The 288,358-nt window shown below is 45.8% G+C and overlaps 2 protein-coding genes across 3 annotated transcripts; both read right to left on the minus strand.

The window, feature by feature from the left end:
* Positions 1–2,080: 2,080 nt before the first annotated feature.
* On the minus strand, positions 2,081–59,081 carry LOC137521113 (putative dimethylaniline monooxygenase [N-oxide-forming] 6). Of its 2 annotated transcripts, XM_068239924.1 has the most exons (9): positions 58,901–59,081; positions 44,544–44,678; positions 34,744–34,932; positions 33,094–33,256; positions 28,082–28,224; positions 23,973–24,172; positions 13,003–13,358; positions 5,033–5,105; positions 2,081–2,590 (listed from the first exon to the last, which is right to left on the minus strand). In XM_068239924.1, the coding sequence occupies exons 2-9, from the start codon at positions 44,673–44,675 to the stop codon at positions 2,251–2,253; spliced, it is 1,596 nt and encodes a 531-aa protein (XP_068096025.1). In that variant the 5' UTR covers positions 44,676–44,678; positions 58,901–59,081; the 3' UTR covers positions 2,081–2,250. The 2 variants fall into 2 exon arrangements, with proteins under 2 accessions (XP_068096025.1, XP_068096026.1); XM_068239925.1 differs by lacking the exon at positions 44,544–44,678 and having other exon boundaries at positions 58,901–59,080.
* A 25,627-nt stretch (positions 59,082–84,708) lies between these two features.
* On the minus strand, positions 84,709–234,272 carry LOC137522550 (dimethylaniline monooxygenase [N-oxide-forming] 2-like). Its single transcript, XM_068242630.1, has 9 exons — positions 234,227–234,272; positions 198,742–198,879; positions 178,726–178,914; positions 164,249–164,411; positions 154,307–154,449; positions 128,392–128,591; positions 127,323–127,675; positions 121,939–122,011; positions 84,709–85,168 (listed from the first exon to the last, which is right to left on the minus strand). Exons 2-9 carry the CDS (start codon positions 198,865–198,867, stop codon positions 84,823–84,825), a joined length of 1,593 nt encoding a protein of 530 aa, XP_068098731.1. The 5' UTR covers positions 198,868–198,879; positions 234,227–234,272; the 3' UTR covers positions 84,709–84,822.
* Between the last annotated feature and the right edge of the window lie 54,086 nt (positions 234,273–288,358).

Genomic DNA, 288,358 nt, shown 5'->3' on the forward strand with positions numbered 1-288,358 from the left:
GGTACTTGAATGACAACATGCAATTTAAAGGAGGGGGGGGGGGGGTGCAACAAGGTCTGCTAATTTGATGGAATTCCCATAAGAGTCCTCAGACTTCATGCATAAGAGAGACTACAATTTGAATTATGTGGCCATGAAATTGTATAAAGATAATAAGAGCACACAAAATGTACTTTCTGGTTGGAACTTCAGAATCAGTCTAATCTTTGATTTTTAACCAAGATTGTTAACTAAGATTATGCCAAACCTTTGATTGTTAACTAAGATTATGCCAAACCTTTGATTCTTAATCAAGATTATGACAAAGACACTGGATAACAAGGAAGAGCCAGCCAGTCAGCAGATTTTTTTTTGTCTCTGAGATGGTCAGAGTCACTCCCTTACATACATAAAAATGCTATATAGCTCTGATTGCCACAAACAAGAGGTCAGTGAATAGGCAAAATTGGTGCAATTTCTAATATTCATAGAAGTACTATTAAAGGAGCAGCATAAGTGACACCACAGTGGGGTCTTTGGGTGACTTTACTAATGTATATTTAATAAGGAACCCAATATTATTAATATTATAATATAGTCATTAATGAAGGTCCTAAGTAGGCAGACTGCTACAAATGTTCTATTAGTTCGCAGCCCTTCACTCTGAAAACATTAACATTTTAAGTAGAACGTTTAGTAGATATCATTACTACAGAGGTCCAAAGAACCCTTTGCATAGTAGTATGTGGCTTCTTAAAGGAACACTATAAGGGCTCATTTCCATGCAGCACAGAGCTCCCGGTGGGGGGCGGGGCTTGCGATCCTATTCATAATACTGACTGGGATCGGGGCTGGATGGCCCGAAATGCAGCAAACCATGCACGACGATTCAGCGGTGCATCACCACGCATCGTTGGAAATGGCAGACAGTGCTGTCAATGCACTGTCTGCTGTCCCTGCGTTCGCGTTTCCATAAGCGTGCATTAAAACGTGCTATATGGAAATGAGTCCTCAGGAAAAAATTGTATGAATCATTTCCAAGGAGTTTTTACTCTAGCGAAACATACCTGTTCATACATATTTTACATTTTACAAAGAGGTTGGCTCACTGGACTACTCACTTGCACACTATTTTTGCAGTTGGACTGAAAATTGCATTTCGGTAAGTTCAGTAAGCGGTCTGTTTATATAAGTATTTTTAAATCTCAAAGCACTAATATCACAGACAAGGAGAATCTAAGAGGAAAAAATGAAGATGTGTTATATGTGTCTGCCGGTTCTTGGAGAGGGAAGTTCTTCACCCCGGCTGTGCACTCCGATCATGGAACCGGACGTTTCTCAAGTGTGGCTATTGCTTTTAGTATTGATAAGTAACCCAGAGCCACACTTGGGATTACCATTGGGGAGGTTAAAGCAATGCTATAATCAGTAAGAATCATAATTCTTTTATATACCTTTAACTTTAAAGTTATGCACCTTCACAGGTGAACAAACCTCTGACAAAAGTTATCATTGACCTAAACTTAAAGTGGTCTAACACCCAGCATTTCAACTTTGCTTTAAAAGATTGCTTACAGCTTATAAACTATTATGCCAGATTTTTTTTTTAGCAGAAATTCACTGAATGGATTAAACATGACATTTTAGTGCTGCATTTAGCTAGAAATCCTCCTCCGTGCTTAGGTTTAGTTACAAATGTATCTATTTACAAAGTAATAAACAAACACTGCTCTGAGAGAACAAAGAGGGCTTCCCCGGCAGGCTTTTCAAAGGTCTATTTGTATTCCAAACAAAGATACATTTGTAACTAAAGATAAGAACGGATGCGGATTCCTAGTTAAATCCAACACTAAAATGTCATGTTTAACCCATTCAGTGAATTTCTGCTTAAAAAAAAATCTGGCATAATAGTTTGTAAGCTGTAAGCAATCTATTAAAGCAAAGTTGTAATACTGGGTGTTAAACCGCTTTAAGACCCACTTTCATTCTGGAGATGTAACTTCCCTCTTTGACTTCAAAGCATTTTGCTTCACTAAAGTGAATAAGAAAATTCTGAAAACTCCAAAACTGATGTATTTTTTTGTATGAAACATGCATACAATGTGGTTATCAATCATATTTTATTATATAGACACAGTTATATTAGAAATGTTGTAATTAGTACTAACATGTGTGTCACTTTGAATTTTGGTTGACTGTCACAGAGAGAAATAACATGGCATTTAAACGTTGCAGATCTAAGAAAAAGCCTGGTTTATTAACAGAAGAAGGTTATCCCCAAGCCAGAAGCACAGCAATCAGGAGAACAGGCAAGAATAATAGTGTGAGTAATTTAATTATTGAGGACTCTTGATGAGAAGGAACTACTCTTGTTCTTGTAGCTGAGATTGTTCTTTCCCACTGGTTTAAAATAGCCTTCCGCGCTCCATCCCAACGTCCTGGACCATTCAAGCGGAATTGGTATGGGCTACAAGGCCCAAAGAACACTTCCCATGCCAGTCTTGGGTCAGTAAGAAGAAGAAGAGGAAGTTTTGGTTTGCATCCAACAAAAGAACTTAATTCATCCATATAGTTGACATAATCAATGGACAGTGTCTCACTTCTTCCAAACCTTGAATGCAAAAACAAAGGTAGAACTGTAAAGACAATTCCTTGCATGAAGTTCAGTTTTAAAACTGATTCATTGCAGTAATAGTTCTACAAAGAAGGTGCTAAGGGTCTCCACAGATCTAAAGGAACCTCTGCAGTCTGCACAATGGGGATGGGGTGTTGTATTTGAAAGAGGGATCTGCAAAAAAATAAGGACTGTAGCCCTCAGATATAAATTTAGCAACGTAAGGTGTGAAGGTTAGGGTGACTGTCTGCTCCCTTGAGTCTAGATGACAATATCAAAGATGGCAACCACCATAGAAGCATGACCCTAGGAGTAAATGTTTAGAGTTATACAAATGTTTTATTTGGCTGTGGCTTAGTGGACAAAGAGTTGGCAAACCAGAAGAATGGTTTGCCTCTGAAGACTACCTTTACATGATAAAGACCATGAAAGTGGTGGTATCAATATGAGAGGATATGTTGGGCAGGGAGGGAAGACTGGGAATCTGCCACAGTTAGCATGATCACAGCAAACACCCACCCTGTCTCAAGCTTTATCAACTACAGTCGGGTTCAGCTTTGTCTTCTGCAAAAAGCTGAATAGTTTGACACATTCATAAAAACTGAGTATTACTATATAACACAATTAACGTGCAACAAAGGTGTCAGCTAATTTCCTCATAAAACTTAGCATGTGTTTCTTTATTCATTATTTTATTTATCTATTTATATAGCCCGATATATTACGCAGCGCTGTACTGCGCTGTAGAGTATTTTGTCTTGTCACTAACTGTCCCTCAGAGGGGCTCACAATCTAATTCCTACCATAGTGAGCAGCACGGTGGCGTAGGGGTTAGCACTCTAGCCTTGCAGTGATGGGTCCCTGGGTTCAAATCCCAGCCAGGTCAACATCTGCAAGGAGTTTGTATGGTCTCCCGTGTCTGCATGGGCTTCCTCCGGGCACTCTGGTTTTCTCCCACATCCCAAAAACATACAGATAAGTTAATTGGCTTATGTTCCCCCTAAATTGGCCCTAGACTGCAACACAAATGTTATCATTTAAGTAGGCCTCAGTTATTTGGACTGAGTTAGGCAAAAAGGCTTGATGAGCAGACCTGCCCTTAAAGGGGATTTTCCCTTAGAGAGAAAATCTGCAGTTCTGTCAGCAGAACTAGAACATACCAAGAAGCTGTTCTCTGAACAAGGCCGCAGGTCTCCCTGACCTGGGCATGTACCACCACTAGAACAATAAACATCAGCCATGTTTTGTAAACATCCACATTCCTGCATGTAGGTCAAATGCCTCATTGATTATTAATCGAGTGGGTGGGTATTATGACACCACGAGGTGGCCCAACCAATAGTCTGGTCTAGGGGAGGGCAAATATGATGTCACATTTAACTCTTTCCTAGTCGGTATTAAAACCGAGGGGGGTGATCAGAGCTCACTCTGCTCCTTACTTTCGCACTAGCTCGCAAGGCTGACTGGGACCTCTAAGTATGTTCTTCCTTTCTGTAATCTGATATAATGTATGCTGTACATAGGTAGTTTAGTGGAACGTAGGTTAGCAAGAAGTGCCTGATTGACTTCAGCAGGAAGTCTAATCAAGAGCTTGTAACGCAACATGAAGATTGGCATGGCTAGGATATGATGAATGTATCTATCTGTATTTCTGTTTCCTGAATAAACTACGTAAAGATTGAAGAAGCCTGAGGAAGTCTATCTCCTACTTGCTGTGTGGAGAGTCAAGTGATCTTACAGTCTGTGAGACGGTGGTGTCGAAGCAAGGTGATATAGAACAGGTTCTAACAACAAACACTACACGATACATACATAGACATATGACTTTGGTAGGGAACTAGATTGTGAGCTCCTCTGAGGGACAGTTCGTGACAAGACGATATACTCTGTACAGCGCTGCGGCAGATGTTGGCGCTAGATAAATACTAAATAATAATAATAGTCTATGTATGTATTGTGTAGTGCATGTATCATAGTGTAGGACCAATTTAGCGGGAAGCCAATTAACTTATCTGTATATATTTGGGATGTGGGAGGAAACCGGAGTGCACAGAGGAAACCCACACAGACAAGGGGAGAACATACAAACTCCTTGCAGATGTTGACCTGGCTGGGATTCCAACCAGCACTGCAAGGCGAGAGCACTAACCACTATGCCACCATGCTGCCCTATATTCTCATAATATCAGTAAAAGTTATTAGCCCTTTTACCATTTTTCAGGCAGTATTACAATTCTAATATAAATGGGGTTGAATGTATAATGATAATTTATCTATATATCGGTGTTGTTTAAGGATCCACACAGATCTATAGACAGGCCTTAGAGGCCTATTCAGAGGATCATTCAGAGGCAGGTGTTTTGATAAGGGGGGGGGGGGGGTACCCATAATAATGCCATCAAAGTAGATGGCATCAAATAAAATAAAGCAATACAATACCAGCTCTTCTTCTCTCCCTCCTCTTCATTTAATTCATTAACCATGGTTTCTTTCGATGGAAGTTTACATGTACCTGAAAATAAAAGGAAAAAGAAAACACTTTATTATTTTAAATGTAAAAGGCATTTTTTTTTAGTTCTGACATATTCTTATACAGTATATAGTCTTGCCACTAACTGTACTTTATAAATATGTGCATCATAGTCTAAGGTCAATTTAGGGGAAGTCAATTAAGTTATCTGTATGTTTTTTCAGATGTGGGAGTTCAGAAAAACTTCGTGTAGATGGTTTCCAAGCCTAAAACTGGGTACCCAGCGCTGCTAGATGAGAGTGCTATCCATTACGCCACATATGTACTTTTAGACCAATTTTCTAGAAAATGTAAAAGTAGTCCCTAAAAAATAATGCAAATATAATGCAATATATAACAATATTGATTTTGCTTCTATAGAGTTAGAAGACAGTAAAATTCCTGTTGTTTACCAAAAGTTATAGTTACACACCCAGACCTAGGGCCTGCTAACAGTTCACACTGCATTACCAGTTTAACAGTACGCTAAGATTACCGGTAGTTCAGGTTACAGAGTCGCTTCAGAAATTCTGCAGAATACACAAACAACTCAGGGTGACCCAAAACCACTAAGAAAGTATAGGGGGCCAATCGAGACCGAAAAGCCCTCCTACTAAAAAAGCAATGCTTAGTCTGGATTGCCTTCTTAAAACAGAAAATATTTGCAATATTTTAGATTTAAGTGTGTAGCTATGGCTACCCACAATGCACCACTGTTGAATATGCAAATTATCTCTTTATACCCCTGAAGTCAGGCTTACATCTAGAACTGCTGGTGTATAGCATTAGCAAGCCTATAGCTTTACATTTTACAGAGCCACATCAACCCAACATGCAAGATAGCCTGTTTTGGACTGTTGGTCCACCTCAGTGCATGGCAGGGATTGATATGGCTCTATGGGACAGGACTTGGACCAGAACCACAGAATACACAAGCAGCTCCTACATTAAGAATTTATAGTATTTTTTTTAAGGAACGGAAGTCTTGTTCCAAAGAGGAAATGTAGATAAACTTTAGGGATGCTCATTCGCATTCTGTGGGATTGAAATTTCCAATCCAATCAGAAATCAGTATTTATTATTATTGATTTATAAAGTGCCCATATTCTGTGGCGCTGTACAAAGTAAGAAACAAACATGGGGTACATAATAATACAGACAATCGTGTACACCAATACACAAGATACATAATTAGTGACAAAATACAAAAAAATGATACAAAATACAGAATACAAAATATAGAATTGGTAACGACAGTGATAAAATTAACACGATGAATATAATGTATAATGATTTCCAAGACACAAAAGAGAGAGAGAGCCCTGCCCTTACGAGCTTACAATCTAAAGGGAATGGGGGGAAACAAGAGGAGGGGTAGTATACGATAAAATATATAGAGGCAGTGTGTTTTTTAGGATACTTAGTAGAAGTGCAATTTGGTCTTAGGACTAGTGTTGGGCGAACATCTAGATGTTCGGGTTCGGGCCGAACAGGCCGAACATGGCCGCGATGTTCGGGTGTACGACCCGAACTCCGAACATAATGGAAGTCAATGGGGACCCGAACTTTTGTGCTTTGTAAAGCCTCCTTACATGCTACATACCCCAAATTTACAGGGTATGTGCACCTTGGGAGTGGGTACAAGAGGGAAAAAAATCTAGCAAAAAGAGCTTATAGTTTTTCAGAAAATCGATTTTAAAATTTCAAAGGGAAAACTGTCTTTTAAATGCGGGAAAAGTCTGTTTTCTTTGCACAGGTAACATGCTTTTTGTCGGCATGCAGTCCTAAATGTAATACATATAAGAGGTTTCAGGAAAAGGGACTGGTAACGCTAACCCAGCAGCAGCACACGTGATGGAACAGGAGGAGGGTGGCGCAGGAGGAGAAGGCCACGCTTTGAGACACAACAACCCAGGCCTTGCATGAGGACAAGAAGCGTGCGGATAGCAATTTGCATTTTGTCGCCATGCAGTCATAAATGTAATACAGATGAGAGGTTCAATAAACAGGGACCGGAAACGCTAACCCATCACAGATGTTCATTGCTCATGTTACTTGGTTGGGGTCCGGGAGTGTTGCGTAGTCGTTTCCAATCCAGGATTGATTCATTTTAATTTGAGTCAGACGGTCTGCATTTTCTGTGGAGAGGCGGATACGCCGCCGATCTGTGACGATGCCTCCGGCAGCACTGAAACAGCGTTCCGACATAACGCTGGCTGCCGGGCAAGCCAGCACCTCTATTGCGTACATTGCCAGTTTGCGCCAGGTGTCTAGCTTCGATACCCAATAGTTGAAGGGTGCAGATGGATTGTTCAACACAGCTACGCCATCTGACATGTAGTCCTTGACCATCTTCTCCAGGCGATCGGTGTTGGAGGTGGATCTGCACGCTTGCTGTTCTGTGTGCTGCTGCATGGGTGTCAGAAAATTTTCCCACTCCAAGGACACTGCCGATACCATTCCCTTTTGGGCACTAGCTGCGGCTTGTGTTGTTTGCTGCCCTCCTGGTCGTCCTGGGTTTGCGGAAGTCAGTCTGTCGGCGTACAACTGGCTAGAGGAGGGGGAGGATGTCAATCTCCTCTCTAAAGTCTCCACAAGGGCCTGCTGGTATTCTTCCATTTTGACCTGTCTGGCTCTTTCTTCAAGCAGTTTTGGAACATTGTGTTTGTACCGTGGATCCAGAAGGGTATAAACCCAGTAATTGGTGTTGTCCAGAATGCGCACAATGCGTGGGTCGCGTTCAATGCAGTCCTAGGCCGAAGAGGTCATAGCCTAGGGTCACAAAACCTGTTTATTTGGGCAATTTCAATGGTGGCGAGTCTGACGTACATAAATCGCAGCAATGGCCGTTAGCAACATTTGAATCTCACGAAATGTCTCATGCAGGTAGAAGACATATTGTTAGACTTGGGCTCCAAAGATGGGTTCCCTACATCTCTGCAAACCAGAGTTACAGGGCTCCAAATTTGGTAAAATCCCCCATCGGCTTTCATTGGGCCTCCTATTTACAGTTCCAAAATCTCACATCTTTTCAAAGGGCAATTACTCAGCAGTGGCAAATTTTCTAGCATTGTAGGGACCCTTAGGGGGAACATGACTGGTGAGTTTCGGGCCCCTAGGCCGAAGAGGTCATAGCCTAGGGTCACAAAAACCTGTTTATTTGGGCTATTTCAATGGTAGTGATGGTGACGTACATAAATCGCAGCAATGGCCGTTAGCAAAGTCTGAATATCACAAAATGTCTCATGCAGGTAGAAGACATATTGTTAGACTTGGATTCCAAAGATGGGGTCCCTACATCTCTGCAAACCAGAGTTACAGGGGTCCAAAATTGGTAAAATCCCCCATAGGATTTCATTGCCTCCCTATTTCACTTTCCAAAATCTCACATCTTTTCAAAGGGCAATGGCTCAGCAGTACCAAATTTTCTAGCATTGTAGGGACCCTTAGGGGTAACATGACTGGTGAGTTTCGGGCCCCTAGGCCGAAGAGGTCATAGCCTAGGGTCACAAAAACCTGTTTATTTGGGGTATTTCAATGGTAGTGATGGTGGCGTACATAAATCTCAGCCATGGCCGTTAGCAACGTCTGAATCTCACGAAATGTCTCATACAGGTAGAAGACATATTGTTAGACTTGGATTCCAAAGATGGGGTCCCTACATCTCTGCAAACCAGAGTTACAGGGGTCCAAAATTGGTAAAATCCCCCATAGGATTTCATTGCCTCCCTATTTCACTTTCCAAAATCTCACATCTTTTCAAAGGGCAATGGCTCAGCAGTACCACATTTTCTAGCATTGTAGGGACCCTTAGGGGGAACATGACTGGTGAGTTTCGGGCCCCTAGGCCGAAGAGGTCATAGCCTAGGGTCACAAAAACCTGTTTATTTGGGCTATTTCAATGGTAGTGATGGTGACGTACATAAATCGCAGCAATGGCCGTTAGCAAAGTCTGAATATCACAAAATGTCTCATGCAGGTAGAAGACATATTGTTAGACTTGGATTCCAAAGATGGGGTCCCTACATCTCTGCAAACCAGAGTTACAGGGGTCCAAAATTGGTAAAATCCCCCATAGGATTTCATTGCCTCCCTATTTCACTTTCCAAAATCTCACATCTTTTCAAAGGGCAATGGCTCAGCAGTACCAAATTTTCTAGCATTGTAGGGACCCTTAGGGGGAACATGACTGGTGAGTTTCGGGCCCCTAGACCGAAGAGGTCATAGCCTAGGGTCACAAAAACCTGTTTATTTGGGCTATTTCAATGGTAGTGATGGTGGCGTACATAAATCTCAGCCATGGCTGTTAGCAACGTCTGAATCTCACGAAATGTCTCATGCAGGTAGAAGACATATTGTTAGACTTGGATTCCAAAGATGGGGTCCCTACATCTCTGCAAACCAGAGTTACAGGGGTCCAAAATTGGTAAAATCCCCCATAGGCTTTCATTGGGCCTCCTATTTACCGTTCCAAAATCTCACACCATTTCAAAGGGCAATGGCTCAGCAGTGGCAAAACTCACCAGTCATGATCCCCCTAAGGGTCCCTACAATGCTAGAAAATTTGGTACTGCTGAGCCATTGCCCTTTGAAAAGATGTGAGATTTTGGAAAGTGAAATAGGGAGGCAATGAAATCCTATGGGGGATTTTACCAATTTTGGACCCCTGTAACTCTGGTTTGCAGAGATGTAGGGACCCCATCTTTGGAATCCAAGTCTAACAATATGTCTTCTACCTGCATGAGACATTTCGTGAGATTCAGACGTTGCTAACGGCCATTGCTGCGATTTATGTACGTCACCATCACTACCATTGAAATAGCCCAAATAAACAGGTTTTTGTGACCCTAGGCTATGACCTCTTCGGCCTAGGGGCCCGAAACTCACCAGTCATGTTCCCCCTAAGGGTCCCTACAATGCTAGAAAATTTGGTACTGCTGAGCCATTGCCCTTTGAAAAGATGTGAGATTTTGGAAAGTGAAATAGGGAGGCAATGAAATCCTATGGGGGATTTTACCAATTTTGGACCCCTGTAACTCTGGTTTGCAGAGATGTAGGGACCCCATCTTTGGAATCCAAGTCTAACAATATGTCTTCTACCTGCATGAGACATTTCGTGAGATTCAGACTTTGCTAACGGCCATTGCTGCGATTTATGTACGTCACCATCACTACAATTGAAATAGCCCAAATAAACAGGTTTTTGCGACCCTAGGCTATGACCTCTTCGGCCTAGGGGCCCGAAACTCACCAGTCATGTTCCCCCTAAGGGTCCCTACAATGCTAGAAAATTTGGTACTGCTGAGCCATTGCCCTTTGAAAAGATGTGAGATTTTGGAAAGTGAAATAGGGAGGCAATGAAATCCTATGGGGGATTTTACCAATTTTTGACCCTTGTAACTCTGGTTTGCAGAGATGTAGGGACCCCATCTTTGGAATCCAAGTCTAACAATATGTCTTCTACCTGCATGAGACATTTTGTGATATTCAGACTTTGCTAACGGCCATTGCTGCGATTTATGTACGTCACCATCACTACCATTGAAATAGCCCAAATAAACAGGTTTTTGTGACCCTAGGCTATGACCTCTTTGGCCTAGGGGCCCGAAACTCACCAGTCATGTTCCCCCTAAGGGTCCCTACAATGCTAGAAAATTTGCCACTGCTGAGTAATTGCCCTTTGAAAAGATGTGAGATTTTGGAACTGTAAATAGGAGGCCCAATGAAAGCCTATGGGGGATTTTACCAAATTTGGAGCCCTGTAACTCTGGTTTGCAGAGATGTAGGGAACCCATCTTTGGAGCCCAAGTCTAACAATATGTCTTCTACCTGCATGAGACATTTCGTGAGATTCAGACGTTGCTAACGGCCATTGCTGCGATTTATGTACGTCAGACTCGCCACCATTGAAATTGCCCAAATAAACAGGTTTTGTGACCCTAGGCTATGACCTCTTCGGCCTAGGACTGCATTGAACGCGACCCACGCATTGTGCGCATTCTGGACAACACCAATTACTGGGTTTATACCCTTCTGGATCCACGGTACAAACACAATGTTCCAAAACTGCTTGAAGAAAGAGCCAGACAGGTCAAAATGGAAGAATACCAGCAGGCCCTTGTGGAGACTTTAGAGAGGAGATTGACATCCTCCCCCTCCTCTAGCCAGTTGTACGCCGACAGACTGACTTCCGCAAACCCAGGACGACCAGGAGGGCAGCAAACAACACAAGCCGCAGCTAGTGCCCAAAAGGGAATGGTATCGGCAGTGTCCTTGGAGTGGGAAAATTTTCTGACACCCATGCAGCAGCACACAGAACAGCAAGCGTGCAGATCCACCTCCAACACCGATCGCCTGGAGAAGATGGTCAAGGACTACATGTCAGATGGCGTAGCTGTGTTGAACAATCCATCTGCACCCTTCAACTATTGGGTATCGAAGCTAGACACCTGGCGCAAACTGGCAATGTACGCAATAGAGGTGCTGGCTTGCACGGCAGCCAGCGTTATGTCGGAACGCTGTTTCAGTGCTGCCGGAGGCATCGTCACAGATCGGCGGCGTATCCGCCTCTCCACAGAAAATGCAGACCGTCCGACTCAAATTAAAATGAATCAATCCTGGATTGGAAACGACTACGCAACACTCCCGGACCCCAACCAAGTAACATGAACAATGAACATCTGTGATGGGTTAGCGTTTCCGGTCCCTGTTTATTGAACCTCTCATCTGTATTACATTTATGACTGCATGGCGACAAAATGCAAATTGCTATCCGCACGCTTCTTGTCCTCATGCAAGGCCTGGGTTGTTGTGTCTCAAAGCGTGGCCTTCTCCTCCTGCGCCACCCTCCTCCTGTACCATCACGTGTGCTGCTGCTGGGTTAGCGTTACCGGTCCCTTTTCCTGGAACCTCTTATATGTATTACATTTAGGACTGCATGCCGACAAAAAGCATGTTACCTGTGCAAAGAAAACAGACATTTCCCGCATTTAAAAGACAGTTTTCCCTTTGAAACTTTAAAATCGATTTTCTCAAAAACTATAAGCTCTTTTTGCTAAAAAATTTTTCCCTCTTGTACCCACTCCTAAGGTGCACATACCCTGTAAATTTGGGGTATGTAGCATATAAGGAGGCTTTACAAAGCACGAAAGTTCGGGTCCCCATTGACTTCCATTATGTTCGGAGTTCGGCCATGTTCGGCCCGAACCCGAACATCTAGATGTTCGCCCAACACTACACGTGACCCGTTCGGCCAATCACAGCGATAGCCGAACGTTCGGGTAACGTTCGGCCATGCGCTCTTAGTTCGGCCATATGGCCGAACAGTTTGGCCGAACACCATCAGGTGTTCGGCCGAACCCGAACATCACCCGAACAGGGTGATGTTCTGCAGAACCCGAACAGTGGCGAACACTGTTCGCCCAACACTACTTAGGACAAAGGGAAGTGGCCTAAGGTAGCGCATATGCTTGTCGGAAATTTCTAATCGGAATTCAGAAAACAGCAATCGGAAAAAAGAAATCGGAAATCAGAATTCTGCAGAAATCCGATTTACCCCAACTCGGTAATTTTAGCCCAATTAGAGAACTTGGAAGCATTGGACCAATTAGAGAATGCAGAAATTTTCTATTTTTTTTTTTTAATTTTAGACCAATCACAAGACTGATATTTCGTTTTTCTGATTTCTGTTTTTCCGATTTCCATTTTTCCATTTTTTTTCATTTTTGCATAATCTGATGCAAAAGATAACTAATAAAATACTTGTTGGGAATCGGGAAAAAAAAAAGAAAATTAGAAATTGGAAAAACGTAATATCCAACATCGGCATTTCAGCGGAATAAAAAATGAGCATTTCTGACCACCCCTAATAAACAGGTCTATGAGGTTTATCTCTACATACCTTTGAGAACTCTAACTGCCCATCGTGCCTGGACATCAGAGGTTGGTGGTATTCCACCTAAAGATTGCACTAAACCAATGACGGCTAATGTTGGCTTTTCCAATGTTGGAGGGAATACTCCTTTGAATAGTGAAACTTTATTTTTGTTGTTTTTAAGAATTGAATCATCCATAAAGGGATAGGCATAGGAATAACCAGTTGCAAATATGACAGCATCCACATTTTCCATTACTGATCCATCTTCAAAAACTGCTGATGATTCAGTAAACTTTTTCACGTTCGGTTTGACTAGGACTGTTCCACAAGTGATTGAGGTTGCTAGGTCATCATTGAAAACAGGCTCCTTTCTCAGGCTCCTTGAAAAGAAATGAGACCACTGTAAGTAATTCCTAATGTAACTGTTTCAATAACCATCTGTTCCAAGTCACATAAATATGATTCTTATAGGAATTCTGGGTTTTAATATAAGCTGTAGTCAGGGCGCAATTCATTCAAGAAATCTCCCACTATCACACACATTTTACCATCATGTTTCCAAAACGTGATAGAGATCTTAAGACTCTGGTCCATGTGTAATTACATTTTTTTTTTTACTAAGTTTTCTCCTAGGTGATATTTTCACACCTTATCAAATACCCTATAAAACCACCAGCAAAAAAATAAAATACTCCAAATAATGTTGACAGTACTTTTTCACTTACTTTTTGGTATTTTTTCAATTGCAAAATGCTGGAAAGTTATTTTAAAGAGAAGTCAATATCATATTATAAATCCCATTTACCTGGATCTGACACTAGAATACATAAAAGTAAAAAAAAGTATCTCTAGCAGGGTCCCTGTGGCCCAGTAGTAATGTGTAAATTGCCCTGTCTGTGAAGATTCTGTAGTTACCAGGTTTTTTTTACATGAGGATAAGGTCAATATGAAATTAAGAAAGGCTCTGATTGGTTAATTGAGTTGTAAAAGGGTATGCTGATTGACCAACTATTCTGGTCAATAAAGGGATGACTACTGTGGTCTTTCTATGCACCATGGCCCATGATATAAATTAGGAATAAACAGCTGGAAACCTTTGTACTCTTGTGTAGTATATTTCATGTTGTACAAATTGCTTGTTATGGCAACATTCTTATACTGCCATTCGCAAATAAAGAATACCAAAAATGTTAGCAAAATACAAATTAAATGACCCCATCATAGGGAACTATATAGTAGCATTATTTGTGACTGGATTCTGTGACCTTTTCTAAACTAAATCTGAAAAGGGCTACCCCATAGTGACAGAATTAGCCTTGCAAAATGTATGATTTCTATTATTTTGGGATGTAAAGTAGGGATTATTAAAGGGAATATTTCTAGTTTTAGTGTATAAATTCAGAACAGAAAAAAACTTTTTTTAATTTATTTATTTAGATAAACATGATATAAACATGAAATATCTGTATTTCATGTTTGCTGCTCCTTACCAGCAGATGGCGAGCTCCAATCAAGACAACAGATTTATAAATGGACACTTGAACTGAGAGGGGCAAGGATGCTGCCAAATGTATTTATTTTGTTTTAAATACCAGTTGCCTGGCTGCCCTCCTGATCATCTGCCTCTAATACTTTAAGACGTAGGCCACATACACACATCAGACCATAGTCTTTTGAAAATGAAAGATCACAGACCAATCTTACCACCCTTCATGTAGTATGAGAGCCATACTCTACACAGTCTTTTCTATGGAGCTGAACTCCACATCAGAAAAAAATCTTTGCAAGATGCTGCACACACAGATGCTGTACAGACACAAAAGATCAGTATCTGCAAAAGATCTGTTCCTGCCAAAAATCCATTCCTGCAAATTGCAATGATAGTCTATGAGATCTGCAGATCATCATACACACATGATTTAACTGACATTCATCTGAAAATCAGATCCACCAGGATGGATTTTCAGATCTACAGATGATTGCTTGATCTGCAGATGAATGTCAGTTAAATCATGTGTGTATGATGATCTGCAGATCTCATAGACTATCATTGCAATTTGCAGGAATGGATTTTTGGCAGGAACAGATCTTTTGCAGATACTGATCTTTTGTGTCTGTACAGCATCTGTGTGTGCAGCATCTTGCAAAGATTTTTTTCTGATGTGGAGTTCAGCTCCATAGAAAAGACTGTGTAGAGTATGGCTCTCATACTACATGAAGGGTGGTAAGATTGGTCTGTGATCTTTCATTTTCCAAAGACTATAGTCTGATGTGTGTATGAGCCTATAGACCCTGAGCAAGCATGCATGTCAGATGTTTCTGACTGGATTAGCTGCCAAAGGGATTAACAGGACTGCCAGGCATTGCTTAAAAAAATATGGCAGCCCCCATATCCCTCTCAGTTCAGTTGTCCTTTAAATCAAGGCTTTTCAACCTGTGGTACGCCTACCACCGGTGGTACTTTGCTGTTGGGCAGGTGGTACACACCAGGTTTGCCTGCCACTTTATTGCCCGCATGCCACTTGTGCTGGTCCTGTCCTGTCTCCACAAAGTTTGGCTCCTTCTCCCTCGCTCCTTGCTGTGCTGCTCTGCAGCATACTTCAGATCAGTGGGGAAGAGAGCCAGGCGAACGGTGCACAGAGATGACGCACATACAGAAAGTGACATCACTGCTCACTTCCTGTCTTTGAAGTATATGCGCCGTCACTGCGCATTGTTTGCCTGGCTGACTCTTCACTGTGGCTGGCTTACTGATGATCTGAGGTGTGAACTACTCCGCAGGGCAGCACTGCAAGACGTGAGCAGTGGGGGAGCCGAACTTTGTGGGGAGTCACTGCCTAGCTCTCAGCTCTCTGGGGGTGGGGCCAGGCTACGTATAGTTAAGCGGGGGTGAGGTGAGTGCTGTAATAACAGCACAGGAGATTTGGGCACAGCCGGTGCCATCATAGGCTGTAATAGGAATTACGGCTATAGCGGCGCACAGTCAGTAACTTCGGGGCCGTCAGAAGACGGAGCTGAAGTTTCTTTTAAAACACTATAATTTGGCTTCCAGCAATAGCCGTATACCACCTGTATCCTGCGCCCAAGTCTCCCAGCGGCCAGTTCATATGTATGCGGTGGGGGGGAGGGGGGAGGAACTTGCAAGGCGACCTATATTGGCAATCTACCTACAGATTGCCAATACTGACAATATGTAGGCTAGCAATCTAATTGTAACATTTTTCCGCACCAATGCCTCCTATTTTTACCCTCCCATTTGCCCTCTTTTCTTAAAGTGTACCTGTAACAAAAAGGAGTGGAGGGGGGGTACTTACCTCAGGGAAGGGGAGGCCTTTGTATCCTAAAGAGGTTTCCCCCTTCCTCCTCAGTAGAGGGGATCCAGTGCTGGGAGCCCCAAAGTTCTCCTCGTCGGTGTGTGCGCTTGCGCAGTAGCTGCTCTCCGTTCAGGCTCTAGCAGAAACAGCCACGCCCGATCCCATCCAAACTACTGTGCAGGCACACTGGTGGTACTTTTTAGCTGATAAAAGTTGTAGAATTAGTGAAAAGGTTGAAATGCCCTGCTCTAGTGACACACACACCAGACTCATACCAGACTCATACCACACACACACACACACGCACGCACGCACACTCACACACACACACACTCTCAGCAACTATGTTTTCCTTGACTGCAGTGCTTGAGTTTAGGTCTTCTTTAACCCTCCTGGCGGTTTATAAAAAATCCGCCAGGGGGCAGCAAGGTCTTTTTTTTATTTTTTTTTTTATTTTTTCATGTAGCGAGACAAAGTCTCGCTACATGATAGCCGCTGCTCAGCGGCATCCCCCCAGCCCCTCCGATTGACTCCGGCGACCGGAATTCAGGAGATCCCGTTCAAAGAACGGGATCTCCTGGAGGGCTCCCCCCGTCGCCATGGCGACGGGCGGCATGACGTCACCGACGTCATCGACGTCGTGATGTCATTGGGAGACCCGATTTACCCCTCAGCGCTGCCTGGCACTGATTGGCCAGGCAGCGCACGGGGTCTGGGGGGGGCCTCACGCCGCAGCGAGCGCCGCGTAATCGGTGCAGAGCGGCGGCGATCAGAGGGCAGACGCAGCTAGCAAAGTGCTAGCTGCGTGCTGCAAAAAAAAAATTATCAAAATCGGCCCTGCAGGGCCTGAGAAATCCCCCTGCGCGGCATAGCCCGTGCTCAGCATGGGCTTACCGCCAGGGAGGTTAAAGAGGTTCTGTGGTATTCTGAAAATCAAACAAGCTGACACTTACCTGGGGCTTCTATCGGCCCTCTGCAGCTGTAATGTCACGCGCCGTCCTCCTATTATGCTCCGTTCCCCGCCGCCACTCCCGGTTTAATATTCATCTAAAACAGATGAATAATGCTCACTCCCGCTCGCGTCATCGGGAGCTTACTGTGCAGGTGCAGTACGAAGTTTTCTTGTAATACGCCTGCACAGTAAGCTCCCGATTATAATCACTTGCGTGATTACACCGGGACCGGCGGCGGGGAACGGAGCATCTAAAGAGGACAGCTTTTTTCACTGTAGTAGTCCTTTAAAGCGGACCCAAACCAAACATTTTTTTTAATTAAAAATATTTAGTTGCACCACTCTGACACATACAAAGATAAATAAACACTCCTTCCAACCTATGATCATTTCAGTGCATGCTTTTCACCCTTCTCTTTGCATAACTAGGGTTATACTGGGGGCAGCCATTAGCAATTCCTCCATTGCCGGACACCATCTACTCCACCAGTTTGCCGGATTTTGTCCCGGCAATTTGAAAGGAAGGGAGTGGTTCCTCCAATAAATGTAAACTATTTTATATTAGTCAACATGCAGCTGAAAAAAGGCTGCTATTTATTATTATAATTTAGAAAATAGATTTTATTTCTGAAATCTTGTATTTTTAATTTGGGTCCACTTTTAACAGTTAAAATTTGGCAGTTGGAAAATGACAGTTTAAAAAAGACAGTTAGAAAATGGCAGTTGACATTTGGCAGTTGAAAAATGACAGTTGAACTGTCATTTTCCAACTGTCATTTTCCAACTGCCATTTTCCAACTGTCATTTTTCAACTGCCATTTTCAACTCATTTTCCTACTGTCATTTTCCAACTGCCATTTTCCAACTGTCATTTTCCAACTGCCATTTTCCAACTGTCATTTTCCAACTGCCATTTTCCAACTGTCATTTTCCAACTATCTTTTTCCAACTATCTTTTTCCAACTGTCATTTTCCAACTGCCATTTTCCAACTGTCATTTTCCAACTGTCTTTTTCCAACTGTCTTTTTCCAACTATCTTTTTCCAACTGCCATTTTCCAACTGTGATTTTCCAACTGTCCATCTAACTCCATCGTGAGAAGGTGGACTAGTCCAAAACCTGTTGGTTCTGTCTGCTTTTAAAGCAGAACTAAACTCAGAGCTTCCTCTCTGCTCTAAGGAGATAAGCAACAGCATAATAAATGTAAAGAAAAACATTTCTTTGTTACAACTTACAGAAATCTTACAAAAACCCTGCAGTGTTTACTTTTTGGTGTCCTAAGAGCACAAAAGGGTTAACCTACTGTGTTTACATATTAGCCCAAACTGTGGCACAGAGTGGCACACCTGACAACCCTAATTTACACTTGCTGATTACTTTCTGATAAGGCCTAATTAGATGGGCTAATCTCTCTAGACCATAACTTTGCACCTGTGGTACGCTGTCATTTTACAGCTGTCATTTTCCAACTGCCATTTTCCAACTGTCATTTTCCAACTGCCATTTTTCAGCTGCCATTTTCCAACTGTCATTTCCCAACTACCATTTTCCAACTGTCATTTTCCAACTGTCATTTTTCAACTGTCATTTTCCAACTGTCATTTTCCAACTGCCATTTTCCAACTGCCATTTTCCAACTGTCATTTTCCAACTGCCATTTTCCAACTGCCATTTTCCAACTGCCATTTTCCAACTGTCATTTTCCAACTGTCATTTTCCAACTGTCATTTTCCAACTGTCTTTTTCCAACTATCTTTTTCCAACTGTCATTTTCCAACTGCCATTTTCCAACTGCCATCTTCTAAATTTAATTTTCCAACTGCTATTTTCCAACTGTGATTTTCCAACTGCCATTTTCCAACTGCCCATCTAACTCCATCGTGAGGAGGTGGACTAGTCCAAAACCTGTTGGTTCTGTCTGCTTTTAAAGCAGAACTAAACTCAGAGCTTCCTCTCTGCTCTAAGGAGATAAGCAACAGCATAATAAATGTAAAGAAAAACATTTATTTGTTACAACTTACAGAAATCTTACAAAAACCCTGCAGTGTTTACTTTCTGGTGTCCTAAGAGCACAAAAGGGTTAACCTACTGTGTTTACATATTAGCCCAAACTATGGCACAGAGTGGCACACCTGACAACCCTAATTTACACTTGCTGTTTACTTTCTGATAAGGCCTAATTAGATGGGCTAGACCAGAACTTTGCACCTGTGGTACGCGTACCACCGGTGGTATTTTGCTGTTGGCCAGGTGGTACACTCCAGGTATGCCTGCCACTTTATTGTCCGCATGCCATTTGTCCTGGTCTTGTCCTGTCTCCACAAAGTTTGGCCCCCCTCCCTCGCTCCTTGCTGTGCTACTCTTCAGCATACTTCAGACCTCAGATCAGTGGGGGAGAGTGCCAACGGTGCACAGTGATGGCGCAGATACAGAAAGTGACATCACTGCTCACTTCCTGTATTTGAAGTATACACACCGTCACCGCGCACCGTTTGCCTAGCTGTCTCTTCACTGCGGCTGGCTTACCGATGATCTGAGGTGTGAACTATATCGCAGGGCAGCACAGCAGGGAGTGAGCAACCGTGAGCCGAACTTTGTGGGGAGTCACTGCCGAGCTCTCAGCTCTCTGGTGGTGGGACCAGGCTACCTATAATTAAGCGGGTGGGGGGGGGAGAGGAACTCGTTTACACTTCACACTCGTTTACACTTAATCAGTTGGTATGCGTTAGTGTGTGTTGGTATGCGTTAGTATGCGTATTTCCCATAGCTGTGCATTGGGAAAAAGCTTTCAGTTAAAACGCGTTAAGTGTGACAGGTGCCATTGGAAATCATGGCATTACTTTGAAAATCAGTTTTCTTTCAGTTATAACTGAGAGCAACTGATTAAGTGTTAAAGGGCCCTAAGGCTATCTATATTGGCACTCTACCTCTAGATTGCCAATACTGACAATATGTAGGCTAGCAATCTAATTGTAGTCTTTTTCCCTACCAATGCCTCCTACTTTTTCATTTCCAAATGCCTCTTTTTCTTTAAGTGTACCTGTTAGAAAGAAGTGCCCCGGGAGGTACTTACCTCAGGGAAGGGGAGGCCTTTGTATCCTAAAGAGGTTTCCCCCTTCCTCCTCAGCAGATGGGATCCAGTGCTGGGAGCCCCATAGTTCTCCTCATCGGTGTGTGCGCATGCGCAGTAGCTGCTCTCTGTTCAGGTTCCAGCAGAAACAGCCAAGCCCGATTGCATCCAATCTACTGTGTAGGCACACTGGTGGTAAAATTTTCAGGCAATAAAAGTGGTGCAATAGTGAAAAGGTTGAAAAGCCCTGCTTTAAAGGACTACTGTAGGGGGGGTAGGGGAAAAAGAGTTGAACTTACCCAGGGGTTCTAGAGGTCCCCTGCAGACGTCCTGTGTCCGAGCAGCCACTCACCAATGCTCCCGTCCCCGCCTCCATTCCACTTCTGGTATTTCTGACTTTAAAGTCGGAAGACCACTGTGCCTGCGCGAATGTGTCCTCGCTTTCGCTGACGTCCCAGGAGCATACTCTGCAGGCGCAGACCGTACTGGGCTTGCGCAGTATGCCCCCAGTGACGTCAGCAGAATCAAGGGCGCGGCTGTGCAGGTGCAGTGGTTTTCCGACTTTAAAGTCGGAAATTCCAGAAGTGAACCAGAGGCGGGGACAGGAGCATTGGTGAGTGGCTGCGCGGGCACAGGACGTCTGCGGGGGACTATTAGAAGCCCCTGGTAAGTTCAACTCTTTTTCCCCCTACAGTAGTCCTATAAGTTGGCTCATAATCCTCCCTAAAATAAAAACCTGTACCCCTCCCACATACACACACACATACGGTCTAGCAATCCCCACAAACTGAAGCTCCGGACACACGCTTGATCACCATTGTTTAAAAAAAAAAAAAGGAGCATTTCCTGATGGTAGCAACAAACAAGGTTAGAGACCGTTTACATTCAATAATGGCTCATGAAGGTCTGGCAATCAGATTGTTAGTGAAAGCACTAAGATGAGGACTGGGAAGTGCTTAACTAGCCACATGTTAGTTGTTTGTATCTAACAATAACAAATGATCGCTCCATTCAAATTATTAACACCAATTATTGGGCTTGATTCACTAAACCGTGATAACTCATATTACGGCTGTTTTCGTGCGCATTTTTGCGTTTGCGCATGATTGCGAATTTTCATGTAAAAACGCTACCATTTTCACGAAAATGCGCGCGAAAACGGCTGTGATATGAATTATCACGGTTTAGTGAATCAAGCCCATTGTCCGTACCCATCTGCCAGGACGGATTGGTCTACTTGGACAATAACTGATGCCTTTTACCATTGTTGGGACACTTTTTAAAATGATTCTCAGCTGGGACTTTTTTTTAATGATTCTTATTCCTCGCTCGTTTTGGATGACAGCAGTCCAGTGCTTACCGAGCTTAACTCTCCCAATGATAAATAAATAAAAAAATCTATGCCATATCCTTGCACACCTTTTCTAATGTAAACCCACCTCAATGTAAAGAAAACAACCCCCCCCCCCCTTCAGTTACCTGCTGCTTTGGCAATTCCGAGCAGTGGTGCTCATCCGGATTCCGAAACAACCCTCCCTTCAGTTACTTGCTGCGTTGGCAATTCCAAGCAGTGGTGCTCATCCAGATTCCCAATATCCTAACTACCCGGATAATCCGAACTTTTTCCACTATCCGACCTCGGATTCGGATTCCGGATACCTGGCCAAATCCAGAATGCGGTATCCAGATTTGCAGCAGTATCTGGATAGGAATTCTGATATCCGGTCGGATATCCGGATCCGGATACTGTAACTATGGAGATTATGTCCATGATGTCACTGAGCCAATCAGAGGGCTCCCAGCAAAATCCCTAGCAACCAATCACAGAAGGGAACCCCGGCCAGCCCCTCCTGACCTCATTGAGTCAATCAGAGGGCTCCCAGCCTAAGCCATAGCAGCCAATCACAGAAGGGAACCCTTGCCAGCCCCCCCTTTATATTAAGAAGGGGTGCCATGATGAGAAATCTCGTCCTTGCTTGTGACTGCTCACTGAGAGACATGCTCCAGTGCTGCTGGCCTAGCATGTGCTGTATACAGTGATAAACCTAAAGCTGTTCAGTCCAACCCCGATTTTAATAAAATACAAGTACCCCACATCATATGGCTGAAGCAAGCTGGCGCTGGCAGTGGTCAGACTCGGAGCACCATAACCCCCTCTGCCACTCCTGCCGACATTGAGGCCTGTTCAGGCAGCCAGTCCTCAGTGGCCTCCTCTGCTCCCTCCATCGCTCCCCGTGCAAGGAAAAACCGCCGCCAGACCCTGTTGGGCGAGTCTTTCCCTGTTGTTGGCAAGAGGTGGACATGAAGTGGCTGGGAATCACTATGCCTGCCTTACCACCCTTTACCACCCTTTACCACCACCACCACAACCTCCTGGCTCCTCCTGATTAACTATTACTAACTAAGCCGCTTGGTTCACAATTTTTTTACAGCCGTGGTACCACCAATGCTACGTGCCACGTACACGTGCCACGTGCCAGGTGCCACGTGCCACGTCCGGCATGCTTCTGGCACAAGTTACACCTGCTGCTGCTGCATTGCCCTGCTCCTGCTGCCTGTGCTGCTCCCACTGCCAGGGTGCCACAGGCCACTGATACCACCTATATTTAACCCAAAACACAATTGCTGCGTAATTTTTGGAGGTGTCCGGCCTGAAAACTGTCATGTCCCAGTTGTGCGGTTGGACTTTGGACACAATGTGGGCTGCACGACTGCTGTCTGGAACCTAGTCCTGATGTTAATTTTACAGCCATTTTTTTTGGGGGGGGGGATTTTACGTCCCCACATAATCAATTAGTGTTTTCCTTCAAAAAAACCATGATGCTACATGCCTCATTTACCCTAAAAAAAAAAAAAAAGTTTTAGTAGCAATTTAAAGGCCACTTCCGGTTTCCTATTCGGATATCCGAATCCGGGCGGATGTCTCGGATAATTGGTTGGGATATCCGATTCTATTCGGATATCAAAAAGTTCGGATTCGGATATCCGATTCAGATCCGGATATCTGGGTGTCCGAATCTGAATCAATTCGGATTTTGAAAAGGGGTATCCGAGCACCACTGATTCCGAGGTAGTTTTTGGTCCCACATTCAGAGAATGAATTAAATCACAACCAAAATGGATCCAGCACAAAAATAATTTAGCGATGACTTTTCAGCAGTCAAATCTGATGTAGGATCTTTATCCAGCTCTAAACACCCAGTCTCAGGGGACCTTTATAAGTGACACAGACTCAGTGTTAAGTCTACATAGAGTTCAAGCTTACATCAAGTTTCATTTATTTATTTATTTATTTGTTGTATTTATAAAGCGCCAACATATTACACAGCGCGTAATATGTAACACTTCAGTCACTTAAAAAATAAATAAAAGAATAAATATATTGTTCCTACCATATTCGTACTAGGGGCTTGATTCACTAAACCGTGCTAACTCATAGCACGGCCACGCAAATGTTTTTGCACGCGTTTAATTAGTGTTTTCGTGCTCAATCGCAAATTTTCACGGGAGAATTTGCGATTGCGCATGAAAATGCGTGAAAAAAAAACGCTGGCGCTGCGTTGCTATGAGTTAGCACGGTTTAGCGAATCAAGCCCATGATGTTAATATGCAATTACACAGCTTATTGACATTACTTAAACGGGAAGCAACAGCATACTTGTTCACTGGTACTAAGCCATAGTGGCTGTGGTTGAAGCGTTTTTCCATCATGCTTTCATAAAGCCAGTCAGAAAGCCATCTAGGTAATATTCTGTTCAGGAATGATTGGTAACGGGTCAAGTAGACCATATCCCAGGGGTAGCCATTGTCCCATACACGACTCATGATCCAGGATCCACTTCTGGTGCTGAGAATAACCTGAAAAATAACCATGGATGTCTTATGTGGATCATGTATAAGTTTTTTTGCTTTCATTCTTCTCCAGAAGATTGCATTCAAAATGTACCCATTAACTGTTATTCCTGCATTTTCTTTAATTTAAACTGTTGTTGTTTAAATATGCATGTGTAAGTTACTGTGTGTGCTTCTGTGTGTGTATATGAATGCACATATGCTCATGTATGTCTTTACATGTACGTCTATACATGTATGTGTAGTGTGTGTGTGTGTGTGTGTGTGTGTGTGTGTGTGTGTGTGTGTGTGTGTGTGTGTGTGTGTGTGTGTGTGTGTGTATGTGTGTGTGTATGTGTGTGCGCGCGCGCGCGCGTGCGCGTGTGTGTGTGTTTGTATACATACAGTACATATAAATTTGTTTATATTTATGATAAAAACATAAGGCTATGAACCATGTGAGGCTTATTCAGATATTTCTAATGCAAACTACAGCTCCCTCAGGTGTAAATGAAGATATTTTTTTAAGCTTTCTGTGGTTTTCTATAGACTCTCTCTGCAGATATGTGTCATATGCATTTGTGCTTTCATCAACATTCTTTGTTCACCTATCACTACCCCTGTTTACACCCCACCCACGGTAGAATGCTCAAATCTATACACCAAACACTGAAGAATACCCATATCACCACTCCTAATATTAATCCCTCTCTCAATGCCAAAAAAAACCCTTGGGGTCAGCTAGATTATGGCCAAACCCCATTCCAATCCCCTGACACTGGAGTACAATCCCTGCTAATATCTGAGTTTGGCGACTGTAACCAAACTCATAAAACTCATAACCAATCTGTGTGCTGATATCTGAGTTCAGCTACGGTGTAGCTAAACTCCTAACTGATCTGTACACTCGACTATATCATAGCCAAGAGCCTGCGTCCAAAATTAGCATCCGTTGCCCCCTAGCCATTCATTTGCTATGCAATCTATCGAGGCACCAAATAGTGACTTGGGCTTCATCTGCTGTATCTTTTCTACATCTCTTTTTGTCCTTTCACTGTTCTTCAATGCCCCATCAATCCATCACCCAATGGGCCCTATAAAGTGATAAAATTCTCAATTGAAGTGAGGTTTAACTCCTGACATTGCACACAAGTACAAATTTGATTGCCGGTGTTTCACTTCCATTGCACTGATGAATTAAACAAATTGCTCAAGCATTGTGAGGTAAAGCCAGGCAATTTGTGAGATCTTATGTTGTGGAGCTGTCTTCAGCACCACACACTGTTATTCAGACACACACACACACACACACACACACACACACACACACACACACACACACACACACACACACACACACACACACACACACACACACACACACACACACACACACACACACACACACACACACACACACACCAGGATTCTTTAACCACTTATCCATCCCACATGTTGACTGCTATGGCCAGAATGGCTTAGTCAGACTGTGTGGGGCTCCACCATAGTAGCCCAAAAGGTTCATGAGATGAAAGGAACTCTGCAGGAAAGAAGCAGAAATCCTTCCCCTCTGCTGCAAGATTCCAAATGATGTCACGGACAAGGGGCTCATCCCCACCTCATGCCCAAGGAGGTGGGCGTGGGTCTTCCAGAGGGAATTTATGGCAGAATCTGGGACCCCCTTTAATATTCAGTAGGATTCTACTTTTTTCCATCTGTGTTCTTCCTTTTTTTTCTCCTGTAACTTTCTTTCTTCTGACCTTTAGTATACTTGTTCTTGCTTGTGACATTTACATCTGTGTATTCCTTTCTTCTTTTTCACCTCTGCACCTCTGTGGAACCCCTTACACTGCCGGGCCATCCCTTGCACTGTTGCTCCGTGCTGCTCCACTGCTACCGGCTGCAGTTCCGTTGACACCATTCTTCTGATCCCTACCGCGCATAAGATGTGATCTAATACAACTAGCACTGCTGTAGCTGCAAGTTTTGCACTGCTCAACAACGTTATACAGCTAATTCAGCTGTGCACTTGTACCATGCCCAATCTTGACTCTCTGTTCTACCATAACTCTATCAATCTACCAGCCTTTCAAGACCAATGTTCAATCAACAGCATAAATAAATATCGAATTGTTATCGTTAGATTTGATCTTGTTATCAAATCTAATATCTAATCTATTAAAAACATCAACTGGTCTCTACACCGCGTACGTACGAAAAGGGCGTCGGGAAAAAAGGGCGCGTGGTATAAACGATAAATGGAAATATCGTTTATAGAAATTATTGTGTAGAATTTCGTTTATAAATAGTGTTTTAAGAATTTATAAATCACTAAATAATGTGTATGAGATCGGCAATTCTTAAAACGTTAATCTTCCCTGTTTGTAAAGTGAAACTTATATTTTCGTTTATTAAAAACCCTCCCTGTACCTATCCCTAACCCCTAGACCCCCTGTTGGTGCCTAAACCTAAGACCCCCCTGTTGGTGCCTAAACTTAAGACCCCCCTGTTGGTGCCTAAACCTAAGACCCCCCTGTTGGTGCCTAAACCTAAGACCCCCCTGTTGGTGCCTAAACCTAAGACCCCCCTGTTGGTGCCTAAACCTAAGACCCCCCTGTTGGTGCCTAAACCTAAGACCCCCCTGTTGGTGCCTAAACCTAAGACCCCCCTGTTGGTGCCTAAACCTAAGACCCCCCTGTTGGTGCCTAAACCTAAGACCCCCCAGTTGGTGCCTAAACCTAAGACCCCCCTGTTGGTGCCTAAACCTAAAACCCCCTATGGATAATAATATTTTACAGACATTAATAAATAAAAAATGTAAAGAAAAAAAATGTAAATTATTTTTTTGGGTGGATAATAATGTGTTAGAAATGTTTTAGAAATAGTGATTTATTATCTTCATAAACGTTATTCGTCACTGGCTCATTTTGTAAACTTAAATCATCACAAACATAGTTATAAATCCTTAAAAATCTCCGGGCGCCGTTATAAATCCTTAAAAATCTCCGGCGCCTTATTTTCCCCGTTCAGCGCCCATTAAACGATATTTATAATGGAAGTGAATGGGGCGCCCTTTTTGTCCACTTGTCTCATGCGCCCAAATCTACTGCTTCCCTCTACACCTACCTTTAGCTCTAAATTCCAACAATTACCGTATTTTTGATCACTATGCATTGCAGGGCTGACAGCCAATCCTGATTGGCTGCCAGCCCTGCAATGCATAGTGATTGGATTTCTTGGTCCCACCCGCAGAGGTATCGCGGCCAATAGGCAGGGAGAGCGCACTACACCGGGAAGTAACGAGGAGATAGGATATGCAGCGCGCCGGGGCTGTTTTCGACAGCGTTACACTGCACCGGCTGAAGACCGAAGAGAAGATGGAGGACGCGACAGCTAGATAGGTAATTAACAGCTTCTGCTGCGCTCTGCATTAGCTATCTCTGCCACGCGGATTGTGCTGTGGGCTATATACTATTATCGGTGCTCTGCATTAGCTATCTCTGCCACGGGGATTGTGCGGTGGGCTATATACTATTATCGGCAATTATCAGCATTATAATCACGCATTGGCTACGCACAGATCGCTGCTGCGGGGATTGTAGGGGGGGAACGAGTATCAGTATTAACTATTATTGAAGATGGACTCGCTCTGACTGCACTAGGCTTGGGGCATTGCTGGGAGAAAGTATTTGCCGTATATGGTTAGAATGCATCACCGCGGCACCATATATATGTGGTCCAAATTTTGTACATTCGGACCATAAGACGCACTGACTTTTCCCCCCCACTTTTTGGGAAGAAAAATCCGAAAAATACGGTAACACTTTTACAGAACAATTTTCGTAATTCATATAGGGTTTTCTTTAAATTCAGATTACAATATTCTAGGTTTTGTATACGGAATCATTACTTAGTAGAAAGCATCAGGATCTTTACCTTTTCAGCTTTTCGTGCTAATTCCACAGCAATGTCCGCTCCTGTATTGCCCAAACCAACTACGAGCACACGTTTTCCAACATATTGCTCAGGATACTTATAATCTCTGTTGTGCATATACTGGCCTTTGAACGTCTCAATACCTAAACATATAAAACATCACAGGAAATAATACAATTTATTTTAATCTAATTTGGGTGCAAAATGCAAACTCAACATACTGTATATGCATCATAGTATACAAGCAGCCAGGAGCGTAACTACAGGGGAGCAGCCCCTGCGACCGCAAGGGGGCCTGGAGATTTACGGGGCCCTCAACCAGTGGCGCCCCTACTGTAGGGCACAGGGAGGCGTGGCGCACCGGGTGTCAGACACCCAGGGGGGTGTCGCCACGAACCCCCACAGCAGCACAGCAGGAGGGGGAAGCAGGGCTGGAAGGAGGGGCTGTGGAGGCAGCGGTGGGGAAAGGGGACATATCCCCCCCTCCCTCACCTGGGACCCCTCCTTCTGCCTCTCTCTCCCCCTCCAGAATAGCAGAGACAAGTGCGGGGTGGCCGGAGGCGTATGGACAATTACTCACCTGATTTCCGCGTTCCAAGCGTGGAGCGCAGCGTCATGACGTCACAGGTCTCCGTCTTCAATGCCGCCCCCTGTGCTTTCTGATTAGCGGAAGCACAGTGGGCGGCATTGGAGGCGGAGACCTGTAATGTCATGACGCTTGGATCGCGGAGATTAGGTGAGTAATGCTCTGTACGCCTCCGGCCGCCCCGCACTTGTCGCCGTATTCTGGAGGGGGAGAGAGAGGCAGAAGAAGGGGTCCCAGGTGGGGGAGGGATATGTCCCCCCTCCCCACCACTGCCTCCACAGCCCCTCCTTCTAGCCCTGCTTCCCCCTCATGGGGCACCTACACTGGGGGCAACTATACTAGCTTACTGGGGGCAACTATACTAGCTTACTAGGGGCAACTATACTAGCTTACTGGGGGCAACTATACTAACTTACTGGGGGCAACTAAGCTATACTGGGGGCAACTATACTGGCTGGGGCAACTATACTAGCTATACTGGCTGGGGAAACTATACTGGGGGCAGCTATCCTGGCTGGGGGCAACTATACTAGCTTTACTGGCTGGGGGCAACTATACTAGCTTTACTGGCTGGGGGCAATTATACTAGCTATACTGTCTGGGGGCAACTATACTAGCTATACTGGCTGGGGGCGACCATACTAGCTATACTGGGGCAACTATACTAACTATACTGGGGCAACTATACTAACTTCATTGGGGGCAACTAGCTTCACTGGGGGCAACTATACTAGCTACACTGGGGGCAACTGTACTAGCTATACTGGGGGCAACTATACTAGCTATACTGGGGCAACTATATTATCTACACTAAGGGCAACTATACTAGCTATATTGGGGGCAACTATACTAGCTATACTGGGGCAATGGTAGTGCCATTCTCCAAGCACCCCTAAAGCACCCCCCAGCGTGAACTGACTTTCGGCGTCTAATAGACACCACGTCAGTTCACTGACAGCAGCAGCCCACAGCTGCGGCAGAGCAGGGCTACAGTAAAATGGCGTCTGAAGCCCTGGAGACTTTGAGTCTGCAGTGCAGGGCTTCGGGCTCCATTTTCCCATAGCCCTGCTCTAAGTGTGGGAGTTTCAGTTGCTGGCTGGCTGCAGAGGATTGTGGGAGCTGCACCGGACGGAGGCCGGGACAGGAGGTCTGCTGCTGCTTCAGGTGAGTAAATGTTTTTTTAATTTATATTAGCAGGTGTATCGACTGTTCTGGCCAGGTCTGCTACATGATTGAAGTGTTTTCTGGCCAGGTCGGCCACATGATTGCATTTATTTTCTGGTCAAATCTTCCACATAATTGCATGTATTTTCTGGTCAAATCTTTCACATGCTTGCATGTATTTTCTGGCCAGGTCTGCTACATGATTGAAGTGTTTTCTGGCCACGTCTGCCACATGATTGCATGTTTTTCTGGTCAAATCTTCCACATGATTGCATGTATTTTCTGGTCAAATCTGCCGACATGATTGCATGTATTTTCTGGTCAAATCTGCCGACATGATTGCATGTATATTCTGGCCAGGTCTGCTACATGATTGAAGTGTTTTCTGGCCAGGTTTGCTACGTGATTGCATGCTTTTTCTGGTCATGTCTGCTACATGATTGAAGTGGTTTCTAGCCAGGTCTGCCACGATTGCATGTATTTTCTGGTCAAATCTTCCACATGATTGCATGTATTTTCTGGGCAAATCTGCCGCCATGATTGCATGTATTTTCTGGGCAAATCTACTCACATTACGTGTATTTTCTTGAGAAAACCTGCACAATTATGTGAATTTTCTGGGAAAAGGCTCACCAAAACTTGGGCCCACTGTCTTTGCGTTGCACTTTTAAAGGGAACCCGAGGTGAGAATAATATTGAGGCTGCCATATTTATCTCCTTTTAAGCAATGCCAGTTGCCTGGCTGCCGTGCTGGTCCTCTGCCTCTAATTCTTTCAACCATAGATCCTGAACAAGCATGCAGCAGGTCAGGGGTTTCTGACAATATTGTCAGAACTGACGAGATTAGTTGCATGCTTGTTTCTGGTGTAATTCAGTTCACTACTGCAGCCAAATAGATCGACAGGGCTCCCTATTGTTTAAAAGAAAAAAAAAAAATATGTCAGCCTCCATATCACTCTCATCCCGGGTTCACTTTAAATAAGTTAGCTCCGCCCTCATCTGGTCATGGCCATGCCCATTTTTCACCGCAGCGCGCTTCGCGCTCCACAGGTTATAGCCACACCCATTTTTTTTTAGGGGGGTGTCTTTTAATACCCAGCACCGGGTGTCAAATGCCCTAGGTACGCCACTGCCCTCAACTACTACTTCACTCCCGCTGGTCCATCCTTCAGATAAGGTGTTTTTGTAGCTACACTTGGTATGGGTGTGAAGATTTATGACCCTGGCAAGATGGGCCCCCAGGCTCTGAGGGTTACAAAGGGTGTGTACAGTGGGGGGCACCAAAGTTTTGCTGGGTGACCCAATGATTTTGTAGTTCAAAAGACCAAAACTTAGGTGAAGGCAATGGCTAAATGGGCAAATGACTAAACCAGATTGGCTATAACAAATTAATAACCTATAACCAGCATGCACCAAACCAACAATAATTAATGGTAAAAACAATAATAAAAATGATTGGCTTTTGGGTGCATGTTGGTATAAAACATATATACTTTTTAGATCACTCTAAAAAACATGTAATCCAAAACATGACACTACATAACCCCACAATTATATCAGCGGAGGGGAACAAATGCAGTGTGGCTGCAGTCTGCACAGTTTGTAATTGCAGTCAAAGTCTATAGTTCCATGTAAGTATGCAAACAAATTGCATGCAACTAAAGTCCATCCGGCTGCACCATGGAGGGTATACAGAATCTAGTACTAAAGATGTGATATCCAGTTCACCATATTAAATGGTTACTTGTGCTGCTAATGGTCATATAGCAATGAAAAACAATCCCAATTGCAGATAGGTCCCCTATGAATGCTAATAGTCGCTCCTTAGATAGAAAGCATTCTGCGTGTCCTGCACTTCAAATATATCCACATATATACACCTCAGTAGGTCAGACAGTAAGATCCCAGTCGAAGATCCACACCTTCAAACAGTAGTTTGTATAACTGGTCAATGGCCAGGGGTCAAGCCAATAACTCAATTGAGACACACATGCAAACAGTTCATCGTTAGTGTGAATGGGAGCAGCTAAATCGATGATGCAGCAGACATATTGGATGGAAGATGGGTATAGTTACCACTCCAGCAGCATTCCAGGTAGGATGGCGCACATTGGATAGAATTGCCGCAATGTATAGCAAGTCCTACGGTAGTGTGGGTTAGGGGCACCCACTAATCAAAATGTTTCGCTGTTACTAACGGCCTCATCAGGAAATCGGTACCCCCTCACAAAGTTTGTCTCCACATATGCCGATATAGAACGCCACGTATCAGTTGGGCCGTCCCTCCGCCCTCAAGCCACCCTTTGAAGGGGTGGACCATGTGGGTCGGTATCATTTAGGGGCTGAGAACTAAACTGGCAGGCTCCAAGTTCCCTGTGGAGTACCAGCCTGCATGGAGACAAATGGGGTTATCAATGTTTGAGGGTCTCTATGCTGTCTGTTTTTCAGTTATTGTTAATGAAAATATGTACACTAATTTTAAATTTAAACGCATTATCATTTGACATGGATAAAAACGAATATATTAAATGATAGAAAAGTGAATGAGCTCAAAACGTATATGCAGCATGGGGTATAAAAAGCACTTTTTTGTAGACAAATGTTAAATGCTACCCTCTTAACAAAGCAAAGTGCCCACATCTGGTGAATATGTCAAGTATTTGGACATCTTCTTGCTTGGTGGGGTGTCTGGTGATGAAAGATAATAAAGCCTGGACAATGAGCAATGGGGTCTTCTAGGACATCATTTTCTATTGGCTATAAGCATAATTAAACCAGGGGACACCAAACACACATACAATAACTCTACCGCTAAAATATATTAAAATATCATGGACATAATACATTAAATGTTAGGAGGGCTTGCAATGAAGGATGTATCACTCTAAAACTACCACTACCACTGTACCATTTTAAAACTACTTTCCATGATTTAAAAGTCTCCTTACCTCCCAGGCACTGAAGGGGGCCAATAACATAAGAATGAGACACATCTAAACACATCTCCAAAATATGACCTCTAGTAGTTAAAGGATTAGGGGACAATTTTTGATGAGCAAAGAAGCCAGCAGCTCTATGCTGAGGGAACAAAAGATCTGAGTCAATTTCAGAGAGGCCATCGCCCCTAGGGGCCATCAAGTTGTTGTTGCAGGCACCTGAGACAATTTTAAAGGGCAAAACTTTCCTGTTCTTTTCTCAACTTATACAACATACAGTTTATGATTACATTTTTGATTTGGGTGAAATGCAGATTATGTCGTACCGGGAAATGAATGTAGAGGAAGATTTGGATAAACATGGTGACCACTGCAAATCAGTACAGCATCATAGATGGTTGACTGCTGTTTCCCTTCATACTCAGTGACAACATTCCATTTTCCAGTTACAGCAAAGTCTGAACACTTCTGTATGCTGACCACAGATGTCTGAATTTAATTAAAAAAGAAAGAAAGAAAAAAACTTTGTTAATGCTTAAAGTATGATTCAAGCCCTACTAAACCAAAAAAAAAAAAAAGCCAAAGAGCTGGCTTTGTGCTAATAGGGACGGTCAGGCAATTTCAGAATACTGATTTCCGAGTTTCTGATTAGAAATTGGCTTTCCACAATAGTGATCAGAAATCGACCACGAAAATCAGAATTCCATAGAAATGCTGCATTACCACAACTCTGAAATTTTAGCCCATATACAGAACTTAGAAGCATTGGACCATTCACAAAATGACGAATTTTTCCACGGAAATTGGAATGCTGCAGAAATTTTAGACTAATCACAAGAATCGGATATTACAGAGTCTTTTCGAGTCTTGTGATTAGCCTAAAACTTCCGTAGTGTTCTGATTTCCATGGTAAACCTCTGCATTCTCTAACTGGTCCAATGCTACAGAGTATTTCCGAATTGGGAGTCTTGTGATTTGCCTAAAATCAGAAATTTTAGACCAAACTCTTGTGATTAGTCTAAAATTTCTGTGGTATTTTGATTTCCACTGTAAACTTTTGTATTTTCTAATTGGTCCAATACTTCTGACTCTGAAGTATTTGGGCAATCAGAGAATTCCTTAGTGTATCAAAGATGTCCGTATAATAGTGGACATCCGCAAAATATACCAGATTCCACACAAAAAATCATTTTTTTTCAAATGGCGTAACTTTATTAACAAAAATGGCAAAACCCCCCCCAAAAAACAGAATCATAATTTCCTTGAAATTGTAAATCAGGATTTCCAACCTCTCTAAGCAGCACAGAGGAGGTGGGCAGGGTCAGTTCAGTGTTTACAGTGAAAGACTAGCAATGCCACTTCCTAGCTCTTCCTGAATACCGCCTATGGGTGATGATGGGGTAGAAGGATAGAGGGACAAGTTTGGACAGTTTACAGACTGCTATTCAGCCTTTGCCAAGATGCATCTGACATTCACACAAGTTTTGTAAATGCTGGAAACCAGATTTCACAAAAATAAATAAAAACATGGAAAAACAACTTATTTGCAATGTGCACAACTTTGTGCGTTGCAAATTCAGATACTGTATATTCCAAGCATTGGGGTGCATTCTCTTGCCTAGCATGCGGTATCCTGGCAACATATGCGCTACTAATTGCGCAGCATGTGCAACTCAACCGTTGAAATACACACCTGAACTACTATAGGCTTTTAAATATACCAAAACTGAGCACAATTTCACAGGTGAACAGGAGGCAGATCCACCAGCAACATGACAAAGCCTTGCTTGGTATAAAGTCTCTTACCAGAATAGCAAACATGACATTTTTTTCATCACCCACATTTTTTAATTGAAAATTTTAGATTTTTGACTGGATGTTGGTATCTTTCTACCTTTGCTTATCATAATAAGATTGCACACTGCACCTAATGCAGCCACAATTCACGCACATTTTTGCATTGTAAAAATACTTACATTAAACTTGATGTGGCTCAGCAGATCAAAATGCTTGGCATATAGTTTTAAATATTCCAGGAACACTTTATTGTGCATAAAGTTGGGGTACTCATCAGGTATAGGGAAGTCTGGGTAACACATCATTTCCTTGCAAGCATTGGTGAAAACAGAACGGTAAATACTGGCTCTTCCCTCTTCCGCTTGTTCCTATAAAAAAGAGCAATGTCTGCTTTATTGTATCAAGTGCACCAAAATAAATGTAATCTTCGGCCAACTAATAATAATATAATTCAGTTATATCTCTGTTTACTAAACAGCAGTAATGTATTTTTATATACATCATCTATTGAATCTGTTCTCTGAGATCCTTGCAGCCCTCATATTAGCATACTTAGAAGTATCTAAATGTTATTTTTACCTTTTTATTTTTAGCTAAACAAAGTGGAATGCGAATATTTTCAGGATTTTGCTGTATAAAACGTTGGTTGTTACAATAAAAAAGGTCAGTTAAACATATCATATAAGAGACACACACAGTGATATTTGAGAAGTGAAATTAAGTTTATTGGATTTACAGAAAGTGTGCAATGATTGTTTTAATAAAATTAGGCAGGTGCATAAATTTGGGCACTGTTGTAATTGTATTGATTACAAAACCTTTAGAACAAATTATTGGAACTCAAATTGGCTTAGTAAGCTCAGTGACCCCTGACCTACATACACAGGTGAATCCAATTATGAGAAAGAGTATTTAAGGGGGTTAATTGCAAGTTTCTCTCCTCTTTTAAGTTTCTCTGAAGAGTAGCAACATGGGGATCTCAAAACAACTCTCACATGACCTGAAGATAAAGATTTTACACCATCATGGTTTAGGGGAAGAATACAGAAAGCTGTTTGAGATTTCAGCTATCTGTTTCCACAGTTAGGAACATACTGAGGAAATGGAAGACCACAGGCTCAGTTCAAATTAAGGCTCAAATTGGCAGATCAAGAAAAATCTTGGATAAACAGAAGCGACGAATGGTGAGAACAGTCAGAGTCAACCCACAGACCAGCACCAAAGACCTACAACATCATCTTGCTGCAGATGGAGTCACTGTGTATCGTTCAACCATTCGGTGCACTTTACACAAGGAGATGCTGTGTGTGAGAGTGATGCAGAGGACGCCTTTTCTCTGCCCACAGCACAAACAGAGCCTCTTGAGGTATGCTAAAGCACATTTGGACAAGCCAGCTTCATTTTGGAATAAGATGCTGTTCACTGATGAAACTAAAATTAACTTATTTGGGCATAACAAGTGGTGTTATGCATGGAGGAAAAATAACACAGCATTCCAAGAAAAATACCTGCTACCTACAGTAAAATATGGTGGTGGTTCCATCATGCTGTGGGGATGTGTGGCCAGTGCAGGGACTGGGAATCTTGTCAAAGTTAAGGGACATATGGATTCCACTCAGTATCAGCAGATTCTGGAGACCAATGTCCAGGAATCAGTGACAAAGCTGAAGCTGCCCCAGGGCTGGATCTTTCAACAAGACAACAACCCTAAACACTGCTCAAAATCCACCAAGGCATTCATGCAGAGGAACAAGTACAACATTCTTGAATGGCCATCTCAGTCCCCAGACCTGAATATAATTGAAAATCTGTGGTGTGTGTTAAAGAGACCTGTCCCTGCTCAGAAGCCATCAGATCTGAATGAACTAGAGATGTTTTGTGAAAAGAAATGGTCCAAAATACCTTCAATCAGAATTCAGATTCTCATTGGAACCTACAGGAAGTGTTTAGAGGCTGTTTCTGTAAAAGGAGGATCTACTAAATATTGATTTCATTTATTTATTGTGGTGCCTGCCTAAATGTGTTTAAACAATTATTGCACACTTTCTGTAAATCCAATAAACTTCATTACACTTCTCAAATATCACTGTGTGTGTCTCCGAGATGATATCTGTAACTGACATTTTTTATCATAACAACCAACGATTTATACAGGAAAATCATGAAAATTAACAAGGTTGCCCAAACTTTTGCATCCCACTGTATGTTCTAGAAAAGGTTAAAAAAATATAAGTTTCCATGCATAAAAATGCCTCTTTTTATAGAATCAGGCCATGTGCTGGGATTACTAAATTACCCATAATATGCTGGTTAACTGAAACAAACCATGTTATTTGCTGAAGAAAGGAAATTATGGAAGCAGACGATAATGGTGAATAGCCCGGCTGGAAACTTGGAAACTATTGTCAAATTCCTGCTATTCTTGTATATTTCTTATATTTGTTGGTGCCTCTGTTACATCATTTGTATTACCCCTCTTCTTCCAATTCAACTCCCAATCAAGTTCTAGCAATTATGTCATGCAGGGGCTCCCAACTGGATCTTCATAATGTTCTAGAGGTAGGCCACCATGTCATTTCTGCAGCCTAGCCTCCTTCTTTCAATGCTGTGAGTGGGGTGGCATGGGCTGAGTGCCACTAACACCCTTTTGCCATAGCCCATAAGAGGAGTGGTGTGGCTGTTACAGCCACTGACCTCCAAAAGCAATATATCAGTCAGTCTCTGCATGTGTCATCCCAGGAGGTGTGACAATGTGGCATTTGTGCAAGAGTTACTTGAATTATTTGCAGTTGGGTATAAAAGGAAGGCATACTCTGTACGGCACAAATGGAGGTAAAGTGGTTCCAAGTGGCTTCCTTGATTATGGTTGTGCAGCCACTTGGTGGGGTTTTAAATGTCTTTTGAAAATTTGGACCTAATGTAGGTGAGTATTTGGGAAGTATATGGCCTAGATATTATTGGATGAGATATTATACCAAACTTGCTAGAGATAAGCGCTGACTAGTTCTGAAATTACTCACCTTGCATGGACTGGTCTCGTGTGGCTTTGCTTTGCCTCGTTATATGTACATCACTGCTGCCTAGTATCAACCATTGCCTTTCCCTGCGATTGGGGGACTCACAGCTCACATCAGTGTATGGAGGATCTAACCACCTGTGTTTATTCTGGTTATATGAAAGATGCTGTTGGCTACAGATGGTTGCAATAAGGAACTTTGCTTTATCATTGTGCTATTCCAGCATGATATGATGAACTGAGATTACGTCCTATTTGACAAATACAGGATTGGAGATCTTAGATCCATGCTTTACATGATACCACAAGCTGCCATTTCAGGATCACTACAGGCTTTCTAGCTTTATGCTTAAGCTTTTGCCAGTACATCAGTCCATATATGTCGCATGGTTTTGTTGCTCAGCCATTACATTGAACTGCCTTTAATCATCTAATGAGTTTTTTGGGGACTGCAGCCCCTTATTGATCTAGTGGAGATTACATGCCCAGTTCTGGGGAGGTTTTATATTTTAGGATGTGTTAGGGGGGTTTATGTCTCACTGTATAGTCCTTATATGTTTTTCTACCATTTTATAATAAAGTTTATATATAATAATTTTTCATGCACCCAAGAGCCAATTCTCTTCTTTATTGCTTTTCTAGTTCTTAAATTAGGCAATGGGAGCATTGCCTAATCCAATTCAATTTAAACACCCCCCCCCCCCCCCCAGGCATTAGAGAAATCGCTTGGGCAATATAATTGCCAAGCGAGATCTTTACACCATATCCAACTGCACTTTGCATGCTGCCGGGAAGTAATGCTTTCTATCAGACATGAGCATTAGCTTAGACCCGTAAAAAGCATTGGACCAATGGGGGGCTCCGGCAGGAGCTTCAAAGATGCTTTGCTGGGCCTCTGCAAGAATTACGATGATGGGGCTTGCCTCGCTGTGGTGGGAGTTTGGTGGAGATGCAGGTAAATTTGCCAGGGTGCCTGCCTCAGCTACGGGAGGTCAGAGGGGTTCAGCACTGTGTGGACAGGCCAAGGGGGAGCTCTGGGGGTCTCCTTACTAAATGAGACCACCACAGAAGAATGGCAGGGGATGTTCGATGGGTACGTGCGCATGCCCTGGGGGAGCAAGACTGCAGAGCCGTGGTGAAGAAGGACAGGACCACAGCACAAAACCTTGCACCCCATAGCCCTGGATATGAGCTTTCGCCTAAGTAATTCTCCCTAATGAGATAAGTACCTCTAATTTGCAAACTACTTATCACCACAAATAGGATAAGGCCCTTTGTCTCAATCTTCCACCTAACATTACCTGGTTTAGATATCTGAGACCTGAACACGTGGGTTTTATTGCTCCACTTAAAGAGACACTGAAGCGAAAAATAAAAATTATGATATAATAATTTGTATGCGTAGTACAGCTAAGAAATAAAACATTAGGAGCAGAGACATAAGTCAAATATTGTTTCCAGTACGGAAGAGTTAAACACTCCAGTTGTTATCTATGCAAAAGAGCCATTGAGCTCCACGACTTTCAAAGTCGCAGAGAGCTCTATCTTCTAAAGCTTATCTCACGTGTCAAAAACTGCAGATGGAAGGCAGCACCGATTAGCCAACTGTTGGAGCGTGCCCTGGTCCAAAACCCCAGTGCCTCCTGGGGAGTACCAAGTCCACAAAACAAAAAGAGGACCGGCACCGCTCAAATGTATTAAAGCTCTTTATTGAAGTGAAAATGCCTTTTCACTTCAATAAAGAGCTTTACTACATTTGAGCGGTGCCGGTCCTCTTTTTGTTTTGTGTATCTCAAGTGTCAGTCATTGTATTTTCTTTTTCTCTGCAGAGGACAGGTCAAAAGTTTGCTAGCCTGTTCTGTAAAATCATTTAGCATGCTGAGTAGTGTGTAAACTGCAAATATTAGAGAATGATGCAATGTTATGAAAAAAACTATATATCTGAAAATAAAAATATGAGAATATTTTCCTTGCTTCTAATGTTCTTGTAATTATCCGTAGTACATATACAATTCATTATATCATTATATATATATATTATTTTTTTTGCTTCAGTGTCTCTTTAACGTTATTTGTGACCACAAAGCTGCTCAGGAAATAACCCATGGAGGTGGGTTTTTGCATTCTGGCCTCTGGGATAAAACTTGAGAGTAACCTTACCTGGAGGATGTCAGCGTTGATTTAACAGCAGAGTGGGACCACCAGAAGTATTGCTGGTGGTAAAAAAAAACTCTACTGAGATCTGATCTAATGTTCAGTGGGACACGGTGGTGGCAAATGATGGATAGGATGATTAATGATTAATATCCAGTAGACATTGATCATTTACCACATACCACATATAACATTCTCAGCATAACCCTCAGCTAGGGTCAAATGGCCACTTCCATAATGAAAAAAAAAAGATCTTGAAGAGTTTTCAGTTATGGAATGTTGTACACAATTCACATGCCTGACAAAGACGAGTGGATATTTTCCTTTTTGGTGTAGGCCAGGCCCCACAGCCAGGATCATGTTTGAATTGTAAATCTTGGAAGTTCACACTAATAGACATTAGACCAGTGAAAGCTGAGATCAAACCTGATACCTAATACATCTTTAGAAATGTCTGCACAGACACCTGTGTACGCATTTACCTGTTCATTGTCTCATTCATGCGTGTTTCTATCTTATGTTTCATCAAGATATCTGATAGCACAGATTTTCTATGTATTCATTTATTTCAAGTGCACAAGAACAATTTAATTGCAATCATATACTCCATTCAGCAAACCTCAAACTTAAGTTTAATTGTCATGGTTACTTACAATATAGGCTGAGGGCAAAGGAAATTATTTACACCTGAAATTACTTTTGAATTAAATGATATCCAAACTGGGCAGATAATCATCTAATTTCATTTGGGAAAATATGGGACACATCTTTGTACTTAACAAATATTGAACATAATGTCTTGCCTTAAACGGAACCCGAGGTGAGAGTGGCGTGAGGGCTGCCATATTTATTTCCTTTTAAAAAATACCAATTGCCTGGCAGACCTCCTGATTCTGTGTCTCTATTTTTAGCTAAAAACCCTGATTAAGCATATGCAGATCAGGTACTCTGACTCAGATGACTCAGGTTTTACTGGATTAGCCATATGCTTGTTCCAGGGTATTGACTCAGACACTGCATATGCCAGAAGATCAACATGGCTTTCAGGCAACTGGCATTGTTTACAAGGAAAAAAATATGACAGCCTCCATATCACTCTCTCCTCGGGTGTCCTTTAACTAGTAGACTACTTCTTAGTTACACCTGGCAGGTTTGGGGGTAATATCTCCTGATAAACTCACAGGGAGTGAAAGTAAATTGAAGTTCTTACAGCAGGAGGAGCAGCCCCAGCAGTGCTCTCTTACCACTGATAGGATTGACAGGCACAAATGACTGTGGGATGGGAGGGACATACTGTATCACAAGGTACAAGGTACCATGTGACCCTCGCAATGTAAAATGTTCTCCACTTATTAATACACGTCAAAAAAATATTGATGTATAATAGTGGGTTAAATGATTCTCCTTCTAAACATTTTGAGAATTTTAGCAGCAACTTAGATGTTCCAGCTCTGTTTCTGTCTTATTAGGGATGTTCACAATATAAAACTAACGAAGACGAACCCAGTGGAAAAAGTGACACTTGAAGTGCAAGTCCATTGTATGAACACTGTGCAGCCCAGGTAAGGCAATTAAGATTGGAATTTCTGTGATGCAAAAATGCTTTAGGAGAACTAAAATAAACCTGCTGTATCTCTGTTAACATCATGGCATTGCTGCCAGAAGATATAGTTTGCCAAACCCGAGTCATCAACAAAAGCAAAAAGAGGCTTGGCGACTGGCGAGCTGCCGTTTCTAGTCAATGCAGCCATGCATAAATGAAGCTTAATTGGTTCCTGAAAGCTTTGGATCCATGATTATGTTTATCTTAACTTTTTCTTACAAGAACCCCTACTTTATGCTCTTTGATAGATCTAAAGTTGAATTTTGGGCTGTTTTAAAGGCGTACTTCAAAAAAGGTCTTCGTGAAAAAAGGGCGCAGGGTGTAAACGATAAGCGGTAATACCGTTTATAAAAATATTGTGTTGTATTTTGTTTACAAATAAAGTTTTACAAATTTAGAAATCATTAAATAATGTGTATGAAATCGCCAATTGTGAAAACGTTAATCTTCCCTGTTTCAAAAGTGAAACGTATAATTACGTTTGTTAAAAAAATTATAATATATGTTTAATTGTTATAATTGTATATTATTGTAAATAACCTTCATTTATCATTTCTTCTTATAATAAAATCTGAAAATATTGTTTATAAATATAACTACGTTCGTAATAAGTGTTGTAAAACATTAGTAAGTATTACTAAAATTTTACTAAAACTATACCTAACCCTACTCTCACACAGAACCCTCCCTGTAACTATCCCTAACCCATAGACCCCCCTGGTGGTGCCTAACCCTAAGGCCCCCCTGGTGGTGCCTAAACCTAAAACCCCCCGGTGGTGCCTAACCCAAACCACCCCCTGATGGTGCCTAAGCCCCCCTGGTGGTGCCCAACTCTAACCACCCCCCTGGTGGTGTATATTGTACTGTAACTATACCTAACCCTACTCTCACACAGAACCCTCCCTGTACCTATCCCTAACCCCTAGACACCCCTGGTTGTGCCTAACCCTAAGACTCCCCTGGTGGTGCCTAACCCTAGGACCCCCCTAGTGGTGCCTAACCCTAAGATCCCCCTAGTGGTGCCTAACCCTAACCACCCCCCTGGTGGTGACTAACCCTAACCACCCCCCTGGTGGTGCCTAACCCTAACCACCCCCTGGTGGTGCCTAACCCTAACCACCCCCCTGGTGGTGCCTAACCCTAACCACCCCCCTTACTGATCGCTTTATTATGTGGCTAATAATGTTTTAAAAATAGTGACTGTAAAAAATATATTGCAATTTATGTTACGGACACTTTATTTTGTGAATGTTTTACAAACATTAAGGGATAAAATGTTAAATAATTTTATTGTGTGGATAATAATGTTTTACAAACAGTGACTGTAAAAAATATATTGCAATTTACGTACTGATCGCTTTATTTTGTGAATAATTAACTTTTACAAACAGTAAGGGATAACATTTTAAATAATGTTTTAGTTAAATACGATAAATATGTTTAGTATTTTTATAAACGTTATTCGTCAAGGGTGCATTTTCTAAACTTAAATCACCACAAGCACAGTAATAAAACATTAAAAATCTCCGGGCACCGTTTGTAAAACGTTAATAAACTCCGGCGTCCTTTTTTCCTGTTCGGCGCCCATTAAATGATATTTATTATAGGAGTGAATGGCAGTGCCCTTTTTGTCCACTAGCTGCCGGCGTCCTTTTTTCCTGTTACCGTTTTGCAGTGACCTGTAGTGACAAGGATATGGTGGCTGCCATATTTATTTAATTGTAACCACTTGAGGACCCAGCCTTTACCCCCCCCTTAAGGACCAGCATTTTTTTTTATGATCTGTGCTGGGTAGGCTCTGCAGCCCCCAGCACAGATCAGGTTGCAGGCAGAGCGATCAGATCACCCCCCTTTCCACCCCCCCCCCCCTATGGGGATGATGTGCAGGGGGGTCTGATCGCTCCTGCCTGCCTCGGTGTTGCGGGGGGGGCACCTCAAAGCCCCCCTCCGCGGTGAAATTCCCCCCCTCCCTCTCCTCCCTCTCACCCCTGATGATCGGGGCTGCACAGGACGCTATCCGTCCTGTGCAGCCTGTGACAGGCTGTCATCTGTCACATGGCGGCGATCCCCGGCCGCTGATTGGCCGGGGATCGCCGATCTGCCTTAAGGCGCTGCTGTCACCTGCGTTTACATTTAGTCTGCGAGCCGCGATCAGCGGCTCGCAGGCTATTCACGGAGGCCCGCTCCGTGATCTAACAGGAAACGGCCGCTCGCGCGAGTGGCCTTTCCTGATTAATTAGGGAGACACCTGGCGACGCAGATCTGTGTCGCTGGTCCTCCAGCTACCACTTTTCCGCCGCACGGTATGAGTGTGCGGTCGGCAAGTGGTTAAACAATGTCAGTTCCATGGCTATTATGTGCACCTAATACTAACTCAGTATGCAAATCAATTGCTCTGACCAAAGTCTGATTACTCTAGGGGGTTATGTGTATTTCAGGCCTTTTATTCAGACACTTCTGAAGCCAAAAAGTCCAAATAGAGTTATAAGAAGCTGGCCATCTCTTTATCTACTTAATGCAAAATGGACATTTTAACACATACTAGTTTTGTACCTTTCAGTGCAAAACTGACATTTTAAAAAGATTGTTTTGCATTAACTGATGATTGGAGAACACCCGCAGTCGCTGCGTGGGGGTGCACATGTTTGCATGAACATGCGCCCACTACGCCACAAATAAGCTGACATTAATTTGTTCTAAATGTCAAGTGTCCTGGCAGCATAAAAACACCTTTTCAGAAAGGCCCCAGAGGCTTCAACACCACTAAGCAAGAGCCATCACACTATGAAGACTAATGAGCTCTCCGAACAAGTTAGGAACAAAGTTATTGAGAAGTATAAGTCAGGGTTGGGTTATAAAAAAAATATTAAAAGCTTTGAACATTTTCCAGAGCACGATCAAATCTATTATCTTCAAAGCATGTTTTAGTCATCTCCACTGCGCAGGCAGGTGGAATCTGCACCTGCGCAGTAGAGCAGATCCGATCGGGCTTGGCTGTTTTCATTGGAGCCCATTGGAAAGCTACTACGGCACCTGCTCGTAGTGTCTCCCAGGCTTGTTATGGTTGCAGACAGTTTGGGGGTCTCTGTGCTGGATTGTGCTGGCTAAGGAGGACAGGGGAAGCCTCTATAGGACCCAGAGGCAGCCAAACCATGTTATTCTGGGCTACCATTGAGAAATAAAAAGGTTACAGGGCAAGAACGTACCATAAAATTCCATAATCCACCAACACAGTCACTTTTCTCAAAACAGGTTGCTTGGACTCCAACTTCCAAGCTGCATTTGAGAGCAGCAAGTCCGCTTATTCCGGCACCAATTACTGCCACTGTGTTCACCATGTTCTGGAATTTCAAGGTTAAGACAGATTATTCAGTATACAATTAGGAACAGGCAATACACCTTCCTCATTTACCTCTCTATGTCAACCCTGTGTGTGCTTATGTTGCATATAAGTTTGAGTATGTACCTAAGTATGGCATGTGAATGGGCCCACTTTTTGTGCTTTTATTATCTATTGACAGACAGTTATTTTTTAGCCTATTGTCAATAGTGCTCTTTTTTCTAATTGTGCCAGTTGACATGTGAATGTCAACTCGTGTGTATTATTAGCCTCTACATTTAAAGGTAACATCAGCCAAAATATGCTTCCCCCCGATTCTACTTACCTGGGGCTTCCTCTAGCCCCTTACCACCAATACCTCCAGCACTGTAGAGCTTTTCAAATTACAAAGCACTCAAAAAAGTGCTCCTACTGGGTTCTAGGCCTTAAAAATCTATTTTGTAGTCACCTGGGGAGTCTTCCAGCCCCTTGCAGCCGTCTCAGTCCCTCACCTCAGCCCTGGTCCTCTTTGGTGTCCCTGCTGGTGGATGATGATGGCCACCGACTGGCGTGTCAGCTCTTCTGCGTCTGTGCGGGCACTCTTGCCTGCGCGTCCATGTCAGCTGGTTCATACTGCGCCTGCTTACAACTGCTGAGGCGCAGAAGAGCGGACCACCGGCAGGTCACAATCCATACCGCCGGCCAGCGGGAACACAGAGGAGGACCGGGGGCTAGGGTGAGGGACTGAGGCGGCTGCGAGGAGCTGGAAGAAGCCCCAAGTAAGTAAAAAATAGATTTTTAAGCTTGCCTTACTTTAAGAAAAATTTTCACGTAAAATGTACATACAGCATCTAACAAAAGTCACACCTTTCACATTTAAATGATATAATGTAAAGTATTCAGTGTACAGCTTGTATAACTGTCAGAGCCGGATTAAGGCCAAATGGGCCCTAAGCAAAATAGCAGATCTGGGCCCCCCTTTCTCATGCCACCTGATGTTCCCCTCTGTTCCCCTATGCCATCTCTTCTCCCCATGTCCCCTCTGTGTATCCCCTTGTGCCCCTCTGTGCCTGTCACACCACAACACACACAGACACTGTCTGTCCCACCACAACACACACAGACACTGTCTGTCCCACCACAACACATAGACACTGCCTGTTCCACCACAACACACACAGACACTGTCTGTCCCACCACAACACACACAGACACTGCCTGTCTCCCCAAAACACACAAAGACACTGTCTGTCCCACCACAACGCACACACACTGCCTGTCACACCACAACACACACAGACACTGCCTGTTATACCACAACACACACACACACTGCCTGCCACACCACAACACACACAGACACTGCCTGTCCCACCACAACACACACAGACACTGCCTGTCACACCATAACACAAACAGACACTGCCTGTCCCACCACAACACATAGACACTGCCTGTCCCACCACAACACACACAGACACTGTCTGTCCCACCACAACACACACAGACACTGCCTGTCCCACCACAACACATAGACACTGCCTGTCCCATCACAACACACACAGACACTGTCTGTCCCACCACAACACACACAGACACTGTCTGTCCCACCACAACACACACAAACACATAGAGACTGCAAGTTAAGTCAAGAGAAAAGCTTTGTGAAATAATCCAATCATATTTTCAGTGCTCTGAAAGTCACAACTTTCCCTACCCCTGTCTGCTGTCCTTCTCACCAACTTTGCCTTGCAGATGTCTGATGACTGGGAGCAGTGGGAGATCTCTGCCAGCTAGCTGCCTGGGACTGGTGATACAGAGAGGGGGCGGTTCATGCAGGTAGGGGTAACATGAGAGGGTGTCAGACGGCCCTTTTGAAAAGACAATGGAAATGCCTGCTCTCCTCTCCTGATTCTTCATGCTGAAGCTTATATTCCTGCTGGGATGGGAGGAGAGCGCATAAGGTGCGGGGAAACAGCCAGAGCAGACACAGGCTATTCAATTCTGCAGGAAGCATGGGCTGGTACCGTTAGAGCAGAACCCGGCTTCCTGCTGTTGCCTGGCAACACACAGCCACAGCTCAGCAGCGTCTGAGGGCTAAACTATTAACTGAAGGGGGGGGGGGAGAACCTTAGCAGTTAAAAATGTAGGCAGCTCTGTTCTCCAGCGTCCTCCCTCCCCTCTGCAGCAGAACCACATGAGCCTTGCTGTTTTTACGAGCCAGCAGCTAGTATACCAAGGCCAGATTACATGCTGATGGGGCCCCAATCAGGTGATTGGAATAATTAGTGGGGTAATCCGGCCCTGATAACAGTTCAGATTTGCTGTCCCATCAAAATAATTCAACACACAACCATTAATGTATAAGCATGGTTTAGGGCTGCATGATTGCTGCTGGTACTGGGGAGTTACAATCCATTTATGGAACCATAACTGCCAACATGCAATTTGACATACTGAAGCAGAGCATGATCTCCTCCCTTTGGAAACTGAGGCCCAAGGCAGAATTCCAACATACTGTAATAATGACCCAAAATACACCTCCAAGGCGACCACTACTTTGCTGCAGAAACTGAGGGTAAAGATGCTGGACTTGCCAAGCATGTCTCTCCAGACCTAAACTATTGAGCATCTGTGGGGCATCCTCAAATGGGAGGTGGAGGAGTGCAAGGTCTCTAACATCCACCAGCTTGGTAATGTTTTCATGGAGTTGTGGAATGTGGATTCCAGTGGAAACTCTAATGAACCCCATGCCCAAGAAAGTTGAGGCAGTGCTGGAACAGAATGGTAAGAAGACAAAATATTGACACTTAGGGCAGAATTTTGACAATCTTCATTTAGTGGTGAACTCACTTGTTGCCAGCAGTTTATACATTAATGGCTGTGTGTTGAGCAGGCATGCTCACATGTACCCAAATTCGATTCTAGTACATTCGACTTCGGGTCCGTGGCAAATTCGGATTCGAATTCGGTTCGTGATCGTGTTCATGACTTCGGGAAATATTCGTGTTCGAGAATTCGGTAGGCCTTTTTTTTTTTAAAGGGAAATCACCTTTAAATAGTTGTAATTTAAAAAAAATAAATAAAAATGGACCCTTGCGGTGGGAGGTTAAATACAGCAGCAGCAGGAGGAGCAGGGGGAGGAGGAGTGACATGTGGCAGCAGGCAATGTAGTAGGCCGTGGCACTTAGCGTTGGTACCACGGCTGTAATAATAAACACCATACAGCAGGAGGTTCCGGACAGCAGTCATGAAGCCCACATTGTGTCCAATGCACAACTGGGACAGCACAGTTTTCAACCCAGACACCTCAGAATTTTTTTTTTACAACAGTGTATAGCTATTGTAGTAGCGTAATAGCTAGTGGCGCATGGCAGCAGCGCATAATTCTGTGTACCCTGGCGGTGGGAACACAGACAACAGGAGGATAAATACAGCAGGAGGAGGAGGAAGAGTGACGTTTGGCAGCAGTCAATGTATTCTGTGGACCCTAGGGGTGGGAAAACAGACAGCAGGAGGATAAAAATCTGTGCTGCATAATATGTTGGCGCTTTATAAATACAATAAATAAATAAATACAGCAGGAGGAGGAGGAGTGACGTTTGGCAGCAGGCAATGTATTCTGTGAACCTTGGCGGTGGGAACACAGACAGAAGGAGGATAAATACAGCAGGAGGAGGAGGAGTGACATTTGGCAGCAGGCAATGTATTCTGTGGACCCTGGCGGTGGGAACACAGACAGGAGGAGGATAAAAATCTGCGCTGCATAATATGTTGGCGCTTTATAAATACAATAAATAAATAAATAAATACAGCAGAAGGAGGAGGAGGAGAGACGTTTGGCAGCAGGCAATGTATTCTGTGGACCCTGGTGGTCGGAACACAGACAGCAGGAGGATAAAAATCTGTGCTGCGTAATATGTTGGTGCTTTAAAAATACAATAAATAAATAAATAAATACAGCAGCAGGAGGAGGAGGAGTGACGTTGGCAGCAGGCAATGTATTCTGTGGACCCTAGCGGTGGGACCACAGACAACAGGATGTTAAATACAGCAGCAGCAGGAGGAGGAGTGACGTGTGGCAGCAGGCATGTCACGGGCCATGGTACCTAGTGTTAGTACCACAGCAACTAAAGAAAAACCAGGCCAAATTATTTGGACCCAGAGACTGAAGGTTGATGTCAAACAATAATTTCCAGGCACCTCATGTCCTCCTCTCGCCGACAACAGGTGCCAGGACCGTGCCTTCAATCCAGGCCTGGTTTATCTTCAAAAATGTGAGTCTGTCCACGCCCTCTGGGGACAGACGAGAGCGCTTCTCGGTGACCATGCCACTGGCCGCACTGAAGCACCTCTCGGACAGCACGCTGGAAGGGGGGCAAGACAAAACTTCCAGGGCGTACTGCGCCAGCTCACTCCAGATGTGCAAGCGCTCCACCCAGTATTCCATGGGGTCCACAGGCTCCTCGCTGTCGGTGTCAAGCCCACTGAAGGACCCCATGTAGTTGGCCACCATAGGACAGGATGGCTATATGGGCACATAAATGGCAGATGAAATTCAATGTTGAAAAATGTAAAGTCATGCATTTTGGTCGTACCAATGGTCTAGCACCATACAAAATAAATGGGATACAGTTGGGGACATCAAACTTGGAGAAGGACTTAGGAGTACTCATCAACAACTAGTTAAATAATCGCACTCAATGCCAAGCCGCTGCAGCTAAAGCTAACAAAATTTTAGGATGCATTAAAAGGGAAATAAAAACTCGAGATGCGAGCATAATATTGCCCCTGTTTAACTCTCTAGTAAGGCCACATCTGGAATACGGAATTCAGTTCTGGGCACCACATTATAAACTGGGTTTATTTAGTCTAGAGAAAAGATGCCTTAAAGGGGATCTAATTAACATGTATAAATACATCAGAGGGCAATATAAAAGCTTGGCGGATGAGTTTTTTGTCCCTAGGCCTTCTCAAAGGACTAGAGGACATGATCTGCGCATGGAGGACAAACATTTTAGCCATTTATTTAGGAAAGGGTTCTTTACAGTAAGAGTAATTAAGATGTGGAATGCATTGCCACAGGAAGTAGTTATGGCAAACTCTATACCTGCATTTAAAGGGGGCTTAGATGCTTTCCTTACATTGAAAGACATCCATGGCTACAATTACTAGGTAATGCCTAATGATGTTGATCCAGGGATTTTATCTGATTGCCATCTGGAGTCGGGAAGGAATTTTGTTCCCTTTTGGGGCTAATTGGACCATGCCTTGTAAGGGTTTTTCACCGTCCTCTGGATCAACAGGGATATGTGAGGGAGCAGGCTGGTGTTGTACTTTATTCTTTGTTTGAACTCGATGGACGTATGTCTTTTTTCAACCCAAATAACTATGTAACTATGTAACCATCCGGGTCATGCGCTGGCTGTGACTTTGAGAGGAGGTGGCTGCTGCATGCACCTCCTCTCTCGGCTGCTCAACCGTCAGGTAGAACACCTTCGTCAATGACAGCAGGTCTCCTGGGCACCTGACCCTGCTGCTGTCCGCAGGCACTGGCTGCTGTGCTGGCTGGACAGGGACAGAGGGGGTGGAAGGCTTCCTCCAGTCGCCAAACAAGGATCTCCTGCAACTCCCTTGTTCGCTGCTCACAGTCTCCAGCAGGCAGAAACCGAGTCACCCTCCCCCTCAGCCGTGGGTCCAGGATCATGCTGATGCAGGTGTCCTCCCTTGCTTGCATCTGCTTAACCCTGGGGTCTGTGCGGAGGCACCGCAGCATGTGCCTTGCCATGTTGAACAGGGTGGTGCGTCCACCAGAGACATCAGGGTCAGTGGCCTCAAGGTCGCTGTCCTCCTCCTCTGGCCCCTGAGCCTCTTCCTCCTCTCTCCACCCTCTCACCACTGCTGCTGCACTCCGCTGTTCCCCCTCAACAGCAACGTCCAGCACCTTCAACTCCTCCTCCTCCAACAACTCAAATTTCTGCGCAGAAGTGGACTGCGCAGGCGGCTGCTGTTCCAGCTGCTTCAGGGCCTCCTCTCCCACATCCATCAAATCACCCAGTGCCCTGTCCAGCAGACAAACATAGGGCACCCACTGGCAAAGGGATGCCCGTTCCTCACTCACCAGGTTGGTTCCCTGCAGGAAGGGAGCCAACACCAAGCAGACCTGCTGCATCTGCCCCCACTGCACGTTGGAGATGAGCTGGAGTTTGGTGTTGCCGTCGACAGTGGCATCATAGATGTAGCGGTGGACAGCCCTCTTCTGCTCAACCAGCCGATCCAACATCGCCAGGGTGGAGTTCCGGCGAGTTGGCACATCAATGACAAGGTGGAGTCGTGGCAGGCCCTCGCTCTGCTGGATGGCTGCCAGGTTTGCTGCGGCAGCAGCTGAGCGGCGGAAAGTGCGCACAATTTTCCGATCCACTTCCAACAGCTCCTCTATCCCCTGGTAGGTGCGCATGAACCTCTGTACCACCAGGTTGAGGACGTGGGCCAAGCAGGAGACATGGGCCAACAGTCCCCTGCTGATGGCAGCCATGTCGGACAACACCAATCCCACTCTCAGGCCTCTGGGGGTCAGCCACATCTTCAACTGCTCCCTCAGGTAGCAGAGCACGTTGGCTGCTGTCAAGCTATTCTTCCCCAGGCTTCTCATCTCCAGCAGTGCTTGGCAGTGGCGGGCCTTAACGCTGCTTTGGATGCAGAGGCGTAGCTAGGGTTTTCAGCGCCCGGGGACAAAGACTATTAATGCGCCCCCCAAAGTCAAGGTTGCGCCGCGCCAAAAAGGGGCGTGGTCACATAATTAATGTGGGCGTGGTTATGGGTGGAGCCAAATGTATATGGAGGTTAGCAGGCTCACGCTCACCCTCCCTCCCTCAGTATGTACCTTCCAGCATGTTCCAAGACAAATTCAGCAATCATGAGCCCCCCCCATCAAGACAAATTCAGCAATCATGAGACCCCCAACATAACCAACTCAGCAATCATGAGGCCCCCAACAAGACAAATTTAGCAATCATGAGGCCCCCAACAAGACAAATTCAGCAATCATGAGGCCCCCAACAAGACAAATTCAGCGATCTTGAGGCCCCCAACAAGACAAATTCAGTAACCATGAGGCCCCCAACAAGACAAATTCAGCAGTCATGAGTCACATAAATAGACAGCATTTCACATAAATAGGTAGAATGCCCCCTTAATATGGTAGACACCTCTAACCTGGCAGCAGTTCTCCAAAATACACTCAATCTGACGTGGTTCCCCAAAAATAGGTAGCCCCAGGTCTATAGTTGTCCCCAGAATAGGTGGCCAGCAGTATAGATGTCCCCAGAATAGGTGGCCAGCGGTATAGATGTCCCCAGAATAGGTGGCCAGCGGTATAGATGTCCCCAGAACAGGTAGCCAGGGGTAGAGATGTCCACAGAACAGGTAGCCAGGGGTATATGTGCCCAGTATATGTAGGCAGGGATATGTGTGCCCAGTATATGTAGCCAGAGGTATATGTGCCCAGTATATGTAGCAGGGGTATATATGCCCAGTATATGTAGCCAGGAGAATAATATGTGCCCAGTATATATAGTCAGGCGTATATGTGCCCAGTATATGTAGCCAGGGGTATATATGCCCAGTCCATGTAGCCAGGGGGTATATATGCCCAGTATATGTAGCCAGGGGGTATATATGCCCAGTATATGTAGCCAGGGGGTATATATGCCCAGTATATGTAGCCAGGGGGTATATATGCCCAGTATATGTAGCCAGGGGTATATATGCCCAGAGTAGGTAGCCAGGGGTATATATGCCCAGTATATGTAGCCAGGGGGTATATATGCCCAGTCCATGTAGCCAGGGGGTATATATGCCCAGTATATGTAGCCAGGGGTATATATGCCCAGTATATGTAGCCAGGGGGATATATGCCCAGTATATGTAGCCAGGGGGTATATATGCCCAGTATATGTAGCCAGGGGGTATATATGCCCAGTATATGTAGCCAGGGGGTATATTTGCCCAGTATATGTAGCCAGGGGTATATATGCCCAGTATATGTAGCCAGGGGGTATATATGCCCAGTCCATGTAGCCAGGGGGTATATATGCCCAGTATATGTAGCCAGGGGTATATATGCCCAGTATATGTAGCCAGGGGTATATATGCCCAGTCCATGTAGCCAGGGGGTATATATGCCCAGTATATGTAGCCAGGGGTATATATGCCCAGTATATGTAGCCAGGGGTATATATGCCCAGAGTAGGTAGCCAGGGGTATATATGCCCAGTATATGTAGCCAGGGGGTATATATGCCCAGTCCATGTAGCCAGGGGGTATATATGCCCAGTCCATGTAGCCAGGGGGTATATATGCCCAGTATATGTAGCCAGGGGTATATATGCCCAGTATATGTAGCCAGGGGCTATATATGCCCACTCCATGTAGCCAGGGGGTATATATGCCCAGTATATGTAGCCAGGGGGTATATATGCCCAGTATATGTAGCCAGGGGGTATATATGCCCAGTATATGTAGCCAGGGGGTATATATGCCCAGTATATGTAGCCAGGGGGTATATATGCCCAGTAGATGTAGCCAAGGGGTATATATGCCCAGTAGATGTAGCCAGGGGTATATATGCCCAGTAGATGTAGCCAGGGGTATATATGCCCAGTAGATGTAGGCAGGGGTATATATGCCCAGTAGATGTAGCCAGGGGGTATATATGCCCAGTAGATGTAGCCAGGGGTATATATGCCCAGTAGATGTAGCCAGGGGTATATATGCCCAGTATATGTAGCCAGGGGTATATATGCCCAGTAGATGTAGCCAGGGGTATATATGCCCAGTAGATGTAGCCAGGGGTATATATGCCCAGTAGATGTATCCAGGGGTATATATGCCCAGTAGATGTAGCCAGGGGTATATATGCCCAGTAGATGTAGCCAGGGGTATATATGCCCAGTAGATGTAGCCAGGGGTATATATGCCCAGTAGATGTAGCCAGGGGTATATATGCCCAGTAGATGTAGCCAGGGGGTATATATGCCCAGTATATGTAGCCAGGGGTATATATGCCCAGTAGATGTAGCCAGGGGTATATATGCCCAGTAGATGTAGCCAGGGGTATATATGCCCAGTAGATGTAGCCAGGGGTATATATGCCCAGTAGATGTAGCCAGGGGTATATGTGCCCAGTAGATGTAGCCAGGGGTATATGTGCCCAGTAGATGTAGCCAGGGGTATATATGCCCAGTAGATGTAGCCAGGGGTATATATGCCCAGTAGATGTAGCCAGGGGGTATATATGCCCAGTAGATGTAGCCAGGGGTATATATGCCCAGAGTAGGTAGCCAGGTGTCCCCCTCCCTGCCTCCCCAGCAGTAGGGGAGCAGCGCAGAGAAGAGGGAGAGCTGCTCTCTCTCCCTCGCTGTCCCCTCCATTAATGTCCGGGTGCTGGCAGCAGCGGGCGGAACTTACCTCCGTCTCGTCGCAGCGCGGATGGATCTGCCGCTACTCTGGTCTAGTCCAGACCAGAGCAGCGGCTGCGGGATCCGAACTTCCGGCCGGCGCTGGAGCGAGACGGAGGTGAGTCCCGCCCGCTGCGCCAGCACCCGGACAATAACGGAGGGGACAGCGATGGAGGGAGGGAGAGCCCTAAGGTGAGAGAAGGGGGGGAGATGGCCCCCTTCTCCACCGTCCGCATAGCTCTCCCTCTTCTCTTCTCTGCGCTGCTCCCCTCCGCAGAAAAAAAAAAAAATCAGCTCAGCTGGGCGCCCTTAGGGACCCGGCGCCCGGGGGCACTTGACCTACCCCGACCCCCCCTATCTCCGCGCCTGTTTGGATGTGCGGTCGCTTGGCGGTGGGAGCTGCTGCTTATCCCCTGACCCCACATGTTGACTGGTGCTGCTGCTGCTGCCTCTGATGCGCCCGAGGATGGACCTGCTGCTTCCTCGCTGGTGCATTCCACCAGGCTGACCCAGTGGGCCGTGAAGGACAGGTAGCAGTCTGTCCCAAAGCCGCTGCTCCACGAATCCATTGTTATGTGGATCCGCTCACTCACAGCGTGATCGAGCGAGCAGCCCACATTCGCCATAGAGAATCGATGAAGTGCTGGGATCGTCCTGCGGGAGAAGTAGTGGCAGCTGGGGTCTTGCCACTCCGGGATCCCAAACTGCAGCAGTGCTCTCATGTCACTCCCCTCATACACAAAGGAGTATGGCAGGAGCTGGGAGCACAGGGCCCGGGCAAGCAACCCGTTCAGCACCCGGATGCGCCTGTTGGTGGGAGGCAGCACCTTGGTCACACCGGTAAATGACTCGCTGAGCAGGGTCTGGCGGCGTTTGTCTGCACGGAAGGAAGAGGAGGCCACTGTGGAGCGAGCTGATGAGGCCACTGAGGACTAGCTGCCCGGGGGGGGGGGGGGGGGGCAGTGAGTTGCTGTGTTCCTGCTGCTGCTGCTGGATGAGCAGGAGGGTGGGATGCTGCTGAAGTCTGTGCAGTGGCTGTCTGGCTCTGACCACTGCCTGCGCCACTGTTCTTCACCTTCAGAAACTCACTGTACTCATCAAAATGTTTGCTTTCTAAGTGGGTCTGCAGGCACGAGGTACTCAACTTGTTGAGATCGCGACCTCTGCTCAAACTGACACCGCAACTGTGGAAAATGTCACGTGTCGCGTCCACCTTGCACTTACTGAAGAACTGCCAGACGGTGGATTTGTGGATTTCAACTTGCCCTTGGAGCTTGAGGGCTGGGGATTTTGTTTTCCTTTGGAGGGTTTGCTGCGGGTGGTGGTAGCGGCTGAAGCAGCAGGCTGTGGCTCCTGCCTTCCATGCCCTGTGCTTCCTGGCTTGCTGCTGCCGCACCTCTGCGCCAGAGACGCCTCCTCCTCCTTTAATGATGAGCTGCCTTCAATCAAGTGCGCTGGTGGTACTGGTGGCACATAGGAAGGATCCAGCTGTACATCATCATCATCATCCCCAAACATCTCCTGTTAACCCGCCTCAACCAATTCCTCTACCCTAACATCCCCTGCATCACGCCCCTCCTCCTCAGCGCCAACAACAAACTGCTCCACCTCTAACTCCTCCTCCTCCTTGCATACCCCGTCATGTCAGCCTCTAACTGCTCAAAAACATCCCTGTAAACGCTCGCAGTCCCTGGGGTCAAGAAAGAGCTCACTGAGGGCAGGCTGGTCGCTGGGGTCGTCATGACCTCAAGCGGTGGTGGAGGCCTGCTGTGGACCGGAATGCTGGTGGTGGTGGCACTGGTCTCGCTGGTGCAGGAGGTCTGACTGGAACCGGTGGCTTGCTGCTCTGCCATCATTTCCACCACAGCCGGCACCTGACTGTCGAAATGGACCGGGGGTGACAACCCGTCTCAAAGATGGGCGCAACACGCTGCTGTTGCGCCTCTGCTCCCTCCTCCACAACTCTGCGGTCAGTGGTTGGTGGCGGACCAGTCACAGACCTGCTCATGCTTGCAGTGGCTGCTGCAATGGTGCTGCCTCTCCTGCTGGTGCCTCGCCCTATACCTCTGCCAGTCATTGTACAATTATACAAATACTACAATAATTAAAAAAATATGTGTAGAAAAGTGCGGGAGAGGGTGTAAATAAAGAAGAGTCTGGGTTGGTGGTGACTGGTGGTGATTAGTAGGGACAACAAAAAAATGATTTTTTTTTTTTAAATTTAAATAGTAGTTAGTAGTACTACTAACAGTAGTGTAGTCTACAGTAGTCGCTAAGTCGTGTAACAGACAGTGACAATTAAAGTTGGTCACACACAGACGCAATCAATAGGGTCGGGCAGATGACAGTCACAGATCACAACAGATGCTTGCTGGCCTGTGAAATAAGTTAACTATTAACCAGTACAGAAGAGCTAATAAACTAACAGTAGAAATTAAGTAAACTAGTAGTAGTAGAAGTGGTAGTAGTAGTAGTAGTACGCAACTAACTATAATCCCTAGTGTAGTACACGATAACTACGTCGTGTGGCAGACAGTGAGTGTCAATTAAAGTTGGTCACTTACACAGAGACGCAATGAATAGGGTGGGGCAGATGACAGTCACAGATCACAACAGATGGTTGCTGGCCTGTGAGCTAACTATTACACAGTACAGAAGAGCTAATAAACTAACAGTACAAATTAAGTAAACTAGTAGTAGTAGTAGTAGAAGTAGTAGTAGTACGCAACTAACTATAATCCCTAGTGTAGTACATGATAACTAAGTCGTGTGGCAGACAGTGAGTGACAATTACAGTCGGTCACACACAGACGCAATGAATAGGGTCGGGCAGATGACAGTCACAGATCACAACAGATGCTTGCTGGCCTGTACACAGTCAGTAACTAACACAGTACTGAAGCTAATAAACTCAGACTACAGAACAAATTAACTAAACTAGTACTAGTACACAACTAACTATAATCCCTAACCTACCTAAGCTAGTAGTAGGCTAAGGCTGCCCTAGGCTAGCAGGCCTAGCCTGCACACATACTAACACTAGCCTAGCACAGTATACAGTATATACACTAGCTGACTAAAAACAATCAAAATACTATCTAACTATAAAGGAGTATAATATAAGTGTTCAGGAGGTGTTTAGGAAGAAAAACGCTAGGTTTAGCACAAGAAGCACTTGCTCAGACACGCAGCAGCACTAGAGATACTCTCAGTACCGCACTCAGTCACACGCAAGGATGGGCTCCGCAACATGGCGCCGCCTTATATAGAGGAGGGGAGGGCCAGGCTCCCCTCCTCTGATTGGTTGCAAGGGTTGCTAGGGCCTCGGCTGGAGGAGTTCTGATTGGCCCAATGACGTCATCCCTGAATACCAAAGTCAAACCCATGATCACCGCGTCATCCGGCCGAATTCAAGTGCGCCAATTCGGGAACCATGCGAATGTAAATTTGGTATTAGCGTCGGGCTTCGGCTGCGACTTCGGCAAACATGAAAAATACCCGAAAAATATGGGTACATTCGAATTCGAGAGTCCTGATGAGCACCCCTGGTGTTGAGTTATTTTGATGATACAGCAAATCTACACTGTTATACTAGCTGTATGCTGACTACTTAACAGTGTGTCAAAGTTCAATATCTTCAGCGTTGTCTGTGAGCGGAGTACTCGCTTTTGGGAGATGCTGTATATTTCTTCCTGCAGCAGCCTCACCTGCTATTTAGCATTGCTTGCAATGCAGCATGGCAATGGCCAGGAATCTCTTTGTGCTTCATTGAACTGCAATTTTGCAACAGGCATTCATAGTCATTTTGTCTTGTTTTTTATACCTTACACGATCGTCATTTTCAGCAATAGTAGGTTTCTGTTATTTTAGTGATAATTCCTCCAAAATAAAGTTCCCCATTTGTATAAAAGTTTGGAAGATTTTGAATCTACTTAAAGGGAATCTGAAGTGAAAATAAACTTATGAGATAATGAATTGTATGTGTAGTACAGTTAAGAAATAGAACATTAGGAGCACAGAAACCAGTCTCATATTGTTTCCAGTACAGGAAGAGTTAAGAAACTTCCTTTGTTATCTATGCAAAAGAGCTTCTCTGACCAGTTTAGTTGGCTACAGTGATGTCTTCTGAGGCACTTATACTTCAAAGAAACAATGAAAGGCAGCATCAGATAAGACTTTACTGCAGGGAAGTTCAAAGGGTCATTAGCTCTGCTCTGTTTCATAGTTTAAAATACAGTGTGGCTTGTAAATTGCAAATCATGATAGAATGCTATAAGAAAGCTATACACTTGAGAACAAAAACATGAGACCCTTGTCTTTGCTACTAACGTTCTATTAATTATCCGTACTAAACATACAATAAATTATATCATAAGGTTTTTTTTCTTCAGTGTCACTTTAACTGCTTTGCTGTCCAGGTGATTGAATAACCTCAAGAGGGGTTGAATGGAAACCATCCAGTGGGGAGACAGACAGAAATTAAATCCTGAAAGAGGTTGTATCTCTCCCTTATTCCATTTACAACAACATTAGTTTTGGTTGATTTCCACCTTTTAGTAATCTGTTATTACACATGTGAAATATAATTAATTATTAGATGCTATCCTATAAGTATAAGAAATCCGTTTTCAAATTACTCTTTAAATAACTGTTACTAACATGCATTATAAAAAAAAAAAAAACTACAATACTACGCATTATAAAAAAAAGCTACTATGCATCAATGTATTTGCAAGTGTCATAAATTGCACTGCTTGGTTAATAATGTATTTGGATGGTTACTTACATTTTGTTGCTGTTGATCGTATTTTGCTTTTACTGTTTTTGCTGAGTTCTAAGTTAAAGTCAGGGCATCTGTCCGCTCCTTGTGATTTAAAGTGATTTGGTGCACAGCATGCCAAGAAATTCTTCCTAGCTTGTTCTTACAAAAACAGAACAAAATACAGACTCCGCCTTGTGCAAAGAAGACAGCCGACTGCCAAAATTCCATGTGAGCGTATGTTGTAAGCTAACCAGAGTTTATACTCCAGTGACCAAGCGGCCATTGCCACAAATTAAAGTCTATTTAATCTTATGAAATAAGTGACTAGGGATGAGTGAGCTTAGTTTGTGAGAAGCAAAACTGTGTTGAATTATGTTCGAGAAAGGAGTCGTGGCAGAGAGTGTTAATTTACCTTATCGCCACCTCTTAGCGCTCCATGCTTTGCTCCATCCTTCTGACACTTCCTTCTTCACAGTTGGAAGGACCATGTGCTCATGCCAAAACTTAAGGTGGCCACACACCATACACTTTTTTAAATATCTGTTCAATTTAAAAATTGCAATCAATTTTTCTGACTGGTTGTAACATTTCATAAATATGATCAATGCACCACACACGTATGTTCAATCTTTCCCCAATTATGATAAAAATGATTGGAAACTCTGAGAAAATTGCTAGGGTGTGTATATTAATAAATTGACAATCTAACACACACCATACAATCTTTAGAAGGATTGAAGAAAAATATCTGGCATTCTGGATCGATAAATATCGAAGAAAACGGGAAATCCGATCGGATTTTTCAGTCGAATGAAAAAAAAAGCTATCGATTTTTTGGGGAGATCCAATCGTTTTTATTCAATTGCCGTAAAATTGGATTATTGTATTGTATCGTGTGTGGCCACCTTTAGCCTTGCTACATACTTAAGATTTTTCTTTGACAAATATAACTCTAATCTGGGAATAGGTGTCTCCAATGACACAGCCCAACCCATTACTCATCTGATGGAATGGATTGCTCTCACAAAGGCCCATATGCAATTATTTTTTTATCCTAGGTGTTCTCCTAGGAGATAATTTTTCACCTTCTCTTTTAACTATTTTTTCAGCATTTTACAACTGAAAAAGTACCCAAAAGTTGTCGAAAAAGTAGTATCAAATTTATTTTGAGTATTTTCTTGCTTGCTAGTGACTTGAAAGGCATTTTATGGCAAGTTATGAAAATATCACCTAGGAGAAAACTTGGGTGAAAAATATAATTGCATATGGCCCCAAATGTCAATTCCTACTGAGGGAACTTCCTTTGGAGTTCCTGCAGTGGGGAGTATCTTGCTTACCCTCCTCCCTCCCCTCTCCATAGAGGCTTGCTCCGTAGTTTCCACCCCCAAAAAATGATTATTATTGTAAGCGGCAGTTATATACAGTGTGTATCTCGTTTTACACCATATTTACCCCTAATCACTTTCTGGTCCCCTACAACCTCTACTCACCAATGTCCCCATAACCTATTTCTCTGCCCAAATTTTGCAGTACCTCTGCACTGGATTCAGTTGTTCTCTTCAACAACCACAGCCCTTGGTTTTTAAAAAACAAAAACAAAACAAAACAAAAAAACAACCCTAGCCCACCAATCAGACCAAAATAGTATAGTAAAAAAAAATACCTGAGCGGTGTTGGAATACAAGCACTGCACATGATGACTTTCAGAAATCCAAATATGCTTTACACCAGCTCAGATGAGCTCTATGCTCAGCCAAGAAGATGCATTTCTTTAACCTTATATCCCGAAATACATTTTCAGTGGGTTTTTTTATTTCCCAACCCTCTCCCTCTACATGTATTTTTATCAGAATATTATTTTACCAAACACTGTGTAGATAAAATCAATACGATTAAAAACAACCCCATCTTGCCTTTATGTAAAGACATCTGCTACTGTATTTCCTCCAGCCCACTCCCTTCCCCCCTCTCCCTCACATCTTTGGCCTAATATAGTATGTTTTGCTCAGTTAATTGAACAGCTGTTTTCTTTGATTTCCAAAGACTGTCCCTCTACCTGTTCTCTTGATCACATGACTCTGTAGCATTCACATTCTACCACTAAACTACACTAATCCGGGGGCGTGGCCAGCAATGGAAGCGTGAGGACGCACTTCTCCTCAGCTCCAGAGAACCCGCGGTAGAATCCTGGCAAATCGCAGCAGGAGACGCCGTCACCGACCTTCCCGAACCACTGCACGGAAGGGGGGACGGACACACGACCCGGAGATGACCAAATATGGGCCACCGGTCGTCTATGACGCAGCGGAGAGGCTGGCGAGATTCGCGCGGACGGAGCCGCAAGATGGCGCCGGGGACAATGCGGCCTGCAGCTCATCCGCCTTACAGGCCTCCTCCCCTGCCTCGCCGGCTGCAATAGAAGCACCAGCAGAGGAGAATGTCGCACCCCAGCCTCCGGAACAGGTACCACAACCCCTACCCTCCAGAGACGGGAGGGGGGGGAGCGGGGGATGTTGGAGAGAGGGAGTGGGAACAGGTCCAAAATGGCGCAGATGAAGGTGGGGGAGAGACACCAGAGCCCACAAGAGCAGAACTGCTGGAGGCTATACGTGGCTTGCAAATGTCACTGACCTCCAGATTAGATTCAATCCACGCAGAAATGTCCTTCCTAAAAAATGACTTTAGCAAACTAAAGGACAGAACAAAGGAAGCAGAGCACAGAGTGGGGCAGCTAGAAGATATAGTTAATCCTATGCAGCGTACACAGGCTACCCTAGAACAGACATCAGAATCGCAGACATTAAAGATAGATGACCTGGAGAACTGCTCCAGAAGATCTAACCTCAGATTCATTGGTTTCCCTGAGAGAGTGGAAGGCAGAGATCCAGAAACTTTCCTAGAGGACTGGCTAAAGGATAGCTTACCTGATCTGAGACCCTCACATGTCTTTGCAGTGGAAAGGGCACACCGGGTCCCTGGGGGCCCACCCAAACCAGGGGTTAATGCACGTCCCCTTATTGCAAAGCTGCTTAATTACAGAGATAAGATTGAAATACTTCGCGCAGCACGTACTGCCCCTAACTTGACTTTTAATGGGGTGAAGATCTCAATCTACCAAGATTTCTCAACCGAGATACAAAAGCAAAGATCTACCTTTTTCACTGTTAAAAACTCTCTCAGAGACTTGCAGATCCCATATAGCATGCTATTCCCAGCTAAATTGCGCGTTCAGTATGATTCCAAAACGCATTTCTTCACCTCTCCAAGCGAAGCTACAAAATGGATGGAGGAACATGGGATGAAAATTTCTACTGTAAAACCCCGTCCTAGGAAATAACTTTATCCACTATCTGTTAAGAAGATTATATTTGGTGTAACATCATCGTTGCACAAGTACATGCAGCACCATTGAAATTGGTTCTTTTCTCGGCTGGAATGACTTTTATGCTGCAGTGATATTCAGTTTGGCGTTAGCTATCCATAGAGTGCTCCTGACATACACGCTACTGACTGGTAGCATGCTACAAGACACTATCAGCACACGGAAGCACTAAACTGATTAATACATCTCGGCTTCAGTGAGAGGAGCTGATATTTAGGCTATATTTTATATTGACTTTCTGTTGTCCTGTTAAGAAAACAATTATTTCAGGTCTTTTTTGCCACTGTATGAGACGCTATATACTAGAATTGTGAATTAAATCTTTATTCATCAGTTGGACAATACTAAGTTAGATGATTTCTAGTTTATTACCTACTATTTCTCTATTCTATGTTTAAAAGTATACTGCCATAATAATATATGCATCCGAGTAATACTTGAATTGCCCAGTAGAGGGCAACAGAATACTATAAATTTCTGAGCTAATAGTTTACATCTTAGGAGCTATATTGTTGGTGCCTTGCAAACCTGTTTTCATTAAGTTACGTAATTATATTTCATATCTAAGCCATCTAGATACTGAAGTAATCCCAACCTGAAAACGCTCATATATGTTGATCCCTGCTCTAATCTATAATTACTGACTCAACCTGCTTCCCTCCCCCTCCTAACACCTTGTGGGAGTGACCCTTGGGGACCCTTATTACTCATTTGCTATACCTAATATATCTAACACATATTCCTTTGCTTGCTCATACTATAGCCATATAATAAGATAGACAGGAACATATACTCATATAAACATAGTGTTAGGAATTGCTTAGTTCTGTAACCTGCAAGGCATATCATAAGGCTTTGCAGTGCTTAGCAACTGGTCAGACGCCATGTTGTTCAGAGGCGTCCATATTGGTTATATTAGTTACATATAAGGACATATATTAACAACATTATACGGTCACTTTAAGTCTTAATATTAAAGGTAATTTTGCAAAAGCTCTTTCCTGTAACACAAGCCACAATGTCTCTTCTTGCCTCTATCTGATAGTAACACACCCTAAGAAAAAAACCCCTCCCTCTCCAGCTCCCCTCACCCCCCCCCCCCCCCCCTCCGCCTCACCCCCTACCCCTAACCCCCTTCTTTCCCTCTCCCCTACCATTCCAAATTCCTAATAACAGCTCAAAGAGTCAGTTATATGCATATATGGATTTATAACAGGGCAGGATCCATAATGCTAAGAAACATTCCAGGACACAAGACCCACTACCGAAAAGGTGCAGAGGGATAGTTTTATTACCCAATGCCTATACCTCTATGTGGCTAACGTTGATGTTACCTGATATTCCCCGCTCCCCTCCCCCCCCCCAAAACGCTCTTGTCTGCGATATTATCCGTCCATACAATACCATTGAAAACGCGGGTTCTAGGTAGCTGGCCTCAAGTTAGTGCCCCAACCAGAGTTAATGGGAACTGTTAGGGATAAAAGCTCCCGAAGGTTTTTAAGTCGGAGAGCAGGGTGGGTTAAAGGGTGTTATTTCTGTTCTGTTTTTATGTGTTGTTTTCTGGTGTTCTCCTGCATAATGTTTATCTACATAGAATTGATAGAGGAATATTATTTTGCTATGTCCGCATTCCTAGCCAATAATGTACCCAATTATGTTACCCTCAATACACCACTATGCAGTTTAAGGTAATTACCTGGAATGTGAGGGGGCTAAACAATAATATTAAGCGGAAGCTGGTGTTTGAGTATCTTAGGCAACAATCACCACATGTGATATGCCTACAGGAGACCCATCTGATGGGATCTAGGGCTCTTCTGCTCAAAAAACCATGGATATCTAAATATTATCTGGCCCACTTCTCCTCATTCTCCAGGGGCACAGCGGTGCTCATTAGTAAATATTTTCCTGGCCAAATCTTGACGGCGTATACTGATCCTAAAGGTAACTATGTGATTATAAAATGCAATTTGGAGGGTCATGTCTTTACAGTGGCATCTGAGATTTGATGACTTCAAAACTTCACAATATAATGGAAGGCCCTCTAATGGTAGTAGGAGACTTTAATGCTATTATCGATCCGGATCTTGATAGATTAAACAAAAGTCACCGCACCTTCGCATCCTTTTGTGAGTGGATTAAAACTTATCAGTTATATGACGCATGGAGGTGGAAGTTTCCTTCTAAAAGAGAATATTCATGCTACTCTGACAGTTATAAGACGATGTCACGCATAGATAGGATTCTTACCTCCAAAGATTTACTTCCGTATATTATTGATATACAATATCTGTCACATGGTATTTCGGATCATTCCCCTCTGGTGTGTACAATCAACACCCCGGGGTCAAGTTGTGCAGGGCTCTGGAGAATGGGGCAGGTGTGGTTGGAGGATGAAACTATCCTGGCCGAATGCCAAAAGAATATGTCGTACTACTGGCGGGAGAATGAAGGTACAGCGGGTGTGGGCATCTGCTGGGACGCGGGGAAGGCAGTACTACGTGCAGCATTTAGATCAGCCATGTCTATAATTAGGAACAATAATAAAGCCCATCAAGAATATATTAGGAAAGAATCAGAGGAATGCAAAAAGCAGTTGATCTTGGACCCTTGCCCAAATAGATACACACATTGGGAAATGGCTAGGAGAAAGTTAGAATTAGAACTGCTTAACAGTATAAAGCGTAAAGATATAATTCACAAACAAGGCCAATTTGAACATGGCAATAAATGCGGTAAATTACTAGCGTATTTCCTTAAAGAGTAACTGTCAGGCTGCAGAAGCTAATTTAAACCTCTATTCTCCTGTGTTAAACAGTTTAGACAGAAGCCAAAAAGGCATTACTAAAGATAAAAATCTCTCTTACATTTGATGTGTGCTTATCAGCAAAGCTAAGCTCCTAAGGAGGACGCAAGCCGCATTCCATACTGCAAAGCATTCTGGGGCCCTCCCCTCGGCTGCTAAGGAGAAGACGGGATCAAGTTTCAGCAGCTTCTAACTCAGTCCAGCCACAGCACAGATAAATCTCCGGGCAGAGTACACTGCAGGAGTCCGCTATTGTTCCTAGCCACATGGCTCATTAATATTCACTGCACACTGTGTTATTCTGTACGAGCTCCTCTGTGATCAGGAAGCAGGCAGGACATGACGACACATTTGGCTTCACAAACATGGAACCTGCCATTGGCTGTCAGGAGCATCATTCTCTGTATATACTATATAAAAATTCTGTGAAATCCAAACGTGGACAGTGAAATGCATATGTAATGTAAGTACAGCCAATCTTTAGCTACTGATATATGTGTTTATTTTCTCTGAGACCTTATACCTAACAGCTCCTCTTTAAAGCCCAAGTTGATACTACGCCCATAGCGGCTATAAAACATCCAGATGGGACGAGGCTGGAGACGTCTGTGGACATGGCAGAGGCCTTTAGGAATTTTTACTGTCAGGTTTACTCCTCCCGCACACACACTGGGGGCGGAGAGGTTGCCACATTCCTTGACCAGCTCTCCCTTCCTATACTAACTGAGGAAGAAGCTGAGCTATTGGAGTTGCCCATTGGTCCGGATGAACTAGGGGTAGCTCTATTCTGCCTTAATAAAGGTAAGGCCCCTGGGCCTGATGGCATTCCAGTAGAATGGTACTCTAAAAACAAGGAAGATATCTTACCAAGATTATCCTCCCTACTTACTAATATATTTGAACTCGGAGAATTGCCAGAATCAATGAGAGACACTTTAATCACCTTGATCCTGAAGCCAGGCAAAGACCCACTGGCCTGTGATTCATACAGGCCAATCTCTTTGATCAACACAGACACAAAAATCTTGTCTAAAGTATTAGCAATCCGACTGGAAAAAGTCATGCATAAACTGATTCATCCGGATCAATGTGGATTTATAGGAGGGGGGTCAACAAGAATGAACATACGTAGACTCCTGTCCAATATTCAGTTCCCTCATCGTAACTCAAATGCCAGGGTAATCCTCTCCCTCGATGCCAATAAGGCATTTAACTCCATTGAATGGCCTTATTTAATGCAGGTTCTTAGGGGGTTTGGATTCGGTCCTCGCTTCTGCAAATGGATTCAAATTTTGTATACTAAACCAACTGCGAGGGTCAGGGTCAACCAGGTTATATCCCAAACCTTCCAAATTGGCCGAGGCACCAGGCAGGGGTGCCCACTATCCCCTCTGCTATTTGCTCTAGCAATAGAGCCTCTAGCACAGGCAGTACGCAGAGCCCCTGACATTAGAGGACTCACAATCAACCACACTGTGGAGAAAATATCTTTATATGCAGATGATATGCTCATATACCTGGCTGACCCTGGCCCCTCTTTGACAGCAGTCCTAGAATTATACAATATATTTGGGCAAATGTCGGGACTCACTATCAACTGGTCAAAATCAGTCCTCTTTCCTTTGGACACGTTTGACCTTAATATAATCTCACCAATTTCCAACCTGTTGATAGTGGACAGTTTTAAATACCTGGGAGTATGGATACATAGAGATATAAACTCATTTAAAGAAAACAATCTGCAACCGGTTCTGGTATCTATTGAGTCTCAGCTGAAGCGATGGTCGAATCTACCACTAAATCTGTACGGTAGAATATGCTCAATTAAAATGATCATTGCCCCCGAGGCTACTATACATTCTACAGATGTCTCCTTGCTGGATTCCGCAAAGTATTTTTACTGCTGCGAACTCTTCGCCTACCAATATCGGAGGGGGGGCTAGCACTTCCTGATTTTCAGGCCTATTACCTTGCGTCCCAGCTGGTGCCCATACAGAGCTGGTTGGGTTCAGTGAGAACTAACTCAGACATGAATACAGAGGCGGACATCGCCACTTCATACGAGGCTCTCTTCTCCGCCAGTTATAGAAGTAAAGTCCCAACAGGGAATGAAGGCACCTCACTGATTAGACACACTATTAAGATATACAAAAAAGTTCAACGAATATGTGATCCTTCCCCTAGTACTATATCCCCCAGTTTTCCCCTATGGCATAATGACCAACTCCCGGAACTCAAAAACATACCTGACATACATTTTTGGTGCAAAGCGGGCATTAAATACGTTAACCAATTATATAGTGAGGGTTCCTTTAAGGACTTTGCCACTCTGAGACAAGAATTTCAGCTTCCACGACACTCACTGTTTCGATACTTTCAGATTAGGCACGCACTCAAAACCCAGCTTGGTCTACATGGAGTGGTACTAGCCCCTACACCATCAGAATCTTTACTTCTGCAGAAGGATACTGACAAACTAATATCAAAGTACTATGAATTCATATTACTTGCAAAACTAAGAAATAATGCAAATAGTTATAAGGCCAAGTGGATGGTGGGGGGAGAGGGTATTGCTGACTCAGAGTGGTTTGAATTCCATGACACATACTATAAAACTGTCATAGCCTCAAAAGACAAGGTGATTCAGCTTAAGTGGCTGCATCAGGCCTACTTGTCACCAGCCCGATTGGCAAAGATGGGAAAGGGAGCTACAGACACATGCTTCAAGTGTGGAGCAAGTAGTGCTAATTTCTTACACTGTGTGTGGTACTGTCCCCAGGTACAGGATTTTTGGAAATCAGTCACTCATTTTATGTCCAATAAGCTCAAACTACCACTCACCATGTCTTTTCAAGCATGTATGTTGGGAATCCTGGGGGATGTGGGTTGTGGGACACATAAGAGAACGTTGATACGTATACTATTATTTTATGCCAGAAAGACCCTCACTTCTAAATGGAAACAAAAGAAACTACCATCCATACAACAGTGGATAGAGACAGTAAATAGTACCCTGCCGCTATATAAGCTTACTTACCAGTCTAGATCACAGTTTAAAAAATTTGGGAAAATATGGAGCACCTGGGTTGACGCCCTAGATACTATAATACCCCACCTGGATATCTCTGTGATGATACAGGATCTTCACTAAAATAAACAATCACTATATTGGGCACAATGTCAAGCTATATTTAAAAGAGTCGTATGAGGTTCGGAATGGGGCAATGTATTACCACTGTAATATTGTTACTCTCTGTATGAAAATTTGACATTTCTCTGGATACAACCTATGTAATTGAAGAAATTGTCATGAAAACTGTGGGAGAATACCGGATTGTTCTTGTCTTGTTCTGTTTTTATGATGTTAATGTTTGTTAACCTATAAAAATCAAAAATCAATAAAAAAATTCTCCTATAAAAAAAAAAACTACACTAATCCCACCCTCCCCTAAACTCAACCTCACCCTCCATTTACCTGGCTGTGACCGATCCCCTTTAACACTTTAATTCCAATACACTTCTATTTTACCTAAACATAACAGAGATCGAACCAGTGTTTGGAATGATACAAATTTATTAATATTGGCCACAGTTTACTATGACAGCAGTACGTAACATTAAACATAACCATCATAAGAACATTAGCTAAACAACTGTATATTGCTCTTTATTTCATGGTGCCATTTACTGTGATTAGGTTCCCTAGTCCATTTGCTGAAAAACACCCCCAAAGAATTGGGTTCCCACCACCATGTTTGACAGCGGGGATGGTGTTCTTTGGGTTGAAGGCTTCTCCATTTTTGCGCCAAATGAAGGAAACATCATTGTGACCAAACAATTCAATTTTTGTTTCATCTGACCATAACGCAGAAGACCAGAAGACTCTTTTTCCACATGAGCATTTTGCAAAGGCCAAGCGAACTTCTATGTGCCTTATCTGGAAAAGTGGCTTCCTCATTGGTCTGCAATGCATCTTCGGAACCCAGCAGTGTGCAGTCTCCATTGGATTGTCTGCCTTGAGACATTGCCAACAGCAGAGCCCGAATTCTCCAAGATGGCCTTAATGGTGATACTTGGATTCTTTTTTACCTGTCTCCCTTTCCTCCTGGTCAGCGCAGTGTCACTTTTGGCTTTCGACCATGTCCTCTGAGACTTTCCACAGTGTGGAACATCTTGTATTTTTTTAATAATACTTTGCACTGTAGCCACTGGAACTTGAAAACATTTAGAAATGGCCTTGTAGCCCTTTCCTGATTTGTGAGCAGCCACAATGCACAGCCGCAGGTTCTCACTGAGCTTCTTTGTCTTAGCCATGACTGTCCAGGAACCAACTGCAGAGAGCTGCTGTTTTTCACCTGTTGAGTTGATTAAAACAGCTGTTCCCAATTAATCAGCGTAATTAGGATGCTTTAGAAGAGCTTGGACTATTTGGAATGGTATAGAACTTTGGATTTTCCCACAGACTGTGACAGTTTGTGAAAGGTATGAATAATTTTGAAATAGACACTTTCTGAAATGTAAATAAAACCAGAGAAATTTTTTATTTATTTTTTCTGCAATAATGCCTCATTGTCTTATTATCTTTTGGGAGACAGCTATGTCTAATGACTTGCTGGTTGAGTAAAAATAACTTTACGTCAAAATTTGCTAGGGGTATGCATAATTATGGTCAGTATATACTTTATATACATACAGGATGCATTTCTCTATGCTTTCCTTCTGGCCTTTGCACAAGTTCAGGTCCACTTTACAAAGGAACTGTAGCGAAAAGGAGGGAAAATGAATCTATATATTGTAAAGTGAGATATTAGCACCTACCGCCATTATCTATAACAGCAATGGGCAAACTACGGCCAGCTGTACGATGTACTGTACATCCAGCCCACCGATAGATTCCTCCCTTTCCCCCTCTCTTTCTGCAGAGTCGCAAGCGGACAATTAGCGGGGGTTAACTCACCTACATAGTGCTTCCTGTGTCGTGTCTCCATAGTAACAGGCCGTCACGTGACAAAAGTCACATGATACGCCAGCATACCACATGCTGGCAGCCAGCGTGTAATACGCTGGCATGTCATGTGACGCATGTCACATGATGGCCTGTTACTATGGAGACGCTATGCAGGAATTGCTATGTACCGGTAGGTGAGTTAACCCCCGCTAATTGCCCGCTCGTGACTCTGCAGGGAGGGAGGGGGAAAGAGAGGAATCTATCGATGGCTCGGATGTACAGTACATCGTACAGCTAGCCGTAGTTTGCCCACTGCTGTTATAGATAATGGCAGTTGGTGCTAATATCTCACTTTGCAATGTATAGATTTATTTTCCCTCCTTTTCCCTACAGTTCCTCTGCAAAGTGGACCTGAACTTGTGCACAGGGCAGAAGGAAAGCATAGAAAAATGTATCCTGTATGTTTTTATAGAATTTAGCCTGTCTAATTCCCCCTCATCTGTGTCTAATCACAAGTTGTAATTTTATCTCTCCCCTGGGTCACCTGACTGCCACGGCAGATAAGGCATATAAGCTCATTTGAAAGCACAGGATGTTAACAATATGTCTGCTTCCATGAAAGCAGGAAGTAGAAACTGCAGATTTATAGTAGGATGTGTGTCAGCTGTTTTTCTTTAAATGTTATTATGCTGTTGAGTATCTTTTAGAGCAGAGAGAAAGTTCTGAGTTCAGGTCTGCTTTAAGTGGAAGCAAATGGAAGCACAATTTAATTATTATATGCAAGTCTTGTTTTTATTTACTTTACAACAGCTATTTTGTGTTTGTACAAAATAACATGTCAGACATGGAACAGCCCTAAGGGCCTGTACACACTGCTGCGCTTTTAAAATCGCATGCAATTTTTAAATCGCAAGCCTTCATGAGAATAGGAAAAGCGCATCGCACCAGTGTGTACAGGTCTCCACGATTTTCATTATTTTTCAAAAGACCTTGCAATTAAAAAGCTCATGCGATTTGAAAAGCGCAGCGCAAGCGCAGCAGTGTGTACAGGCCATAAGAAGGTAGAATGTATAATAGTTTTCACAGGTGTGCTTTATTTAACCACTTGAGGACCGTAGGCTTTAACCCCTTAAGGACCAGACCCTTTTTTTCCATTCAGACCACTGCAGCTTTCACGGTTTATTGCTCGCTCATACAACCTACCACTTAAATGAATTTTGGCTCCTTTTCTTGTCACTAATACAGCTTTCTTTTGGTGCTATTTGATTGCTGCTGCGATTTTTACTTTTTATTATATTCATCAAAAAAGACATGAATTTTGTAAAAAAAATGATTTTTTTTAACTTTCTGTGCTGACATTTTTCAAATAAAGTAAAATTTCTGTATACATGCAGCACGAAAAATGTGGACAAACATGTTTTTAATTAAAAAAAAACCCATTCAGCCTATATTGATTGGTTTGGGTAAAAGTTTACAAAACTATGGTGCAAAAAGTGAATTTTCCCATTTTGAAGCATCTATGACTTTTCTGACCACCTGTCATGATTCATGAGGGGCTAGAATTCCAGGATGGTATAAATACCCCCCAAATGACCCCATTTTGGAAAGAAGACATCCCAAAGTATTCACTGAGAGGCATGGTGAGTTCATAGAAGATTTTATTTTTTGTCACACGTTAGCGGAAAATGACACTTTGTGACAAAAAAGAAAAAAAAAAGTTTCCATTTCTGCTAACTTGCGACAAAAAAAATGAAATCTGCCATGGACGCACTATGCTCCTCTCTGAACACCTTGAAGTGTCTACTTTCAAAAATGGGGTAATTTGTGGGGTGTGTTTACTGTCCTGGCATTTTGGGGGGTGCCTAATTGTAAGCACCCCTGTAAAGCCTAAAGGTGCTCATTGGACTTTGGGCCCCTTAGCGCAGTTAGGCTGCAAAAAAGTGCCACACATGTGGTATTGCCATACTTAGGAGAAGTAATATAATGTGTTTTGGGGTGTATTTTTACACATACCAATGCTGGGTGGGAGAAATATCTCTGTAAATGACAATTGTTTGATTTTTTTTTTACACACAATTGTCCATTTACAGAGATTCACACCCAAGCTTAGGGATACTGTGTCATTTGATGTGTTATACTTTAGACCAGTTCCAGGGTGTTGTGACCACGGACCTCACACCCACGCTTAGGGATACTGTGTCATTGCTGTGTTATCATTTAGACCAGTTTCAGGGTGTTGTGACCAAGGACCTCACACCCAAGCTTAGGGATACTGTGTCATTGCTGTGTTATACTTTAGACCAGTTCCAGGGTGTTGTGACCAAGGACCACACACTCAAGCTTAGGGATACTGTGTCATTGCTGTGTTATACTCTAGACTAGTTCCAGGGTGTCGAGACCAAGAAACTCACACCCCAGTCTAGGACTTTGTTATACTTATATGTTATGACCATTTGCTCTGTCGACCTTTTCTCTTGCTTTCTGATTCGGTACCTCTGCATATCTGCCTACCTGTTGCCAGACCCTGCCTGTACCCAGTCACCGAATCAGTCTCTCTCTCTCTGTACCTGATCTGCTCGTGTGTTGCCGACCTGGCCTGCCTGACCACCCTAGCTGTCACTCTCCCTGAGTGCTCAGTCTAACTGTACTAGCAGTAACACCATTCCACCAGGTGCTGGCTGCAGTATAGTCTGATTCCCAGTATAGCAGGGAATCATTGGCTCCCAGGTTATCTCTATCCCCTCTCCTAGGAGATAGTTCCCACACAGCCAAAGGCCACCTGCTCCTCAGGTGGTCCGTGCTCATAGTTCTGCGTCTCCCGCCCCACGGGAGATAGCCTTCTGTTGCACCAAAACACTTACTCATTACTAGGTGTCCAGAGGTTAGTCATGCTTGTATTATTGGTGATTCTGCAGATCATCAATAATCAGGTAAACATCTGTATTCTTGGTGATACTGCAGATCACCAATAATCAGATTTTCTCTGTGTGCTGACACCAATCGTTACACTTGCGTTTCAGCCTGTCAAAAGTTTTATCACCCCTCGCTGCGGGGAGTGGCTATGACAGGCAAAAGTCCAGCCTCGGGAGGATGGAGCAGGGGCTGTCCCATCCTTACAGACCCTCAGACTGGCAGAATTCTAGTTCAGCCCGTCTTGGGGTGCACGTGGGGGCAGGTAATACCTATACCGCATATTCACACTCAGCATGATTTTTCGAAACCTAGGACATGAAATATGACAGGTCTATCATGAGAATTTACCCCCCTTCTCTTCAAACCCATATTACTATGAGAATTTAGGGGACAGAGTTCTGGGAAGTTCACAGAACCAGCACCGGGACTCATGCTACACTTTCCCCACATTTGGCGAAGCTGCCATCTCAGGAACCCCAGAAATATGACAGAACTGGGAAGTTATGACTTATGCTATGAGCCTCAGGTCATTCAGGATGTGTGCTGACAACTGGCTTCCCTTTGATCCTTCCCAGGAAGCAAGGTGTCAAGACCTCCCGGGGATTCGTAGCCTGCCTGACTGAATCTAGGCCTCCTTATCAGAGCTGAAACAGCTGGAATATCCTCTGAGAGGGGCCATTAGCTCTCCAGGGGGCCGGGGAACCAGCTTGTTACAGCTATGCATTAAACGCAATTAACTTCCTTTCCCAGAACTGTCTATTTTAAAACCAAAGTTTGTCATTCTGAGCCCTGCAATAGATGTGCAATCGATTGCGGTGATCAGAAACGACTGCTTGATCTGCGATTTTTGTGCGTTTTGGACGACTGTGCGTCGCCTTGCGTCACACCTCCCCCTTCCTGAGCTCTGCTCAGGGAGGAGTCACTAGGACGCCTTCCGTAGCAGCCATTGGCGCTGTTGGGTCGAGTTCCCCCTGACACCGGGACAGCCCATCGGCATTTGGTGTCGGCTGCCTGGCTGGCGGGTCTTGCCGGAAAACCCATTGGAGCCTGCGGCTCGGTTCACCTGGACAGGTCGCTGTCCGCTACCCTCAGGTTTGACCTGAAATGGACCGTTCTGAACAGGTCGTTTGCGCCACTGCGGTCGGATTTGGTGTCTGCCAGGACTGCTGACCATGGGCAGTAATTTGGGTAGATCAACAGCCAGCCCACGCAGGGGTTCCCTGCTAAGTGGCTGTGGACCTAAGGGAACCCCCGCGGGAATCCCTGGACCCTCCCAGCTCCTGACAGATGGCACATGCTTTGCAGTAGTTTGCTACATCCCTGTTCATCCTGGGCCAATAAAACTGTTTCCGAATACAGGCAAGTGTCTTGCGGACACCTGAGTGCCCTGTCAGAGGATTACCATGTGCGGATTTCAGTACATGTCCCCTGAACACACTCGGGACCACAAGCCATTTGGTATTTGCCTGCGGTTTACCTGTAGGGGGCTGTACAGACTCACTGTACAGTCTCCCACCTTCCCAGTACACCTTGAAAGCGGCCCCATCTGCGAGGGACTCAGAGGCTTGCTGCCTGAGTGCCTCCAGGCTTGGGTCACTTTGTAGGGCTGTTGTGAGTACAGCGCTGTCAGTTTCAACCAGCTGGCCCATGACACATGACATCAGCGGCTGAATGGTCTCTTCGCTGGGGTCAGTACTGAACGAGGAGTTCAGTGCTGAGCCCACAATTCTGGCAGCACCCTGGGTGACTGCTAGTACATGCACATCATTGTCATTACAATAATCAACATTCTTTACATCATTGACACATGCCTTAATGACAGTGACAGGCATAGACACATTTTCATTACAGACAGGTTGTACATTAAACTCAGGTACAGTTACATCATCACGACAGACAGTTCGTGCATCAAACTCAGGTGCCTTTGAAGCAGGCACTATTGAACCCGGTACCTTTGAACTGGGCACATTTAACCCACCTCCCCCTGGTGCCCTCCCCAAGTGTGTAAAGTACCTGGTGGTAGGCGGAGAGTCCGTCTCCTTCTGGGAGCGACAAGGCGGTTGTGGCAGGTTCGTAGTAGGACACAAGCTTGCCCAAATCAGTCCCCAGCAACACAGGGACTGGGAGATCCTTCACAACCCCAACAACCCTTTCTTGGACCCCTACCCCCCAGTCAAGCTTCACTCTCGCTTGGGCTATGTGTAAAAGGGTGCCCTCTACTCCAGTAAGGGCAAGGGATCGGCTGGAGCTGATGTTCTCCTCTGGCACAAAGTGTGAGTGAACTAACGTGATGTCAGCTCCGGTGTCTCGAAATCCGGTGACAACCTTGTCGTTCACTCTAACAGGCTGCTGCTGGTCGGTTCGGTCTCGGATTTTCTTTCCGCAGGCAAACAGAACAAAATCTGATGATCCAGGCTGTGGTTCGCTGGCTGGTTGCCTCTGCTGTGGGTGAGGTACAGGTGATACAGATGATCCAGGTGCTGGTGGTGTCTGTCTCCGGTCCGGACAGTCGAATTTCATGTGTCCGGGTTGGCGGCAGTAGTGACAGGTGACCCCCTCAGGTGCTGCACGCCTGGGCGCAGCAGCTGCGCTGGGTGGCCTCTGTGGCTGACGGCTCACAGGGGCAGGAGAGTCTGCCAGGGTATTGGGCTGACCTCCTCTCCAGCTGGATGGAGCAGTTCTGCGTGTGTCAGGCACCCGAGTAGTTGCAAAGGTTTCAGCGAGGTCTGCAGCGACAGTTGCTGACGCAGGCTTGCGCTCCAGCACAAACTGTCGTACATCAGCAGGGCAAATGTTCAGAAATTGTTCTAGGACTATCAAGTCCTCCAGGACATCATAAGACCCTTTGGTGAGGCATAGAGTCCACTGGCGGAGTGTGGTGAGAAAGCTGCTGACCACATCTCGATAAAAGTCAGAAGACTTTTTCTGCCAGGACCTGAACTTTTTCGATAGGCTTCTGGCGTCAGCTGGTATTTGGTAATGATAACGTCTTTTATAGCAGCATAATCGTTATCTTTTTCCGCAGGTAACTCTGCGAAAGCATCAAGCGCTTTGTAGCGCAGCAAAGGTGTCAGATGTCTGGCCCACTGGTCTTGGGACAGACGATACTGACGGCATGCTTTTTCAAAAGACCGCAAAAACAAGTCAATGTCTGTGTCTTTTTCAATATTTGCAAATTTAAATTTTGCACTTACGGGTGATGCAGTTCCATCAGCAGGGAGGCTGGGCAAAGAACTCCGGCTGGCCTGTTGCACTTTTGCCATGTTTAGCTCATGCTGTAGTTGGCGCTCCCGTTCTCGCTCAGCGGCATCCCTCTCCGCGTGGCGTTCTGCAGATTGGCGTGCCTCACGTGCTTCTGCAGCCTGGTGCTCCTCTCGCTTTTGCTCCGCCATGTACTGCATGTACTTTTCCAGGTCAGTGTGCATCAGCTTTCGTAATGCCTGCTGCATTAGCGGATCAGTACAAACAGTTCAGTACTGGCCGGTTCCAGGCGAGTACTTTCAGAAACTCTGGGATTGGGGTCCACACTGAGTGTCTCTGGCGTAACTGTTGCAACAGGGCCCGCAGGATGCTCAATCTCTGTACGCTCAGAATCTTCAGTCTCTGGTTCCCCTTGGCTTGGGTCAGATGGGCTGGTATCCACTTCAGCGGACACACCCATCTCCCACAGTTGCTGGGTATCCCATTATAACAAGTCCGTTACCAGGTCCTGGTGTTTCTTGCGGCTGACGTCAATGCCTCTCGCTTGGCAAAGAGTTTGCAGGTCCGCCAGGCACATTTTATTGTAGTTCCCGGACATTTCCACGCCAAATAAAATAAAACTTTTGGGGAGGGGTACTGGCTACACAGTCTCTCTGTATATATAAAAAATATATTGCGTTCCAGCTACATCAACGAATTAGTTTGTTTCTTGATAGCGCTAGCGCTATCTTAGATACTTTCAGCACAACAAAGATCCCAACCACTGCCAAACACTGTCACACGAGCCCTGGTGGCCAGAGCGCAAATTGCCTTCCAATCGGTTTCAGCACACGGACCATGCAAACTGTGGTCGCAATCGGTGCATGGAAGTCGACTGAATTTGGGCAGCAGCCCGACCAGAAGGGAGCCTGTGGGTTACGGAAATACACTTTACACACTATTTCAGGGTATAACTGCCACCACTTCTGCTTTCCTGGGCCAGAAGTACCCACTGACTAGCTATTTCTAAACCTGCAAATAAACGGTTAAACACACTCTATTCTGTCCAGCTAACAACAAAACAATAGTAGCGTCTCTTCAAAAGTCTGGGTTCAGTTTCTGTGTATGGCTGTATAGCAGGTGTAGCGGAACAGTAAACGACTTTGATAAAGTCTTTATTTATGGGCAATATAAATAATTAATATATACAGAAAATCATTAAAATCAACAATTATAGAAAGATTAATAGCCAGTATGAAATAAAAGGGAGGAAATACTTTGTTTGTGGAAATATGTCCGTTCTGGGAAAAACTTGTAGAGTTCCTCTTGTTTCAGTTCAAAGTTCAGAGTTCAGACCAGGTGGATGCCAGCATATCCTCAAGCTGGCACAGATGTGATCAAGATGGAGTTTCAAGGTGGAGGACACTTGCGTTTCAGCCTGTCAATAGTTTTATCACCCCTCGCTGCGGGGAGTGGCTATGACAGGCAAAAGTCCAGCCTCGGGAGGATGGAGCAGGGGCTGTCCCATCCTTACAGACCCTCAGACTGGCAGAATTCTAGTTCAGCCCGTATTGGGGTGCACGTGGGGGCAGGTAAAACCTATACCGCATATTCACACTCAGCATGATTTTACGAATCCTAGGACATGAAATATGACAGGTCTATCATGAGAATTTACCTCCCGTCTCTTCAAACCCATATTGCTATGAGAGTTTAGGGGACAGAGTTCTGGGAAGTTCACAGAACCAGCACCGGGACTCATGCTACACTTTCCCCACATTTGGCGAAGCTGCCATCTCAGGAACCCCAGAAATATGACAGAACTGGGAAGTTATGGCTTATGCTATGAGCCTCAGGTCATTCAGAATGTGTGCTGGCAACTGGCTTCCCTTTGATCCTTCCCAGGGAGCAAGGTGTCAAGACCTCCCGGGGATTCGTAGCCTGCCTGGCTGAATTAAGGCCTCCTTATCAGAGCTGAAACAGCTGGCATATCCTCTGAGTGGGGTCATTAGCTCTCCAGGGGGCTGGGGAACCAGCTTGTTACAGCTATGTGTTAAACGCAATTAACTTCCTTTCCCAGAACTGTCTATTTTAAAACCAAATGTTGTCATTCTGAGCCCTGCAATAGATGTGCGATCGATTGCGGTGATCAGAAACGACTGCTGGATCTGCGATTCTTGTGTGTTTTGGAAGGCTGTGCGTCGCCTGGCGTCACACACCTTATCAGAGGAGTCTGGAAGCCATTACATGCAGGAGGTGATCAGGGTCTGATGAAGAAATACAAATGTTCCTATTGTTACAAAGGACAAACAGCATGGCAGGGGAGATGGTCAGTGCCAAGTAACGTAACTATGTGGGGGTTGATCTTCTTTAGCGTGGAGCTCTGCACTCCTGGCATGTCTTGCATGCCTTGTTACCTCCACCAACAGACATCCTATTCTGCTGTGTTTTTTTTTCCTCTCTGGCACAGGGAGGGGCGGGACAGTAGAAGTGTACAGAGCAGGAGATCACCAGATAACAATGAAAAGGGACTTGGTGCAAATCTCTTTCTACACAACTCCAGTGTCTCAGTCAGCAGTTGCAGTCATCAGAACCCTTGTGCACAGAATAGAAAGTTTATCTCCGCACCCTTATTTTTCAGTAAAATAAACTTTTTTTTTTCCTGGACTGGCACTTCCCAGACTGCTCAGCGCCCTAGGCAATTTGCTGGACTGTCTGTACTTAGAAGCGCCTCTGCTACAGATTACTGCAGTGCTGCTGTGCTGAGCAGTGTCAGTGTGACAGATAGACAGTTAGTGTGCACTGTCTTCTACTCTGCTGTCTGTCACTCCATGCTGATTTTCTTGAAAGTCCAACCCCGATTTTAATGAAGTACAAGTATCCTACATCATCTGGTGACATCATCACATATAACTTGTACTATGTCTGCTGGCACTGGCAGCCAGGGGAGGGGCAGCAAGGCCAAGAGGAGAGGGAGCAACATTGCCACCAACGTCAGCAGGTCTGCCGCGTAAGTGTCCATTCCGCCACTAGCCACTGGCCGTCCAGCTGTTGAGGGAGTCACGCTGCAGAGGCGCAGCAGCGTGTAGCGACCATTTTCCAGCAGGGTCGGTGGCGCAAATTGGAGGAGAAAGACGCCGAGCCTGTGGTGGAGATGATGGTGGATGAGCAGGCCACAACCAGCTCTACAACAGAGACCTCCACCTTCACCACCACTCCTGTTCGCAGGAGCAGCAGCAGCTACCCAGCAGGGCCTGGGGACTTGTCGGTCATAATGTCGAACCTAGCAGGAAGCCAGTCCTCAGTGGTCTCCTCTGCTCCCTCCTCCGCTTCCCGTGCAAGCAAGAAACATCACCAGATCCTTTTGAGCGAGTCCTTCCTCATCAAGACTCAGTCTCCCGGCAGCCGTCGCATCCGCCAGCTGAACGGCTTGCTTGCACAGGCCATGTCCTTCCAGCTCCTCCCGTACTCGTTTGTGCAGGAGGGGAGCCAGATGCGTCAGTTTCAAATCCAGGTCACAATCACGGCTTATCTGGATTTTGGGACTGCCATGGCCAGATTTATTAGAATCCATGATTGGGGGTATCCGAGCAACATTACTTTACACAGAACTGAAAGACAGAAGGGGAAGAGAGCCCTGGCCAATCGGCCTTACAGTCTACAGATTTAAAGTGAACCTGAACCGAGTAAAATTATTTAAAACAAATACATGATGTACCTGCCAATGAATATTACATATTTACCTCGCCTTCAGTTCCTCTCAGAAGCTCACCATTTTCTTCTTACATTGATTCCTTCCATTTCTGACAAGATTTTGTCAGAACTGAAATATGTCAGTTGCTGTCAGTTATATCTATAACTTAGGGCCGGTTCACACTCGGCACTTTGCCTGTGAACGCTTTCAGCTCTCAGATTCTCAGGCAAAATCTTGCGATTCAGCGCGATTTGTGCTTGTGATTCCCGTTCAATAGAACAAGAATCACGGAGCAATCGCCCCCAAAACGCTGCATGCAGCGCGTTTGCAATTGATCAAAATCAAAACCGCTGCAGTGTGAATGTATCCATAGGAATACATTGTAGCAGCGCTTTGCTGATCGCCGGCGATCAGCAAAGCGGTGAAGAATCACCCCATTGTGAACCAGCTCTTATAGAAGATCTCGATTAAATCGACTCTGATTGCTAACTTTACTCAACTATGGTAGGAAACGTCCATTGTGCAATCATGTCATGGATTATCACATAACCATGTTTGCACAATAACTTTATGGTTTGCTTAGCTCACCTTGGAGCATGATTAGTTGTATAAACAAAGCTTTCATCATATAAAGATGCACATGTTGACACTGGCATCTGTATATTCATTGACATTGCAGTAGAAATGCAAGGTAAGTAGATGGAACGTATCAGGTTGCAAAAAGTTTGTAAGGACCTTCTTGTTTAGTGAGATGTACAACTTCAACAAAGTATAAATCCATAACCACAATTAGGAGTATCAAAATATCAATTTATTGCTGGAAGTATCCAAAAACAAAAACATTGAAAAACAAATAAAACCAATCTTAAAGTGATAATAACCAAAAAACATTGACAAGTGTAGGCTGCTCAGCATCCTATCTAACTCAAACTGGACGTTTATATGCGTCCATTTTGAGCCTCACTAACACAATCAGGACGTACCGATATGTCCTGTCAATCAGCAGCAGGCTTTCATGGCGGGACTTATACTTGAGAGATTGGTGAAAGGGAACATGTTCCCTGAGCCAATCAAAATGTTTGTATATGAATAAACATGACTTCAACCAGAAGCCATGTTCATTTACAATACTGAAAGTAAAATGTAGAGTAAAAAAAAAAAACACTTCCTGGTAAGAGTAGGTTCACACTTGTCCAAAAAACATATCCGTCGCTCCGTTTTTTCGCCCAGATCAAAACCAGAGCCATGGATACAAATGTTTGAAAAAGAGTCCATCTTCACCAAACAAGAAAAAAAAAATGGATCTGTCTGCATTCAGAGGGATCCGTTTTGAAAACCTGAACGGACGGTCCGGATTTGCAGAATTTCCAAGGACCCGGATCATTCTCTGATACACGGAGGGGTAGTGAAAAACAATGGGAAAACACTCTGCCTCTACACAGGCAGATTTGGACATAGAAATGGATCAGTTTCTGTGTCTCAGCCATGGGGGAAGAGGGGCCCGTCATGCTGGAGGGGGTAGCAGCCAGGACGGGGATGACAGTGTGTGGCGGGGAGGAAGGTGGCCCCCCTCACCTGGATCCACCGTCCCCGCTCCCCCTCCAGCTACTTGCGCAAAATGTTGTAAATATAATGTAAGCAATGAGCGGGGATGCTCTTACCTTCCTCCGCACACCGTGTCACTTCCTACAATGCTGCCCTCCAAACTATAGAGGGCGGCATTGCAGGAAATCAAGCGGCGAGCGGAGGAAGGTAAGCGCTTCCCCGCTCGTTTCACACATTATATTTACAACATTTTGCGCAAGTAGCTGGAGGGGAGCGGGGATGCGGGACCCAGGTGAGGGGGGGGGGGGGCAAGTCAGGCCATCAGCTAGTATATATATATATATATATATATATATATATATATATATATATATATTTGCGGTTTGGGCACATCTTGTAAATTCCAATTAAACATCCTCTAACTGAAGTTTTCTGTATGCAGGGTCTATAGGTTTCATAGATGCCATTGATTCATACACTGCTTTGTTTCAAACCAATTTTGGAATCCTATCCAAAAAAAATTAAAGACAAATGGTCAAACTACAATGTATGTAAACAAGATTTCAGCTAAGCTTGGTGTACAGAGGCGCCAGAGTAGAATAAAAATGTTTAAAAGCCGTCTAAAAGAGGGGGATGTTCAGGTGGACTTACCACCCTCAAAAGTATAAAACTCAATTGAGTCACAATATATCAATACAAACATTTTTTTTATTCAACTCCACTTAGTGCAACGCATTTCGCGGGTGTGGTCCCCTCTGTGACAGATGCTCTAACTTCTGCATTTAGACCCATTGAGTTATACTCCTGTTTGCCTGATGAAGCGGGACCACAGCCGCGAAATGCGTTGCACTAAGTGGAGTTGAATAAAAAACATTTTTGTATTGATATATTGTGACTCAATTGAGTTTTATACTTTTGAGGGAGGTAAGTCCACCTGAACATCCCCCTCTTTTAGACGGCTTTTAAACATTTTTATTCTACTCTGGCGCCTCTGTACACCAAGCTTTGCTGAAATCTTAATTCCACCCTCGGTGGAGGGGTGCTACCCCGTTTCCTATCTACAGAGAGCGACATCTTAAAAACCTGAGTGGGGTCAGGTTCTAATACTCCCCACCTGCACTTGAAGTGGTTGCCTATGGGTAACCCATGTTTGTGAGTATATCTAAGATTTTTTGCTTTAAACCACAACCAACTTAACAATATTACACCATATTGGGCTCTCGATTCCTCTTTGTTCTTCCAAGCATATGTAAACAAGAGGATGAGTACTGCAAAACTTTGTTGGCATTACATTCAGTGGAGTCTTTTGTTTCAACAAAATAATTCAGTTCACTATTCCTACTTTGAGCACTATGGGAAATAAAGCAATCTTCTGAAGTTAAATGACAGCAGTCCCATAGGTGGACCCAAATGGGCAGTTTTTTGGCCCTTAATATGGCAATGGCCCAATGATTTTTGGATTGAGAATATCCAGTTTCTGACATGGTTTGAAGGAAGTCCACTGCCTCCGTAACTTTGCCTATTTATTCCAATGATACCTGGCATCACTACTGCACTATTTTCATCATGGGGCATCTTGCATTGGATAGCTTAGGATCCTACATTACACAGTCACTGGATTAAAAGCAACTGAAGGGACTGGAGTAGTGTGGGCAACCTGGGTTAATGAACCTGGTGTATAGCTGTTATTGTTTATACCGCTAGGTTCAGACATTATATGAAAATACATATATGTATTACATAAATTGCATGTAATACATAAATGATATGAAAATACATTTGTACCATTCTAAATGTTTATGGATACACATTTATATTGTGTTCTTTCTTGAAATGTGTGTGAGAACATGTTGATGCAGTAAGACCACCCAATATTTTGCTGCTGGTGTGCTGAGTCTCTATTTGTTAGTCAGGTATATTTTTCTTCAGCTACTTTCATTATTTCTACCAGCTGATTTTTGTTTGAAGCAATGATTGTGTTTTAACCTAAATATTATCTTGTTTATCATTAGCACCTGTTTGGCATGATTGTATAAATAAACACCTTACCAGTGAGCAACTGTACCTGGCAAAATTGATGATATTTTAATTGCAAAGGGTAGTCACAATTGGGTGTGAGGGGCTAGATGGATTATTTTTATGCCCCCACCACAGAGAAAAGCTGGTGGTGGTAACATTATGGGCAGCCAGAAAGCACTGTAGGAAGTGATGTGCCACTGATATGACACATCAGCAGCAGTAAGCAGTGTGCCTGAAGCCTGGGCCAGATCACATGCTCAACTAACTTTTATTGTGGTTTGCAGCAACTATAGGGCTTGGTCGGGGCTAGTTCTCTCATGAAGGAAGGTGAAACATTTGTATCAATCGCAGAGATTTCAGTGGCAGCATTTTTGTACTGTGTGTACTGTACATTAATAGCATGCAGTCAGCATAGGAGGAGAAGTGCGGTGAGGAGGTCATCATTGGGGAAAAGCAGCTTGTTGTGCTGTGTGAGGAGTCTGACAGTGAGTGAGGAGGGGGGGGGGGGGTGGCAGGAGAGCAGCAGTGTTTCATTTAACTTGCACAGCATAAGGGATGAAGTGACACTGCTGTCCAGACTGAGGAGGAATGGAGTGGCTGAGTGTGAGCAGTTTGTTTATCACAGACTTGCAGCCAGCCAGTGTGCTATTGTGTTGAGCTGCAGCATGTCATGTGAGAACATTAAATGAACCAGAATAAATTGTCGGGTGCTGTGTGATCATTTCAAATAGGGGGTGGGGGGCACATCCTCACAAGTTTGCCTCGGGCAGCACAAAAGTCTAGAACTGGCCCTTGGCTTGGTATTAATATTTAGGGGTTTGTGTGTGAAAATGACCCTTTATTCTAACTATGAATATAATACATGATGAAAATATAAACTTACAAAAAAATGTTTGCCATAGTAAGCATAAAACAAATATTAAGCATTACATATTTTCTTTGAGGTATTTAAGTTTCAATTTTACAGTGTTGATAAATGTTAGGTACATTATGGTGAGTCAACATTGATGATTTTTATAATGCCTGAAAAAAAATGCAGATAGCCCTATGTTTTTGTAGTACTGCCATAGTAAATATGATTTGTAGTACTACCATAGTAAATATGATTTGTAGTACTACCATAGTAAATATAATTTGTAGTACTACCATAGTAAATATAATTTGTAGTACTACCATAGTAAATATAATTTTAGTACTACCATAGTAAATATAATTTGTAGTACTACCATAGTAAATATGATTTGTAGTACTACCATAGTAAATATAATTTGTAGTACTACCATAGTAAATATAATTTGTAGTACTACCATAGTAAAAATGATATTGAATAACTCATACAGGTGGAAGTTTAAGATATGCAGATGTGCAGACATTATACACTGTAATTTGTGTACCTTTTTAAACAGGCCTATATAGCAGTTTTTAAAAGCTTCAATTATGTGTCTTGATCCTTTTCTATTTACTTTCTGTAGACAGACATAGCCAAAAACAGAACTAGGACACATAGTGCTCCCAATCTGATAATGAATGACAGCGACTTCTGTCCGCGATCTGGAACCACACGTGTTTTTGTAGGCTTTACAATCCTTTCAAATGTTGTCATAATTTGCTTCCTGGCCATTGGCCATTGGCCTGGGCCTGTCAAGCGGTACTGTGCTGGTGTGCATGGACCAAAGAAAATTTTTACTGCTAAAACAGGATCTGTTACAAAAAGTCCTAAAGCACTGGGCTTGCAGCCTATGTCTATGGCTAGTTCATCTAGATATTCAATGTAATCCAGCTGGAGACTGTTTTCTTTTCCAAACCTGTAATGAATAAATAGAATAAAAAACAGACAGCATTGAATATACTTTTGAGCTTTAGCATTGATAGGCCTTAGGAAGGGTTCACACGTATTTCCTCAGAAAACCCTGGCTGTTTTCCATGAACAATTTTTTATGTAACGCACACTTTTAACACTAGCGTCATCCACAGTCACCTGACAGCAGCTGCTGCCTGCTGCAATATTATGCTGCAGGCAGCAAATTTTTCCAAACATGTGAGAGCCACATTCAGATGTTAACAAGTCCATTGATTAACCACTTGACTACTGAGGGTAGGTGCACACATAACATAACACGAAAGGCTGCGTTTTATGTCACGTTTCATTTTATGTTGTGCAACAAAACCTGCGTATTTAAAAACACATGTTTCAAAACGCATAGAAAATGCATATGTGTTTTTGATATGCATTTTTTCCTGCGGCCCATAGACTTCCATTAGCAGCAAAAAAACCAGCATTTTCCGCAGCGCTAGCGTTTCTACTAAGTGTGCACCTAGCCTGAGGGTTTTCATTCCCCTGCAGTACCAGAGCATTTTTCACTTTTAAGGGCTCATTCACACCTAAGCGGGAATCGTGCAAATCCTACTAATCGCTAAAGCGCTAGCATGTTCACACTTGAGCGATTTGCGATAATTGCGGTTGTTCATCGATTATCGCTAATCGCAAACATGTTACATGCAGCATTTTTCCGGTGATTTTGGAATGATCGCCATTAGCATATATAGAATCACTAATCACAATCGCTCCAAAAACACAAATTAGTCCAGTGATTTTTTCCACATTAAATCGCAGAAAAATCACCTGCGGAAAACGATACCACAAGTCGCTAGTGGTTAGCGGTTTTAGGTGTGAAAGAGCCTGTCACAGGAGCCCTAGTGGCTGACCGCACTTAGCCTTCTAAACGGTGCCAGCGCACAGATCGTGCGAACTCTGGTCGCAGTCAATGCGCAGGAACCGTTAAGAATTAGCCGCAGACAACTCAGAAGGGAGCCTGTGAGACACGGGTAATTACAACGTCACCTACTGGTTCAGAGTAAACTGCCACCACCGCAGTTACCATGGGACCGTGGAGCCCACTAACTGACTGACTAGTCCTGCGAATAAAACGGTTAAACACACGGTATTCTGTCTAGCCAACAACAAACAAACAGTAGCGTATCTTCAGAGACCCGGGATCAGTTCTGTGTGTGTGCTGATAAGCAGGGTAGCGGACAGTGAATGACTTGGAGAAAGTCGTTTATTCACGCAATATAAATAATTAATATATACAGACAATTATTAAAATCACAATTATTAAGACAGTAATAACCAGTATAAAAAATAAAAGAAGGGAGAAAAATACTTAGTTCCTGGAAAGATGTCCTTTTTGTGGGAAAACAGAGTTCTGGGTTTCAATTTGAGTTCAGAGTTCAGACCAGGTGGATGCCAGCATATCCTCAAGCTGGCATCTGATGAGTTCAAGATGTTTCAGTGTGGAGGACACTGAGTTTGGGTCCTCTGCCATTCTTATGCCCCTGCTTCAGTAGGAGGGAGTGAGGGCGGGGAGCCATACACCCCCTTAGAAGATGAGATGCCCCTCCCCTTGTCCTGGGGGCTAGAAATCATATCTACCCATATATGGGCTCTATCTCACAGAACCGTACAGATCAGGGCAGATTTATTAACATTTTCAGGTCTGTCTCGATTTACCCAGCGCCCTGATACCAGACATGAGGGGTGGGACCCCTGTGGTATCATCAGGGCATTTTCAAACTGCCTAACTGGCAGTCCTTACCTCAGAATGTTCTGAAACTTCCTCAGAACCAGCACCGGGGCTCATGCTACACTTCCCCCACGTTTGGCGAAGCTGCCATCTCAGGAACCCCAGAAATATGACAGATCTGGGAAGTTATGGATTATGCTATGAGACTCAGGTTTATTCAGGATGTGTTCTAGCTGCTAACTTCCCTTTGATCTTTACCAGTGAGCAAGGTGTCAAGACCTCCCGGAGATTTGTAGCCTGCCTGGCTGCACCTAGGCATCCTGATCACCCCTTGGTTAATTAACATCTACATGAGATCAGCTAGGTGTCACCTTATACCTGATGGATGGGCCATCCGCACAGCTTGAAGCCAGGGGCTCTCTGGGCCCAGGCTCATTAGCATATCAAAAGAGCCATCCAGCCTTTAGGATGGTGCTCTCTCTGCTAAGAAAAGGACTTCAGCTCCCCCTACACACTCAACCCAGATTGTATCGATTTGAAGCGCAATCGATGCAGGGAATCGAGTGCGATCGCTTTTTCTTCACGGGCGGTTACAGGACGCGCCTGCGGCCCTGCAACCGTCCGTGACAGAGCCCTTAGCCCTCCTCCTTTTCATTCGCCTATAACTTTATTACTACTTATCACAATGAAACGATCTATATCTTGTTTTTTTTTTTTGCCACCAATTAGGCTTTGTTTGGGTGGTACATTTTGCTAAGCCTTATTTAATTCTACATGCATTTTAACAGGGAAAATAAGAAAAAAAATGAAACAATTAACTATTTCTCAGTTTTTGGCCATTTAAAATAATACATGCTACCATAATTAAAACTAGTGTTGGGCGAACAGTGTTCGCCACTGTTCGGGTTCTGCAGAACATCACCCTGTTCGGGTGATGTTCGAGTTCGGCCGAACACCTGACGGTGCTCGGCCAAACCGTTCGGCCATATGGCCGAACTAAGAGCGCATGGCCGAACGTTCCCCGAACGTTCGGCTAGCGCTGTGATTGGCCGAACGGGTCACGTGGTTCGGACCCGAACGCGCTCTGATTGGCCGAACGGTCACGTGGTTCGGGTAAATAAATACCCGAACCACGTCATATCTCCGCCATTTGTCTGTGGGTTTAGCTTTGGGTAGGCAGGCAGGGTAGTTCGCGCTCCAGCCACGCTAGCCAGGGTCCCCCCTGTCATTGTGTCACTGCTGGGAACAGTAGTACACCGCTTGCTCAGCCACACTATATAGCATTCTGTTTACTGCCACTCTGTGTACCTCGCTCAGCCACACTATATAGCATTCTGTTTACTGCCACTCTGTGTCTGCTGGGAATAGTAGTACACCGCTTGCTCAGCCACACTATATAGCATTCTGTTTACTGCCACTCTGTGTACCTCGCTCAGCCACACTATATAGCATTCTGTTTACTGCCACTCTGTGTCTGCTGGGAATAGTGGTACACCGCTCGCTCAGCCACACTATATAGCATTCTGTTCACTGTTCTGTGTCTGCTTGGAATAGTGGTACACCGCTCGCTCAGCCACACTATATAGCATTCTGTTTACTGTTCTGTGTCTGCTGGGAATAGTGGTACACCGCTCGCTCAGCCACACTATATAGCATTCTGTTTACTGTTCTGTGTCTGCTGGGAATAGTGGTACACCGCTCGCTCAGCCACACTATATAGCATTCTGTGCACTGTTCTGTGTCTGCTGGGAATAGTGGTACACCGCTCGCTCAGCCACACTATATAGCATTCTGTTCACTGTTCTGTGTCTGCTGGGAATAGTGGTACACCGCTCGCTCAGCCACACTATATAGCATTCTGTTTACTGTTCTGTGTCTGCTGGGAATAGTGGTACACCGCTCGCTCATCCACACTATATAGCATTCTGTTCACTGTTCTGTGTCTGCTGGGAATAGTGGTACACCGCCCGCTCAGCCACACTATATAGCATTCTGTTCACTGTTCTGTGTCTGCTGGGAATAGTGGTACACCGCTCGCTCAGCCACACTATATAGCATTCTGTTCACTGTTCTGTGTCTGCTGGGAACAGTAGTACACCGCTCGCTCAGCCAGAGTATATAGCATTGTGTTTACTGCCACTCTGTGTACACCGCTCAGCCAGACTATATACCATTGTTTACTGACACTCTGTGTACACCGCTCAGCCAGACTATATACCATTGTTTACTGACACTCTGTGTACACCGCTCAGCCAGACTATATACCATTGTTTACTGCCACTCTGATTCTGCTGGGAACAGTAGTACACCGCTCGCTCAGCCAGACTATATAGCATTGTGTTTACTGCCACTCTGTGTACACCGCTCAGCCAGACTATATACCATTGTTTACTGACACTCTGTGTACACCGCTCAGCCAGACTATATACCATTGTTTACTGAAACTCTGTGTACACCGCTCAGCCAGACTATATACCATTGTTTACTGCCACTCTGATTCTGCTGGGAACAGTAGTACACCGCTCGCTCAGCCAGACTATATACCATTGTTTACTGACACTATATAGCAGACTATATAGCATTGTGTGTACACCGCTCAGCCAGACTATATACCATTGTTTACTGACACTCTGTGTACACCGCTCAGCCAGACTATATACCATTGTTTACTGCCACTCTGATTCTGCTGGGAACAGTAGTACACCGCTCGCTCAGCCAGACTATATACCATTGTTTACTGACACTCTGTGTACACCGCTCAGCCAGACTATATACCATTGTTTACTGCCACTCTGATTCTGCTGGGAACAGTAGTACACCGCTCGCTCAGCCAGACTATATACCATTGTTTACTGACACTCTGTGTACACCGCTCAGCCAGACTATATACCATTGTTTACTGCCACTCTGATTCTGCTGGGAACAGTAGTACACCGCTCGCTCAGCCAGACTATATACCATTGTTTACTGACACTATATAGCAGACTATATAGCATTGTGTGTACACCGCTCAGCCAGACTATATACCATTGTTTACTGACACTCTGTGTACACCGCTCAGCCAGACTATATACCATTGTTTACTGCCACTCTGATTCTGCTGGGAACAGTAGTACACCGCTCGCTCAGCCAGACTATATACCATTGTTTACTGACACTCTGTGTACACCGCTCAGCCAGACTATATACCATTGTTTACTGCCACTCTGATTCTGCTGGGAACAGTAGTACACCGCTCGCTCAGCCAGACTATATAGCATTGTGTTTACTGCCACTCTGTGTACACCGCTCAGCCACACTATATAGCATTGCGTACTCTGCCAGTCAGTGTGTATATTGCTGGGATCAGTAATACTCCACTCACCGTCAACCACTATATGAGCTCAACATGAGTTCCCCAGAGACCTCCGCTGTGAGCAGCACTCCCAACAACAGCAACAGCCAACGCCCCACGCAAGCTATAACATCCACCCCAGCAGCCAGTGGTCAGCAGCAGCCCTCCCCGGAGGAGAACGTTGTGTCCATCAGTCCGTCGCCAGAGCGATTAATGAGGGCTGCCATTGAGGAGATGATGGGGCCTGATGTGGAGGAGGAGGTCTGGCTCAGGCCAGCATCCCAAGTTAATGTTGAGGACGATGAGGGGTCTGTGTCTGGGGATGTTGGGGTGGCAGAGGTGGTGGGTGGGTCAGACTCAGGAGAAGAGTTGTATGATGAGGATGATGATCGGGACCATCTGTATGTGCCTCAGAGTCCGACCCCGGAAAACATGTTGTATCGTGTGTTTAGGTACTAAAATCTGCGTTCCCTCCCAGTAGTGTTGGGCGAACAGTGTTTGCCACTGTTCGGGTTCTGCAGAACATCACCCTGTTCGGGGTGACTATATAGCAGACTATATAGCATTGTGTTTAATGCCACTCTGTGTACACGGCTCAGCCACACTATATAGCATTGTGTTTACTTCCACTCTGTGTCTGCTGGGAACAGTAGTACACCGCTCACCCGCCACTGTATAGCATTGTGCTCTGTGTCACTGCTGACAATAGTGGTACACCGCTCACCCACCACTGTATAGCATTTCTGTACTGCCACTGTACTGCTGCCAGTCAGCGTGTACTTTAAGGATAAGTGAAATGAGGAAGAAATCCGGTGAAAGAGGGAGGGGCAAGGGAAGAGGTGTTTCCCCTGACGGTTCACGTACAGGCCACAGGGGAGCACCCAAGAAAACCCACTCAATACTGCCCATGTTGTCCAGGACAACAACCCTCACAGATCCAAAAGAACAGGACCAGATAATTACTTGGATGACCTCTCAAGCGTCCAGCAGTGGGTTAAGCAGCACCAGCACATCACGCACGAGGTCCGAGTCCTCAGCCAGTTAAAGTCTGGGCTTTCTTTGAAGACTGCACTGAGGATGTTACCATGGCGATTTGCAAGGTGTGCAAGACCCGCCTGAGCAGGGGGAAAAGTATTAACAACCTCTCCACCACCAGCATGAGCCGCCACATTCTATCCAAACATCCCACTCTGTGGGCAAACGCGGCAGGACAGGGTACCACCAGCAACACTGCCTCCCTTGGGTTCACCAGACTCACCACCAGACCCGCCTCAGCAGCAGCAGTAGCCCAGCCATTGCGTGGTTCACAACATTCACAAACATCAGACGATGCTGACACTGTCACTTTCCGGACTAGTGCTCTTGAGGTCTCCCAGTGTTCATCAAACACAACAACCAACAGCCCTTCGGTGTGCAGCGCTACGGTTGAGTTGTCTGTCTCTGAGATGTTTGAGCACAAGAGGAAATTGCCAGCAAATGACCCCCGGGCCGTGGCAGTAACAGCCAGCCAGCATAGCCAAGCTTCTGGCCTGCGAAATGCTGCCATATCGAGTGGTGGAGACAAACAGCTTCAAGGGCATGATGTCAGTGGCCATCCCACGTTACGTGGTTCCCAGCCGCTACCACTTTGCGCGCTCTGCAGTGCCTGAGTTGCATGAGCACGTGGTCAGCTAAATAACCCGAAGCTTGAAGAATGCCGTTGCCTGCAAGGTTCACCTCACCACTGACACCTGGACGAGTGCGTTCGGCCAGGGTCGATACATCTCCCTTACCGCGCACTGGGTGAACCTTGTGGAGCCTGGCAGCGATTCCTCACCTGCTACGGCGCGGGTGTTGCCCACGCCGCAAACAGCTGGATAACAACAGCAGCACCTACCTCTCTGACTCCTTCTCCTCCAACGCATCTCAAAGCTGTACCTCATCCGGAAATGCTAACCCAGCACCAGCAGCAGTAGGATCGTGGAAGCAGTGCAGCACAGCTGTTGGCATGCGTCAGCAAGCGTTGCTGAAGCTGATCTGCCTTGGGGATAAGCAGCACACAGGGGAGGAAATTTGGAGGGGAATAAAGGAACAGACGGATTTGTGGCTGGCACCGCTGGACCTGAAACCGGGCATGAAGCTAGACACCTGGCACGAACTGGCAATGTACGCAATAGAGGTGCTGGCTTGCCCGGCAGCCAGCGTTATGTCGGAACGCTGTTTCAGTGCTGCCGGAGGCATCATCACAGATCGGCGTATCCGCCTCTCCACAGAAAATGCAGACCGTCTGACTCAAATTAAAATGAATCAATCCTGGATTGGAAACGACTACGCAACACTCCTGGACCCCAACCAAGTAACATGACCGATGAACATCTGGGATGGTTTAGCGTTTCCGGTCCCTGTTTATTGAACCTCTCATCTGTATTACATTTATGACTGCATGGCGGCAAAAAGCATTGCTGCTATATCCGCACGCTTTTTGTCCTCATGCAAGGCCTGGGTTGTTGTGTCTCACAAAGCGTGGCCTTCTCCTCCTGCGCCTCCTCCTGTTCCATCACGTGTGCTGCTGCTGCTGCTGCTGCTGCTGCTGGGTTACCGTTGCCGCGTGGTCCCTGTTTATGGAACCTCTTATCTTTATTACATTTATGACTACATGGCGGTACAAAGCATGCTATCCGCACGCTTTTTGTCCTCATGCAAGGCCTGGGTTGTTGTGTCTCACAAAGCGTGGCCTTCTCCTCCTGCGCCTCCTCCTGTTCCATCACGTGTGCTGCTGCTGCTGCTGCTGCTGCTGGGTTACCGTTGCCGCGTGGTCCCTGTTTATTGAACCTCTTATCTTTATTACATTTATGACTACATGGCGGTACAAAGCATGCTATCCGCACGCTTTTTGTCCTCATGCAAGGCCTGGGTTGTTGTGTCTCACAAAGCGTGGCCTTCTCCTCCTGCGCCTCCTCCTGTTCCATCACGTGTGCTGCTGCTGCTGCTGCTGCTGGGTTAGCGTTGCCGCGTGGTCCCTGTTTATTGAACCTCTTATCTTTATTACATTTATGACTACATGGCGGTACAAAGCATGCTATCCGCACGCTTTTTGTCCTCATGCAAGGCCTGGGTTGTTGTGTCTCACAAAGCGTGGCCTTCTCCTCCTGCGCCTCCTCCTGTTCCATCACGTGTGCTGCTGCTGGGTTAGCGTTGCCGCGTGGTCCCTGTTTATTGAACCACTTATCTTTATTACATTTATGACTGCATGGTGGTACAAAGCATGCTATCCGCACGCTTCTTGTCCTCATGCAAGGCCTGGGTTGTTGTGTCTCAAAGCGTGGCCTTCTCCTCCTGCGCCACCCTCCTCCTGTTCCATCACGTGTGCTGCTGCTGGGTTAGCATTACCGGTCCCTTTTCCTGGAACCTCTTATATGTATTACATTTATGACTGCATGCCGACAAAAAGCATGTTACCTGTGCAAAGAAAACAGACATTTCCCGCATTTAAAAGACCGTTTTCCCTTTGAAACTTTAAAATCGATTTTCTCAAAAACTATAAGCTCTTTTTGCTAAATTTTTTTTTCCTCTTGTACCCACTCCCAAGGTGCACATACCCTGTAAATTTGGGGTATGTAGCATGTAAGGAGGCTTTACAAACCACAAAAGTTCGGGTCCCCATTGACTTCCATTATGTTCGGAGTTCGGGTCGAACACCCGAACATCGCGGCCATGTTCGGCCTGTTCGGCCCGAACCCGAACATCTAGATGTTCGCCCAACACTAATTAAAACCCACACATTTTATTTTCTCATTTGTCCAGGTTATTAAAATGTTTAAAATATTTCTCTAGTACAATGTATGGTGCTAATATTTTATTTGGAAATAAAGGTACATTTTGCATCCATCACTAATTACAAGCCCACAATTTCATGAATTACATTAATATACCCTTTTGACATACGGTACATATTAAAAAAGCTCAGTCCCTAAGGAAACTTTATGTATTTTTTTATATTTCTAATTTTTTTACATGCATATCATTTATTTATGGGAGAGGGTGGGAGGTAAGGGGTTAATTTTAAATGTATATATGGGTGTTTTTATTAAAATAAATCAATGTAGGTGTAATTTTTCAGTTTGGCCACAAGATGTCCTCACGCATTATTTCCTATTAGTGTACTATAAGTACACTAACCAGAAGTAATGCGTGGATGTGTAACTTTGGAAGTTACAAATGACCGCGGCGTCTCATTGATGCCAGGGATCATTGACACGGGGACTTAGTGAATCATAATCGTCATGAATGGGAACTGCGTTACCTTGTTAAAAAAAAGTGACAGCATGAAAAAAAAATCATAAATAGTTACCTTAGGGACTGTTTTAATATGTATGTCATTAGGGTATATAACTATTATTTTTACAAATTAGTTCTTGTAATTATTGATCTGTTATTATTATTTAGTATTTATATAGCACCAACAACTTCTGCAGCGCTGTACAGAGTATATAGTCTTGTCACTGTCTCTCAGGAGCTCACAATCTAATCCCTGCCATAGTCATAGGTTTATGTATGTATTGTGTAGTGTATGTATCGTAGTCTAGGGACAATTTTAGGGGGTAGCCAATTAACTTATCAGTATGTTTTTGGGATGTGGGAGGGAACAGGAGTGCCCGGAGGAAACCTGCACAGACACAGGGAGAACATACAGACTCCTTGCAGATGGTGACCTGGCTGGGAATCGAACCGGGGACCCAGCGCTGCAAGGCAAGAGTGGCTGAAAACTATAATAATGTGTTTTTTATGTATTATTATCTCCTTTAAAATATAGCTAAAATAAAATAATTCTTTGCAAAAAGTACCACCCAAAGAAACCCTAATTTGTGGCAAAAAAAAAAATTGGTGTCATAAGTGGTGATAAAGTTATTGGTGAATGAATGGGTGGAGCGTGAAATGTTAAAATTGCTCGGGTTTTTAAAGGGAAATAACTTGTGGTTGGGACCTCCAGCCAAAAAAAGGTCTGAATGGCAATACATATATGTAGTCTAGGCACTGTGTACAGTTAGATGGCATACATTTGAAAAAGTCGCAAGCTAATTTAGGCACGATGTTAAATAACGATATTACTAGCAATACCGGTAAAGCGCAACGTTAAATAACAAAATGTGTAACGATCGGTGTCAGCAGCACACAGAGAGAATCTGATTATTGATGATCTGCAGAATCAACAATACAAGTATGACTAACCTCTGGACACCTAATAAAGTGTAAGTGTTTGGTGTAACTGTAGGCTATCTCCCGTGAGGCGGGAGATACAGGCAGCTTAGCCAAGAACCACCTGAGGGGCAGGTGGCCCTGGGAAGTGCAGGAACTATCTCCTAGAGAGAGGGAATAGAGAGGACCTGGCAACCAGGAATATCTGGAGATCAGATAGACTGTACTGCAGCCAGGGAACTCCAGGGGAAGAGGCCACTGGCTCCTAACAGGCCGGACTCTCTTAGGAGCAGGAGTCCTAGTTGCAACTGACACTTGGTGGAATTGTGTCACTGCTAGTACAGATAGACTGAGCACTCAAGGAGTGAGTGACAGCCTGGAAGGTCGGGCAGGCCAGGTCGGCAACACACGAGCAGATAAGGTACAGAGACAGAAGGCTGAACCGGGTACAGGCAGGGTCTGGCAACAGGTAGGCAGATATGCAGGGGTACTGAATCAGAAGGCAATAGAGAGGTCGACAGAGCAAATAGTCATAACAGAAATAGAGCAGAGTCCTAGTCTGGGGTGTGAGGTCTGTGGTCTCGACGCCCAGGAACTAGTCTAACGTATAACAAACAACAAACAAACAAACACAGAACATTTATATTGCGCTTTTCTCCTGGCGGACTCAAAGCGCCAGAGCTGCAGCCACAAGGACGCGCTCTATAGGCAGTAGCAGTGTTAGGGAGTCTTGCCCTTGTCCTACTGAATAGGTGCTGGCTTACTGAACAGGCAGAGCCGAGATTCGAACCCAGGTCTCCTGTGTCAGAGGCAGAGCCCTTAACCATTACACTTCCCAGCCGTATAACACAGCAATGACACAGTAATCCTAAGCTTGGGTGTGAGGTCCTTGGTCACAACACCCCGGAACTGGTCTAAAGTATAACACAGCAATGACACAGTAATCCTAAGCTTGGGTGTGAGGTCCTTGGTCACAACACCCCGGAACTGGTCTAAAGTATAACACAAGGGTAATCTGGCTAAGTGTGAATTCCCAGGTCCACTTGGTTCTAACACACTGTGGGATCTGACTGTGGTCTGAGTGCTCACACGTATGTATTCGCAACGGCAGACAACTTGAGACTGACCAGCAAGATCTATATATAGTGCAGCGCTCCTCAGCGCCACCCTGCGCCACTCAGCCAATCAAAGACTGGGCTGGGATCAACCTGATCAGCTGATCCCTCTTCTACTGGCATAAAGGTCCTGCTTCCCAGCGCGTGCGCAGCTCTCCACCTGTGTGCACTAGAAGGCTCAGACAAACCAGACGCATGCTGCTGTGCGAAAAACCGCCGGTCTGAACGCAGAGACAGCTGCCCCGCTGCCAGACCGCGCGGCGGCATCTCCGCAATCCATTACAAAATGATAACAAAACCGGTAAACAACAATTTATTGCGGCATTAAATTATTGGAAATTTACCAATAATGGTGAACCTAACTATAACCTAACCGCACTCTACTCTCACACAGAACCCTCCCTGGTGGTGCCTAAACCTAAGACCCCCCCCCCCAGTGCTGCCTAACCCCAAGACCCCCCTAGTGGTGCCTAACCTTAACACCCTCTAATCCCAGCTAACAATACGATAAATTTCAATTTAATTGCAGCCGCCCGCTAAATAGCGTAACAACTTTCCATACTACGATAAATAACAAATGCGCCCACATATATCGATAAATAACAATTGCGCCCATTTTTTGGCCACAACTTTTTCAACTGCTCCTGTTAGATGAACATATAGAAATGTTTTTGTATTATATGTTGTATTGCATATGAAGTTTACATCTGGTGCATCATATTGGATAGAACAGACTCACATTTATATCTGTAAGTAGCACTTCCTTATTCCTCCTGAAGCCTTTCTAAACCGTAGTGCCCACCTCTTCAGCCTGGTAAACTCCCCTGCCTCTCCCTCCTCTGCTGTCTGCCTGCCTAAATCAAATTACTTCTCTTTTCACCAACTGTAGTACAGACAAAAGACAGGAAAACCGCAGCCGCTTGTCTTAACATGTCTGTCTGCTATAATTCTTATTTCATTTGTCTGTCTGTCTGTCTGCCTAGATTTGATCACATGGACATGAGGGGTGGAGTTATGACATCAATCCCCCAGCATCCTTTGCACCTATGGTTTGGAAAGAAAAAAAAAGGCCCAGGGCCCAATTTCACACTGGGGGCAGGGATTTCAAGAATATATGTGCAATACAGACCCTGGGCGTGAGAAAATCGCACTTTATCATGTTTGATTTCATATATCTTGGCAACTTATTAGGTTTAAGCAACTGTAATTTATAATTTAGGTACTCTTTAATATGAACTGTAACATCTGGTGTGATTCTGTATCTAGGGAAAACGTGTGTGATCCCCTCAAGCATGACCCCTACCGTAAAGTAAAACTTCACAAGTATGTTATGACAGCAAAGGAGAGGTTATTATAACAATAGAATTTCTGCTTACTCATGTCTGACCATCAAAAGATAAGCATATGGTAATTTAGCAATTGCATTGCTGTCCTACTACTTCCAAGCTACAGTAAGTATCTCCTGCTTGCAATGTGCATGTCAAAAATCTCATACCCTTCTATAGAGCTGACTTGCAATGCAAGCACAGATGGCCTCTGATCTTGAATGACAGTGACTCACCATAATCACTTATTTCAGAACTAAATATAATCTGCTGGTTTAAAGCATACATGAACTGACAATATGCTGAGACAAACATGGGTACATATAGTTGAGACAACTCAAAACTACGCAGAGAAATTTGGGTGCGCCATAGGCTGTAATATGAATTACCACTATAACGGCATTCAGACAGCAGTCCATGCAGCCTGGAGGAGGAATTGTTGTAATTAACACTGCCGGCACTTTTGCAGCAACAGGGTGAGCCATTTTTCAGCTTCACCCTGCACCCAAATCTCCCAGAGCCATTTTTGCATGTATGCACATATAGCACCAAGCCTATTTACGACTTGCCTGTGTTCACTTTTTTTCTAGTCCATACACTAGCAGGAGCATACCAATAACCCATATCTGGAAAATGTTTATTAATCTGTATGCATTATGATCACTGAATGCATCTATAATTTTCTAAAAAGGCCACAGTAGTTCTGCTGCTGCATTTTTCCTGCATCTTGATTGAGGCCAACATAGTGAAAATTACAATTGGCGATTGTGTTTGCATTTAGCGTTTTTTGGTGTGAAAGAGTGTTCACCTGTCTTCAGTGCTGGCTGGTCTGGCTTGCTGCTGAGCAGACTGGCCTGATGCCGTTATCTGGTAGTCTCCTCATAGCATTGCCTGACCTTAAAGTGGACCCACTCCCATACTCCCAGGAGCCTCTCATTGTGGCACCAGAACTCCCAGCACGCCCCTATAGAAGAACCACAGCTCCCTGCATGCCCCCATAAAGGCACCACAGCACCCAGCATGACAACACAGCACCCAGCATGCCCCCATAGAGGCACCACAGCACCCAGCATACACCACATTGATGCACCACAGCTCCCAGAGTCCCAGTATGCATGCCATTGAGCTATGCGGGTGCTGTGGTGCTTCTATGGGGCATGCTAGGTGCCGTGGTGCCATGCTGGGTGCTGTGTAGTGCCATGCTGGGTGCTGTGGTGCCTCTGTGGGGCAAGCTGTATCCTGCGGTGCCTCTAAGGGCATGCTGGGTTCTGTGGTGCCATGTTGGGTTCATTAGTGCCTCTATGGGGCCTTTTGGCAGTGTTGTGGTGAGTCTGACATGCTAGAAGCTGTCAAAACTAGTGATGTCGCGAACCTCCGATTTTTGGTTCGTGAACGGTGTTCACAAACTTCCACGGAAGGTTCGGTTCGCGGAAAAGTTCACTAACCGCAATAGACTTCAATGGGGAGGCGAACTTTGAAAAATAGAACAAATTATGCTGGACACAAAAGTGATGGAAAACATGTTCCAAGGGGTCTAACACCTGGAGGGGGGCATGGCGGAGTGGGATACATGCCCAAAGTCGCGGGGAAAAAAATCTGGATTTGACGCAAAGCAGCGTTTTAAGGGCAGAAATCACACTGAATGCTAAATTGCAGGCCTAAAGTGCTTTCAAACATCTTGCATGGGTATACATCAATCAGGGAGTGTAATTAGAGTACTGCTTCACACTGACACACCAAACTCACTGTGTAAACAGCGGTTTGCGTAGTGACGGCGGTGCTGGACTGGTGCTTACCATGGCGAGAGTGTAGGCCGTGGCAGTTTTCAAGCCCATATGGTCGCCGGGCTGTGGTAGCTCAATGATAGTACAACAGTGACTGTCCAGTTGATCAAATTTGGTCTGACCACAATGAAGCAACGACCTTATTATCTTTTGTGTGCCACCCCCACCCGAGACACTCAAATATCCGGCGGTCATTGCTTCATTGTGATACACAAGCACCTTCACCGCGGCAAGGTAATGATCATGAAGGGGGATGGTCACATGTACATGCCTTTTGTTTTTTTGTTGCAGCCGCCCGCAGTGCAGCCAGAAAAATTAGGCAGGCATGTACACACACCAGAAAAATTAGTATAGCGGCCGCTGCTAGCAGCGGCCTTAAAAATTCAGGAATCCGCCTAGAGTCCTGGACCCTGTTGGTGGTGGCGGAGAAGGCAGTCAAGCGGCCTGCAGGTAGAGCTGCTGTGTGTGTGGGGACTGACTTAGTCTTCGGTCGTGCAGTAGCCCTCCGGGATCCATGCCTCATTCATTTTGATAAAGGTCAGGTACTGAACACTGTCGTGACTTAGGCGACTTCTCTTCTCAGTGACAATGCCTCCAGCTGCACTGAAGGTCCTTTCTGAGAGGACGCTTGCGGCAGGGCAAGAGAGAAGTTGGATGGCAAATTGGGACAGCTCTGGCCACAGGTCAAGCCTGCGCAACCAGTAGTCCAAGGGTTCATCGTCGCTGCTCGCAGTGTCTACATCCACACTCAAGGTCAGGTAGTCAGCTACCTGCCGGTCCAGGCGTTGGTGGAGGGTGGATCCGGATGGACTATGGAGAGGCGTTGGACTAAAGAATGTCCGCATGTCAGACATCAGCCTGAGATCACTGGAGCGTCCTGTCCTTTCCTGCGTGGACTTGGGAGGAGGAGGATTACGGCCAGTGGTACCTTGATTGCGTTGTGCAGTCACATCACCCTTAAACGCATTGTAGAGCATCATTGACAGCTTGTTCTGCAAGTGCTGCATCCTTTCCGCCTTGTGTTGAGTTGGTAACAGGTCCGCCACTTTGTGCCTGTACCGAGGGTCTAGTAGCGTGGCCACCCAGTACAGGTCATTCGCCTTGAGTTTTTTGATACGGGGGTCCCTCAACGGGCTAGACAACATGAAAGAGGCCATCTGCACAAAGGTGGATGCAGACATACTATCCATCTCCTCTTGCTCATCCACAGTGACGACACGCAACTCCTCTTCCTCATCCCAGCCACGAACAATACCACGGGAACGTGGAGCAGCAGAAGCCCCCTGTGACGGCTGATGCGGTTGTTCTTCTTCCGCCGCCTCTTCCTCCTCCACAGAAACACCTTCCTCATCATCATCCGAGTCTGACTCCTCTCCTTCCCCACACGACTCCTCTTCTTCCTCCTCCTCCCCCCTCTGTGCTGCCGCAGGTGTTGAGGAAACATCTGGTTCGGATGAAAATTGCTCCCACGACTCCTCCTGCCGTAACTGTTCTCGTTCACGCTCCTCCACAGCTGTATCCACCACTCTACGCATGGCACGCTCCAGGAAGTAAGCGTAAGGGATCAAGTCGCTGATGGTACCCTCAGTGCGACTCACCAGTTTGGTCACCTCCTCAAAGGGCTGTATGGTCCTGCATGTATTTCGCATCAGTGTCCAGTTGTTGGGCCACAACATCCCCATCTTCCCAGATTGTGTCCTTCTGCTGTAATTATACAGGTACTGGGTGACGGCTTTCTCCTGGTCTAGAAGGCAAGAGAACATGAGCAGGGTGGAATTCCAGCGAGTCGGGCTATCGCATATCAGGCGTCTCACCAGCAAGTTGTTTCTACGCTGAATGTCCGCAAAGCATGCCATGACCGTGTAAGACCGACTGAAATGCCCACACAACTTCCTGGCCTGCTTCAGGACGTCCTCTAAGCCTGGGTACTTGGACACAAATCTTTGCACAACCAGATTCAGCACATGTGCCATGCAGGGTACATGTGTCAGCTTTCCCAAATTCAACGCGGAAATGAGATTGCTGGCTGCCGTTGTCACACACCACGTTGCCGATCTCCAGCTTGTGCGGGGTCAGCCATTGCTCCACCTGCTGCTCCAGTGTGACTCTCCGCTTTGAGGCAAGACATGTCTAAGACGGGGTGACATCGTCGTACCTGGCATGCAGCATAGGCCCTGGGGTGCAGGGGCTGTGTAGCTGGAGAGGAGATCGCGGCACCAGCCAAGGAGGAAGAGGAGGATGACGACAGCAAAGAGGATGTAGCAGGCATAGGGGAGGTGCCAGGAGGCCTGCCTGCAAGCCGTGGAGGTGTCACAAGTTTGTCTGCTGCGCAGCCACGTACTCCCTGCTTGCTGTCATCGGTCACCAGGTTGACCCAATGGGCTGTGTACGTAATGTAGCGGCCCTGCCCGTGCTTGGTAGACCAGGCATCCGTGGTTAGGTGGATCCTTGACCCAACGCTCTTCGCAATAGAGGACACCACTTTCCTCTCAACTGCACGGTACAGTTTGGGTATAGCCTTTTGTGAAAAATAATTGTGGCCTGGTAACTTCCACTGCAGTGTCCCAATGGTCACAAATTTACGGAAAGCCTCTGAATCCACCAGCTTGTATGGTAATAGCTGGCAAACTAATAGTTCCGCCACGCCAGCTGTCAGATGCCGGGCAAGAGGGTGACTGGCAGACATTTGCTTCTTACGCTCAAATACTTCCTTTGTGGACAGCTGGCTACTGCTGTGGGCAGAGGAGAAGGAACCACTCAAGGGCAGAGTCGGTGTGGAGGAGGGTGGCTGTGAAGGTGCAAGGGAGAAAGCGAATGAATACGATGCACCTGAAGGAGGAAGAGGAGTGTAACGATCGGTGTAACAGAGAGGATCTGATTATCGGTGATCTGCAGTATCACCGAGAATACAGATATATACCCGATTATTGATGATCTGCAGTATCACCGATAATCAGATATATCTCTAACCTCTGGACACCTGAGTGATAAGAGTGTTTGGTGCAACAGTAATACTTTGAGGACCGCACCTGACGAGCAGGTGATGAGGCAGTAAGGGATACTGCACAAAGAACAAGTTCCTTCCTATGGTCAGAGAACTCCCGAGAGAGTGACCAGACTGGGAATAGGAAGGATCAGAGTGTGAGTGACACCAAGGGGGAGATGTCACTAACAGATGTGTGAACTATCTCTTGAGTGGGGACATAGCTCTCGAGGTCGGGCAAGCCAGGTCGGCAACGCACGGACAGACAAAGTACAAAGACAGGAGACTGATTCGGTAATCCTAAGGCACGCAAGGTTTGGCAACAGAGTATCAGATATAGTGGGGTACCGAATCAGTGAACAGAAGAGTGGTCAGGAAAGCAGAAAAACATAACAGATAATCAAACAATGCCTAGTCTTAGGTGTGAGCTCCTTGATCATCAACACCCCGGAACTAGTCTGATAAATGACAAGATGGTAACGCTAATTCCTAGTCTTGGGTGTGAGTTCTGTAGTCATCAACACCCTGGAACTAGTCTGAAGGATAACACAGATAATATACAGAATTCCTAGTCTTGGGTGTGAGCTACGTAGTCATCAACACCCTGAAACTAGTCTGAAGGATAACACAGATAATATACAGAATTCCTAGTCTTGGGTGTGAGCTCCGTAGTCATCAACACCCTGGAACTAGTCTGAGAATAACACAGAATCTGACAAAAGGTCTGAGATGGTAACGCTAATTCCTAGTCTTGGGTGTGAGTTCTGTAGTCATCAACACCCTGGAACTAGTCTGAAGGATAACACAGATAATATACAGAATTCCTAGTCTTGGGTGTGAGCTACGTAGTCATCAACACCCTGGAACTAGTCTGAAGGATAACACAGATAATATACAGAATTCCTAGTCTTGGGTGTGAGCTCCGTAGTCATCAACACCCTGGAGCTAGTCTGAGAATAACACAGAATCTGACAAAAGGTCTGAGTGCTTCCACGTAGTGATCGCAACGACAGACACCAGAGGAATGACCAGCACCCAGTATATATACTATAGCACTCTCCAGCGCCTCCCCTAAGTGCTGGACCAATGAAAACTGATACAATTGTCAGCTGACCGGCTTGGTCAGCTGACTCCCTTCTGGCTGTCATAAAAGCTCTGCCTCTCAGCGTCCTTCTGAACCTGTGTGGACTATCAGTCCCAGCCACACCAGACATGTGTTGTAACCCATCCGCTGTGCTGGACGCGGAACCAGCCGCACCGCTATCAGAGCATGCGGCGGATTCTCCGCGTTCAGCCATGTCGACAGATGTAGGCCTATGCGAGCAAACCGCCGCGTTGGACGCGGAATCTGCCCCCTTGTTCTCAGGACATGCGGCGGTTTCTCCGCGCTCAGTCATGCTAGCAGATGCAGGCCCACGCGTGCAACCTGCCGCGTTGGACGCGGGATCAGCCTCTTTGCTCTGAGTACCCGCGGCGGCTTTTCCGCATTTTCTCACAGTACCCCCCCCCCCCTTCCCCGAGGAGTGGACTCCGGACAGCTCCTACCCGGCTTCTCGGGATGTAGGGCATGGAATTCCCTTTTTAATTCATCCGCATGCATGCGGCCATCAGGTACCCATGTTCTTTCCTCAATGCCATAACCCTTCCAGTGAACTAAATACTGCACTGAGTTCTGTACAATACGTGAATCTAAAATCTTTTCCACTTCATACTCAGGTTGGTCATCCACCATCACTGGGGGAGGAGGAGTGGAATCTACATGCACTGCTGGTTTAAGCAAGGATACATGGAACGATCTTACACCACGCATGCTGGCAGGAAGATCAATGGCATAAGTAACAGGTAACAGTAAAAAAGGGCGCAGGAGGCTAGTGGACAAATCGGGCGCCGCCATTCACTCCTATAATAATTATCGTTTACTGGGCGCCGAACAGGAAAAAAGGGCGCCTGAGAATAATAACGTTTTCCAACGGCGCCCGAAGATTTTTCATGTTTTATAACTGCTTGTGATGATTTACGTTTCTTATTTCAATAAAACATTATTTTAAATGTTATCCCTTACTGTTTGTAAAACATTATTATTCACGAAACAAAGCGATCAGTACGTAATGTAAATTGTAATATATTTTATCCCTTACTGTTTTTAAAACATTATTCTACACACAATACAGTGAGCACTAAGGAGGGTCTTAGGTTTAGGCACCAACAGGGGTGTCTTAGGTTTAGGCACCAACAGGGGGGTCTTAGGTTTAGGCACCAACAGGGGGGTCTTAGGTTTAGGCACCAACAGGGGGGGTCTTAGGTTTAGGTACTAACAGGCACTAACAGGGGGGTCTAGGGGTTAGGGGTAGGTACAGGGAGGGTTACTTAGTAATTTTTTTTTTAAACGTTATTATACGTTTCACTATTTAAACGAAAGATTAACGTTTTTACAATTGCCGATTTAATGCACATTATTTAATGATTTATAACTTTATAAAACATTAATTTTAAACGAAATACAGTACAATACATTTTTAAACGTTATCCATGCTTATCGTTTAAAACCCCGCGCCCTTTTTTCCCAGCGCCCTTTTTTAACGTACGCTAAGTAACATTATTGATTTTCCTGGTTATTGGGAAAGGACCCACAAATCTGGGTCCTAACTTGGGCGAAGGCTGTTTTAAAGTCAAATAACGAGTGGACACCCAGACCAAGTCTCCTGGCCGGAACTTCCACTCTATGGAACGTTTTTTGTCAGCTTGACCTTTCTGACTCTGAAAGGCCTTCTCTAGATTCTTCCTCACGATCCCCCAAATGTTCTTAAATGACTTTTGCCAAGCCTCCAAAGCTGGAAATGGAGTGGAAGCTACTGGCAGTGGGGAGAATTTAGGCAACTTTCCAGTTACCACCTGAAATGGAGAGAATCCAGAGGAAGAGATTCTCAAATTATTGTGTGCAAATTCTGCGAACGGCAAGAACTTTACCCAATCATTTTGCGCATCCGCAACATAACACCTCAGAAACTGTTCTAGTGACTGATTAATTCTCTCGGTCTGACCATTGGTCTGTGGGTGGTAGCCCGAAGAAAATGAGAGTTCCATGCCCAATTGATGACAAAATGCCCTCCAAAATTTAGAAACAAATTGGACTCCCCGATCTGACACTATATTTTCCAGAATGCCATGTACCCCGGAAAATGTGCATGATGAAAAGATCGGCCAACTCCTGGGCCGAGGGGAGTCCTTTCAGGGGCACGAAATGGGCCATTTTACTGAATCTGTTGACCACCACCCAAATGACCGACATGCCTTCAGACCTCGGGAGCTCACCCACAAAATCCATGGACAAGTGGGTCCATGGTTCACTCGGGGTGGGCAAAGGCTGCAATGTTCCCACAGGTGCCAGACGGGAGGGTTTGCTTTTTGCACACACTGCACATTCTCTCACATACTCCTTGCAGTCAGTTGCCAATGAAGGCCACCAAGCACACCTAGCAACAAGGTCCTGTGTTCTGGAGGCCCCAGGATGTCCAGCATTCTTGTGAGAGTGGAACATCTGCAATATCTGGAGACGAAACGGCAATGGTACAAACATGACCCCTTCAGGCTTTCCCTCAGGGACATAATGCTGGAAGGCACTTAAAGTCTCCATCCAGTTCTTCCACGTCTCTGTGGCTGCCAATACCACTCTCTGTGGGATAATAGTCTCTGGGTCTGAGGGCTGTGCTGTCTCTGGCTCAAAGCATCTGGATAAAGCATCTGCTTTAATGTTTTTACTACGCGGGGTATACATAATTACAAATCTGAATCTCGAGAAAATAGTGACCACCGAGCCTGACGGGGACTCAATCTCTTAGCCCCCTCATTGTATTCCAAATTTTTGTGATCAGTGTAAACTGTAATCGTATGTTCTGCTCCCTCTAGCCAATGACGCCATTCTTCAAAGGCCAATTTAATGGCTAGGAGCTCCCTGTTGCCTATATCGTAGTTTTTCTCTGCTGGTGAAAACCTACGAGAAAAATAGGCACACGGGTGTAATCTTCCCTGCAACCCAGAACGCTGAGACAACACAGCCCCCACCCCAACCTCTGAGGCATTCACCTCCACGATAAAGGGATAGGAAGTGTCGACGTGTCTCAAAATGGGTGCAGAACAAAACAATTCTTTCAGAGTGGAGAAAGCAGCCAGAGCTTCGGGGCCCCAGTGGTTGGTATCTGCCCCTTTCTTAGTGAGACTGGTGAGGGGTGCAATGACTGTGGAGTACCCCTTTATGAACCTTCTATAGTAATTTGCGAACCCCAAGAATCTCTGGAGAGCCTTCAGTCCTACTGGCTGAGGCCACTCCAGGACAGCCGAGACTTTGGCAGGGTCCATAGAAAGGCCCAAGGTAGAAATTATGTACCCCAGAAAGGCAACAGATGTTACCTCAAAAATGCATTTCTCCAACTTATCATAAAGCATGTTCTGTCTTAGCTTGTGCAGCACAAATCTGACATGAGCCCTGTGCTCTGAGAGGTTAGCTGAGAAGATTAGTATACTATATCATCTAGATATACCAGGACAAATTTACCCCAAACCTCCCTGAACACCTCATTAATGAGTTCCTGAAAGACGGCCGGAGCGTTACACAACCCGAAGGGCATCACCAGGTACTCGTAATGCCTATCGGGTGTGTTAAAGGCCGTCTTCCACTCATCGCCCTCTCTGATCCGCACCAGGTTGTATGCAGCCCGCAAATCCAATTTTGAGAAAATCTTAGCGTTGGTGACCTGAGTAAATAAATCGTCTATCAAAGGTAATGGATAGCGATTTTTTACTGTGATTTTATTCAGACCCCGATAATCAATGCATGGCCAAAGGCCTCCGTCTTTTTTCTTGACAAAAAAGAAACCTGCTCCAGCCAGTGACCGGGAAGGGCGAATGAACCCTTTAGCTAAGTTCTCGCTGATGTATTCCTGCATGGCCAACTTTTCTGGCCCAGACAAATTATAGAGGTGACCTCTAGGGGGCATACAACCCGACAAAGATCGATGGGACAATCGAAAGGGCGATGTGGGGGAAGTTTATCGGCTGATTTAGGACAAAACACGTCTGAAAATTCAGTATACTGATCTGGTACTCCCTCCATGTGAATCTTGGTCTGGCCCAAGGTTACCTTCCCTAAACAATGACAAAAGCAATGGGACGACCAGCTCGTTAGCTGACCAGAGGCCCAATCAATCAGAGGGGAGTGACGTTGTAACCAGGGCATGCCAAGAATGATCGTGGAGGTAGTCATGTGTAACAAAAAAATGCAGCTTCTCTCTATGCAGCACCCCTATAGTGACTCCCACCTCTGGAGTCTGTGACAGAGGGCTGTTACCCTGCAGAGGGGAATCATCCACTGCCGTAACCTGAACAGGTGGTTTTACCGGGGTGAGCGTAATACCCAATTTTTTTGCAAATTCGTAATCCATAAAATTAGCCGCTGAGCCTGAGTCAATGAAGGCCTCAGTGACTTCAAATTTATCTTCCCATAAAACAGTACAAGGAAGAAGCAACCGTTTATCATCTAGGGGTAAAAATTGCATGCCTAGGGTATTACCCCCAACTACTCCTAGGCAGTAGCGTTTCCCGATTTCTTAGGGCAATTCTGTACTCTATGACCCCCCTCTGCACAATAAAGACAAAGCTGCTCTGCTATCCTGTGTTTCCGCTCCACTTGAGACAATTTTGACCGGCCATTCTGCATTGGTTCAGGTGGAGGCGAAACGGGAGGGGGTGGAGTCACTGGGGGCGCAGCGTGGCCTACCGTTCTCACATAGTTTCTTCCCCGGGTCTGTCTCTGATAGCGCAGCCGGCAATCTATTCTGATGGCCGATGAAATGGCCTTATCGATGGACTTAGGTTCAGGCTGACTTAACATAAGATCAGAGACCACATCTGACAACCCTGATAAGAAACAATCTAAAAGGGCAAAGGTATCCCACCTGGCTGATACTGACCACCTCCTAAATTCAGCAGCATACTCTTCAACCGGACTCTTGCCTTGACGTAACAGTTTGAGCTTCCGCTCAGAAGTCGAGGCAATATCTGGATCATCGTAAATTATAGCCATGGCTTTAAAAAATTTCTCTACAGAGGTTAGGGCTAAGTCTCCGTCGGGCAGACTGTACACCCAGGTCTGAGAATCACCTGATAACAAAGTTTTAATAAATGTAACCCTTTGGGCCATAGTTCCTGAAGAATTAGGTCTCAACTCAAAGTATGATAACACTCTACTCCTAAAATTTCGGAAGTCAGATCTGTGACTGGAAAATTTTTCAGGTACAGGCATACGTATGTCTGTGCTAGGAGGAAATCGCACTTTATCCACAGCCGTCTGGAGGGTTTGTATAGACCCGAACAAAGCGTCAATTAACGCCCGGTGACTACCCAGCACTTGGTTGATGTTATCCACCGAAGTGGTAAGTGTGCCCAGACGGCCGGTGAGTGCGTCCATTTGCATTTGGTCTGTCGTTCTGTAACGATCGGTGTAACAGAGAGGATCTGATTATCGGTGATCTGCAGTATCACCAAGGAAACAGATATATACCCGATTATTGATGATCTGCAGTATCACTGATAATCAGATATATCTCTAACCTCTGGACACCTGAGTGATAAGAGTGTTTGGTGCAACAGTAATACTTTGAGGACCGCACCTGACGAGCAGGTGATGAGGCAGTAAGGGATACTGCACAAAGAACAAGTTCCTTCCTATGGTCAGAAAACTCCCGAGGGAGTGACCAGACTGGGAATAGGAAGGACCAGAGTGTGAGTGACACCAAGGGGGAGATGTCACTAACAGATGTGTGAACTATCTCTTAAGTGGGGAGATAGCTCTCGAGGTCGGGCAAGCCAGGTCGGCAACACACGGACAGACAAAGTACAAAGACAGGAGACTGATTCGGTAATCCTAAGGCACGCAAGGTTTGGCAACAGAGTATCAGATATAGCGGGGTACCGAATCAGTGAACAGAAGAGTGGTCAGGAAAGCAGAAAGTCATAACAGATAATCAAACAATGCCTAGTCTTAGGTGTGAGCTCCTTGATCATCAACACCCCGGAACTATTTTGAAAAATGACAAGATGGTAACGCTAATTCCTAGTCTTGGGTGTGAGTTCCGTAGTCATCAACACCCTGGAACTAGTCTGAAGGATAACACAGATAATATACAAAATTCCTAGTCTTGGGTGTGAGCTCCGTAGTCATCAACACCCTGGAACTAGTCTGAGAATAACACAGAATCTGACAAAAGGTCTGAGTGCTTCCACGTAGTGATCGCAACGACAGACACCAGAGGAATGACCAGCACCCAGTATATATACTATAGCGCTCTCCAGCGCCTCCCCTAAGTGCTGGACCAATGAAAAACGATACAATTGCCAGCTGACTCCCTTCTGGCTGTCATAAAAGCTCTGCCTCTCAGCGCGCGCGCGCATCCTTCTTAACCTGTGTGGACTATCAGTCCCAGCCACACCAGACATGTGTTGTAACCCATCCGCTGTGCTAGACGCGGAACCAGCCGCACTGCTATCAGAGCATGCAGCGGTTTCTCCGCGTTCAGCCATGTCGACAGATGTAGGCCTATGCGAGCAAACCGCCGCGTTGGACGCTGAATCCACCGCCTTGTTCTCAGGACATGCGGCGGTTTCTCCGCGTTCAGTCATGCTAGCAGATGCAGGCCCACGCGCGCAACCTGCCGCGTTGGACGCGGAATCAGCCGCCTTGCTCTGAGTACCCGCGGCGGCTTTTCCGCGTTTTCTCACAAGGAAAAGGAGGGTGACTTTTCTTTTGGGTGCTGCTTTTCCTCAGGTGTTCTTGCCATAGCAGTTTGTGCCTTTTCTCCAGGTGCCTTCGTAAGACACTTGTCCCTACGTGAGAGTTGGCCTTTCCACAGCTCAATTTTTGCTGGCAGAGACAACAGACGGTTTTGCTCCGATCTGAGACACACGTTAAAAAATTTCCAAACCGCTGAGCTCCCCTGGGATGATGGCGCTACGGTGGCATCAGCAGCTGACGTTGAAGGGCATGTTGGCTGGCTGTCCATAGCTGACGATACATGGCGCCGGACACTGCCCCCAGCTGTTTCTGAGGATGAGCTCCCTCTGCTCCTTTCATGGACTCGTCTCCTCCTACTCCTGTCTGACTCCCCCTCTGAACTGTCCCCCTGGTCATCTCCTCTATTGGGAACATACGTGGCATCCGTATAATCGTCATCATAATCTACCTGCTCAGCTTCGCTTTCCTCAGACACCTCCACAACTGCACCAACATCAGGTGGTTCACCATCCCCCTCCTCACGCGTTAAGTCCATACTATCGCCAACTAACTCAGACGTATGAGGTGGTGTACCTGCGCCTTCTTCTTGTTGTAGCATTATTGGCTGTGAATCAGTGATTTCACCACCACCACCAAATAACTCCTGCGAAGTGTCAAATGCAGCGGATGTGGTGCTTGTACTAGCGCTGGTGGCTGCGGGAGATTAGGTGTTCTGTGTTAAATACTCAACCACGTCCTCACAATTTTGGGAAGTGATGGCACGTGCCTTCTTCTGAGCACTGTACTTTGGGCCAGGTCCGCACGAAATCACAGCAACACCACCTCGCACAGACCTGCCAGTGCCAGGTGGCCTTCCTCTGGGTCTGCCTCTACCTCTTTCTCTACCTGGTTTGTCCATTTTGTCCATCTCGTGGGGATGCTAGGTATATGCAGTGAGGTGAGTTCACTCAACACAAAGGTAGTTAGATGCAGTGAGGTGGGTTCACTGAACAGTCAAGGTAGTTATATGCAGTGAGGGGGGTTCACTCAACAAAACAGGTAGTTATATGCAGTGAGGTGGGTTCACTGAACAGTAAAGGTAGTTAGATGCAGTGAGGTGGGTTCACTCAACAATAAAGGTAGTTATATGCAGTGAGGTGGGTTCACTGAACAATAAAGGTAGATATATGCAGTGAGGTGGGTTCACTGAACAGTAAAGGTAGTTAGATGCAGTGAGGTGGGTTCACTCAACAATAAAGGTAGTTAGATGCAGTGAGGTGGGTTCACTGAACAATAAAGGTAGTTAGATGCAGTGAGGTGGGTTCACTGAACAATAAAGGTAGTTATATGCAGTGAGGTGGGTTCACTGAACAGTAAAGGTAGTTATATGCAGTGAGGTGGGTTCACTGATTAGTGTCACCTAACCCACTCCATTAAAGTACCCCACTTTTTCACCCGCCCTTTTAAAAAACGTTTTTGTTTACGCCCAAAACATCTAAGATGTCTGGAAGTGGCAGCCAGCGCGGTTTGGGCAAGGGGAAGGGCAGCAAGGGAATCAGGAGGAGAGGGAGCAGCATTGTGGCAAGCCGCGGCCGCGCCACCATGCACAGTTCCGCAGCAGCAGCAGCTGGGTCAGTGGCTAACATTCCGCCTATAGCCACTGGCCGTGGACGCCTTGGGCGCCGCCCAGCAGGAGCATCTGCAACTCACGCTGCAGAGACACAGCAGCAGCAGAAGCGTGTAGTACCTGCTCCTATTTTTCTCCAGCCGGGTCGGAAACGTCCCATTGAGGAAAAGGATGCAGCCACTGTGGTGCAACTGATGACGGAGGATGAGCAGCCCGCCATCAGCTCTGCATCCGAGGCCTCCACCCTCACCACCACCACCACCCCTGTTCGCAGCAGCCGCCCAGCAGGGCCTGGGGAGGAGGCCAGTTCACCGTCAGTTGGCGATCTGTCATTCAGCAGTCTTTTGACCCCAGGCATCATGAGTAAATTGTCTGCTGTTGTTGGCGATTTTGAGGAGGAGATGCTGATGGGCACTTTGGGGGAGGAGGGATTGGACAGCAAGACTGTGGCGACAGTCAAGCAGCCCATCCATGCATCAGGAGAGGAGTTTGGGGGGTCATCATCCCAGCAGGACATGTTTCAGGAGGGGGAGGATGATGATGATGATGATGACGGGGTGACAGACAAAGACTGGGTGCCGCCACCACCAGCACCTGGGGATGTCATCATCAGTAGCTCTGAGGAGGAGGATGCGCTTGTGGGCCTTGCAAGGAGGCGCATCATTGCAAGTATTGGCAGCAGTAGGCAGGTCCCACAGCCTGCTGGTGTCTCAGGCTCAGCAGCAGCAGCAGCAACATCTGCCAGTACCACCACCAGCCGCACCCAAGCCCCCCCCCCCCCCCAACCACCACAGGGAGAAAGGCAGCAGCGGCTCCAGGCCGTAGGGGGGGTTTCTTGTCACCAATCTGGCAATTTTTCACCATGCCCACAGTTTACAGTAAGTATGCCACTTGCAACCACTGTCAGCGGAAGTTGAGCAGAGGTGCAGACCCCTTAAAGTTCAGCACCAGCTCTCTCATCAACCATCTTGCTGCTAAACATTACCACCAGCATGAGGAGTTCCAGAGGCTGAAGGCATCTGGTGCTGGCAGTGGCACCACACCCATCACTGCACAGCCTTCAGCAGCAGCAGCAGCAACAGCAGCCACCCGCCCTCCTGCTCCTCCAGCACCACCAGCAGGAGTGCGGAAACGCACTGCTCCTCCCCCCTCTGCAACTCCTGCCGCCGACACTGAGGCCTGTTCTGGCAGCCAGTCCTCAGTGGCCTCCTCTGCTGTCTCCGCTGATTCCCGTGCTAGCAAAAGGCAACGCCAGAGCCTTTTGAGCGAGTCCTTCCAGGGGGTGGTTAGGGCTCTGCCTCCCAGCAGCCGTTGCGTGCGGCAGCTGAACGGCTTGCTGGCACGGGCCATGTGCTCCCAACTCCTGCCGTACACGCTCGTGCAGGAGGGGAGCGACATGCGTGCGCTGCTTGCTTGTGCAGACCCAGACTGGCAGCTCCCCAGCAGACACTTCTTCACCCGCCAGGTCATGCCTGCACTGCACCGCTTTGTCATGGCCAATGTGGAGCGAGGGCTGGAGCACGCGGTTGGTGAAAGGGTCCACGTCACCATGGACTCCTGGAGCAGCCGCTTCGGGACAGGCCGCTACCTGTCCTTCACTGTCCACTGGGTCAGCTTGGTGGAAGGGGTTGAGGATGGGAGAGCAGCAGCGGGCACAGCAGCAGCAGCAACACAGTGGGTGGTGCCACCCCGCAGGGTCAGGGGAACTGCAGCAGGTTCCTCCGATCCTCTGCCATCCTCCGGCACACCTGGCCAAACCCCCCGCCTCAGCAGCAGCGTGAAGTCACGCCACTGCCAAGCGCTGCTGCAGTTGGTCAGCCTTGGGAAGACCAAACTGACGGCAACCCATGTGTTGGCCAAACTCCAGGAGCAGGAGAGGAGTTGGCTGACCCCCAGAGGCCTCAGAGTCGGAGAGGTGGTGGCCGACAATGGGGCCAATCTGGTTGCCGCAATCGACAGGGGAAACCTGACCCACATCCCCTGTCTTGCCCACGTGCTGAACCTGGTGGTGCAGAAGTTCTTGCGCACCTACCAGGGGATGGGCGAACTGCTGGAAACGGCAAGGAATGTTGTGCGTCACTTCCGGCGCTCGGCTGCAGCCTCTGCGAGCCTGGAAGACATGCAGAAGGAGCTGGAGCTGCCACGCCATCGGCTGATCCTTGACGTTCCAACTCGCTGGAACTCCACCCTGGCGATGTTGGAGCGTCTGGTTGAACAGAAGCACGCTGTCAACCAGTACCTTGCCCTGGCCACTGTGTCCGCCGCTCAGAAAAGGGACAAGACCAGCAACATCCCGTCCATCGTCCCCGATGACGACTGGGGGCACATGCAGCAGGTGTGCTTAGTGCTGGCTCCCTTTCTGCAGGCCACCAACATGGTGAGCAGGGACCATGCTATGGTGTGCGAGTGGGTGCCCCTGGTTTGTCTGCTGAACAGGGCCCTCGATGCTTTGCTGGAACAGGGAGCGGCAGCCTTGGCCCAGCCGGAGTGGCATGCAGCTGCACAGTCCACCTCTGAGGGGGAGGAGGACTTGGTGGAGGTCCCTGACCTTGCTGCTGATGAGGGGGATCAGCACAGTGCAGCTGAGTTGGTGCGGGGGTGGAGAGAGGATGAGGCGGCAGAGGAGGAGGATGAGGACAGCACTGCCGTCGATGTGCCAGCACACGTGGCCCGCCTCTTCCCAATGGCAGCGCACATGCTGACGTGCCTGCACAAGGACCCCAGGGTGATCCAGATGAAGCAGAGGGAGGACATCTGGATCAGCATGATGTTGGACCCGCTCCTCAAGGGGAAGTTGAGCCAGTTCCTGCCTCCTGCAGGAGGAGACCCAGCGCAACAAATAAGGAGCTTGCAGCAGGCCCTTGTTGAGCGCTTGGAGGAAGCCTTCCCCCAGCCTTCCACCCCCACTGTCCAGCCAGCACAGAGGCAGCAGCAGGTGCCTGCATCCAGCAGCAAGCGCCCCACAGACCTGCTGTCTCTCAGCAACGAGCTCTACAGGACTGTAGAGGCTCCAGCAGTGACTAGAGAGGAGGTGCATGCAGCAGCATCCTCCTCCGGTCACAGCCAGCGCCTGACCCGCATGGTAGCTGACTACATGGGTCCTACAGCGGGCTTGACAGCGATGCCCCTGTTGATCCCATGGAGTATTGGGTCAAGCGCCTGGAGATCTGGAGCGAGCTGGCGCAGTACGCCCTGGAAGTGCTGTCCTGTCCCCCTTCCAGCGTGCTGTCCGAGTGCTGCTTCAGTGCAGCTGGTGGCGTGGTCACCGAGAAACGCTCACGTCTGTCTCACAAGTCTGTGGACAGACTGACGTTTCTCAAGATGAACCAGGCGTGGGTGGAAGGCGAGTTCCTGGCCCCTGTTGTCGGCGAGAGGGGGACATGAACTGGCTGCCGGAACCATTGTTAATATGCCTTACCACCCTTTACCACCTCCTGGCTCCTGCTCACTACTAAGCCAGCCTGGTTCAGTTTGACTATTACGTCGCCTGTAGCCACACATTTTACACCTACAGTGGGCTGCTGTGTACTGCCCTTCTGCTGTCCGTCTGTGTTTCCCACTGCCAGGGTACACAGATTTACCTTCTGCTGCCACTCTGCCACCAGCTATTACGTCCAACAATAGCTATATCTGTGTAATTTGCTGTAAAAAAAATAAATAATTAAACCATTAAAAAAAAAAAAAAGGTTTAATTTTTCTGAGGTGCCCGGGTTGAAAACTGTGTTGTGTATTGGACACGATGTGGGCTGCACGACCGCTGTCTGGGACCTCCTGTTGTGTTTATTTACAGCCCTGGTATCACCGCTAGGTACCAGGGCTATTATGTCACGCTGCCTACCTACCTGCTGCCACACTCACACTACTCCTCCATTCCTCCTGCTGCTGCTGCTGTCTGTCTGCTGTAAAATTGGAGAGTTCATATACGCTCTACCCCCCTCACCTCCAACCAGTCGGTGCAGGATCTGGGAAGCCAGGCCAATCCAAGAGTACAAGCAAAGAAGGATCCGCAGGCCAGACCAGGTAGATGAAAAAAGCTGACAAATTTTATTTGAAAAAATTCCACAAACAGTGCAATAAAAGGGAGACAGAATAAGCTAATGCGTATCGGGCCTACAATCTGCCCTTAATCATAGCTGTGATTAAGGACAGATTGTAGGCCCGATACGCGTTAGCTTATTCTGTCTCCCTTTTATTGCACAGTTTGTGGAATTTTTTCAAATAAAATTTGTCAGCTTTTTTCATCTACCTGGTCTGGCCTGCGGATCCTTCTTTGCTTGTCTGTCTGCTGTGTTTCCCACTGCCAGGGTACACAGATTTACCTTCTGCTGCCACTCTGTCACCAGCTATTACGTCCAACAATAGCTATATCTGTGTAATTTGCTGTAAAAAAAAATAAAATAAAAAAATAAACCATTATAAAAAAAAAAAGGTTTAATTTTTCTGAGGTGTCCGGGTTGAAAACTGTGTTGTCCCAGTTGTGTATTGGACACGATGTGGGCTTCACGACCGCTGTCTGGAACCTCATGCTGTGTATTTACGGCCTGGTACCACCGCTAGGTACCACAGCCTATTATGTCTCGCTGCCTGCCTCATTGACTGCCTGCTGCCACACAATCATCCTCCTCCTGCTGCTGCTGCTGAATTTACCTCCTGCTGTCTGTGTGTTTCCACTGCCAGGGAGCACATACAATGGCGCTTCCACCATGCGCCACCAGCTATTTATTGCGCACAAAAATAGCTGCATTTCTTTAAAAAAAAAAATAGAAGAGAAATAAGTGAAGAAGAAGAAGACGATATAGAAGAAGAAGAAGATATAGAAAAAGAAGAAGAAGAAGATATAGAAAAAGAAGAAGGAGAAGAAGATATAGAAAAAGAAGAAGGAGAAGAAGATATAGAAAAAGAAGAAGAAGAAGAAGAAGAAATAGAAAAATAATAATAAGAAGAAGATATAGAAAAAGAAGAAGAAGAAGAAGATATAGAAGAAGAAGAAGAAGATATAGAAAAAGAAGAAGAAGATATAGAAAAAGAAGAAGAAGATATAGAAAAAGAAGAAGAAGATATAGAAAAAGAAGAAGAAGATATAGAAAAATAATAATAATAAGAAGATATAGAAAAAATAATAATAAGAAGAAGATATAGAAAAAGAAGAAGAAGATATAGAAAAAGAAGAAGAAGATATAGAAAAAGAAGAAGAAGATATAGAAAAAGAAGAAGAAGATATAGAAAAAGAAGAAGAAGAAGAAGAAGAAGATACAGAAAAAGAAGAAGAAGAAGAAGATATAGAAGAAGAAGAAGAAGAAGAAGATATAGAAGAAGAAGAAGAAGAAGATATAGAAGAAGAAGATATAGAAGAAGAAGATATAGAAGAAGAAGAAGAAGAAGATATAGAAGAAGATATAGAAGAAGATATAGAAGAAGGAGATATAGAAGAAGAAGATATAGAAGAAGAAGATATAGAAGAAGAAGAAGAAGATATAGAAGATAAAGAAGAAGAAGAAGAAGTATATACAGTACTGAACAGAATTTTGGACACAACTTCTCTTTCCATCTTTTGTTTTTTTTTAAAGGAACATCCCCACATAATCACTTGCTGTTGTTACTTGGAAAAAAAGATGTTTCTTGCATCATTCACCCCCAAAACAAGTGTTGGAAGCTATTTAAGGCCAATTGGAATAGTCAGCTCGAATAAAGAGCTCGTATACCGACTCGAATAGTGAGCTCGAATTTCGAGGTCGAATCGAATAGTAAAAAATATTCGACTCAAATATTCGACCGAACTCGAATAATTTACTATTCGAATTCGACCTAACTCGAATAATAAAAAGGGGTATCCGAGCATCACTGGTTATATGCAGTTAGGTGGGTTCACTGAACAGTAAAGGTAGTTAGATGCAGTGAGGTGGGTTCACTCAACAATAAAGGTAGTTATATGCAGTGAGGTGGGTTCACTGAATAGTAAAGGTAGTTAGATGCAGTGAGGTGGGTTCACTCAACAATAAAGGTAGTTAGATGCAGTGAGGTGCGTTCACTGAACAATAAAGGTAGTTATATGCAGTGAGGTGGGTTCACTGAACAGTAAAGGTAGTTAGATGCAGTGAGGTGGGTTCACTCAACAATAAAGGTAGTTAGATGCAGTGAGGTGGGTTCACTCAACACAACAGGTAGTTAGATGCAGTGACGTGAGTTCACTCAACACAACAGGTAGTTAGATGCAGTGACCTGGGTTCACTCAACAGAAAGCTAGGTATATGCAGTGATGAGTAGAGATGTCGCGGACCTCCGATTTTCGGTTCGCGAACCACGTTTGCGAACCTTCGCGGAAGGCATTAGACTTCAATGGGGATGCGAACTTTGAAAAATAGAAAAAATTATGCTGGCCACAAAAGTGATGGAAAAGATGTTTCAAGGGGTCTAAGTTCTAACGCCTGGAGGGGGGTAATGGCGGAGTGGGATATATGGCCAAAGTCCCGGGGAAAAATCTGGATGTGACGCAAAGCAGCATTTTAAGGGCAGAAATCACATTGAATGCTAAATTGCAGGCCTAAAGTGCTTTCAAACATCTTGCATGTGTATACATCAATCAGGGAGTGTAATTAGAGTTCTGCTTCACACTGACACACCAAACTCAATGTGTAACGCACCGTAGTGACGGCCGTGCTGGACTGATGCGCAACATGGCCAGAGTGCAGGCCGTGGCAGTTTTCCAGCCCATATGGTCGCCGGGCTGTGGTAGCTCAATGATAGAACAGCAGTGACTGTCCAGCTGATCAAATTTGGTCTGTCCACAATGAAGCAACAACCTTATTATCTTCTTGTATGTAGGTAGGCATAGGTAGGAGTCCCAGTATAGGTAGGTAGGCATAGGTAGGTGCCTCAGTAGTTAGCTAGGCATAGGTAGGAGACCCAGTATAGGTAGGTAGTGCCTCAGTAGTTAGCCAGGCATAGGTAGGAGACCCAGTATAGGTAGGTAGGCAAAGGTAGGAGTCCCAGTATAGGTAGGTAGGCATAGGTAGGAGTCCCAGTATAGGTAGGTAGGCATAGGTAGGTGCCTCAGTAGTTAGCTAGGCATAGGTAGGAGACCCAGAATAGGTAGGTAGGCATAGGTAGGAGTCCCAGTATAGGTAGGTAGGCATAGGTAGGAGTCCCAGTATAGATAGGTAGGCATAGGTAGGTACCTCAATAGTTAACTAGGCATAGGTGGGAGACCCAGTATAGGTAGGTAGGCATAGGTAGGAGTTCCAGTATAGGTAGGTAGGCATAGGTAGGAGTCCCAGTATAGGTAGGTAGGCATAGGTAGGTGCCTCAGCAGTTAGCTAGGCATAGGTAGGAGACCCAGTATAGGTAGGTAGGCATAGGTAGGAGACCTAGTATAGGTAGGTTGGCATAGGTAGGTGTCCCAGTAGTTAGCTAGGCATAGGTAGGAGTCCCAGTATAGGTAGGTAGGCATAGGTAGGTGTCCCAACAATCAGCCAGGAGCAAGCCAAGAGCCTAACTAATCTTTCCCTAGGAGAAAAAATCTGCAGCAGCTGTCCCTAGTCTGTCTATTTGCAGCAGGCACACGAGTGAGTGTCATGGCCAGCGAGCCTGCCTTATATAAGGGGGGGGGGGGGGTGGTGGGGCTCCAGGGCTTAGTGTAGCCTGAATGGCTACAATGTGCCTGCTGACTGTGATGCAGAGGGTCAAAGTTGACCCTCATAGTGCATTATGGGGCGAATCGAACTTCCGCAAAAGTTCGCCTGTTGCAGGCGAACGCGAACCCCCAAAGTTCTCTACATCTCTAGTGATGAGGTGGGTTAAGAAAAAACAACAGGTACTGGGTATATGCAGTACTGGGTAGTACAATGTGCAGCTCCCTGTCACACACACAGGTAGTCACTGAATGTGCTGGGCTGCTGGCAGTGGCACACACACTATGAATTAGCAAGGCTGTGCATGCAACAAAAGTGTCAGTTTGACACACAGAAAAAAAAAATACAGGATTAGCTCTGAAAAAAGCTGTTGAGGGGTGCTATAAAAGCAATAATAATCAGCCAGGAGCAAGCTAAGCAGCCAAGATCCTAACTAATCTTTCCCTAGGAGAACAATCTGCAGCCGCACTCCCTAGTCTGTCTTATTGCAGCAGGCACGAGTGAGTGTAATGGCCGCCAGAGGCTGCCTTATATAAGGGGGGGGGGGCTCCAGGGCTTAGTGTAGCCTGAATGGCTACAATGTACCTGTTGACTGTGATGCAGAGGGTCAAAGTTGACCCTCATAGTGCATTATGGGGCGAATCGAACTTCTGCAAAAGTTCGCCTGGTGTAGGCGAACGCGAGCCACCAAAGTTCGCCTGGAACCATTCGCCGGCGAACTATTCGCTACATCTCTAGTCAAAACACAACATATGAGCCAACATGTTGGAAGCTGTGGTGCCTGGAGCCTCCATAGGGATCATTGTATGTGTCCTCACTGCCCCCCCCCCCTCCCCCTTTACTTCCTTCCTTTCTAAGCAGAGTAACACGGCGGGCAGAACTACTCATCTCCTCCATCTGCTCTCCAAGTCTGGAGACATCCTCTGAATCTGGCGAGCCTCCCCAGGTATTTGAGAATCAGAAGCTAGGAGCTCTGGCATTTGATTAATTCCAAGACACTAGGGGGAGAATCCCAGTAGAGAAGATGTCTACAGAATCTGGAGACCAAGTGGCCAGAGGTGAGTAATGCTGCCTGACTCTGTCTGGGGGATATCCGGGGTTAGCCCTGCAAGAATAGATCTAGGACACGTGCCACGGATCTTTGAGGCTAGCAATGCCAATGTTTAGTACAGCACAAAAACACAGCAAAATGACTAAATACAGCAGTATACTAGAAGTGATCAATGAGATATAAATAAATCTAACTTGCATGTAGATATAATGCAGAATAAATGCAGCTTGGAATTTCATGCACATGACTGGAGCACAATGTCTCCAGTACTGGAAATACAGGTGGTCATTTTCTTCTAGGGGGTGGGGGCTACTCTAAAAAGAGTGTTATCTTTCTTCTCCTATTTTAATATCTTCCAAAGATATTTCACCAGGCGTGGCTGCTCACAGTGCCCCCTTTTTTGTCAATACTGATAATTATCTGCACAGTTATAAGGAGTCTGAGAAGAGGAGAGAGGCCACTGAAAAACTCAGATGTTCCTGGTACATGTGTATAAACTGCAGGTAATCAGAAACATCTCGAAAAGATCTGATAGCTTACGAACTGTCTGTTTTCTACTCGGAGGTCAGATCACAACAGCATCATGAGAGCAGCACATATTAAAGAGTAACTGTCAGGCTACAAAAGCTAATTTAAACCTCTATTCTCCTGTGTTAAACAGTTTAGAAGGAAGCCAAAAAGGCATTACTGAAGATAAAAATCTCTCTTACATTTGATGTGTGCTTATCAGCAAAGCTGTTATTCCCAAGCTCTTAAGAAGACGCAAGCCGCATACCATACTGCAAAGCATTCTGGGGCTCTCCCCTCGGCTGCTAATGAGAAGTTACAGGGTCAAGTAACAATAGCATGTAACTCAGTCCAGAGCACAGCACTGATAAATCTCCCAGCAGAGTACACTGCAGGAGTCCGCTATTGTTCCTAGCCACATGGCTAATTAATATTCACTGCACACTAATGTTATTCAGTAAGAGCTTTTCTGTGATCAGGAAGCAGGGAGGACATGACAACACATTTGGCTTCATAGGAGACAGACAAACATGGAACCTGCCATGAGCTGTCAGGAGCATCATTCTCTGCATATACTATATAAAAATTCTGTGAAATCCAAACGTGGACAGTGAAATGCATATGTAATGTAAATACAGCCTATATTTAGCTACTGATATATGTGTTTATTTTTTCTGAGACCTTATACCTAACAGCTCCTCTTTAAGAGTCTTTTGTACACTTCAGAAAGGCTTTAGAAAAAAAAATAAAATAATACCTTGTTAGGAGGATTTGGTGTTTCTTTTCAATGTCCTTTTTTAATTCAGCGTGTGGGGGTAACTTGCACAAACCTGGTAAGATTATAAAAAAAGAATGTTGTAAAGATGTTACTGTTTTATTTGCAGTGTTGGTTGGTCTTTGTATGGGTTTCCTCTGGGTATTCCATCTTCCTCCCACAACCTCCCGAAAAATATAGATAGGTTAATCGACCCCCCCCCCCCCAAAAAAAACTAAACAATTGGCCTGAGTCTAGGTTCACAGTGGTGCATTGTGGTGCGACAGAACGGCCGCATTGTTGTGCGGACCATAGCATGAATCGCAACACCTATGTTATGTTCACAGTAACCTTGTGGCCAGTGTGGTTTAACGGTATGCGCAAGCACAACACTATGCATGAAGTGCATTACAGCAAATGTGTGCATTGACAGTGGCACTAAAGCATACTTTTCATTTACTGTATACTTCACTGTATGCAATGCTTTGTGTGGAAAACATGCGACACCACGTTTCTTTGTGTTGCGTTTCTGTTTTTACAGGAGCTGTAATGCAATGCCCACTGTGAACTCACAGCCTCAGACTGCAATGATAACCTAAAACTATGACTGACCATTGTATGGATTAGCTTGTGAGCTCCTCTAAGGAACAGTTAAAGAGACTCTGAAGCGAGGCTAAATTCACTTTTTTAACTTGTAGTTATGTTAAAAACTATAAGCCCTGCTAAACCACCGATATCCCATGGCAAAACGAGGGGTTTATACCCCCCAAATCCCCCCCTGCAAAATCCACGACTTTCTTGGTCGTGGATTTTGCTGCTCATGGAGGCAGAGCTTTCAGCTGCAAGTCTGACTTCATGCGTGTCAATCGCCGCGCGGATCTCCACCTCTCCCCCACCCCTCTCTGTGAAGGCAGATTGAGAGGGGCGGGGAGAGGCGGCGATCAGTCGAGATTGATGCGCCAAGAGGCAGAGCTACAGCCATTAGCTCTGCCTCTATGAGGAAGCGCTCCCCAGACACAGGAGGGTGTATTTGGGGGGATAGCGGCGGTTTAGCAGGGCTTATAATGCTTAATATGGCTATAAGTTAAAAAAGTGAATTTAGACTCGCTTCAGAGTCTCTTTAAGCCTATGACAGCCGATCGCCGTGATTGGCCGGCTGGGGGGAGGGAGGGGATTTAGAAAAAAAAAAATGAAAATGTCCAGAAATATAAAAAAAAAACCAAACAAATATTTATATTAAAAAAAATAAACACGGGGGGGGGGTTGGGGCTGGGCGATCAGACCTCACCAACAGAGAGCTCTGTTGGTGGGGAGAAAAGGGGGGGGGGGATCACTTGTGTGCAGAGGTATACGGCCCTGCAGCTTGGCCTTAAAGCTGCAGTGGCCAATTAATGTAAAATTAGGCTGGTCACTAGGGGGGTTTACCACCATGGTCCTCAAGAGGTTAAGGTCATGACTATATACTGGAACACTATGTAAATGCACTGCAGAAGATGTTGGCTCTACATAAATATGCAGTAGTAATAATAATAATAATAATTTTATAGTGCTTTTCTCCCTGGGGACTCAAAGTACTGTGATCTTGCCTTATGCAGTCTCAAAGGCTCAGGTGAAGAGGTGGGTTTTTAGCCTTTTGCCTGGCAGCCCTGCTTATCTATTTGGCTGCAGTAGTGTCTGAACAACACCAGAAACAAGCAGGCAGCTAACCAGATCATGTCAGAAATCTGCTGTATGATTGCTCAGGTATAAGGCTAAAAGTATTAGAGGCAGAGGATCAGGCTAGCCAGGCAACTGGTATTCAAACAAAATCCCATATGTATCTGTGCGCTCAACCACAATATCCCACCTTAAATCAAAACACACAATTTATAATATGCAAGAGTCCACCATTAATTACGTGTCCATGGATTGCAAATCAGTCACCAAGCATAAAGTGTCTTTTCAAATGTCCTCCAATGATATGCGCTCACGTGTATTTTACAGTGTATCTTCCTCCAGTGATATCACTCAATAAAGAAAATAGAAAAAAGAAAAAGAAAAAACAAACATAGCGTGATCCTGTAAAATATATATATATATGTATGTATATCCACTTTACATCACCCTGTGATAATCAATCTCTACACCATCACTCCAGTGCAGTCTTATGTGGTTAACCCACACCAAACCGTAATCACCATGTGTGATAGCTGTCACCACACGGACAGCATCAATCCACACTAAGTGTTGCTTCAGGGTGCCCCTTGTTCCTTTATATACAAATCTTCCACCTCCACACGTGGCCTCTCACCTTGTTTCCTGCTGCCCAGATTATAAGACAGCAATAACGCTTGTGGCTTTCCAGCCAAATGCCTTATGATTCTCCAGCAGAAAAGAGGAAGATACACTGTAAAATACACATGTGAGCGCATATCATTGGAGGACATTTGAAAAGGCAACTGGTATTGCTTAAAGGAACTAAATAAGGCAGCCTCCACATACTTTTCTCTACAGCTGTCCTTTACAGCTCTCCAGAGAAGGAGCCTCTTGCACCGATTGTGGGAGTGAGCTCCATAGAGAAGGGGCTGCATGGGAAAAGGCCTGAACACAAAAATGTTTTTAAGTGAATCATGGAAATAACCAAATTAGTCTTATTGGCAGAGCAGAGAGTGCGTGAAGGAGCATATAGTTCTAAGAGATGCACTATGCACTTGGGTCCCATGTTCTTTAGAGCCTTGATTGTCAGCAGGCAGATCTTAAAATGGATTCTCCATTTTACTGGCAACCACTGAAGAGTTTGCAGTACTTGGGTGATGTGTGAGCTGTGGGGGGCACTGGCTAGGAGTCTGGCTGCTGCTTTCTGTAGTAGTTGTAGGCAGGGCCGGGCCGAGGCATAGGCTGGAGAGGCTCCACCCTCAGGGCGCAGTGTAGGAGGGGGCGCACAATTCATTCAGCTGTCATTCCTAATTGTGTTTGAAGCAGAAAGAAATAAGAAAAGGGGATACATAGCAGTGACTGCAAGCCAGATAACTAGATATTAAGGTGTTGGGGAGGTTGTGGGCCCTGTGGCGCCTGTTAGTCTAATAGCAATCAGTGTGTGACGGCTGGGTTGGCAGAGATGGAGGGGCGCACTTTGGTGTCTCAGCCTTGGGTGCTGGAGGACCTCGTCCCGCCTCTGGTTGTAGGGGGCGCAGAACCTTATCCGGGGATCTGACAAGCAGGGCATTGAAGTAGTCTATGTGAGCAGATACAAATGCATGAACTAGGGCAGAGCCATAGCACTGCAGTGCACCACCCATGCAATGTTCACAGTATGGCCAGTGCAGTTTAACGGCATGCAGCATCACAACAATCTGCATGCAAATAATCCTCTATAATAAAACCCCAATGTCTCTGCGTCCGTGCCCCTGTGTGCCTCTATGTGCTACTGCGCATGTGCCGCAGGGACAGCCGTTGGACTGGAGCAGGACAAGCAGGGGTCCGGGCGTCGGGGGCGTGCGCACGTGCATCGGGGGCGCGCATGCGCGCTGATAGGTGGCGGTGGTCACGGCCCTAGCCCGTTATTAAACGGGCTAAGGTCCCTAGTAAGCATAAGAATTCTGTAAAACAGTTTATACTATACAAACTCTTTGCAGGCTGTTCACACTACAGTATTGAATGTCAAATTGTGACTAAAAGAGACAAATAGAGTGGAAATGCGTCCTAGCAGCCCCCTGATTCTATGTGTACAGAATCTACTTCAGGCTTGGAAGTTTAGGGGTGAATATTTGGCTATATTTTAGCTAGAATGCTGATGTGTAAACAGTACTGTACACTGTCTGGAGTTTAGTGATGTCCACTCAGTAAAATAAACAAAAGTGTGAATAGTTCTTTATGAACATGGTATTTTGTTTATTTCAATCTGAGGCAAAAAGACTAAAACAGTCCTTTCATAGTGACATATTTCTGACTATATGTACACTGAGCACTGTGACTCCTTTTGACTCACTCTGGCTCAGGTGGTTTTATGAAAAGCATGATTGTACTTTTATCAAGTAATTAACCCTGCTTGACATTTCCATTTCAAAGGGAACCTGACGTGAGAAGTATATAAATAAAATAAAGAAATATGTACAAAAAATAATCACATTCATTCTGTAGAACAGTTTATATAGGTGATTTGCCGGCTGTTCATACTACATTAGTGCATTTCAAATTGTCACCAAAAGAGACAAAGACCAGGTTTTAGTGGAGTGGAAATGTATCCTAGGAGCTCCCTAGTCAATGTGTACAGAATCTACTTAAGCCTACCTTTTAAACAATACCAGTTGCCTGGCAGTCCTGCTGATCTCTTTGACTGCAGTGGGGGGTGAACCACACCCCTGAAACAAGCATGCAGCTAATCTAGTCAGAGTTCAGTCAGAATACCTGATCTTCATGCTTGTTTGGGGTCTATGAATAGCCAGGCAATTTCCCTGGTTTTAAAAGTAAATATTTCTCTATGTGCTTTATGTTGCTATTTGATATTGGAAAGTGTCTTGAAGGAGATTGCAAACTGATGGCTATTCGTTTTCAACAAATTACTTTACGAACGTCTTTAATTTGATCATGGATGAAGATATAGGATTCATTATTTGAAGTGTTTTCTGCCAATTGTATCATGGATGGATAACCACACCACCTACATTTGAATCTCTTGCATCCACATACATTTTATTGGACAGATATGCTACATAATTATTACCATTGAATTTGTTTGTTGAAAATCTTGTACTGCTAAATGTGTTGTAAACAGTCTGCACCAATATCGGGTGGCTAGACATCAATAACATTTTTACCAATAGGAGATGGAGCATTGGCACTGTGGACACGGAGTAGATATCAGGAGTTTTGTCTATATGCCTGCCAAACCAGCGTACTCTGACATGTGGAGTGCAGTCTGTATGCACAAGGAGAAAGGTGAAAGTCCACACTGCTGGCAAACTTCTTTATTGTGCAGATATCACATAAACAGCATTCTATTGTAGCATGTAAAATGTAAAGCACATACCATTGTAGGCGATAAGAGTGAGAGGTGGGTGCAGGGAGCTGTAAGCCTGATGGCTATTTCGCAATATGCGCTTCTACGGAGCCTCCGTAGACGCACTTAGCGCCAAATGGCTGTCAGGCCATCAACCCTCACAGTATGCTCAATAGGCCACCTTGCAGTGATAGAGAGTCTTGTCCAAGGACTTTTTACTGAATAAGTGGTTTCAGTCAGGAATCAAACTCTGATCTCCTATGACGTAGGTGGAGATTCGCTAGCGGGCCCCATAATTTGAAGTTACGGCACTGTTTATTACATTCTTTTTTTCTACTAGCTAAAGTTAAAAATGCAAAAGAACTGGCCAAGCATTTATTTAATTTTAAATATTTCCATATACTCTTACCTTTAAAAACTCTGGTTACCCAACGAGCCTGCATTTCTGAAACTGCCATGATGGGTCCCAGAGGTTGTATAAGGCCAATGACGCCCAGTGTAGGCTTCTCCAAATCTGGAGGGAAGATGCTCCTGTATAAATTGATTTTACTTTCAATCTTGGGAATTGATTCATCCAGAAATGGAAATGAGAAGCGATAGCCCGTGGCAAAAACAACAACATCAATATTCTCTTCGATGGTTCCATCATCAAACTCCACAGCATTTTCATAGAACTTTGTTACATCAGGCTTTATAACTACGTATCCACATACGATACGACTTGGTAACTCATCATTAAACAAAGGTTCTTTAAACTGAGTACTACAAAAAAAGAGACCAGATCGCATTAGTTAGTATTAAATAAAAGACTCAATGTAAACAATAAGAACTTGCTACCTTACACACCCTATAGATCAGGGGTCTCAAACTCAATTTACCTGGGGGATGCGCAGGAGGCAAAGTCAGGATGAGGCTGGGCCGCGCATCGCCGCCTCTGCCCGCCCCTCTCACTCTTCATTCACAGAGAGGGGCGGCGATCCGTGCAGCGATTGACGTCAGGAGGGGCAGAGCTGAAGCTGAAAGCTCTGCCCCTTCCAGGAAATGCCGGCGGATTGCCCCCCGGCGATTTGGGGGCTCTGCAGCCCTCGTTTAGCAGCGGGGATGCGGCGGATTACTTGGGAGCACTGAAGCGAACTATAAGGAAGCTTTTGCCGGCGAGGGCCACAAAATATTGTATCGAGGGCCGCAAATGGCCCGCGGGCCGCGAGTTTGAGACCCCTGCTATAGATCAAATATTTGCCGTGGTAGTGTGGAACAAAAGGTTTTTAGAATTTAGGTCTCCTTAACATATACAGTATACACTAATCACCCACAACATTGAAACCAAAAACAAGAAAAGGGAATAATATTATTGATCTTATTACATATCGGACCTGGTTACTATCTTAATTCAGCCACACCAGCTATAGTATACATATAATAGTTTTATAAATATAATAAGTCTTAGATAATGCAAGCCCAAGAAAATACAATTATACCTATCTCTTGGTTGAATGCCATACTGTGCATGGTTGAACCACCCATTCATTTTCTTTTCAGTCATCCATATTACAATAGGGGTTGGCAGTGAGTTTCGCACTAGGTTCTGAAATCGAGTGTCATAGCAGATATCCCATGGATAACCGTCATCATAAATTCGACTTATAATCCAGGAGCCTCTTCTAGTGCTGAGATATACCTACAAACAGTAACATGCTCATTAAAAATGCATGACAGCTGCTTAGACCCAGATTATAACTTATATGGTTGGAGCACACTGGGTAGGGCAATCAAACATCGAGAAAAACAGAAACCTATCACAACTCAAACTCCCACCAAATCTGCAGAGACTAGCTATGTTTTCGAAGATTTGTCACATTGGGGTGCCTTTTTGTTGTTGGAAAACCAGCATTTTATCAATTTGTAATTTTAAATTCCTTATTGTAGATTATTTTAATTGTTTTATAATCATACATATATAAAGGGAGAGAACCGAGAGCCCAATATAGTGTAGTAAGTATTGGTAAATGGGTTTATGTAAACGAGTACAAGGTATTCTCACAAACCAGGGTTACCTCCAGGCAACCACTGTATAGGCAGGTAAGGAGATTATCCTGTCCACACTCAGGGTTAAGAAGTCGCTCTCTGTAGATAGGAAGAAAAAATGGGGTATCCCCCTCCACCAAGAGTGGATATTAAGTACAACGTAACGGAGGACAGAGGCGCCAAAATAATAAAATCAGGTATTAAAAATGCTTAGGAGGCAGTGGTGGACTCACCTCCTGCAAGCAGACACAACTAGCTGTGTATTCAAAGTAAAGCAGTCTTATTGGTACACTCCAGGGGGTATCTGCAATGCGTTTCACAGGTTTAAACCTGCTTAATCAGGCAATAGCTAGTAGGATAGGCATAATTGGTGTATAGTCGGACAAAAAGCAAACTTAAACGCAAACATAAATAATCAGATGGATGGAACAATAACAACCTAAGTAATAGTAATATGATGACAGTTGACATAAATAATCTGATGGATGGAACAATAACCACTTAGGTAATATTAATAATATGCTAACTGTTTATACAGGGTGTATATTTGGGGTATATGGAGGAGGAAAGGAAGTGTGGGAGGAGGGGTGTGTTTTGCACTGGATAATGATAGGGGGTATAGAAGGCGTGGGGGGTATAGAACAGGGTATGGGTAACAAAGAGCAACCAGGTAGTAGTACAACCAGGGGGGAGGGGACAAATCGTGGGTAGATTCAAGGAGGCGAAGGGTCAGAGGGCAGAATGCGGATGCAGCATATAACAATAGGGTAACCGTACTATCAAACGGGAAATTATTGTAACAAGATGAAGAATGATAAAGTATTTTACTCACCTGCAGTTTATCCGGGTAGCACCTGGCCCCTCATTGCCAAGGTGTCCCGGAACTGCTGTTTAAATTGTGGGTAATGACGCCCCTTGTCCAATCAGGCGAGGGGGCAGGCAGTCGATTTCCCGCCTAGCGAGCGTGCGACCATAGGGTCGCATCATCAGCGAGCGTCCTGGTGCGACCCTTGCATTGCACCTATACCTACGTAAGCGGGCAGGGCAGTGCGACAATTACGTCGTACTTCGGGCAGCTTCCGGTCTATTGCGGTGGTGCGACCTTTTTGTCGAACGTATAACTACGTGGATAGGCGGGGGAGTGCGCCGATTACGTCGCACTGGGGGCGGCTTCCAGTTTGGGGTGATAGTAGTTATGCTGACGTCATGCGCTCCACATGTGCATGCGTCGGGGGTCCCGCCCACCATTTTGGTAATGGGCAGTAAGGGTGAATGCCGTGTTTAGACCTGGAGAGTAGGGAAAAAAATTAAAATGAGTTAAAATAAATTGGTAAATATAATAAATGAGATCATACAATAACATATTGGCTAATAAGAGTGTTATAGAAGGTGTTTAGGAAAATGTAGTGTTAAAGCTACTAGTGTTATTTAGAAGGACAATAAGGGGAGTATTGGTGCCCTCTGGTGGGTATTGTTGGTCACACACGTTTTTGTGAATATACAAAAAAGGAAGGAGTTAGAATAAAACCAGAAATAAGGTTGTAATGTAGTTCAGTGAAATTGATCGGTGTATGAACAAAAAAATGGTGATATTCAAAATGTATATTAAATGATATAGTATAAAAAGTGTATAATAGTGTAAAAAGGCTATTAAAAAGGTAAAGAGAATACTTCAAAATTGCACAATCCAAGATAAAGGACAACACATACACATAAAACATAAAAAGCATAAAAAGCATATAAAACATGGAACATAAAAAAGATACAGAAACAGGTATGATAAAAGAGGCGACTAGGTAAAAAAATATATTGTGTAAGATTTTTTGTTTGTTTGTTCAGTGTATTTTTTCAAGTATTTCATTGAGGTCTTCTGGGACTAGGGTCCTCAACATTTGTATCCAGAACATTTCTCTCGCTCTCAGTTTATCAAAAGCATCCGATTGTTGCTGGTTGATAGTTTCGATGAATGTGATCTGGAACAGGGTAGGGTCGCTATTGTGATGGGTGCCAAAGTGTCTAGAAACGCTGTGAAGTGAAAAATTCTTAAGTATGTTTCTCCGGTGTTGTCCGATACTACTCCGTGCTGGTTGAGTAGTACGGCCCACGTACTGGAGATGACAAGGGCAGGTAATGACGTAAATGACATATCTGGAAGTGCACGTAATGTGATTTTTGATCTGGTATTGTAGTTTGGTAGTATTGGATGAAAAAAAGGTGGTAGTCTGTACAAACGGACATACTTTGCATCTATTGTTGTTGCAGGGTGAGCAACCTGGTGTGTGATGGTTCTGCTGCTGTCTGTCTGTAGTGGGTAATTGGAACCGGCTGGGTGCTAGGAGATTACGTAGGTTAGGTGCTCTTCTAAAGGTGATGGCGAATTTTTGTGGAATAATTGATCGAAGGTAGGGGTCTTGTAAAAGAATCTCCCATCTTTTGTTCAAGATGGATCGGATGTGGGGATGTTGGGCGTTGAATTGTGTGATGAATCGAGGGTAATTGGTAGTGATTGGGTCTGCAGGACTGGGAGAAGGAGTTATGGTATTCTTTATTTTAGCTTTATATCTGGCATCCTTTATGACATTCATTGAAACTGTCAACCAGCAACAATCGGACGCTTTTGATAAACTGAGAGCGAGAGAAATGTTCTGGATACAAATGTTGAGGACCCTGGTCCCAGAGGGCCTCAATGAAATACTCGAAAAAATGCACTGAACAAACAAATAAAAAATCTTACACAATATATTTTTTTACCTAGTCGCCTCTTTTATCATACCTATTTCTGTATCTTTATGTTCCATGTTTTATATGCTTTTTATGTTTTTTATGTGTATGTGTTGTGCTTTATCTTGGATTGTGCAATTTTGAAGTATTCTCTTTCCCTTTTAATAGCCTTTTACATTATGTGACAATCCAGCCCCGCGATCCCGTCGAGATCTGCTCCCGTTAGCGTACGCAGGAAGTACGGGCGCAGACGGACAACGAGACCGGTTGCTGGATCGTCAGAGGTAAGAAGAAAAGGGCGACAGAGCGTGCCAATCCCGTCTAATCTGCTCCCGTTAGCATACGCAGGAAGTACGGTGAACAGACTGACAATAAAGATTGGTCGCGCAGCTGCCGACAATATGTAATGGGACAAACATCCACCAATCCCGTATTACTAGGCCACTGTTGCCATGCAGGTCTCATGCACTAGAGACTGCTGGAGGCAAATTCACTGTGTGCGTAGTAAACGGTTAAGATTGGTTGGAGGTGCCCATACATGTACAATTTTGATTGTATATACAATCTGTAAGCTAAAAATATCGATTTCGCGCTGGAAATCGGGTAAATACACTGCCACCACTGTCGGGTTGTATGGAGCCGACAGTCTCCAACGCTATCATAATACGGTAGCCAGCCCAATCGCGTTCAACACGCTCAAGTCACCGTTCGGGGAATAGTCACTTCCGACGGCTTAAAGACTGTGAGCAATGTGACGTTAAAGAAAGGTTACTGGGTCCCTATATGATGCAATCTCGAATTGTATTTACAATCGAGAAACGAAAGTTATCGATTTTGCACAGGAAATCTGGTACTAGCTAATCCTAGAAGGAAGAAACGGTTATTTACAACCTAGCTAGCAAATCAACAATCATAAGCAAATCATAAAACAATGCGGTAGTATGACTGACTCTTCAGAGGGCAGATTCGTTATAGCAGCAATCAGATGACCAGAACAGGCACAAGACTGAACGATAAAATCGTTAGTTTATTTCTAAACTACATACACACAGCTTATTTTAGAATAGATTGATTGGACAGAGAGAAGAGAGGAAGAGAAACAGAATGAACAGAATGTCTGATTATATACAGTTCAAATACCGTTATTGGTAGTCCATTCGGCAATCGCAAGTCTTTGGCGAAAGTCCCAAAATGGCGGTTGCCATGCGGCCAACAGGCCTTTGTTAGGAAGTTCCAAGATGGAGGGTTTGCCCGTGTCCTTGCGGGCTGCCAGGATGTTACTCGGCATCAGATTGAAGGTAAAGGACGCAGAGCTTTCTGGGCTCTGTCTGGTTATAGCCCCCACTCCAGCAAGGAGGGGTTAGGGGGCGTGGATCACACACCTCTTTGGAATAGGAGATCCCTGCCCCTCTTCGAGAGACAAAATTTTACCTGAATCATGATAAGTGTGCTCATCTGCAAACCGTACAAGTTGTGTTAAATCTAATAACATTTTTAGGTTTGTCAGAATTTATCAAGAACGGTGATACCAAACTTGGGGAATCAGACCCCTGGGGTATTAGAGGGTTATTTTAAAACAATCTTACGCTAGATCTGGCAGTCCGATTGGTCCGTAAACCTGTCAGAACCAGCGCCCTGTGGAATCCCATAACCTGTGCAGATTTCATGGGCAGGGAGATCTGCTATGTCAGGAATTATGAAGGAAATATGGAGAACATATGAATATTGGGATTCCTGAGGTCACAGCAGGTTTTCCTAGGGTCATTGAGAAAGCCAGCTGTAGTCTCTAAGTGGCTTCTGCAGGATGTTAGCAGGACCTCCTGTGGCTGCTCTTTTCATGTACGGAGCTGAGGAGCCACCAAGTCGGGGTTAGGCAGTGAAGGTGTGAGATTTCCCTCCTTCTGCCTGGTTGGGGGTCCCTGTGCTGGCAGAAAATCTTTTCAACAGGAGGCTAATTAGCTGACCATGAAAAGATTTCTCCAGCCCTTTGGTGAAGGGAAAGAAAAAGTGTATTTAAACCAAAAACTGTCAGTTTGGGTGGTTTGCGAACAACTAGCGTTGGTAACTCCATGACGCATTCGCGATGTCATACCGACGGCGTCACATCTCCTCCCCTTCCAAGATTGGGGAAGGATAGGTTAGCAGGACCTTGACTGAAGCAATACCAACTTGCTACTTGGGCTCAGTACAGCGGGGCAGCCTGGGTTCCACATGACCTTGGGGTTGCCCTTTTTTGTGTTGGTCAGTGGTTTAGCCAGGAGGCTACAGGGCTTCACAAACGTCCTGTAGTATCCCGCTGTTCCCAGAGAGGCCTGTACCTCTGTCATGACAATCTGATCTGCGTCTAATTCAACGGTCAGATTGTCAGCTGACAGCTGTCCTAGTACCAGGGATGAGTGATCGCAGTGTTGCTCCCAAGTCGGGGGGAACACAGGGATGTCATCCGGGTACGTGACTGTACAACCGTGCTTGCTCTTCCACAGGTCGTTCCACGCCTGGAGAAAGGTGGCTTGGGCATTCATCATGCCAAACGACATCTACATCGAGGCGTTTAAGTCCAAGGGCAGGGTGAATGTGGATTCCAGGCGTGCCTTGGGCACGGTTGGAATCTGCCAGTATCTGTAGCTCCGATCTATGATCGTTAGGTAGTTGGCGGATGCCAGCCAATCCAACAGATCACCGAGGGGAGTCATGGGATACGCAACGGTTGTTGGGATGTCGTCCGGCATCCTATAGGCCTCACAGAACATGGTGGTCTGTGAGCTGGAGGATTTGCGGAGGACAGACATCTGTAACATCTCCTCATACTTCATCTTTACTTTGGCTTGCACCTCCGGAGAGGCGCTGTAGGGGATCTGCCATAAGGGCTCGTGAGTCCCCGGGTCCCTTCTGTGAACTGCTGTTGTATCCTGCCCAGGGTCTTTGCGAAGATTTCGCTGTGGGGGCGCAGTGCGCTTCAGCGAGGCCTTCTGGGAGTACGAGAGGTGGGGGGTGACTTTCACATCATCCGCCAATTCTCGTGTGGGAGCTATCAAGCCTGACAGGGGACCTGTGTCTTCCTGTTCTAAGTGGCCGTACTCTCCTAGAACTAACTGCGTTCTATCTGACTGGGCTTCTAACAGATCCACATGGACCGTGCTTTCACCTGGGGTGTCAGTTACATGGGGAATGGGTTCACTGGAGTAGTTACCATTCTCCCTGTACACCTGTAGTGGAGCTTTCACTGCTGGCGGCTTAGCGGTCTGGCCACTAAGCGCACGCAGGTTGGAGTCGCTCTGTAGTATCCTCACGGATGTGGGACTACAAGTCTCAGCCAGCTGCCTAGTGCGATCTGAGGTCAGCTGCTGAAAATCAAACTCTCTGGGGTCAGAGCTGACAGGAATGCCTGCAGGCTCTGAGCTCAGGTTACCAACAGTACTGTGTGTGTCTGGCTGCACAGGAACACCACAGTAAACATCACCTTTTGGGTAAATCAAAATCACGTCAATATTGACATTGGTCCGGGGGTCAGAGATATCAGGGGAAGTCGAGACTCCTCCAGATAGTCCTGAGTCCGGACTACCGGTGACACTGAAGGCGTCACCCAGCGTACTGTCACAAACATGCACAACACTATCAAAAGCATTTGCATAACATGATATGTCATTTTTAGCATGTGTGTCACCCGCCTGAAAGTCAGAATTGTCAGAGGGGATCCCTGCTGTCAGCTCTGAGTTCATGCGGCTGGCCATAGAGCATGTAATGGCCAAAGAATGTACAGCGTTTCTATCACAATTATCACTGACACATGCAATTTCATTAGTAATAACAGGTGCAGAAAGGGATAAAAGACAGTCAGTTGCTGGTACATATAAATCTGAGGGTACCTCCCGCCCAGCGGCGTTAGGTACAGTAGCCATAGCAGGTAAGGGTTTGACATCTCCCTGTTTTCCCAAAGGCTTGTACAGTACCTGGTGGTCAGGGAGTCCTGCTGGGAACCCCTGCATATCAGCAGAGAATTCCGAAGGGCACACAAGCGTGCCTAGATCAGTGCCAAGCACAGGAGGAGAGGGAAACTCAGCAACAGCCCACTCTGGAAAACCCACCCCCCATCCGGCCTTCTCGGGACCTGGGATAACAGGGTTGTGGTGGTTGGGCCTGACTTCAGTCAGGGTGAGGAGCTTTTGTGGGAGAATATCTTCCTCTGTGGCAAGGTCGGAACAGACCAAGGAAGCATCTGCTTCTGGAGCACTGGAGCAAAAGATGATCTGGTCGTCCACTGGAGCACTGTGAAGATTTCCGGAACCGTAGAGCATCTCTGACACGCTGACAGGCTGTGCAGAGGGTGATGCAGGTGACGGATCAGGGTTGCTAGCCATCTTCGGGCTAGGGACGGTCGTTCTCTTCCTCTTGGGACAGAAGAACTTTATGTGGCCAGTTGCGCCACAAAGATTACACGTGCGAATGGCAGGTGTGTCAGACTGGGATGCAGCAGTAGCAGCAGCTGCAGGTCTCAGTGGCACAAAGCTCACTGGACCAGGAGGAGCAAATGCAGTAGGCTTACCTCCTTCCAAGTCTTGGGACAGTGTTCTGTGACTGTCCAGCACCAGAGTTCTCTGGCTGTCAGGTACAGGAACCTGATGGTACGCCCTCTCAGAGGTGCGCACAGGAAAGTCTCGTTCCGTGCCCTCTTCCATGGCAGGAAGTTTTGCTGTGGGGGTCACGGGTAGAGGTTTGCATCTCTCCACCGAAACACATAGTGAAGAGTGCTGATTTGATTGGGTTAGCTGGGCCAACTCCAATTCACGCTGGAGCCGTAGCTCTTCGATCTGGAGATCCCGCTGGCGCAGACACTCTCGGTGCTCCTGGTATCTGCACAGTTCCTCGCCGGTCAGGTTTGCCAACTCCAATTCACGCTGGAGCCGTAGCTCTTTGTCCTGGAGATCCCACTGGCGCAGTCGCTCTTGGTGCTCTGCTTCACACTGGAGCATCCGTGCTTCATGCTGGAGCATCTCTGCCTCATGCTGGCGCTGACATTCTTGGAACTCCTGGTACAAGCGCAGATCCTCGCCGGTCAGGTTTGCCAACCACTCCGGGGTTATCAGGACTGCAGGTAATAGAGGCATTAAGCAAGGCGGCGACAAGGATTCCATCTCTGGAGTAATGCCACCAGCTCAGCCTTGTCTGTGCTGCAAGCAGCAATGCCGTGCGATTCGCAGAGGGCTTGCACGTCAGGAACTGACCAATTTTGGTGATCCTGAACTGAATCAGACATTCAGAGGAGAAGAGTATAAGAAAGAATAGGGTATAGCAAAGAAAAGGTTAGGAAATGTAGACCAATCTATTGCTATCAATGTGTACCGTTTTGTGCCCAGAACTTCGGTTCTGCAAGACAGGATACTTAGTGACCACTGTCTTATTATTCTGGTTGCAAAGACTGAGTTTGTCAGATCTTTGCGCTCTGATTTCCCAAAAGCTGGCTATGCCTGGTTTTGGGGTGTGCTATCACCACCACTGCCAACCAATGTGACAATCCAGCCCCGCGATCCCGTCGAGATCTGCTCCCGTTAGCGTACGCAGGAAGTACGGGCGCAGACGGACAACGAGACCGGTTGCTGGATCGTCAGAGGTAAGAAGAAAAGGGCGACAGAGCGTGCCAATCCCGTCTAATCTGCTCCCGTTAGCATACGCAGGAAGTACGGTGAACAGACTGACAATAAAGATTGGTCGCGCAGCTGCCGACAATATGTAATGGGACAAACATCCACCAATCCCGTATTACTAGGCCACTGTTGCCATGCAGGTCTCATGCACTAGAGACTGCTGGAGGCAAATTCACTGTGTGCGTAGTAAACGGTTAAGATTGGTTGGAGGTGCCCATACATGTACAATTTTGATTGTATATACAATCTGTAAGCTAAAAATATCGATTTCGCGCTGGAAATCGGGTAAATACACTGCCACCACTGTCGGGTTGTATGGAGCCGACAGTCTCCAACGCTATCATAATACGGTAGCCAGCCCAATCGCGTTCAACACGCTCAAGTCACCGTTCGGGGAATAGTCACTTCCGACGGCTTAAAGACTGTGAGCAATGTGACGTTAAAGAAAGGTTACTGGGTCCCTATATGATGCAATCTCGAATTGTATTTACAATCGAGAAACGAAAGTTATCGATTTCGCACAGGAAATCTGGTACTAGCTAATCCTAGAAGGAAGAAACGGTTATTTACAACCTAGCTAGCAAATCAACAATCATAAGCAAATCATAAAACAATGCGGTAGTATGACTGACTCTTCAGAGGGCAGATTCGTTATAGCAGCAATCAGATGACCAGAACAGGCACAAGACTGAACGATAAAATCGTTAGTTTATTTCTAAACTACATACACACAGCTTATTTTAGAATAGATTGATTGGACAGAGAGAAGAGAGGAAGAGAAACAGAATGAACAGAATGTCTGATTATATACAGTTCAAATACCGTTATTGGTAGTCCATTCGGCAATCGCAAGTCTTTGGCGAAAGTCCCAAAATGGCGGTTGCCATGCGGCCAACAGGCCTTTGTTAGGAAGTTCCAAGATGGAGGGTTTGCCCGTGTCCTCGCGGGCTGCCAGGATGTTACTCGGCATCAGATTGAAGGTAAAGGACGCAGAGCTTTCTGGGCTCTGTCTGGTTATAGCCCCCACTCCAGCAAGGAGGGGTTAGGGGGCGTGGATCACACACCTCTTTGGAATAGGAGATCCCTGCCCCTCTTCGAGAGACAAAATTTTACCTGAATCATGATAAGTGTGCTCATCTGCAAACCGTACAAGTTGTGTTAAATCTAATAACATTTTTAGGTTTGTCAGAATTTATCAAGAACGGTGATACCAAACTTGGGGAATCAGACCCCTGGGGTATTAGAGGGTTATTTTAAAACAATCTTACGCTAGATCTGGCAGTCCGATTGGTCCGTAAACCTGTCAGAACCAGCGCCCTGTGGAATCCCATAACCTGTGCAGATTTCATGGGCAGGGAGATCTGCTATGTCAGGAATTATGAAGGAAATATGGAGAACATATGAATATTGGGATTCCTGAGGTCACAGCAGGTTTTCCTAGGGTCATTGAGAAAGCCAGCTGTAGTCTCTAAGTGGCTTCTGCAGGATGTTAGCAGGACCTCCTGTGGCTGCTCTTTTCATGTACGGAGCTGAGGAGCCACCAAGTCGGGGTTAGGCAGTGAAGGTGTGAGATTTCCCTCCTTCTGCCTGGTTGGGGGTCCCTGTGCTGGCAGAAAATCTTTTCAACAGGAGGCTAATTAGCTGACCATGAAAGGATTTCTCCAGCCCTTTGGTGAAGGGAAAGAAAAAGTGTATTTAAACCAAAAACTGTCAGTTTGGGTGGTTTGCGAACAACTAGCGTTGGTAACTCCATGACGCATTCGCGATGTCATACCGACGGCGTCACAATTATTATACACTTTTTATACTATATCATTTGATATACATTTTGAATATCGCCTTTTATTTGTTCATATACCCATCAATTTCACTGAACTACATTACAACCTTATTTCTGGTTTTATTCCAATTCCTTCCTTCCTTTTTGTATATTCACAAAAATGTGTGTGACCAACAATACCCACCAGAGGGCACCAATACTCCCCTTATTGTCCTTCTAAATAACACTAGTAGCTTTAACACTATGTTTTCCTAAACACCTTATATAACACTCTAATTAGCCAATTTGTTATTGTATGATCTAATTTATTATATTTACCAATTTATTTTAACTCATTTTAATTTTTTTCCCTACTCTCCAGGTCTAAACACGGCATTCACCCTTACTGCCCATTACCAAAATTGCGGGCAGGACCCACGACGCATGCGTACGAGGAGCACATGATGTCAGCATAACTACTATCACCCCAAACTGGAAGCTGCCCCCAGTGCAATGTAATCGTCGCACTCCTCCGCCTATCCACGTAGTTATACGTGTGACAAAAAGGTCGCACCACCCCAATAGAGCGACAGTTATCATATTATTAATATTACCTAAGTGGTTATTGTTCCATCCATCAGATTATTTATGTCAACTGTCATCATATTGCTATTACTTAGGTTGTTATTGTTCTATCCATCTGATTATTTATGTTTGCGTTTAGGTTTGCTTTTTGTCCTAATATACACCATTTATGCCTCTTGTCCCCAGTTGTGTACTCCCACTAGTGTTGGGCGAACATCTAGATGTTCGGGCCGAACAGGCCGAACATGGCCGCGATGTTCGGGTGTTCGACCCGAACTCCGAACATAATGGAAGTCAATGGGGACCCGAACTTTTGTGCTTTGTAAAGCCTCCTTACATGCTACATACCCCAAATTTACAGGGTATGTGCACCTTGGGAGTGGGTACAAGAGGGAAAAAAAACTAGCAAAAAGAGCTTATAGTTTTTGAGAAAATCGATTTTAAAGTTTCAAAGGGAAAACGGTCTTTTAAATGCGGGAAATGTCTGTTTTCTTTGCACAGGTAACATGCTTTTTGTCGGCATGCAGTCATAAATGTAATACATATAAGAGGTTCCAGGAAAAGGGACCGGTAACGCTAACCCAGCAGCAGCACACGTGATGGAACAGGAGGAGGGTGGCGCAGGAGGAGAAGGCCACGCTTTGTGAGATACAACAACCCAGGCCTTGCATGAGGACAAGAAGCGTGCGGATAGCATGCTTTGTACCGCCATGCAGTCATAAATGTAATAAAGATAAGTGGTTCAATAAACAGGGACCACGCGGCAACGCTAACCCAGCAGCAGCAGACGTGATGGAACAGGAGGAGGCGCAGGAGGAGAAGGCCACGCTTTGTGAGACACAACAACCCAGGCCTTGCATGAGGACAAGAAGCGTGCGGATAGCATGCTTTGTACCGCTATGCAGTCATAAATGTAATAAAGATAAGTGGTTCAATAAACAGGGACCACGCGGCAACGCTAACCCAGCAGCAGCAGACGTGATGGAACAGGAGGAGGCGCAGGAGGAGAAGGCCACGCTTTGTGAGACACAACAACCCAGGCCTTGCATGAGGTACCGCCATGCAGTCATAAATGTAATAAAGATAAGTGGTTCAATAAACAGGGACCACGCGGCAACGCTAACCCAGCAGCAGCAGACGTGATGGAACAGGAGGAGGCGCAGGAGGAGAAGGCCACGCTTTGTGAGACACAACAACCCAGGCCTTGCATGAGGTACCGCCATGCAGTCATAAATGTAATAAAGATAAGTGGTTCAATAAACAGGGACCACACGGCAACGCTAACCCAGCAGCAGCAGACGTGATGGAACAGGAGGAGGCGCAGGAGGAGAAGGCCACGCTTTGTGAGACACAACAACCCAGGCCTTGCATGAGGACAAGAAGCGTGCGGATAGCATGCTTTGTACCGCCATGCAGTCATAAATGTAATAAAGATAAGTGGTTCAATAAACAGGGACCACGCGGCAATGCTAACCCAGCAGCAGCAGACGTGATGGAACAGGAGGAGGCGCAGGAGGAGAAGGCCACGCTTTGTGAGACACAACAACCCAGGCCTTGCATGAGGACAAGAAGCGTGCGGATAGCATGCTTTGTACCGCCATGCAGTCATAAATGTAATAAAGATAAGAGGTTCCATAAACAGGGACCGGCAACGCTAACCCAGCAGCAGCAGCAGCACACGTGATGGAACAGGAGCAGGCGCAGGAGGAGAAGGCCATGCTTTTTGAGACACAACAACCCAGGCCTTGCATGAGGACAAAAAGCGTGCGGATATAGCAGCAATGCTTTTTGCCGCCATGCAGTCATAAATGTAATACAGATGAGAGGTTCAATAAACAGGGACCGGAAACGCTACACCATCCCAGATGTTCATTGGTCATGTTACTTGGTTGGGGTCCTGGAGTGTTGCGTAGTCATTTCCAATCCAGGATTGATTCATTTTAATTTGAGTCAGACGGTCTGCATTTTCTGTGGAGAGGCGGATACGCCGATCTGTGACGATGCCTCCGGCAGCACTGAAACAGCGTTCCGACATAACGCTGGCTGCCGGGCAAGCCAGCACCTCTATTGCGTACATTGCCAGTTCGTGCCAGGTGTCTAGCTTCGATACCCAATAGTTGAAGGGTGCAGATGGATTGTTCGACACAGCTACGTCATCTGACATGTAGTCCTTGACCATCTTCTCCAGGCGATCGGTGTTGGAGGTGGATCTGCACGCTTGCTGTTCAGTGGGCTGCTGCTGCATGGGTGTCAGAAAATTTTCCCACTCCAAGGACACTGCCGATACCATTCCCTTTTGGGCACTAGCTGCGGCTTGCGTTGTTTGCTGCCCTCCTGGTCGTCCTGGGTTTGCGGAAGTCAGTCTGTCGGCGTACAACTGGCTAGAGGAGGGGGGAGGATGTCAATCTCCTCTCTAAAGTCTCCACAAAGGCCTGCTGGTATTCTTCCATTTTGACCAGTCTGACTCTTTCTTCAAGCAGTTTTGGAACATTGTGTTTGTACCGTGGATCCAGAAGGGTATAAACCCAGTAATTGGTGTTGTCCAGAATGCGCACAATGCGTGGGTCGCGTTCAATGCAGTCTAGCATGAATTGAGCCATGTGTGCCAGAGTCCTACCAGAATCCTCATCATCCTCTTGTGAGCGTTGTGATAGTTGTTGTGATGCATCATAGTCGTCACCTTCCTCCTGGTCTGCTTCTGCTGACCATTCGCGCTGAATTGTGGAAGTCCAACGTGCACCGCTCTGGCCCTCGTCAGTGGTGGCATGAAATTCCTGCTCCAACTCCAGCTGTTCCTCCTCCTCTTCTTCGTCATAGCTGCTGGGGCCAGCGTTCCCTGAGGCGGATGGCCTGATGTTGGTACCATCACGCTGATCGTTTTCTCCTTCAGATTCCCCCAGTTGCATCATGACAGCTGTTTCCTTGATTTTCAACATTGACCTCTTCAGTAAACACAGCAGTGGTATGGTAATGCTGACTGAAGAGTTGTCACTGCTCACAAGCAACGTGGATTGCTCAAAATTTTGGAGGACTTGGCAGAGGTCCAACATGTTGGCCCAATCGGATCCACAGAAGCTTGGCAGCTGTCCGGATGCGCCTCGGTACTGCGCCGTCATGTACTGGACCACTGCACTCTTCTGCTCACAAAAGCGTGCTAGCATGTGCAGCGTAGAATTCCAGCGCGTAGGGACATCACACAGCAAGCGATGGTGGGGGAGATTGAAGCGCTCCTGCATCTTGGCGAGTGCCCCCGAAGCAGTACTGGAATTTCTACAATGTTTGGCCACTCGACGCACCTTCAACAGAAGATCGGTCACGCCTGGGTATGTCCTCAGGAACCGCTGAACTACTAGGTTCATCACGTGCGCCAGGCAAGGGATGTGTGTCAACTTAGCCAACCTTAAAGCGCGAATGAGATTACTCCCATTATCACACACAACCATGCCCGGTTTCAGGTCCAGTGGTGCCAGCCACAAATCCGTCTGTTCCTTTATTCCCTTCCAAATTTCCTCCCCTGTGTGCTGCTTATCCCCAAGGCAGATCAGCTTCAGCAACGCTTGCTGACGCATGCCAACAGCTGTGCTGCACTGCTTCCACGATCCTACTGCTGCTGGGTTAGCGTTTCCGGATGAGGTACAGCTTTGAGATGCGTTGGAGGAGAAGGAGTCAGAGAGGTAGGTGCTGCTGTTGTTATCCAGTGGGAGGGACGGCGGTGCAGCTGTTTGCGGCGTGGGCAACACCCGCGCCGTAGCAGGTGAGGAATCGCTGCCAGGCTCCACAAGGTTCACCCAGTGCGCGGTAAGGGAGATGTATCGACCCTGTCCGAACGCACTCGTCCAAGTGTCAGTGGTGAGGTGAACCTTGCAGGCAACGGCATTCTTCAAGCTTCGGGTTATTTTGCTGACCACGTGCTCATGCAACTCAGGCACTGCAGAGCGCGCAAAGTGGTAGCGGCTGGGAACCACGTAACGTGGGATGGCCACTGACATCATGCCCTTGAAGCTGTTTGTCTCCACCACTCGATATGGCAGCATTTCGCAGGCCAGATGCTTGGCTATGCTGGCTGTTACTGCTATGGCCCGGGGGTCATTTGCTGGCAATTTCCTCTTGCGCTCAAACATCTCCGACACAGACAACTGAACCGTAGCGCTGCACACGGAAGGGCTGTTGGTTGTTGTGTTTGATGAACACTGGGAGACCTCAAGAGCACTACTCCGGAAAGTGACAGTGTCAGCGTCGTCTGATGTTTGTGAATGTTGTGAACCACGCAATGGCTGGGCTACTGCTGCTGCTGAGGCGGGTCTGGTGGTGAGTCTGGTGAACCCAAGGGAGGCAGTGTTGCTGGTACCCTGTCCTGCCGCGTTTGCCCACAGAGTGGGATGTTTGGATAGCATGTGGCGGCTCATGCTGGTGGTGGAGAGGTTGTTAATACTTTTCCCCCTGCTCAGGCGGGTCTTGCACACCTTGCAAATCGCCATGGTAACATCCTCAGTGCAGTCTTCAAAGAAAGCCCAGACTTTGGAGCACCTGCCTCCTTGCTAGCGATTTCTGTTTGCTCCTCTTTTGCCTCTCACTTGAACTTCCACGCTTGTGGTGCCTGAAATTGCGCGCCGCCTACCTTGTGGCACAAGGCGAACTCGTGCAGCAGTGGGTTCTTCAACAGACTCATTTGTGCTGCTGCTACGACGGCGATGTTCTCGTTCAGAAACAAAATCTGGGTCTATGTCCACATTGTCCATACCCTCCTCTTTCATCTCCTCAAACTCGTCATATGTCATTGTGGGGGGCCGCCGCCGTGGAGTAGAGCTCCCCAGAACAACCTCTGCGCAGCTCACTCCAACGTCGTCTTCCAGATCTTGTCGGCCGACCTCCTGCAATTGCAACCCCTCCTGCCCAACTTGCTCTGGGATTTGGGTTTCCGAGTCCTCCTCGGACTCGCCTTGTATTTCAGTGCGCGGTGCATTTCCCACAGTTAATGGTTGTGAATCCGGGCACAACATTTCTGGCTGTTCCTCCATTGACCTTTGAAAGGTGGAAGTTTGTTGGGCTGGGAATAGCTCCTGCGAATACCCCATTGTGTCCTGAGGTAATTCATCGGACTGGTTATCTGGCAGTTGTGTGCATGGTGTTGCTGCCGGTTGTGTCAGCTTTGTGCCCACTGGCTCCTTGTAACTGGCTGAGGACTCGGACCTCGTGCGTGATGTGCTGGTGCTGCTTAACCCACTGCTGGACGCTTGAGGTCATCCAAGTAATTATCTGGTCCTGTTCTTTTGGATCTGTGAGGGTTGTTGTCCTGGACAACATGGGCGGTATTGAGTGGGTTTTCTTGGGTGCTCCCCTGTGGCCTGTACGTGAACCGTCAGGGGAAACACCTCTTCCCTTGCCCCTTCCTCTTTCACCGGATTTCTTCCTCATTTCACTTATCCTTACAGTACACGCTGACTGGCAGCAGTACAGTGGCAGTACAGAAATGCTATACAGTACCACTATTCCCAGCAGCGACACAGAGCACAATGCTATACAGTGGCGGGTGAGCGGTGTACCACTATTCCCAGCAGCGACACAGAGCACAATGCTATACAGTGGCAGGTGAGCGGTGTACTACTGTTCCCAGGCCCAGCAGACACAGAGTGGAAGTAAACACAATGCTATATAGTCTGGCTGAGCGGTGTACACAGAGTGGCAGTACACACAATGCTATATAGTCTGGCTGAGCGGTGTACACAGAGTGGCAGTACACACAATGCTATATAGTCTGGCTGAGCCGTGTACACAGAGTGTCAGTAAACAATGCTATATATAGCGTGGCTGAGCGAGGTACACAGTGGCAGTACACACAATGCTATATAGTCTGGCTGAGCGGTGTACACACAGTGTCAGTAAACAATGGTATATAGTCTGGCTGAGCGGTGTACACAGAGTGTCAGTAAACAATGGTATATAGTCTGGCTGAGCGGTGTACACAGAGTGGCAGTACACACAATGCTATATAGTCTGGCTGAGCGGTGTACACAGAGTGGCAGTACACACAATGCTATATAGTCTGGCTGAGCGGTGTACACAGAGTGGCAGTACACACAATGCTATATAGTCTGGCTGAGCGGTGTACACAGAGTGGCAGTACACACAATGCTATATAGTCTGGCTGAGCGGTGTACACAGAGTGGCAGTACACACAATGATATATAGTCTGGCTGAGCCGTGTACACAGAGTGGCAGTACACACAATGCTATATAGTCTGGCTGACCCGTGTACACAGAGTGTCAGTAAACAATGCTATATATAGCGTGGCTGAGCGAGGTACACAGTGGCAGTACACACAATGCTATATAGTCAGGCTGAGCCGTGTACACAGAGTGTCAGTAAACAATGGTATATAGTCTGGCTGAGCGGTGTACACAGAGTGTCAGTAAACAATGGTATATAGTCTGGCTGAGCGGTGTACACAGAGTGGCAGTAAACACAATGCTATATATAGCGTGGCTGAGCGAGGTGCACAGTGGCAGTACACACAATGCTATATAGTCAGGCTAAGCCGTGTACACAGAGTGTCAGAAAACACAATGCTATATATAGCGTGGCTGAGCGAGGTGCACAGTGGCAGTACACACAATGCTATATAGTCAGGCTGAGCCGTGTACACAGAGTGTCAGTAAACAATGGTATATAGTCTGGCTGAGCGGTGTACACAGAGTGTCAGTAAACAATGGTATATAGTCTGGCTGAGTGGTGTACACAGAGTGGCAGTAAACACAATGCTATATATAGCGTGGCTGAGCGAGGTGCACAGTGGCAGTACACACAATGCTATATAGTCAGGCTAAGCCGTGTACACAGAGTGTCAGAAAACACAATGCTATATATAGCGTGGCTGAGCGAGGTGCACAGTGGCAGTACACACAATGCTATATAGTCAGGCTAAGCCGTGTACACAGAGTGTCAGAAAACACAATGCTATATATAGCGTGGCTGAGCGAGGTGCACAGTGGCAGTACACACAATGCTATATAGTCAGGCTAAGCCGTGTACACAGAGTGTCAGAAAACACAATGCTATATATAGCGTGGCTGAGCGAGGTGCACAGTGGCAGTACACACAATGCTATATAGTCAGGCTGAGCCGTGTACACAGAGTGTCAGTAAACAATGGTATATAGTCTGGCTGAGCGGTGTACACAGAGTGTCAGTAAACAATGGTATATAGTCTGGCTGAGCGGTGTACACAGAGTGGCAGTAAACACAATGCTATATATAGCGTGGCTGAGCGAGGTGCACAGTGGCAGTTCACACAATGCTATATAGTCAGGCTAAGCCGTGTACACAGAGTGTCAGAAAACACAATGCTATATATAGCGTGGCTGAGCGAGGTGCACAGTGGCAGTACACACAATGCTATATAGTCAGGCTAAGCCGTGTACACAGAGTGTCAGAAAACACAATGCTATATATAGCGTGGCTGAGCGAGGTGCACAGTGGCAGTACACACAATGCTATATAGCCAGGCTAAGCCGTGTACACAGAGTGTCAGAAAACACAATGCTATATATAGCGTGGCTGAGCGAGGTACACAGTGGCAGTAAACAATGCTATATATATATAGTGTGGCTGAGCGAGCGGTGTACTGCTGTTCCCAGCAGCGACACACAATGACTGGGGGGGACCCTGGCTAGCGTGGCTGGAGAGCGAACTACCCTGCCTGCCTACCCAAAGCTAAACCCACAGAGAAATTGCGGAGATATGACGTGGTTCGGGTATTTATTTACCCGAACCACGTGACCGTTCGGCCAATCAGAGCGCGTTCGGGCCCGAACCACGTGACCCGTTCGGCCAATCACAGCGCTAGCCGAACGTTCGGGGAACGTTCGGCCATGCGCTCTTAGTTCGGCCATGTGGCCGAACGGTTTGGCCGAGCACCGTCAGGTGTTCGGCCGAACTCGAACATCACCCGAACAGGGTGATGTTCTGCAGAACCCGAACAGTGGCGAACACTGTTCGCCCAACACTAACTCCCACTAGCTATTGCCTGATAAAGCGGGTTTAAACCTTCGAAATGCGTTGCAGATACCCCCTGGAGTGTACCAATAAAACTGCTTTACTTTGAATACACAGCTTGTTGTGTCTGCTTGCAGGAGGTAAGTCCACCACTGCCTCCTAAGCATTTTTAAACTTTTTAAATCCCCGTTTTTTATTCTTATGGCGCCTCTGTCCTCCGTTACGTTATTATCATACATGTTTCATAGATAAGAAGAAACAAAATTAAAACAGCAGCACTATTATTATTTGGGAGCAAGGGTGAAATAATTTTAATAGTTGCAGTATGCAAACTTTAAAAACTACTTAGGATTCCCTGTTTGCAAAGACTCAACTGTAATATAATGAAACCTAAGAGCTATTGAGAGTTTGGTACCATATATTGGCTAGCTCCATATACTGAAAGTGCAATTTTTTCCCCCAAAACCGCAGTACTGAAACCAACCCTGACCAAAAAAAAAAAAAAGAAGAAAAACCAACCATAGTGATCACTTTAACACACATATGTGAGCTGTGACACAAACGATGTCCCACAGAGCTGTCAGAGGTCCAGGCTTCCATACACTGATCGCAGAAGCTGCAGTTTTTAGAATTATACAGGTAGTACCCGGTTAACGAACGAGATAGGGACTGTAGGTTCCTTCTTAACCTGAATTTGTTCTTAAGTCGGAACATTGTGCCATCTCTGTCCCTTGTACCTCCTCTGTGCGTCCAGTGTCCCCATCTGTGTCACCTCCAGGGCCGGCCCTAAACTTTTTGCCGCCTGAGGCAAAATGTAAAAAAAAAAAAAAATCGCCGACGCCAACCCCCCCCCCCCCCTTGGGTGGAGGGCCCACCGAGCTGGAGGGGTAGCGAGCAGTAAGGGGGTATTGGGCCTAGCGGTGGAGAGGGGGGTCGGACCCCCCTCCCTCGCCTGGGTCCCTCGATCTGCGCTCCCCTCCAGCTGTAAATAGTTAAGTACCAGCGTATAGATTAAGAGGCAACGGGCGGGGATCACTCACCTTTTTCTGTGTTCCGTCGTGCTCTCCACTGATGTCACTTCCTGTAACGCCGTCCACTTACTATACAGTGGGCGGCGTTGCAGGAAGTGACGTCAGTGGAGCACTCGCTGGAACGCGGAAGAGGTGAGTGATCCCCGCCCGTTGCCTCTTAATCTATACGCTGGTACTGAACTATTTACAGCTGGAGGGAAGCGCAGATTGAGGGACCCAGGCGAGGGAGGGGGGGGTGCGACCTCCCTCCCCACCGCTAGGCCCAATACCCCCTTTCTACCCGCTACTCCTCCAGCTCGGCGGGCGGACCCCCAACCACGGACAGGCGGGTGCTGCCCCCCCAGATGTGCTGCCTGAGGCAAATGTTTCCCCCCGCCTCATGAGCGGGCCGGCCCTGGTCACCTCTGCCCTCTGCACCTGCTTATAAAAGTTTAAAAGCCATTTTTTTCTTTGAATTTTTTTAAAATTGATTTTCTCAAAAACTACAAGTCCAATTTGAAATTTTTTTTTGACTTGTTACCACGGAAACACAGAATCCATGCCGTTCGTATCGGCAGGTCGTTCGTAAGTCAGGCGTTTGTAAGTCGGACTAATAGTTTGTAGTTAGGACTAATCTTTTAATAGATTGATGCACTTTAGCTTACATGTTGTATTATGCATGTTGTAGGGCCTGAGTTAGGATACATACCGAGTAGTCTGCACAGCGTATGTGACTAAAAATGCATTGTTTTGCAAACTAAAACCTCTGCTTTTAACTTAACTGAAGGTATAGTAGTGGTTCCTGACTAGTTGGTCCGCTATTCATATGAGATTGTGGAAGAGGTTAACTGATTTTTTTGCTTTAATCACAACCCATGGAAATGAGCTAGTGATGAGCGAGAATACATCTGGTCAGTGTAATAACCAATGGGAAACCCCAGTGGCAAATTTAAAGATACTTTTGTTATCTTAGTAGTTCAGCACTGGTGAGCATTAGTGAGTGAGGCTGTCCGCAGTGTGGTGTGCATGAGGGACACCAGCAGGTGTCGGGGGGCTGTTGGTTCGAGCGGGGAGTGCTATAGGTGCTGGGGGGGGGGTGTTATGGGTATCAGCCAAGGGGAGGGCATCAGGTGTTGGTGGCAGTCACACAGGGGCTGGAAGCAGGTAATGTATGATGCTCCGCTGCCACAACTCTGCATTTAAATCTGCATTAGAGTTTTCCCGAATGTTTCGCTGGTGAAATGGTTCGCTGGTTCGACGCACCCTTATACTACATCATTGGGCTAAACTTTGACCCTCTACATCACAGTCAGCAGACACATGGCAGCCAATCAGGCTGCACTCCCTCCTGGAGCTCCCCCCCCCCCCATCCTTATATAAGAAAGCAGCGTCGGCCATGATCTCCCTCTGTCTGCTGTTGTTAGTGAGAGAAGGGAGAGAGGAACTTGCTACAGAGATAGCTTTTTTTGTGGGGCTTTTCAACAACAAATATCAGCTCTTTTCAAAGCTAAATGTTCTTGAAGTGTTTTTTTTTTTGTGTGCCACTGACACTGCCTTATACAGCCCTGTGTGTCGCAGCTGGCCCTTGCTAATTGCTATACTGTGCCAGGCCTAGCACATTCAGTGTATACCTTTCACTGGCACTGGACCTGTGTGTGTGACAGCTGCACATTTTATTGTGTAATACCTGTCCGTGCATACCTGTAACTGCACCTGTGACTGACCGTGCATTGTATTATATACCAGCAGTCAGTGCATTAATTTTCACTGGACCTATGTGTGTGACAGCTGCACATTGTATTGTGTAATACCAGTCCGTGCATACCTTTCACTGCACCTGTGTAAATGCATATTGTTGTACCAGCAGTCACCTTTTCACTGCACCTGTGTGACCGTACATTTTTGTACCAGCAGTCACTGCAACCTTTTCACTGCACCTGTGTAACCGCACATCGTATTAGACAAGTCAGTGCATACCTTTCACTTCATCCCTCCCAATATGGACAAAACAAGAGGCAGAGGCAGAGCCAGAGGCAGGCCACCCAGCAGGTCTGTTCGAGGTCGCGCTGTTGTGATTTTGTTGCGGCCCTCGACCAAAGTACAGTGTTCAGAAGAAGGCATGTGCCATCAACCCCCAATATTGTCAGGACGTAGTTGACTATTTAACACAGAACACCTCATCTTCTTCAGCTTCCACATGGAAGCATGACATATCTTCCTCCTCCTGCTCTGATTCTGGCACCCCACTTTACACTCCATTGGCAGCCATCACCAAAGTGCCATTATCCCAGGGCTCAGCGGTGTGGAAATTTTTTTGTGTGTCTGCCTCAGATGAGAGCACTACCATCTGTACTCTCTGCCAAAGAAAATTGAGCTGTGGAAAGACCAAGGGACAACTACCTTACAAAGGCACATGATTACAAAGCTGCGATGACCACCTGAGGAAAAGCAGCACACAAAAGCAAAGCCACACACAGCAGTGGAAGATACCATCATGTAATTATTTCTTTAAAAAAGCGATACTTAAACTGTACTGTGATGTTGAAAGGCAAGTGGTGTCATCTCTGGCACACAGCATTGGGCCAAGGGTCCATCTGACCACGGATGCCTGGTCTGCAAAGCACGGTCAGGCCTGCCCGAAGACAGTCCCCACACACAGCATCTCTGCCTGTACACTGTGTGACTGCCTGCCCCAAGACTAAGTCGGTCCCCACACAGCATCTCTGCCTGCAGACCGCTTGAATTCCTTCTCCGACACCACCAACAGGGTCCAGGACTCCAAGGGGATTCCTGAATTTTTAAGGCCGCTGCCGCTATAATAATTTTTCTGGTGTGTGTACATGCCTGCCTAATTTTTCTGCCTGTACTGCGGCTGCAACAACAAAACAAAAAGGCATGCACATGTGTCAATTCCCCTTCGTGATCGTTACCTTGCTGTGGTGAAGGGGCTTGTACATCACAATGAAGCAATGACCGGCTAAATGAGTGTGTTGGGGTTGGGGGGCACACCTGACTCAAGAAGATAATAAGGTCGTTGCTTCATTGTGGACATACCAAATTCGATTAGCTGGACACTCAGTCACTGCTGTTCTGTCATTGAGCTACCTCAGCCCGACCATATGGGCTTGAAAACCGCCATCGCCTGCACTCTCGCCATAGTGCACACCAGTCCAGCATGGCCGTCACTATGCAAACAGCTGTTTGCGGTGCATTACACAGTGAGTTTAGTCTGTCAGTGTGAAGCAGTACACTAATTACACTACCTGATTGATGTATACACATGCAAAATGTTTTAAAGCACTTTAGGCCTCCAATTTAGCAATGCAATGTGATGTCTGTCCTTAAACCCTGCTGTGCGTAAAATCCGGATTTTCCCCGGGACTTTTGGTGTGTATCCCACTCCACCATGCCCCCCTCCAGGTGTTAGACCCCTTGAAACATCTTTTCCATCACTTTAGCGGCCAGAATTAGTGATTGTAGTTTTGAAAGATCGCCTGCCCATTGAAGTCTATTGCTGTTCACGAAGTTCGCAAACTTTTGCGGAAGTTCACGTTCGAGGTTCGCGAACCTAAAATCGGAGGCTCGAGACAACTCTAATCTGCATTTCCTCACAGGAGAGGGCACACTTGGCCCCCATCGGGGGGAGGGGGAGTTGGAAGATGGTTGTAGAGGGGCCGGCCTGCAGATCTTTGCTGGGGGGTCCAGCAAATTGTAGTTACACCTGGTAACCTCTGTTCATGAGCTACTTCATTTCAGTAGTTGTTATGGTTGCATTTGTGTGATTTGCACAAATCTGGGTGTTCTTGCATATGGAGTTGTTAATAAACCATGAATTTTGGTAATATATATTCCGCACATTTATAGGTTTGCTAGTAAAACTGTTTGGCGCACTGACTGGCAGTGGTAATTTAACTACCTAGAGCCCATTTTTAAACGGACTTAGGTAGACTAGTTCCACCAAAAATTTACCAAGGAAAGTAAAAAATTAACTTGATCCAGTCTACCTTTTCAGTGTTTCTTTCCAAGGTATAAGAATAGGCAGGGCCAGTTCTAGTAATAATAGGACCTCTGGGCAACATTAACCCATGGGCTCCCCAACAAACATCCCCACAACCAAAAAGCTGCACTAGGGGACCTTTGTTGCAGCCAAATTTTCCCCCAGGGTACCTTAGCTGGCTGCTGACTCATCCTTCCCTTCCCCGATCAACTCCTATCTTACCTGTTGCTCCCTGGGGCCTCTGTAAAATCTTTGCTAAAGTATAGTCTCAACTGCACTCCTTTGTATGTCCGTGCTCCATGACACAGCACGTTACTACATAATAACATGCCGTGGGTCACAGAGAAGATGCCGCCAACAGTGGGTTAATATGGGAGTGCATGGAGCCATAGACTGACAGAGGAGCGCTCCCATCAGCACAGGTGAGACGCTTCTCTGCTCAAGACTGCAGAGGCCACGAGGAGCAACAGTTAAGTAAGGCCCGGTTCACATTAGCGTTCGCTGTCTGGATCCGCCGTGCCGGATCCGGACCGTATACTGTACAAACGGAACGGACGTTCGGCATAGCAATGCAAAGTCTATACGTCCGTTCACACGCGTCTGTTCCGTACTAACGCGAGCCGGATCGGCTCCGGAAACTTTTCCAACATGCGCTATTTTTTGGGTCCGGATCATCCGGCCGACGCACCCGGACTGGAGCCTGACTGCACCATCCGGAAATAGAAACCAATGGGAAACGGAAAGCACAGAACACACTGGCTATAAAAACCGGATGTTTTACCCCACTTCCTATGTGTTTTCTAGCGGCCATTTTGGATGGGGACACATGGGCCCAGTATTTCTGGAGTGGAGCAGCAGTGACTTTTGTGCTGGAGCTGTTTGGCAGTATGTGGGACGTGGAGGTGAGGCCCTACACAGCGGAGGACCTGATTCTACAGGTGCAGCTTCTGCTGACCTCCCAGACCCCAGGAATTTATACAGTGTGCTATCTGTTTAAAAAAAACGGATCCGGATCGCAGCCGTATTCATACCTGATGATACGTATGCAAACGGACCGGATCCGGATCGGAACCGTACGGTTCCGATCCGGATCCGGTCCGGGTATCTGGTCTGTTTTTTTTCAAAAACTCAAGTGTGAACGGGGCCTAAGGGGGAGAAACACCTTGGGGGCCTCTACAGGCTCTGGGGCATTTGCCCCCTTTGCCTCTATGGTAGCTCCAGCCCAGACAATAGGATTACTCAGACACTGGCAGCTAAGCTAAGGGTCATGCATCCTGAATGTGCACATTTTCATGCAATTGATCAACTAGCAAAGATTCAAATAATGACATAAGGGCCACAAGAGCATGATTGATGAGACATGTGGCCTGCACTTCGCATGCGCAGTGGCCAGGGACTCACTAAGTCATCAAGCTTTCAGAGCCGGACGGCGGAGGAATGGAGCAACACAGAATGATGGTGAGGGACTAGGAGTACTTCAGGGGGCTGATCTGCTGAGCTGTGACTAAAAACTAAGCAAATTTTTGAGTCATTATATTTCTGGGTCGAGTCTAAGTAGGTCATAAAAAGTATTTGGCAAATATGAGATCTGATCCAGGCATGCTGACTGGAAAACATTCTACAGGAAACATATATTTATGACAATCCAGTGTCTTATCCTACCTGAGATGCGGTACGACTAAGTTCCACAGCAATATCAGATCCTGAATTCCCCATTCCTATTACAAGAACCCGTTTCTCTTCAAATCCTTTGGAAGTTTTGTATTCTCGACTATGAAGATACTGTCCTTTAAAGGTGTTTATTCCTAGGAGATAATGTTGACAATCTTAAAATTAAAAGCAAATGCACATTAATTTTTCACTACATCATTTAGACAAAAATCTATAAAACAGAAATGGAAACTGAATATCCTGTGTATCGGATAAAATATAAGCCTGATAAAGCCCAACGTATTTCAAACTGCGGTTTTTAGCTTAGTAGGCAACTGTGGCTTGAATATCCAGGCACAATGACTTCACCCAGGGATTCCCAGATTCTGGTAGTTTTTGAAAATTGAAGTTACAGTACAGATGTATTAACAGAATAAAGAAAAAAAAACAGGGTCTCTCTAAGGCCTGGAACCCACTAGAAAACGCAAAATGCAATCGTTAGCGTTTTGTGATAGCATTTTGCAAGCAATTTCGGAAGTGATTTCCCTGCTCCTATACAATCCATTGGAAAGGAAATGCTCCCAAAATGCTGCATGTCCTATGATTGCGATTTCATTAATTGCAATTGCTCTAGTGGAATCTGTCCCATCCATTTACATTGGCAGGGCATTTAGGGAAATCACTAGCAATTGAAAGCTCTCCCTAAACACTCAAAGAAACGCTCTAGTGCGTTCCAGGCCTCACAAGAATTTTGGATCCCTTACTCTCCATGAAGGCTGGCATTTGTCTGGGACTCCACAATCTGTGCAATATCAGCCCACATTTCATTCAATATTGGGAGGTAAATTGCAATGGGGTAGAGCTGAAGCCCCCACCTCCCTGGAATGTGCTTTAGTCCAGAGTTAAAGGACACCTTTACTGAGAGGGATATGGAGGTGGCCATATTTATTTGCTTTTTAACAATGCTTGTTGCCTGGCATCCTGCTGATTTCTTTGGCTGCAGTAGTGTCTGAATCACACACCAGAAACAAGCATGTGGCTAATCCAGTTACCCTTCACTCAGAAACACCTTATCTGCATGCTTGTTCAGGGTCTGTGGTTAAACGTATTAAAAGCGGTGTATCAACAGGGCAGCCAGGCAATGTGCATTGTTTAACCTCCCTGACGGTATGCAGTTTTAGAGGCTGTGTGCACGGGAGGATTTTTTAAAATAAAAGTTTCGCTACATGCCTAAGCTAGCACTTCGCTAGCTAATTTTTTCCCCCAAGCCCCCCAGCACCCAACTAAACCCCCCGATCGCCACCGGTAATATTTACCCCTTTGTGATCCTGCGAGAGCCGCAGCTTCATGATCCAGCTTCACTCGTCGCTATGGCAACAATCGGACATGACGTCATGCGCAGTCCCGATCCTCCCCATAGCGAAGCCTGGAGCTGATTGGGAGGCTGCGCCACCGTGGGATCCCTGGGGGGGGTACATATTACGGCGGTGATCGGGGGCGATCGGTGGGGACTTGGGGGACTTAACCACTTAAGGACCGCCTTACGCCCATAGGCGGCGGCGGGTTTAAGTGGTTACTACATGGAAACGGCCGCTCGTACGAGCGGCCTTTCCATGTCAGTTCACGGAGATTGTCTCCGTGAACAGTGTGCGAGCCGCTGATCGCGGCTCGCACGCCAAATGTAAACACGCGGGGAAGAAATCCCCGCTGTTTACATCATACGGCGCTGCTGCGCAGCAGCGCCGTAAGTCAGATCGGCGATCCCCGGCCTCTGATTGGCCGGGGATCGCCGTCATTTGATAGGCTGAAGCCTATCCCACAATGCGCAGGACGGATAGCCGTCCTGCGCAGATGAATGAGGGAGAGGGAGGTAAAGGGACGGAGGGAGCGCGGAAAACGCTGCGGAGGGGGGCTTTGAAGAGCCCCCCCGCTCAGCCACACGGAGCGGCGGCGATCAGACCCCCCCCCAGCAGGTCATCCCCCTAGTGGGGAACAAAGGGGGGGGGGAAGTCTGATCGCCCTGCCATTAACACGATCTGCGCTGCGGGCTGGAGAGCCCACGCAGCGCAGATCACACAGAACAGGGCTGGTCCTTAGCTAGCGAAGTGCTAGCTGAAGCCAATTGCACAACTTTTATTTTAAAAAATCCTCCCGGGGCCATGTGATCCCCTGCGGCAGCTAGCTCGACCCTAGGTCAGGCTTACCGCCAGGGAGGTTAAAAAGAAATAAATAAGTCAGCCTCCATATCTCTTTCAGCTCAAGTGTGCTTTAAAGCACACATGAACTGTAAGCAAACCAGGAGATTTTAACTTACCTAGGGCTTCTTCCAGTCCCCCATAGTCCGGCAGGTCTCTCGGCGTCCTGTGGGCCCCCTCCAATCTCCCGCTGGCAGCTCTGAAATTCCTGCGATCTGGAGCTCCACTGTGCATGCCCAGTTCCATCTCCATAATCACACTTCCAACGCCGTTGCAGGAAGTTTAAAGCTGCCAGAGGGAAATGGTGGGATCCAAAGGATGCCGAGATAGCTGACGGGGCTAGAAGAAGCCCCAGGTAAGTTAAAATCCACATTTTTACTTCTGGTTTTAGGTGTGCTTTAAAGGGAATCTGATGTGGAAATAAACTTATGATATAATGATTTGTATGTATAGTACAGCTAAGAAAACAAACATTAACAGCACATATATGAGTCTCATATTGTTTCCAGTATGGGAAGAGCGGGAGCGCGCACGGGGGGCCCGCGGGAGCACGCACGACCCGCGGAAGTGCGCGCAGCCTAACTGGACGAAAATTTTCGTCCTGTTAGGCTGAAGTGGTAAATATTAGAGGATGATGCAATGTTATAAAAAAAAAAAGCTATATAACTGAAAATAAAAATATGAGACTCTTTTCTTTGCTACTAATGTTCTATGAATTATCCATACTACACATAAAATGTATTGCATCAGAAGCTTTTTTTTTTTTTTTTTTTTTGCTTTAGTGTCACTTTAAGGACATAAGTCATATACATGATCCTAAGGCACATTTCAGAAACAATTACTTAGAGGCCTTTTTATACAGAGGCGTAATCTGAATCCAAATTGTCATCTTAGCTAATTTTTTTGTTCCTCAATGTTAACAATAAGATTGCCACTTTAAAATACCAGGTTTAAAAAAGGGCAGTTATATTTTAGTCACTGGTTACCTGGATGTTATCATTAGTGTCATACTTTCCTTGAAGTGGCAACTTGCAGCTCTATTTACTAGAAATGATAGATTCACAGATCCCCAGCTATAAGCAGTCCTAAGACTTTCAACATGGCTGCGTATTACTATTTCTCAAGGTGTGGTAAACTAACTAACAGGCTGCTTGTCCTAAACTGTGTTAGATACCACTGCACTTCATTATTGACTATTGCACTTGCTATGTTAAAAGTGGCAAATGCTATCTACAGTACATGGCAATCATAATTAAGATTTTAGAAATATGGAGAACAGTGCTAAAGTGTAGAGATGTCGCGAATCTTCGATTTTCGGCTCGCGAACACCGTTTGTAAACTTTCGCGGCAGGATCGGTTCGCGCGAACTTTCGCGAACCGCAATAGACTTCAATGGGGAGGGGAACTTCAAAATTTTTGAAAAATTTCTGCTGATTAGAAAAATGATAGAAAAGATGTTTCATGGGGTCTAATACCTAGAGGAAGACATGGTTGAGTAAAATGGTTGAGTAAAATACACATCAAAAGACCCAGAAAAAAATCTGGATTTAATACAAAGCAGTGTTTTAACGTCAGAAATCTCATTGAATGTTCAATTGCAGGCCTACACTACTTTATGACATCAGGAATGGCTCCCTCCTCCTCCTCCCTCACTTCCTCCTACCAGAGGGAGGAGGGTCTCATCTTCCAGGGAATTGTAGTATTTCAAAAGCCAGCTTACATACCGTGGCTGGGAATTGAACTCAGGCTGAGGTGGGAATTGAACCCAGGTCTCAGTGTGCGGTAGGTAACTCATTTAACCACTATACCACCAACCACACTACATGCTGAAGCCAGCCTAGCATGTACCATTATAATCAATCAAAGAGAAAAATTAGCTTGCTTAATCCACGGAATTGTACTATATCAAAAGCCAGCTTACATACCGTGGCTGGGAATTGAACCCAGGTCTCAGTGTGCGGTAGGTAACTCATTTAGCCACTATACCACCAACAACACTACATGCTGAAGCCAGCCTAGCATGTACCATTATGATCAATCCAAGAGAAAAATTAGTGAGCATGGAGAGAGGAGGCAGAGCCAGCACTGCAGTTGGGGTTCTTTATTGGTAAAGGAATAAACACTCACAGTTATGTAGTAGCCAGATGTCAAGGCAGGTTAAGTGGGCGCCAGGTCTGAGATCCCCTGCGGACTTCTTGTTGAGTGCTGGAACTTTACTCTTCTCTGCCTACCTTGACAAGAGAAAAATTAGCTTGCTTAATCCACGGAATTGTACTATATCAAAAGCCAGTTTACATACCGTGGCTGGGAATTGAACCCAGACTGGGCTGAGAATTGAACCCAGGTCTCAGTGTGCGGTAGGTAACTCATTTAACCACTATACCACCAACAACATTACATGCTGAAGCCAGCCTAGCATGTACCATTTTGATATACCAAAGAGAAAAATGATCTCTCTCTCTCTCTCTCTAGGACTTGATGCCATTGAAGTGAATTTTCAGCTTAAAACCATCAACGGATACCGGCAGAATTTCACAGGCAACTACAAAATTCCGCCAGATTGAAGAATCAATTGTGTTCCGACCAAATGGAACGGAATGACCAATTTCCGCCTAAAATTGCGGTAAATACAATTCCGCGGAAAGCGGTGACCATCCCTACTAGAGATAGAGAGAGAGAGAGAGAGAGATGAATCTACCTGGCTATCTGGGGTTCTCTTTGGACAACTGTTGAACACAAAAGGCAAGGCCATGCCTGGGTGGGTTGAACCACTAACCTTGCAGTTAACAGCCAAACGCACTAACCAATTGTGCCACACAGACTGTGTACCATAAAGACTGTGCATGCAGTTGCTGTTGAATGATTTTATGGGGATGTATGTGTATCTTTTGGAGGAAGGAAGTAAGTCTGCTCCAAGAATTTTCAGTATGTAGTGTTGTTGGTGGTATAGTGGTTAAATGAGTTACCTACCGCACACTGAGACCTGGGTTTAATTCACAGCCCAGCCTGGGTTCAATTCACAGCCACGGTATGTAAACTGGCTTTTGATATAGTACAATTCCGTGGATTAAGCAAGCGAATTTTTCTCTTGGATTGATCATAATGGTACATGCTAGACTGGCTTCAGCATGTAGTGTTGTTGGTGGTATAGTGGTTAAATGAGTTACCTACCGCACACTGAGACCTGGGTTCAATTTCCAGCCCAGCCTGGGTTCAATTCCCAGCTACGGAATGTAAGCTGGCTTTTGAAATACTACACTTCCCTGGAAGATGAGACCCTCCCCCCTCTGGTAGGAGGGAGGGAGGGAGTATAAGGAATAAAAATCAGCTAGGAACAAACCTACAAGATCCTAACTAAACTCTCCCTAGCAGAGTCTGTCAGCAGCTGTCCCTTAACTAAATTACTGGAGGCAGACGAGTGAGTAAAACGACTGCAGAACCTTGCCTTTTATAAGGGTGGGGGGGCTCCAAGAGTGAGTGTAGTCTGATTGGTGACAATGTGCCTGCTGACTGTGATGTAGAGGGTCAAAGTTCTGCTCAATGGAGCATTATGGGGCGAATCGAACTTCCGCAAAAGTTCGCCTTCGCCGGCGAACGCAAACCACCTAAAGTTCGTGGCCGAACCATTCGGGACATCTCTACTAAAGTGCTTTTAAATAACACATTTCTGTCAACACTATTAATATATGGGAATCTGAAGTGAAAATAAACTTATGATATACTGATTTGAATGTGTAGTCCAACTAAGAAATAAAACATTAGCAGCACTGTTATGAGTCTCATATTGTTTCCAGTACAGGAACAGTTAAGAAACTTCAGTTGTTGTCTATGCTAAAGAGCTTCTCTGAGCTCTGTGACTTGCACGACTTGCAAAGTGGCAGAGAGTTCTGTCTTCTCAAGCTTTTATCTCAACTGTCTTTTACTGTATCTTGTTTGTTTAAGTTTGACTACAGAGGAAAGTTGAAAAGGCCAGGGGCGTAGCAATAGGGGTTGCAGAGGTAGTGTCACGCTTCTCTGCATGTAGGTAGTGTGACTAGTTCTAGTCAACAGCAGAAATAAGCGTAGTCAGTTTCAGGCCTGAAGTCGTACACAAGGTCAGAGATATCGAGGTACAAAGTCGTAAAGAGAATCGACGTCAGTAACCAGGCTAAATCATGCACGAAGGTCAGATGTCAGTCGTAATGTAAAGATTAGGCAATAACGTAGTCAGGGACCGGCCGAGTCGATAACGAATATCAGATGGCAGCAGTACAGTAGGACTAGACAGGAGCGAGGTCAAAAGGCAGGCAAAAGTCGGTACACAGATAATATACAATGAAATGTTAAAATAATAATATTACGAGAATATAAATACGAAAATAATAAAGACTGACTAACTGGAGTACATATATATTGTGCGTCTACACAATATATGAATGTAGCTCAAGGAAGCTATCTAGGCTAGGAACCAGCGAACTGATTTGTATCAAAGGCAACGAGTGACTGAGAGATCAGACCTTAAATACACATAAAAACTACAGGCAACCACTCCCACAAAGTGATGTCACGAGTGACATCACTGCTGACATCAGTCAGCTCCTTCTCCTTAGCCTATAAGGCTCTTTAGAATTTGCGCACGCACGCGAATGAGAGTACTGCGCATGCGCGCGCTGGAAGTCAGGGATGCTGCCAGAAGATGTCGGCACTGAAACCCCACTGCTCGCCCGGACCACGCCGGAGACGCCATGGGACCTGCCACTGGAAGGTAAGGATGTTACAGGTAGCCACCACATCGGGGCCCTTGGGCCAGAGGGGCCCCGAAGGGCCCTCCTTCAACTACAGTATTAGCTCTCTATTGGTCCTATGCTCATAATAATCACTTCTATAGATGCTTTGAATAGTAGTAATCATTAACAAACTGTTCCCCATCCCCTTCTTGCATCTCTGACACTGTAGTTGCCATTGGCAGGTTTTGGTGTGCCGTATCAATTGTTATATATAGAGTATTTGGGGGGCCCCATGTAAACTTGCACCGGGGCCCATAGATCCTTAGCTACGCCACTGGAAAAGGCCATTAACTCTGCTCTGTGAAATCATATAAAATGCGGAGTGTAGTGTGTAAACTGCAAATATTACAGAATGATGCAATGTTCTAAAAAAAAATAAAAAAATAAAAGCTATATAATTGAAAATAAAAATATGATACTATTTTCTTGCTACAAATGTTCTATTAACTATCCATACTTCACATACAATTAATTGGGCTCAATTCTGAAAGGCCACTCTGTAAAGTAACAAACATGAGGAGAAATACCGCATTCGGTATTTCTGATTTTTTTGTAACTATTCTGAAAGCTTTCTTCAAGTGTGGCATTTTTCCGCACAGACAGGTGCAGTGAGGGAGGGGGATACCTTCCTCAGCTCACTGATCCTCCCAGCTGATGTGCAGATGCCATCGGGGCTGAGTGCTGGGGCTGCGCTGTCACATCCACACAGCAGCAGCTCTGTGCTGGCCGGCCTCCACCATCCCCCTCCGCGCTCACTGATTCCTATCAGGCTGATCAGTGAGGAGGAGCACGGAGGTCAGTCAGAAGCACACAGCGGGCATGGGTGTAATGAGACACCACAGCGCCCGGCAGGAGACTGCTTCACAACAGTCTTCACTCTGCAGATATCCACGGCTCCCAGCGCAGCTTCAACCGCCAGGAATTACTGAAGGAAACTCTCTCCCCCTCCCAAAGCAGGGACAAGGTCCTCCAGCACCCAAGGCTGAGACACCAAAGTGCGCCCCTCCATCCCTCCCACCCCAGCCGTCACACACTGATTGCTATTAGACTAAGAGGCGCCACAGGGCCCACAACCTCCCCAACACCTTAATCTCTAGTTATCTGGCTTGCAGTCACTGCTATGTATCCCCTTTTCTTATTTCTTTCTGCTTCATACACAATTAGGAATGATAGCTGAATGAATTGTGCGCCCCCTCCTACACTGCGCCCTGAGGCTGGAGCCTCTCCAGCCTATGCCTCGGCCCGGCCCTGCCCCCTCCTGCCTCCCACTAGCCACACAGCTTATTGCATGGATAAGATAAATTTACTGGCGGGTAAGAGCTGGTCTTAAAAAGCAACTACTTTTGCCTGTGTAACCCAATGCTCTTATCTTTTAGAATTGATATTTACTGACTTTTAAGGAGGATTTTACCTCAAGTCGGTAATTTAGCTCACTGCTCGGTAACTTCACTTTTTCACGCAGTAACTGCCTATCAGAATTAGATGTTTGATAAAATGGGCTCAATTCTGGTAGCGTTTAGTAAATAATTACCTCATGGAATTGCGTTTACCTCATGAGGGAAATCAACTTTTGAATTCTGGTAGTTTAAGTAAAGTTTTACCTCATGTAATTTCATGAGGTAATTAATGTGGTAATTTTCTACTAAAAATGTGTGGTATTTAGTAGTGAAATACCTCACACTTGAATTCTGAAGTGAAATAAGGTGCGTGTTTGCATGTCTTTTACCTCACATAATTAGACCTACCTCTACCACATGATAAATGCAGTGCTGTGACAGAATTGTGATATCTGTCACATAACATGAAGCCTTTTCAGCTTGTTCTGTGTTCAGGGCCCCCATATGTTGCTGAAATAAGTAAAAGTGATCTGACCAACGAATATTCCCCCCCCCCCCCCCAGCTTCCATTTTGTTTTAAAAAAGAAAAAGTGCTCCAAACCCTGTACAATCCTTCATTGCAATTCTCCAACCTCTGGTTGGAAAAAAAAAGTAAAAATGCTCCAACCCACAGCCTCTATTTGTAAAAAAAATTAAGTAAAACTGCGGCAAACACCGATTCCCCCCCCCCCTCCTCCTCTGGTTAAAAGTGCTCCGAGGCCCCCCGCAGCAGCCTCTAAAAGTAAAAGTGCTGTAACCCCCTCTCCAGACCCCCAGCCTCTAAAAGTAAAAGTACTCACACACCCAGTCTCTAAAAGTGCTGACCCCTCCCCCAGCCTCTAAAAGTGCTAACCCCCCCCCTCTCCCCCCAGCCTCTAAAAGTGCTCCCACCCCCAGCCTCTAAAGGTAAATGAGCTGGATTTTTTTAATTTTTTTTATAATGGATGCCTATAAATTTACTTTTCATAGGTTGCTACATAATCAAATACACCTTCCCTACTAAAAAAAAAAAATCTTCCAAAGACTATCCTAACTTATGGAAGACAATTAAAGACTATTATTTGCTGCAGACTTACCACTGAAATACCTCATGTTTTACCTCACTCTATGCGTTTACCTCATGTTTTACCTCATGTTTTACCTCACTCTATGCATTTACCTCATGCTTTACCTCATGTTCAGAAATGAAGAAAAATCTTTCAGAATTGATATACTCATGAGGTATTTTACCTACAAAAAAATATTTACCTCACATAGCTACCAGAATTGAGCCCACTCAGTGGTATTTTTGCATTACGGAATGTGGTAATGCTTTCAGAATTGAGCCCATTATATCATCAAGTTTTTTTTCACTTAATTGTTACTTTAAAGTGGAGATCAGGCTAAAATATGGTGGTATTTTTTATAAATATGGCAGTCAAACAAGTTGCATCGTTGCTACAGTCAGAACCGATGTCAGATTCTGTCATCTCCTAGCCCTTAGTATCTGTTGATATATTAATTTATCATAATACACAGTGTATACAAAATGTACTGTTTGAAAAACATACTCTTAATCCTGTGGGATCATCAATTAGTCCATAATTTAGTTGTAGTATGTGTTCAGCTTTCACTTACCAGGAAAAGATTCCAGTGGATAATAAGGGTCTGTATGGTGTCCACTGCAGACCATGACGGCGTCAAAAGTGAAAGTCTCTTTCGTTCCATCTTTTTCTATGGTGACTTCCCACTGGCCAGTACTGGGGAAACTAGGATGTTTCTTCACACTGCAAACCAATGTCTAAAACATATTCAAGAAATATTACTGTAAGTTTGAGTTTATGTGGTCATAAGGGTCATTCTGTTTCTTACTTACAGGAGGGAAACCTCAGTGCCTCATTGGCCTCAATTCACTAAGGGCAGTTCGGTAAAATAATTTAGGTCAGTAAAATACCGCATTCAGTGTTTTACACCAGAGATGCTCAAATTCGGAACCGGATGAATCCGGATAGTAGCTATTCCGATTTCATCCTGTTAAACTCAATTCACCTGTGCGGGGTGGGCGGCGATGTTAATATTACCTATCATGACGTCTTCTTCGTCCGTCCCTCGGCGCCTCCCACGATGCATTCCATGCGCGTCATGTGACTGAATACACTTCCTCCAATTTCCGAGCATGACATGTTGGTAAATGCATAAAGTGAGGTAAAAAATGAGGTATTTCAGCGGTAAGCATGCAGTAAATAATTAAAAGTAGTATTTAATTGTCTTCCATAAGTTAGGATAGTCTACTCTTTAGAAGATTTTTTGTTTTTGTTTTGTTTTTGAGGGGGGACGATGTATTTGATTATGTAGCAACCAACGAAAAGTACAGTATATTTATAGGCATCTCTTATTTAAAAAAAAAATCCAGTAAATATTTGGAGTTTTATTTCTACTATTCTTTTCTATTACACAGACTGAATAGGAACGACACTAAAACAGCAATAGGAACCCCCTACAAACTGCAAAATGCAAACAAATTGACTTTACCTCCAAGTACAGGCAGGTCTTAAACTGATGGGTAAATGATGCCCCCTAATTTCTATGAGAATAGCTATTTTCGGTAAAATGAATGCAAATTACCTCATGAATTACCTTATAATTTACATCATGAGGTAAAACATGACTAAAATCTACCAGAATTGCTAAATGTCATTTCCTTATGAGGTAAATTACCTCACATGAGGTAATTTGTTTGATAACCCTACCAGATTCGAGGCCATATGTTACCGCATAGAAAGTGTAAATTATTGTATCTGCTGGTGAGAGCTGGCAGTAAATACTGAACACTTTTGCTTGATTTACCCAATGCTTTAATCTTTGTGAATTGCAATTACTTGATATTTCTTGAGAATTTACCGCACAAGTCAATAATTTACCTCACTAGTTGGTAATTTTACTTTTCAGTGCAGTAATAGGTTTAGTGAATTGGCATCTTGCAAGGTGATCAGTACAATCAGCTTAATTTTTTTTATTTTATTTTTTTTTTTACAATTTTCATTCATAAATTTAGGCATTGTTTTCCCATTGTAAAATCTTTCCTCACCCTGATTTACAATCTGACATTTATCACAGGTCATCTTAGTCCTGTCAGATGAAGCTCTGCAGAATGTTTGTTTCTGAGAATTCTAAATGCCAGGGAAAATAATGCCTGGTCTGTCAGAATTCTCTTGGAGGAGAATTCCGACAGCTAAAAAGCCTAGGCTAAGCATCACTAGAAGGGTGGGCTACATACTGTACCAATATGCAGCAAAGTATAGATATAGGATGTGTTTCTGATGCTGAAAGCTGGAAAATTACCACAAATGTGTATTTCCTAAATACTTTACAGTAGTCTCTTTAACCATTTGCTGTTAAAATCCAAAGATTTTTGCTGGTCCCACATTTCAGCTGTTTTCCACAATGCTAACTAACATTCCCTGACAACTCTTTGGACACTGCTGTTATGTTTTGCTAAAAAATCAATACAAATATTCTTTCAATATTCCCTGACAACAAGATATGTTTGTACACAGTACGATCACAGTACAGTACGATCAGGTCTGGTTAAAAATATGTTATGAACAGGAGAAAGGAACATTAGCTAGTTCTGCAGGTAAAAGGCTCCTCAATGCCTCTAACATTTTCAGGAAAACTGTTTTTGCCACGTACAAGGCGAAAATAGTAGCCACTGGAAGAGCTGGTGTTCACTACATGTAATGTACAATTACCTTTTCCTCATATATTACCCTTCTATGACACCATTTTGGTGTGATTGGCACCTCTATATACCCTTCACATGGGCCTTTAGAGGTGTACAAAGTTTTGATCGGCCACAAAGTGGACAGTTTAGCCATTGGTTTGTCAAGAAGCCAATTGGCACAGTTTTGAAGCTGAAAACCTGATATCAGCAGAGTGGATCAGTAAGCAGCACAGGGGTGAGTATTGGTTAGTGATGTGCATAGGAAGGGGAGAGGTTAGTGTTAGGAGTGTGTGTGTGTGTGTTGGGAGGGGGGGGGGGGGGAGGTTGTGTGGAGATTAGTGTTAGGCGTAGATAGTGGAGGGTTAGTGTAAGAGATAGTCTACTATCCCTTTCCCTTACCTATCTGTTATGCTGCCAATATTTTGCTATAGGCACTACCCGGCAGCCCAATTACCAGATGCCTGCCTGTTTTAGATGTACATATCTATGGGGGCAGGACATCCATTTTCATTGTGTTTCTCAATGTATTCCCTAGGGAGCCTTCTCATTTGAGAACAAGCAGAAAGGCCCCCAACCAAATTTAAAGCTATCCTGCACTAAAAAAAAAAAAAAAAAAAAAAAAAAAAAAAAGCAAAAACAGGTCTCTGGATGCTCCAGATTAGAGATGACCCGAACTGTACTGCCGGCGAATAGTTTGTGACAAACAAGCGGTGTTCGCATTCGTTCCCTTGGGCAATCACATGGCGTGTTCGACCTGCCACCTATACATAATAATGGAGCAAAACTTTGTCCCCTCACCCCAGAGTCAGCAGACACATGGCAGCCAATCAGCTATCCCTCCCACCTGGGAGGGAGTCCGTCAGGGGATGGGCAGTGCATCGGTCGTCGCGCCAGTTACGTCATTACGCGTTTCGGTGCCCTACGCCTTCGTCAGATGACGTGACGGCGCTAGCGGTACTGTTTAATACTACAGCGGTGGTTAAGCTACAGTAAAAATAGTTGTGACCGCATAAAACTAAAAAATGCTGTGAAAATGGCACTATTATGCATTATGCCATTAAATATATGATCCAATTAGGTGGCAGCGCAGAAAAAAAAAAATATATATATACTATTGATAAAAAAAACAATATACACGCATAACACTACCTTATTGCCGTGTACGCTCACCGGAAGTTTTAAAGCACTTAATTCCACAAATTTAAGAATGTACTGTGATTTCTGCCCTTTAGAGATTGCAAGAAGTAGTAGAGATGCACATCCCAAAAGTAGTTTTAAGGCAGATGTGCTATGGCTAGCTCGATAACCAATTGAGTGTAAACAGTAAAGAAGTAAAGCCGGCACCATCCAGTAGCTCTTTTACAATTTATTTAAAGACTGTCATCATACTACAGTGACGTTTCGGAGCGTAGTATAAGCTCCTTTATCAAGCTATGACAGTCTCAAAGTGAACAGAAACACATCAGTTTAAATATCACACAAAGTATTCAAAACAGCCAATGGCGAACTATGTAACAAAGTTAGCCAATCCCCCGTCGCTATCTTAAAGCGGACCTGATGGGGAACTTATGAACAAATATAGGAGCCAATGGAAAGCAGCAGCTCACCTGTGCTATATGTCAGACCGGACAGACCCTATCCAATGCCGGTGCAGCCTCCAGAGCGGCATCATAGGAGAAGGAACAACCCACTAGTCACACGGACCAGATGGGGAAATGCGGCACCAGAGGGCAGAGTGGCAACGTCACATGGACGTTGCCACGGAGACAGTCAGGACGGGGAAATGCAGAGAGGCAACTTTCGCCTCCAGGCGCATCACAGCCTAACAGCAGTGAATTGGGTAAACAGCTAGTCACCCAATCTGCTGAAGACCTGGCTCGCTGTCATAGGAATGTGATATCCGGCGTAATCACGTTGCTATGGTGATGGAAACACGCGCATGGGGCTGACCTTTAGAGATTAAAACACTACTCTGCGTCAACTATGTAATTTATGGTGGGACATTTGCCCCTCGGTCCAAGTGTTAGGCCCCATGAAACAACTTTTCCATCACTTTGTGGCCAGAAACAGTCCCTATAGGTTTTAAAATGCACCTGCCCATTGAAGTCATGCTCGCAAACTTTTGCGGAAATTCACGTTTGAAGTTCGCGAATCAAAAATTTGATGTTCAGGCCATCACTACGCCAGATACTTCCCATGTCCACTTTCACCCACCCCCACTGGCCATGGTGCTTGCCCTCACTGCCCTCCGTGAACAAGTGCCAATGTACCATGCCTGAGCCAGTACGGCGGCAGCTGCACAATAGCACATTGCCACATAGGGGTGAGCGGGTTGTAAGCCCTTGGCAGGGTCTCCCTCCCCCCCCCCCCCTTAGTTTGACCTTCTTGATATTGCAACCCCAGCTATGTCACCCTTCTCAAGAACTAACTCGGACTTGATTTTCTGGGTCTTCGTTAGTGTTGGACGAACAGTGTTCGCCACTGTTCGGGTTCTACAGAACATCACCCTGTTCGGGTGATGTTCGAGTTCGGCCGAACAACTGATGGTGTTCGGCCAAACTGTTCGGCCATATGGCCGAACCAAGAGCGCATGGCCGAACGTTACCCGAACGTTCAGCTAGCGCTGTGATTGGCCGAACGGGTCACGTGTAGTGTTGGGCGAACATCTAGATGTTCGGGTTCGGGCCGAACATGGCCGCGATGTTCGGGTGTTCGAGCCGAACTCCGAACATAATGGAAGTCAATGGGGACCCGAACTTTCGTGCTTTGTAAAGCCTCCTTATATGCTACATACCGCAAATTTACAGGGTATGTGCACCTTGGGAGTGGGTACAAGAGGAAAAAAAATTTAGCAAAAAGAGCTTATAGTTTTTGAGAAAATCGATTGTAAAGTTTCAAAGGGAAAACTGTCTTTTAAATGCGGGAAATGTCTGTTTTCTTTGCACAGGTAACATGCTTTTTGTCGGCATGCAGTCATAAATGTAATACATATAAGAGGTTCCAGGAAAAGGGACCGGTAACGCTAACCCAGCAGCAGCACACGTGATGGAACAGGAGGAGGGTGGCGCAGGAGGAGAAGGCCACGCTTTGAGACACAACAACCCAGGCCTTGCATGAGGACAAGAAGCGTGCGGATAGCAATTTGCGTTTTGTCGCCATGCAGTCATAAATGTAATACAGATGAGAGGTTCAATAAACAGGGACCGGAAACGCTAACCCATCACAGATGTTCATTGTTCATGTTACTCGGTTGGGGTCCGGAAGTGTTGCGTAGTCGTTTCCAATCCAGGATTGATTCATTTTAATTTGAGTCAGACGGTCTGCATTTTCTGTGGAGAGGCGGATACGCCGATCTGTGACGATGCCTCCGGCAGCACTGAAACAGCGTTCCGACATAACGCTGGCTGCCGGGCAAACCAGCACCTCTATTGCGTACATTGCCAGTTTGTGCCAGGTGTCTAGCTTCGATACCCAATAGTTGAAGGGTGCAGATGGATTGTTCAACACAGCTATGTCATCTGACATGTAGTCCTTGACCATCTTCTCCAAGCGATCGGTGTTGGAGGTGGATCTGCACGCTTGCTGTTCTGTGTGCTGCTGCATGGGTGTCAGAAAATTTTCCCACTCCAAGGACACTGCCGATACCATTCCCTTTTGGGAACTAGCTGCGGCTTGTGTTGTTTGCTGCCCTCCTGGTCGTCCTGGGTTTGCGGAAGTCAGTCTGTCGGCGTACAACTGGCTAGAGGAGGGGGAGGATGTCAGTCTCCTCTTTAAAGTCTCCACAAGGGCCTGCTGGTATTCTTCCATTTTGACCTGTCGGACTCTTTCTTCAAGCAGTTTTGGAACATTGTGTTTGTACCGTGGATCCAGAAGGGTATAAACCCAGTAATTGGTGTTGTCCAGAATGCGCACAATGCGTGGGTTGCGTTCAATGCAGTCCTAGGCCGAAGAGGTCATAGCCTAGGGTCACAAAAACCTGTTTATTTGGGCTATTTCAATGGTAGTGATGGTGACGTACATAAATCTCAGCCATGGCCGTTAGCAACGTCTGAATTTCACGAAATGTCTCATGCAGGTAGAAGACATATTGTTAGACTTGGATTCCAAAGATGGGGTCCCTACATCTCTGCAAACCAGAGTTACAGGGGTCCAAAATTGGTAAAATCCCCCATAGGCTTTCATTGGGCCTACTATTTACCGTTCCAAAATCTCACACCATTTCAAAGGGCAATGGCTCAGCAGTGGCAAAACTCACCAGTCATGATCCCCCTAAGGGTCCCTACAATGCTAGAAAATTTGGTACTGCTGAGCCATTGCCCTTTGAAAAGATGTGAGATTTTGGAAAGTGAAATAGGGAGGCAATGAAAGTCTATGGGGGATTTTACCAATTTTGGACCCCTGTAACTCTGGTTTGCAGAGATGTAGGGACCCCATCTTTGGAATACAAGTCTAACAATATGTCTTCTACCTGCATGAGACATTTCGTGAAATTCAGACTTTGCTAACGGCCATGGCTGAGATGTATGTACGTCACCATCACTACCATTGAAATAGCCCAAATAAACAGGTTTTTGTGACCCTAGGCTATGACCTCTTTGGCCTAGGGGCCCGAAACACACCAGTCATGTTCCCCCTAAGGGTCCCTACAATGCTAGAAAATTTGGTACTGCTGAGCCATTGCCCTTTGAAAAGATGTGAGATTTTGGAAAGTGAAATAGGGAGGCAATGAAAGTCTATGGGGGATTTTACCAATTTTGGACCCCTGTAACTCTGGTTTGCAGAGATGTAGGGACCCCATCTTTGGAATCCAAGTCTAACAATATGTCTTCTACCTGCATGAGACATTTCGTGAAATTCAGACGTTGCTAACGGCAATGGCTGAGATGTATGTACGTCACCATCACTACCATTGAAATAGCCCAAATAAACAGGTTTTTGTGACCCTAGGCTATGACCTCTTTGGCCTAGGGGCCCGAAACTCACCAGTCATGTTCCCCCTAAGGGTCCCTACAATGCTAGAAAATTTGCCACTGCTGATCATTTGCCCTTTGAAAAGATGTGAGATTTTGGAACTGTAAATAGGAGGCCCAATGAAAGCCTATGGGGGATTTTTACCAATTTTGGACCCCTGTAACTCTGGTTTGCAGAGATGTAGGGACCCCATCTTTGGAATCCAAGTCTAACAATATGTCTTCTACCTGCATGAGACATTTCGTGAAATTCAGACGTTGCTAACGGCCATGGCTGAGATTTATGTACGTCACCATCACTACCATTGAAATAGCCCAAATAAACAGGTTTTTGTGACCCTAGGCTATGACCTCTTCGGCCTAGGGGCCCGAAACTCACCAGTCATGTTCCCCCTAAGGGTCCCTACAATGCTAGAAAATTTGCCACTGCTGATCATTTGCCCTTTGAAAAGATGTGAGATTTTGGAACTGTAAATAGGAGGCCCAATGAAAGCCTATGGGGGATTTTACCAATTTTGGACCCCTGTAACTCTGGTTTGCAGAGATGTAGGGACCCCATCTTTGGAATCCAAGTCTAACAATATGTCTTCTACCTGCATGAGACATTTCGTGAAATTCAGACGTTGCTAACGGCCATGGCTGAGATTTATGTACGTCACCATCACTACCATTGAAATTGCCCAAATAAACAGGTTTTTGTGACCCTAGGCTATGACCTCTTCGGCCTAGGACTGCATTGAACGCGACCCACGCATTGTGCGCATTCTGGACAACACCAATTACTGGGTTTATACCCTTCTGGATCCACGGTACAAACACAATGTTCCAAAACTGCTTGAAGAAAGAGTCCGACAGGTCAAAATGGAAGACTACCAGCAGGCCCTTGTGGAGACTTTAAAGAGGAGATTGACATCCTCCCCCTCCTCTAGCCAGTTGTACGCCGACAGACTGACTTCCGCAAACCCAGGACGACCAGGAGGGCAGCAAACAACACAAGCCGCAGCTAGTGCCCAAAAGGGAATGGTATCGGCAGTGTCCTTGGAGTAGGAACATTTTCTGACACCCATGCAGCAGCACACAGAACAGCAAGCGTGCAGATCCACCTCCAAAACCGATCGCCTGGAGAAGATGGTCAAAGACTACATGTCAGATGGCATAGCTGTGTTGAACAATCCATCTGCACCCTTCAACTATTGGGTATCGAAGCTAGACACCTGGCACAAACTGGCAATGTACGCAATAGAGGTGCTGGCTTGCCCGGCAGCCAGCGTTATGTCGGAACGCTGTTTCAGTGCTGCCGGAGGCATCGTCACAGATCGGAGTATCCGCCTCTCCACAGAAAATGCAGACCGTCTGACTCAAATTAAAATGAATCAATCCTGGATTGGAAACGACTACGCAACACTCCCGGACCCCAACCAAGTAACATGAACAATGAACATCTGTGATGGGTTAGCGTTTCCGGTCCCTGTTTATTGAACCTCTCATCTGTATTAAATTTATGACTGCATGGCGACAAAATGCAAATTGCTATCCGCACGCTTCTTGTCCTCATGCAAGGCCTGGGTTGTTGTGTCTCAAAGCGTGGCCTTCTCCTCCTGCGCCACCCTCCTCCTGTTCCATCACGTGTGCTGCTGCTGGGTTAGCGTTACCGTTCCCTTTTCCTGGAACCTCTTATATGTATTACATTTATGACTGCATGCCGACAAAAAGCATGTTACCTGTGCAAAGAAAAGACATTTCCCGCATTTAAAAGACAGTTTTCCCTTTGAAACTTTAAAATCGATTTTCTCAAAAACTATAAGCTCTTTTTGCTAATTTTTTTTTCCTCTTGTACCCACTCCCAAGGTGCACATACCCTGCAAATTTGGGGTATGTAGCATGTAAGGAAGCTTTACAAAGCATGAAAGTTCGGGTCCCCATTGACTTCCATTATGTTCGGAGTTCGGGTCGAACACCCGAACATCGCGGCGATGTTCGGCGAACGTTCGCGAACCCGAACATCTAGGTGTTCGCCCAACACTAGTCTTCGTAAAACCACATGATCATGCATCTTTTACTCTGTTTGCATGTATAACCTTGTGCCATGAGAAAATATTCAGCACGCACTTGTCAGATATGTTCAGAGAGACCCTGTGCAGGAACGGTGGGCACGTGAATGGATCAGGAAGCATCTGGACTATTCCCAGGGTTCTTTGTACTGAGGTAAATATCTAGCTTTTCTTCTCTTTTTCAGTATAGGCTTACTTTAATTAATAAAACATTGAATTTCATTAAGCATACATCACAAAGGCCCCATAGCCCCTTATTGATGAGTATATTGCATGTCCGTGTACATCAAATAAAGGTGTCTGGAAATGTAGGCACCCAGTAATGTCGATAGTAACATATCGGTATTAAATATCAATATTTTACTATAGCTAAATCTAACCCTACTCTCACACAGAACCCTCCCCCTTAGTTCCAACAATTTCTTAAAGAAGGTGTCCGTGGTTGCAGTATATTTAAGGCAGAGCAGCAGGACGCCTATTAAAATATTGGACCTGAGGGGAAATTTGGGCACCTGCAGCACCTGATAAAACCCTGCGCCCATTGCCACTAAATTTCACCTCAATGTCGATATTTTAATGGGTGCGCCACCCATAACTGGTGCACTACGCCCATATTTATCCATATGTGGCACCGTTCTCAGTGTAACAGCTAAACTACATTAGTGGCATACCAGCACCCAAATTTTATTGCAATTTAATTGCCATGACCGCTTGTTAGGACCCGTGGGTCTGGGTATGGGGGGGAACATCGAGCTGACCACATCTCCCATTGCATATGGCTTTTCTTGATCTTCATTGTGCAACATGGCTTTGTGGTGGGGGTGAATCAGGGCTGCTGCTCTGTAGGTGCGCCCAGTATGACAACGTTCTCTCCTGTATCGCGAGCAGTAATGGGAACCTACCCAGCTCAGCTTGGCAGCCAATGTTAGAGATACTCCGATGGACATAGAGGAGGTGTTTGCAGAATTCCAGGTGGAATATTTCTTTTGAGCTAGATTCCAATGTTGATTGATCCGGGTAAGTAATGGGGGCCCATACTTCATTTGCGTAGGATTGGGGGGATGACACTGTCAAAGACCTTCAGCCAGGCATCTAAGGCAGAGGCAAATTTATTAATGTACATGTTGAAAAGAGTTGGACTTAGGCTGCAACCCTTGGGGGGGGGGGGGGGGAGGTGTTCTTTTCCCATTCACTTTCACACTGCACTTCTTCTCAGTGTATGAGCACTTGATGACATCATATGTTTTTCTTCCAATTCTGCTCTCTATGAGTCTCAGAAACAAACCTGGGTGTCACACTGAGTCAAAAGCCTTTTTAAAGTGCACAAAACAGGCAAATATTTCCATTCTTGGCCTGTGTACATGGTGCTTGATAAGGGTGTGTAAGGTTGTACATGTGGTTGGTGGTGTGATGGTTTGGTACACATCCTGCTTGTTTTTTACTGAGAATATTGTGCTGTGTGAGAAAGGTAGGGATTCTCTTATTCAAGAGGATGATGTTGAACAGTTCTTGAAGTGTGCTACTCACACAGATGCCTCCATAGTTGGCTGGGTCATATCGATCTACACTCTTAAAAGTTCTAAGTCCTTTATTCCAAACTTCAGGAAATACAGGGTTGGATTGAATAGTTTTCATATTGCAGCATGTAACTCTGGGGAGCCAGATCTGATCATTTCTGATAGGATTCCATCTGTGCCGCTAACCTTTTTGCCTTGCATGAGTTTTATCTTATTTTCAGAAACGCCAGCACTCCAACTTCTTATGCTGGGCATACACGGCCCAGATCCTTCTTATCAATCGAGCCGCTGATGGCTCGATTGATAATTTCCGACATGTCCGATCACCACGTGGATCGATTCCCGGCTCGATCCCCGCGGGCGGACAATATCGGTAATCGTGCGGAAGATAAGCAAGTGCCCACAGTGGAAGAGTGGGAATTGATCCACGCACCCGTGCGGAGGAGCAGGGACACGCCGGCATCGAGCCGCTGGCTCGATACTGTTATAATTTAAGTATTATATTTAGGCCTCAGTTATTTGAACTGAGTTAGTTAAAAGGCTTGATTTGCACAGTGTCTCTTTAAGCATAATTTCTCGGAGAGAAATTATGAAGACATTTACCAGAAGCAGATTGTCCTCGTCCGAAGGACAGGAACACTATCTGTTCAAATGTACCGACTTTCAGACTGCAAAGGGAAAAACAGAGGACAATATTTACCAAATATAACATTCTTGGTAAGTGGGTTAGAAATCACCCAGAATATTAACCTCCCTGGCGGTATGGACGAGCTGAGTTCGTCCAGCAAACACTTGCAAAAAACATTAATGACGAGCTGAGCTCGTCCATGCCAACAGGGAGATTTCCTGTTTCTCTGCCTCGCCGGCTGCATTTTTTTCTCATCAGAGGGATTCCCCAGGATGGCTGGATGCCTGACTGCACACTGTGGGTAGCGATCTGTGCTACCCACAGCGTGCAGAATAAGCATCCATCCACCCTAGGGAATCCCTGGGCAGCCAGCGGGGCAGAGAATGTGCGGGGGTTCCCCCTTGTATGTGGAGGCTGTGCTGGCGGGGGATCCCCCTCTGTGCGGTCAGGGGGAACCCCTTTCTATGGTGGCTGTGCGGGCAGAGGATCCCCCTCTGTGCGGGATCCCCCTTCTATTGTGGCTGTTGCGGGCAGGGGATCTTCCTCTGTGCGGGTGGGGGGATCCCCCTTCTATTGTGGCTGTGCGGGTGGCCTATCCCCCTCCTCCCCCCTCCCTCCCAATCTCCCCCCTCCCGATCTCCCCCCCCTTTAAGCCAGTTAAGTAAATAGATGTACTTACCTGAGGGCTTTCTCCAGCGACGGCAGCAGCAGCACTTCCTCCTCCATCTCCGAAGTCTCGTTCTCTGTACAGTTCCATTACGAGGCTTGGTGACATCACCAAGCCTCGTAATGTAACTGTACAGAGACCGGGAAATTATTGGAAATTAATTGAAACACTTTTTGCACGGAAATCCTGGGGAAACTGAACGCCAGGGTGGTTAATTAAGTAGGTGTGTGTCATGACATCACAAGGGGTCTGAGCCAATTGTAGGGTTGAAGGGATGGCTCAGATGATGTCACATTTAACTCTTTCGTGGTTGGTATTAAAACCACTGACGGGCCTACGAAGAGGCACGTCTTCTCTTTGCTGGCTTGAACCCTTTACTTATTTATTTACCGTATGTCTTGTCAATTTACCTAACTGTATGCTGTACATAGTAGGCCTCCGGGCTAGGTAGTTAGATGTAACGTAGGATAGACATAAGAAGAAACCTGATTCCAGGCAAGGGAATCAAGAAGCTGTAACGCAAAAGACTTACTACAGAATAATCTGCTTTGCTAAGATGTAACGAACTGTACTGTATATTTGTTGACTGAATAAACTCCTAACTCTGAAGACACCTGATGCTGTTGCTGTGATGAGAGTTGTGTTTGCAGCTCTTACTAATGAGTTGCTGGTGCCGGAATAAGATGTGAAACGTAGAGTTTCTTACAGATACCGGCGCATTGTTGAGCCGTGTATGCCTGGCATTACAACAAGGGTTTTCCTGGCTGCATTCCCTTACATCAAAAGTGAGGTGCAGGGTCAGTCCTCCAGAGCACCAGGCAGGACTCCAATTGGTTAACCCACAAGGACCAGCACAACCCAAAAGTATTTCTTAAAAATACAATCTTGCTTCATTCAAAATGTATCCAGAATTTCTTGCAACATATGAACTGTGACACATCCTGAAATACCGCAGCAAACAGTTATCAATCGACAACTAGATGTTTGATTCCACTGGATAAATTGGCTTTATGATTGTAGAAATGAGATAGAGGCCGAGTTAAACAATAGCGTGTCTTTAGATCAATGATAACAGGCACTGGCATAGGGCCATTTCGGGCACAGAGCCCATCTTCAAGCGGACCTGAACTCAAAACTTCCTCTCTGCTCTAAAAGATAACCAACAGCATAATAACCTTAAAAGTAAAGCATTTCTTTGTTACAGCTGACACAAATCCTGCAATAAATCTGCAGTGTTCATGTTTTCATGGGAGCAGACATATGGTTAACATCCTGTGTTTACCAATTAGCATCTCTGCCCTGGCAGTCAGCTGACACAGATGAGACATTAAATTACAATTTGTGATTAGGCTCAGATGAGGGGGATTAGACAGGCTAAACTCTCTAAATACATACAGGGTGCATTTCTCTATGATTTCTTTCTGTCCTCTGCTAGAGTTCAGGTCCACTTTCAAGCCCCCCCCAAAAAAAGTGTTAAGGTGCGCCTTCTGTAACATGTGTGCTGCTCCATAGCTGTGGGTCGGAGGATATAGAAGCAAGGAGGGGCGCACTTTCGTGTGTTAACATTTTAGAAATTTCCATGATAAAAATGTATTGCACTTCAAGATAAAAGCATGTATCAGGCCTATAGTATGTGAGGATCATTCCTCCCGGGCGACACAATACTGCAATCTCCAAAAAAAGCCGTGGCCAGCAGCTTAATGGAAAACAGGATACACAGAAACCTGGAGACCAGCTGAGTGAACGTTCTAGTAAAAGCGTGCTTGTGGAGTCATTATGTGTTTCAATGGACGTCTGTCTTCATCCTATTGATCCATCTGTCTTCATCCATGACCTATTTGCTAAAGTATTTCCTGGACATTTCACAGTATTCATATGTTGCAAATACATTCTGCAGAAATTTTGATTAAAGCAATTTGTTTTTTCAGAGGTACTTTTGGAGTGTGCTCGATTCCTGGATTATCCAGCACTTCAACTTATTTGCACACCTAGTTTATTGTGCCAATTGATCCATTATAGAGAAATGCAGTCATTACCAGCTCTTAATAAATCAACCCCATAGAGTGCAAACAGCAGGGAGTCTGGCCAGCATCTTTGTATAGATTCTTTCCAGCCATTGCTTTCTGTAAAGAATAAGGTAAATACTGAGAATCCCCCATGTAGAGATGAATTTGTCCAAAACCAGCTCAAATCAGATCTGTCAAATTTGACATATTATTTTAACCTAACTCAGCTAAGGAGGAGGAGGTTTTGCTGGAGGCAATTCTGATGTGATTTTCACTGGACGCTAGGAACACAAGGAGACAAAAATGCAGCCTGCAGGACTTTTTAAAATTGCATCTGAATTTGATTGAAATTGGAATCGCATCAGAATTGGATCGGAATCAAGTGTAGTGTAAACGAGCCCTTATAGTGCTTTGTCTCTCATGGCATTTTTTCCAAAGTAATGCATTTTCCCAATGACAGGAGATAACAAGATGCAAGATAAGGGCAAACAGTTCAATTTTATTTTTGTACTACTTGAGTATATGGCATGTACCGTAAGTAAATTCACCTACCTTGAACTGGATGTATTTCAGCACATCAAATTTCTTAGCAAATTGCCGGTAGTACTCAACCATCTTGGTGTTATGAAGGTAATTGGGATATTTGTCTGGGAAGGGGAAATCACTGTAACACATCATCTCTTTACTGGTGTTGGTGACAACAGACTCATAAATGCTGGCTCGCCCCTCCTCCACCTCTGGCTAAAGTAAAATGATCACATTGTTATAACAAGTGCACTTCATATGTAAGGAGTAAACGTTTGTTAGAAATAGTGTTCGCAGTAGGGCTGGTCAGTTAAGATGCTGTTAATTATAAGCTGCATACAGGTGCACAAAATGAGGATAACATTTGGATAAACTCTAAAATATCTTGTTAACTATCCTTAGTTATCAGTGGTATCCTCTGAGGGCAGAATCATGTAGAAGTAGGCCTTCTGAGTCCCTAATGCTGGGCATACACGGCGTCAAGGGAGGCTTATCAATCTGATAATATTTGACGTGTTCGGTCACCACGGGGATCGAATCCGCACTCTATCCCTGCGGGCGGACAATAGCGGCGAATCGAGCGGAAGATAAGCGCCGGCGGGGACGAGCGGGAATCGATCCGGGCGCACACGCGGACGAGTGGGGACGCGGCGGGAGTCGATCCGGCGGCTAATCGAGCCGCTGGATCGACTCGTGTATGCCTAGCATTAGACATAACACTGCAGCAAAGGTCGTATGAGCATGCATATAAGGATAACTTTTTATATACAGTATGAAGCTGCATATTGTCCATCATCTTTTAATGAACATTTGTTTTTGTGACAAAATCAAACGTTTAAAATCTTGTGACTAAAAAAACGTGATTCAAGGTTTAAAGAGACACTGAAGCGAAAAAAAAATTATGATATTAGGATTTGTATGTGTAGTACAGCTAAGAAATAAAACATTAAGATCAGATACATCAGTCTAATTGTTTCCAGTACAGGAAGAGTTGAGAAACTCCAGTTGTTATCTCTATGCAAACAAGCCATTAAGCTCTCCGACTAAGTTAGTCGTGGAGAGGGCTGTTATCTGACTTTTATTATCTCAACTGTTCCTGGACTATTTACTTTTCCTCTGCTAGAGGAGAGCTCATTACTTCACAGACTGCTCTGAAAGACTCATTTTGAATGCTGAGTGTTGTGTAATCTGCACATATTATAGAATGATGCAATGTTAGAAAAAACACTATATACCTGAAAATAAAAGTATGAGAATATTTTCTTTGCTGCTAATCTTCTAGTAATTATTCATAGTACACAACCAATTCATTATATCATATATTTTTTTTCGCTTCAGTGTCTCTTTAAATCCAATCAGTTTATAACTACACAGAAGGACAGGTAAACATGTCTGTTGAAAGTAATTATTTAACTATAATGGTTTCAGTTGAATAGCAGGATTGCTTTACAATGTAAATAAACCAGAAAAGTACAGTAATACCCTTTGGCACCTACGTACCAATGGGCTACACCTGTCACTCAAGTCCCTCTCATCTAGAGGGACAAACATGTAATTCTCAAATAAAATCGCTCTACAGAGTCTCTATGGAATTGTTTTGAAGAATATATACTCCAACAGACTGATTTTTATGGACTCAGTAAACGGATCTTCGTGGTGGAAGATTAAGTGCTAGATAGGGTCAACAGTGCTTTGGGGTCATCTAGGCTGCCTCCGCCTTATCCAGCAACCACCATCAACTCTCTAGCCTGTGAGGTCTCAAATCCCTAGTCACCTTAAATAAAATACAACTGAGCCAACTTAGAGTAAAACACTATTCAAATTTAATTATGTTAAGAATGTGCACTCACATGTTACAGCAAGTCAAAAGTGCCCAGAGTTTTTACGGGCTCTACCCCATGTGATGGCCACTCAGCTGGCTAGAAATAGCGCTGCATGTCCACTCAGCCCAAAAGCCTTGGTCCGCCTATCACTGATGTCAAGCACTACATCCCAGTGTGTCCGCTCCATTGATTGTCAGTGCAATATTGTTCTTAAACATTTCAATCTCACCTGGCTGTCGCTTGTCCCAACCGATCTGTTCCAGTGACGCTGGAATGGCCACGTGACACGTCACTAGCCGCAGGTTATTTCCTGTGGTTGGGTGGCATTTGCACGTACTCAGCATAATGTGAAGTTTAGCATGCACGGAACTGGGCATTTGCATCTACAAAATTTAGGTGCCAATTCAGTTAGCCCTGGGCTATAACAGGCATCCTGCACTAAGGCTCCCCACTGATACCTCTGTCAGGTTTGTGTACATTAGTGACCCAGTGTTGGCTTCTCCTCTGATTGACCTTAGAGCCTAACCCGGCTTGCTTGAACATCCCTGCTCTGCATCCTTCTGTATCGACCTTGGCTTGATCTCATGTTGCTGTCTGCCCCGACACAGATTGTCTAGTGCTTAAGATTCAAAAGATTACAACCAAGAGGGTTTCTTAGCGCGCTCCACAGTCTGTCCCTAAACACCTACAATCCCACTTGTGGGTATACTGCATAGGTTCAAATGTCAGACCAACATCCAGAATTATACAATATGTTCAATTAACCAATGTGCTGCCTCACAGTCCTCTAAAACAATATCCCCAATGTTGCACCAATATGCAGACTTCTCCAATTTGATCTTCATATCCAATGCACCTCAGAAAACAACATAAAAAACAGTTAATCGCGTAGACTGCAAGGTCACAGGAATCTTCCACTAAGACTATTGCCCGTGTGGTGTGTTTACAATACCACCTCTTGTGCTCCACCACCTCTAGGACCACTCTCACCTCTAGTAATGGCTGCCTAGACCCAACAGACAGCTCACACAGCATAAACTCCAATACCATGGGTTTTTCAACTCCTTGCACCTTATAGCATTCCTCATTTATATACAACACCATAAAAAAATAAAAAACGATCATCGCATAGGCTGCTTTAAAAAAGATATTACTGAAGGGGGGTAACCACTGCCAGATATTATCACCGTGTTTGTTATTGGGGACCACTGTCTAAATAAGCATGCCTCCCACACCTTCAAGGACCGTGCTCACCTTGTATGTAGGCTGCCCCGGCCACAGACAGCTTCAAAACGTTTGTAATATACTGGCGTTGTAGAGTCCCTCTTCAACAGTGAAAAAAGTCAGCCCACTGCAACTAAATAGACTTATATAGTGTAAACTACAAAAATTACTCCTGGTGCACAAGTCATATGTGTTGGCAAGAACTTCCCTAAGGGAAGGAGAACAAGGGCTGGATATTACTTGGCAAAAATTTGAACAACCAAGTTCTCTATTGCATAACCATCTTTATTAATAGTATCAAACCCACCAAGACCTCCCATAGAACCCACCCACTCCCCCCTCTAAAAAGCCTATCTAGATATTGGAGCGCTCCTCATCCACGCACACCACTCATACATAAAACACAACTCTGGCTCTGGCCTGGAATTTTCCTTATTGATCTTATCCGATCTCCAAACACTAGGACCTCCAAACTCTGTGCAATGATATTAGATGAAGTCCATGCATCAAGCAAAGTTCCAGCAATTCCACTTAAGCTGCAATAATAATTTCACAACCTCCTTTGACTGCTCAGTCCAATCTCAGGTCATTTGTGTATCTGGGGCTCAATCACCTCCTTCAGCATAGTACCAACAACATTGACCTTGAACTGCTGATGCCGCTATCCTCTTGTATACATCCACCAATGCATATATAGAGCGTCCCTTTTGGATTACATCCACGCTGCACAGCAGCACTCACCACCTCTTCCGCCTCTTTGGAGGAAACACTATACGTTCCAGGACTTTCGGCTGCGGCGTCCCGCAGCTCACTCTGCCCATACTTCGTGACCTCCGGGGTATGTGTGGGATGTCATCGGGGTGCTTGAACCTTCCCTGGCCGGCCAGACAATGTGCTACATGTTGCGGCGAGCAATGCCGGGTAAACGCTCTCACTCTGTCGGCTCGGTGACCACGCCTGCATACCTATGTATGCAGGCGTGGTCACCGAGCCGACAGAGTGAGAGCGTATGTATGCAGGCGTGGTCACCGAGCCGACAGAGTGAGAGCGTTTACCCGGCATTGCTCGCCGCAACATGTAGCACATTGTCTGGCCGGCCAGGGAAGGTTCAAGCACCCCGATGACATCCCACACATACCCCGGAGGTCACGAAGTATGGGCAGAGTGAGCTGCGGGACGCCGCAGCCGAAAGTCCTGGAACGTATAGTGTTTCCTCCAAAGAGGCGGAAGAGGTGGTGAGTGCTGCTGTGCAGCGTGGATGTAATCCAAAAGGGACGCTCTATATATGCATTGGTGGATGTATACAAGAGGATAGCGGCATCAGCAGTTCAAGGTCAATGTTGTTGGTACTATGCTGAAGGAGGTGATTGAGCCCCAGATACACAAATGACCTGAGATTGGACTGAGCAGTCAAAGGAGGTTGTGAAATTATTATTGCAGCTTAAGTGGAATTGCTGGAACTTTGCTTGATGCATGGACTTCATCTAATATCATTGCACAGAGTTTGGAGGTCCTAGTGTTTGGAGATCGGATAAGATCAATAAGGAAAATTCCAGGCCAGAGCCAGAGTTGTGTTTTATGTATGAGTGGTGTGCGTGGATGAGGAGCGCTCCAATATCTAGATAGGCTTTTTAGAGGGGGGAGTGGGTGGGTTCTATGGGAGGTCTTGGTGGGTTTGATACTATTAATAAAGATGGTTATGCAATAGAGAACTTGGTTGTTCAAATTTTTTTATATAGTGTAAAACCTTTAAAATACGACTCAAACAGTAGCACTACTTACACTATATTAGTCTATTTAGTTGCAGTGGGCTGACCTTGTCACTGTTGAGGAGAAACTCTACAACCCCAGTATAGGAATTCACTGTGGCGCCAAAACCACCGCTAGGTCCCATGGCTTAAGCGACACCTCCTGCGGCCCCAAAACGACCGCCATGGGACCACCGCTAGGTCCCATGGCTTAGGCGACACCTCCTGCTGCAAACCAACAACAACAAAAAAAAATGACCGGGGGAACAGCCAGCCACTAGGTCCCATGGGCTACCATTTAGCATAAACAAGGTTTCATTTGCGAATGTGGAATTCCGCGGGAATTCGGAAAATTCCGCGCAAATGTAATGGCGACGGAATTTAGCGCTAGCAGAATTCCCCAATTCCGGCGGAACAGAATTTGCTCATTCCAATCATCCCTAATTGGGGCAACTTTGGGGATATTGTTCTGCTTAAGATTGTCTGCGGCCTGCCCTGACCTGGATGGTTTACAATTCAAGATTGTTCACTGCCTGGATTGACTCGGCCTGAATCTCATTTGTGCATCCTGCCTCCTGCCTACCACTAAAATAAAAGTGAACAGGGTGTTGTCAGATCCATTGAATATAGCCAACAGTACGCGCCAGGGTTGTCCTCTCCCTTCGCTGATCTTCACATTGACTTTGGAGCCCCTGCTGAAACAAAATCAGAAACAACTCTGACATAACAGGCCGTAGAGTGGGGAATGAAGTGCATAAGGTAGGCGCGTATGGGGTCAACCTATTATTCGTTCAAACCGGCCCCAGAATTGCAATGCCTTGCCTGTGTGAGTGGGTGAGCTCAGGCAATAGGGTACGCTGTCTAATGTCAAGTTATGTGTAGTTTTAGGCATTAAGATGAAGGAGAGTGATATTGAGCATATAAAGGAGAATTTCCTCATTTAATGGGTTACAAGAGCCCTGACATACCTGGGAATAAAGTTCTGAGCAGACCTCTTTGACCTTATCCAGACCAATTACAAAGAAATAGGTGACAAGTTAGCCAGAGACCACAGGAATTGGAACAGACCCTAATTCTCATGGTTGGGCAGGATTGGAAATTGAATGAAAATTAATCATGCCACTTTATTTCAGACTTTACCTATCACAGTTTCTGTATCATTATTTCAAAATATCAGAAGGGAATGTATGAGGTTTATCTGGTCCGCTAGGCCACCTTGCATGAAATATTGGCTGTTGACACAGTCAAAAGGCAAAGGTGATGGTGGTGGGGGTGCTCGCGGTGCGTACATCAAAAAAGGGCGTCGGGAGAAAAGGGCGCATGGTGTAAACAATAAGCAGTATTATCGTTTATAAAAATATTGTGTAGAATTTCGTTTACAAAAAGTGTTTTAAGAATGTATAAATCATTAAATAATGTGTATGAAATCGGCAATTATTAAAACGTTAATCTTCCCTGTTTCTAAACTGAAACTTATAATTACGTTTGTTAAAAAAACATTATTATTTGTTTAAACATTATAATTACCGTATATATTGTTATGAATAATCTTAATTTATTGTTTATTATTATAATAAAATGTGAAAATATTGTTTATAACAATGATATAAATATACGGGACAGTTAAAAATGGCGCACAGCGCCAGGGGAATAAGAAGGGCGCCCCATAGACTTGCATTATATAACGCTATTTAGCGTTATAAGTGTTAAAAAATGGCGCAGGCAGTGTGCCTTACACTTATAACGCTAAATAGCGTTATAAAGCTTAAAAATGTCTGAGGACAGAGGGGTCGGGGGGAAGAGAGAGGCAGCGGACACTGGAGAGCATAGGCAGCGGACGAAGATGTGTGCAATATGCATACATTACCTTGTCCCGGGCCGCCGATCGCTCCTTCCCTCCGCTCCTTCACTTCCTCCATTCGTTTACTGTAGTCCTGCAGCCGGCCAATCACCATGCGGTTTCAGTCTCCGCATGGTGATTGGCCGGCTGCAGGACTACAGCAAACAAACTAGGAAGTGCAGGAGCGGAGGGAAGGAGCGATCGGCGGCCCGGGACAAGGTAATGTATGCATATTGCACACATCTTCGTCCGCTGCCTATGCCCTCCAGTGTCCGCTGCCTCTCTCCCCCAACCCTCGCTGCCTCTCTCTCCCAACCCCCGCTGCCTATACTAGCGACCCGCAGCCCCCTGCTTGCTTTAATGGCGTACCGTGCTGAACTAAATGTAGCATAAAACGCTATTTACCGTTTTAATGTATTTTCGGTAAATAGCGTTTTATGATACATTTATCGGCAGAACGGTGCGCCATTTTTCTCCCTGCGCCATTTTTAGATGGACCCATAAATATAAGTACATTCATATTAACTGTTGATTCGTTTTATTAAAATTGTACTAAAACTATACCTAACCCTACTCTCACACAGAACCCTCCCTGTACCTATCCCTAACCCTTAGACCCCCTGGTGGTGCCTAAACCTAAAACCCCCCTGGTGGTGCCTAAACCTAAGACCCCCCTGGTGGTGTCTAAAACTAACCACCCCAAAGCCCTCCCTGTACCTATCCCTAACCCCTAGACCCCCTGGTGGTGCCTAAACTTAAGACCCCCTTGGTGGTGCCTAAGCCTAAGACCCCCCTGGTGGTGCCTAAACCTAAGACCCCCCTGGTGGTGCCTAAAACTAACCACCCCAAAGCCCTCCCTGTACCTATCCCTAACCCCTAGACCCCCTGGTGGTGCCTAAACTTAAGACCCCCTTGGTGGTGCCTAAGCCTAAGACCCCCCTGGTAGTGCCTAAACCTAAGACCCCCCTGGTGGTGCCTAAAACTAACCACCCCAAAGCCCTCCCTGTACCTATCCCTAACCCCTAGACCCCCTGGTGGTGCCTAAACTTAAGACCCCCTTGGTGGTGCCTAAGCCTAAGACCCCCCTGGTGGTGCCTAAACCTAAGACCCCCCTGGTGGTGCCTAAAACTAACCACCCCAAAGCCCTCCCTGTACCTATCCCTAACCCCTAGACCCCCTGGTGGTGCCTAAACTTAAGACCCCCTTGGTGGTGCCTAAGCCTAAGACCCCCCTGGTAGTGCCTAAACCTAAGACCCCCCTGGTGGTGCCTAAAACTAACCACCCCAAAGCCCTCCCTGTACCTATCCCTAACCCCTAGACCCCCTGGTGTTGCCTAAACTTAAGACCCCCCTGGTGGTGCCTAAACCTAAGACCCCCCTGGTGGTGCCTAAATCTAAGACCCCCCTGGTGGTGCCTAAACCAAAGACTACCCTGGGGGGGCCTAAACCTAAGACCACCCTGGTGGTGCCTAAACCTAAGACCCCCATGGTGGTGCCTAAACCTGAGACCCCCCTGGTGGTGCCTAAACCTAAGCAGCACGGTGGCGTAGTGGTTAGCTCTCTCGCCTTGCAGCGCTGAGTCCCTGGTTCAAATCCCAGCCAGGGCACTATCTGCAAAAGAGTTTGTATGTTCTCTCCGTGTCTGCGTGGGTTTCCTCCGGGCACTCCAGTTTCCTCCCACATTCCAAAAACATACAGATAAGTTAATTGGCTCCCTCTAAAAGTTGACCCTAGACTACAGTACTTACACTACATAATATAGACATATGGCAATGGTAGGGATTAGATTGTGAGCTCCTTTGAGGGACAGTTAGTGACAAGATATATATACACACTGTACAGCGCTGCGTAATATGTCAGCGCTATATAAATACTAAATAATAATAATAAGACCCCCCTGGTGGTGCCTAAACCTGAGACCCCCTATGGATAATAATGTCTTACAAACATTAATAAATAAAACATTTAAATAAAACAAATGTAAATTTTTTTTGGGATGGATAATAATGTTTTAGAAATAGTGATTGTAAAAAATATATTGCAATTTACGTTACGTACTGATCACTTTATTTAGTGAATAATAATGTTTTACAAACAGTAAGGATTAAAATGTTAAATAATGTTTTAATTAAATAGGATAAATATGTTTAGTATTTTTATAAACGTTAATTCGTCATGGGCCCATTTTCTAAACGTAAATCACCACAAGCACAGTTATAAAACATTAAAAATCTCCGGGCGCCGTTTGTAAAACGTTAATAATCTCCGGCGCCCTTTTTTCCCTGTTTGGCACCCATTAAACGATATTTATAATAGGAGTGAATGGGGCGTCCTTTTTGTCCACTTGTCTCATGCGCCCAAATCTGCTGCTTCCGCTCGCGGTACCAGACCCTTGATGGCATTATGTAGCAGCTGTTATAAACGGAATAGTAGACTGGCATAAAAATTACCAGAATAAGAGATGGGCTGCCTGGAGCAAAGCTTGGTGAATGTTCCCCTTGTAAATATACTATTGCTAGGATTTTCATCCTTGCATGCAGTTTGCTGTGTGGCACATTAGACTTACTCTATAAGAACTCCCAGTGGGCCTTCTTAACATTGCGTCCATCACCGCTTTTACCAGTGCTGGAAAATCCTGACTATTTAGCCAAGATGCAGAAAAATGCATACCCCCAATGGAGAGGGCAGGGGAAGATCCAAGCCCAAACTATAATAGAAAAGGGAATCTGGAGGACCTTACCGCAGGTCGCAGTTGTCTTACACAGAGAGGATTTAGACCAATGTGGTCTTAATCAGTTCATATCTTTCCTAGCCTTGCAAGGCACAAAGGAGGAATTGTCTGAGAAAATACCCGCTTTGAAGACCTCTGTTGTGGGGAAGATAGGGTTAGGGAGAGTCTCTGTAGAATATATAACATTTTGAACCCTAGAGAACACTACATCCAAATAATCTCACTAATACTATAAACGCGAAAGTTTGGACGTTTGGATGTTTGTGAATCAAGCAACAATGGCTGAATGGATTTGAATGAAATTTGTGAAAAAGTGGGTGCAGACAAATACAAATTTCACCGGAAACATGTAAACTGCAGCAATTCTTACACTGTTTATGGTAGGGTTCTCAAACTTTGCACAGTTGGTCACTGGGTGACTGGGATTAATATTCACAAAAGTGGATGGAGCCTACAAAGGCCAATCAAAATTCACCTATTGATTTTCAAAGGGAATATTTAATTGATGCCATTCTTGCACTGTTAATGGCACAAGCCTCAAACTTGGTACAGTTGGTCATGGGGTGACTGGGGTTTAAATTCAGAAAAGGGGGTGGAGCCACAGCCAATCAGATTTGTTTCATTTCAATGCAAATTAATGATGCCAAAGAGCACAAAGCTCAAAAACTTGGTCATTGAGTAATTAAGTAATTGTGTGTTAGGGTTAGAAAAAGTGGGCGGAGCCAACACTAGCCAAAAACATACCCGGGCAATGCCGGGCCATCAGCTAATCATGAATAAGTGACAGAGAAATCTACAAAAAGACTCACAATGGAAGAAATTCTTAATAACGACACCTAAATCTTCCTTATTGACCAGAATTCAGGAATCTAGGTTTTAGGCGCTAAGGAGGTGGTACCATAACCTAAATAGGATAGGGCAAGTTTTCCAAGGAACAGATACAAGGTACTGGAGGTGTAACAAAGACCTAGGGACCTTAACCCTCCTGGCGGTCTATTAAAATCCGCCAGGGGGCAGTGCAGCAGTCTTTTTTTTTTTTAAATCATGTAGCGAGCCCAGTGCCGGATAGTGGCGATTGAGCGCGGAGCGGTGACAATCGGTGTGCTCATGCAGCTAGCAAAGTGCTAGCTGCGTGCAGCAAAAAAAAAAAAAAATTATGCAAATCTGCCCAGTAGGGCCTGAAAAAACCTCCTGCGCGGCTACCGCCAGGAAGGCTTATGCACATATTCTGGGAATGCCAAATCACTATCTCATTTTGGAGGGAGGTAAAAAAGCTCATCAAAGAACTGACAGGCTTCGACTCCCCTGACAATCTAAATTTGTATCTTTTTTGCCACAATGTGAAGAGTGCTAAGAGCTATAAGAGATCTGTAATGAAGCACCTGATAAATGGGGCATGGATACTAATAGGTACACACTGGAAATCTGATAGAACCCCCTCTGTAGAAGAGTGGCTTGGAGAAATCTCCTATATTTATAGGATGGAGTTGTTAATCCTGGCAAGGTATTGAAGAGAACACCAACATACAGAGACCTGGGAAAATTGGAATCAGTTTATTGAGAATGATGGATATAAGAAGATTCTTGGGGAGGAAGAATAAGTGATTATATGTGGGGACTTGGGCTGTGGACTAAGGGGTTTTGAGTGAACTGATGGCAATTTCTGATTGTAAGTGTGTAGTATGGGATTGGTCTGCTCCCTCCTCTTTACTGTATACTGAAAATAGGGATTATGTTTCTTTTCTTTTTTTCTTCGACTACCTTTTCCTATTTTTTTGTTTTTTTTGTTTGCGCAAGGTTAATTGTAATTCACACACCTTGGTTGATGCAGGACAGGGTTTTGGAAATGTTTATAAGAGCCTCTACTTAGGAAACCGAAGGTATTGCTCCTTTTGGGCCCAGAGATATTGAGTATATGAGTATCTGAAGTTAAGGCAAGACATTGATTGGAAATCAGTACAATTATGAGCATATAGGAGTTTTTTTCAAGATATGCACAGGATCGTGATATGCCAAGTATTCTTCTTGAAGCTGAACAAATAAATGTCATGCCTTATTTAGTGTTTTTAAAATTGGTGTGTTAAAAGCATTTTTTGTAGATAGCACCGGAAAGCTATAATTATTCGTTTTTATTTCCCCTTTCTCTTCTTTGCATAAGTAAAAATTAAGAATCTTTAAAAAATAAAACTGCATATTGTCCATCATCTTTTAGTAAACATTTGTTTTTGTGACAAAATCAAACTCAAAATCTTGTGTCAAAAAGAAACCGTGATTCAAGGTTTAAATTCCAGTTTATAACTACACAGGAGGACAGTTAAATGTGCGTTTAAAGTAATTATTTAACTATAATAGTTTCAGAATAGTAGGTTTGCTTTACAATGTAAATAAACCAGAAAAGTACAGTAATACTCTTTGGCACCTGTCAGGAATATATTGGGGTGCTTATGATGTAAGGATAACAGGAACATATTCTTTCATTTTTCTGCCTGTGTTCCATATAGGTCAGCTAGAAGGGAGCTGTGGCCATTGATTGCTTGGGGCAAGGAAGTGGGTATTGTCTTGACCATAGGAAATGCTTTGAGTTTCTGCTAATGGGATTATCTGCCTGGCTTTTTGAACTCAGGAGACGGCCCATTGTCTCAATACACAAAGCAAGCCTAGGCAGGAAAAGTCTAACACATGTCAACTTGTGGTGAAGAAACACTATTTCACTGTGAGGAAATTCAATTATTGGAGGAAGTCTTTTCATGTATGTGGGCTATAGTACATTTTTTGTGGATGTTAGATCTCTAGAAATCCAATTATGACTGAGGATGTAATTAAAACCTAGTTCCTCCCCTCCCCAAGGAAGTTGCAGCCTCCAGGCGTAGCTCAGAGTATAAAAAGCAGAGGCAGATACCTAGGGATCATCTGCTCTTGGAGTTAGCGCATAGCTAGAGTTGATCTCGACTTCTGGTCGAACAAGCGGCATGCTCCTGCCGACAACGTTGAGACCTTCAAGTTGGTAACGTTTTTTTAATCCCCATTTTTATTTTTACGCAAATATCCGTGTGTGTTATCTTTGTAACTCTTAATTTTGTAACTATTTTTACTTTGTTTTTTGTAATCTTTTGTATATATTAAGTTCTGCATTGTTCTATGTTTTTCTAGAATATTAAATTATTATTTAATAAGCTTGACTTCTGCCGTATTAAACTAACACTCATAGCCTAAAGGAGACTGCAGTGTAGCTGTGTATAAGTCCGTGCCTAGTTGTATGTTTGAGCAACACTACCATATGAAATTGTAATTGCATTGTGTGTGTGGGGGCGTTTGTCATACGTTGGCCTAAAGCGCGCAGCTGACCCAACGTACGAAAAGCCAGTGCGAGTAGCTAACAGTATCGTTCGGAACGACTGTTAGTGGTTTTGCTGCACGACAGTGTAACTCAAATTACAAGTCAGTGTCTGATTGTGCTGTGTTACTGTACAACTGTACTGTGTGTGTGGGTGCGTGGCGTTCTCGTATTCGGCCTAAGCGCAAAGCTGACCCAAATACGAAAACGCGGAGTGCGCGCTGAGGACTCGACAGCAGAGTGGAAGTGTCTAGCAAACCGCTAGTGGTGGCAGTGAGAGGTGTTCTGAGGGGTCCCAGCCTTGTTTTAGCTTGACTAAGGCTGCTTCCCCTCTCAGTCTGGTCAAACCCGCAGTCGGGAACCGTATACGCAGGCGTGCCGCGGGCCGGTTCCTGACATAATTGGCTGGCGGTGGTGGGATCGTTTAGTACATTAGTACGCAGTTTAGCTCGCTATTCTGAGTACTAAAGGCTGGAAGCTTGCTAGAAGCAACTAGCCTACAGAAGTCTACTCAGTGCAGAATCTATATACGTTTTTTTTTTTTTTTTTTTTCAAAGATACACACTTGGTATTTGCTTTCCCTTCCCCCCTTTTTTTTCTTTTTATTTTTTTGCAACACGATGGCTCAGAAAGCATCCAGCTATGCAAGGCAAAACAAAGAGATACTACTCAACCTGTGTGAGCACAAAGGCATCGAGACGGTGAGCGGCCAGACTAAGGAGCAGTTAGTTTGTGCGCTCGAGGAGTATGATGAGGCAGAGCGAGCCCGTGCTTCAACGTCAGCGGATGCAGCTCACGACACGCCAGAGGAGGAATCGCTCCCGCCACAGGATGCCGAGTGGAGACGATGTCCTGGATGATCCACCGAACACGGAGATGACATCTCTGGAAGCTGATCTACAGCTACTGAACTCGGCTGATCCGGAACTGCGCCTAAAGCTGATCCTACTGCACCGACAGGCAGAGAAGGAACAAGCGGCACAGCGACTCCAGGCCGAGAGGGAACAAGTTGCACAGCGACACCAGCTGGAGCTGGCTAAACTTCAGCAGCAGAACCGGTCTGCTGGACCCGCAGAACGCGAAGGTGAGCGAGTCCACAGAATCCCCCTGGATAAGTTCCCCGCTATGGACAAGGACTCTGACATAGACACTTTCCTACAGGGGTTTGAAAGGACTTGTCGGCAGTATGGGGTGCCCCGTGAGCAGTGGGCAAGATACCTCACACCAGGGCTGAGAGGCAAGGCCCTGGAGGCATTTGTGAGTCTCCCCCAGGAGGAAGAAACAGACTTTGAGGCAATTAAGAAAGCCATCATTGCACGATACCACCTCACGCCAGAGGTGTATCGAAAACGTTTCAGGACAGTGCAGCGAGGTTCTAATGACAGTTACCTGGATCACGCGTGCAACCTGCGCACTGCCTTCCAGCAGTGGCTAAAAGGACTGTCAGTTGAAACCTTGGATGCCCTGAAGGAGCTGATGATAAAAGACCAGTTCCTACACACCTGTCATGTTGAGGTCCGGCTGTTTGTGCTGGATCGAGAACCAAAGACAGTGGATGAGGCTGCGGAAATGGCCGATTCCTACACGGCCCATAGAGCACCTGAGTCCCGGAGGACTACTACGTCCAGCTGGAGGGGAGAACAGATTGCAAAACCTGTTTCACTCAGCACCCAGAGGAGGCAAGCACCGCTGTCTCCTGGATTCAGGCAACCAACCACGGACACCCGGAAATGCTTTGTATGTGACAGGGTGGGTCATATCAGCATGACTTGCCCAGAGAGGAAGAGGGAGGCCCCAACATCCAGTGAGGCCTCAAACCCCAGGGAAGTCCCAACTGCTCTGTGTGCTACCAGGAATGCCACTGGCTATGCAGAGAATCTGCAGCTTGTCATGGTTGGGGGTACAGTTGCCACTGGGCTGAGAGACACTGGAGCAGAAGTGACTCTCATACATCCCCAGCTTGTGAACCCGGAGCAGTACATACCTGGGAAAATGATTGCTGTCCGAGGAATTGGGGGTGTCGCCCCAGCCATACCCACCGCCTTGGTCCACCTGAATTGGGGGGCCGGCAGCGGATTGAAAGAAGTTGGGGTAACCGACAAAATCCCCACCAACATTTTGCTGGGTACTGACCTGGGACGGTTAGTGGCCCGGTATGAGCCTACCCCAAACCCTGTGGGGCCTGCACCCCAGCAGAAGTTCAGGACTCTTGCAAGGTACTGTTTGATAATGCTGTGCAAGTGGGGAATGCTGGCGAGGCCCCAGGGGCTATGGACTGTGTACTAGGAGCCAGCCCTAGTGAGTCTCCAGTGCCTAGGCCTGGAGTGGAACCTGTTGATACCAAGAATGCAGAAACTGATAAGGTAATTTATGACGCACGGACTATCGAGGCGATCAAGGCAGGAACTGTTGATGATACTTGTGAAGTGCTGAGTAGCAATGTGTGTAATAATACAGATAATGTGGATGTTTTATGTGATGTTCTAAATGTCAATATGTATAAGACGGATAATGTTGATATCATATGTGTTGTGCTACATAATGATGCTTGTCCTGTGGACACTCCGTCGGCTGCAGGAGTAACCAGCAATGGTCGCTGGGCTGCAGCAGGTGGACTGTCCACTGAAGGGGCAGATGGCACCAGGCCAGATCTTTCCCCTTCAGATGGTTTCAAGACCAAAGGTGATGTGGTTTACGATATGGGTAAGGTGGGCGCTCCCTCAGCTGCCGTGGTAACCTGCAGCGCTAGCGAGTCTACAGCAGAGGGACTGTCCCCTGAAGTGACAAATGTTGCTGGGTCAGCAACATCCAGTTCGGAACCTGGCCCTGAGGGCCCAGGGGCCTCTCCGTCTGCAGCCTTCCTGGAATGCGTGAAAGGCAGCACTGAGCTCTCTGGTGCTGTTCGATTTGACAGCCACCTGGAACAGCTCAGGGGTCTGGCCAGCAGGTCACCAGCTGGGAGGGGCGGGCTGAGAGGGTCCTGGGAGGTTATTCCCTCGGAGCTGTCCGAAGTGGAGGAGGCAGACCGGCAGATACTCGTTCCCCAAAGGGACCGAGAGATAGCTCCTGCCACTATAGAGAGAGTGCGTGTAGCGACGGTTGGAACCCTTCCCCAGTTGCAGCACAGTCTCTATGGTTGCGAATTCACGGTCGCCACTGACCCTCATTCCTCGGGTTGGTTACGTCAGGTTGACAAGGGCAACGACACATTGCAGCAACCTGACCTAGCTTTCCATTCCTGTAGCTTGGAGCTAAGGAGTTACCCCCCCAGGCCCAGCCGTCAGTGTCGGCTCTGGCAGGACGATTCGTTAGAATCATTTGCCGGCGCCGTCTGGAAGAGGGGGCATGTCAGGAATATATTGGGGTGCTTATGATGTAAGGATAACAGGAACATATTCTTTCATTTTTCTGCCTGTGTTCCATATAGGTCGGCTAGAAGAGAGCTGTGGCCATTGATTGCTTGGGGCAAGGAAGTGGGTATTGTCTTGACCATAGGAAATGCTTTGAGTTTCTGCTAATGGGATTATCTGCCTGGCTTTTTGAACTCAGGAGACGGCCCATTGTCTCAATACACAAAGCAAGCCTAGGCAGGAAAAGTCTAACACATGTCAACTTGTGGTGAAGAAACACTATTTCACTGTGAGGAAATTCAATTATTGGAGGAAGTCTTTTCATGTATGTGGGCTATAGTACATTTTTTGTGGATGTTAGATCTCTAGAAATCCAATTATGACTGAGGATGTAATTAAAACCTAGTTCCTCCCCTCCCCAAGGAAGTTGCAGCCTCCAGGCGTAGCTCAGAGTATAAAAAGCAGAGGCAGATACCTAGGGATCATCTGCTCTTGGAGTTAGCGCATAGCTAGAGTTGATCTCGACTTCTGGTCGAACAAGCGGCATGCTCCTGCCGACAACGTTGAGACCTTCAAGTTGGTAACGTTTTTTTAATCCCCATTTTTATTTTTACGCAAATATCCGTGTGTGTTATCTTTGCAACTCTTAATTTTGTAACTATTTTTACTTTGTTTTTTGTAATCTTTTGTATATATTAAGTTCTGCATTGTTCTATGTTTTTCTGGAATATTAAATTATTATTTAATAAGCTTGACTTCTGCCGTACTAAACTAACACTCATAGCCTAAAGGAGACTGCAGTGTAGCTGTGTATAAGTCCGTGCCTAGTTGTATGTTTGAGCAACACTACCATATGAAATTGTAATTGCATTGTGTGTGTGGGGGCGTTTGTCATACGTTGGCCTAAAGCGCGCAGCTGACCCAACGTACGAAACACCAGTGCGAGTAGCTAATAGTATCGTTCGGAACGTCTGTTAGTGGTTTTGCTGCACGACAGTGTAACTCGCATTACAAGTCAGTGTCTGATTGTGCTGTGTTACTGTACAACTGTACTGTGTGTGTGTGGGTGCGTGGCGTTCTCGTATTTGGCCTAAGCGCAAAGCTGACCCAAATACGAAAACGCGGAGTGCGCACTGAGGACTCGATAGCAGAGTGGAAGTGTCTAGCGAACCGCTAGTGGTGACAGTGAGAGGTGTTCTGACGCGGGCCGGTTCCTGACAGCACCTACATACCAATGGGCTGCGCATGTCACTCAAGTCCTTCTCTCCCAGAGAGACAAGCGGTAGCCGGCGCTTGTCTGTGACGCTGGAATGGCGGCGTGACACGCCACTAGCTGCAGGTCATTTGTGGTCGGGTGACATATGTACGTATGGGAAGCGTAATGTGAAGTTTAGCATGCACTGTGCTTGTGGTTTGCATCCGCGCATGCGCAGCGTGCAAACTTAGGTGGCAATTCAGTTTAAAAAGTCGGCAGTTTCTAAACATTTTGAAAATATTCATAAGGGTAATCTTTCCTCTTTTGCTTTTCAAGGGGTGGAACGAATAGTGAGTCCTAAGAGAGGTGGCGATACTCACAAACTACTTTTAAGGCGAGAAGCATATTGGATCCACAACATGGACACTCGCACCCCAAGGGGTCTCAACACATGTTGGGATTTAAATCTAGTTTATGATTTTTAAATCTGCACGTCAGTTGCCCCCCTTTACCCCTGTCACATAGGACTCGTGTGTCTTTTCTCCCCTTTTCTGAATAGTCTGTTATATGTAATTTGAGGCTTTAATGTTCCTTCCAGTGGTGACTTTTTACATTACTTTTTAATTTTTTGATAATTGTTATTAATCACAATATCTTCTTGTATATTTATACATTATGTGTATTTGTAATGTCTCCTTTAAGGTGATGGCTGGTTGAGGTTTAGGGTGGAGCTTGTTCTTCTCCCACCTACATAAAGCCCTCCCCTTGCAGGTTCATTTTTAACTATGATTAAGGGCAGATTGTAAGCCCAACACGCGTTAGTTGAACCTTGTGGTTTTATTGCACTTGTCATGTGGAATTCCTGAATAAAGAATACCAGCGTTTTTCAACCACTGCTTGGTTTGCGGTTCCTTCTATGTATATTCAGTTAGCCCTGGGCTATAATAGGCATCCTGCACTGAGGCTCCACACTGATACCTCTGTCAGCTTTGGTGTACATTAGTGACCCAGTGTTGCTTCTCCTCTGATTGAACTTTGATTCTGATTCGACTTGTCTAACCATCCCTGCTTCGCATCCTACAGTATCAACTTCGGCTTGATCTCATGTTGCCATCTGCTGCCTACCCCGACTCGGATTGTCTACCATTTAAGATTGTCTGCTGCCTGCCCTAACCCGGATTGTTTACCATTCAAGAGTGTTCGCTGCCTGGACTGACTCGGCCTAAATCTCTTTTATGACTCCTGTCTCCTGCCTATCGACCCGGACCTGCTTCTGACTGAGTATTCACCACTATTAGGAGTTCCCCTTGAGTGTGACCTGGTGGACATTAGGCAGCTAAGTCTATAGTCCCTTGTGGGGCAACTGGTGAAGACCTGTGGTCACTTAGATTCTGTGCTCTTGATTGCTCTCCCCTCAGTTGGAAAGTCAACTGGTTGACCATCAAACATAACACAAAATAGACAAAAAAAAACAACAAACAAAAAGCAGAAAACTGGTGTTCCTATCTAGAGCTCTACATAATATGAGTCAGGGTTACCACAGAAGTTTACTTGAAAGCTAAACATGTCTCTCTGCTACACTGAGACCTCTACATCCATCAACCCTCCAAGTTACCACACGTCACCTCCTTAAACTCAATTTCTTGTGTTTTTTCATTTAAAATCCTGTTTTCAGCCCTTTCATCACATCCCCCAGCTCTTTTTTTATCATCCGCTGTGCAGGGGGAGGGGTGGGACCACCACATTTTCACAGAAGTACAGGAAGAAGTGCTCATCAATGATCAATGAGAGAAGGCAGTGTCAGCATTGGCGCGCGTGCTCTAGTGCCGCCCCGCAATGCACACTCGCCCATGCAAAACATGATTATTTTGTGCAGCAGGGTGCCAGAAGAGTTTGAAGTGTCAAACTTAGTCTGACACTTGAATCAGAGGGGTCTGGTTTCAGATTGCATCCAATCATGGCACAGGCAGCGGCAGCGCAACTCTTGTTGGACATGGTCTGACATCAGGAGCTGTGGAGAATGCTGATGACAGTGAATTGGAAAGGGTTGTTAAATTCTAGTCTCATGTCTTCAAGGAGAAGAACTTTAAAGAGTTGGCTCTGGGGAGAGGGCTGTTGCTTAGCTGGGCATATGAGGAAGAGATTGTGCTACATGAGTTAAGGACTCAAGGAGGTACGCTCAGCAGGGCACATGAAGGTGGGGTAAAATCTACAGGATGGGGCAGGCCAGTTAGTAGAGCCCCACATGAGTAAGTGGCTGCATCTGTGCAGGAGGCGCCCTGTTTTCTGGACTTAAAGAGCACCTGCAAATAAGTTCAGCAATAAGGGCTGTTTCTAGACTACATAGCTATCAGGTCATGTGTGAACTACCCTCTTCCCCTACAGTAACCCTAAACAAACATTTGCTTGGAACCATTGAACTATTACTTTAAGTATCCATGTGCCTCCAGATCTGAGTAGCTATGTGCCCAAATACCAGAATTAGGAAGCCATGTGCCCCCAGATAACAGGATGATTAGGCAGTGATAAGCTTTTTCCATTATAAGGCTGCACTTTGTTTGATTCTTTGTGCCTTTGTTGGGTCTTGGCGTCTCTGATGTAACCTCCCTTAAAAACTCAGAGAAGAGTGCAATCTGGGTCTAGGCTTCATTGTACTTTATACCATATTTACTTGTCCATACTCCTCTTGCTTTACAGCTCCTTTCAGTTATCCCTAGGCATGAAAGTTCAACCACTAAGCTTTAATTTATTGCTGTGTATAAAAAAAATTAGATACTATAAAGTAATGAGAAAATGTACCTTGTATTTCCAAAGTCCACCAATGTCATCACTCTTTTCAAAACACATGGGTTCCAGCCCTTCATCCAGACAGCATTTAATTGATATCAGGCCACTGCTCCCTGCTCCAATCACTGCGACCTTCATATTGATGTTTATCTGTTTAAAAAAATGCTAGATGTCTCAAGCAAACCTGTACTTTCCATCTTTGCAAATGTACATTTTGTTACCCATTACTGATAGAAGCCTTTCAGGGGGATTTGGTGGTTGCAATATAGCCTCATTTTATAACAATGCACTTACATGGAATAAAAAATGCATGTACATTGCAAATTAGTTGCTACTTTCCATTAACATGTAGGCGATGGATTTCCTTGAACTTTGAAGCATTTAATTAAAATAAATTGCAGCCCAATTTATGCCAAAAACAGAAATAAGGAAAATGTATATTTCAGTGGAATATTTGCCGGTGTAGTTTACCAGTCAGCGTAGTGCCTCAGCATTCAGGGGAATATTTGACAGTGTAGTTTGCCAGTCAGAATATTGCCTCATCTTTCAGTGGAATATTTGTTGGTGTGGTTTACCAGTCTGCATAGTGCCTCTGTTATTCAGTGGAATATGTGTTGGTGTAGTTTACCAGTCAGTAGATTTCAATGACAGACAGACCTAACTGATAAGTTTATAGTCAAGTGACTAGTAGAGATGGTCTGAGATGCTAATAATTTCAACTTGCATGCATATTGCATGCAGAATGGCACTGGGCCAATCAGTTTAGCAGAAAGTGCATTTGATAGGCCCAATTCCAAGCCACAATTTACATTAAATTTGCATTCAAGCTATAATACCTAATTACTGGAGTTTCAATGACCATCTCTGATAAAAAAAACACCAGTGACACACAAATAGATTCTGCAGTAACTGGCCGGTACTTCACTTTAGAACAGATTCTATCCAGCACCCAAGGCCCATTGTCATGCAGATAGTTTGACCCTACCTCACTGGTCTACACACGGATGCCCACAGGCCAGCATCAGGCAGATAGATGAGCCCCAGACCAGTTCCTATATACAGTCTGATGCTGGAAAACAAAAAGTTTGCCTTCTTAAAAGATATTGGCGATTACTCAAGTTAGAGTGACCATTCGGTGTCTTCCATGATGCATCACTTCTGAATATGCAAATCATCCTTTGTTGTCCCTGTAAGCTAACCACACCTCCAGAACCGCTGGAATGCAATGATGTGTCCGCTTGTTAATTGGACAGAGACACAATAATCCAACATGTGTACAGACTGTTTTGGATTGGTTGATTTTCATCAATCCACTGCATGGACTAATGTGGCTCTATAGTCCATGCTATACACTGATGAGGATCAATAAATCTGTAAACATGTTGCATTATTGTGGCTCTGTACAATTAACAAGCTGACACATCATTGCATTCCATCAATTTTGTAGGTGTGGCTAGCTTACAGGGACAACGAAGAATGATTTGCATATTTAGCCGTGATGCATCGTGGGAGATATATACTCACTCCAACCTGAATAATTGCAAAAACCTTCTGTTTTAAGAAGGCAAACTTGTTTTTCATAACATTTTAGTAAGAAGGTTTTTTGGTCCTTTGTAGCCCCTTACACACTCCTAGGATTTCTGGTTCACCATGAGCTTGCTGGGTAATCTGTAACTCTGTTGTTGGACTGACTGTGGCAGTACACTGTGCACATGGCTGGATATGAGGCAAGGCCACAAAGGCCAAGGGTGGGCAGCCGCTGGCATACTCAGGCAGTTAAATTGCCAAACATGTAAATGGCAGCGGTCACAGACCTGGTCTGCAGTAGTGAAGAACATTACAGGACGGGGGCAAAACAACACAGGATGGGGGGAGGGGAGCACAGGAACTGGGTGGGTGGGTCGTGGGGTTGATGACAGTGACTATGTGTGTGATGACTATGTGTGTGATTCCACTTGAGGGATGTGATTAAAAAAAATCCCCCATAGCATTACATTAGCAAGAGCTTTACAAATCACAAGTGCTTAGAAAAGCACTAATAGCAGGTCCCAAGCCTTATAGAGACTCTTTTCTCTAAAAACATGTCTGGTTTGTAGGACCTTTATGTCTTCAAAATATCTCTAGTGATCTCCAACTCACAGATGCTTTAGTAAATCAAACACATGTTTAGCTGGAACGTCTCCTGGCATAACATTACAGACTCAAATGTTATTCATCATCTTAGTCATCATACTCTATAATTGAAGCCAGATGCATCTTGCATGATTTGGAAGAAAAGACAGTAACTACTTCTCCACTGACAGCTGATATTTTGTTGTGAATCACAGCCATAAGGGCCTGAGCCCACTGACACAGTTGTATTCGCTTTTCAGTTACATATCAATGTTACAGATGCTGAAAAGCAGGCACAAGCGGACAGGCTCGGACAGGCCCGGCGGGAACTCAGGTTTCTGCCCCGTAGGCCTCTTGCCCCCGGGGCCCTGGGGGCCCCAGTGCAGAGGAGGGGGCACAGCGCAGGAAGAGAGGAAAGTGGCACAGAGCAGCGGGGAGAGAGGGAAGCCCCCCCCCACCTAGGGCCCCCCCTCCGCACTCCCCCTCCAGAATACCAGCCAGCCAGCGGCAGCAGCAGGGAATGGCTTACCGAGAGTCAGATCGATAGCTCTGCATGCTGCTGGTCTGGTCTCCTGCACTGACACTGTCCAATCACGCTCTCAGAGTACTTCCTGTGAGAGCGTGATTGGACAGTGCAGTGCAGGAGACCAGACCAGCAGCGGCACTCAGAGCTATCGATCTGACTCTCTGTAAGGGATTCCTGCTCACTGCAAATTTGGAGGTGGAGTGCAGAAGGGGGGACTCCAGGCGAGGGAGGGGGGGGGGCTTCCACCCCACCCCCCCCCCGTTGTTCTGTGCCCATTGCCCCCCTTTCCAGGCTGGAGGCACACTTAGACCTGCCTACCTAACTGGGGACACTTATAGACCTGCCTATCTAAACTGGGGGGGGCTCCAGGTGAGGGAGGGGGGAGGCTTCCCCCTCACCGCTCTCTGCCCACTGCCACCCCTTCCAGGCTGGGGGCACTTAGACCTGCCTACATGACTGGGGACATCTATAGACCGGCCTACCTAAACTGGGGACATCTATAGACCGGCCCGCCAAGCCCTCTCTGTTTTTCGGGAAATCTGCTGCCAATCTGATTGCATTTTGTGGGGAAATCTGCTGCTAATCTGATTGCATTTTGTGGGGAAATATGCTGCCAATCTGATTGCAGTTTGTGGGGAAATATGCTGCCAATCTGATTGCAGTTTGTGGGGAAATCTGACAATCCGCTACTTATTTTGTGTATTTTTATGTTATTTTGTGTATTTTGAAGTCTGTCCATGACCTATCTTGACCACGCCCATGTTCCAGTGCGTGGTGACACTCATTTATTTTTGCTGAGCGCGCCGCATGTGGACATCTCCCTGTTGGGGACTGTCCTCAGAAGCGCTCACAATCTATTCCCTACCATAATCTAATGCCCTATATATCTATATACAGTGGTTTGCAAAAGTATTCAGCCCCCTTGAAGTTTTGCACATTTTGTCATATTACTGCCACAAACATGCATCAATTTTATTGGAATTCCACGTGATAGACCAATACAAAGTGGTGTACACGTGAGAAGTGGAACAAAAATCATACATGATTCCAAACATTTTTTTTTAAATAACTGCAAAGTGGGGTATGCGTAATTATTCAGCCCCCTAAATCAATACTTCGTAGAACCACCTTTTGCAGATTGGGTTTTGTGGGGAAATATGCTACCAATCTGATTGGCAGCATATTTCCCCACAAAACGCAATCAGATTAGCAGCAGATTTCCCCACAAACTGCAATCTGATTGCATTTTGTGGGAAAATCTGCTGCTAATCTGATTGCGTTTTGTGGGGAAATATGCTGCCAATCAGATTAGCAGCAAATTTCCCCACAAAATGCAATCAAATTGGCAGCAGATTTCCCCAAAACAGAGAGGGCTTGGCGGGCAGGTCTATAGGTGTCCCCAGTTTAGGTAGGCAGGTCTAAGTGCCCCCAGCCTGGAAGGGGGGGCAGTGGGCAAAGAGCGGCATGGATGGGGAGGGGGAAGCCTCGCCCCCCCAGTTTAGGTAGGTCTATACGTTTCCCCAGTTAAATTGGCAGGTCTAAGTGCCCCCACCCTGGAAGGGGGGCTTATAATTACACACCCCACTTTGCAGTTATTTATTTGTAAAAAAAATGTTTGGAATCATGTATGATTTTCGTTCCACTTCTCACATGTACAACACTTTGGCCTCAATTCACTAAGCTTTATCAAACACTTTATCAAACGTTTGATAATTTACCTCATGGGTAAAATCTAATTTTGAATTCACTAAGGTGTTATAGATTTATTGAACGTTTTATCGATAAAGCATTCAATAAATCTATAACACCTTAGAGAATTCAAAATTAGATTTTACCCATGAGGTAAATTATCAAACGTTTGATAAAGTGTTTGATAAAGCTTAGTGAATTGAGGCCTTTGTATTGGTCTTTCACGTGGAATTCCAATAAAATTGATTCAGGTTTGTGAAAAAATGTGGAAAACTTCAAGGGGGCCGAATACTTTTGCAAACTGAAAGGTATACAGTGACCGATATTACAATGCAATGTGCAGCTGTCACACAGGTGCAGTTAACAGGTATGCACGGACTGGTATATAAAATAGCGTGCAGTGAACAGTGACTGGTTTATAAAACTGTGTGCTGTCACACACAGGAGCAGTGAAAGATATACAGTGACTGGTATTACAATACAATGTGCAGCTGTCACACACACACAGGTGCGGTGAAAAGGTAGGCACTGAATGTGTTGGGCCTGGCACAGTATAGCAATTAGCAAGAACCAGCTGCGACAGACAGGGCTGTATATGCAAGTGTCAGTGGCACACACAAAAAAAACCACACACACATCACAAGAACATTAGCTCTCAAAAGAGCGGTTTTGGTGGTGCTTCTCAGCAACGAATATCAGCAAAGAGCAAGCTAACAGACCTCCTATCGCTTTCCCTATCTCTCCAATGTCTCTCCCTTCTCTCACTAATGCAGCAGCACACAGAGTGAGAACATGGCCGACGCTGCTGCCTTATATAAGGGGAGGGGGCTCCAGGAGGGATTGCAGCCTGATTGGCTGTCATGTATCTGCTGACTGTGAAGTAGAGGGTCAAAGTGCAGCCCAATGATGGAGTATAGGGGGTGGGTCGAGCTGACATAAGGTTTGCGGTTCGCCGCGAACACGAACCCCCCCTGATGTTCGCGCAAATACGTTTGCCGGCGAACCTATTTCTATTATTGACCTTAGACTCCTGTGGGTATATAAGATGGAAGGTAGTTTGTGAGCTCCTTAGGAGGATAGTGAGTGACATGACTCTTTTAACCACTTAAGGACCTAGGGCTTTCTACCCCTTAAGGACCGGCCACTTTTTTTCCATTCAGACCACTGCAGCTTTCACGGTTTATTGCTCGCTCATACAACCTACCACCTAAATGAATTTTGGCTCCTTTTCTTGTCACTAATAAAGCTTTCTTTTGGTGCCATTTGATTGCTCCTGCGATTTTTACTTTTTATTATATTCAGCAAAAAAGACATGAATTTTGGCAAAAAAATGATTTTTTTAACTTTCTGTGCTGACAGTTTTCAAATAAAGTAAAATTTCGGTATACATGCAGCGCGAAAAATGTGGACAAACATGTTTTTGATTAAAAAAAACCCATTCAGTGTATATTTATTGGTTTGGGTAAAAGTTATAGCGTTTACAAACTATGGTGCAAAAAGTGAATTTTCCCATTTTCAAGCATCTCTGACTTTTCTGACCCCCTGTCATGTTTCATGAGGGGCTAGAATTCCAGGATAGTATAAATAACCCCCAAATGACCCCATTTTGGAAAGAAGACATCCCAAAGTATTGACTGAGAGGCATAGTGAGTTCATAGAAGAGTTCATACTCCTAACGGCATACCTTGGGGTGTCTTCTTTCTAAAATGGGGTCATTTGTGGGGTTCCTATACTGCCCTGGCATTTTAGGGGCCCTAAACCGTGAGGAGTAGTCTGGAAATCAAATTCCGCAAAATGACCTGTAAAATCCTAAAGGTACTCATTGGACTTTGGGCCCTTTAGCGCAGTTAGGGTGCAAAAAAGTGCCACACATGTGGTATCGCCGTACTCGGGAGAAGTAGTACAATGTGTTTTGGGGTATATTTTTACACATACCCATGCTGGGTGGGAGAAATAACTCTGTAAATGGACAATTGAGTGTAAAAAAATCAAAAGATTGTCATTTACAGAGGTATTTCTCCCACTCAGCATGGGTATGTGTAAAAATACACCCCAAAACACATAATACTACTTCTCCCGAGTACGGCGATACCACATGTGTGGCACTTTTTTGCACCCTAACTGCGCTAAGGGGCCCAGAGTCCAATGAGTACCTTTAGGCTTTACAGGGGTGCTCACAATTTAGCACCCCGCCCACTTGCCAGGACAGTTAACAAACCCCACAAATGACCCCATTTTGGAAAGAATACACAACAAGGTATTCCATGAGGGTAATGGTGAGGTCATTGAAAATTTTATTTTTTGTCACAAGTAAACGGAAAATGACACTTTGTTAAAAAAAAAATTAAAAAAAAATTCTGCTAACTTGTGACAAAAACTAAAATCTTTTATGAACTCACCGTGCACCTCACATAATACTTTAGGGTGTCCTCTTTCCAAAATGGGGTCATTTGTGGAGTCTGTCCTGGCATTTTAGGGTCTCTGCAATCATTACATGTATGGCCAGTATTAGGAGTTTCTGCTATACTCCTTATATTGGGTATACAAGTAATGCACTCTGGGCTGAAAGGAAAAATGAACGGCAAACATACCTTGCTCCACATCAATGGCAGATCTTCCTCCACATCAATGGCAGTGATAACCTCAGGAGAGAGACACCCCGTGCCACCCTGCACTCAGGGTGAGCCACCAACTTATGTGACTGGGCCTCAGAATTTTAGTATACAGCATTATGCCTGTAGGATACAGCAATATGCCTGCCAATAGAGATGACTCTGTGTGGCATTAAAGCATCATCATAGGCCCAAATCACATATAAACCGGGGGTGTCCACACTCAAGGGAAATTCAAACATGCCGTCTTATATCGCCAACCCAGGACAGATCAGCAATATCAAGCATGGAAACCGATCCTTCTTCCCACTTTTATGCTTACCCGTTTGGTCTTCAAGCTTACCTCTCCTCTCCCTGCGACAATGTGCGAAAGACCACTGAGTGTGTGCCTACTCCTGTGTCTGGAGTTCCCTAGGTTCTAATAGTGTACCTGCTCGTGGTACCTCTCAAAACACGGCCCTACGCATAGACCAGGCTGGTCAGGACAGCGGGGACAATAAAAACTGGTGTCATTCCTTCTTCCAGTCCTGCTGCAGACACGACAACGTTTTCTTCGGATGCGTTGACCTGGGGCACACGGAATCTGATAGGCGTAATGCCTACCATGCAGTCGACTAGTTGCATCTGGGGGGGGGGGGGGCCTGGCACCTCCTGGATACAGGTTGTCCAGAATGATCTGTTCCTGAAATTGGAGGAAAGATCCAGTTCTCCCAGCCTTACTGTAGAGAACAAAGCTGTTGTAAACTGCCAATTGAATCAGATAAAAAGACACTTTCTTATACCAGCGTCTTGTTTTCCGGGTCATTAAATAGGGCGCTAACCTCTGGTCATTGAAGTCAGGGGAGGACTGGGACCTTTTAGCCTGGGGGGAAAACAAAACCTAGAGGCCCTTTTACGGCAGCCCCAGCCCAAATGTACCGTATATCTATCTTGTGTACAAATATATTTAGTATAAATATATGTAGCATAAAGAAGCAATACATTTTACAGTTACATTAACTAGTTCTTGCAAAACCGACATTTGAAAATGTCCTGTTTTTGCACTTTTCATTGCAAAACAAACATTTTAAAATGAGGGTCGGAAAACTCTTTCAGGTGCTGCTTGGGGTGGGGGTGGGGGGAGTGTGTTTCATTCGGTCGCTTTCCGATGGGCGGTCGGGTTAAAAAAGCAATAAGATTGATCCTGGCTGCTGGTAGTGGTGTAATGGTGTGGGGGATATATTCTTAGCACACTTTGGGCCCTTTAGTACCACCTAGGCTTTGTTTAAATACTACAGCCTACCTGAATGTTGTTGCTGACCATAACCATTGCTTCATGACCACAGTGCACCTGATGGCTTCTGAAGGATACTTCCAGCAGGATAATGCATAATGTATGTCACAAACCTCAGATCATCTAAAACTGGTTTCTTGAACATAATGAGTTTAGTGTAATTCTATGGCCTCCATAGTCATCAGATCTCAATCTAATAGAGTACTTTTGGGATGTGGTGGAATGGAAGATATGTATCATGGATGTGCAGATGGTAAATCTGCAGCAACTGTGTGATGTTAATATGTCAATGTGGAACAAAATCTTTGAGGAATGCCATGAGGGATTAGGGTAGACTGGATGCAAAAAGGGTTCCAACTCCGTACTAGCAAAATGTATGGTTGTGAGAGATATCAATTTCTCCCATCATTGTGTTTCTTTTGGATCATGTATTAGACTGTGCTTCAGTAACTGTGATTATGGGCCCCTCAATGACAAATGCTGAAACAACTAAAAAATATCAAATGCAGCAGTCACTTCCCCTTATATATATGAAATGCAGAAATGCAGCAAGTACCCCATATAAGAAATGCAAATGTATGCCCACATGTGGAAGCAACAGTCATTACCCACATGAGAAAGCAGTAGTCATTGTGCCATATATGCAAGCAGCAGTCATTACCCCACATATGAAAGCAGCAGTCATTACCCTACATATGAAAGCAGTAGTCATTACCGGACATGTGAAACAGCAGTCATTACTCTGCATATGAAAGAACAGTGCACTCACTGTAGTGCACAACATCAATAACAAACATCCTAACTTTTAAAGACAGAAAAAAGAGAGGCTTTAATACATGCCACTGCCACACCTCCAGACACCGCCCAAAGTAGGCTAGCGTGAGGCACTGCGAGGTTAGTGTAAGGTGCATGGTGGTGAGGTTAGCGTTGGGCACAGTGAGGTTAGTGTTAGGTGAAGCAGCAGTGAAGTCAGCGTTAGGTGCGGCAGCGACCATAGCCTTAGGTGCAGCGGCGGTGAGGCTAGCAGCGTTAGGTGCAGTGGCGGTGAGATTAGCGTTAGGTGCAGTGGCAGTGAGGTTAGCGTTAGGTGCAGCAGTGACCATAGCTTTAGGTGTAGTAGCAGTGAGGCTAGCAGCGTTAGTGCAGTGGCAGTGAGATTAGCGTTAGGTGCAGCGGCAGTGAGGTTAGCGTTAGGTGCAGCAGTGACCATAGCTTTAGGTGCAGCGGCAGCGAGGCTAGCAGTGTTAGGTGCAGTGGCAGTGAGATTAGTGTTAGGTGCAGCGGCAGTGAGGTTAGCGTTAGGTGCAGCAGTGACCATAGCTTTAGGTGCAGTAGCAGTGAGGCTAGCAGCATTAGGTGCAGTGGCAGTGAGATTAGCGTTAGGTGCAGCGGCAGTGAGGTTAGCGTTAGGTGCAACAGTGACCATAGCTTTAGGTGCAGTGGCAATGAGGCTATCAGCGTTAGGCGCAGTGGCAGTGAGATTAGCGTTAGGTGCAGCGGCAGTGAGGTTAGCGTTAGGTGCAACAGTGACCATAGCTTTGGGTGCAGCGGCAGTGAGGCTAGCAGCGTTAGGTGCAGCGGCAGTGAGGTTAGTGTTGGGTGCAGCGGCAGGGAGGTTAGCTTTAGGTGAGGCATTGACGATAGCGTTAGGTGCAGCGGTGAGCTAGTGTTAGGCGCAGCAGCAGTGAGATTAGCGTTAGGTGCAGCAGTGACCATAGTTTTAGTTGCAGCGGCAGTGAGGCTAGCAGCGTTAGGTGCAGCGGCAGTGAGATTAGCATTAGGTGCAGCAGTGACCATAGCTTTAGGTGCAGCGGCAGTGAGGCTAGCAGCGTTAGGTGCAGTGGCGGTGAGATTAGTGTTAGGTGCAGCGGCAGTGAGGTTAGTGTTGGGTGCAGCGGCAGGGAGGTTAGCGTTAGGTGAGGCAGTTACGATAGCGTTAGGTGCAGCGGTGAGGCTAGTGTTGGATGCAGCGGCAGTGAGATTAGCGTAAGGTACAGCGGTGGTGAGGCAGCAGTGAGGTTAACGTTAGTTGCAGCGGTGGTGAGGTTAGCGTCAGGTACAGGCTAGGTACCAGAGAGCCCCCCCAAGTATAGGTAGCCACAGAGCCCCACATAGAGGAAGCCAGGGAATCCCCCCAAGATAGGTACCAGCAGAGCCGTCTCACCCACCAGGCAGCTATAAATTCCTGCCTGAAGCGGCAGGAGGAGCCAGGAGCGCTGTTGAGAGTTAAGAGAATAAATGCCTCTCAGCCCACTTAGGTTTCAGTTTACACAGCAGCAGCTAACAGCAGCTCCTGACTGGACTCATAACTGGATTCACTGACTGATTAATTCAGTTCCTTCAGCTCAATGATTCAAAGAACCACAGTACTGAGTCAGTGAGAGAAGGCTTGGAGTACAGCATCAGCTTCTGAGTCCTGACTCTTCACTCTGATTCATTCAGTTCCTCTCTCTCTGCTACTAGTAACTGAGTGGATGTAGAGACTGAGCTAGCAGGATTAGCAGCCAGGCATGGACTGCCCCCCAGGCTTTTATTCAGTGATTTAGGGATGGTCTGGTGTATTCAGGTTTGTTGTTGTACAGTGATGTGAAACACTAGGCTAGCTCATAAAAGTGCAATTGGAGGACAGGCAAGCTGGTAAATATACACAGGATGATGCAGAGCTTGCCTGGAGGGTCCCTGGGAAAACATCTGTCTTGTCTCTCCCCATTGTTATAATGACTGCATGTGCAGATATGGTGTTAAACAGGTTGAAAAGTTTTGACAGTCCCTAGACTCCAGGAGGGCTGCTTACTGACTTGTGTGAGAGACTGGCAGTGACAGGAATCCTATTAACGGCAACTAGTCTCTGTGTAATTTGGGACTGCAATACAGATTAGCTCTCTGCTCCATCTCCTGCTATTCTCCTTTAGACTGTAAGCCCACAAGGGCAGGGCTCTTTCCCCCTTTTGTGTCTTGGAAATCATTATACATTTTATTCATCATGTTACTTTTATCACTGTAATTACCACTTCTGTATTTTGTATTCTGTATGCTGTATCATTTTTTTGTATTTTGTCACTAATTATGTATCTTGTATATTGGTGTACACCATTGTCTGTATTATGTACCCCATGTTTGTTTCTCACTTTGTACAGCGCCACGGAATATGTTGGCGCTTTTTAAATCAATAATAATAATAATTCTCAGTCTCACTCCACTCCTCCTCTCTCTGGGCTAGTGCACGACAAAATCGCAATAGCAATCGCTAGCAATTTGCAAATGCGACTTGACAATTTGGGCTGAGGCTGCCATGATAATGGGCCTCAAGTCTATGTTTCCCCACAGGCCAAAAGGTCCCAGTCCTCCCCTGGTAGCAGCATAGTGTGTGTGTGTATAGTGTGTATAGTGTGTATCTACTGTGTGTTTATAGTGTGTGTGTGTGTGTGTATACTGTGTGTGTGTGTGTATAGTGTATATCTGCTGTGTGTGTGTGTGTGTGTGTACTGTGTGTGTGTACTGTGTGCTGTGTGTGTGTATAGTGTGTGTGTGTGTGTGTGTGTGTGTGTGTGTGTGTACTGTGTATAGTGTGTGTACTGTGTATAATGTGTGTGTGTGTGTGTGTGTGTGTGTGTACTGTGTATAGTGTGTGTGTTGTGTGTACTGTGTGCATGTGTATATATTGTGTGTGTGTGTGTGTGTGTATGCCGCAATAAGTATATTTTATGGTGAAACGCTCTGCTGCATTACATCTATTTTGTGGTGAACCCATGCCGTAATAAGTGTAATTTCTGGTGAAACGCAGCTGTATTATGATTTTCGGGGGTCTTGGGGGGTGGGGTTCACCACAGGGGTGGGGGGTATGGGGCTGGGGCTGGGGGGCAATCACGGGGGGGGGGGGGGGGGGCGGGGGCGGCTGGGGCGCAACACAGGATTTCTCGCCTGGAGTGACAAAATGGCTAGAGACGCCCCTGGGTACCAGAGAGCCCCCCAATACAGGTAGCCACAGAGCCCCACATAGAGGAAGCCAGGGAAACCCCCCAAGATAGGTACCAGAGAGCCCCCCAAGTACAGGTAGCCACAGAGCCCCACATAGAGGAAGCCAGGGAAACCCCCCAGGATAGGTATCGGGGAGCCCCCCCCCCCAAGTATAGGTAGCCTGTGAAACTCCCAGGTTATGTGGTTGGAGAGAGGGAGCCCCCCAATACAGAGTTTTCAAGTGAAAGAAGGGTGATGTAACTCACCACTACAGACAGAGTTGTTCAAGAATACCTCCAAGGTTTGGAACAAAGCATTGACCCGGTTTGGGGGCGGAGCTTCGCGGTAATTTTGGGGGCGGAGCTTCGCCGCGATTTTGGTGGATGTTCACAGTTTCCCTGCAGCCAAGGTTCGCTTCCAATTCCCTCAGCACATGGTGTGTATTAGCACTGCTGCGGCCTCTCCTCTGACAGCTCCAGGCCAGGGGCGGAGTTAAGACTCCAGAGCCATCCTGGACCATTCTGCATCGGGGAGGAGCTGGAGGTCTCACCCAAAGCCTGGACACTGAGGAACAGCTACTGCTGGGGGCGGGGCTTAGTCTGCATATCGAGCGGTTGCAGCACTGCAGTTATGCTCGGCAGCCAACACTTGTGTAAACACCAGCGGCCCTGAATGTGTGAGGAGGCGGCGGCCTGGGGGGCAAATGCCACCCGTCCCCCCGGGTCAGTCCGCCCCTGATTGAAGTCCACCCCTCCCATGTTGACATTATATTCGTGGACGACAAGGGGCTTTTCAATGACCTTAGTTGCCCGTTGAATTTGGACTGTCGTGTCTGTGTGAATGGTGGACAGAAAGTAAACGTCCCTCTTGTCCCTCCATTTCACCGCGAGCAGGTCTTCAGTACGCCTCTGCCCCCGTTGAAGTCTGGTGGTAACGAGCCGTTGGGGGAAGCCCTGGCGACTAGGCCGCGCAGTGCCACAGCATCGGATTCCTTCTAACTTTAAGTGCTGAAAGAGGGCCACACTTGTGTAATAATTGTCCACAAAAAGATGGTACCCCTTCCGGAACAAGGGTGACACCAAGTCCCACACAACCTTTCCACTGCTCCCCAGGTAGTCAGGGCATCCGACCGGCTCCAATTTTGAGTCTTTTCCCTCATAGACCCTAAAACGACATGTATAGCCTGTGGCCCTTTCACAGAGCTTATACAGTCTCACCCCATACCGGGCGCGCTTGCTTGGGATGTACTGTTTAATGCCAAGGCGCCCGGTAAAGCGTAAGAGGGACTCGTCTACGCAGATGTTCTGTTCAGGGATATAAGCATCTGCAAATGTTGAGGACAGGTGGTCTATGAGGGGCCGAATTTTGTGGAGCCGGTCATAAGCAGGGTCTCCCCTTTCATGACAGGTTTCGTCGTCGTTGAAGTGCAGGAAGCGCAGGATGGACTCAAATCGTGTCCTGGACATGGCAGCAGGGTACAAGGGAACATGATGTACTGGGTTCATAGACCAATACGACCGCAATACATTCTGTTTCATTAGTCCCAAGTGAAGGATAAGGGCCAAAAAGATTTTAATGTCGGAAACTTGGACTGGTTTCCACCCGAAAGGCTGGGCATACATGCTCTCCGGGTGCTCGGTGATGAATTGTGTGGCTTTGCGGTTGGTCTCAACCACAATTAAGTCCAAGAGAACCTGGGTGATGAACAGCTGCAAAAATTCTAGGGCCGTTCCTAGATGAGCTGTCGCCACCTGGACTCCAGACTGGGCGGTGAAAGGGGGCACTACGGGTGCGGCGGAATCAGGGGATTGCCAATCTGGTTGTGCCAGCACCTCTGGGAGTCTATGGGTACTACGGGCCCGTCTTCTTCTTGGTGGCTGCGACGGGGGTACTACTGCACTTGCCACCGTACCAGTTTCAACTTCCATGCTGACGCTCACCACTTCGCCAGGGTCTACGGAAGCACTGGCACTAAGTCCAGGAGATGCTGCGCTGCTGGTGCCTGCCTCACCAAGAAAACTATCAACAGCGCTAGCACCACCCTGCTGCCCTTGAGGCGGATCCTGCGCCACCTGCGGTCTAACGACTTGGGGTCTGGTACGCCTGGCTCTAGCCGGGACCATAGCCTCGTCATCACTATCGGTCAGGGAACCACTGCTTTCTACAGGTTCAAATTCGGACCCGGAAGATTCGACGGATGATTCTTCCCAAAAGAACTCATCCGACTGGTCCATGTACCTGTATACCTCGTCATCGGAAAGCCCCCTTCTTGCCATTTTGGATTGCTAAATTTATGGGGTTTTCCTCCGAGACTACCCAGAAAAAAAGAGCACCTACCTAGCAAAAAGGGAGTATTTGAGAGGTATTGGGGTTGGTGGGAAGTGGGGTCTAAGAGGCAATCAAACAATCACAGGACAATCAAATACAATTACAGCACAATCGACTCCAATCACAGCACAATCAAATGTGGTTGGGTGAGTTGGGTGTGGTGGGAAGTGGGGTCTCAGGCAATCAAACAATCACGGGACAATCGAAGCAGATCACGGGACAATCAAATACAATCGCAGCACAATCAAATACAAGCGCAGCACAATCGAATACAAGCGCAGCACAGTCAAATACAATGCACTTGGACGGTGATTAGGGGGGGGGGCCTGAGGGCGATTTGAGGGGGTGGGGGGTTGATCAGGAGCCTGCACGGGGCAGACTGAGTCCTGATCTGATGAGAGGCAGACACAGGGGGTTACTGATCAAAGATCAGTTAGTGATTGCTGGGGAGGACAGATGTAAACAAAGAGCAGGGGATGTAATCAGAAGGGGGGTATGAGGGCAATCGAGGGCCTGGGCAGGTGATCGGTTACCCCCGCGGGGCAGTTAGGGTCTGCTCTGATGGGTGGGGGTGCTGAGGGGTGATGGACAGGTGATAGACAGGTGATCAGAGGGGGATCAGAGGGGGATCAGAGGGTAAGGTAGCTGTATACAGATGTATACAGTATACAGGGGGGTAGTCTGGGATGGGGTCTGGGGGTGATCTAAAGGTAGGGGGGGGATCAGGGGTGACTAGGAGGCAGTTAGGGACCTAAACTAAGGGGCAGCGTCGCTAGTTAGTGGCAGGTGGGGGGGGGGGTTTGTAGGGGTGCAAGGGTGCTAGGCAGGGGTCTGCTGGGGTGATCAGGGGGGGTATGAGGCCTGGGGTGGGTGATCAGGGAGGCTGAGGTCAAAAAAAGCTGTTTGCTGGATACACTTACGAGTGGTTCCTCCTCGCTGGTGGTCTCTGCAACAATGAGACCACGAGGCGAGGAGGAAGCACGTATAAGGCACTTTGTTTACCTAACAAAAAGCGGCAAGTAAAAATGAGGTCATAGTTATGGGCGACTTCAACTTTCCAGACATTGACTGGGGTATTGAGGCTACCCATTCTGGTAAAAGCAGCAGATTTCTGGCAGCACTACAGGACAATTACTTGACTCAAATGGTAACGGAACCAACAAGGGGGAATGCGTTACTGGATCTGATCATTTCGAATAGACCAGATAATGTAACAAATGTGCAGGTTCAAGAACATTTGGGAAATAGTGATCACAACATGATAACGTTTGATCTGGTGACTGATAGGCCACGGGGCAGCGGGACCACTAAAACTATGAATTTTAGAAAAGCAAAGTTCAATCAAATTAGGCAGGCACTAAGTTTGGTGAACTGGGATAATGTACTACAAGGGGACGACACTGAAGGGAAATGGCAAGCTTTTAAACGTATTCTCAATCAATATTGTAGTATGTATATCCCATATGGAAACAAAATGTCTAGGAATAAAAAAAGGCCTCTATGGATGAATAGAAAGGTTAGAGATAAAATGAAGAGGAAAAAGAATGCCTATAAGGTCCTAAAACAGGAGGGGTCCGAGGCTGCACTCAGCAATTACAAGGAGTGCAATAAAAATTGTAAAAAAGAAATTAGGCTGGCAAAGATCGAAGCTGAAAATCAAATCGCTAGGGATATCAAATCTAACCCAAAAAAGTTTTACAAGTACATCAACTCTAAAAAAAGAAAGGTTGACTGTATAGGACTCCTAAAGGATGAAGGTGGAAACTCAATGGTGGATGACCAAGGTAAGGCAGAGTTATTAAATGCTTTCTTTGCTTCTGTCTTTACAAAGGAAACAGCACTGTTGCAAATTACAGAGGCGGAAGAGTCTCAATCTTCTAACTGTAATATTAAATACTTAACGCAGGAAGAAGTAAAGGCAAGACTAAATAAATTAAAAATAGACAAGGCACCTGGCCCGGATGGCATGCATCCTCGGGTCCTAAGGGAATTAAGTTCAGTTATAGATAAACCCCTTTATCTTATCTTTTGTGACTCTCTTGCAACTGGCAGAGTCCCAGTGGATTGGCGTACAGCCCACGTTTTCCCATTATTTAAGAAGGGCAAAAAATCAGATCCAGGAAATTATAGACCTGTAAGCTTAACATCAGTTGTATGCAAACTATTTGAGGGGTTACTAAGAGATACTATACATGACTTCATAGTAGAAAATAATCTTATTTCTCAGCATCAACATGGGTTTACTAAAGACAGGTCCTGTTTGACTAACATGCTCAGCTTTTATGAGGTAGTGAATGCTAATATGGATATTGGGAATGCTGTAGATGTGATATACTTAGACTTTGCTAAGGCCTTCGACACTGTTCCCCACAAAAGTCTGGTGCAAAAGATGAGGATGCAAGGACTGGGGAAGAGTCTGTGTGCTTGGATAGGGAACTGGCTAATGGACAGAAAACAAAGAGTTGTGGTCAATGGATCATACTCAAAATGGGAGACTGTTAGCAGTGGGGTCCCACAGGGGTCTGTACTGGGTCCAGTGCTCTTCAATTTATTTATTAATGACCTAGTGGATACAGTAGTGAGCAATGTTGCTATTTTTGCAGATGATACAAAATTGTGCAGAATCATCAACTCTAAGGAAGATAGTGTTATATTGCAACAGGATCTGGATAGGATGGCTATATGGGCACATACATGGCAGATGAAATTCAATGTTGACAAATGTAAAGTCATGCATTTTGGTCGTACCAATGGTCTAACACCATACAAAATAAATGGGATACAGTTGGGAACATCAAACTTGGAGAAGGACTTAGGAGTACTCATCGACAACAAGTTAAATAATCGTACTTAATGCCAAGCCGCTGCAGCTAAAGCTAACAAAATTTTGGGATGCATTAAAAGGGAAATAAAAACTCGAGATGCTAGCATAATATTGCCCCTGTTTAACTCTCTAGTAAGGCCACATCTGGAATATGGAATTCAGTTCTGGGCACCACATTACAAAAAAGATATTGCAGTTTTAGAGCAGGTGCAGAGACGAGCAACAAAATTGATACGTGGGATGGAAGGTCTCACTTACCAAGAAAGGTTAGATAAACTGGGTTTATTTAGTCTAGAGAAAAGACGCCTTAGAGGAGATCTAATTAACATGTATAAATACATCAGAGGGCAATATAATAGCTTAGCGGATGAGCTTTTTGTCCCTAGGCCTTCTCAAAGGACTAGAGGACATGATCTGCGCATGGAGGAAAAACGTTTTAGCCATTTATTTAGGAAAGGGTTCTTTACAGTAAGAGTGATTAAGATGTGGAATGCATTGCCACAGGAAGTCGTTATGGCAAACTCTATACCTGCATTTAAAGGGGGCTTAGATGCTTTCCTTGCGTTGAATGACATCCATGGCTACAATTACTAGGTAATGCCAATGATGTTGATCCAGGGATTTTATCTGATTGCCATCTGGAGTCGGGAAGGAATTTTTACCTTGTAAGGGTTTTTTCGCCTTCCTCTGGATCAACAGGGATATGTGAGGGAGCAGGCTGGAGTTGTACTTTGTACTGGTTGAACTCGATGGACGTATGTCTTTTTTCAACCAAAGTAACTATGTAACTATGTAACTATGTAACAAAGTGCCTTATACTTTCCGATTGGCTGAATTTTCTGATTCCTCCGCTCGCCGGCTCTGCTAAGTGGCCGGCGAGCAGAGGCAAAATGCCAGGCTTCCGACTCCCGGCGGAGGATCGCGTCACTGATGACGCGATCGCTCCGCCCATGCCCCTACAAGGACCGCCGCCATTTGTCTATACGGCGGTCCTTGCGGGGTGCGCTTCCCGGCCGCCATTTGTATATACGGCGGTCGGGAAGTGGTTAATGTACCTTGTACAGCGCTGCAGAAAACATCAGTGCTGTATAAATACATAACAAAATGCTGTCTGTGACAGATTTTCATTCTTCTTCTGAGCAATTAGTTGTATATGCAAATACCAGTGCACATGTCAGGTGCAGGAATCTCCCTCTCATCCGCCCCCCTCCTAACTAAACTGTATATGGAGCTACAAATGAATTAAAATATGCAAACACTAGTGCACATGATAGGTAGGGGCCCCGAGCACTGCCACTGCTCGGGACCCCAAAAACCAGCATGTAACACAATAAGGAGGTGCAGGCAAGCCCTGAAGCTGCCACCACCAGGAACATGCCTCCACTATTCCTTCAACTTACCAAACACCAAAGAAAATGCTCACTGACAGACAGCACTCTGCCACTTATATATAGTCTGCAGACTGCTTTTCAGCCAATAAGAAGTGCAAATACATTACACCTAGTCTGCAGTATTTAATTAAGCAGAGGCTGTGCAATACAGCCAATCGTTGGAGAGGGCTTCAGTCGCCTACAGACAAAGGCTATATGACCAGCAGGGGGCACCAGCGTGCAGAAATCCCCCTTTCATCCATCCCCCTCCTAACTAAACTGTATAAGGAGCTACAAATGAATTAAAATATGCAAACACTAGTGCACATGACAGGTAGGGGCCCCGAGCACTGCCACCGCTCGGGACCCCAAAAAAACAGCATGTAACACAATAAGGAGGTGCAGGCAAGCCCTGGAGCTGCCACCACCAGGAACATGCCTCCACTACTCCTTCAACTCACCAAACACCAAAGAAAATGCTCACTGATAGATAGCACTCTGCCACTTATATATAGGGCTCTATTCATAAAACATTTGTGGGGGAAAAAAAATCTTGGAGGGAAAATACCGCATTGCTATTTTAGACTTTTGTGTGCTAATTCATAAAAAAGTTTACACTTGCGATAATAGGTCGGGGAATTCCCGCACTAAACTAGCGGTGCTGGCTGAGTTGATACATTTTCTCTGTGCAGAGACAGAGTTAGTATAAAGGAGGCAGCCCCAGCATCCCCTTACATGTGCATTTTTTTTAAAATTGTCTCTCCTTGCCCTGAATCTGCGCTGAATCTGTCTAATAGTCTTTCTAAACAATCGATTTAATTGCTGCAGCTTAGAAGAACTTCAAGAAATGCTACACATGCAGGCTTTCTGATGTGAAAATATCTGAAAGCAGGTACCCAAGGGGTTAAAAAACACACCCTTGGTATTCCAGGATGCCTTTTTTGTTCTGCTCTCACTGCAGCTGCCTGGGAGGTCTGTCCACATTAGCTTGCCTGTTATCTTGCCTGTTATAGCTGGCTTATCTACTTTTCTAAACAGTCAGTGTTCTCCGTTCCCATTCCGCCTGCTCTAATCTTTATGTATTAACCTTCAGTGACATGTGTTGTGATAATCTCCGCACAAGGCGGTAATTTCCCGCACTGCTTAGGAATTGTAGCTTTTCATGTGGAAACGGCTTTTATGAATGGACACTTTGCTAAATGGTCGGTAAAGCAGCTGTTTTGAGCATTACCGCATGTGGAAATGCTTTATGAATAGAGGCCATAGGCCTCAATTCACGGATTTTATCAAACGTTTATCAAACACTTTATCAAACGTTTGATAATTTACCTCATGGGTAAAATCTCATTTTGAATTCACTAAGGTGTTATATATTTGTTGAACGTTTTATCGGTAAAACATTCGATAAATATATAACACCTTATTGACTTTAAAATTAGATTTTACCCATGAGGTATTAACATAAACGTTTGATAAAGTGTTTGATAAACGTTTGATAATGTTCCGTGAATTGAGCCCATAGTCTGCAGACTGCTTGTCAACCAATTAGAAGTGCAAATACATTACACCTAGGCCTCTATTCATAAAGCATTCCCGCATGCAGTAATGCTCAAAACAGCTGACTTTACCGACCATTTAGCAAAGTGTCCATTCATAAAAGCTGTTTCCGCAATGAAAAGTTACAATTCCTGCGCAGTGCGGGAAATTACCGCCTTATGCGGAGATTATCACAACACGTCACTGAAGGTTAATTCATAAAGATTAGAACAGGCAGAATGGGAACAGAGAACACTGACTGTTTAGAAAAGGAGATAAGCCAGCGGTAACAGCCAAGCTAATGGAGACAGACCCCCCAGACAGCTGCAGTGAGAGCAGAGCTATAAAGGCATCCTGGAATACCAAGGCTGTGTTTTTTAACCCCTTGGGTACCTGTTTTCAGATAAATTTCACATTAGAAAGCCTGCATGTGTAACATTTCTTGAAGTTCTTCTAAGCTGCAGCAATTAAATAGATTGTTTAGAAAGACTATTAGGCTGCATTTCCACTTGTGCGGTGCGAATCGCCGCAGTAAAAATTTGCATGCGGATGCGAATTTCGCATGCGGGGTAATGCAAATTTTCATGCAAATTTTCATGCGAATTCGCATGGATGACGATGTAGGCGAATTTAACCATGGCAGTGCTGTTGTGCTTTTTCCATTGTTTCTATGCGAATTCGCATGCAAATTCGCATGAAAATTTGCATACCCAAACCTCATGCGAATTTCCTATTAAATACATTGTATGCGACTCGCATAGCGGTATGCGGTATGCGAATTCTGATGGCTCTGCCATGCGAAATTTTTCTGCACAGAAAAACGCAAAGGAATCCTGACAAGTGGAAACAGTCCCATTCACTTGCATTTCTATGCGAATTTGCATGCGAAAAACGCATGCGAATTCGCGATAGTGGAAATGGGCCCTTAGACAGATTCAGCGCAGATTCAGGGCAAGGAGAGTCAATTTAAAAAAAATGTTTTATGAATAGAGCCCCTAGTCTGCAGTACTTAATTAAGCAGAGGCTGTGCAATACAGCCAATCGTTGGAGAGGGCTTGCGGTAATGCTCAAAATAGCTGACTTTACCGACCATTTAGCAAAGTGTCCATTCATAAAAGCTGTTTCCGCATGAAAAGCTGACATTCCTGAGCAGTGCGTGAAATTACCGCCTTGTGCGGAGATTATCACAACACATGTCACTGAAGGTTAATTCATAAAGGTTAGAGCAGACGGAATGGGAACGGAGTACACCGACTGTTTAGCAAAGGAGATAAGCCAGCGATAACAGGCAAGATAACAGGCAAGCTAATGTGGACAGACCTCCCAGGCAGCTGCAGTGAGAGCAGAGCAAAAAATACATCCTGGAATACCAAGGCTGTGTTTTTTATCCCCTTGGGTACCTGTTTTCAGATATATTTCACATCAGAAAGCCTGCATGTGTAACATTTTTTGAAGTTCTATTAAGCTGTAGCAATTAAATAGATAGCTTAGAAAGACTATTAGACAGATTCAGCGCAGATTCAGGGCAAGGAGAGGCAATTTAAAAAAAAAATGCACAAGTAAAGGGATGCTGGGGCTGCCTCCTTTATACTAACTCTGTCTCTGCACAGAGAAAATGACTATCATTCATAAAAGCAGTGCGGTAAACAAAATCTGTGCGGGAAAATACCGCATTCGGTAGTTTGGACTTCTGTGTGCTCATTCATAAAAATGTTTACAGTTGCGATACAAGTTTGGTATTTTCCCGAACTAGGCAGGCGGTAGGCTGGCGGTATGTTTGCGTAACATGAGAAGCTGCCGAGTTGATACATTTTCTCCACCAGAGACAGGGTTACTATAGAAGAGGCAGCCCCAGCATCCCTTTACATGTGCATTTTTTTAAAACTGCCTCTCCTTGCCCTGAATCTGCGCTGAATCTGTCTTTTAGTCTTTCTAAACAATCTATTTAATTGCCACAACTTAGAGGAACTTAAAAAAAATGTTACACATGCAGGCTTTCTGATGTGAAATATATCTGAAAACAGGTACCCAAGGGGTTACAAAACACAGCCTTGGTATTCCGTAATGCCTTTTTTTGCTCTGCTCCACTGCTGCTGCTGCCTGGGATGTCTGTCTAATTAGCTTAGCTGTTCTCCGCATGGCCACAGGTCAAGCCTGCGTACCCTGTAGTCCAAAGGTTCATCGCTGCTCACAGCGTCTACATCCACACTTAAGGCCAGGTAGTCGGCTACCTGACAGTTGAGGTGTTGGTGGAGGGTGGATCCGGAAGGGCTAAGGCGAGGCGTTGGACTAAAGAATAGAGATGGCTCGAACCTCCGATTTTTGGTTAACGAACCTTCGAACTCGAACTTCCGAAAAAGTTTGTGAACCTGCAAACTTTTCGAACCACAATAGATTTCAATGGGCCGGCCAACTTGAAAAACGACAAACACTGTTTCTGGCCACAAAAGTGATGGAAAAGATGTTTCAAGGGATCTAACACCTGGAGGGGGGCATGGCGAAGTGGGATACATGCCAAAAGTCCCTGGGAAAATTACAGATTTGCCGCACAGTAGAGATGGCCCGAACGGTTCGCCAGCGAATGGTTTCAGGCGAACTCCGAGTGTTCGATTCGCCCCATAATGCTCTATGAGGGTCATCTTTGACCCTCTACATCACAGTCAGCAGGCACATTGTAGCCAATCAGGCTACACTCAGCCCTGGAGCCACTCCCCCCCTCCTCCCCCCTTATATAAGGCAGGCTCCGCCGGCCATTACACTCACTCGTGTGTCTGCAAATAGACAGAGTAGGGCGAGCTGCTGCAGACTTTCTCCTAGGGAAAGATTAGTTAGGCTCTTGGCTTGTTAGCTTGCTCCTGGCTGAATCTTATTGCTTTAATAACACCCCTCAACAGCTCTTTTCATAGCTAATCCTGTTCTTGTGATCTATTTTTTTTTCTGTGTGTCAAACTGACACTTGTGTTGCATAGACAGCCTTGATAATTCATACTGTTTGTGTGCCACTGCCAGCAGCCCAGCACATTCAGTGACTACCTGTGTGTGTGACAGGGAGCTGCACATTGTAATACCCAGTACTGCAAATACCTAGTACCTGTTGTGTTTAGGTAACCCACATCATCACTGCATATACCTACCTTTGTGTTCAGTGAGCCCACCTCACAGCATATACCTAGCTGTTGTGTTGAGTGAACCCACCTCACTGCATCTAACTACCTTTTGTGTTCAGTGAACCCACCTCACTGCATCTAACTACCTTTTGTGTTGAGTGAACCCACCTCACTGCATCTAACTACCTTTTGTGTTCAGTGAACACACCTCACTGCATATAACTATCTTTTGTGTTGAGTGAACCCACCTCACTGAATCTAACTACCTTTTGTGTTCAGTGAACCCACCTCACTGCATATAACTATCTTTTGTGTTGAGTGGACCCACCTCACTGCATATACCTAGCTGTTGTGTTGAGTGAACCCACCTCACTGCATCTAACTACCTTTTGTGTTCAGTGAACCCACCTCACTGCATCTAACTACCTTTTGTGTTGAGTGAACCCACCTCACTGCATCTAACTACCTTTTGTGTTCAGTGAACACACCTCACTGCATATAACTATCTTTTGTGTTGAGTGAACCCACCTCACTGAATCTAACTACCTTTTGTGTTCAGTGAACCCACCTCACTGCATATACCTAGCTGTTGTGTTGAGTGAACCCACCTCACTGCATCTAACTACCTTTTGTGTTCAGTGAACCCACCTAACTGCATATTACTATATTTTGTGTTGAGTGAACCCACCTCACTGCATATAACTAGCTTTTGTGTTGAGTGAAACCACCTCACTGCATATACCTATCTGTTGTGTTGAGAGAACCCACCTCATTGCATCTAACTACCTTTTGCGTTCAATGAACCCACCTCACTGCCTATACCTAGCTGTTGTGTTGAGTTAACCTACCTCACTGAATATAACTACCTTTTGTGTTCAGTGAACCCACCTCACTGCATATACCTAGCATCCCCCCGAGATGGAAAAAATAGACAAACCAGGTAGAGGAAGAGGTAGAGGCAGACCCAGAGGAAGGCCACCTGGCACCGGCAGGTCTGTGCGAGGTCGTGTTGATGTGATTTCGTGCGGCCCTGGCCCAAAATACAGTGCTCAGAAGAAGGCACGTCCCATCACTTCCCAAGATTGTCAGGATGTGGTTGACTATTTAACACAGAACACCTCATCTCTCGCAGCCACCAGCGCTAGTACAAGCACCACATCCGCTGCATTTGACACTTCGCAGGAGTTATTTGGTGTGGAAATCACTGATTCACAGCCAATACTTCTACAACAAGATGAGGGCGCTAAGCAAGTTACACCACCTCATACGTAAATGGCGATAGTATGGATGTAACGTGTGAGGGGGGGGGATGATGAAGTATCTGGTGTTGGTGCAGTTTTTGAGGTGTCTGAGGAAAGCGAAGCTGGGCAGGAGGATTATGATGACGATTATACGGATGCCACGTATGTTCCCAATAGAGGAGATGACCAGGGGGACGGTTCAGAGGGGGAGTCAGAGAGGAGTAGGAGGAGACGAGTCCAGCTCGTCCTCAGAAACAGCTGGGGGCAGTGTCTGGCACCATGAATCGCCAGCTATGGACAGCCAGCCAACATGCCCTTCAACGTCAGCTGCTGATGCCACCATAGTGCCATCACCCCAGGGGGGCTCATCAGTTTGGAAATTTTTTAACGTGTGTGTCTCAGATTGGAGCAAAGCCATCTGTTCTCTCTGCCTCCACAAATTGAGCCATGGAAAGGCCAACTCTCACGTAGGGACAAGTGCCTTACGAAGGCACCTGGAGAAAAGGCACAAACAGCAATGGCAAGAACACCTGAGGAAAAGCAGCACCCAAAAGACAAGCCACCCTCCGCCTCCTCTTCCTCCTTCAGCTACTGTGAAGGTGCAAGGGAGAAAGCGGCTGAAGACGCTGCACCTGAAGGAGGAAGAGGAGGCGGAGGGTGGCTTGTCTTTTGGGTGCTGCTTTTCCTCAGGTGTTCTTGCCATTGCTGTTTGTGCCTTTTCTCCTGGTGCCTTCGTAAGGCACTTGTCCCTACATGAGAGTTGGCCTTTCCACGGCACAATTTGTGGAGGCAGAGAGAACAGATGGCTTTGCTACAATCTGAGACACGCACGTTAAAAAATTTCCAAACCGCTGAGCCCCCCTGGGGTGATGGCACTATGGTGGCATCAGCAGCTGACATTGAAGGGCATGTTGGCCTTGAAGGCCATGTTCCTCCACACCGCCTCTGCCCTTGAGCGGTTCCTGCTCCTATGCCCACAGCAGCCAGGTGTCCGTGAAGGAAGTCTTTGAGCGGAAGAAGCCAATTTCTGCCAGTCACCCTCTTGCCCGGTGTCTGACAGCTGGCGTGGCGGAACTATTAGCTCGCCAGCTATTACCATACAAGCTGGTGGACTCTGAGGCTTTCCGTAAATTTGTGGCCATTGGGACACCGCAGTGGAAGATACCAGGCCGCAATTAATTTTCAAAAAAGGCCATACCCAAACTTTACCACGCAGTTGAGAGGCAAGTGGTGTCATCTGTTACGAAGAGCGTTGGGTCAAGGGTCCACCTGACCACGGATGCCTGGTCTACCAAGCACGGGCAGGGCCGCAACATTACGTACACAGCCCATTGGGTCAACCTGGTGACTGATGGCAAGCAGGGAGTAAGTGTCTGCGCAGCGAACCAACTCGTGACACCTCCACGGCTTGCAGGCAGGCCTCCTGCCACCTCCTCTCCTTCTCCTTCTCCTCCTGCTACATCCTCTTCAATGTCATCCTCCTCCTCCTCCTTGGCTGAGTGGCAGTTCAACTCTAGTGGTGCTGCCATCTCCTCCTCTCCAGCTACACAGCCCCATCTCCCCAGGGCCTACGCTGCATACCAGGTACGACGGTGTCACGACATCTTAGACATGTCTTGCCTCAAAGCGGAGAGTCACACTGGACCAGCTCTCCTGGCTGCTCTTAACAAAGAGGTGGAGCAATGACTGACCCCGCACCAGCTGGAGATCGGCAACGTGGTGTGTGACAATGGCAGCAATCTCCTTTTCGCTTTGAATTTGGGAAAGCTGACACATGTACCCTGCATGGCACATGTGCTGAATCTGGTCGTGCAAAGATTTGTGTCAAAGTACCCAGGCTTAGAGGACATCCTGAAGCAGGCCAGGAAGTTGTGTGGGCATTTCAGGCGGTCTTACACGGCCATGGCACGCTTTGCGGACATTCAGCGGAAAAACAACTTGCCAGTGAGACGCTTGATATACGATAGCCCGACTCGCTGGAATTCCACCCTGCTCATGTTCTCTCGCCTGCTAGACCAGGAGAAAGACGTCACCCAGTACCTGTACAATTACAGTAGAAGGACACAATCTGGGAAGATGGGGATGTTGTGGACCAACAACTGGACACTGATGTGAAATGCATGCAGGCTCATGCGGCCGTTCGAGGAGGTGACCAACCTGGTGAGTCGCGCTGAAGACACCATCAGTGACTTGATCCCCTACGCTTACTTCCTGGAGTGTGCCATGCGTAGAGTAGTGGATAAAGCTGTGGAGGAGTGTGAAGAAGAATAGTTATGTCAGGAGGAGTCATGGGAGCAATTTTCATTTGAACCAGATGTTTCCTCAACACCTGTGGCAGCACAGAGGGGGGAGGAGGAGGAAGAAGAGGAGTCGTGTGGAGAAGAAGAGGCGTCAGACTCGGATGATGAGGAAGGTGTTTCTGTGGAGGAGGAAGAGGAGGTGGCAGAAGAACAACCGCAGCAGCCATCACAGGGGGCTTGTGTTGCTCAACGTTCCCGTGGTATTGTTCGTGGCTGGGGGGAGGAAAAGGACTTACGTAACGTCACTCAGGAAGAGCAAGAGGAGATGGATAGTACGTCTGGATCCGACTTTGTGCAGATGGCCTCTTTCATGTTGTCCAGCCTGTTGAGGGACCCCCGTATAAAAAAACTCAAGGGGAATGACCTGTACTGGGTGGCCACGCTACTAGACCCTCGGTACAGGCACAAAGTAGCGGACCTGTTACCAACTCAACAGAAGGCGGAAAGGATGCAGCACTTGCAGAACAAGCTGGCAATGATGCTTTACAATGCGTTTAAGGGTGATGAGACAGCACAATGCAATAAAGGTACCACTGGCAGTAATCCTCCTCCTCCCATGTCCACGCAGGCAAGGACAGGACGCTCCAGCAATCTCATGGTGATGTCGGACATGCGGACATTCTTTAGTCCAACGCTTCACCGTAGCCCTTCCGGATCCACCCTTCACCAACGCCTGGACCGGCAGGTAGCCGACTACCTGGCCTTTACTGTGGATGTAAACACTGCGAGCAGCGACGATGAACCCTTGGTCTACTGGGTGCGCAGGCTTGACCTGTGGCTAGAGCTGTCCCAATTTGCCATCCAACTTCTCTCTTGCCCTGCCGCAAGCATCCTGTCAGAAAGGACCTTCAGTGCAGCTGGAGGCATTGTCACTGAGAAGAGAAGTCGCCTAAGTCACAAAAAAGTGTTCAGTACCTCACCTTTATCAAAATAAATGAGGAATGGATCCTGGAGGGCTACTGCCCGACCGAGGACTAAGTCTGTCCCCACACACACCGTGTGACTGCTGGCTGCCTGCCCCAAGACTAAGTCGCTCCCCACACAGCAGCACTGCCCGCCGGCCGATTGACTGCATTCTCCGTCACCACCAACAGGGTCCAGGACTCTAGGCGGATTCCTGATTTTTTAAGGCTATACTAATTTTTCTGGTGCGTGTACATGCCTGCCTAATTTTTCTGGCTGCACTGCGGGCGGCTGCAACAAAAAAACAAAAGGCATGTACATGTCCCCATCCCCCTTCGTGATCATTACCTTGCCGCGGTGAAGGGGCTTGCGTATCACAATGAAGCAATGACCGCCAGCTATATGAGTGTCTCGAGTGGGGGTGGCACACCAAAGATAATAAGGTCGTTGCTTCATTGTGGTCAGACCAAATTTGATCAGCTGGACAGTCACTGTTGTTTTATCATTGAGCTACCACAGCCCGGCTACCATATGGCCTGGAAAACCGCCACGGCCTGCACTCTGGCCATGTTGCGCACCAGTCCAGCACGGCCGTCACTACGCAAACAACTTTTTGCAGTGCGTTACACATTGAGTTTGGTGTGTCAGTGTGAAGCAGGACTCTAATTACACTCCCTGACTGATGTATACCAATGCAAGATGTTTGAAAGCGCTTTAGGCCTGCAATTTAGCATTCAATGTGATTTCTGCCCTTAAAACGCTGCTTTGCGTCAAATCCAGATTTTTTCCTGGGACTTTTGGCGCCTATCCCACCACGCCATACCCCCCACCAGGTGTTAGACCCCTTGAAACATGTTTTGCATCACTTTTCTGGCCAGCATAAGTGTTTCTATTTTTCAAAGTTCGCCTCCCCATTGAAGTCTATTGCGGTTCGCGAATGTTCGTGCGAACCGAACCTTCTGTGGAAGTTCGCGAACCGAGAATCGGAGGTTCGTGACATCTCTACAGCACAGCAGGATTATAATCCCTAAAAGGCAGAAATCACATTGCATTGCTAATTTGGAGGTCTAAAGTGCTTGAAAACATCTTGCATGTGTGTACATGGATCAGCAGTTAGTGTAAGCAGTGTACTGCTTCACACTGATAGACCAAACACACTGTGTAACGCACCGCAAACAGCTGTTTGTGTAGTGATGGCTGTGCTGGACTGGTGCGCACGATGGCGGTTTTCAAGCCCATGTGGTTGGACACAATGATAGAACAACTGTCCACAATGAAGCAACGACCTTATTATCTTTGGTCAGGTGTGCCCTCCAACACACTCATATAGCCGGTCATTGCTTTATTGTGATACGCAAGCCCCTTCACCACGGCCAGGTGAAAATCATGAAGGGGAATTGACACATGTATATGCCTTTTGTTTTGTTGATGCAGCCGCAGTGCAGCCAGAAAAATTAGGCAGGCATGTACAGGCTCAAGAAAAAAATTACTATTGTTTTTGTTAGCGGCCGCTGCTAGCAGCGGCCTTAAAAATTCAGGAATCCACCTGGAGTCCTGGTCTGGACCCTGCTAGTGGTGGTGGCGGAGAAGGCAGTCAAGTGGCCTGCAGGCAGAGATGCTGTGTGGGGACTGACTTAGTCTTGGAGCAAGCAGTCACACGGCGTGCATGCAGAGATGCTGTGTGTTGGGACTTTGGGCAGGCAGTAGCCCTCTGGTATCCAAGCCTCATTCATTTTGATAAAGGTGAGGTACTGAACACTTTTTTGACCTGACTGCTGGTGGTATAATACAAAGTGCAGTCACACAGAGGCAGTGAAAGGTATGCACTGAATGTGCTGGGCCTGGCACAGTAGAGCAATTAGCAAGGGCCAGCTACGACAGACAGGGTTGTATATGCAGTGTCAGTGGCACACGCACACACACAAAAAAACTCATCAGAAGAACATTAGCTCTCAAAAGAGCAGTTTTTGGGTGATTTTCATCAACAAATATCAGCAAGGAGCAACCTAACAGATCTCCTAACTATCGCTTTCCCTATCTTTCCAATGTCTCTTCCTTCTCTCACTAATACAGCAGCACACAGAGTGAGAACATTGCCGACGCTTCTGCCTTGTATAAGGGGGAGGGGGGCTCCAGGAGGGAGTGCAGCCTGATTGGCTGCCATGTGTCTGCTGACTGTGATGTAGAGGGTCAAAGTATAGCCCAATGATGTAGTATAGGGGGCGGGTCGAACTCGCTAAGTGTTTGCGGGTCACCGCGAACTCAAACCAGCTAAGTTCACACGAACAAGTTATCCGGCGAACCATTCAGGCCACCTCTACTAAAGAATGTCCGCATGTCCAACATCACCATGAGATCGCTGGAGCCTCCTGTCCTTGCCTGCGCGGACATGGGAGATGGATTACTGGCAGAAGTACCTTTATTCCGTTGTGCTGTGACATCACCCTTAAACACACTGTAAAGCATCACTACCAGCTTGTTCTGCAAGTGCTGCATCCTTTCTGCCTTCAGATGAGTTGGAAACATCTCCGCCACTTTGTGCTTATACCGAGGGTCTAGTAGCGTCGCCACCCAGTACACCTCATTCCCCTTGAGTTTTTTTATATGGGGGTCCCTCAACAGGCTGGACAGCATGAAAGACGCCATCTGCACAAAGTTGGATGCAGACGTACTATCCATCTCCTCTTGCTCTTCCTCAGTGATGCAGTGATGTCAGATAAGTTCTCCTCCTCCTCCCAGCCACGAACAATATCACGGAAAAGTTGAGCAGCACACGCCCCCTGCAACGCCTGCTGCGGTTATTCTTCCGCCTCCTCCTTCTCCTCCAAAAAAACACCTTCCTCATCATCTGACTCCTCTTCCCCACACGACTCTTCCTCCTCCTCCTCCCCCCTCTGTGCTGCCGCAGGTGCTTAGGAAACATCTGGTTATGATGAGAATTGATCCTACAACTCTTCCTCCTGTTCCTGTTCATGCTCCTCCACAGCTTGATCCACCACTCTACGCACAGCACGCTCCAGGAAGAAAGCATATGGGATCAAGTCGCTGATGACGCCTTCACTGCGACTCACCAGGTTTGTCACCTCATCAAATGGCCACATGAGCCTGCAGGCATTTCGCATGAGTGTCCAGTACTTTGGCCAGAACATCCCCAGCTCCCCAGAGCATGTCCGTTGACTGTAGTTGTAGAGATACTGCTTGACGGCTTTCCCCTTTTGTAGCAAGTGGTTGAAGATCAGGAGGGTCGAATTCCAGCGAGTCGGGCTATCGCAAATCAAGCGTCTCACCGGCAAGTTGTTTCTCCGCTGAAAATTGGTCAAGCGTGCCATGGCCATGTAAGACCACCTGAAATGCCCACACACCTTCCTGGACTGCTTCAGGATGTCCTGTAAGCCTGGGTACCTAGACACAAATCTCTGAATTATTAGATTCAGCACATGTGCCATGCAGGGTACATGTGTCAACTTTCCCAAATTCAAAGTCGAAATGAGATTGCTGCCGTTGTCACACACCATGTTGCCGATCTCCAGTTGGTGCGGGGTCAGCCACTGATCCACCTGTTTGTTAAGAGCAGCCAGGAGAGCTGCTCCAGTGTGACTCTCGGCTTTGAGGCAAGACATGTCTAAGATGGCGTGACACCGTCGTACCTGGCATGCAGCATAGGCCCTGGGGAGCTGGGGCTGTGTAGCTAGAGATGAGATCGCAGCACCAGTAGAGTTGAACTGCCACTCAGCCAAGGAGGAGGAGTAGGATGACAGCGAACAGTATTTAGCAGGAGGAGGGGAGGTGGCAGCAGGCCTACCTGCAAGGTGTGGAGGTGTCACAAGTAGGTCCGCTGCACAGCCACGTACTCCTTGCTTGCCAGCGGTCCCCAGGTTGACCCAATGGGCTGTGTAAGTAATTTACCTGCCCTGACCGTGCTTGGCAGACCAGGCATCTGTGGTCAGATGGACCCTTGACCCAACAATGGATGCCAGAGATGACACCATTTGCCTTTCAACTTCAAGGTACAGTTTGGGTCTCACCTTTTTGGAGAAATAATTGTGGCCTGGTATCTTCCACTGCGGTGTCCCAATGGCCACAAATTTTTAGAAGGCCTCAGAGTCCACCAGCTTGTATGGTAACAGCTGGCGAGCTAACAGTTCCGCCACGCCAGCTGTCAGATGCCGGGCAAGGAAGTGACTGGCAGACATTGGCTTTTTCCGCTCAAAAATTTCCCTCACGGACACCTGGCTGCTGCTGTGTGCAGAGGAGCAGGAACCGCTCAAGATGAGAGGCGGAGTGGAGGAGGGTGGCTGTGATTGTGAAGGTGCAAGGGAGAAAGCGGCTGAAGATGATGCACCTGAAGGATGAAGAGGAGAAGGAGGGTGGCTTGGCTTTTGTGTGCTGCTTTTCCTCTAGTGCTCTTCCCATTGCAGTTTGTGCCTTTTCTCCATGTGCCTTCGTAAGGCAGTTATCCCTACGTGGCTGTTGACCTTTCCACGGTTCAATTTTTGGCAGCAGAGAGAACAGATAGCATTGCTCTGATCTAAGGCAGACACACTAAAAAATGTCCAAACCGCTGAGCCCCCCTGGGGTGATGGCACTATGGTGGCATCAGCAGCTGACTTTGAAGGGCATATTGGCTGGCTGTCCATAGCTGGCGATACATGGCACCGGACACTGCCACCAGCTGTTTCTGAAGACGAGCTCCCCCTTCTTCTTTTAGCAACTCGTCTCCTCCTACTCCTCTCTGAATCCCCTTCTGAACTGTCACCTTGGTAATCTTGTCTCTTAGGATCTCACGTGGCATCCGTATCATCATAATCATCATAATCATCCTCCCCAGCTTCGCTTGACTCAGACACCTCACAAACTGCACCAACAGCAGGTACTTCATCATCCTCCTCCTTAAACGCTATGTCCATAGTGTCGCCTAACTCAGACATATGAGGTGGTGTAACTTGCTTAGCGCCTTCATCTTGTTGTAACAATAATGGCTGTGAATAAGTTAATTCCCCACCAAATAACTCCTGCGAAGTGTCAAATGCAGCGGATGTGGTGCTTGTAGTAGCGCTGGTGGCTGCGGAAGATGAGGTGTTCTGTGTTAAATAGTCAACCACGTCCAGACAATCTTGGGAGTTGATGGGACGTGCCTTCTTCTGAGCACTGTACTTTGGTCCAGGGCCGCACAAAAGCACGTCAGCACGACCTCAAACAGACCTGCCGGGTGGCCTGCCTCTGGGTCTGCCTCTGCCTCTACCTGTTTTGTCCATATCGGGGGGGATGAAGTGAAAGGTATGCACTGACTTGACTAATACATTGTGCAGTCACACAGGTGCAGTGAAAGGTATGCAGTGACTGGTATTACAATAAAATATGCAGCTGTCACACAGGTGCAGTTAACAGGTATGCACGGACTGTTATATTACACAGCGTGTGGTCACACAGGTACTGTGAACAATTATGCAATGACTAGTATTACAAATCTGCAGCTGTCACACACACAGGTACCATGAACAGGTGCAGTGACTGGTGGTATATAACACTGCATGCGCTCACGTAGGTAGGTGAACTGAACAGGTGGGTATGCAGTGATTGGTATTACAAATGTGCAGCTGTCACACACACACACAGGTACCATGAACATTTACAGTGGCACTGCGTGCACTCACGTAGGTAGGTAGGTAGGTGCACTGAACAGGTGGGTATGCAGTGATTGGTATTACAAATGTGCAGCTGTCCCACACACAGGCAGTCATTGAATGTGCTGGGCCGGGCAGTGGCACAGTAGGATTTTCTAAGGCTGTATATGCAACACAAGTATCTGTAGGACACACACACACACACACACACACACACAAAAATAGATCACAAGAACAACATTCGCTCTCTAAAGAGCTGTTGAGGATGAGGAGTGCTTTTTAGCAATAAGATCAGCAAGAAGGAGAAACCTAACAAGCCTAACTGTAGCCTAACTAACCTTTCCCTATGTCAGCAGCAAGGCTCTCTCCCTTCTCTAATTATTGCAGCCACACAAGTGAGTCAAATGGCTGACGCTGCCTGTGTTTTATAAGGGGGGGGGGGGCTCTAGGATGGAGTGTAGCCTGATTGGCTACCCTGTGCCTGCTGACTTTCATGTAGAGTGTCAAAGTTGACCCTAAGGATGTAGTATAGGGGGCGGGTCAGACTCGCATAAAGTTCGCGTTCGATCGCGAACACGAACCAGCAAAGTTCACGTGAATAAGTTTGCGTGCAAACCGTTCGGGCCATCTCTATAAAGTTCCTCCAGGTCACTGAAGATCACCGTGGGCTCCCAATGTGTACAACCTCTGTAACTTGTCCTCCAGTTACTCTTGAAAAGCCATACAGAGTTGAGTATAGATCCATAGAAGTAATGATGGCTGGATAGCTCAAGATAGCACACAGCGGGGCACACGATACGCCAATGCGCCTCCGGAAAGAAACACCTCTGCATGCCAAGCTTCACACAGCATCACGTGTGTGACGTCAGGTGTCTTAGCTCCGCCCACCAACCAGTTTTGCACATACGTGCTTCCTCAGGGTGTCAAGTAAACCCATTTGCCATAAATACCTCACAATCCTTGCAAGATCCCTTGTAATTAATGTATCTGGATGACACTTATATTTGCAAACAAATCTCTCTACCCCCTTGTGATTGTATGTTCTAACACTGTCAGTCAACACGAATAGAGTCTGAAGAAGGCTTACTACCTGTAAGCTTACTGTTTTCTTTTAAATTAGCTAATAAACTAGAGCTTGTATTTTACAGCCAGGAAGTTTTGAATTAGGATAATAATCCTGATTCAAGACTTCCTGTCTGTAAAATACAAGCCCTAGTTCTCCAGCAAAGTTTAGCTACTAAAATATTGAATTGCACACAGTTTTTCTCCTTCCTACCTCTTCCCCCTCCCCACACAGGCTGGGCATGGAATGATGTGTCTGTAATTTATCCACACAGGAGCACCTTGCTAACACATAAGGATTAAAGCATGCCAGCAAACTAGCCAAATGCATCTGTAGGTAACTTTTATTCAATAATAGCACCATCATTTGGACAATATGCTCTGCTCAAAAGTCTCTGAGTTATGTTTGTGATGTTTACATTTGATTCCTACCATTGCTGAACTATTAAGCCTTAATTTTATCACCTGAGTTAGGTAAAAAATATCTACATCTTGCCATACACCAGCCAGCCATTGCATCCCCTTTGTGCCCCCCACCCCAAATTTGAAGTTGAAGCCACCACTGCTTGTCTGAAGGATGGACCCATTTATTGGAAGAAGGGAAGGATAGTGCTTGGGGCTCCCTTAAAGCTCTGGGCCCTCCTGCAATTGCAGGAGCTGCTACTCTGTAGTTAGATTCCTGCAATTCAACAAACATTTAGATCAGATGTTTGCAAATGTGTTCCAGCAAACCAAAATCCTCTATTACTGAAATCTCTCCTTTCACCATCATTAATAGTGCTTGTTCCTACATTTGTACAACATTAAATCATTTTATGAAATAGCGATCAGTATTGCAGATTAATTAGATATGTTGTAATAAGGCAAGACCACTAAATTAATGCCAGTCAAACAAAACCCTAATTAATTGGAGAACCAAACAAAACATATCACATTAGTTTGCATATCTCAAGCTAAACAAAGAACATTCTCAGTATGGTAAATAACTTACATAACAGATCACATTACATGATCTGTTGCATTGCATACATACTTGGTATAGCTGCGTGACTTGCGATCTGAATCCACCCAAGCAAATGTCATCTCATTCCAGCTAAGCTGATCTCATATTTAAAAGTTTTCTCCTGCTCCTCCCAGTTAAATAGAAGGTGGTGAGTTGTGGGTGTGCAGAAATGAGAAGACAAAGAGTGTGTACTATAATAATTAGCAAATAGGTTTCAACATTAGAATGAATTGAGCATTGTATGTTTTTATTTGCACTAATAGCTTCATGAATGATTGGTTTTTGGCAGTAATTTCACTTGCTCTCAAGCATACAAACAATACAAACACTTCTGTGATTACTTTATGTATACACTGCTCTCTCTCAAAAAAAAAATGAACACTTTGAAAACCAGGCTGCCAAGGCAGTCGCCTGAGGCTCCATGCGGGGGGTGGGGCACTGCCGCGGGGACCGTGCCCACCCCCCACCAGATTGTGAGACCCCCCAAGTGGTGAACTGGTTCACTCCCCGCAGCCTCACCTCAGCCTGCAGCAGTCTTGGGGCAGGCAGAGCAGGGCTACGGGAAGATGGCATCCAAAGCCCTGCACTGGAGACTATTTGTGTCTCCAGTACAGGGCTTTGGGTGCCATCTTCCTGTAGCCCTGCTCTGCCTGTGTCAGCAAGGGAGTTTCATAGCCGCTGGCTGCTGGGAGATCATCGGGGGAGCTGCACTGCCCACATTATGATTATTTTCTGGTGAAAGATTGCTGCATTATAATTATTTTCTGGTGAAAGACTACCACATTACAATTATTTTCTGGTGAAAAATTGCTGCATTACGATTATTTTTTGTTGTTGAAAGATTTCTGCATTACGATTATTTTCTAGTAAAACATTGATGCATTAAAGTTATTTTCTAGTGAAAGATTGACACATTATGGTTATTTTCTAGTGAAACATTGCTGCATTACGATTATTTTCTGGTGAAAGATTGCCGCATTATGTATGATTATTTTGTGGTGAAACATTGCTGGATTACGATTATTTTCTGGTGAAAGATTGCTGCATTATCATCATTTTTTGATGAAACATTGCTGCATTATCATTATTTTGTGGTGAAACGCTTCCCCATTAGGATTATTTTATGGTGAAACATTGCCGCATCATGAATATTTTATGGAGAAACATTGCCGCATTACGATAATTTCCTGGAGTGACAAAATGGCTAGAGGCACCCCTGCACGCAGTTTTATATACCAGTCACTGCATACCTGTTCACTGCACCTGTGTGTGTGACAGCTGCACATTTGTAATACCAGTCCGTGCATACCTGTTCATGTTCACTGCACCTGCATGACAGCACGCAGTGTTATATACCAGTCACTGCATAACTGTTCACTGCACCTGTGTGTGTGAAAGCTGCACATTGTATTGATACCAGTCAGTGCATACCTGTTCTTACACCTACGTGGCAGCCCGCAGTTTTATATACCAGTCACTGCATACCTGTTAGTGGTACCTGTGTGTGTGACAGCTGCACATTTGTAATACCAGTCTGTGCATACCTGTTCACTTCACCTGTGTGTGTGACAGCTGCACATTTGTAATACCAGTACGTGCATACCTGTTCACTGAACCTGTGTGACCGCACGCTGTTTTATATACCAGTCCCTGCATACCTGTTAACTGCACCTGTGTGACAGCTGCACATTGTATTGTAATACCAGTTACTGCATACCTTTCACTGCACCTGTGTGACTGCACATTGTATCGTAAGTCAGTGCATACTTTTCACTTCATCCCCCCCAATATGGACAAAACAGGCAGAGGCAGAGCCAGAAGCAGGCCACCTGGTAGGTCTGTTCGAGGTCGTGGTGACGGGATTTCGTGCGGCCCTGGACCAAAGTACAGTGCTCAGAAGAAGGCACTTGCCATCAACTCCCAAGATTGTCAGGACGTAGTTTACTATTTAACAAAGAACACCTCATCTTCCACAACCACCAGCGCTACTACAAGCACCACATCCGCTACATTTGACAGTTCACAGGAGTTATTTGGTGGGGAATTAACTGATTCACAGCCATTATTGTTACAACAAGATGAAGGCGCTAAGCAAGTTACACCACCTCATATGTCTGAGTTAGGCGTCACTATGGACGTAAGGTGTGAGGAAGATGATGATGAAGTACCTGCTGTTCAACGCTCGTGATGTTTAACCACCTGCTACAACAGGAGAAAGCCAAAAACCAGTATCTGTACAACTACAGCTACTACTGGGAGATGGGGTTGTTCTGGCCAAAGTACTGGACACTCATGCAAAATGCCTGCAGGCTCATACGGCCGTTTGAGGAGGTGACAAACATGGTGAGTCGCAGTGAAGGCTCCATTAGCGACTTGATCCCATATGCTTTCTTCCTGGAGCATGCCATGCGTAGAGTGGTGGATCAAGCTGTTAAGGAGCGTGAACAGGAACAGGAGGAAGAGTTGTTGGATCAATTATCAGCAGAACCAGATGTTTCCTAAACACCTGCGGCAGCACAGAGGAGGGGGAGGAGGAGGAAGAGTCATGTGGGGAAGAGGAGTCAGATGAGGGAGGTGTTATTTTTTTTAGGAGGAGGAGGCGGAAGAACAACCGCAGCAGGTGTCGCAGGGGGCTTGTGCTGCTCAACTTTCCCGTGGTATTCTTTGTGGCTGGGGGGGGGGGGGGGGGGGGGAGAACTTACCTGACATCACTTAGGAAGAGCAAGAGGAGATGGATAGTACGTCTGCATCCAACTTTGTGCAGATGGTGTCTATCATGCTGTCCAGCCTGTTGAGGGACCCCCGTATAAAAAAACTCAAGGGGAATGACCTGTACTGGTTGGCAACACTACTAGACCCTCGTTATAAGCACAAAGTGGCGGAGATGTTACCAACTCACCAGAAGGCAGAAAGGATGCAACACTTGCACCACAAGCTGGCAAGTATGCTTTACAGTGCGTTTAAGGGTGATATCACAGCACAACGGAATAAAGGTGCCACTGTCAGTAATCCTTCTGCCATGTCCACGCAGGCAAGGACAGAACGTTCTAACGATCTCATGGTGATGTCAGACATGCGGACATTCTTTAGTCCAACGCCTTGCCTTAGCCATTTCGGATCCACCTTCCACCAACGCCTTGACCGGCAGGTAGCCGACTACCTGGCCTTAAGTGTGGATGTAGACACTCTGAGCAGCGATGAACCCCTGGACTACTGGGTGCGCAGGCTTGACCTGTGGCCAGAGCTGTCACAATTTGCCATCCAACTTCTGTCTTGCACTGCCTCAAGCGTCCTGTCAGAAAGGACCTTCAGCGCAGCTGGAAGCATTGTCACTGAGAAGAGAAGTCGCCTAGGTCAAAAAAGTATTCAGTACCTGACCTTTATCAAAATGAATGAGGCATGGATCCCAGAGAGCTACTGCCGGCCCGAAGACTAAGTCAGTCCCCACACACAGCATCTCTGCCTGCATGCCATGTGACTGCCTGCTCCAAGACTAAGTCGGTCCCCACACAGCATGATAACCTTTATGGACAAAAGCTTACAATTACTCTTATCTGGTAATTGGGTTTCCACGCTGCCTCCACGACAGGTCCACCAGGAGACTGGACTGCCCATCCCTGGGACAGGAAGAACAGACAAGTTTAAATAGCCACCTATCACTGCCTACCTTCAGTGCTTTGACTATCACCATGTAAGGGTAGGAGAATTACAGCGTGGAAACCCAATTATCAGGTAAGAGTCATTGTAAGCTTCCACTTGCCTCCACAACAGGTGCACCAGGAGATATACAATATTACCTCCCTCAGGGTGGGACAACTGCAGACAGTACTTTACGACCAAAACCTAAGTCCTGATTACTTGGTAAATCCAAACGGTAATGCTTTATGAATAGGAAGACCATGTGGTTGCTTTACAAATTTGTAGAACAGAAGCAGAGTTTCTCTCTGCCCAGGAAGACAAGACAGCCCTTGTAGAGTGAGCTTTCACATTCTCTGCAGCTGGCTTTCCTGCAATATCATATGCTTTGTCAATACAAAGTTTCAACCATTTACTAAGCGTACTTTTGGACGCTTTCAACCCTTTTTGGACACCCTGAAACTGAACAAACAAATTATCTTTCTTTCTCCAGGAAGAAGTTTTGTCAAAATAAAGTAACATAATTTTTCTCACATCCAGTGAGCTAAATTTTTCCTTTTTTTTGTTTCAAGGATTCTGATAAAATGAGGGAATGAAGATTTTCTGCTCTTTGTGGAAATCTGACATCACCTTCGGAGTGAACAAAGGAGGTAACTGAAATTTAATTCTATCCTCTTTGATAGACATAAAAGGTGGTTTGATACAAAGAGCCTGTATTTCTCCGATACGCCTGGCCGTAGTATTCGCCTCCAAAAAAATATGTTTTTAGGGTTAAATTCTTAATGGATATTTGATCCAAAGGTTCAAAAGAAAACTGAATAATGGAATTTAGAACTAAATTCAGATCCCAAGGAGGAACGATAGTTTTCTTCACCACCGACTTCCTTTTTACACCCTTGATAAACCTTTTAATCAAGGAATTTGATGTGAAAGGAACATCAAAGTAAGCCGCCAAAAGTGCAAGCTGTACTTTGAGGGTGTTCAATTTTAAACCTATATCTAGGCCGTTCTGCAGGAAATGTAGAAAATTGAGAATAGAGAAATTAATTAAATTCTCTGGAGCGCTTTTGTTGAACTCACAAAAGACTTTCCATACTCTAAGATAAATAGAGGAGGTGACAGGTTTCCTGGAATAAAGCATAGTTTCAATAACATCTTCTGACAAACCTCTGTTTAGAAGCAAGCGCCGCTCAAAGCCATGCCTTCAGATTCAGACTGGCCCCTACAGGATGGTACACTTGTCCCTGCTTCAGAAGATCTGAAATTGGTAGGACCATTGGATCTTCTACCATCAGGGAGAGCAGTAACAGATACCAGGCCTTTTTTGGCCAGTCTGGAGCAATCAGGATTAGATTGGCCTGATCTTTTACCACCTTTTGCAGAACCCTCCCTATTAGGTTTAAGGGGGGGGGGGGGGAAGGCATATGCTCTCTCTGGTCCCCAGTCCAACAGGAAAGCATCTACACATTCTGGGGAACCTCTGAGGCTGAGAGAGCAGAATCTGGGAACAAGAGCGTTGTCCCACGCAACAAACAGGTCTATGGATGGAAGACCCTAATTGTTGCAAATCATTTTGAACATGTTTGTTCAGACGCCAGCTGCTCTGAAAAACTTGTTTGCTACTGAGCCAATCTGCTAGAATGTTGTCCTTTCCTTTGAGGTTAACCGATTAAAGGAAAGAACTCTGTTCTCTGCCCAGCCAAAAATTTGGAGGGAAAGAGAGATTAGGGGTGGACTGAAGGTCCCCCCTTGTTTGTTTATGTGAGCAACAGCCATCTGATTGTCTGACTGGATCATCACGTTTTTGTGCAACAACAGATCTTCCCATTTTTGCAGAGCCAGATCGCAAGCAATTCCCTGTGGTTTGAAGAGAATGTTTTCTTCTAGGGGAGACCATCTGTCCTGTATGCAATACTGTTTCAGATGCGCTCCCCAACCCCAGAGGCTTGCGTCTGTTGTAATAACGAGAGGATTTGCAGTCTCACTGGATCCGACAACCATATCTTTTTATCTAGATCCTCCTGTTTACCTGACCACTGACATAGGATTGGCAGTTGAAATATTCTGTACCTTGCTTGAGCCCAAGCAACGGCTGGGATACAAGCTGAAAATTTACCCAGGAGACTCATGGCCTGTGTGAGAGATATGGGTCCACCAATGGCCTTTAAACTTTGGAAGATTGAAAGCAACAATGACCAATGGGAAAACTGGAAAAAAGGGTTGTCCTTTATGGGAACCACCCCTCCCATAGAGTATATCAGGTAGACCAGTGAACAGGTTCATTTCATTGCTGACTGAGCAGGAGTGCACATTGCTCTCATTTGTTATTTTTCATATATGATGTAATTGAAATGCTTTATCTTTCTGATGCACTAGCACCCTAGCACTGAGCTCTTTTTTTCCTGACAACGGCTCCAATCAAGGAATTGAAACATGTTGGATTGGTGGGGGGTTTTATTATATGGTAGAAAGTAAATAGCAATTCATTGAAGTGTCAGGATTTTTGGATCATTTATATGTCTGTCGTAAAAGATTCATATGATCTATCAGTACTTGAAATCCGACCTTGATTTGTTTCTAAATAAATTCCATTCATATTGATTTTTATGATATTATAATAAAAGCTAAGTTTTAGATAGACTTCAGAAAGGAGGATCAATTTGTGTTTTCTCAATAAGAAATCAGAATTGTGCATGAATAGTACTGGCTTGTGCGGCTGGCCCCAAGGCCTGAGAGGAGGAAAGCTCCATGGTGGCAGAGGGAGCGGCGGATGCTTCCAGCAGCGTCAGACTGCTGTAGCTGCTCTGCTCTCCGATGTCTATTTGAGATAGACACCGCACAGCACGCCATCCCACGTGCAGCCTGGTCCGCCCCCCAGCCAGCGGAAGAGCCGGCATTGAATACTTCCGCCGGATGCAGCTTCATGGGACGCACGCCCGCCGTGGAATGCTCTCGTGTGCCGCAACAGGCAGAGGAACTTCCGCATCCACTAAGTGAAGCGGAGCTCTGCTAGAGAATGCTGCGCCTGACCCAAAAAGGTTGCCTGGGATCTCCTCCTGAGAGGGAAGCTTCCAGGCAGCCACAGCACCTCCAGGACTCACCCTCTGGCCCCTGGTAGACCAGGAAACTCCATCTGTCCTTCCCAGGGACAGGAAGAACGCTGAAGGTAGGCGGTGGGAGGTGGCTATTTAAACTTGTCTGTTCTTCCTGTCCCAGGGATGGGCGGTCCAGTCTCCTGGTGGACCTGTCATGGAGGCAAGTGGAAACTTTCACTACGATTTGTATATGCTAATTTAAAGAGGGCACTGAAAGGGTTAAGCCTCAGTGTTTACTGTATGAGAGCAACCTAGGTAAAGCTCTCCTCCAGTCTATTTACAGCTGTTGATAAGGCAGTTTGATCTGGCTAAATAAATACAGAGAAGTGTATTTCAGTAAGGATTAAAGCCTTTCTAATTGTGTGCTCTGAATCCGCTTTACAGCTGATATTTAGAAAGCCTTAGTGTTCTTTCGTTCCCAACACTAGTTATGACAGCAGTGGCGGCTCCAGGAATTTTTTTTAGGGGGTGCTATGCAGGTGCTGGACCAATTTCCAGGGTAGCTGATGACCTGCGGTGGCAAAAAACAGGTGTGGCTATGACCTGCGGCGCGCCGCGGCAAAAAAGGGCGTGGTCATGACCAGATGAGGGCGGGGCTAACTGTAATTTAAAGAGAATCTGTATTGTTAAAATCACACAAAAGTAAACATACCAGTGTGTTAGGGGACATCTCCTATTACCCTCTGTCACAATTTTGCCACTCCCCGCCGCATTAAAAGTAGTCAAAAACAGTTTTAAAAAGTTTGTTTGTAAACAAACAAAATGGCCACCAAAACAGGAAGTAGGTTGAGGTACAGTATGTCCACACATAGAAAATACATCCATACACAATCAGGCTGTATACAGCCTTCCTTTTGAATCTCAAGAGATCATTTGTGTGTTTCTTTCCCCTTGCAGCTCACTGAAGAGTTACAAGCTGATTGTTTGTTTCTTCTTGCAGACAGCTCTGTTCACATACTGATGAGTCACATACTGCAGAATTACAGACAACCGGTCAGTAATTCTGCAGTATGTGACTCATCAGTATGTGAACAGAAGATTTATCCAGCTTGTAAAAGATAAGAGAGAAGAGAAAAGCTGGCTAATGTAAATAAAGGCCCATACACACGTCGGATTTGCGCGAACGACGGGTCGTTTGAACGTTCCGTCGTTCGCACGTTTCCGCATGAAATCCGGCGTGTGTACAGACTATCGTTCGGGAGATAAGACTGGTTACCAACGATCCGCCGGGCGGATCGCTGGTAACCAGTCTTATCTCCCGAACGATAGTCTGTACACACGCCGGATTTCATGCGGAAACGTGCGAACGACGGAACGTTCAAACGACCCGTCGTTCGCGCAAATCCGACGTGTGTATGGGCCTTAACACACAGGGGAGTGTGCATAGAGGGGGCATGCATAGCAGATCACACTGAAGAGTTGGCAGCCTTCCAGACACAGGACGACAAGTCAGACAGGGGAAAGATAAGCTGATTTATTACAGAGATGGTGATAGTAGAAAGTGCTGCAGTAAGCCAGAGCACATTATAATAGGTTTAGGAACCTGTAGGATGGTAGAAAACACAATGACATTGTTGTTACAGAGTCCCTTTAACGTAAACCCGGGGTGAGAGTGATATGGAGGCTGCCATATTTATTTCCTTTTAAACAATTCTAGTTGCCTGGCAGCCCTGCTGATCTATTTGGCTGCAGTAGTGAACTGAATTACACCAGAAACAAGCATGCAGCTAATCGTGTCAGTTCTGACAATATTGTCAGAAACCCCTGCCCTGCTGCATGCTTATTCAGGGTCTATGGTTGAAAGAATTAGAGGCAGAGGACCAACACGGCAGCCAGGCAGCTGGTATTGCTTAAAAGGAGATAAATATGGCAGCCTCAATATTATTCTCACCTCGGGTTCCCTTTAAAAGTGCAACGCAAAGACAGAGGGCCCAAGTTTTGGTGACCCTTTCCCGAGAAAATTCACATAATTGTGCAGGTTTTCTCAAGAAAATACACGTAATGTGAGCAGATTTGAACCAAAAACACATTCAATAATTTGGCAGACCCCAATATGCACAATCGTTAGCAGATCTGACCCCAATATGCACAATCGTTAGCAGATCTGACCCCAATATGCACAATCATTAGCAGATATGACCCCAATATGCACAATCGTTAGCAGATATGACCCCAATATGCACAATCGTTAGCAGATGTGACCCCAATATGCACAATCCTCAGCATATATGACTCCAATATGCACAATCTGCAGCAGATATGACCCCAATATGCACAATCCTCAGCAGATGTGACCCCAATATGCACAAGCCTCAGCAGATGTGACCCCAATATGCACAAGCCTCAGCAGATGTGACCCCAATATGCACAAGCCTCAGCAGATATGACCCCAATCAGCAGCAAAACCTGTTGAAAAAGAAAAACCCATTTACTCACCTACAGTCAGAAGACCTCCTGTCCCGACCTCCAGTCCCGAGTCCCGACCTCCTTGTAGCGCGCATCTCCCACGATCCTCTTCCTTCCGGACGTCACGTGACTTCCTGGCCTGCCTGCATGCTGAGAGCAGGGCTACGGAAAAATGGCCGCCCGAAGCCCTGCACTGCAGACTCAAAGTCTGCAGAGCAGGGCTTCGGGCGGCCATCTTACCGTAGCCCTGCTCTGTTGCTTCGGGCTGCCGCTGTGAACTGACTCGCCGTCTCTTAGAAGCCTGAAGTCAGTTCACGCCAGGGGGTGCTTTGGGGGTGCTTGAACAATTCTAAGGGGGGCTTGAGTACCCAAAGGCACCCCCCTGGCGCTGCCCCTGTATGACAGAGACCTCTTCCAAATTGAAGCTAATTAAAAGCTATCTGAGAATCACATTGCAAGAGCAAAGACTTTCTTGGCTTCGGGTTGAAAACACATGAGCTCTTATGCTGGGCATACACTATTCATTTTTCCCTTATCAATCGAGCCGCTGATGGCTCGATTGATAATATCCGACATGATAGATTCCCCGCTCGATACCCGCGGGCGGACAATAGCGGGGAATCGAGCGGAAGATAAGGAAACGCCCGTGGGGATGAGTGGGAATCCATCCGGATGGCTGCGGGGACGAGCGGGGAAGCGCAGGGAAGCGGCGGGAGTTGATCCGGCAGCTAATCGAGCCGCCGGGTCGACCCGTGTATGCCCAGCATAAGATCTTGACAGTACTCTGGAGGCCTTTGCTGAAACACAAGCATGCAGACGTTAAATACATAGGGCCCAATCCAATACACTTTTTCTCCTAGGAGATCATTTTTTATCTTCTGTTTGAAATAACTTTAAAAAGTAGGTACAAAAATAATGTCAGTATTATTTTCTTGCTTGCTGGTGACTTAAAATGCATTTTATTGATAAGGTGTGAATACATCACTTAGGAGAAATCTTCAGTTAGAAGGGGCCCATAATGTTCTAAATGACAATACTATTTGGAAGAGTTCAATAAGTGTTTCTGCTTTTTTGCTTCTTCAGTTGGGATAACCCCACTGGCATAGCCAGTTTATTATTATTTTTTTACCTTTATTTCAGGAATGGACAAATTACTACTGTACTGAATTTGTCTAAACCAGAAGCCAATGGGAACAACATCTTTATTTGCAAGATTCACTGATAATAGCCTCAAGTGCCAGCTATAATTTGTATAACTCATTGGCTACCTGAGTGACTTCTGGGATTTGACCAGCCTAGCTTTAGTTGGAATAGCCCTGTTGGCATAATCAGTTCATTTTCTGGCCTTTATTGAAAGGCTGGACAAATTATTATGGAATTATGGGGAATTTTTAATTGCTAAAAATCATTGAGAACAGACTAAATTGCTAGCTGTATTTTAGCTCATTAGCTACCGGACTTCTGGGATTTCTCCAGCTTAGCGTCATTTGGTATAGCCCTTTTGGCATAGCTAGTTCATTCTGTCATCAATGCTCATGTTACAGCATAATAAAACAAAAAAAAAAACAGGCAAATGTCTAAACACAGTTTAGGGGCAGAAGGGGTTGCAACATAAGAGGAGAGTGTGGCAGATCGGTGGGGAGGGGGGACATTCCCCCCCCCCTCCCTCACCTCGGGCTCTTCTCTCAGCGCTCCCCCTCCTGCAATCATTGGTGGAAGCGGGCAGGGAGCGGCGGCGGCAGGCTGAACACATTACCTCCTTAGCGCCGGAGGTCTTCCGATCTCTAAGAGCTTCATGCAACTTCCTGTGTAAACAGGAAGTTTCTCTTAGAGATCGGAAGACCTCCGGCCCTCCTGCCCCCCAAAAGTCCCTGAGCGGGCCCTGGAGGGGCGAATTTTTTTTTTTGCAGAGGGGCCCGGGGATTTCTAGGTATGCCCCTGAATCTTCGCTTAGATTTTTACTTCAAACATTTCAGTTCTATTAATTGATGACTAGTTAAGACATTTCTTATGCACTTATTTTAGTGGACTATTTTCCCCTATTCAACAAAGAATATGTTATGTCATTATGTCAAAGGTGCCAGTAATACTTAACTGTACAAATGTAGCACAGGCAATCCCAGAACTCAGTTAACCGGAAGTCTCAAGCAACCAGAAAAAAAATGATGCTACCTATTATCGGGGGCCTCTCTGACTATCCATACTGGAGGGCTACCTAATACTGGGGCCACCTCTAGCTGCCTATACTGAGGTTTATTTTTGGATACCTATACTGGGGGGAAACCTGGGGCTACCTAATACTTGTGGGTAGCTCTGGCTACCCATACTGGTCTGGGGGGCTATCTAATAGTGAAGGCAAATGACACTGAAACTGGTGTGTGCGTGCGTGCAGGGCAGATGCAATAGCCATAGCAGCCATATCAGCTGCTATGGGGCCCTGAAGCAGAGGCGGCCCAGGTGTTACTTGAAATATTCACCATTATCTTTCTTGTATTTCTCCTCCCTTTGACTTTGTCTTAGTACCCATGAACTATGTGTAGTGTTGAATGATTGCATGAGAATATAAATTGCCCAATTAACTTATGCCTGTAGGGTAGAGGCAGGTGGGATTGCTTAAAGAGACTCTGAAGCCTCCTAAAATTCCACTTTTTATTAAATATTTCTCTTCTGCAATATCAGAATAGCTAAAACATTGCATCCCTGTGGCAGAACGCTGTGTTTATACCAGGGCAAATATCCACGAATTTCAAAGTGGCTCTGCCTCCATTAGCATCAATCACCGCTGATCAATGCCTCTCCTCCACCCCTCTCAGTGAAAGAAGACTGAGAGGGGCGGGGAGAGGTGGCGATCAGCAGGGATTAAGGCGAGTAGAGGCAGAGCTACAGCCCTAAGCTCTGCCTCTACTCAGTATTTAAGCAGGGCCAACTGCAACAGACAGTATCCCTGAGGTAGCTTCAGCGTAACCAGTAGGATTTTGTGACCCCCCAGGCCCTGTCACACCGCACGTGCTGGTAAGCTCCACGCCGCTCTTATCTCATCGCATCTTTCATTATCTTGTATGTTTACTTTGCTACTGCTTAATTCTGGTGTGGATCCTATACTTAATCCTTTATGATTTTCACGGTATTTCACATTTCACTGGTTTCTTATGTTTCTCTTATGGTGATGTTTCTTTTGTTTTGCAAGGGTGTCATTCATTGTTATTAATATATTGTTTGGAATTCGAGATAAATTGGGAAGCGTTTTGCGATTTCTATATCGCAGAAAGCGCAGAGACGCTAAACGCTTGTATAAATTCCGTGTACACTTTGATAGATTCTGATGAGTGTGACAGGTGTTTTGTGGATCCAGTGATATGTGTGTGGCAGACGATTTTGGATGAGTTGCACACACACCAATCAATTGATTCCAATAAAGAGACATCGTTGTCGGATGATTGTTCCTGCCTTTCTGGGGTAAAGCATGTGAGTCTTGACATTGTGCGTAGTGTTGGGCGAACAGTGTTCGCCACTGTTCGGGTTCTGCAGAACATCACCCTGTTCGGGTGATGTTCGAGTTCGGCCGAACACCTGACGGTGCTCGGCCAAACCGTTCGGCCACATGGCCGAACTAAGAGCGCATGGCCGAACGTTCCCCGAACGTTCGGCTAGCGCTGTGATTGGCCGAACGGGTCACGTGGTTCGGGCCCGAACGCGCTCTGATTGGCCGAACGGTCACGTGGTTCGGGTAAATAAATACCCGAACCACGTCATATCTCCGCCATTTGTCTGTGGGTTTAGCTTTGGGTAGGCAGGCAGGGTAGTTCGCTCTCCAGCCACGCTAGCCAGGGTCCCCCCCAGTCATTGTGTGTCGCTGCTGGGAACAGTAGTACACTGCTCGCTCAGCCACACTATATATAGTATTGTTTACTGCCACTGTGTACCTCGCTCAGCCACGCTATATATATAGCATTGTGTTTTCTGACACTCTGTGTACACGGCTTAGCCTGTCTAATATAGCATTGTGTGTACTGCCACTGTGCACCTCGCTCAGCCACGCTATATATAGCATTGTGTGTACTGCCACTGTGCACCTCGCTCAGCCACGCTATATATAGCATTGTGTGTACTGCCACTGTGCACCTCGCTCAGCCACGCTATATATATAGCATTGTGTTTTCTGACACTCTGTGTACACGGCTTAGCCTGACTAATATAGCATTGTGTGTACTGCCACTGTGCACCTCGCTCAGCCACGCTATATATAGCATTGTGTGTACTGCCACTGTGCACCTCGCTCAGCCACGCTATATATAGCATTGTGTGTACTGCCACTGTGCACCTCGCTCAGCCACGCTATATATAGCATTGTGTTTTCTGACACTCTGTGTACACGGCTTAGCCTGACTATATAGCATTGTGTGTACTGCCACTGTGCACCTCGCTCAGCCACGCTATATATAGCATTGTGTTTACTGCCACTCTGTGTACACCGCTCAGCCAGACTATATACCGTTGTTTACTGACACTCTGTGTACACCGCTCAGCCAGACTATATACCATTGTTTACTGACACTCTGTGTACACGGCTCAGCCTGACTATATAGCATTGTGTGTACTGCCACTGTGCACCTCGCTCAGCCACGCTATATATAGCATTGTGTTTTCTGACACTCTGTGTACACGGCTTAGCCTGACTATATAGCATTGTGTGTACTGCCACTGTGCACCTCGCTCAGCCACGCTATATATAGCATTGTGTTTTCTGACACTCTGTGTACACGGCTTAGCCTGACTATATAGCATTGTGTGTACTGCCACTGTGCACCTCGCTCAGCCACGCTATATATAGCATTGTGTTTTCTGACACTCTGTGTACACGGCTTAGCCAGACTATATAGCATTGTGTGTACTGCCACTCTGTGTACACCGCTCAGCCAGACTATATAGCATTGTGTTTACTTCCACTCTGTGTCTGCTGGGCCTGGGAACAGTAGTACACCGCTCACCCGCCACTGTATAGCATTGTGCTCTGTGTCGCTGCTGGGAATAGTGGTACACCGCTCACCCGCCACTGTATAGCATTGTGCTCTGTGTCGCTGCTGGGAATAGTGGTACTGTATAGCATTTCTGTACTGCCACTGTACTGCTGCCAGTCAGCGTGTACTGTAAGGATAAGTGAAATGAGGAAGAAATCCGGTGAAAGAGGAAGGGGCAAGGGAAGAGGTGTTTCCCCTGACGGTTCACGTACAGGCCACAGGGGAGCACCCAAGAAAACCCACTCAATACCGCCCATGTTGTCCAGGACAACAACCCTCACAAATCCAAAAGAACAGGACCAGATAATTACTTGGATGACCTCTCAAGCGTCCAGCAGTGGGTTAAGCAGCACCAGCACATCACGCACGAGGTCCGAGTCCTCAGCCAGTTACAAGGAGCCAGTGGGCACAAAGCTGACACAACCGGCAGCGACACCACGCACACAACTGCCAGATAACCAGTCCTATGAATTACCTCAGGACACAATGGGGTATTCGCAGGAGCTATTCCCAGCCCAACAAACTTCCACCTATGAAAGGTCAATGGCCACATGGCCGAACTAAGAGCGCATGGCCGAACGTTCCCCGAACGTTCGGCTAGCGCTGTGATTGGCCGAACGGGTCACGTGGTTCGGGCCCGAACGCGCTCTGATTGGCCGAACGGTCACGTGGTTCGGGTAAATAAATACCCGAACCACGTCATATCTCCGCCATTTGTCTGTGGGTTTAGCTTTGGGTAGGCAGGCAGGGTAGTTCGCTCTCCAGCCACGCTAGCCAGGGTCCCCCCCAGTCATTGTGTGTCGCTGCTGGGAACAGTAGTACACTGCTCGCTCAGCCACACTATATATAGTATTGTTTACTGCCACTGTGTACCTCGCTCAGCCACGCTATATATATAGCATTGTGTTTTCTGACACTCTGTGTACACGGCTTAGCCTGTCTAATATAGCATTGTGTGTACTGCCACTGTGCACCTCGCTCAGCCACGCTATATATAGCATTGTGTGTACTGCCACTGTGCACCTCGCTCAGCCACGCTATATATAGCATTGTGTGTACTGCCACTGTGCACCTCGCTCAGCCACGCTATATATATAGCATTGTGTTTTCTGACACTCTGTGTACACGGCTTAGCCTGACTAATATAGCATTGTGTGTACTGCCACTGTGCACCTCGCTCAGCCACGCTATATATAGCATTGTGTGTACTGCCACTGTGCACCTCGCTCAGCCACGCTATATATAGCATTGTGTGTACTGCCACTGTGCACCTCGCTCAGCCACGCTATATATAGCATTGTGTTTTCTGACACTCTGTGTACACGGCTTAGCCTGACTATATAGCATTGTGTGTACTGCCACTGTGCACCTCGCTCAGCCACGCTATATATAGCATTGTGTTTACTGCCACTCTGTGTACACCGCTCAGCCAGACTATATACCGTTGTTTACTGACACTCTGTGTACACCGCTCAGCCAGACTATATACCATTGTTTACTGACACTCTGTGTACACGGCTCAGCCTGACTATATAGCATTGTGTGTACTGCCACTGTGCACCTCGCTCAGCCACGCTATATATAGCATTGTGTTTTCTGACACTCTGTGTACACGGCTTAGCCTGACTATATAGCATTGTGTGTACTGCCACTGTGCACCTCGCTCAGCCACGCTATATATAGCATTGTGTTTTCTGACACTCTGTGTACACGGCTTAGCCTGACTATATAGCATTGTGTGTACTGCCACTGTGCACCTCGCTCAGCCACGCTATATATAGCATTGTGTTTTCTGACACTCTGTGTACACGGCTTAGCCAGACTATATAGCATTGTGTGTACTGCCACTCTGTGTACACCGCTCAGCCAGACTATATAGCATTGTGTTTACTTCCACTCTGTGTCTGCTGGGCCTGGGAACAGTAGTACACCGCTCACCCGCCACTGTATAGCATTGTGCTCTGTGTCGCTGCTGGGAATAGTGGTACACCGCTCACCCGCCACTGTATAGCATTGTGCTCTGTGTCGCTGCTGGGAATAGTGGTACTGTATAGCATTTCTGTACTGCCACTGTACTGCTGCCAGTCAGCGTGTACTGTAAGGATAAGTGAAATGAGGAAGAAATCCGGTGAAAGAGGAAGGGGCAAGGGAAGAGGTGTTTCCCCTGACGGTTCACGTACAGGCCACAGGGGAGCACCCAAGAAAACCCACTCAATACCGCCCATGTTGTCCAGGACAACAACCCTCACAAATCCAAAAGAACAGGACCAGATAATTACTTGGATGACCTCTCAAGCGTCCAGCAGTGGGTTAAGCAGCACCAGCACATCACGCACGAGGTCCGAGTCCTCAGCCAGTTACAAGGAGCCAGTGGGCACAAAGCTGACACAACCGGCAGCGACACCACGCACACAACTGCCAGATAACCAGTCCTATGAATTACCTCAGGACACAATGGGGTATTCGCAGGAGCTATTCCCAGCCCAACAAACTTCCACCTATGAAAGGTCAATGGAGGAACAGCCAGAAATGTTGTGCCCGGATTCACAACCATTAACTGTGGGAAATGCACCGCGCACTGAAATACAAGGCGAGTCCGAGGAGGACTCGGAAACCCAAATCCCAGAGCAAGTTGGGCAGGAGGGGTTGCAATTGCAGGAGGTCGGCCGACAAGATCTGGAAGACGACGTTGGAGTGAGCTGCGCAGAGGTTGTTCTGGGGAGCTCTACTCCACGGCGGCGGCCCCCCACAATGACATATGACGAGTTTGAGGAGATGGAAGAGGAGGGTATGGACAATGTGGACAGAGACCCAGATTTTATTTGTGAACGAGAACATCGCCGTCGTAGCAGCAGCACAGATGAGTCTGTTGAAGAACCCACTGCTGCACGAGTTCGCCTTGTGCCACAAGGTAGGCGGCGCGCAATTTCAGGCACCACAAGCGTGGAAGTTCAAGTGAGAGGCAAAAGAGGAGGAAACAGAAATCGCCAGCAAGGAGGCAGGTGCTCCAAAGTCTGGGCTTTCTTTGAAGACTGCACTGAGGATGTTACCATGGCGATTTGCAAGGTGTGCAAGACTCGCCTGAGCAGGGGGAAAAGTATTAACAACCTCTCCACCACCAGCATGAGCCGCCACATGCTATCCAAACATCCCACTCTGTGGGCAAACGCGGCAGGACAGGGTACCAGCAACACTGCCTCCCTTGGGTTCACCAGACTCACCACCAGACCCGCCTCAGCAGCAGCAGTAGCCCAGCCATTGCGTGGTTCACAACATTCACAAACATCAGACGACGCTGACACTGTCACTTTCCGGAGTAGTGCTCTTGAGGTCTCCCAGTGTTCATCAAACACAACAACCAACAGCCCTTCCGTGTGCAGCGCTACGGTTCAGTTGTCTGTGTCGGAGATGTTTGAGCGCAAGAGGAAATTGCCAGCAAATGACCCCCGGGCCGTGGCAGTAACAGCCAGCATAGCCAAGCTTCTGGCCTGCGAAATGCTGCCATATCGAGTGGTGGAGACAAACAGCTTCACGGGCATGATGTCAGTGGCCATCCCACGTTACGTGGTTCCCAGCCGCTACCACTTTGCGCGCTCTGCAGTGCCTGAGTTGCATGAGCACGTGGTCAGCAAAATAACCCGAAGCTTGAAGAATGCCGTTGCCTGCAAGGTTCACCTCACCACTGACACTTGGACCAGTGCGTTCGGACAGGGTCGATACATCTCCCTTACCGCGCACTGGGTGAACCTTGTGGAGCCTGGCAGCGATTCCTCACCTGCTACGGCGCGGGTGTTGCCCACGCCGCAAACAGCTGCACCGCCGTCCCTCCCACTGGATAACAACAGCAGCACCTACCTCTCTGACTCCTTCTCCTCCAACGCATCTCAAAGCTGTACCTCATCCGGAAACGCTAACCCAGCAGCAGTAGGATCGTGGAAGCAGTGCAGCACAGCTGTTGGCATGCGTCAGCAAGCGTTGCTGAAGCTGATCTGCCTTGGGGATAAGCAGCACACAGGGGAGGAAATTTGGAAGGGAATAAAGGAACAGACGGATTTGTGGCTGGCACCGCTGGACTTGAAACCGGGCATGGTTGTGTGTGATAATGGGAGTAATCTCATTCGCGCTTTAAGGTTGGCTAAGCTGACACACATCCCTTGCCTGGCGCACGTGATGAACCTAGTAGTTCAGCGGTTCCTGAGGACATACCCAGGCGTGGCCGATCTTCTGTTGAAGGTGCGTCGAGTGGCCAAACATTGTAGAAATTCCAGTACTGCTTCGGGGGCACTCGCCAAGATGCAGGAGCGCTTCAATCTCCCCCACCATCGCTTGCTGTGTGATGTCCCTACGCGCTGGAATTCTACGCTGCACATGCTAGCACGCTTTTGTGAGCAGAAGAGTGCAGTGGTCCAGTACATGACGGCGCAGAACCGAAGCGCATCCGGACAGCTGCCAAGCTTCTGTGGATCCGATTGGGCCAACATGTTGGACCTCTGCCAAGTCCTCCAAAATTTTGAGCAATCCACGTTGCTTGTGAGCAGTGACAACTCTTCAGTCAGCATTACCATACCACTGCTGTGTTTACTGAAGAGGTCAATGTTGAAAATCAAGGAAACAGCTGTCATGATGCAACTGGGGGAATCTGAAGGAGAAAACGATCAGCGTGATGGTACCAACATCAGGCCATCCGCCTCAGGGAACGCTGGCCCCAGCAGCTATGACGAAGAAGAGGAGGAGGAACAGCTGGAGTTGGAGCAGGAATTTCATGCCACCACTGACGAGGGCCAGAGCGGTGCACGTTGGACTTCCACAATTCAACGCGAATGGTCAGCAGAAGCAGACCAGGAGGAAGGTGACGACTATGATGCATCACAACAACTATCACAACGCTCACAAGAGGATGATGAGGATTCTGGTAGGACTCTGGCACACATGGCTCAATTCATGCTAGACTGCATTGAACGTGACCCACGCATAGTGCGCATTCTGGACAACACCAATTACTGGGTTTATACCCTTCTGGATCCACGGTACAAACACAATGTTCCAAAACTGCTTGAAGAAAGAGTCAGACAGGTCAAAATGGAAGAATACCAGCAGGCCCTTGTGGAGACTTTAGAGAGGAGATTGACATCCTCCCCCTCCTCTAGCCAGTTGTACGCAGACAGACTGACTTCCGCAAACCCAGGACGACCAGGAGGGCAGCAAACAACGCAAGCCGCAGCTAGTGCCCAAAAGGGAATGGTATCGGCAGTGTCCTTGGAGTGGGAAAATTTTCTGACACCCATGCAGCAGCAGCCCACTGAACAGCAAGCGTGCAGATCCACCTCCAACACCGATCGCCTGGAGAAGATGGTCAAGGACTACATGTCAGATGACGTAGCTGTGTCGAACAATCCATCTGCACCCTTCAACTATTGGGTATCGAAGCTAGACACCTGGCACGAACTGGCAATGTACGCAATAGAGGTGCTGGCTTGCCCGGCAGCCAGCGTTATGTCGGAACGTTGTTTCAGTGCTGCCGGAGGCATCGTCACAGATCGGCGTATCCGCCTCTGCACAGAAAATGCAGACCGTCTGACTCAAATTAAAATGAATCAATCCTGGATTGGAAATGACTACGCAACACTCCAGGACCCCAACCAAGTAACATGACCAATGAACATCTGGGATGGTGTAGCATTTCCGGTCCCTGTTTATTGAACCTCTCATCTGTATTACATTTATGACTGCATGGCGGCAAAAAGCATTGCTGCTATATCCGCACGCTTTTTGTCCTCATGCAAGGCCTAGGTTGTTGTGTCTCAAAAACCGTGGCCTTCTCCTCCTGCGCCTGCTCCTGTTCCATCACGTCTGCTGCTGCTGGGTTAGCGTTGCCGCGTGGTCCCTGTTTATTGAACCACTTATCTGTATTACATTTATGACTGCATGGCGGTACAAAGCATGCTATCCGCACGCTTCTTGCCCTCATGCAAGGCCTGGGTTGTTGTGTCTCACAAAGCGTGGCCTTCTCCTCCTGCGCCTGCTCCTGTTCCATCACGTCTGCTGCTGCTGGGTTAGCGTTGCCGCGTGGTCCCTGTTTATTGAACCACTTATCTTTATTACATTTATGACTGCATGGCGGTACAAAGCATGCTATCCGCACGCTTCTTGCCCTCATGCAAGGCCTGGGTTGTTGTGTCTCACAAAGCGTGGCCTTCTCCTCCTGCGCCACCCTCCTCCTGTTCCATCACGTGTGCTGCTGCTGGGTTAGCGTTACCGGTCCCTTTTCCTGGAACCTCTTATATGTATTACATTTATGACTGCATGCCGACAAAAAACATGTTACCTGTGCAAAGAAAACAGATATGTCCCGCATTTAAAAGACAGTTTTCCCTTTGAAACTTTAAAATCGATTTTCTCAAAAACTATAAGCTCTTTTTGCTAATTTTTTTTTCCTCTTGTACCCACTCTCAAGGTGCACATACCCTGTAAATTTGGGGTATGTAGCATGTAAGGAGGCTTTACAAACCACAAAAGTTCGGGTCCCCATTGACTTCCATTATGTTCGGAGTTCGGGTCGAACACCCGAACATCGCGGCCATGTTCGGCCTGTTCGGCCCGAACCCGAACATCTAGATGTTCGCCCAACACTAATTGTGCGATCTGAAATTAATGGGTGTACCACTGTGGTTGATTCCTGTGCGAATCCTGAAAGATTTTCTCCTGACTGTGTGCAGTTTGAATCTATGCGATCTAATGCCTGTTTCTCGGATGTTCCTGCAGATTGTGATCAGCATGAATGTGCCAGTTTTCTCAAGGATGTGTGGGATCCCTTGTCATTTAGAAACAGATCTTTAAGATCTTCCATCTGTGATCCTGCTATGAGGAAAATTCCTAGACTATGCAGCGTCAGAAGTAAAATTATTATGTCCAATAAAGTTTCTTCTGTTGTTGTCGCTATTACTTCTGCAAATGAGTTTTTGTCTCACCCTGTTCACACCTGTAAGGGCCTGTTGCCTAGTGACAGTTGCTCCAGTGTTTCTGTCTTGAACGCCTTACTGTCTGCTCTGCAGATCGCGGAGGTTGGCACTATGGAAGCGTCAGTTTCACAACCTAAAGCGATTTTGGATTCGCAAGTTTTGCGTTCTGACTCCTCGGATTCGACATTGTTAGCCGAATCTAAGAGTGAGACAGCGCTTCGGTATTGTGAATCTGATGCTGAAGCTTCTATGCCTTGTCCAGAGAAGCTTTCTCTGAGCCTACCCTGTACCATGAATGAAAACATGATTTCCACTCGCACTGACATTTGTGAGTCCTTTCTTGTTATGAGGAAAATGCTGATTCTGCACCCTGTACTCTGGATGAGTCAATGTGACCTTGCTTAGAATCTCCTGCAGTGTCCCTAGAGGCTCATCTAGGTATTGCTACTATACTCACCTGTGTTTCTGCAGTTTTGGAGTTGCAGGCTAGTTTAACTGCTACGCAGAATTCTGGGTGCAGTAAGATTGAAGTTAGGGAGTCAGTGTGTGCTCCAGTAAATATTCCTGTACATCCGGTTCATGAAGAGAAAATTCAGTCCCAGCGGATTGCAGAACCATCCCTGAGACATTTGCTCTGTCCGCAAAATGTATCTGATATTTTGCCCTGTAACATGGATAGTTCAGAATCCTTGATTTCCTTGTCAGAGAAATTGGGAAATGATGCTCCTGAGCTATTGTCTGTTGTTTTGGAGGTCTTCGACTGGCTCCCAAGGAGTGCAGATCTTCTGGGAGGTGCCTCCTGTTCCGCAGGGTCCTCTGAAGTATGGCCCGCTTCAGTAGACGTCACTGGTATATGGACTACTGTTGCAGCTCTTGAGGAGCTTCAGTCTTGTGTAGTCAATGATGAATGTGGGTTAGATACCAGTACAGTCACAGAAATTGCAAGGTTTGAGTCCAAGCCTTCTTTTGAAAGTCCAATGCTTGTGACCACTGCTCGTGATGATTCTCTGCCCGGTTCTGGTTTTGGTCTTGTCGTGACGGACTCTGAGGTTGGCAGTTCCTCAACGTGTCCTGAGGTTCCCCTTGGGCTAGTGTACCCTGATGTATTCTGTGACCCAGAAAGCCCAAGTGTGTCTCAGTTGCCAGCCTGCTCAGATGCTTCCTCGGTGGAAACCTGTTCTGATGTTGCCTGCCTGCCTGCATGCCCAGAAGTGGTCCCTGAAAGCCCTGATCTTGATGCTTGTTCTGGTAATTCTGAATCGTCATTGGTTCCATAGGGGTTCTTGATAGATCTCCATGTGAGCCTGGTGATCGTTCTGCCCTCCAGGGATCTCTGCGGAGCTTCAAAGTGTTCTGGGAGATCCTGGGAGAAATATTTCCTGGTACCCTGGATGAGATCAACAGTGAGTTCTTTGTGGAAAGGGACACTTCAAATGAGTATTGTGGCAGGTTTGGTATTTTTGGACGGTCCCTGGAAGGTGGTGGGCATGGCTCGGTGGGTGTCGATGGCTTCTTCTCTGGCATTCACAGTCCTGATGGGTGTTACACTGAGACTTGTGGTACTGATGGGCATGTTTCGGTGGCTTCTCCTTCCGATGAGGTCAGTTTCAGGTGGGCTGACTCTGGAATTGGGCCTAGTCGGGCTGTCCCGACCTTCGTGAGTCTTCAGTTAGAGTCTTTTGCAAATATCAGTTTAGAAGGTCGTCTGGAATTTGACCCTAGAGGGGGGGGGGGTACTGTAATGATCCGCTCAGCTTCCTGCGCAGGCAGGCAGCTTTTTGACCACTGTTCAGGTCTGCATTCTGCAGATCTCTGGAAAAGAGACCTTTTGTAACGATTGGTGTAACACAGAGAGGATCTGATTATTGGTGATCTGCAGTATCACCAAAATACAGATATATACCTGATTATTGATGATCTGCAGTATCACCGATAATCAGATATATTACTAACCTCTGGACACCTGAGAGATATGAGTGTTTGGTGCAACAGTAATACTTTGAGAACAAAACCAGGAAGACAGGTACAAGGCAGTAAGGAATACTGCTAGAGTAAGTACCTTCCAGCAGCCTGAGACTCTCCCGCAGGGAGGAGTCAGACTGGGAGAGGGAAGGACCAGAGCGTGAGTGACACCAATGGAGGATGTCACTGACTGGTCTGTGAACTATCTCTTAACTGGGGAGATAGCTCTCAAGGTCGGACAAGCCAGGTCGGCAACACACGGACATACACAGTGCAAAGACAGGAGGCTGATTTGGTAATCCTAAGGCAAGCAGGGTTTGACAACAGAGTATCAGATATAGCGAAGTATCAAATCAGTGAACAGAAGAGTGGTCATGAAAGCAGAAAGTCATAACAGATAATAAACAATGCCTAGTCTTGGGTGTGAGCTCCGTGATCATCAACACCCTGGAACTAGTCTGAGGTATAACAGAATGATAACACAAGTCCCTAATCTTGGGTGTGAGGTCCTTGATCATCAACACCCTGGAACTAGTCTGAGGTATAACAGAATGATAACACAAGTCCCTAATCTTGGGTGTGAGGTCCTTGATCATCAACACCCTGGACCTAGTCTGAAGTATAACAGAATGATAACACAGATTCTGACAATAAGGTCTGAGTGCTTCCACGTAGTGATCGCAACGGCAGACAACCAGCGAATGACCAGCACCCAGTATATATATCCCAGCGCTCTCCAGCGCCTCTCCTAAGTGCTGGACCAATGGGAACTGGTACAATCGTCAGCTGACCGGCTTGGTCAGCTGACTCCCTTCTGGCTGTCATAAAAGTTCTGCCTCTCAACACGCGCGCGTCCTTCTGAACCTGTGTGGACTATCAGTCCCAGCCACACCAGACATGTCTTGCATACCACCCGCCGCGCTGGATGCGGAGCCAGCCGCACCGCTATCAAGGCATGCGGCGATTTCTCCGCGTTCAGACATACTGGCAGATGTAGGCCTACGCGTGCAAACCGCCGCGTTGGACGTGGAATCAGCCTCCTTGCTCTGAGCGGACGCGGCGGCTTTTCCGCGTTTTCTCACAGTACCCCCCCTGAGGAGTGGACTCCGGACAGCTCCTACCTGGTTTCTCAGGATATAGGGCGTGGAACTCCCTCTTCAATTCATCCGCATGCATGCGGCACTCAGGTACCCATGTTCTTTCCTCAATGCCATAACCCTTCCAGTGAACCAAATACTGTACTGAGTTCTGTACAACACGTGAGTCTAAAAACTTTTCCACTTCATACTCAGGTTGGTCGTCCACCATCACAGGGGGAGGAGGAGTTGAATCCACCTGCACTGCTGGCTTAAGCAGGGATACATGGAATGATCTCACACCCCGCATACTGGCAGGAAGATCAATGGCATAAGTAACATTGTTGATTTTCCTGGTTACAGGGAAAGGACCCACGAATCTGGGTCCTAGCTTGGGTGAAGGCTGTTTCAGGGCCAAATGACGAGTGGACACCCAGACCAAGTCTCCTGGCCAAAACTTCCACTCTATGGAACGTTTCTTGTCAGCTTGTCCTTTCCCACTCTGAAAAGCCTTCTCTAGATTCTTTTTCACCATTCCCCAAATGTTTTTAAATGACTTTTGCCAAGCCTCCAGAGCTGGAAACAGAGTAGAGGCCACTGGCAATGGGGAGAACCTAGGCAACCTTCCTGTTACCACCTGAAATAGAGTGAATCCAGAAGAAGAGCTTTTCAAATTATTGTGTGCAAATTCTGCAAACGGCAAAAACTTGACCCAATCAGTCTGTACATCCGCCACATAACACCTTAAAAACTGTTCCAGAGATTGATTCATTCTCTCGGTCTTACCATTGGTCTGTGGGTGGTAGCCCGACGAAAACGACAGTTCCATGCCCAACTGATGACAGAATGCCCTCCAAAATTTAGAAACAAATTGGACTCCCCGATCTGACACTATATTTTCCGGAATACCGTGTAGCCGGAAGATATGCAGGATGAAAAGATCGGCCAACACCTGGGCCGAGGGGAGTCCTTTCAGGGGCACGAAATGGGCCATTTTACTGAATCTGTTGACTACCACCCAAATGACCGACATGCCCTCAGACTTCGGGAGTTCGCCCACAAAATCCATGGACAAATAGGCCCAGGGTTCACTCGGGGTGGGTAAAGGCTGCAATGTTCCCACAGGTGCCTGACGGGAGCGTTTACTTCTTGCACATACTGCACATTATCTCACATACTCCTTGCAGTCAGTTGCCAATGAAGGCCACTATGCACACCTAGCAACGAGATCCTGTATTCTAGTGGCACAAGGATGTCCAGCATTCTTGTGGGAGTGGAACATCTGCAAAATCTGGAGGCAGAATGGCAACGGTACAAACATGACCCCTTCAGGCTTTACCTCAGGGACGTCCTGTTGGAAAGGACTTAAAGTTTCAGTCCAGTTCCTCCAGGTCTCTGTGGCTGCCAACACCACTTTCTGTAGGAGAATAGTCTCTGGGTCTGAGGGCTGTGCTGTCTCTGGCTCGAAACATCTGGATAAAGCGTCTGCTTTAATGTTTTTACTACCCCGGGTATACGTGATTATAAATCTGAATCTCGAGAAAAACAGTGACCACCGAGCCTATTGGGGACTCAATCTCTTAGCCCCCTCGATGTATTCCAAATTTTTGTGATAAGTGTAAACTGTAATCGTATGTTCTGCTCCCTCTAGCCAATGATTAATGGCTAGGAGCTCCCTGTTGCCTATATCGTAGTTTTTCTCTGCGGGTGAAAATCTACGAGAGAAATAGGCACACGGGTGTAACCTTCCCTGCAACCCAGAATGCTGAGACAGCACAGCCCCTACCCCAACCTCTGAGGCATCTACCTCCACAATAAAGCGATAGGAGATGTCAATGTGTCTTAAAATGGGTGCAGTACAAAACAATTCCTTCAGGGTGGAGAAAGCAGCAAGAGCTTCGGAGGACCAGTGGTTAGTATCTGCCCTTTTCTTTGTGAGACTGGTAAGGGGTGCGATGACTGTGGAGTACCCCTTTATGAACCTTCTATAGTAGTTAGCGAACCGGAAGAATCTCTGGAGAGCTTTCAGACCCACGGGCTGAGGCCACTCCAGAACAGCAGAGACCTTGGCAGGGTCCATAGAAAGGCCTGAGGTAGAAATTATGTACCCCAGAAAGGTGACAGATGTTACCTCAAAAATGCATTTCTCCAATTTGGCATGTAACATGTTTTGTCTTAGCTTGTGCAACACAAACCTGACATGATCCCTATGCTCTGAGAGGTTGGCTGAGAAGATTAGTATATCATCCAAATATACTAGGACAAATTTGCCTAAAACCTCTCTGAACACCTCATGAATGAGTTCCTGAAAGACGGCCGGGGCGTTACACAACCCGAAGGGCATCACCAGGTACTCGTAATGCCCATCGGGTGTGTTAAAGGCCGTCTTCCATTCATCGCCCTCTCTGATCCATACCAGGTTGTATGCACCCCGCACATCCAATTTTGAGAAGATCTTAGCATTGGTGACCTGAGTAAATAAATCGTCTACCAAAGGCAATGGATAGCGATTTTTTACTGTGATTTTATTCAGGCCCCGATAATTAATGCACGGCCGAAGGCCTCCGTCTTTTTTCTTTACAAAAAAGAAACCTGAACCAGCAGGCGACCGGGAAGGGCGAATGAACCCTTTAGCTAAATTTTCACGGATGTATTCCTGCATGGCCAATTTTTCGGGCCCAGATAAATTGTAGAGATGACCTCTAGGGGGCATACAACCAGACCGGAGATCAATAGGACAATCGAAAGGGCGGTGTGGAGGAAGTTTATCGGCCGATTTTGAACAAAACACGTCTGCAAACTCCGAATACTGATCTGACAATCCTTCCACATGAATTTTGGTCTCACCCAAGGTTACCTTCGCTAAACAATGATGAAAACACTGGGAAGACCAGCTCGTTAGCTGACCAGTGTCCCAGTTAATCTGAGGTGAGTGAAGTTGTAACCAAGGCATGCCAAGAATGACCGTGGAGGTTGTCATACGTAACACAAAAAAAAAACAAATTTTCCCTATGCAACACCCCGATAGTGACCCCCACTTCTGGAGTCTGTGACAGAGGACTGTTACCCTGCAGAGGGGAATCATCTACTGCAGTAACCTGTATCTGTGGTTCTACCGGGGTGACCGGAATATCCAATTTTTTTGCAAATTCTAAATCCATAAAATTAGCTGCTGAGCCAGAGTCAATGAAGGCTTCAGTGACTTCAGACCTATCTTCCCATGAAATAGTACAGGGAAGAAGCAAACGTTTATCATCTAGGGGTAAAAATTGCATGCCTAGGGTATTACCCCCGACTACACCTAGGCAGTAGCGTTTCCCGACTTCTTAGGGCAATTCTGTACTCTATGACCCACCTCTGCACAATAAAGACAGAGACGCTCTGAGATTCTGCGTTTCCGCTCCACTTGAGACAACTTTGACCGACCAATCTGCATTGGCTCCGGTGGAGGTGAAGCGGGTGGAAGTGGAGTCACTGGGGGAGCTTCTGAAAAATATGACCCAAATATTGTTCCTTTACATTCTGCTCAAACAGAGGATAGGCCAACTGGGAATACATCTGAAAGTTTATATCCACTGATAGGTCAATTAATTATTTTGCGCTGAACAAGTTGGAGGGAACGCGGTGCTTAGTGGGAAACAGGAACGTTCACTGAATGACTCTTAACCACTTCATAACAGGAAGTGAGGCAATCCCACCAACTGCAATAGACAATAACAAAAGCAAGACAAAATCTAAACCTTTATGTTCTGGAGGCACAGGAAGGTGTAATTTTGGCGTATTTTTTCACGCGTTATGGAATTGCCCAGCTGCTTTCTCTCACTCACTAAACCATTCACACCAGCAGAATTACAATGTCTGTCTCTGATATCGCAGCCGGCGATCTATCCTGATGGCCGATGAAATGGCTTCATCGATGGACTTAGGTTCCGGCTGATTTAACATAAGATCGGAGAACTCGTCTGACAACCCTGATAAAAAACAATCTAAAAGGGCAAATGTGTCCCACCTGGCCGATACTGACCATCTCCTAAATTCAGCAGCATAATCTTCAACCGGACTCTTGCCTTGACGTAAAAGTTTGAGCTTCCGCTCAGAAGTCGAGGCAATGTCTGGATCGTCGTTGTAACGATCGGTGTAACAGAGAGAGGGTCTGATTACCGGTGATCTGCAGTATCACCGAGAATACAGATATTTACCTGATTATTGATGATCTGCAGTATCACCGATAATCAGATATATCTCTAACCTCTGGACATCTGGGTAATAAGAGTGTTTGGTGCAACAGGAATACTTTGAGGACTGCACCTGTGGAGCAGGTGTACAGCAGTAAGGAGTACTGCACAGTAACACGTTCCTTCCGCAAGCCTGAGACTCTCCCAAGGGAGGGGTCAGGCTAGGAGTAGGAAGGACAGAGTGTGAGTGACACCAAGGAAGGGTGTCACTCCCAGGACTGTGAGCTATCTCTAGACTGAGGAGATAGCTCTTGAGGTCGGGCAAGCCGGGTCAGCAACAGACAGACAGATCAGGGACAGAGACAGGAGACAGATGCGGAATCCTAAGACAAACAGAGTTCGGCAACAGAGTATCAGATATAGCGAAGTACCTAATCAGAGATCAGAGGAGTAGTCAGGAAAGCAGAAGGTCATAACAAATAATCAACAATGCCTAGTCTTGGGTGTGAGCTCCTTGATCATCAACACCCTGGAACTGGTCTGAGTATAACTAGATGGTAAAGCTAATTCCTAGTCTGAGGTGTGAGGTCCCTGGTCATCAACACCTAGGAACTGGTCTAAATAATAACACAGATAATATACAGTTTTCCCTAGACTGAGGTGTGAGGTCCTTGATCATCAACACCCTGGAACTGGTCTAGATAATAACACAGATAATATCACAGATACTGACGAGGTCTGAGTGCTACCACGTAGTGATCGCAACGCCAGACACCAGAGAAATGACCAGCACCCAGTATATAAACACAAGCGCTCTCCAGCGCCTCCCCTAAGTGCTGGACCAATGAAACCTGATAGAATTGTCAGCTGATCGGCTGGATCAGCTGACACCCTTCTGACTGCCATAAAGGCTCTGCCTCTCAGCTCGCGCGCACGTCCTTCTGAACCTGTGTGGACTATCAGTCCCAGCCACACCAGACATGTGTTGTAATGCATCTGTTGGTTTGAACGCGGGGCCAGCCGCACCGCTGTCAGAGCATGCGGCGGTTTCCCCGCGTTTAGCCATACTGCTAGTGGTAAGCCCATGCGTGCAAACCGCTGCGTCGGACGCGGAATCCGCCGCCTTGTTCACTGGGCATGCGGCGGTTTCTCCGCGCTCCGTCAGGCTAGTGGATGCAGGCCCATGCGCGCAAGCTGCCATCTTGAACGCGGAATCAGCCGCCTTACTCTGAGTACTCACGGCGGCTTTTCCACGTTTTCTCACAGTCGTAAATTATAGCCATAGCTTTAAAAAAATCCTCTACAGAGGTCAGGGCCTGGTGACTGGTGGGAAGGCTATACGCCCAGGTCTGAGAATCGCCAGATAACAAGGTTTTAATAAAGGTAACCCTTTGGGCCACAGTTCCTGAAGAATTAGGTCTTAACTCAAAGTATGTAAGTAGTAGTAACACTCTACTTCTAAAATTTCGGAAGTCAGATCTGTGACCAAAAATTTTTTCAGGTACAGGCATACGTATGTCTGTGCTAAGAGGAGATCGCACATCCTTCACTGCCGTCTGGAGGGTTTGTAAAGATCCAGACAAAGCGTCCATTACAGTCTGGTGACTGCCCAGCACTATATTGATGTTTTCCACAGAAGTGGTAAGTGTGCCCAGACGGCTGGTGAGTGCGTCCATTTGCATTTTTTGGTCTGCCGTTCTGTAACGATCGGTGTAACACAGAGAGGATCTGATTATTGGTGATTATTGGTGATCTGCAGTATCACCAAAATACAGATATATACCTGATTATTGATGATCTGCAGTATCACCGATAATCAGATATATTACTAACCTCTGGACCCCTGAGAGATATGAGTGTTTGGTGCAACAGTAATACTTTGAGAACAATACCAGGAAGACAGGTACAAGGCAGTAAGGAATACTGCTAGAGTAAGTACCTTCCAGCAGCCTGAGACTCTCCTGCAGGGAGGAGTCAGACTGGGAGAGGGAAGGACCAGAGCGTGAGTGACACCAATGGAGGATGTCACTGACTGGTCTGTGAACTATCTCTTAACTGGGGAGATAGCTCTCAAGGTCGGACAAGCCAGGTCGGCAACACACGGACATACACAGTGCAAAGACAGGAGGCTGATTTGGTAATCCTAAGGCAAGCAGGGTTTGACAACAGAGTATCAGATATAGCGAAGTATCAAATCAGTGAACAGAAGAGTGGTCATGAAAGCAGAAAGTCATAACAGATAATAAACAATGCCTAGTCTTGGGTGTGAGCTCCGTGATCATCAACACCCTGGAACTAGTCTGAGGTATAACAGAATGATAACACAAGTCCCTAATCTTGGGTGTGAGGTCCTTGATCATCAACACCCTGGAACTAGTCTGAGGTATAACAGAATGATAACACAAGTCCCTAATCTTGGGTGTGAGGTCCTTGATCATCAACACCCTGGAACTAGTCTGAAGTATAACAGAATGATAACACAGATTCTGACAATAAGGTCTGAGTGCTTCCACGTAGTGATCGCAACGGCAGACAACCAGCGAATGACCAGCACCCAGTATATATATCCCAGCGCTCTCCAGCGCCTGCCCTAAGTGCTGGACCAATGGGAACTGGTACAATCGTTAGCTGACCGGCTTGGTCAGCTGACTCCCTTCTGGCTGTCATAAAAGTTCTGCCTCTCAATGCGCACGCGCGCGTCCTTCTGAACCTGTGTGGACTATCAGTCCCAGCCACACCAGACATGTCTTGCGTACCACCCGCCGCGCTGGACGCGGAGGCAGCCGCACCGCTATCAAGGCATGCGGCGGTTTCTCCGCGTTCAGCCATACTGGCAGATGTAGGCCTACGCGTGCAAACCGCCGCGTTGGACGCGGAATCAGCCGCCTTGCTCTGAGCATAGCAACAAACTTCAATACACTACTGTCTACTTGACATGTAAACTTTAATTAAATACTGTACACACAATATACCCAACCCATTAAAAGAGCAGTACTGCGGTGTTGGCCTATGCTAATCACAGCCGGCTGTGTCACATACACAGATCTCTACCACATACAGCCACACATGCACACTCACTGATGTTTATACTCTCGGGAGTTTTATATGAAAAAGTTTGCATGCAGCAAGCTAAGATCAATCAACTCCAGGAAAGTCAGTGGTTAGTCATGCAGGGGCTGTAGCCAGATTGTTAGTGCAACAGTTCCACATTAATGGCTGACATATGCCTCATCAGTGTTTTCATGCCGCGTTAGTGGTGCTGGACAAAACTTGCATCAAGCGCATAAAGCATTGTATGTGTTCTAAGCTCACTATGGAGTATAATCAAACCTATCATTTTCTAAGATCCCTCTCCAAAGGCAAAAGTCCCTTACTCGAATATACCCCATTTGAACGTCTATGTGATCACAAAGGGCATCAAAAAGGCCTCATCTCATCAATATACACTCTGTTACTTGATAAATCTGGCTCCATTAAACCCAAGCATGTTTACATGACAAGATGGGAAAAAGCCTTAGGCCGACCCATAAGCTTGGAGGATTGGTCCTCTATATGGGAAAACGCCAAACATACTTCTATGTGCACACAGATAAAAGAAAACATTTACAAGATACTGTTTAGATGGTACAGAACCCCTGAAGTATTGGCTAAGATCTACCATGAACTCCCTAATACTTGTTGGAGGGGTTGTGGACATATAGGCACACTCGAACACATCTACTGGGCCTGCCCTGTCATTCAACCTCTATGGATAGAAATTCAAACCTTGATCCTAAACGTAACGGGTACTCATATTCCCATGGATCCTATATATATGCTGCTAGGTAAACCCATTCCTAAAACCAAAAAACACACCATGAGATTAATAACCCATATTTTGACGGCTACCAGACTCGCCCTGGCTTCACACTGGCGAAGTCTCTCTATTCCTTCAACTACCGAAATTATGGCCAAAATTAGATGGACTAAACTGATGGAACTGTTAACAGCTATACTGCGAGACACAGAATCCAAGCATGATAAAATATGGGATCCATGGGAAACATACTTCCTGAACTACAACCCTCCATGATTATAATAGATATCTGCTCTATCAACCAGGACCTGAAGAAACTACGTCTTAAAATACCAGATAATAGACAAATGGACAGACCCACATAAATAGACCTATCTCTCTATCCCTTTTGTTTTTTTTTCCTTCTTACTCAGTTTTCTATTTTTCTATATTGCTCTCCCTTGAGCTAGAGTACTATAAGTCTCCATAGCTTTAAATATCATTTCGATATGAGCAGAAATAATTACTATTAGAATGATACCAATATGTCATAATTTTTTACTACTCACATTGCTTTCCCTTTTGTTTTTCATAAGAGACATTTGTATGTGTTTAAAATACATTGATCATGCACTATCTCTTATCCAGTTGTTTAAGCTATGTGAATTTCATCAATAAAAATTTGTGTTAAACGAAAAAAAAAGCATTGTATGTAGGGATGGGACGAATCCACAATTTCTTCGAATCCGAATCCGGATCCGAATCTAAAAAGGTTCTCGAATATCTCGAACCTTTCGAATCCCGAATCTAACGAATCCTGCACATAAGAATTGTGCGATCCGTGGTATAGTTGCCCGCAGTATAGGTAGCGAGGTAAAGGTGCCTTCAGTATAGCTAGCTAGGTATGGGTGCCATCAATATTGGTAGCTTTCAGTATAGGTAGCAAGGTATAGGGGCCTGCAGTATCGGTAGAAAGGTATATGGGCCTTCAGTATAGGTAGCAGGGTATATAGGCCTTCAGTATAGGTAGCAGGGTATATGTGCCTTCAGTATAGGTAGCAGGGTATATGTGCCTTCAGTATAGGTAGAAAGGTATATGGGCCTTCAGTATAGGTAGCAGGGTATATAGGCCTTCAGTATAGGTAGCAGGGTATATGTGCCTTCAGTATAGGTAGCAGGGTATATGGGCCTTCAGTATAGGTAGCAGGGTATATGGGCCTTCAGTATAGGTAGCAGGGTATATGGGCCTTCAGTATAGGTAGCAGGGTATAGGGGCCTTCAGTATAGATAGCAGGGTATATGTGCCTTCAGTATAGGTAGCAGGGTATAGGGGCCTTCAGTATAGGTAGCAGGGTATATGGGCCTTCAGTATAGGTAGCAGGGTATATAGAGGCCTTAAGTATAGGTAGGTATGTAGGTAGGTATAGGGGCCTTTAGGTAGGTAAAGGGACCTTCAGTATAGGTAGCAGGGTATAGGGCCTTCAGTATAGGTAACAGGGTATATAGAGGCCTTAAGTATAGGTAGGTATGTAGGTAGGTAGGTATAGGGGCCTTTAGGTAGGTAAAGGGACCTTCAGTATAGGTAGCAGGGTATAGGGCCTTAAGTATAGGTAGGTATGTAGGTAGGTAGGTATAGGGGCCTTTAGGTAGGTAGGTATAGGGGCCTTTAGGTAGGTAGGTAGGTACGTATGTATAGGGGGCCTTTAGGTAGGTATAGTGGCCTGTAGGTAGGTAGGTAAGTATAGTGGCCGGTAGGTAGGTATAGTGTCCTGTAGGTAGGTAGGTAGTTAAAGGAACCTTCAGTATATGTAGCAGGGTATAGGGCCTTAAGTATAGGTAGGTATGTAGGTAGGTAGGTATAGGGGCCTTTAGGTAGGTAGGCACGTATAGGGGGCTTTTAAGTAGGTAGGTAGGTATAGAGGCCTGTAGGTAGGTATAGGGGCCTTTAGGTAGGTAGGTAGGTAGGTAGGTATAGGGGCCTTTAGGTAGGTAGGTAGGTAGGTACGTATAGGGGGCCTTTAGGTAGGTATAGTGGCCTGTAGGTAGGTAGGTAGGTATAGTGGCCGGTAGGTAGGTAGGTATAGTGTCCTGTAGGTAGGTAGGTAGTTAAAGGGACCTTCAGTATAGGTAGCAGGGTATAAGGCCTTAAGTATAGGTAGGTATGTAGGTAGGTAGGTATAGGGGCCTTTAGGTAGGTAGGTATAGGGGCCTTTAGGTAGGTAGGCACGTATAGGGGGCCTTTAGGTAGGTAGGTATAGAGGCCTTTAGGTAGGTATAGGTGCCTTTAGGTAGGTAGGTACATATAGGGGGCCTTTAGGTAGGTATAGGGGCCTGTAGGTAGGTAGGTATAGTGGTAGGTAGGTAGTATAGGGGGCCTTTAGATAGGTATAGGGGCCTGTAGGTAGGTAGGTATAGTGCCCGGTAGGTAGGTAGGTACGTATAGGGGGCCTTTAGGTAGGTATAGTGGTAGGTAGGTAGGTAGGTAGGTAGGTAGGTAGGTGTCGCTCCCCCCCCGTGCCTCCTCCGCTCACCCCCATGGCCTCCTCCGTCCCCCGTGCCTCCTCGCTCACCCCTGCATAAGTGTCAAGTCAACTCACATGTCCAGTGGAGCGCAGACAGAGCGGCAGACCTCGTCCTTACTTCTCGGTTCCCTCTAGTGGCCGGACCGGCTTTTACTGATGACGTCATTGTAAAAGCCGTCACTAGAGGGAACCAGGAAGTCAGCGAGAGGTCTGCCGCTCTGTCTGCGCTCCACTGGACGGGTGAGTTGATACAAAGTATGCGGGCGGCCGGGCGGAGGAGGCGCGGGGCGGTCGGAGGAGGCGCGGGTCGGAGGAGGACGAGTGCGAGCGGCGGATGCGCGGCGATGCAGCGTCGGGATTCGGCGGATTCGTAAAGTGGAAAATGGCGTCGGGATTCGAATCCACGAATCTCGAATATTTCCCAATATTCGAGGGATTCGTGGATTCGCCGGATTCGTCGTCCCATCTCTAATTGTATGTGTTGCCACTGAGGGCTCTCACCACCTCCTCCGCAATGTCCCACTTTGCTACAACCGCTCAGCGGTCTTCTGTGGTGCGCTCTGTGTCCTGCTTGATCCACTCCGCTTTCATGGACATACAGCTGCCGGCATGCTCGCGCTGTGGGGATCGCTTCCTGCTGCTCACGGTCTCTCTGTACGAGACCCGGATGTGACGTCACCGCTCTGCCCTCAGCATCACTAGTATCGGCCGCCCACCGGCCTTCGTCAGATTGCTCATCTGACGAAGGCCGGTGGGCGGCCGATACTAGTGATGCTGAGGGCAGAGCGGTGACGTCACATCCGGGTCTCGTACAGAGAGACCGTGAGCAGCAGGAAGCGATCCCCACAGCGCGAGCATGCCGGCAGCTGTATGTCCATGAAAGCGGAGTGGATCAAGCAGGACACAGAGCGCACCACAGAAGACCGCTGAGCGGTTGTAGCAAAGTGGGACATTGCGGAGGAGGTGGTGAGAGCCCTCAGTGGCAACACATACAATGCTTTATGCGCTTGATGCAAGTTTTGTCCAGCACCACTAACGCGGCATGAAAACACTGATGAGGCGGCATATGTCAGCCATTAATGTGGAACTGTTGCACTAACAATCTGGCTACAGCCCCTGCATGACTAACCACTGACTTTCCTGGAGTTGATTGATCTTAGCTTGCTGCATGCAAACTTTTTCATATAAAACTCCCGGGAGTATAAACATCAGTGAGTGTGCATGTGTGGCTGTATGTGGTAGAGATCTGTGTATGTGACACAGCCGGCTGTGATTAGCATAGGCCAACACCGCAGTACTGCTCTTTTAATGGGTTGGGTATATTGTGTGTACAGTATTTAATTAAAGTTTACATGTCAAGTAGACAGTAGTGTATTGAAGTTTGTTGCTGTGGTCATATTAACACTACTGGCTCCCCTCCTTAGGGTAGACATTACTAGTTCACATGATTCAGGCGCAGGATATCATTGGAAGGCTTTGCTCTGAGCATACGCGGCGGCTTTTCCACGTTTTCTCACACCTTTTGTCAGTTTTGCAGCTTGCTGCTGCTGAGGAATTTGCATACGTTTGTCATGCAAATTGCCTAGCCACATCCTTTGTAGGCTTGCTCTATAAATACCATGTGATTCCACAGTACTTCGCTGGTCATAAGGGTTTGTCCTGTGAAACACTCCTGGAGTGTCAGCCATGCTCATTGGTTAAAGATTAGCTTAGAGTAATTCTTAGGACTGCACTAGGCATCCTTGCTAGAGCAGTGAGGATTGTATTATTTGTATTGCCTGTTCTGTCTGTCGTGCTTGGATCGCACTAGCCTCTAGCGGTAGCGGCGGTGGATCCTCCTGATCTACTACTCTCTTGCTGTACTTGGATCGCACTTGCTCTGGCGGAAAGAGCAGTGGATCCAGCTCGCTCTGTTTCTATGCTTGGATCGTACTTGCTCTGGAGGAAAGAGCAGTGGATCTTGCTAGCTTTGTTGCCTTACTTGGATCGCACTCGCTCTGGCGGAAAGGGCAGTGGATCGTATCTCTCACTTATTCCTGTTTTCGTGTATCTGTCTTGTCTGATACGGACGCTTGCTGGAGGCTCGGTGAGGTAACCGTTTATCAAGCGCTCGCATCCTCTGTTTCGTGTTTGTCTGTTGGTGGTTAGTTAGGCGTGCTTGTCTCTGTTGTGCTTAACACGCGGAGACCGCGCTGTAAACACGTTCGCTGTTGCGAATGAGTGCGGTGTTCGCGTTTAGTTAGCGTTTGTTATTTTCCTTATCTTCTCATTGTATGATTTGCTGTGCCTTTGCTACTCTCGTGCCCTGTCTTGCTTTAGCCTTGTGTCACCTCTGGCAATCGCCTCTCTCGCGATTGCGTTCCTACTTCGTATCTGCTGTTGTATGTGCACCGTCGCGGGTTGGCGACTAGATTGGTGCACACACATACAATTTGTCCCTGTGCTCATTCTCATTCGCAATCGCTTCTCTTGCGATTGTGTTCTCTCTTGGTTTCCTCTGTTGTGTGTCCACCGTCGCAGGTTGGCGGCTAGATTGGTGGACATACATACATTCCTCATCTGTGCTTATTCGGTCCTGTGTCGCTGTTAGCAATCGCCATCTCTTGCGATTGCCTTCTCACCTGATCTTCATGGTTGTGTGCTCATCGTTGCAGGGTGGCGACTAGATTGGTGGACACACATACCCTCTGTCGCTTTGATCTCTCTCTTTCAGGGCTATCTTGCCCTGCGTTTCTGGTCTTCGTACAATTCCTGTCTGGCGTCTGTGGCAGGGCAGAGGATCTGTTCCTCTGCACTCCACAGCTCCATCTGCTGACAGGAATTCCCCTCTACAGGTGCGTTGCACCTTTTGCTGGGTTCTCTCAAATTATACGCTTGTGGAGGATTTCCGCAGTGTCAGCGCGCGTCCTGTGCGCTGACTACGGAGAGAATTCCACAATCGTTACATACAATAGCTGCACCTACTTACCTACTCCCCTGCTGCTGCTGTTGTCTGTGGTACCCAACACCACCAGGGTCCACACAAAACTATAGCTTCTGCTGCCACTGCCACCAGCTATTACGCCACTACAATAGCTGGTGGCAGTGGCAGCACCTACTCCTCCTGCTGCTGCTGCTGGTGGCAGTACCTACTCCTCCTGCTGCTGCTGCTGCTGTCTGTGGTTCCCACCACCACCAGGGTCCACACAAAACTATATCTTCTGCTGCCTCTGCCACCAGCTATTACGCCACTACAATAGCTTTAATTTTTTGGAGGTGTCCAGGCTGAAAACTGTCATGTCCCAGTTGTGCGGTTGGACTTTGGACACAATGTGGGCTGCATGACCACTGTCTGGAACCTAGTCGTGATGTTAATTTACAGCCATTTTTTTTCTTTTTTTTGTATTTTAAGTCCCCACATAATCTATTAGTGTTTCTCTTTAAAAAAAAAACATGATGCTACATGCCTCATTTACCCTAAAAAAAACATTTTAGAAGCAATTTAAAGGCCATTTCCGGTTTTCTATCCGGATATCCGAATCCGCTCGGATATGCCGGATAATGCGTTCGGATATCCGCATGTACGCGGTCCGTGGATATCAGAACGTTCGGATTCGGATATCCGATCCAGGTATCTGGATCCGAATCAATTCGGATTTTAAAAAGGGGTATCCAAGCACCCCTGGAAGAGACTGGCGTTTCAGCACTAAATGTACAGAGATGTCTGCATTCATGAAGAAAAAGGACGTTTTCCACTAAACACTTTCATTTTAAATACTTAATTTTTTTAATTGTCTTTTTGTTTTCCAAAGCTGACACTATCATTCTGTAGATAATGCGTTCACATGCAGCAACCTGCACGAAGCAACATGTGTAATGTGAACACATCCAAAAAGTAAAAAAACAAGTGTGATAACTGCACTTTTATACACTCAAATCCAAATAACTCAGCCATATATTTCAGAGGGTGTGGACAAGTAGGCAATATTTGGCACGCCTGATGGTCATGCACCAAGGTTCACAGTTTTTGCCTAGCAATTTATACACCTGAATTTCATCCAATGCAGTTTTTCCTTTGATCCTTCAATGCATTTATTGGGTAATAGACCAAAATTAAAAATTCCCTCCCCAAATTTATACAGATAGTAGCCGCACTTGCTAGATGTCATTTGGACAGACCCTGGCAATCTTCCCACCTATCTCACACAGAGGTGTATGACACTCTGACGGACATAATCATTTCAAAGTATATCCTGGCTAAGTTGAACGATAATTTGGATGGCTTTCACAACATTTGGACACATTAGATCACCAAGCTTGATAATCTAGGCCTTAAGCCATTGTTGCAATTCTTTTATATTTGGTACTCTTAATACTGTGCACTTGGAGGCCACTGTTGTTTGCAATTACATTACGGTACTTATCTGAATTTTTGTCGCATTTGTTTGCCATTACTTTGTAATTTTTTATTTGTTGAATTTTTACGAATTTACATGTTACTATGTGAAATCTTGAAAACCCCTGCATGGGTCTTTATATTCAACTTTCTGATTCCTGTATCTTTTGTGTATGTCACAAATAAAAACCATTTGAAACTAAAAATTACACTGAGCGCCCTTTCACACTGTGGCGGTGTGGCGGTGTGGCAAATTGGCGCAATGCTACCGCAGGGTAACAAAAGTCAATGGGGGAGTTCACACTCCCCACATTGCGGTGCACTCCATCGGAAGTGCCCTATCTAAAGCAAGCTCATATCTAGGTTACCGCACAGTTTCTGCGGCGATCTGCGTCAGACCAGAAGTCGTGTAAGTCCAGGGCCAGATTTACCATAAGGCACTGTAGTAGGCACACTTTTCCTGTAACTTGCCAAAATGTGTCAAGCAAGGGTCTAGTAAACAGTGCAGGAGAGTATTGACGTGTATGCATGTCAATACTGTTCACAGCATGTTTTGTATTCATGTGTTTAACCGTCAATACCTCTAGGGAGGTTAAAGTGTCTAAAGACATTGCTGATTGAAAGTCTTATCAGGGAAATTTCACATCATCTATTTCATGATGGTCTTTTGTGGAAGAGTATTAGTGCTACTGTTTGTTTTCAATGTTAGTATGTAACCCTGCTTTCCCAGTGATGTTTAGCCTATGTTATGATGTCACATAGCATTCTCCTCTCACTGCACGTTAGACCAGGTGTTGTTTTAGCTTACCTTCAAATGTTTTAACCCTCCTTTAAACCTGGATAAAGATAATGCATAAAACAAGGCTTAGTGTATCAATAATATTAGTGGAACAGATGGCTATCATTTATTTTGCATTCTATTTGAATATTGTTTTATGTTTAACCACTTTACCCCCGCGCGTACGTATTTCTCCGCCCCTTTTTCCATCCTTTAAAAACCAGGGACGGAGAAACACGTACTTTCCGCGTTCCCGACGCTGCCCGCGCTCCCGCTCGTAAACACGCCGCCCGCCGCTAGTAAACACGCCGCCCGCTGCTAGTAAAACCGCCGCCGCCCGCTCGCCCAGAGATCAATGAACGGGAAAATCCATTCCCGTTCGTTGATCTAAGCCCCGCAATGATCAGCTGCTCTCCTATGGGCAGCGCGATCATTGTGAGAAAAAAACTCACGTGTCCAGCCTCCTTATACTTCCTCCAAGCTTCCGGAAGGAAGCTTGGAGGTCGCATTAAAACAAAAAGTTACTGTGGCCATCTTGTGGCCAAATAGTAAACTACACCCTACACATTTTTCACATACAAATAAATGACTTTTACACATAAAATTAACTCATTACCTCCCACACTTCCTATTTTATTTTTTTTTTGTAATTAAAAAAAAATTAAAAAATTTACAATTAAAAAAAATACATAAATAGTTACCTTAGGGACTGAACTTTTTAAATATTTATGTCAAGAGGGTATAACACTGTTACTTTATAAACTATGGGCTTGTAATTAGGGATGGACGCAAAACTGAAAAAAATGCACCTTTATTTCCAAATAAAATATTGGCGCCAAACATTGTGATAGGGACATAATTTAAATGGTTTTATAACCGGGACAAAAGGGCAAATACGTTTCATGGGTTTTAATTACAGTAGCATGCATTATTTAAAAACTATAATGGCCGAAAACTGAAAAATAATTATTTTTTTCCCCACATTTTTCCTATTTTCCCATTAAAACACATTTAGAAAAAAATAATTCTTGGCATAATGTCCCACCTAAAGAAAGCCTAATTGGTGGCGGAAAAAACAAGATATAGTTCATTTCATTGCGATAAGTAATGATAAAGTTATAGATGAATGAATGGAAGGAGCGCTGAAAGGTGAAAATTGCTCTGGTGCTCAGGGGGTAAAACCCCTCAGTGGTGATGTGGTTAAATCCATGCTGTGATTTTGTTCATTTATATGCCAATTACAAGACAGTAACATTGACAGCATATTATATGCAAATGTTGTATTTTATAACGGCAAATATGCTAATAAAGATGGTTTTGAAACTAAAAATTTACCGAGATACTTTATCAAATAAAAGCATCACAGAACTATACACATGGTCTTGCAAAAAAAGTGGGGTCAATACATTGTTAAAGTGAACCAGAGATGAAGAACCCTCATGTATTTTACCATATACATCAGTGGGAACATTAGAGAAAATGCCTACCCTGCTCTCATCCTTCACTGCTCAGCCTGCTTCTTATCAGGCTTTGCTCAGGAATCATTATAGCTGAGTCATTATGGCAGAGCCAGAAGTGGCAGGCTTGGGCTTGAAAAGACATCAGAGAAGACAGACTCAGCTATAATGATTCCTGAGCAAAGCCAGACTGAATGCCCAGTCTGGGATTTTATCAGGGCTGCTAAGAAGCAGGCTGAGCAGTGAAGAATGAAACAGGGAGCAGTGTAGGTGTTTTCTCTAATGTTCCCACTGATATATATGGTAACATACATGAGGGTGCTTCGTCTCTGGTTCACTTTAATGAATTAATGTAAAGTTACCCATGCATGAAGGCAGTTAATGGGCATTCAGTACTTTACAAAGAGCTCTAAAATGTACTGATTTCTCTCTAGAAAATAAAAATATTATATACACACGGTCAATAATGTTGGCTGCACTCTGTAAAGGTCAAATGTCAAGCCAGCATCCTCCACCTATGTCGATTCCCTTAGTCCAAGGGAATGGTCCAGGGCAGTTTCTAGGCTAAATTTCACCCAAGGTGAGGGTGTAAAAATATGATGTGAATACTGTGTAGTGTAACGTATGAGCATCATTGTTACATGCTTTGTTTGTACATCGGTTGCTGGTATTTGTTCAAAAAGAAAAATTACGAAGATAAAAAATGTTGTGCTAGTGTACTATTATTTTGGGATTCCTGTAAAAGAAATATTATTGAATTAAAGTGATTTCCTGGAACATCTGTTTCCCTAGTCCTCAGGCACTTGTTTTCTTATGCAACCTTAAGAGTTTGCTTAAACCTCTGCTTCAAACTCCTGTTTAATTTTTTGTAATGCCTGTTAAATGTCCTGCGTACGTTCTAATACAAGCCTAGAGGTTGCATTTAAGTAAAGCAATATAATGTTTCAACCTCCACGGCACCGTAAAGTGAACAAAAATATCTTCTCAGCATTTTGCAATTAAAAAAGTACCCAAAAGTTGGTGAAAATGTACAAGCAATATTATTTCGAGTATTTTCTTGCTTGCTGGTGGTATAAAAGGCATTTTAAGTTGTGAAAATATCACCTAGGAGCAGAGCCAGGACAAGGTCCTCCAGCAGAAAAGGAAGGATGACTGGGTCTCATCCTGGATTTAAGCAAAAATGCTGTATTTATTGTACCATAGTAGATGCAAACACACGACATTTCGACCTGCGGCCTTTATCAAGTGTAACACTTGATGAAGGCCGCAGGCCAAAACGTTGTGTGTTTGCTTTTCTACTATGGTACAATAAATACAGCATTTTTGCTTAAATCCAGGTTGAGACTCAGTCATCCTTCATTTTCTGCAGTGTATGTACACACCTAAGGAGGATCCGGGTGTGAGCTGGTCGACTCCCTGGTGCATGATTAATTATGCGGTAGAGCTGAGGGTCAGCTTTTTCTTTTTGGCTTCAAGGTCCTCCAGCACCCAAGGCTGAGACACCAAAGTGCGCACCTCCATCCCTCTCACCCCAGCCGCCACACACTGATTGCTATTAGAGTATGAGGTGCCCCACGGCCCCCAACCTACCCAACACCTTAATCTCTAGTTATCTGGCTTGAAGTCACTACCATGTATCCAATTTTCTTATTTCTCTCTGCGTCAAACACAATAGGTGTATGACAGCTTTTTTTTTTTTTTCTCAGATCATTCAGATCATTCACAGGCTCAACTTATGAGTACATCACTTTATTGCCATGCTCCCGAGTTGAACTGAACTTTCATCATAGGTCGACATTGAGGGGCTTCTTTAATACATTATTATTGCTATTTATTAATACTCCTTTCTGAAACTTTCAGAGGTAACTTTCTCTCCTATTTATTCGACCTACACAAACACCCATTCATAAAATAAAATACCATACATACAGACAAATATCCTTCATCCATTCTCCATTCTTACCGCCCTTGGCTTCCACCCACCTCTCCTGACCCAACAATTTCTCTATTCAAAAATCTCCAACCATGATGATCTCCACTTATCCAGGATTTTACTATTAGTACCTTCAGGTGTATGACAGCTGAGTGAGTTGTGCGCCCTTCCTACACTGCGCCCTGAGGCTGGAGCCTCTCTCGCCTTTGCCTGGCCCTGCCTAGGAGAAAACTCAGGGAAAAAAAGTGAATTGCATATGGGTCTAGTTTTCTGTTGCCTGTAAATAATGCATCCTGTATTCCCTTTCTTTTTAAATGTATGTACTATGTAATCCCTTGGGAATGGGGCTTCTGCCTTGTAGGTATTGATGGTTGGAAATGCTGATTTTCCATTTTGCAGAAACTCTGATTTTCCCCAATGCCGATTGTGCAAATATCCGATTTCTGATTTTCCATGGAGTCTTTTTTTTTTTTTGTCATTTTTTCCATTCTCTGAGAGGCCAAATTGGACCAATCAGAAAATGCTGAAGTTTACCGTGGTAATCGGAATACCATGGAAATGTTAAAAGTTACAGAGATAATCCGATTTTTAGTGGAAAAATTCAGCATTCTCTGATTAGTCCAATGCTTCCGAGTTCTGTGAATGAGCTAAGATTACCGAGTTGGGGTAAATCCCAAATCCGTTTTCCGTTCAGAAATGCAGATATTTCAATTCTGCGGAACCCGAATGAGAAGCCCTACTTGTTGTGACAGTATCAGCAGATTCATAGTGGATTCCCCATAGGAACATATAGAGTGAGAACAAATCTCAATGAAGAGAAGACAGATAGGACCAAAAAACGACTTTCCCATCTTTTATTCAAATAAAACGGGCTAGAGTCCCACTTTAATGTAACTAAATCTTGACAGGGGAAATATTTAATTCTGTGTTCAGTGTTTCTCATATTTGGTTTCATCATTTTTCTTTCATGCATATTACGGCTTATTTTAGTGACACAGAACAAGATTGTTGTATCATAAGAAACACATGGTTTAGCTTTCTGATGAGAACAATCTTATCTGATTTAGACACAGTAATTAAGTGATTTGTATGCAACAAAATAAACAGCCATGTTCCGTTTGGACCCATCCTTGCATTGTGCCTTTAGTTCCCAACAACGGCTGGCATGTAAGACCCATTTCCAATGCCAAAGATGTTTATTTGAGAATATGCCGTGTTCTATAACAGATGGGTCATATTAAGAGACATGTAAAAACAATTAACATTGTTTATTTTGAATACAGGGTTAGGAAAAAATTAGGCTAGTTTCTATAGTAAAACAGAGCATAAATGCTGGATGAAATTGTCCATTATATTGTCTATTGTATATCAAAAACCAGTAACATTTTATTACCGAATAAATTGGCTAATTGAAACAGCAGTTCTGATCTATATTAGAATCAGTTGACTCAAATTGATATGTTTTAACTAAACAGGACAGTTTCATTTTTACCAACTGGTGTCTTATTTTATTCTTCTGCCCCTGCTGCTTAAAGAGGAACTGTAACATGAAAAGATCCCCTGGGGGGTACTCACCTCGGGTGGGGGAAGCCTCCGGATCCTAATGAGGCTTCCCACGCCGTCCTCCATCCGTCAGGGGTCTCACTGCAGCCCTCCGTGGAGTCCGTGCAGCGGTGACGTCAATATTTACCTTCCTGGCTCCTGCGCAGGCGCTCTGACGGCTGTCGGCTCCGAACTACACGGAAATACCCGATCGCCGTCGGGTCCGCTCTACTGCGCAGGCGCAAGTGTCCTGCGCCTGCGCAGTAGAGCGGACCCGAATGAGATTGGGTATTTCCGTGTAGTTCGGAACGGAAAGCCGCCACAGCGCCCCCGCTGGAGCCAGCAAAGGTAAATATTGAACTGACAGTCGGCACAGTCGCCGGCTGTTCGGAGGGCTGCGGCGAGACCCCCGTGGGACAGAGGACGGCGTGGGAAGCCTCATTAGGATCCGGAGGCTTCCCCCACCCGAGGTGAGTACCCCCCAGGGGATCTTTTTAATGTTACAGAGTCTCTTTAATGCAGCCACTGCAAAAATAAGCAAATGTGGGTAGATAGTCAAAAGAGATAACAAGTTAGTGACCATGTAATGGATCATAGTGTACTAAATCGGTAGTAGTTTAGTATACTGTGCTATTCATCAGCACGGACTGCTGTCACTATTAGACCACTGTAGAGCCCCAGTGAGTGAGTCCTCATTGTTAATTGGGAATCAAACCATGTTTTTTTACTACAAACTCTGTTTCATAGTGAGTGTTGCTTGGTTTCTGCACTGATGCCAACACCAGGATATGTTGTCCTCATGGGAGGGCGTGTTAATGGTCAGGAGAGTTGTGGTCAGAGGTAGATAGTGGTGAGGCCATGGGCTGAGCAAAAGTATGATATGGTGGGAGGGAGGATGGCTAGAATGATGCTCTTTATCTAAGGCGAGCCCCACAGAGTATTACAAATGTTTGTATCTACTAACCATTAATGGTAACTGCACATGGAGGAAAAAAAAACAAAGAGATGTGTGCTCTGTCCAGGTTCACCTGACTATATACTGGCTGCATAATTGTCTATTGCAGGGGCGGACTGGCCCGGGGGGACAGGGGGCGATTGCCCCCCGGGCCGCCCTGTTTCTAAGTAATTGGGGCCGGTCAGGTGTGCGAGATAGGTGCAGACCGTATCGCAGTAACAGAGAGCCTGTGTGCGCAGCCGCAGCCTCCCACTACCAGCCAGTACTACTGCGGCCGCTGCCTCTCACTTCAAAGCCAGCCCCCTGCCTGGCCCGCCCCTCGTCACAGACTTACTGTTTGTCTTGAAGTCTTCGGCCGGTGTGCCAATGAAATAACCTACTCACCGGCTCAGTCCTGGCTGTCAGGAATAGTGCACTGCAGACACACCCGGCTGGCTCTAGCTGCAGTGACCACGATCTCTGTTTCCCTCACCAGCAGCCTTCCGATTGTTGCAGCACCGTGCCAGAACAGGTTTAAAAGTTGCACACACGCAGCCACGCTTCTTCTTGGTGGCAGATTTGTGTGGCAGATCACGCTCAGTGCTCCAAGAGTTGCGAGGCTGTCTGTGCAGTTGTTCTGCCCTCTTCTGTTTAGCTTGGAGTCTCTAGGCTGCAGACATTACTACTATTATATCTCAGCCTCACAACTCTCCGGTCCTGTCCTCTTATCAAGGTTTCCTGTGCTATTCAGCACAGGCAGACATCGCTGTCACCCGACCCTGCAAGGCTAAAAGGAATGTTTATTGAGTGTAGTTTTCTGGCGTAAGAGTAGCGGAAAGAACCCCCGGCATCCCTATAGAGGTAGATGATCCTTCCTGAGGGTGCACAGGCTTGCTCTGCTCAGCAACTAACACTGGTGAGCAACCTGTTTGTTTCATTAATCATCATTTTGTTGAGGAATACTCAGTACCTTAAACAAATGTTAAGCAAGGTTTAACTGTGTAGGCTTTTGGATGCAGGCGTGCAGTGTGTATTTACTTACCTATGGGGGCTGCTTAGTAACCCCCCCCTTATGGAGGCCTCCATTTTATGGGTCTCTGTGCCGCAGGTTGAAATTCCCACAGTGACATTCTGTTTCCCTTGCAGCCACAATGCATGCTGGGAATTGTAGTTCATTAATGCGGTTACAGCTCCCGGTTTGTATTGCACCTCCTGGGTATGCATTATGGCTGTCAGGCACATAGGACATCACTGTGGTTCTCTGGCAAGGTGAGAGTCAAAATGGAGGCCTCCATATAGACTGGGGGTGGCTACTGAGCTCCTGCTCACACCCAAAAGCCCACACAATTAAAGGATACCTTAGCCTTAATTTAAATCTAAAAATAATGCCCTGTGTGTAGGGAGGTGCACCCTTTGTCCTGGACATACTGTGCTGCACATGCGCAGTATGTCCTATTGGGATTCCTGTGACAGCACCGGTGGACCACATGCCGGGCATGTGCAGACGAGTGCCATCACAGGAAGCTCAATAGGACATACTGCGCATGTGCAGCACAGTATGTCCAGGCCAAAGGGTGCCAACCAGGAAAGTGAGGCACAGCGGGTGAACCGTTGAAGATGCAAGGCCACAAGAGATGTGGTAAGTCTATGCGCACCTCCCCACACACACAGGGCATCATTTTTAAATTGGGGCTAAGGTATCCTTTAACGAACCTCCCTTAGAAAGAGTTTAGTTTAAAAAGTTTTTAAAAATTGGTACATAGTCCCACAGGGAGCACTAGACACCAGGGAACTGTATAGGGGAGGGGGCGTGCTGCTTGTTAAATTGTGGCATGGTTAAAGGTGTTAGTGTCCCTTTTTTTTTCTGGCTCCAAAATTTGGGAGGTGAGTGTAAGACGAGACAACAAGCTGTGACCTGGCTGAGAGACGCGAGGAAGTGGAAAGCGGGACCCTTGCTTGCTGGCTGCCTATACTGCACATGAGGCATTGGAGACCACATTGAGCCTGAGGGCAGCTGAACTGAGGAGGCTGGAGGAACATTCACTAAGGCCTGGTGCACACCAGAGGAGTTTTTCTGAGTGTTTTGAGTTTTTAAATCTGCTGCTAATGTTATCCTATGTGTCGGTGCACACTGGAGCAATAAGGTTTTGTAAAAAACCCATAGCATTACATTGGGAAGAGCTTTTGAAACCTCTAATAGCGCTTCCCAATGTAATGCTATGTTTTTTTTTTACAAAACCTCATTGCTCCAGTGTGCACAGACACATAGGATAACATTAGCAGCAGATTTAAAAACTCAAAACGCTCAGAAAAACTCCTCTGGTGTGCACCAGGCCTGAGAGCCGGACAGGACGGGGGCCTGGAGGGAGAAAACTGCTGAACGTCGGTCAGGTTGCCATAATAGGCTGGCTATGTTTCTGCTGCCTGTCAATTCCTGTGTGTGTTGTGGAGGTATCATAGTGAAGCGAAATAGTATTGATGCAGGCTGAGGTTAAGGGTGCAGGATTGGGTCCTAGTGAAGTTAATGATTGGGGGAAGGGGGGGGGGGGTTGTGCGCAGGCTGGTGCTGCCGTGAATGGGCCTCTAAGTTGTGTTTTCCCCCCAGGCCAAAGGGTTCCAGTCCTCCCCTGGTCTATTGACTAATAAAATGGCATCGCATTTGCAAATAGCATCTGCTTGCTAGACTATGCAGTGTCTAAAACTAACTCATCACTTTCCCTGCAGGAGTTGAGCAATGTAAAACCCATTGCATCCCAACAGGGGCCTACTATGAGTGCAGGCCTCCAATGCCCCCAGGGAATGGGAGGCAGCAGCGACACCCCACGAACATCCCCTGCCCAGGAGTGTCGCAGCTGCCCCCAGGTGGAAGGGAGCACCAGTGTTTATGACATGCAAGGTACATAGATGCTGGCATAGCAATTAGTCTTCCATACCGTGGCGTAAGTGGCAGTTTGGCGTGGGTCTTTTTTGGCACAGAGTGAGCCCAATGATGGCTAGCCCTCTAACCCTCTTGCCGCACAAATTTGGGGGGAGGGGGAGTGTTCAATGCTATTCCTCCTTTGAGTCATCGCAACTTAGTGGGAGAAGTAATTAGGGGTCCAGCAATTCCCGTATCCTCAAATTACCCCGTGTGTGGGGTGCGGACTATAACATTACTGCTATAGCCATGCCAAGATTTGGCACTACACAGCATACGGTAGGCACCAAAAAGCCCTGCTTCACCTACCATAATTAGAACTGGAAGATGGATACCCATTTTCTCTGTTTTCTCCTTCATAATGCTGGCCAAATCATAATCTCATGTTCATTTTTCTAAGATTCTGGCAATATTGCTCCAGGAAAGAGAAGGTAGGAATAAAACTTTGAGATATCTTAAAAAGTCATTTTTAGGATAAGGAGGACAGATACAATTGTTTATCTCATCACTTTATTTTCACCTTGGATGTCCTTTAAATATGTATGTCATGAGGGTATATTACTGTTGCTTTTGTAAATAAAGGCTTTTAAATATTTTTATAGCACAGGTAGTCCCCGACTTATGAACTCCCGACTTACGAATGACCTGCCGATACAAACGGCAAGAATTCTGTGTTTTCATGGGAACAAGTCAAAAAAATACATTTTATAAATTGGACTTGTAGTTTTTGAGAAAATCGATTTTGAAAAAATGGCTTTTAAACTTGTACAAGCAGGTACAGAGGGCAGATGTGACACTGAGGGGAACAGTGGAGGCACAGGGGGGCACAGAGGAGGCACAATGTTCCGACTTAAAAACAGATTCAGGTTAAGAATGAACCTACAGTCCCTATCTCTTTCGTTGGACTACCTGTATGAAAAAAAACACTAAACTGAAAAAATACACCTTTATTTCCAAATAAAATATTATCGCCATACATTGTACTAGGGACACAATTTAAATGTTGTAATAACTGGGACAAATGGGCAAATAAAATGTGTCTGTTTTATCTACAATAGTACATTTTATTTTTAAACTACAAATGGCTGAAAGCTGAGAAATTACGAATTTTTGCAATTTTTTTCTTCTTCTTTCCTGTAAAATTCATATAAAATAAATAATTATTAGCAAAAAATACTGCCCAAAGAAAGCCTAGTTTGTCCCGCAAAAAATAATATATAGATTGTTTCAGTGTGTGATAAGTAGTGATAAAGTTATTGGCGAAAGAATGAAAGCAGCGTGATGTGAAAATTGCTCTGGTCTTGAAGGGGAAAAAAACCTGTGGTAGGGAAGTGGTTAAATAAATTACAGGACACTGAAAAAAATGTTTTTATTTAATTTTACATGAAATACCTTTTTAGTCTTCTGACTTTTTTGTGCAGATCATTATCTATCTGCACAATGAGGTACCCGCTGCAATGCTGTTGATAACTCCCTCTGCAGTAACTTATTGGCAATTATAGATCAAAGTGGAAGTCCGCACCGCCTCTTAGGGTAAATCTTGTTTTATTAATATCAAAAAAACAAACACATTAAAAAGAACCAATAGGCAAGACAGTCCGCTGTTTCTGGCTCCTGCCCTTCTTCATGTTGCCAGGTTCTGAATACATGTTCAAACACAACACATATATATACACCAGAGTAACCAATCAGATTAAATATTCAAAAGAGAGGACCTGATGGGGAACTACTCATTTAAATACAAAACTCCTCCTCTCTATATATCTCTATGGGGGACTAGTATCTATTGATAGCACATTAAATGCATAAGTAATCGACTTCAATCTTACTCAAAATTAGTTACATATACCTGTATTCAATACCCCCATATATCATAGTGTTCATCTGAGATAGAACTACTATAGAGATATATAGAGAGGAGGAGTTTTGTATTTAAATGAGTAGTAATGCAAAGATTCTGGCGGAATACCACCGGACAGGTATTATTCCACGGTCTAATCGATCTCAAGTAGCGCCATTCCTTTTCTCAGATGAAACAGATTTCACTTCAGTTTGGGCCAAGATTTGGAACAAAGCTTCCTTCGACTCAATGGTACACATGATAGCAAGGATACATCAAGAGTTGCCAAAGTTGGAGATCAAAATGAGTGGCTTGGAAAGTGATCTTAAAATGGCCCTCTCAGACGAGGAGTTCCAACAGTATCTGGAGAGTTTGGACTCCAAGATAAAGAAATTCTCAGATGGCTTGGAGGAGGTGAAAAGATCCAAGTACAAACGAGATCAGAATGATTATCTACACGGCTATGTGTACAGTTGGCAAAAGCGTGTCCCAGGAGGGAGAAAACCTTTTAACAATTATTCATCTAAAGGAAGAGGACGTAAATTCAAAAAAGGTGGCTACAAACAGAAGAAAAATAATAACCCTTCTGGTGATGAGAGTTCCATGGCTGGTGGCTCTACATCTGATTTTTTGTCCTCACGGGACACGACACCCGAGAGGGGAAGAGGAGAAGCAGACGTGGCGGCAGGAAACAAACGCCGGAACCACAAAACAGAGGAGCCCAATTCAATTGAGGAGAAGATAGGTGATGTGTCTCTTGTTGTTAATATTTCATCTTATACTTTATCTAATGTTGAAAAGCAGACTCTTGAATATGGACTGTCATTTTGTCCAACTCATGGTCCAGATTTTTTCTCTTTGGACATTGAACTTAATCGTTTTTTTTGAACCCTGAAACTTAAGAACTTTTTTTTTTTTTTCTTCCATCAAAATCTTTTTTATTGAGATTTTTTAACATGACCTGGTTGAACATAGCAGAACATCGCATGTATTACATTTGTAGCGAATACATATCAATACAGTATTTCACAGTAATTCACACAGGTAAATCATGGAAATTATTTAACCTTTAAACTTAGCTAATCCGAAATTTACATAACCCGAAGGGTATCCGGACAAGTAGTTTAAGCTTTCCGTCTCTGGTAGGTTCAGGTGGCCAGAAGGGCCCCTAGCAGAGTATTGCTAATTATTTATCATATAAGGTATACCTAATACAAGGCCAAGGTCTGACTTACCAATCACAGTGTAGATTAGCTGTTTAAAATATACGTTCTAGGCTAGACTGTATTCTATCATTCTAACATTATAACATCAACAAATAACGTCTATCAACATTTATCAACATTTAATTGCCTCTTTACTTGTCTACTATCTTTAGCCTTCTAGTTAGCATCTATGTTGGTTCGGGGGGGTGATATCTAATTATGGAGTGGCGTGTTGGATTTGGTCCTTTATCCAGATAGACCTGACCTCAGAGTATGGAGACTGGAATTTATGGTTCCCAAGTTTGCGGTACTATAAAATTGTATCCTCTAAGTCCTAGTCTGGTTCTGATCTTCTGTTCCATAAGTATGTTTAATCTGGTAGTGGATAATAATTGAGTAGAGCAAAATTCTTCAGAGGATTTCCAGTTTATTAGAATCATATGTAGGGCCACTAGTATAATATGTGCGATTAGATGGCGGCAGGAGTTAGGTAAGTCTGAAATCCCCACAAACAGCAATGCTAATTTAGGTTGCAATTTGAAATTATGTAGGAAGGCTTTTTGAATGTAAGATTCAACTTTGTTCCATAATTTAGCTACTATTGGACATTCCCAAAGCATGTGTAGGTAGGTTCCTATTTCTTTGTTGCACTTCCAACAAGTGGGTGGTGTATTGGGTGAGAATGATGCTATTTGCCTTGGGGTTCTGTGCCATCTGAAAAGGATCTTTCTGGAAATCTCCCAATGGGTATTGCATTTAGAGGCTTTGGTAATTGTCTTATGTGCTAGATTCAAGTGTTCTACCGTGATATTGCACTTGAGGTCTGACGACCAAGTTAAGGCGTATTTGTTTATCGGGGAGCCCTGACTTAGATGGATGGAGTTATACCATAGTGCTATGCCGCCAGTGTATGGGCCTCTGTGATTGAGCATAGTTAGGATCCGGGAGGGAAGCGATGGGCTTGAGATTGTTTTTGTTTTAAATAAATGAAAGATTCTATGATATGAGAATAGCTGTGTTTGTGGGATGTAGTATTGGTTTGTTAGTGCGGCAAATGTTTTAATTTGGGTTCCTTCCATAATATCTTGTAGTTGGTGGATTCCAACACTTTCCCATACTCTGAGGTCAATATTTGGAATAAAATGTGCGAGGACCGAAAAGGGGGTTGAGATGGATGTTTCATCTGTTTTGGGAGGTGGGTGTTTTAGGAAGTATTCCCACGCTTTAAGGGAGGTTTGTATTGTAGGGAATGTTCACCCAAGGTTTGTCAGACGTATGACTCCACCAGTGTCTGATCATTTCTAAGTTGGCTGCGTGGTAATATTTTTCCATGTCAGGGAGGCCCATACCCCCCATTAGTTTGGGTAAGGTCATAACTTGGAATGCAGTCCTGATTTTCTTCCCATTCCATATGAAGTTGTTGATACATTTTTTAAGGTCTGATAGCCAAGATATTGGTAATGGGATATGTAAGGTACGGAATATGTAGAGGATTTTGGGTAGTAAGAACATTTTGAAGGCGGCTATCCTCCCAGCCCATGATATCCAAAATTTAGTAAAGGTTGCACATTCTTTCCTTACTTCTGCTAGTAAGTTGACATAGTTATATTTAAATAGATCAGAGGAGCGTTTTGTTAATTGGATCCCGAGGTACGTCACTGCCCCATCTGCCCATGCAAATGAATATTGTGATCTCAGGTATCGTTCCCTATTTGGGGACAGGTTAAGTGCTAGGATAAATGACTTGTGTTGGTTCAATTTGTATAGGGACACTTCAGAGAAGGTCTTAAGATCATCCAGAAGTGCTGGTAGGGAGGATTCCGGGGCGGTTAGCAATAGAGCTACATCATCAGCGAACAGACTGATTACGTTGTTGGTGTCTTTGATTTTAATTCCTGTGATATTAGGGTTCGCTCTTATTCTTTGGGCTATTGTTTCCATCAGTAATACGAAGATTATTGGGGATAGTGGGCACCCCTGCCGGGTGCCATTAGAGATTGGGAATGGTTTAGAGATAAATTCTGCAGCATTCACTCTGGCAGATGGGGCAGTGTATAATGTCATAATGGCTGAGTTTATTGTACCTGATAGTCCAAATTTATTTAGTGTGGCCCCAAGAAAACGCCAGTGAACTCTGTCGAACGCCTTCTCCGCATCCAAAGTCAGAAGGAGAGAAGGCGTCCGACAGAGCTCAATGTGTCTTAGTATATTAGTCATACGTCTGGTGGCATCTGAGGCCTAACGGCCCTTGGTAAAGCCCACCTGATCTTGAGCTAGGAGCATCGGGGTAAATTCCATGAGTCTATTGGCCAGGAGTTTGGCGTATAGTTTCACATCACTGTTTAAAAGCGAAATGGGTCTGTAGTTAGTTGTAAGGTTAGGTTCTTTCCCCGGTTTAGGAATGACAGTGATATTGGCCTCGAGGTATTCTGCTGGGATTGTGCCCGTGTTGGCAAATTCATTAAATGTTTCCTCTAGGAGGGGAGAAATGGTTGCGTTTAAAGTTACTAGGAATTCATTACAGAACCCATCGGGCCCAGGCGCTTTGTTCCTTTTT

Source organism: Hyperolius riggenbachi, chromosome 6, assembly GCF_040937935.1.
Source record: "Hyperolius riggenbachi isolate aHypRig1 chromosome 6, aHypRig1.pri, whole genome shotgun sequence".
In the NCBI taxonomy this organism is placed as follows: domain Eukaryota; kingdom Metazoa; phylum Chordata; class Amphibia; order Anura; family Hyperoliidae; genus Hyperolius; species Hyperolius riggenbachi.

What these genes read in the sequence shown, in the direction of transcription:
- LOC137521113 (XM_068239924.1), bottom strand. Translation starts at nt 44,675, where the DNA reads ATGGTGAACACAGTGGCAGTAATTGGTGCCGGAATAAGCGGACTTGCT. An exon ending in TGAGCCACATCAAGTTTAAT is followed by an intron (nt 33,257 to 34,743) that starts GTAAGTATTTTT and finishes AATTAAATTCAG; the next exon opens with ACATCTGTGGTCAGCATACA. An exon ending in TCCTCTACATTCATTTCCCG is followed by an intron (nt 28,225 to 33,093) that starts GTACGACATAAT and finishes TTATATGTTTAG; the next exon opens with GTATTGAGACGTTCAAAGGC.
- LOC137522550 (XM_068242630.1), bottom strand. Translation starts at nt 198,867, where the DNA reads ATGAAGGTCGCAGTGATTGGAGCAGGGAGCAGTGGCCTGATATCAATT. An exon ending in TCCACTGGAATCTTTTCCTG is followed by an intron (nt 154,450 to 164,248) that starts GTAAGTGAAAGC and finishes ATTATCTCCTAG; the next exon opens with GAATAAACACCTTTAAAGGA. An exon ending in GGCATTCAACCAAGAGATAG is followed by an intron (nt 127,676 to 128,391) that starts GTATAATTGTAT and finishes CTTTTTTTGTAG; the next exon opens with TACTCAGTTTAAAGAACCTT.